The sequence below is a fragment of the Eutrigla gurnardus genome (genome assembly GCF_963514095.1).
Source record: "Eutrigla gurnardus genome assembly, chromosome: 17".
Classification (NCBI taxonomy): domain Eukaryota; kingdom Metazoa; phylum Chordata; class Actinopteri; order Perciformes; family Triglidae; genus Eutrigla; species Eutrigla gurnardus.
In genome coordinates, this window is record NC_139928.1 from 8972414 (window position 1) to 9260771 (window position 288358).

At 42.0% G+C, this 288358-nt stretch overlaps 1 protein-coding gene across 20 annotated transcripts; it reads right to left on the minus strand.

Annotated features, from left to right (window-relative positions):
• Positions 1-24839: 24839 nt before the first annotated feature.
• On the minus strand, positions 24840-219964 carry adgrb2 (adhesion G protein-coupled receptor B2). 20 transcript variants are annotated; one of them, XR_014598645.1, is made up of 38 exons: positions 219089-219964; positions 157899-158802; positions 124636-124719; positions 121955-122143; positions 114401-114568; positions 107888-108052; positions 107351-107515; positions 105992-106093; positions 104568-104674; positions 103348-103542; positions 102697-102765; positions 102052-102160; positions 101544-101690; positions 97242-97335; positions 96193-96295; positions 91465-91508; positions 78474-78600; positions 68764-68867; positions 68330-68432; positions 66969-67119; positions 64833-64902; positions 63434-63500; positions 60421-60506; positions 58597-58695; positions 55098-55197; positions 53949-54020; positions 51638-51730; positions 50190-50444; positions 48175-48214; positions 47755-47769; positions 45734-45906; positions 44915-45628; positions 42571-42606; positions 40354-40467; positions 37860-37941; positions 33027-33078; positions 30387-30440; positions 28021-28053 (listed from the first exon to the last, which is right to left on the minus strand). XR_014598645.1 is itself a non-coding variant. In XM_084032101.1 (37 exons), the coding sequence occupies exons 2-36, from the start codon at positions 158785-158787 to the stop codon at positions 30403-30405; spliced, it is 5139 nt and encodes a 1712-aa protein (XP_083888227.1). In that variant the 5' UTR covers positions 158788-158802; positions 219089-219964; the 3' UTR covers positions 27866-28053; positions 30387-30402. The 20 variants fall into 20 exon arrangements, 18 of the variants coding, with proteins under 18 accessions (XP_083888213.1, XP_083888225.1, XP_083888226.1 ...); XM_084032101.1 differs by lacking the exon at positions 37860-37941 and having other exon boundaries at positions 27866-28053; XR_014598646.1 differs by lacking the exon at positions 114401-114568 and having other exon boundaries at positions 219089-219963.
• Positions 219965-288358: the final 68394 nt, after the last annotated feature.

Here is a 288358-nt window from a genome sequence, read left to right on the forward strand (position 1 = left end):
CATCACATGTACAAACAAAACTTTTTCAACAAGGTTCAAAGAGTCAGGACAGAGAGAGAGACATTGTATTTAACTGTACTTTGGCAAACCGTTTAAAATGTCATGCCAATAAATCCCTGTGAATTGAGAGACTTTCAGTGCCAACAATTTGTATTTTCCTTCCAAAAATCAGTTAAAGAGGTTGAACATTAGAGCACCAGTAATGGAAAAAGTGGTCAAAGTCAACATGCTCGATAATCAATGTGGTCATCGGCCATCCATCAAACTCCCAGTGACAGCGTGTCTACAAAAGGGGCGTTTCAGCAGGGTTTCTCCAGGATCCACCTAACGCGGGTCCGATGGCAGGGCCGTGGAGTGGGGGGGAGGAGGGGGGCTGGACTGAGTGATTCATATTGATGGATGCGCTCCCTCAGAAATGTGCCTTGTTTAAAAGAGCTCACCTCACATTGTAAATGCAATGCCATTTGCTATATGCCCTTGAATAGGCAAACACGTCTCCAGCATGGTTTTGTTTCTTAGGTATTTTTGTTATATACACAGCTGCAATGGTGATTGCTGGGTTATAAGTAAATATATTGATGTTGTCAAGTTTTGTTTTGAGCACGTGATGAGATGTTACAATGTTGGGTGTGTGTATGTGTGTGTGTGTGTGTGCTTCATAACTAGGAACTAATGTGCAGGGCCTGTCTTGACTACCATATGCCAATGTCTGAGGGAACAGATGCACTCCTATTTTAATCAATACGGCTTTTTACACAGGCTGAGTAATGGCTCACAGATGCATATTTAGCGTGACAGGTGGTTCCAGTGTGTCATGATGCAACTTAGTGACATTATGAGAAAGCAAAATGAAGGCATTTACATTTACATTTACAGAAAGTGAAAGAGATCAACACGTAGGTTTGACATCTTGAACAAAATGATACGTTAATGCAGAAAACCGGCGATGACGAGAACATTGCAACAGTTTTTTTGTGTAAACACAGAAGGTTTTCTTCTTTCCTGACTCTTTTTTTTTTCACCATAACAATCATCCCAGGGAAAAATCCCCTCACATGTCCAACTACCAGTCATGCTGCCAGACCTCATCCGGATGCCGACATCTCACCAAAGAACTCGATGAAGAAGAATCGCTGTCATATACAAGAGTCTAAAGGATTAAGGAGATTTGAAATCATAAAGTCAGTGAGATAGATCGAGGTTCTTAAGATATTTTTTGGTCATAAGGGGCAATTGAATTCCCGGGAATAACAAAGAGGTCTCAACTGAGTGAATTGACGTAACTGCAATTCGTTCCCCAATTATCTTGTGCTTTTCTATTCCCAGCTATCCCAACTGGCTTTGTCCATCTCAACAGCTTTGTTGTTTACTAAAAAGGCTCAACCGCTGTCTTCCTGCCTCTTCTCTACCTCCACCAAAAACTTCTTTCTGCCTCTTAGTAATTGTTGACCATGCATGGGAAATAAATTGACTTGTCAGTATACAATTGCTTTACTCCGGCTCGCCATCTCATCTTTGTCCCCTTCCTTCCCTCTGCTCTTTTCTCCCCCTTTATTTTCTAAAGATGTCCCTTCTCTAATCGCTTCTCTCTGTTTTACCCTCCTCTCATTTCTTTTCACCTCCTATGATTTTGGTTATCATTTTCTTTCCCGAATGTGTTCTTTCCTTCTCTATTACGCCCTCCCCTTCTGCTCTCTCTCTTTGCTCCCTCTTCCTCTCTCCCTGGCTGTGGGGTGATGTATGGTCCCTGTCACTGCCGGAATCAATGGGACGCCGGTTGTTTTAATTTAGCCTGGGAGCCCAGCGGATCCAGATCCTCAGCGTCATGGAAGAACGATGGCAGTGGCCTTTCTCTCCTCTGTTTTTTACCCCCCTTCCCTCCGCCCCCCATCCCCCTCGCTCGCTGCATTGATCAACACTTAGCTTCCGATGGACAATTCTCACACCATCTGTGGCCTTAGAGAACAAGTGAGGTCACCTTTTGTCTGTTAACATTCTCTGGATATGTATCGGCACCAATCGATGAGCCGCCTTACAAACTGAGATGTCTACAGCTGGAGCATGATAGTGTTTGAGTGTGGCGAAAGCCAAGTGGATAAACGAGCGAAGACCACCACCTGTACCGACATGCTGTCAGCCAACACATTCACAGTTAAAAATGGCATATTTTATCTGACGTGCTTTTTTTGGTGAAAAAAGAAAGCTACAACTAGCGATTGTATGGATCTGACCTGTCAAGTCGCAGTTTACGTCCATGCAAAATGTCATCACATCGTTTTCATCCTTTTAGACATTCGTGTGTTATTGTCATGATTAACATATGAATGGCCAAAAATGTGTTTTGCGAGGTCACTGTTACCTTGACCTTTGACCCATCAAATTCTAATTCAATTCATATTTGAGTACAAGTTTAGAAGAAATTCCCTCCAGGCACTCCTGTGATATTTCATTCGCAAGAATGCAAGGGGCGGACAAAAAAACATTGTGACCATAAAACATTGTCCAAAGCCATTGTCAGCACGCAGGAATAAAAACATTATCCATTTAACACTCCAAGTTTTTGCATTTTTGCTAAGACATGACTCATGAGGATCTGACTCAAGCATGAAAAAAATCCTCCCGATGAACGGGGAAAAAAAACAATCGATAATAGACTGAAAGGTAAAAGGTTGGACAAGCTTCATTTGAGCCATGATCTGGGGCTCATCAGCCACATTTCTCTTGACAGCTCCTCCTCTCCTTCTGTCTCGTATCATTTTCCTCGCTTCCGTCATCTCCCCTTCATCGCTACCCACCATTAATACAAATCATCTCTCCCCATATTCCCCGACGCCGGGCCAGAGCGAAAGCCGTCATGCAAAGCTCACGTTGCGGGCTAAAGTAATTAAAATGGCTGCTTTGAAACAAAAGGCTGAATGGGGGAGAGGCTTTGGAGAAATGAAAGTAAATGTGCACAGAGAGAACGGGGAAGCAATCAGAGAGGTGGGTTCCACCACAATGGCTCTGTTGATGAGAAATGTGCTGTACACACGGGTCATGTATTATTGGGTTTTAACAGATGTATGCACGGAGTGACACGAGAGGTTGGAAGGGTTTGAGCTTTGAACCGCAACACGTTCTTGCATTCAGGAAATAGAGAAAATAATAGAACACACTGCTTAATCTGAGGGCTGTAAAATAATGAAATTATTTAGATCTTTTGTTCGTGGACTAAAACCATGGTAACTATCTCCCTCAGTATGTTCTTTGTTGCTAAAAAGAGAGAAGTTTTTTTTGAGAATGGGCACACTGTTTGGCACCTCTTTTCAAGCTGTACTAGTTAATTAGCTAACTAGCCCACAAACTGATGTCAGCAATGCACTTTCCACCCGGTGGATGCCAGCCAAGGTAATACACAAGATACGACCCTGGCTTCTACAAATTATGCACATAATGTGTAACTTATAGGTTTTCCCAATTACATTTTTGGAGGGAAACATTATTGCTTGCCTGGGTTGGTAAAATGTTCCTATTTCCATCCCTATTGCATGGGGGGGGGGGGGGGGGGGGGGGGTCCATGAGAGCAGAGAAGCAACTGCTACGAGAGTTGCCATTCAGAGTTATGGCTGCTTCCCTGGGTCCAATAAAACATAAGGCAATAAAACATAAGCCACGATCTATGCAAAGATTGTTCCTATCATGGGGAAAGCATCCTGACTGGTATATGAACAGAGAGGGGGCACTGCCATGAAACCAAAAAATAAAAGCGATGGCAGGGCATGTAATTCACAAAGCTGTCCTCTGCAGCAAAAAATAAATAAATGAAAGCTATTTAATATCAGCTGGATTTCAATTTTCACGACAGTGAATAAGGATGCAAGAAATCCTCCCGGCACAACTTTTCACCCGTATTCCACAATCTGAAAGGTCTGAAATGAGATCAAGTCTACCAGGAGACATGAGGGGAAAAAAAGCCGTTGACATGTCATGGCGGAGAAGATGACGGTAAAGAAGGTGGCAGGTGCCACCGGCTGGAAATTAACATGGTGGAACATGACAGAGTGCAAAGAGGATAGGGGCGTCGAGGTGAAGTCGGCGTGGTGTCAGAGAGCACCTGTGCCGCTCCCAGGCCTGCAGTACACTCCATTTAACATTACAGCGCTGTGAATTTGTCAGCGGGAACCAGGCAGAGGAACTGTTAACTGTTATTTCAAGCTGTCAGCTTGGATCTGTGTCACACAATACCTCATAGGGCCTCCCGCGTTTATGACACAAGGAGAAGAGTGGAGTTGGCACATTAGGAGGGAGAGACATACCGAAAGACAAATCCAGCATTATTCAGGGGAAGGGGGGCCCACAAACATGACGTCTGAAGTCTACATATGTACAAAGGGAGGGATGAGATGATGAGAGCGCTGGTGGTCACACTGGTTTAATTTTATGGCAACTGAAATAAAATACATTCTTTGAATTATTGAATGTAGTCTGTGTGTTGCCCTGAAACATGAATAACTGCAGACACCACAGCATCTGTACAATAACCCGCTTTCTCCATGATACACCTCGAGGCTTAGAAAAATATACTGATTGCAAATTTAGAATCAATTTAGAAAGATTCAGATTCAATATATACGGGCGTTATGAATCCGATAGTAATTTTGTTTGCAAAGCAAGAACATGTCTGAGCTGATATCAGTGAACGTCTCCCCAATGTTCCTGTAAATGGGCTGCTGTGGAAGATGTAGGCACTGTACTCCTCCAGACAGGGTGATCTCCAATTCCAATTTTCTCAACACAGCAACAATTACACATGGATGGATGGACAATGATTAATTTAAAAAAAAGAATAAAGGGCTCATTATTATTCTAATCATCTACTTGGTGGGAAGTCTCATCCAGACACGTCTACAGGCAGATTGACTCAATGTTGACCACCTTTTATTATTTTATATGCTCTATTAACTCAATTTGATGAACCTGCCTTCTCATTCTATATTCCGTCTTTGGCTGCGAGCTCGGATATTTTCTTGTCAAGTGGTGCGAGTCTTCATCTTTGATTTGCGTTGCACAGGCGGGTGTCATCACCATGACTATCAGTAATGATGCCAAGTAATCAAGGCTCTTGTCTCACGTGAATGTGAGCCGAAGTGTCCATGTTAGGCTAAAATTAAAGTCCCACTCTTTTGGAAAGCATGATTTATTCAGCTCAGCTAATGAAAATTAGCCTGCCCAGTATAATTAAATTGACAACAATTGTCAGTAAATTGATTAACAGTTCAGACGTTCCAGTACTGCAGCTATCACCCCAAAAAAACAAACAAGTAAATACAAATAAGTTAAGGAAATCGTTTGGACTGGAAACAACTTCAAAATCGAACCCAAGCTAATGTTCATCAGAGCGATTGTTCTGCAGAGTCCGTGCTCTCGGTTTGTTTTGGTAAGAGGACACAATTAATTGAATCACTTCCCCTTTATTAACCTGCACAGTTAACAGAGTAAATGCAATCTGCAGCAACACTGAACCAAATGAAAAACTTTTGTTAAATGCTTTTTCTTATCGCACCTGGATTGAAAGACTCTGACATTGCCTAAACGGATGGCCTACACTTTGTTTAAAAGAGAAATCAAACACATTGACAAGCTGTCACGAAAAAGAAAATGAAAAAACACCACGGGGAAAAAAACAGAGAGAGAGAAGAATGCAGAGATAACACTGGATTTTCCGTGATGGGGTATCTGACTTTCTCCTCTGCTGTTACCTTGGAGACAGGACACAGGAATGTGCGGACGCATAGGTATGTGCACACATACATGCACGCCCAGACACGAGAGGAAGTGCACTAGGGCAGAGGCGGGGGCAGTGGGCAGTCTGACATTTCAAGTTGAATTCCTGCTACAGTGTGGAAATGTCATATTATCCGGCCAGACGCATCCATCAAAGTCAGGCAGAGTTTCCAAACAGTGGACAGTAAAATAATTATCACTTCATTACATGACCTTATGTGCCTGACTCTTTCTGCTGCCACGTTTCCTCTCTTCTTTTCCCACACACACACACCAACATACGAAAGCCTTCAAACGTGTCAGTGGATGTGTATTTGTGAGCCTTTTTTGACCAATACAACTCCGTGTCACAAAAGGTGGAAAATGCCTGCACACGCTCCGTTTTCTCCCATTTTGCCAGCGTATTGATGGATGCAATTCCCTTGTGAAACACATAAAAACCCATTTGAGAGTGACTAATACTTTTTGTGAAAACATTGCTGTCTGTGGGGAAGGAAGAGTGGAAAAAGATGGAAACGTGAGTGGGTGCAAGATAGTGGTCACTACGTACACACACACACACACACACGCACACATGCACACACACCCTCTGAGAAGCCAGAAAGTTCAGGAAACACATCACACTATTCCTGGCTCAAAATGGAAGTACACAGTATGAAACAAGAGCCTGCTCCATACACTATGTGCCACGGCAACACACGGCATCCAGAGCACAGCAGTGGCCCCTACGGCTAGCAAACAGTCATCACAAACCGGAGGCGCAGGACTCGAGCACAACTCCAGCAGCCATCGCTCCACCAAGAGCCATATCCCCCAAGCCATCATTATGTCCGGGTTAGTTGCTTAAAGGCCACACGCTCCATTTGGAAGGAAACAAAACTGCTTGCTCAGACACAATCTGGAATTATTGCAGAGGAAAATGTTGCGCCTGCTGCTTTGCCCAAAGGCATGGATCCGTTTGTGGCTATGTCTGTGGAGTGGACCAACCGGAGCAGTGCTAATAGAAGAGGAGAGGGAGATAAAGACTAAAATCTACATGCCCTAAATTTAGTGTGGAAAGAAAATGTCAGATAGGTAAAGAAACCATACATACATACCTGTACCTGTCTTACATTTACCCAAGAAACTGTGTTCACGATGCAGAACAAAAAAAAGTTCATCATCACATTTTAGAAATAAAGCTGCAACAGTTGAGATTTGCATTATGATCTGAACAATTTGTGGCCACAGCTTTATTATCACTCATTATTATGAGCCACGTCTGCAGCTACATTTCCCAGAAGAGGAATCCTACACTTCCTTCAGCATCACCATGAGGTGGACATGATTGTTTTTAGTGACACGTTTCAACAACTAATTATTGGATTTGTCACGAAATTTGGCAAAGAACATTTTTGTTAATTTTGAATTACAGGTGTGTGTTTAACGCTGCACACACTCACACACAGAGAGACTGTGTGTGAGTGTGTGATAGAAGAAAATGACTACACTTCCGAAACAATGGCCCTGGGCATGCAGAGTGAAAACATCCGAAGGGTTTTCCTGCAAGGGATTGATTGAGGACAGAGGTGCACAGCCACCTGCATGTACAACAGGCTGGGGGACTAAATCCTAGATAAATTCAGAACTTGTGTGGAGATGGCCTTGCCGGTGTAATCCCCATCGCCGGGAGCGTGGCACTGTGGCTTAAACATGGTTGAGAGGACTCTCGCTAGCTAGCCATAAATCTGTGACGTTAGCTGGATGCTGTCCCTGCCTCGTTATCTTTATGTTCCCCCATTGTGGCTGCACCGGTTAAAAGGTGCTTGATTTAAATTGGTTTTCCCTCATCATTTTGCATTTTTCACTCGCTTGTTCATTTAAAAAAATGTTTTTTTCTAATATTCCCACCCAACGCTTTGCATCCTTAAAGCATCCAAACACTTCTTCACACAGTCACGCACAGCTGAACCTCACACTCAGACAGACCCACAACATATTAAAGAGTGAAAGAAAGGGCTGCCTCCTATTTATGCAGCTTTGCTACAATTATCGAAATTTAATTTTAATAAAAGAATGACTTTCTTGTAAGACAGATGTACACTAAGACTAAAACAATTTAACTACAATTGATTTTCATGCCATTCAATTTCTTGCGAATGCTGATTACAAAACCATACAGTTAATATCTCATCTCATTATTATTTAAATAGAGAAAAAGTAGAAGCAGAATGGGGGTTGCGGTAAAGAAAATAAATAGATCAGTCACAGGCACCATGTGAACATTGAGCAATAGATGGGGAATATTGATTCTATCTCATGCGTATTAATAACACCAAGGCACTTTTTAATTTCAGGGGAAACACTTGAGAATCACATTACCCGCCCCCCCATAATCCATTTCAGGCCCTCCAGATCCCAGGTCATGTTCCCGAATTAGTTCAGAATTTCCGCCATGACAGGCTGTTCAGCAGCGAAAGTGACTCACTTGGCTGATTTCTATTTCCCCCTCTGGACCTCTCTCCCTTTTCACCTCCTTTGCCCTTTGCTTTTCATCTTGATGTACTATTCCTCACGTTGTACCCTTTTTACTCCTCCTTTCTCTCCTTATACATTGCGTAAAATGTGAAAAACCTTCATGCTGTTTCCCTCACTTTCTTCCCTTTTTTCCCCTCTATTTTGAACCTTCACAAAAATGGAAAATACAACAAACAATTTGGAGACTAAATACGGACTCCACTGAGAACACCAACTGCTAAGAGTACAGTAAATACATTTATTTACATTTCAGTCATAAATATGATCAAAAGTTATGTTTGATTAAATTCATTTGTGCCTTATTTTAAACATGCACAGTCTCGGATTGGATGGCATCTAGTATGAATAGACACAGGTGTAATACAGTACATGAACTGTTGGTGAAGGGATTTAATTATCCAAGAAATAGAGTTTCACATTAATTCCATCTGCTTTAAATTCTGTTCATTTTTCTTTGCATTTTCATGCATGAGCACCAGTAGGTGAAATGTAAATTTAGAGTCTGAAATGGAACCTATATGGCTTCCTAGAGTTCATTGTGCACAGCGTCTACATTTGTTTGCCAGCTCCATCAACAACCCGACTCCCTTTCTGTCTTCTCTTTCCCTCTCTGGCTCTCTCTTTCATGAATTCAGTTCGGCCCAGAGAGCATCCTGGCTCGCCCGGCCAAAGATAATTCCCCTCTTTCTCTGTCTGACTGGCTGCTCTGCTCTAGACCCCTAGGGCACTCTCCAGTGCAACTGGCTGGGCATCGCTCCACATGACATGTCCATTTGCAAGACGTGCCCTTCCCTACTTGCGAAAAACAACAGCCCTCTAACCACAGAGCGCTCTGGCAGACACCACGAAGACGGAGAATTTTCTTTATTAGGGAGATGGTGAGGAAAAGGCAGTTTGTGAAACAGCGAGAGGAAAGAAGGAGATTGCTGATGAGGTTATGATTAAAAAAGACATTAAAACACAGATTAACTAGTGAAACTTGGAACTGGGCCTGCATCTTGCATGGTTGTGACACTATGGTGCTTACAGACATCTAAACTCCTGGCCAAGTACTCAAAAGTGCTTCTGATGACACACACAGACTCAAGGTAAAAACAATATCAACCACACATTGTCACGACTGCAAAATGAAAGACATGACGATACATACATACGCACACACGCACACACATATTTACTTTGAAATACGTTGAATCCTTCAAGCTTTATTGGCTGAAGTGCCTCATACGATTCCTGAGTGTTTTCAGCTCTGTGACCTGAGGGACAACTTAAGCATTAATATGCCACTGGGGAGGTGACATTCTTATGTATTCTCTCTCTCTGCTGGCAACCTGACCATCCGCCCAACCAGTGCATGCTGTGATAGCCGTGGAAGAGTGTTATGGGGAAGGAGAGGCGAGAATGTGTTGTCAAGGTAACTAACTCGAAGCCAGACCAATTAACAAACAGCAAGGCAGAAGCCAGAGACGGGGGGGAAATGAATGTGTTCTATGCACTTTTACTGCATTGTGAGATTTGGCTCTTCTGAGTCATATGAACTTGTTGCTATACTGTTGTTCAGTGCTTTCAGTTGTCTAATGACCTTGATCAGGCACCGTTTATCACAGAGGTCTGGAGGACAACCTGGCTGTATGGCCAAATCCCAATATCCCCCCTAAGGTCTGAGCCCTGAACCCTCAGGTACTTAACTGAGGGTGAGAGGCTGTGAGGGCTTGACATGGTAGAAATATAAATGGGACAGCACTCGGAATGTCACTTTACTTTGATGACACAAAATATATTATCTAAAAGTGTTGGTCATTATTTCACATTTTTTATAGCCTGATCTAAACGTCTTCCAGGATATTATCATCCCAGACCAGACGTACCTGTCAAATCATGTATTTCCTTGTTTTAGTTCAAAGGGATTCAATAAGGTAAATTAAAATAACTGGTTGATGATTAAACCAGGTGTGTAGCCTATGATGACATTCCTAAGATTTCAAGTGCTTTCTGTTCCATATTAAATCTTAAATGTTAATGTTTCTGTGTAAATGTAATATTCCACAAATGCGCCATCCTCTTTACCTTTTTTTTTTGTATTCCTCCAGGTTTCCCCTACCCGTGTTTCATGTTGCAACGCTATGAACTGTGGGTAATTCCCTCAGGCAAAGTCAGCATCTATGCTGACTTACGGAAAGTGGGCATAAAGGGCTCAAAAAGTTTGCAAGCGAGACCTCACGCACTTCACGATTTAACCGTGGGACAGCCCTAAGCTCTTAGGCATGCGCATCAAAGTCCATGAGGGGGGACATTGGGATTTGGCCTCTGTGTCTCAACAGGTATAGGCAAAAACAGAAGATCTATTTGCATATGATGACATAATGACACAATGCTTCAAATATAATAACTAATTGCATTATTTTCTAAGCATACTGTTACACTGTAACCTTCCGGAACAAGATTGTGTCAAATGAAAAAAAGCCAACCCAACCTTTCTTTTGAAAGGACTGGTCTGTTCCGCTACACTGGAAGCGAACACTAGATGGGTACATATGCATTCATCTCTGAGGAGGACCGAGCGGCTGCATGTGACATACAGTATATGGGCCTATTCATAGTAGAAGGGAAATTCAATTAGCATACATGACTCAAAGAATATAAAAGGAGTCTACATATTATGAAAAAACATGGAAAAAATATCTGAGAACAATGTGAAAGAGCGTAAAGAAACAACACCAGGTGGAACTTAAGTTTCCCTTTTAGTTGGCGGCAGAGCCGTTCATTGAGCAGACTGGTGAAGAAACGGCTCGGAGATGTGAAGCCGCCCACATATCAGTGTGCCTTGCTTGATTTATGGTTATACTTTCAAGCTCAGTTATCAGCTGACTTACTTTTTGTTATGAGTAATTTGTAGGTGTATTGTTTAAGCACAATGCAACACAATGAAGTTTCCCCCATTTTAATTAAGGGTGGCCATTAAATGCTATTACTCTAATTACATATTTAGGGATGGTCGTATAAGAAAATGTCAACTTTAAGGACGATGCCTATGTTTTCAAAGCATGTGTGTACATTTCCTTTCATTTTATTTAAAGTTTAGCAACCTGATTAACTCCCTGCCTTTGTCAATACCTCTGCCAACTGCTCTTATTACTTTCACTAAAACAACACTGGGCTGTAACAAAGAAAACATAGCACAGCGAGTTTAAAATGAGAGAGAATCAGTTCTCATGTGCATTCTTTGAAGTTAAGAAAGCCTTGGGCTGAACAAAACCTTGTATGACTATAATATTTCTAAGTAAAGCAATAAAATAATAAAGATTTTAGAAAATGCATCTGAATTATATTATGGGCCTATACAATGATCATATATAAAACTTTTAAAAGACTAACTTTATGGGAGCCAGTGCACTGGAGTTGTGTGCACTCATGTGCAGCCTATATGTTTGATACATTGCGTAACGTGTTATATACATACAGTTACAGAAGCCAGTGGTGCAGAGCTTTCCATAAAGATTATATGAAAATACATTTCTGTATGCTATGTCACTTTGGTGGCTGGTGGGGAAAGAAGGAGAAGCCTGGATAGTTGCATTAGGACACTTATCTTAATGGAGCAACAAAGGCAAGGATGTCCACAGATGTATCCAGATGTCAACAGCCGAACATGATTCCATTCATTCAGCCTCCATTGAGATCAGCACACTACCAGCAGCACCTTGATGTCCAGGAAAGTTTACAAAATCTTGGATCACTTGCTGCTCCGTTTAATTTTAGGTGCGTCAGCTCTTTTCTTTACAAAGCAAAGATGTCCAGAAACGGAATTCATTTTCCAATAATATAGTAGATTAGCCACTGTCCCTCTTCTCTGTTCTGCTGCTGTGGTTTGTTGGGTGTTCCCCTCCCCCGCTCACAGGTGTATCTCATTAGTCTCCTCACCTTCCTCACTTTTCCTGTCAGGATGAAAAAAAGGCTTTTCTGTACTTCTATTCTCTACGTTTTGCTACAAAGCATTTGGAGGGAAAAACATATTTTAGAATCTAGGATAAGGGTACGGTTAAAGCATCACTCCACACTCGTTTATGCATTGTAAATGTCAACATTTACAATGGTTGAGTAGACACGTTTTATTTTGTCTTTAATGCACTTAGAATACCGAACAAGGCCACACTTTGCAGATATTATGACATTTAAGTCTTTAACAAGAAATATGTTGGGCTTCTTGCGTCCTAGTCATTTTTATATAACTCTGTAAAACAAACAAAATCTGTTTGCTATACCTCATAACCTACCTCCTTTAAATGCCTCCTTGCTGCACGGACCACCACCGGTCATATTAAAGATGGACATCGTTGTATTGGTCACACTGTAAAATAAAGTCACAATAGAACTTTGAAATTGTAGTGTAGTGCACTGCAAAGGGGACATAAGTCTTAAAACACGTCACATGCACTGCATGTGCCAGTGGAAATAGCTTAGATTAGTCCCATCCCAGTGGCTGAGTTAAAAATGAATGCGAGATACATTACATTTTGTAGGTCTACAGTACATGTTTTATTTTTTACTAACCAAGCTTGACACTTGGGCCTCGCATGTTTTGTCACAGCACATGGACTAAAATTTTATGGAAATTTGAAATTTAGATATTATTACAACAATGAGCTTGTCTTGGAGTTGTATCAGGCTGTCGAGTGCTTGTCCAGAGAACCAATTATGCCGACTGGGAGTCTCACCAAAAAATTTTGTGGATAGTGTTATTTTTGAACACGCTGCTCAAAGTGAAAGAAATGGTATCCATCAATGACAAGCTCAAGGACGGCAGAATCCGCTATGGAACAGAACAAGATCACTTGTATGAATCATTGCAGGCTTTTAACTCCTGACATGAGGGCTCTGGCTGCTTAGAGCATACTGTGGCGTAATAAGCGGCCTGTTAAATGAGCTTATCTGATTCAGTGGAGTTCTTTAACAGCCTATTGTGCATGCAAACACTCCAGACCTGCTGGGAGCCCAAATGTTGCATCAACCCGCTGAGGTCGATCTCATAGAAAAGCACTTAATTGGTTCCTCTAGTGCCATTTCTGTGCTGCAAAAGTGGGACACTACGTTTTGCCTATCAAAATAACCTGATGATTATCCTGGTGTGGCAGAAGCAGGATGAGGTCGTCCCTGCTGACATCGGCACGGAAAGCATGAGCAGCTGGCTGGTTTGCAATGCTAGGCAAGAAACTGATATTTAGTGTTTGAATGCCAAAAACATCACCCTGATGGTACAAGGCTAAAAAAAATAATACATATTATGGTCAGTTTTATTACATTGTTGTCTGCTTAACCTTGATTTTGAGTGATTATACCGCAAACATTCACATGCATCACCGATACTTTGCATCAGATCATCTCTTTCTTGACTTAATAATTGTCTAATATTGATGTAGCCAATGGAATTGGATAAGGAGTGAAGTGTATCCATTGTGTAATAAAGCAGAACTTAGCAACACCTTCACCATCAGGATAGGATACCACAATCACACATGGCAATCGTCCATCAATAAAACATGACTATCTGCTTGAGAAGGGAAAACAATAGCAGGTCTAGCATCCATATGCAAACCTAAAATGATTGCACTTCATGTGGGGAGTGTTGACAGAGGGTCTTCAAATGTCCATTTGAAAAATTGTTGTCATTTCCTAAAAAATAAATGTCTCCAATATATTTTATGTTACGATTAAGTTTTGTGGGCAAGATAATGATCGCTCAGCTGAGGTTTGTTTTTAGACTGGTGGCTAGGCTAACCGGCTGCTTTCTCTGGTAGCCGTGTCATTCCTGGAGAAGCTAGGGACGAGCTGGGCCTCTGTCCAAGATCTCTGAAAGATCTGAGCTGCTATTCACCGAGAGCATCGTGCATTACCTTCTCAAGTGCCAAACATAGCTCAACATCTGGCTGGTCATTCTGGAGCCAGAAGTGCATCCGCCTTTCTGGGCAAACCAGTAAAAAACGACCCCCGACACCAACCGCACTACTCTGTTCTCGGGATGGCAGACAGCCATGCCTGTATACGGCACACCTGTAGTCATCACTGGAATGGTGCTGCGATGAATGCTGTCCCGAGCCTGGACGGGACTCCAAATGGAATTACATTCTGTTGGCCCTGATCCAAAATTCAAGACACAATTAGTCTCATCCCTGTTCTCAGTAACATTCATCCAACTGCCCATACTATCATACTACTAACTGTCAATCACGCTCCAACAGGACTGATTCTATTCAGAGCCTTGGAAGCTCCTTTTTCTATCAGGCCTGTTTCGCTCTCAGAGGAAAGGTTGTGAACATTTTGTCTTTTTCCGTGCTCACCAATGGCTTTTAAACGTTTCTATTATCGTTAATAATTATGACTATTTCTGGAGCCGAATGGATCCATACAAAAGAGATAACCTTCACCCAAACCGCAGAGGCCCCAGTCTGCACACCCAACACGTTGTCCTCCATTTACAGTCCCTTGCTGGGAGGACAGGTTGCACCAGTAATATTCTCCACCCCAGTGACCCACACACCCATCCTATCATGCCTATTCAAGTTGTTGCAGCTAGGTGATCAAATCTTATTCCACAGAAAACTGCACACGGGTTAGCGAACCATCACAATCTGACTGAAATGAACATCTCTCTCACGTCGACTGCAGTTTCAGCTGCTGGGCTGAATGAGACAATATACATATATAGGTGGTTGATGGGCAGATATTTATGCTAATTGCTGACCAGCGGGAACAATTCAGTTCGTGATTGCTTGGCATTCATGAACGTACGCGCGTGCCTACGATCAAATCAGTTTTTTATGAGGCGTTCGTGAATACGAGTAGCTTTTTAGTACGGGGGTGATTTATGATTTGATGTGCAAATAAAATCACAGATTTACTGACATTTTGCGAATGAGACCCACTGTGTGTTGCCATTACTATGCAGGTGACACGCAACTATATATTTCTGTGTGCCCAGATATTCTGAGCATTCACTATCAAAATATATCAAGGATAGTGATAACTGGATGTCTAGCAATAACAGCTTAACAGAGACAAGATTATACACGTTATACAAGTTATCAGGGCAAAGGCTCACAAGGTAAATTGTTACAACTTTCTCTGTAAAGCGTTGCACAAGTCAGAAGCCTTGTTGCCATCCTGGACACTGACCTCACTGATGAAGAGCTATTAATCCCAGGAGGATGCTGAAAAACTCATCCATGCTTTTATTTGCAGTCAGTAAGCCTACTTACAAGAGTACTGAAAAAGCATCTAATTCGCCTGCAGCTACTCCAGAAAGCAACTGCTAGAGTTTTAACTAGAAAAAGGTTGTATGCCCATTAACACCTGTGCTGCATTACACTGACTTGCAGTAAAGTAGAATTGATTTTAAAATTGGTGGGGCACGCTAGTGAGCTACAAACCAGCCAGCTTCCATTTATGCTCCAAGCCATTGGAACATTTTTCCCAGTCATTGTCCTTTAAGACTAAACTGGAAAGTGGTCTGGTTGCTGGTCTTAATTTATTAATAATTGTTACTCATTTCATTGTGCCATTTGTTGGATTTTATTACTTTTGATTTGTTGTTTATTCTTTTGGTTTAAATTCATCTGGTCTGATTATTTTATTATTATTCCTGCTTCTTAATGGTTGTATTTCACATGCACCATTTACGTGTCTGTTTTAATCTGTAATTAAAGTTTAAATATCTCAAAACTATGGATTGTATTCGTTTAACCTCCATGACTGCTCACACACTGTGCAGCGTATTTTGCTTCCACCTGGAATGCAAATGTGTTACGTCAATAACATTGGCTTTTTGTTGTAATCCATCTCAACTCTGGACCCCACGTTGGTAACACTAACTAACGCATTGGCACAATCACGCTGGCACTAGATTGCTGTGGTGCTCAGCAGCAGCAGCATTAATTCTGCAGAGGATATCGGAAAAGGCGACTGTAGGGCCCTGAGCTTAAACAGTTCTACAGGTACGGGTTTACAGTTAATGTTGGCAGCACGTCACACTGTGATCTTGCTATTTTATATTTGAAGGCCTAAATGACTTGAAAAACAAGGTTTTTGAGTTCCAAACCTACAGCGTTGCCAAACCACAGTAACCCACATTTTCATTTCACCAATAATATTTTGACTGTAGCTTTCGGTTTGTGCGACAGTGTAGTTGATTACACCAGATAATTGTATCACTGATTAAACTTGAACATCTGTGGATAGTTAAAGTCTTACACTTTGAGTTTGTTCAACTTTCAAACAAGCAATGGCTGAGAAGTCCTACTGTAGATGCAGAACTTTTAGGAAACTAATTAAAAGGCTGTTTAAATGCATATCAGCTAACTGCTTTGTGAGGCGAAATGCTGACACATTTAGTTGAACACGGCTAAAATCTTCTGTTATAAGAATTTTGTACCCTCATGTCTTAAAGTTTTCTTTGTTCAGGTTACAGCTTTATGTGTTGAACTGTTTATTACTTTAGTATCCCCATTGCTGACCTAAATGTTATCAGAGGCCTGGTAGTCATGATGTCTTGTTCTGCATGAAGGTTAACTGTCAGTGACGCGTTATCTCCTGTGCCTTTAAAAGACTCAAGTCACAACAGTGATTTGAGCACTTCCTCTGCTCTGTAGCATCCTCACACGTTGTTGCATTGTAACTGCTCCTCTTGTACAAGATTAAAGTCAGACGTCCACTTTACTTACGTCTCCGATCTCCTCCTTGGGTGAATTTATTCGTTTACGGAAAAATTCTTTTAACATCTTCTGTTTTATTTTAATGGGTTCATGTATAAAATAAGAGTCATTACAATTTAAAAAAATCTACATTATTTGGAACGGACACCAACAACAATAATTACTTACAAACATTTAATAATTTTATCAACATCCAAACATGGGATGATAATGTTGCTGATGTTGCTCTCAGCAGCTATAATATATAATGCATTTAAAATATGGTGAGTGGCTAGATGTACTCAGTGATTTTTACATAGAAAACTGAAAAGCAAGACTACTCAAATTCTGCTTTGATTCTATTGAAGTGGCCGGCACTCAATATCCGTCTGACCTCAGTAAGAACAAGAAAGCGGCGGCTGTGTAATGGAAAAGTTTTTTTAAAAAAGGTTCATTATGTTATTGAACTCAAGATGTTACAGCTAATTCTTAACCTGCGTCGTGATTGAGGGAACTACTTGACGAGAACAAATATGTTATTCATCTGTGATGATCATTTTCAGTACACAGTTGCCGAGAGTGACTTTGCACAGAAAACCTCTGTCTTTCTTTCAGCGCATTTATTTGAAATTAAACATGCTGCGCTTTTCTCGACTTTTTAACGATTAATGAGATCCTTGGAAAAAGTTTCCTTTGGTGAGGGAGCGGAAACTTAAAAGAACAGACCCTGTACATTAATCACAACATTAATCACCTCTATACAAATGGATGTCACGACAGGTGCTTTGTTTTTCATTTGCCGATGGAACCACATCTCCCTGACTGGATAATAATGTGGAAAAATAAGATATATTTCTATTCATGTTAATATTGTCGGATGTCATTCTAGAGTTTTAAGATGGAGTTCAGGGTCACTTTTTAAAGTAGAAACATTTTGCTCAGGCAGAGCTAATGTCTTCCTCGCAGTGATTCATCTATTATACACACGGGTGAGAAAAGAGGCATACATTTATGTCTTAATGGCATGGATTAGCATGGAAATGTTCTCCAGTAGGGCAAATGGGAAGACTGCATGATGCTGCTGAAAATGGCATAGTCAATTCCCTCACTTGTAATGGTAATGGTATCTGCCAGCCTGCCTGCCTGCCCGTCCACCGCCTGCACATCAGGACTGGTATTGTTTTAGGTATTAATACAGCAAGACAGTTAAAACTGATACAGTAAAACAACTATAGGCTGAAGGAATCACCTTATACATACACACACACACACACACACACACACACACACACACACACACACACACACACACACAAACACGCACTTTACAGATCAGTGTTAATGTTTCCAATGTGTCAACTAGCAGATGCCATACCATAACCGTGCAAATGTGTGTGTGTGTGTGTGTGTGTGTGTGTGTGTGTGTGCAAAACCAATTTTCCCAGTTGGGGATGTTCACTGAGAGGAATTGAGATAGGGATGCAGGGATGTAGACGTGGGTTGGGGGGGGGGGGGGGGATCTATTCCTATATTGCCGTGGGTTGGCTTGGTACAGAGAGGCTCCTTGAGTGGGATCAAATAATATTTCCACGCCCCCAGGGGTGAGACGGGTTCTCTGAACGCATCCGGCTTTTTATCTCGGGCCACTCGTCAAGGCTCTGCGCCTTATCTACGATAATAGGGGGCTGAGAAGGAGGTGACGTGAGATTGAGGCATCCGAACATATGTTGTCTGTATGTTGGCGATAGTATTTATGAGGTATATTTGCTTCCCAGCAGCTTTGTTCAAAGGTTAGGAAGAGGGCCATATGTTCTGTTATGTATGCACATGAATGCTAAGCGAGAGGGAGATCGATTATACGAGAAACGCCAGGAGATATCCTGAGCATGCATGATTGTGTCATGAAATGACATACATAATGTACACACTCCGCTCTCTCTCTCTCTTTCACTCTCTCACACACATACATTCGCACCCGCAGCTGAAAAGAATGATTTCACTTCCTCATTTGGACTCCTTCTGACCACTATTGGACAGTTGGAGTATGACAGGCTGGCCAGGCTGGCCTAGCAGACATGTGAGGGTGCACCAGGACTCCTCACCTCCTTGTCTCCAACAACATGTTTCCTACACCCAGCAACCTGCACAGCAACATCAGTGCGTTCTTCTCTTGGCTAAGTAGCTGTTAAACATCTAGCAAAGTCCCAGGCGCTGCATTTCTCAGCATGCGAGAGAGGCTGTGGTAGATTGGCATTAGCCTGGGCCGACCACAAAACTATACCATTGTATCCAGAAGCCCTTGGCAGGTTGGAGAGGCAATTCATTCCGTTTAAATGTAGGTTGCCATGATATGTGAAGAGTGCTTTGTGGAGAGAGCTTGGTGGAGCCAAAAGGCGCTTCAATGAGTCCTTTACCTCAGCTCTGAATAAATCATCCTTAAAGTGTCAAAGACCACTTGTGTTTCATCCCGGTCTGTATGATGTGGACTGAGACACTCGATGGATTAGCAGAGCCAGAATTTGGACGTGGAACAGCAAGGGCATTTCATATCTAACACCATTGTAGAAAGGCAGTCTCAAAGGAGCAGTCTGGCTGTAACATCAGCACAAAAGAACTGGGACAAGGCATTAATGTTGGCATTGCAAAGCATTCAGGGATCTGATCTGGCACAGATGAGAATAAACTGTTAAGTCATCACAAAAAGAGATGTCTATGGCATTGTCCAAAATGCTTATTAACGGCCTTAACTTTGTCTAGATGTTTTAGATGACTCCGGCTCCAGAGATCTTCTCCCTTTCTCCATTAAAACCTTCCTCTGGTGTTCGGGTCGGCACCGACCCGTTTTCAAGTTTTAAATGCATTAAAAAACACGTAAATTAGTTTATTGCGTCAAGGCTTTTTGACTTTGTCAAGAACCTCTATTTCAACAAAATAAAACAAAAAAAAATGTTTTCACTAAATTAGAAAATGCTCTGGTTGAAATTATGACCTTTGTGTTGTTCGGGTCGGTTTCGACCCAGTTATAAAAGTAAGATTATAAAGCAATAATTAGAACCAAAACTTAAATCATAAGTGCACTGTCAGCCAAAACACTGACAGCCAGCTCCTCTCCCAATCATGTGAGCTTTAGGGGATTCTCATTTTGCCTTGTTTTCCAGTATACCTGCACAAAAACAAAACAAACAAAGACGGGCATGTCCAGACATGTTACGTCAATTCACTCATTTGAGTGGTCATTTGACTTGCAGAGTGCACATCTCCAATTTGCAGCACGCAAAAATGAGAAGAAGACTTACAGTGACCCAAGTTCTGGATAGTCTTTTTGGTGAAAATGAGGGAGAGGACACAGAGCAGCATAGCGATACGGATGAGCAGGTTTCTGAGGAGGAAGACAATGTGGAGTATCATCCAGAAGACATAGACACATCTGATGAGTCTGATGAGGAGGTCACCGGTGGTGAAGCTGCTCCCGCTGAAAGATTCAAGTCCAAAAATGGTAAGATCTTTTGGAGCTCAGTACCTCATGATGAACATGGCAGGGCAGCTGCTGCAAATGTCATCAAAATGACCCCTGGAATCACAAGGTTTGCTGTGACAAGAGTCAGTGACATCAAGACATGTTTTGAGCTATTTATGCCATTGTCACTAAAAAGAGTCATCATTGCTATGACAAACCTGGAAGGAAAAAAAGTCCATGGCGACATGTGGAAAGACATTGATGAGGAATACCTGGATGCCTATATTGGTGTTCTTCTTCTTGCTGGAGTGTACAGATCCTGCAATGAGGCCACTGATAGTCTTTGGGACGCATCGACAGGCAGAAATATTTTCCGTGCAACAATGTCACTTCAGACCTTTCGCATGATATCAAGAGTCCTCAGATTTGACAACAGAGATACCAGAGCAAGATCTGACAAGCTTGCCCCCATCAGGGATGTCTGGGAGAGATGGCCGCAGCTCCTTCCACTGATGTTCAACCCAGGGCCAGAGGTGACAGTGGATGAACGTCTTGTCCCTTTCCGAGGAAAATGCCCCTTACGGCAATACATACCCAGTAAGCCAGGGAAGTACGGCATAAAAATCTGGGCAGCCTGCGATGCAAAAACCAGCTATGCCTGGAATCTACAGATTTACACAGGCAAAGCTGCGAGTGGCATCCCTGAGAAGAACCAAGGAAAACGTGTGGTCCTCGACATGACTGCTGGACTGCAGGGTCACAATATCACTTGTGACAATTTTTTTACCAGCTATGACCTTGGACAAGAACTTCTCAGGAGGAAACTTACCATGGTGGGCACAGTGAAGAAAAATAAACCTGAGCTACCTGCTGAAATCTTGCAGGTGAAGGACAGGGCTCCACTTTCCTCAAAGTTTGCTTTTACAGACACCACCACTGTTGTCTCATATTGTCCAAAAAGAAAACGGAATGTGATACTTATGTCGACTCTTCACAAAGATGCAGCTGTGTCATCAGGAAGTCACAAAAAGCCCACAATCATCCTCGACTACAACAAAAACAAAGGAGGAGTGGACAACCTGGACAAGCTGACTGCCACCTACACTTGCCAGCGAATGACCAGGAGATGGCCAATGGTTGTGTTTTAGAACATCCTTGATGTGTCTGCATGTAACGCATTTGTGTTGTGGACCCACATCCACCAAGGGTGGAACTCAACCAAAAAAGCCAAGCGGAGAATGTTTCTTGAGGAGCTGGGAAATTCACTTGTCAAGCCACACATTGAGCGAAGGGAACAGTTGCCCAGAGATCCAGACGCTGCTGCCTTGGTCAGACAGCTGCAGAGCTCACCTTGCACTCCGTCCACACCATCAGCAACACAAAGAGCATCCGCAACAGCATCCTCCTCAGCCAGCCCTGCCTCAACACCAACCAGAACAGCCACAGCCACAACCCCACTCAGGCCACCTGATTCTAAAAGAAAGAGGTGTCAAGTCTGCCCAAGCAGTAAGGACAGAAAGACAAACGTATTGTGCTTCAAGTGCAAGAAATATCTCTGCAAAGAACACGCTAAAAGTGTCACTTTTTGCCACACATGCATCTAAACACACACACATACACATGCATGTTCTTGCACACAGAGACTTTTACTCTGATTTGGTATTTTGGTTTGATTTGCTGGATTGGTTGTTGTTTGTTTGACCTTGCAAATCTATATTTTGTGTTATGACCTGTTCTGCTTTTCATTTTGTGTTTATATTAAAGTTCTATTGCTGAAAAAAATACTTTTTTGCCTTTTTCTTGAAGTAAATATATATGGGTCGAAATTGACCCGTAACACCATAGATGTTACTATAGTTAATAATATTAAAATGAAAAAATAAATAAAACAAATTTATTTAAGAGATGTGTTCTAATAGCGCTTAGTAATAGTCAGGTAACACAACAACCTTTTATTTATTTATAGGATTCTGTTGAGGTTCATTTTACCATTGTTTTAATTGAAATCGAGGGGTATACTGACAAAAAAAAGGCCCAGAGGCCCACACCAAAAATATTAAAACCAATATTTTCATGGATATGGAAGCCTAACAAGGTAACCAAGAGATGAGAAACAAATTGGATGATAGCTAATTGTTTTTAGTGTATTTTACAGCTGATTTAAGACACGGGTCAAAACCGACCCGTTAACATAAGAGATGGTAACAGAAAGCGAACACAAGACGAAGGTTAAATCCTCAAGAAAAACTTTGCAGAACCGATTGTGAATTCTTTGTATATAATTTTTGCTTTGGTATGTGCTCCTGTCCAGTCTGGCCTTGTCCACACCGTTCTTCCCTTGTAATCTGCCAGTCCGCTGCATTCTCAGTGTCTTCTCCGAGCAGCATGGCAGCAGCCTGTGGGACAGAACCATCTGCCAGCCACCGAGGAGGGACAGCTCGACACGCTACAACCATTAGAGCAATGGATTTCCACTGTTCCATGTCTCAGGACTGAAACTTCCTCCTTGCATGCCCCACACACTTAGACATTATTACAGTGTCAAAGTGAGACATGTCATTCCACTCGCAGGTCGTTGCACGCTCCCATGGTACCTCACACTGTCACTTTGCCCAAACTCCTCAATGTTGCCAGGATGTTCTTTGTTTTAAGTCCCTGCAGTATTTGCTTGCTTGTCTTTGCTCATCAATTTCAGTCTTTCTCACTCTCTATCTCCACTTGAAATGTTCTTACTGTGGAGCTGAAACAACCTGAGGCCACTTTTTTGTTTTCATGCGGGCCCAATGAGTGGTTGCTCAGCGAAAGCATATTGTACTAAGGGTTATTACTATAATTATATGTCTTTGAGTGCAAAATTGTACGTGCTACTCACGCGCAACTTTACATATCACTAAATGTAATTATGAGGTCTAACTCTGCACAACACTACCTCCTGTCATCATCAAGTGCACAGAGTAGCAATGCTGGGATATCAGCTCATGGCTCCGGTTTTCTGTGTCAGTTAGTTTGATATCATGATACAAGAAATTCATTTGAAATGTGATGTACAATATAGCGACCAATATAATGTGTGAGAAGCCACAGGCACAGACACAAGGCCTCGGGGCAAGACAAGGACACATTTGCCATGAAGCAGGATGCACCTAAACGCCCAAAAGACAGCTTGTAGGTTTTTCCAGCCCTGTTTGTAATAAACAAAGTATATCATATAACCAATTTAAAAGACTTTTGTTTAATAATATTGTATAAATCATTTTGATCTATTTTCCTTAATGTTTTTAGGGAATAACAAAACAAAACATCACAAGAACTGCTTCATACATTGCCAAATCACACATAGGAAAACAGATCTCATATGCATTAAAAATAATGCTTTATGTTCCATCCGCGTCACTATTGGAAAGCAGCAGTGGAGCTCTTTGCGTTGCTCTGTTGGCATCAGAAATAATTAGCCTGAAGAACAAGAGAAAACAGACTTTTCTCCCAGCAACCGTCAGGAACACGCTGTACTTGTTTCCTGTCTTTATTTTAAATATACAGCAAAACCCAGCAGGAGGTTTACTGGTGGACACAGCCCCATTCAATCTGTTCTCTTCCTCCAACTCATGCCTGACCACTCTTCACTTTGTCTCCCCCCATTATTTGTCAGCAGGGTCTCTCCTCAGGTCACTGCTGACACACCAGTACCACAACTTAATTACCCGCAAACCTCCGGGAAAACTGTGACTCTACCACCAGAGGTAATGTGAAAACCCTCTCCTTGCCTTTACTGTCACCACGCATTTCATCCTTGGGGCTGGCTTCTCCATTTCCTTCCCCCCTCTGACCTCTCGCTCATCCCTGGAGAAAGTGCTCGTTGGTGGCGTTTCTCCAGGGTGAGCGATGGCAGCTCCACAGGCTGATTCATCCACACTTAATTACGCACACGCCGGTCGGAGGGCAGATGCAGAGAGACTGAGGCATGTGCATGGCGTCATCTCTTGCCCCCTTGTTCCTTCATTTACCACTGACGGGGCTATCAAAGTGAAATTCACTGTGGAAGAGGCTTGTTATAAGCATAAATATTGCTTAAAGTTAATATATATTTTCAATCAAATAATCACTTGGATTTGACATTTCTCCCCTTGGTTATTTCAATGCAACATGACTTCAAACCCACAGAACGGTTCCTGTTATATTTTCAGACAGACCAGCGGGGGCCTCTGATTGGACACAGTTAAGCTTCAGTGCTTCTGGGTAACGGAGTTTGTCATGCCCAACACTCAGAGAGATGAAAACACGGGATCACTGAGTACACTGCAAAGCAAGGAAGAGACGAGTTGTTCTCATCCACTGATGCCATTGAAGCAGCGGTTATGCACATATGACACACTGAGATCAATTTGAAAATTTATTTTCATATAAAAAGACACTATGAAAACATTAGAGGACTACTTTGTACAATCTTATGTATAAAACAAACAAAAATTAGAGAAAAGGAAAGGGGGGGACTTTCAATAGTAACTCAATTGGAATGTTGGATGGTTGTAGCAGTCGCTTAACACCTTGGCATTGAAGGCTAACGGGTGGAGGTGAAGGTGAGCATAGTAGATTCTGGAGCTGGCGTCTGCCTTAAGTTGGAAATCTGCTTGCCTTTTTTTTCATATTTCTTCATTGGCTGTTAAGTTTGGCCGGCTTTCAACACACAAAACAATCCACAAACCCCTACCATCATCTCAGCGTTCACATCACACCAGTTTATTATAGTAAGAAACTAAGATAATCCTCAACTGTGGTGAGCAGTCAGACATCTCAATCAAGCAGCATCTCACTTACCGGTCCCGAAGACGAAAAGTTCAGCGCTCTTTCAGGTGAATCCTGTCATACTGTTACATTACATGGAAAAAAGCTCTAAGAGGTAAGTAACAAATTATCATACTGCGCTGAAATCAAACACATTTCTTTCTTTTTCGTTCTTTCAAATCCCATGTATAAGTTACCATTGGAACCAAGCTTTGTAGAACATTCGTCTAGAGCTTTCTCTCTAATGTTCATTTTTATGTAAAAACAACACATTTTTTTCTGTGTCAGGTCAAATCCGTTTCCCATGAGACTCATGTTTTCTTCTGCTACAGATTAACACCCATTGACTGTGTACTGTGCGAGGCCGCCGCTTTTTCTCTCTCCTCCTTCCTGTTTGGACACGATGTACAGTAGATCTGGACCCCGGGCATCACAGAAGGTCAGGTGAATGTGATCCGAACTCTGCAACCTGGAGGCCGAATTTATCTCGCTCCTCTGAGGGCGAGCGGGCTGTAGGTTCTATCAGCTGATTAGCTTGAAAGGTTAAGAGGGCCGCACTCTTGTCTCACCATCTGTGCCGTTCTGCACTACTACCACATTAGGGATGTTTAAACAGATGGTTTGAGGGCTGCATCGGAAAATGTCAGGACAAATCGCCATCCCTGGATAATTACTGTTTTGAGCAATCCCCTTCTTAATCTACATCTCTGCATGCCTCTAGCTTTTCTTGTTTTATATTTTTGGATCTTTTTTTTTGGACCATTTTTTCTTGCCCTAAATTGTCTCATCTCTTACTCCAGACTATTAGATTAATGGGAGCCGCTTTGAGCATCGACAGAAAAGTTATCAAGCCGTCCTATTGAATTCATCCTGCACTCTGACACTTTCTCCGTCGGTGTGCCGAGGACTGATGTGCTAATGTAGTAACAGCAGGAAACCGGTTGTCCTCTTGTAGCGACCCAAGCATGGCTGTAGAATGTCAAGCGGGAAGCATCTTTTTTTTCTGTTTCCTCTTCAGTCTGCCACCTCGTAGCCTCATAACCTCGGTGACTCCATCGCTGTCTTTCTATTTCGGTCTCCCTTTCTGCAGCTGCTGTGCTCACAAGTGCAGGATACAATCGCAGGGACGGGGGTCCATGTGAAGGAGGAATTAAACATATGGCGCCAGTGCTAACATTAAGATTTCATGCCTGCTGGTAGCACAACGCCGGGTGGGCAGCGGCAGGAGGAAAAACGAGAAGGAAGTGGTGGATGGAGGCAAAGGAAGGCATATTTTTTCTTGAAATCCCCCAAATTTGGCTCAGGTGGTATTGAACCTCGCATATCATTGGCTTGAAAAAGTTCCTCAGGTGACATGAAGCTGAGAATATTACCTCAGTAACAGGGGAAGAGCAAGTTAGCGACTAAAGCGGCATAAGCCTTAATTTTTGTGGAATGAGAGATACTAAACGGTGCTCGCAGGATTCCATTTGGGCTGAAAATGACTGAGATATTCTCTTTGTCACTGGGATTGGTGATGACGGAAATGAATTCCAATGCTGCAATCTTTAAAGGCTTTCATCTCCCAGCACTGGGGGGGATATGCAAGAAACTGCATGACGATCACTATCCTTCTTTTCCCTCATGGTCGGATAACATGCAGCACACATCACCTCAAAAAGTAAGCTCCCATTTATGTGCTGTGTGTCCTAAATCATTATTTTGAAGTTCCACATGGGTTAATTCTCACAGGAAAACGAAACAAAAGACAAAAATAATGAAAAAGGCAGCAGAAGCAGAAATCAAACCAGTCTGGTAATAAATCAATTCTTCTTGAACAGTTGTTTCAATCGTATTATTTTTTTTTTCCATTAAAAGATTCAAACATAGCGGACAACATTTTTTAACTAAACCATAGAAAATACACAGAAAAGGGGGGATACAATGTTGACACAGAAGATGTGAGAGGAATGGATGGATGGGATTGTTGAACTGGAACCCAAAAAAGCAGAGAGGATGGCACATATCGATGAGCAGCTCTTCCCCCGTCCCCAATCCCCCATCCATTTGAAAATGAAGATAAGAAAAAAAATAAAAAAGGAAGGATGGAATAACAGATAGAATGCTTCCGTCATTCATTAGAAGGGAAAAGGATAAATGAAAGGAGGGTACCTAGGGGGGCTACCAGTGTGAGAAACCTCAGTGAGATTTTTTCCCCCTTGCTATAAAAAGAACTGAACGGTGCAGAAATATTATTTTTCTTTTCTCCCCCCAATCATCAAACAATTGATAGAGATTTTCTTTTTTTTCCTCCAGAATAAAATCAAGACATTTTTCTCAGAAATAAGTTTTTCATAGTTTTTTTTTAAAGTTCATTTAAAAATTTTCCTCAGTCCCAGACGTATCAAGCCCCTGTTCTTTCTTTTTCTATAGTCTTTGCGAAAATATAGGGTAGAACAGTCTTCTCTCGACGTCTGTCCACTGCATCAGTAAACAAATACAGTTTGGGATCTGACAGGGCACATTGCAGGAGAAGGGGAGCAGTGTGTGTGTGTGTGTGTGTGTGTGTGTGTCTGTGCGTGTCTGTGTGTGAGATATCTGCGATAAATCGTGTACTTATGTATAGCTTTTTCAGAAGTTTGTCTCGGGATGAGCACGTGTGTGTTCAAGTGAATGCGTGTAATGTGTGTGTCTTCACACTTCAGTCTGGAAGTCTCCCTCAGATGAGTCGGGCGTGTTAGCGGAGGAGGAGTCCCAGTTCTTATTGTGCAGCTCCATCCGGTCCTTCTGCTCCCCAGGCACAATGGACAGCTCGGGGGTCATGGTCTTGAAGCTGTCCCAGGAGCTCTGGTCCTCCGGTGTTGACTTGTCCTGATGGAGAAGGAGGACAAGGAAAAGGCCATGTACAGTAAGGAAACAACACGCTGGGTATGAAGGCACCATGTGGATGTAAACCTCATTTAAAGGAAGGTTTTGAAGAACCTGGATCTTATTCTGATTGGTTTGGATACCATCTTTATCTATACTTATAATAGTGGTGACATCACTGAAATGTTGTCTGACAGGGCATGAAATAAGGGAAATTAAACTCATTTGGAAGAGAAAATGTTGAAGAATATCAAAATTATAACCTGAACTATCTTCTCTGTCCTCCCAGTCAGATTCATTTTGTTCCCTGTCCTACAATACCCATAATACAAGTCACCCAACGATGGTTCAGTCAACAGATTTGATGCCAGTTGAGGAGCAGGCTACCGATATCTGCTAACCTCACCTCTTTCTTACTCACCCCCATTTTCAAATCTCAGTCTTTAATGCAGACCAACGCTGCCTAAAGTGACATAATTTGAGGCACTTAACCAATTTTACACGGCTCCCTCAAGATTCACAAAACACTTCACAAATGCAGCATGACTGCCTGGAAATGGGTGCACTTAATTGAGCTTTTTATCACCAAATTAAGTAGATTTGGTAATTGTTTGCAAAACGAATTATCTGATCGCATGCGTTTCTTGCCATGTCGGACTTTGCAGCAACACCATTCCCATATTTCACCAATTGAATTTGGTTCGAACTGTGTTAGCACTAAGGATGGAAATGATGGCCATTGAAAGAAGATTCGAGTTGATATAAACTGTAATTACCCTTTGCATCAAGTACCTGGAAACCATTGCATCGGCCATTATTTTTTGCCAGTATACAGATTTGGGGATTGATTGATAAAAATATGCCTTCACAGAAGCTAAATGTGATTCCTAACCTTCACAAATATCAACACAAACACACACACAGGCCACAAACTCGGTACCATTTCTTTGAAGTGACTTCATACACTCACTTCAACACTAGAAACAGGACCTACCTGTAGTTCAAGACACATTTCTATATTTATATCATCAAAAGCTAAAGCACGCTACTTCTTTTCTTTACAGAAACTATACACATCCTTTTTCATCTCCCACCTCCTCCAATCAGTGACATTTCAGACTGATAAAAGCATGAAGCACCTTCCAGGCTGGGGTCTGTGATCTCTGCATGTGGTCCGCAGATGTGCCCACCATGCATGTAAAATACATGTTGGGGGATTAGTTAAAAACGGAATTAGAGGTAGCATTATGCATCAGATAAGGGCCATTATTCAAATCAGACTCGTTATCTCGCTGAGATAATGATTTCACAGATACGAGCTGGGAAAGACATGAGGGATCGCTGGCCCAGATCACTCTCGGTGGAGCGAAACATAGAAAGACAAAAAAAAAAGAAAGAAAAATAAATACTTGTTGTTATTTTTGCAGACACGATGTTCCGACTGCAGTCGAGTTTTTGGACTACACGGAGCGAAATATCAAGCATTAAGGAGAGGAATATCCACAGTGCATATTTTGCAGTACAACATCTTAAATGAGCGCTCGTTTGCTTATTTGTACATAATGTCTGTTTTACCATTCTGGTCTTCAACTCCATCTCCCAGCAACTCTGCTATCTCCTCTCCATTGTGTTTGCTTTCCCCACACAATCCCACTTTCTCACACAGCATTCACATGTAATTCACTTTGAGCTATTCACACCCTCAAACGCTATCTCTGTCTTCACACACACACACACACACACACACACGCACACACACGCACACACACACACACACGCACGCACGCACGCACGCACGCACGCACGCACGCACGCACGCACGCACGCACGCACACACACACACACACACACACACACACACACACACACACACACACACACACACACACACACACACACACACACACACACACACACACACACACACACACACACACACACACAAGTCATTGATCTGCAGTAACACAACACCCCCCTCCCCCTTGCAGTGTGAGAATCATCGCCAGAGCGCTAGGGGGCAATATCTGCCTGATTATCATTCTCCCTGCGTCACAGCCTGACAGTCGGTAAAATGAATACAAAAGGCATAATCTGGGAGCCAATTTGCATGCTAAATGCTGGCGAAGGAACATTTTGTAATGCAGGAGTGTGGGTAATTCTGCAGTTAAGCCCAACTTTATCCCTGAGAGACTAGGGTAACGTGATTGTGCTGCTACTGCGTGTCTATCCGTTCCCTTTCGCCATCTCTGCCTGCCTCCATCCCCTCTCCTTGCCCCAAAGCCCCATCTCATCCCTCTCTTTCTCCCCCTCTCTCTGCCAGAAACCCCTCTACTTACACTCAACGAGTTCTTTTCACCTCCGGCAGACGAAATGCTCCATCGCTTTTCCCTCTGTAGTGATGAAATGGGAAGGAGAAGACGGGGGGAGGGGGGTTGACGACAGGGAGGAAAAGAAAGAGAGAGAAGACGGAGAGGGAAGGGGGGGATCACAGTCACTGACAACTCTGCCCTGAAACAATAGCATTGTTCCCACACCTTCAGCAGGTGAACAGGCAGTTGTTGCTTTGTGCTTTCGCCGTACCCTTCTCTCTCTCTCTCTCTCTCTCTCTCTCTCTCTCTCTCTCTCTCCATCTCTCAATCTCAATCGCCCTCTTTCGTGACAAAAATCGAACGTGCACACACCCAACATGCACGCACGGACAGAAAAACAAGTGATCAAGCACGCAACGTGAGCACGGCTATGTACACATCATCCAACCGTGTTGGAACAGGCGCTGTTTTTAACGTCCTAACCTGTCAACGCTTTAGGGGAGGGGGGGGGGGGGGGGGGGACTGACAAAGCAAGGGCAGAGCGACTGGAGGACTCAACAGGCTATAACACATCACTAGTAGCAACTACGACTACAGGGATGAAAGAAAGGTTGGCATGTGAGTAATCTCATTCTAAAAGCCGTAACAGTGAACCTGCTGTGCAGAGCTCGAGGCTTTAGGGGCTCATGTTTTCTAAATAATGTTGAAAGAGGATAACGAATCTGGTTATTAGTGCATGGAAATGCTATCTACACTATCTGCATTATTGATTTTTTTTTCTTTTTATACTGTAAGACAACACATAAAGTGGTAATTGCTAGGGCTATAAAGTGGACATTGCTGACTCTGTATGTTTCGCCTCTGGCTTAAACACATAAAGCTTCCTCCCTCTGCTGTACCCCTGCAGTGTTATCTGGTGGGGTTCTATTTTTTGTCTCTTCCCGTCAGCAAACTGGTGTATTTGTGGTTGGGTGGTCTGCTGTTTTTTTACTCCAACACAAACAGGTGCTCTGAAGTAACAGGTGTTCTAGTTGGCTGGTCAGGGTGTGAGCTTGCGATGAGTCCAGCAACATCAGTGCAGAGAAAAAACCCAAACAGGGAAGTCCTGTAGTGTTTGGTAAATCTGTTCTCCTGCTATAACTGGCCTGCATAACTGGGCATTTCATGTCTAGATTAAGGAGGGTGGGAGGGGTCACATCATTTGAACTTTTCTATATCCCAGCCTGCCTCAAGTGTTGTCACAAATTGATCGCCTTCAGTGTCTCCAAGGACTTGGCTAATATTGGCTCTATTGACTCAATCTGCTTTTCTCTTTTTCCAGTTTGTTGCAAAATAAAAACTCAATTGAGAGTTAATTTCTAATTACTCCACCTGTAAAAAGCGGTAGACAAATTAGCCAATCTGTCTTTTTCTGAGGGCTGTTTGTGTCAGCGTGTGTGAGTGTAAATGAGTGTGTGTGATGAAAGACACACTGACTTTTTGGTGTTGGTGCGTAAGAATAAAGATTCACGTCCCGTGAGATTAAAAATATTTTTAGACCTCAGCACATTGCCTTGGGGTGTCTTGATTTACCGCCGTTGATGATGAAATCATAAACTAGCTTAGCCTAAACGCTGAACAGGTATAGAAAACTTTAATTTGCAATTGGCAGACAACAGTTTGATACTTTAAGTTGAAATATTGTCAGGGATAAATACAGCGCTAAAGGACAGTTTAAGTTACTTTACAGATTAAGATTTTACATACCAACCATATACTACTTTGTTTATGATGCATCTTTAAATATTTCAAAGATGAAAATGGTTCAAGAAAACCTTAAATAAACCTCTTTTTTCTCTTTTCCTCCCTTGTCATTATTTCTTTTTCTCTCATTTATTTGCTTTCCACTGTGGAACATATGCATCATTTGTAAGTGTCTATACACCATGGAACAAGCCTCTAAAGAAGCCAAAGCTTTCAGGGTTGGGCCTCCTGGATGAACATAATCAGCCATCTGTTAAAGGCTGACAGACTGTTGCTGGTCAGTTTTTATTACCATAATGAGTGTCTATATATTTCTGCCTTAACAGCATTCAAAGCAATTAATATGCCAAATAATTAACGTCTAATCAGTGTTTATAATGGCACTGGTAATAGGTTTGCATTCACTGATACTGTACCTGAATAATATCAATCATAAGACTGTGAACAACTCAGCCACAGTGCTTCGCTTTGGCTTTTAAAGAGGAATTGTGGTACAGTTAAGTACTTTCCATGTTACCTTTACAGGCACGGAAAGGACACAAATGTGGCTGTAAGACCCCCAAATACATTGTTCATCACTGGTTAAATGTGGTCGCCTAATCGCCCCAACAACAAGTTTGAGGAGAGCTAAATGATTTTCAGAGAGAGAATGCTACAAGCTGGAAGCACGGCACAGCTGTGAAGGGGAGTTTGTATGGATAGTTCAAACTCGAAAAAGATGCTATCGCTGCACAAACATCTCAAGCCGTCTCACGAAGCATCTGCTACAGCGTTGGTGGACAAGGCCGGCTCTGCCACTCACATTCCCCCTCATTTGGACCGTGGAATGGAAATTGTGCCTGGATGTGTGTGAAAAAATGTGGCAGGCTGTCTTGGAGATGACGGGGGAGGACAGGTGGTTGTGGGTAAGTGGGTTAACTTTACCTTTGTTGACTTGGATGCCCATGGTTCTGCTGACTGTCTGGCTACATTCAAACTGGGACACGACAACAAGCATGCAACACAAGGCCCAGTCAGCCAACAAAGGACATAAAACAGGAAACAAAAACAAAAATCAATAAAATGTGACACCAAGGCAGGAAAAAAAAACTGAGAGTGAGGTTCACTTGAAAATAACTTAAATCATATTTATACATGAAAAGAAAGTGAAAATGAAGGTAACATCGAGCAAAGCAAGAGTAGACTGAGTGGATACCAGAACATGACTTTGGCAGTTGACTGTGGGCTTTGGGTCAATGAGCCAGAACTCAACTATTTCAGTGGTTTTATGTGTGTTTATTATATCATCAACATAATGATTCAGATTAACTATTCAGCACCGGCATAATTTATTAGGGGGTACAAAAACTGAATAACTGGGCATATTGGTGTTTAGGACCATTTATCCCTTAGCTCAGAAGGAATTTGTGTCACAAATAATAAGGCCCTTCAAAAGGAGCCAAATCTGGTGAAATATAGGGCAAATAAATTCCATTAGTGCAACACATTGCAAACAAATGAGTAATCAGACACACCGCCTTGGTTCACTGCTGTCTGGGCCTGTGCAAGGCCAGTGCTCCTATAGTGAAAACAGTTCCAGCTAGCGATTCAGTCCTTTTCACCTCCCTTTAATTGGCCCAAGGACACTAAATGAGCTAAATTAGTATTGTGCCTGTTGGTGCACGAAGCCAGTGTTAGGCTTGTTCCGCCTGGGCTAACCGTCCCCTCATTAGGAGCCACTGATAGAGCCAGTGTGCTAAAGCTACACTCCGCCAGCCCTCAGTTTTCATGGGCAATTTGTGTGGATGAAAATAGTTGATGAGTTTATACTCGGCACAGAGAAGGGGGCAAGGAAATAATTAAAAACAAGCTAATGAGAGGAATTAATTATTCAATTAATGCCTCAAACGTGCCACCGAGGGCTGAGTTTGGAGGGGAAAATGGGAAAACGAAGGAGACAGCAGGAGAGAAAATGTCAAGCCAGAGGATAAATAGAGGGGAGAATGAGATATGGAGAGGAGGAAGAAGGGAGGACTTGAATGTGAAACTGGAATGTGAAATTGAAGCCCCCTTAGCTTAATGCCAGAAAATTGACTATCAAGACCTATGGGCTTTGCAAGTTCAGGGAAATTGCCCTCATTGAATCAACAAAAATGGGGTCTTTGTCATTTAAAATTATACATCTTCATTTTACATGCGACATCCTCAAAGCATACACATTACCTTGGTGACTATTCCCTTCAGTCAGCTAAAACATGCTGGAATATCAATACCAGCCACTAATGTCAACTGGATGCATGAAGAGAGCACCTCAGGTCTCACCTCACATTTATGAGGCGGGCCTAATGGAAGAACCCTCTTAGACTAATCCAAGAATATATTTCCATATGTGACTTAATAGACTAGGATTTCCTCATAGAATTCAAACACACGCCTCCAGCCCAAATACATTTTTCATCATCGAAAATGTGCTCGCTGTCCCCGCTCTGATCCGGCATGAGTGAAATCACAACAAAGTAGAGCACTTGTTTTCCTTTTGTCTTTTTCTCCATCCCACTGCGTTTCTCCTGCAAAACTCCTCGCCGTCTATCTGGAGAGGGAAGCCAAGCACGCTTCATTTAATCAAGAACACAGCAGACGACGGGATGGAAATATATCCCATTTGAGAGCTAAAAAATGCATCAGCCAGACCATTATGCAGTGCAAACTCTCTCTCTCTCTCTCGCACACAAACACACACTGTCCATCCCACACATAAGGAGGCACAACACTGCATGGCTGGGCACCGCATGCAAATTTGCATTATGACCTCCTGAACCCTGCAGAGCGGATGGAAAAACGACAGACTAACTCCACAGAGATGGAGGCCAAGAAGCTGTTCTAAACCTAAACATTAGCGCACATAGCATCGCTAATGCACACTGTTACATAAACAGCGCTTCCACTCCGTCTCTCAGTAACCCCCACTGACTCCATTTGTCTCCTGCCTCCATTATAAGAGGCACAATGAAAATGGACTCCATCCTCCTGCTAGCCAGATGGCCCCTGCCTGAGCATCCACTGCACTTAAAAGAGAGTTGGATTTGGATTTGTTTTAATCTTTAGCACTAAATGTGAAGCCCACTTTCTATCCACTTCAACAGAGAAATTACAACGTCTTACCTGGGCAATATACCAACCATTCTCTCATGGGGGCAGACAGACTGCGTAACTTTACGAAAACACTTGAGTCAAGGTCAATCCAACAATCAATCAACATTGGCTCGCAGCGACCTCTGCAAATCTGAATGTTTATGAGTTGCAATGTATATTATTGCATTAAAAATTCACACAGATAAAAAAACGCCAGGAGAAATATGTTTGTTTCACAGCCCGCATCTGACCTTTGTTAGAACTAGTTTATCAGTAAGTCATTTTGCAGAGTCGATTCTAAAGGTCACGCATATGTTTTTTTCCAAAAACAGAATATGTAACAGAAGGCAACATGTACATTTATTCTCCAGTCTACAGGAATAGCTCCGCTAGCCTCAGCAACCTAATATAAAAGACGAACAAGGGGATTCTCAACATTGAGGTTAATGGGGAGTCTGGTGATATAGTGTCTGCCTCCCCCTTCTTTCTGGTCACGTCTTGTTTCCATCTATTACGCGTAACTCTTGAATCATCGCTAACAGCTTCAAGGTATCAGTGTGGTCAAAGAAGGGATTGACAGTTACTGGGCAATATGGAATTAACAACAGTGTGAGTAGGTGGTATGGAGAGAAAAGGAGAAATCAGATTGAAGCATGTGGATTCAATCTGTAATGACACATGTAAAGCCCATGACCACTTTAAGCCGCCCGCACTTGAACAGAAAATTGGATAAGATGTTAAAAGTATAAAAGATGTGTCTGTGGGACATGTTCTGCTATCCACTCACCTCCTCAACACAGAGATCCTACCTTTCCACAGAAGTACAATGGATCAGGTCTCTTCTGACCCCACAAGTCCGTCATATGTCTTACAGTATTTCATCGGCACTCATACAAAGTGCATCATGTTTGGCCCGCTTAAGTGCCAATGAGCTAGTTTATGGATAGAGTATCATGGTTTATGAGGTGATTATAAATCGTTTTGGATGGGTCATTGTCTTTATGAACTGATTTATCACTTGATTATGGTGTTTGGGTCATAAGGTTTGATTCAGGCACTGAAATGGGCACAATGACTGCATGGATTGTCACATCACACACAGTGGCTCTACGGGAATGAGAAAAAAAAAAAGCATTTTATGTTTTTGTTTTATCATGGAAGATGAATCCAGTCCTGCATCGGACCGCCTTACAAATCCATGCCTCTGGTTATACGGATTCCAGACCGTATATTTTGGTATGAATTTGTATAGGAGTTGATGGAGGAAGCATTCATTATAGGAGTAATGAAGCACAGGGGGTACAAGCTGTGACGCACCGAACTGTTACACCACCACACCACTAGGGGACCATCTAATATTAAGGCTAATCAAATACAGTCACTTCACTATGGGACAGCGATAATGGGTATAGCTGAGCAGCTACATGGAGTAAGCTCATAGTTTGACACTGCCTGTGCGACTGTAACTATGATATAAATATGAAGTACATTACTCTAAACTGACTGTTCGCTTATCCTTCCCTAGTTACTGTTGCTACGCCTGTAAAGCTTCCAATCTCGCAGATTTACCATCAAAATTCTTTGTAGTTTTTGAAAGAGTTGGTCCTTGATTATAAACACAGCAACTAATCAAGCTAGCGTTTACATTAGCTCCATGAGTTGGTTAAAGATGTTTGATGAATGATTTTTGTTTTTAGCTGACTTTTTTTTTTTAAAGTGAGAATCTTTAAAGAAGGGAATTTGCTAATAATACCCTTTTGGATGCTTAGATACATAAGATTACATAATTGTTTGTACAGTATGTTTTCACTTCTTCTTTTATATATTTGACTATTTTGCATCCATGATAAATTGACAGATTAATCAACAATGAGAATAATATTTAGGTGCAGCCTCAGTTTGGTGCAAGAAATTACTAAATTAAATGTAAGAGTGGGATTCAAACAGGAGCTACGAACCCATTAATTCTCCATAAAAAGCAGCTGAAATCTTGAAACAAGACTGCCGAGCACCACAGGCTGATAACGGGGTTGGCTTTTTCCTTTGCATGTTCCAGTCATTTATGTATGACTGGTTTATTTGATGTGTTTGATGCTGGCATCAGGAGTGGCGGGCTGCAGGGGTGGAGCAGCTGAGGCTGAGCACGGTTAACGACGGTTAACCTCCCAGCCTGGAGAACCTGTGCCAACCTGCAGCACCGAGAATATGTTTTCACTTTTAAAGTTACAAAAGTACAAGACTTTTAGGATGAAGACTAGCCGATGTGTTGGCTTCTAAATCCTACACAGTGGATGTGCTATAGTGAACAGGGCTTTTTATGAAATGCTAAGTTATTTCATGTAGAAAGCTATTTAGCCAGACATGCTTACAATAGAAGCATGGAGCAGATACATATTGTTTAAGGACAGCCCCATCCACACCACTGGAACATGTAGAGAAGACAATCGCTGATTGGAGGGAGGTTCAGCAAACAGTCAAACATGTGAAATGCACTTTTTTTTTTTTTTTTACAGCAACACAGATGCAGCCTACACAGTGGCAAACTATGACACATACAGTGACATGTAGCGCATCAACTCATTGGCCTTAGAGTGAGTTAGAGGGGCTCTATTGCACAAGGTTTATGCTGGATTTAGTAGGTCTTACGTTGACTTTCTTTGTAAACGAGGGACGCTCTGCGCACTAGCGATGGCTCGGTGTTGTGCCTCAGCGGTGGGGGAGGGGGGACCTGTGGTGGACCAACACCGGCCGCGGCGGTTAGAAAGGTTTAGAAGTCGTTTGGTGTCTGGGTTAAAACACTGTTTAAGCACTTTAAATAGCAAAAGTCATGGGAGTTAATGAGTTTTTTGAAGCCCCGTTGCCTGAGCATGGTAGACAGGTTAGAGGAGAGGGAGGGTTTTTACTTCCACTAGTTGTTCATTGAACTGGCAAGTCTCCCTCATCATTAAAAGGTGTGATGCTCAATAGCCCCAGTCCTTAAGTGACTAAGTCAATTGGCCATATGAAGTTAAGGGTGAGTATCAACTCCTAGAGTGCTTTGGTTGTCCATCTGTGAAAATATGTCTGAATAAAATGCAATTAGGTTTGCTGTTAAATCACAGCGCTGAATGTAAGTACATGTGAAGATCACTGTCAGTGTGCATTATATGGCATAAAAAGACGGTCATTATATAATTATATCATGCAGTAATTGTCGCCTAAACAGTTTATGTGCTTCAAACTCAGTGCAGTGCGACACACTGATCTCAAACATAAAACACACACAAACAGAAATGAACAAGAGGACGCAGACAGAAACACACACACACACACTTCTGCCTACGACCACACTCAGAGGCATGCAGCCACACACTTACAGTAGGCACTCTGATATGCAAGCGTAAAGACACGCACACCCCCACACACCCCCTTCTCATCTCCATAATTACTGTATAGTCAGCATGTCCGTGTCTGGGGGTGACTCTCAAAGTGAGATGTTGACAACAGCGGAGCTGAACTCAAGCTGGGTGCTGTCAAAGGCCTGACACTGATAGCATTATCCATGTAATTATTCACAGTTAAGTGAACTGCCTACTTACTTTTAACATAATGGATTTGGATGAGTAAGCCATATCCATGCTGCCCTTTCATTTCATAACTTGTGTGTCGTCACCGAGCCAGAGGAAATATGCATTCCAACTTCTCTTAATTAGCTTAAATACAGCCTATCTATTATTTGTGGTCGGGCTTTCATTTCTTTCGCATTCGGGCATAATCTCAAAGCACACCTGCGCTCCCTCTGAGGCACATTAGCATTCTGCAGTGCGACTGTTAAGAACCACACACTTCTAATATATGGCTCAAGCTTTTCCAAGTGGCCAGCAATTTTTCTTCTCTTCCATAAAATATTTGCTTGGCATTAGCGAACGGGGAACCGGCCAACGCTTCTGAAATGCTTGATCAAGACGTTGAGCAAATGAGGAGTGAAGTATTAGGCTGCCGGTATGGCAAAGGGAAATGTGTGTTGCTATATGGCATGGGGAATACGAGAGATGTCAGGCTGGCCTCTGTTCCTCCACCGGCGGTGTAAATTAGATGTTAACCAGAATGGTGCAGAAGCCAGGGGATGGTACACCTATCAAGGTTGGCTAGCTCATCAGAGCTCTCACAGATGAGGAGGAGTGTGCGTGCACATGCGCGTGTGTTTAAATCTTAATGAAACCAGCTCTGTGAAGGTCAGCGCAGAGCAAGAAGGGACTATTTCGTCTGCTGCTAATGGCGTATTAATGATTCAAAGATGCTTTTGTGTCTCATACGCACCGGTGCCCACCCAAGCATCCCACTGACGCACACATACACACACAACCCACACGGAGACATGACAAAGCACTGCCACATACAATACATAGACAATGGATCCAATTAAACAAGCACATTAACCAGTGTGACAGGCATAGACGAAGCACTTGTGTGTGTTTTCAGCAATGCATAATGGTGGGGTGATTTGGTACGTGTGAAAAAATTCTTTCACAGGTCTTAAATTGCAGAACTTCGATTTCATTAACTGGCTGTGATTGATTATCCCTCAGCTAGCAGCTTATGTGATCAACTGTTTTGACAGGTATTTAATAAGCCTCCAACCACAAGTGAGAATAAATTAGGTTGAAGCCAATTACAGGCAGGTATAAAAAGGTATTTACAATAAGAAAGCTGGAAGAAAATGATATATATGAGGTAGTTATTGTTCGATTCTCCACGGATGTGATAAGTACCACGGTGAACGAATCAACTAAAGAAAATACATACACAATTTAAATTATGTTTCCTTGTTAGAGCAAATTATGTTTTCACATTTCTGAGGCAGGAACTCAGATAGAAAGACAAAAAAGACATAATTAATATAATCACTTTCAAAAGTACCTTATTTGTTTATGAACATATTTTAGGAATAGAATTATCTCAAAGCAGCATTTAATGCCAGAACATATATTGCCACTATAATGTTGATAATATTTAGCAAGCGCTGGCTACTTTCTGTAAAGCATCCTGCTGCCTTTCCCTGTCAGTTCTTTGGAGTTTTAGGGTTGTGACAAAGTGCGGAAGGGGGTGGAGGTGCAAAGGTACAGCGGGTTCCCGTCCCGCATTTGGGCAATGGTCTTACCTTGAATGTGGACATGGCGGGGTCCCTGCTATACCTGTCTATGGTGTGGAACTTGGACGAGTGGTTGAGCTCATGGTACAGCTCAGAATGTCTTTTGCGAGTGTGCATCACTTTCTGGAAGGGAAGAAAGGGAGGGGACAGCAAAAATGAACCAAATAGAAAGAAAAAAAAAAGAAAAGTGGGGAGGGGGGGGGGGGGGGGGGGGGCAAAATAGGGGCAGCCAGGAATGGGTAAAATGCTGAGGGACTGCAGTGATGCCAGCCGAGAGAGAGGGACGCAGACAGATCGATCGATTGCTGGCTCATGCTCATACATCAACCACTTCCTCTGACTTTTAAGAATTTGGCAAGTGGAAATGCTGCAGGGGAGTAATTTAAGTGAAAATTTGGTGAAAATGACTGACATATATGCCAACGTTCCAGACTGGCGCCTGCTAGCTGGCAGTCCTGTTACCTCCGGATTTTGTCTAACTCATTAAACGTCTAACACATCTATGTCGAGTGATATTTGACAAAAACTGCCTTCCCTGTGTTCTGAATATGTCCGTCTAGAATACGGATTCATCCGGATCTTTAATTCTCTGACAGCATACTGCATTTGTCAGTGTCACTGCTGTTGTCTCTCCGTGCTAATAGGCAGTGCTGGAGCTGCTCGGCAGTAGCTAATCGTCAAAGCAGCTTGCGAGGTTGAAAGTGACACAGGGGCAAGATGCCAGCACTCACACCGCACTTACCAGCCAGGACTGGCGCTTAGCACTGGCTCCAATTACTTCAGAGTGGGCACTCTCCTCTCTGCTTAGCTAAAAGGTGTTACTAGTTCCTTGCTTTTTGGTGCTATGTCTTTAGTTTTTCTCATCTGAGTCATTTTGTCTAAGATTTTTGTTCAAGACCTCCTATAAGTGATCTCTAAAACCTTTAAACCATAGCACTTATTTACAGGGGAACTCCAACAATTCTACACTTAAAGTTCAGTTTACTTATTCCAAGTGAGTACTGCACAGTTACAATGTTGTATAATGTTCTTGGTGAGCCTTCCAAAGTTTGAAAAATAACCTTGATGATGCCAGGGTTATTTTGGGACGCTTGACCCAAACTTAAAGGTAAAAGAATATCACTGCTCCTGCTGCACAGAGTTTGACTGTCTCTCTTGCAAGTTCCCAAACTTTAAGTGCAAAACCAAATCAATGGAGTACTCCTCTGGAGTCCTCAGAAATGCCTTTTTTCTCCTCAAAGACTATATTATTAATTCAATTTAAAACTGGTTTATGAAGTAAATGTTTGACAGTCTAAAAGGATGGGCAAACTCAAAGACAAAGAAAAAAACATGGATGTAAATGGGTTTACCTTCCATTAAATCATGGAAGTGTAAACTTCGCTCAATTAGTGGTACTTCTATGTCAACCTCTTTCTCAAAGTCAACAGTCAATTGATGAGAAAAGAGTTGATTTCCATGAGAGGTAATCTCCTTGTTCTAAAGGCATGCAGCGACCACAAATTACTCTCAATTAAATTTGCCGGATAAGTTAAACAATCAGCCATAGTCACTGTTAGTAGCTTGTCGCCACACATACCCTGAATATGAAAGATATAGCTCCATGGTGGAAGGTGAATGTCCAGTCTTTGCAACAGTCTTAATGACACTGAAGTCTTGCAAAAAAAAAAAAAAAAAGCAGCAATGCACAGGGAGGTTTTTATTGCAAAGGGATACTTGCTTGAGACTGGAGATTCACAGAACACCGGGCTCATTCAAACAGAAACGTACTCACACATTGTCAAATCATGTCGTTCCTACAGATATAACCAGCCAATCAACTAAGGCCACACACTGTGTTGACCCATAACTGCATTACTGACGTATTCATTCAGACACAAGAAGCACTCTACTTTGCTGTTTCTTCAACCTGAAACCTCACAGTGACATGACAACGTTGTTTCCATTAATTGCGCATGTCAGTGGAATGTTTTTTTTTAATTGATATAAATCACTTAATAAACAGATAATAACTAGTGTCAAATTTGAAGGTCATTGTTGTAGAAACAGCATACTGTTGTAAGGTAGGTCTGAAACAGTCCATACTTCTAAATGCAAGGGAGACACAGGTGTGAAGGGAGGGATTTAGCGATGCTTTTTGCTCCTCTATGCGTTACTCAAGTCCTGGCAGAAGCACAAGAAAGCAGAGACGGGCTGATGACAGGGGGATGAGGTCCGAGATCTTACCTCGAAATCCAGCTCAGAGTACCGTACTCTTTTCCTCTGGAGGAGGAGGGGGGGCAGGGGGAGAGAAGAAAGCATCAATAACCAACCCCTCCACCACTATTGAACTTAAGACCTCTCCATCCCGACGTATCTGTGGATCTCTCAGTGCCATTGTTTAGTAACAAGAGGGAAGCTAATATGCACTGGCTGCCCAAAAGGATATAGATATTCTTACAAATGTCAAGGCAAAAAGCAAATTATTCAGTCTATTTCAACGTAATGAGATTAGTGAAGTGGAATAACCCAGAATTAGAACGAAACAATAATTTCTCGGCTCACATACTCTCAAACACAATCATTACAGCCCCAGCATAAATCATCCCCCTTTGCTATTTTTGGAGGGATTTGTTGGAGACATTCCGATTAAAAGCGCTGCGACAAACACACGAGGAATGGTTTTCATCCTCTAATCTTGTTTGGACCGCACCACTCTCTCTCTCTTAAGTGCCTCGGCAGCTATAGCGAGAGGCACACAAGACGCCAATTTAACAGCTGCAGGCCTTTCCAACTCATCTGGCCCTGACATTGCATTGCATTACATTCAAACCCCGACTTCCAACTTGGCTCTCGCCATCTGCCAGATTTGCATTTGGCAGTGAGGGGAGCTGCTCTTCGTAGTTAGTTAAAAGATGTATTCATTCTTGGAAAAGGGTAGAGTTGCTGATCTGATGCTATGGCAGCCAAAGTTTTAAAAGGTAAAGAAAATGAAAACAGATGGAGAGGTTTCTGCGGTGTCCTTCTCACGTTGTGACTTCCATTGCTCGTAAAACACGATGCGATAACTACCTACAGACAATTCCTTACCTTACAACGGAGAAATTCCGTGAGTTTGCTTTGCAATATGGTAGACATGCAACATGCATATACACTTACGGTATATTGCATGTTTTGGCGGGGACGTAGATACAGCAGTCATTAACTCACTCATCCAAAATTCATGAGGAACTCTCCTGTGATGTGCCGTTATGATGGCATGATGGTCCCACAGCCAACCAGTCACAAACATGTACTCAAAGCAGTGAATCATATGATGACTTCCCCTCTACAGCCACTCATTCATATTCACTACTCCCTCCACTGGTTTCTATAGTACCACGATAGAATAATATGCCCTGTGAAACCTTTGTCCCGCCTTGACTAGATCATTTAGAGTTTCAATTTACAAGCCTCTCGCTCAAAATCAACAGTGAAGTGAACACTGTGAGTGCATTTGCGTGATCCCTCCATTATGCGTTACCGTATTTGAATTGGGGAGTAAAACGCTGCCGTGATTTAATCTTGAGAGGCACGCTTTGATATCCATCTCCAAATCAAGCATATTCAAACAGGGTGAAATTATAGCAGTAAATTACATCCTGCAGGTTCCTCTGCAGATTTCTCTCCTGTTTTTTTTCCGGTATTCATGAGTGCACTCGTAGCTCTTCTGATTTTTTATGAGTTTTAATGACTCGTCCTTAACGTCCTCAGCCCTAAATGAAGCATCTGCACTTTTCGGTGAAACTGTCGCTTCCATCTCTTTAATCAACCTTGTGAGTCAGCAATATGCCATTAGGGGAAGCTCCTAAGTGTGCATTTGTGTATGCGTGTGTTTATGTGTCTGTGTTATCGTGCGCTTGTTTCTGTGTGTGTAAAATTAAGGTGGGCTGAAAGACATTCACCAGGGGTATTTCCTCTGATCCTGTCTCTCTCAGTCCATCTGCTGCGCCACCTTGTACGGTGAGGAGGGGGTATCTCTCTCACACACACACACACACACACACACACACACACACACACACACACACACACACACACACACACACACACACACACACACACACACACACACACACACACACAGTAAACTCAGAGGAAGCTGTCTGTCATTAAGTGAATTACTCATTTCAACAAGTCATTGTCAGTCAGCAGCAATGAATAGCTGAAAATAATCACAGTTGTTGAAGCAGCCTTGTTCTGAGGCAAACAACTGTGCTATTATCCCAGTGTGATTGACATATTGTAACTACATATCACAGACTATGTGGATAAGAAAATGCTTGAATTTTTTCGAGTGATCAAAATCTACACACATTAGATGTATGTAATAAATTATATTATATGCATATGTCTTGTATAAACTACTGTGTTTAAAACTTTCTTCAGCCTTGCTGTCATTCTCAACTCAAATTTCACCACTACAATTTCACTTATATAGCCACACCACCATCACATTCATGATTGTGAATGTGTGTGCTCAAGGAACACTGTGAATACGCTGCTGCACCACAGGGAACCTCCTTCCCTCATCCCTCAACCTCTTACCCACCTCCAAGGATCCTGCTGAGACGTTGCTGTTGGCATTGGTGCTGCCCAGGTTGCGTGGCAAGGTCCTGGTCCTCTCCACTGTGCTTCCCCCTGTCAGGATCTGTCTAACCGACGGCCTCTGGCCCGGCTTCAGCTGCAGTGAATGCCCGTGGGTGTGCAGGTGTCCTCCGTGGGAGTGTACAAGACCACCCTGAGCCATCATGTGGCCGTGCCCGTGGGGCATGGTTTTGATTGTCCCGTAGGAGCGGTTGAGGTTCATGGCGATGTTCATGTCGCCCACACTCGACGGCACAAAATCCACTGGGTACGCCTCACTCTCAGCTGGGTGGAGGGTCAAGGGTGAGGGAGGTGGGGGGAAGGGAGGATCCTCCACTGCGATGTTGAGGGGTTTGTCCTCACACCCGAGTCCCAGGCCTCCTCCTTGGGAGGAGGACGCTGGAGGTTTGAGACTAACCGTCCTACGAGGTAAGACCATGTAGTCTCCCTCCCCGCCTCCGCCACTTCCTCCTCCCCCTCCACTTCCCCCGCTTCCGGCACTTCCGTCCTGCGAGGTGTTGGAGGAAGGGGGCGGACGAGCCCAGCCCAGGCCACTCTCGGTGCACAGGTAGATTGGAGCGCCACTGCGCTGCTGCCCCTGTTGTCTCTGCTGATCTATGTTGACCTCCTTCTTTAGGGGCGTATCACTCAGCTCATTGAGGCCGCCAAGGGTTGGAACCTTGTGGAAACCCCCCCGCCCCCCAGAAAGTTTTAGTTGTACAATTACTGAAAGCAAAACACTGATCATTCAATCGGTCAGTTATTGGCAACTTCAATCCCATACCTGCACAATGAGGTTGGGAGGGGGGATGTTCCCGGGGAGGGAGCTGAAGTTGACCCCCACTCCCCCCTCCTGATGGGCTAACAGCTTGGGATCGTCCTCATCATCCAAGGAGATGCGGGAAAGGGTCCCAGTGATGGTTGCCGGGTTACAGGTGTTCACCTCCTTGAATATGACTAGGGATGGGAAGGGAAGCAGTGGAGAGAGTAGAAGAGTGTGGACATGAGGAGTTAGGGGAGTTGGCGAAGGCAAGAGAAGTAGGAGAGGTGAAGAGTTTAAGTGTGAGGTAAAGGAAAGCGCAAAGGGTTCGGAAGAGGAACATTGAGGGAGAAAGTGGAATGGATATTGAATAGAAAGTTATTGATATAATGCATGCCAAACATACAACACGACAATTGAGAGATAGGAGAGACATAAACATAATTTAGGTTGTGACACTGAAGTTTGTTTGCAGCTTTGATGTAGCTGTGTGGCAGATTGCATCTCCAAGGAAACGTTCCCCTTCTCATTTGTGTCATTTGTTATATGGTCCACAGTAACTAAGATGAGTTTTGTCTCTGACACTGTGACCTTCAGTCTTGCTTCATCTCAAGATTTGCCAGTGAGCCAGGATTTTTATTAGCTTAGAGAAAGAGCCTGAGTGCAAAATGCTGTGTGCTTCACATGAAATGGAGCCAAATTCCCTCCCACCCGAGTCTTGGCCCATATCTTGCTCACCAGCGTATTCTACTCTGTGCATGAGTAGGTGTGCGTTTATGCTCTTTAATACATGCGAATCACGTTTCTATTTCATAACATTGTAAATAAAAACAGAACATGAAACTACTTACAGTGGGCTTTTGGCTTTCATGCATGTTGTTGAGGAAATAAACTACAAACAGAATGCTATACATTTCTAGAATCGCTACTCCAAAATCAACTACAGCATGCTGATGTGAGACTATGTTTAATCCCGACCAACATCAATCCATCATCACGATCAAACACAAGTCCAAACCATCGGATATTTCATGCTAGATATCATGCTCATTCTGTCACCATCAGAGGACAATAATATTTACACTGCGGTCCCCATAATCCAATGCTAGACCAAAGGATGTAGCCCAGACCGTTTTCAAGCTAACAGCATTAATGTGACAAAACATCAAGCTACACGTTTATTATTAAAACATTGAAGGTGGGTCCTGCTGAGGCTGCATAGCAGCAGTGACACTGTCTGAGTACAGAGCCCAGCATTTTCTCTGTTTAACCATCCTGTTGGTGTATGTGAAAGAACTGGACAGGTTTTTTCCCTTCACATCTGCATCCAACAGTGGAGACCGAGAGAGTGAACTATAGACGAATCCAGCGGTTGTTTTGTGCCATTGCTGCATTAGCATCATTAAACTGAACACATGTACACTGATGGTGAAAGCAGATATGTTTGGGTTAATCACCATAGGAATTTACCACCGAAGATTCTATATTATTGGTTACCACACAGCCTTTGAGGCAAAGAAAGTTACTGGTCAACCTCCGTAGTGTAGATACCAGATTTCTGTGTGGAATAAAACTAACTTAAAGCCATGATTTCTTGCAATGTAATCAGAGTAAAATTCTGCATCATATAAAACCTGGAAACAAAGGATACTGTCCAAGTGGAATTTTGGCCACAAAACATACTAACAAAGAAAGAACCAACTTGCATGAGATATGTGTGTCTTTTGTGGTTGCTGATTGCTGCTCTGCGATTGAAACAAAGAGCTAAACAAGGCTGTTTATTCCTGTTGACGAAGCAGCTGATAACAGCAGTACCCAGAAAAGACATGTAGCCATTTGTCAGTAGATTTTGATTTAGTAGCGAATGTTATCCAGGATTTATTGGACAGATTTCTTGGCAAAAATTGCTTGAGAATTGAAATTCCCCACATGCCACTGCAGATATGGCGGCTTCTCTACTTTCACCCACAACCGTGGATTCATCTATATGACTTATTTAAGTCTACCAGGCAGCGTTAAGAAGGTCAATTGGGTGCAAAACTTACATGGGTGTCCTCTCTCTGCAAGGGTGGAGTGGGGAAAGTGACCGTGTTAATATTTTAAAGCACAACACATTTCTAGTAAATTTGCAGCACATCCAGACGGCCACACGCAGGACCACCGTCATCAGCGAGTGAAACGGGACTGAGCACATTGAGGAGTTATTATCATGCACAATTAAACACAGTCTCATTCCAACATATGCTCGCTGAACACTTATTGGGCGGGAATCGGTTTGATTGATAAGGCATAATAATTAGTGCAAAACCGTGTCGCGAGGTAACGCATCACTGCCTGTAATTTTAGAACATGTTCAACCAGCAAGCTAACTTACATCTCTCCGTTTGCCACTTGGCAATGCTACTCCTGTATTAGACAAAGGGGGGAAAAGGAAAGAGAAATCAGGTGGAATGGGGAGAGCTCACCTGTTTGACATGCCAGGTCAACATCCTTCTCAAAATCCGTCTGAGAGAGGGAGGCGGGGTGGAGAGACAGGAAAGGCAATGAGTGTCATTATAATCACCACATTATTAGAGGCACATGTCTGATGAGTTACTGGATCTCAAAATGGTTATGCTGTATCCAATGACTCTCACACTCTATGGTAATGTTGACGCTTAAGAACAGGATGTGATCTGTTGCCATGGTGACACTTTACAACACTTTACAACCCGGTCAATTAGCAATGCCCCCTGTCAACAAGATCTGAAAACGTTGCCTTGAGTCATACAAGCAGCACAATAATTTCTCCAAAGCCTTTACTAAGCAAAGCAGAACAGACACTTCTGTGTGACGGCACCCGCGGCTGCTCTCTTCACGATGTGTATCGGTTCACAGCAGCTGATCCAAATACAGTTTTGAAAGAGCGGACCGCTGTGGTGTTTTGCCAGGTATGTAATGCTACTATGCCTCAGCAGTCGCCTCGCTATCGACAGAAATTTATACTGCAGCAAAACTATTATCTGCTGTGCCGGTTGAAGTGAAACTTTGTCGCCTTCCAGTCGCTCTTTTCAGAAACCGGAAGGAAGTATACGACGTTATAATCCAAATGCTTTTTTTCTGATTCGATCACATCGACGACCATAACAAAAGCATCCACACAGCTGCACTCTGTATTCAAATTGTATGTTCGTAAGTAAACATCAGACAATGTTTCTTTGGTTTGATCTACAATCCCCCTGAGGAAAGCAGGGTGGCATTTCTCCTTAGGGTAAAGGAACACTCCCAACCCCAGAGAGCGTCGGGTTGAATGAAGAAGGATTGTTTTCGAAAATGGCCACCACTCAAGTTCATGAAAACTTCAATGAAAAGTGAAGCTCATTGCTATGCAGTTGTGGTCCTTCCCTTCTCTCACCATGGAGCCTCCTCCTGTCCTCAGCGGGATTCACTTACAAAAGCCTTTGTTTGGATAATAAACTATAGATTTTAGACAGTTTGGGCACGCCACACAGGCAAAGAGAGGGGGGTGAATAACTGAAAGAGAGAAGGAGAGAATGTGTAAAGGTCTCAGAGGAGCGGAAAAGCTCTTAGTAGGAAAATCACCCGCAGCACCATAAATGAGTCTCTACTACATCGCCAGATTGGGATATGAAAGAAACCCTTTTCTCTTTCTCTCAGTCTCTCTCTCTGCCATCCAAATTCATAAAAAACAAATCATCTTTATCTTAACTATAACACACTATCTGCAACAACCTTGCAGGTTAAATACAGTGAGGCATCAACGTCTAAAAACAGCACAAGGGAACACACTCCTGTTGAGACACTCAATGATATACAGTATTCTTGGTGAGGTTGATAATGCAAAAGAAACCATTATCTCTTAAATCAATTAGAGATGCCCAGAGACATTAATACACTGTCTGCTATCTTGCCACAGAAAAAGTGCTAGTTTCTATCCATACATCACAGCTATTCCTAGATTTAAAGGTGAAATATGTAATCGAGTCAAAACAAACATTGATGCAAAGATTTTTTTGTTTGAAGGAATATTTTTTGGGGGCAAAAAGTTGATTTGCTTTTAGTCAGTGAACTCTCTTGTTTGTATACTAAATCAGTCAGCTAGCTTGGCTGACCTCTTCTCTCATTAATCAGCATATTATATCTTGTTTGGTAAATCCATAGTAACATCCAAATGTAAAAAAAATGATTCTACGGGGGTTTGTGTGCATTTCCTGACCAGTGACCTTCTGAAGTTGTGGCAACCACATGTTAACAACAAGAAGTCATTGGTACAGATTAAACAAACAAGATAAAACAGTTTTAATTAGTGGCATTAAGAGCTTTTTCCAGTCTAGTTCCTGAACTAAGATGAACTAACATGTTGAACCATTCCTTCAAATGTTCCTGTTTGTTGCTAAATATTGCTTTTACAGATTCCACCTTTCTCCATCTATGGGCTTCACTCCTTATAATGACGGTATCATCTCCACAGGTGACATACTGGTTGGCTGCCGATGTGGTTGTGGGTATGAGCGTGGTTGTGGGTGTTGTTCATGATGGAGGCATGCTCATGTGCGTGGCTGAGGGCGTGGCTGTGCTCGAGCCCAGGGTCGTGGTTGCTGCGGGGCAGACTGAGGTAACAGGCTGGCAGACCTGCCTGGTGCCCCGTCGGCGGGAGGCAACCCGACAGGCACGGCGATGTGCCGTAACGCAGAGAGCCACACTGCTGCCCGCAGTAGCTCACATTTGGACCCTTCTGATGGCGTGAAACAAGTTAATGGTAAAACATAAAGATGAAATGTTACAGGAGGGAAATATAACCAGTTTTGTTGAGGACAGCGCTGAGTTTTAATCAGGGATTTACTAATTAAATAACTTTTTCCAAAGACGGCTTTGGTTCAACTTTAACAAGAAGGTGTATCTTCACTTCTACATCTTTATGATCTCTGTAAATGTCAGGGGTTTTAACATTCTAATGAGATTTCCTGTGAATACAGCATGAACACCTGAGAGTAATTATGATGGCGATAAAGCCTAACTGGTAGCAGCTTCGGCAAATTATCCATCACAATTAATATTCTCTATGGTATTGTGTCATTCGTAAAACAGCCCCTATGTGCTGTCTGAGCAGATTTCTTCAGCGATACACATAGAGAGGAAAACTTAAAGCTTTACCAGCTGTCTTTCTTAATGGAGCAATAGCTGGAATAGCAACAAGCTGTGTCTATGACGGCATTAGATCTAAAGTAAATTTAAATAAGAACAGTTAGACTGTAAATGTTCCTCTCGGTTACGAAAACAGAGACAGAAAATGTGTCATAACGGGTTGCCCAAGGAAAATGATGGCTCCAAAGTTTAATCTTGATAACCTCAGAGGGGCATTCAGAAAGCCATAACCGTTAGTGCAAACAGGTCTGAGGGAGGAATAAAGGGAAGAGCGCTCATGCTCTCGTACTCTAGTGGCAGTACGACCGCACTGACATTGGCAAGGCAGTTCAAGTCGATATGATTTATCACGCTATTAGCCACATTTGGAGCAATACTAACTTCACGGGAGCTCTGTGCTCTTTAAATAAATAGCCAGAAGTTTAGGTTAAAAGTAAATGAAATACAGTGGGCAATATAGACATTTCTATCTTGAAGGACATATTCATTTGGGCAGGAAATTGTTAGAGCAATTATATTTGTTGACAATATTTCATTTGTTTCAGGCTGGAAGGGAAATTGCAACTGTGGGGAACATAAAATGTATAGATGCATACATGCATAAACAATAATGCTTCCTGTTAAGGAACAGTAGAGAGCCAGCTATGAGTGAGTTGGAGCACTTCATTAATGGCAATCATGCTTCTTATTACAGGAGCTGAAGCTTCTAGAAAGTAGCAGCCTGGTTGATGTTAGTCCGGGGCTAATGGATTGCAATGTGGGATGAAATGGAATGCTATTCACCATGATCTGCACCTGTCCATTCTTGCAGGAGTCTGGTGAGTTTTCGCTGTCATCTTTGCATCCCCCCATCCTGCAGCGCACCGCGTCCTGCACCTGAAGGGGCGGAATAAGGGACGGGGGTAGAGGAAGGATGAATATAGAGAGGAAAAGTAGGAACATAATGATGAAGGAGAGGAAGGGAGGATTCACAGGAAACTTGAGGAACTTTTACTCAAGTTAGTCAGGCAAATGGAGCATGGGGTACACACTGCCTCACACATTTTATAGACTTCGTCTTTATTTCTGCAATGACAGATGTTCAGTGAATATTAAATTAGGTGAAATTGGCAGAGTAAAAGGAAAAAAAAAGCTATATTCTTCGCAAAGTAGCTCAGCTCGTAGGTTATGTAACAGTCGGTGGATCTGGTATAGAAAGCACACAGCAGTTCTTCAAAGAGGCCTATTTGAGCCTTGTGAGATCAGTGGCGCTCGGTCCAAATTAAAACCAACAGTGCGGTATAGAGATGTTCTAACCCATGGGCCGTTCCACTGTCATTGTTTTACTTCATCCTCCCACGTATGGTGTCAGAGCAAACACACATCAGCCCGCCTTCGAAGGTCGACTTCTTGTCACACAGCTCAAATGAAATGGTTCCGCGTGCATTATGTTTCACAGCGAAACTCCGAGATTATTTTCCCACATTGGGCTTTGTATAATGGATACCCTGGTTACTTGCTGAGGAGGAACATCATTTCTCAATGTTGCTGCTGTCAAATCCCATAAGAATCTTATAGGTGGAAACAAGAGTGCTTGTGTAAGAAGGGATGCAAGAGCGAATGAGAGCATCTTCACTCTCGCTGGCGGGTCTCATCTATGTGTGTGTGTGTGTGTGTGTGGGGGGAGTACAATCCATGTCAGATTAATACTGCATGGGTTAGGGTATTGCCTCCATTGTTCCCTTCCTCTGTCTCTTCTCTTTATGTCCTTGCTCATCCTTGCTGGCATTTGTTCCCCGCTCTCTTCTTGTGTGTGTTGGCAACTTAACTCAGTGCGACTTCAAAGTGAAGAGCCCCACTATTTGTCCATACCTCTCTCTCCACCTTCCTCCTCCCCTACCATCACCCCCCGCTTCGCTCTTGAATCACGGTTTTCGTCCCCCACAGATCTCCGCATGCAATTTGCCGCCCACCCTCCGTCATCCCCTTCTTAATATACACCCTCAACAAAGTCCCTCCCACGCCCTTTTCTCATAATATACTTCCCTTTACATCTCTCCACTCCTACTGCCTCCTAATCACACAACCTGTAACATCGCACATGTTCATCCGCCCTCGACTGATCTCAGCAGGCCAACTGAGCCACCGCTGCCCTTTCACTCTCCGCCGCATGCGAGCGCTACCATGACGCGCTACATGGCACAGCGCTCACCGACATGTTTTGTGTCTGTACTTTACCGAAACATAACATGACCCTTTGCACTGCCTTCTCTCTTGTTTTGCAATGTAATGCTTCCTGATTCTCCCCCTTGTTCCTCTCCTCTCTCCCTCCCTCCCTTCCTCCCTCCATGTTATCCAGCAGCTTCAAGGATTTATGCAGGGGATTTTCAAACATTTACAATATATAATTCCTGGATTTATTGTTCCCTGATCCCTACTGCTTTTGTGATATTGATTTAACGCAGCTAAACATTCCAAGCATTTAAGAATCCAATGCATTCAAAATCGTAATGATCTCTTGGATATAGAAGAGTCTGTGTGTGGTGCTGTTGCATCAGCAATCCATTTACACTTATGGAATGATGATGATATTGCATATCCATTAATTGTAACAAGTGTGATTGTGAGTTAGAGAATGGTAAATGTGTATGAGTGTGTATAAATGTCGGTCTCAAGGGCATGACTACAAGTACGTGGACAATGAGGTTAAGAATCAGCCTCCCAGGGGCCACAGCAAAGCCTGTGGCAAAAAGGCACTAGGGGGTATTAGGAAAGGACTTAGCTTCTTATTCCATACAGCATCTTAATAAGCTCCTTAAAGCAGCCTTGGATCAGACGGACAATACTGTTCTATCATACTGCATTATGGCAAAGAAGCGCCGCAACATAGGACATAAATAGCGTGTTAATCCCTCTCATGTCTGATTCGCCCGTGTTCTTCCGTGACTCCAGACTGACCCGGAAACTAACGTGACATTTGCGAACACGAATCCCACCTGTCGCAGGGGGGTGAATGTCGGAGAGGTCACGGTGTGGTGCTGAATTAAAAATGTAGGAGCTCAACATGTCTGGGATCCGCACAGCTGCTTAGCAGGGAGGAGGAAACCGGACTCACCTCTCTGCGCATTGCACAGTGGACAGTGATGATGACGAAACCTTGGACGGAGTCAAAGACTGCAAAGAGGACCTGGAGGAGACAGACACATTTGCTTGTGAATTACTATCACCTTATTGGTTCCCAAGCCTTTTTTAAACAATGTCACCCCAATGTCACGCACTCCACTGACCATAAAAAAGTCACACAGAATATACTGTATATGAACTTATATTAATATTTGGCACCATTGCTGCAGAAGAGGCGTTCTGATATGGAACAGCTAACCACAAAAAGCTGGAAGCTTACACCTGCTTACATTAGACAGCCTGATTCTAGTTCTTTTGGCCGGGAGGTTCAGTTGTCTCAAACTGTGTTGAGGGTTGAAATGTATCAGCATTTCTAAATCTTTCCATTACCGCTCTGACAAACACTATTTCTCACAACTGTACACCTGGAAAACCCAGAAAATGGATTGTGTTACCACGACAACCAGAAATCCTGAGCTTTCATTACCATTATTAGCTGTGGTAAAATTGCAACGTTGATCATTTAGCATATAGATGTATTTTGCCTCTCTTTTCTCTTTGATACAGTTTAACGCAGAACACAAAAAATGTTGTTTATGTAAATACTGCAGTGAAAAATGCTCTAAAACTTAAGAGAAAAGTAGAAATAAATCCGCTAAAATGCTTGAACTGTCTTTAAAGGCACCTCAGGGTGCTGTGGCTCCCACATTGCAATCCACTGTATTATCATATCCTGTGTTACTGCTATTTTGTAATTAAATGACTCAATACTCATTAGAAAAACACTAATATGAGTCAGGAAAATCATAATTATTCATAATAAATGATCACAGCTGTCCATACTGTCATCCATAGACTGTCTCTGATCCTGTAGCTTTCGCAGGTTCTTCTTTGTTTTAACCTTTATCAACGTTGATGCTATTTTTCCCAAAGGCATTTTACTTAATCATGGAATCATTCTTTCAATTGTCTTTTGGTTTTCATGGCCAAATGAATAAAATGTTAAGAACTGAGACTACCTAAACTTTTAAGACCTATTTTACATCAGAGTTGCACTATTTGAAGCCATACATGATGGATCACTTGTGTACGGGAGAATCACAGTATGTGAGCATCTGCTAGTGTTGCTGAGATACATCACCTGGAAGAGTGTGGAGCGCCGGTCTGTTATGGCCAGCACTGCAGACATCCAGGTTAATGCCAGCAGGGGAAGAACCACACAGGAGCTCCACAGAGACGCCCTGTCAGAGAAAGAGAAAGTGATGCAGGCACAGAGAGGGGTACCGGGAGGGGGAAAGAAGGAGAAGTAACAAGGGGTTCAGTCTCAAACCAGACCAGCCACATTTGGTAGGTAACAGATCAGTCACAGGTTCAGCGGTGGGCAATTTGAAGCTGATTGGCACACTGAGGTTTGCTTCACACTTAATCCTTCAACCGAGAAGTGGAAGATGATGTGTAATCATGTAGATACATGTAGTTATGAGACTGACAATTGCTCACAATTACATGGCTGATGCTCACGTAAGTGTCATGCTGGTGGACTGTGAGACGATGGCAGAGGGGCTAACAGGGAGGGGGGAAGGCAGGCCATTGACAAGTACTGACACAGGGGCTTTTGAGGAGGAAGTGTGTGCGGGAGTGTGTGCGAGTGCGCGTGTCTGTATCTGCAACTTTATGGCGTCAGACACCAATTTAAAATGTTCATGCTGTTTGAGCATGTATTTCTGGGTTTATAACCGTCAGTCCAACAGACTGACTACACTGAGAAACTGCGCACACCCCTTTACAGTCGCACGTCTTAGGCAATGAATAAAAGAGAAAATAGGGCAATAAAGCCAAAGCTGTGCTGTCCTCTTGTTAATTTGTAAAGTTTACAGCTGTTGTTGACTGTGGTTTTTAACCATGCAATATGGTTCAGTACAGCAACAGTCTCCATTCTATGGAAAAAGACACGTAACACTGCAAGTGTACCTCATTATATATAGTAAGTGTTTTTTTTAATTATCTCTTATATTTCAAAGTGCTAAAGTCATTTAGGTGGAAAGATTTTTGGTCACAATTTTCAGTGGGTGGTTATCTCTTACTCGAAATAAATTCCCAAGTAATAGTCTTTAAACCTTTATCAAGACAATTGGGTATAAAAAGACAAGGGGGGTGAAATTGCAGCAACACTTAAGCTGAATTCCTGTGTTGGAAAGTCACCTCAGTAAACACAGAAATTACACAGCCAAGGCTATTTGATTGCAACTTCACGCTAAGATTTCTATAAGCAGATTATTTGAAGGACCTTCCAACCAAATAGTATACAACAAGCATCAAGAAGAAGTGCGGCGATGTGAATATAAATTACCTATTTAATAATAAGATATGTATTCAGCAAAGATGTAGGTGGATCTAAGACGAGCAAAGCTGTATGAAAGAAAGTCAATAATTGCCCCATGTTTTCCCAGGGACAACAAGAAACTGATACAAACTTGTTACTACAAATAAGCAATCTCATCCCATTAGTGTCCAATCATGCAACAAAAGAACTAAGAACAGAGTTGCTGCTTTAAACAGAGCACTCTTCCAAAGTAAACACAAAGCCATAATGAAAGATTTGCACAAGGACATAGATAAATATGCACAAGATTGTTTGTGAGAGTAAACGGGAGGAGTGTCTTTCATTAACAGACTGGCTGCTCTGAACATGAAACCATGACAACGGACCTAGTAAGAGAGCAAAAATACAGTCATCGTCTTTTTTCTTGTTTCACTATAGCAACACATTGGAGCATGTTAAGACTTGATAGGAAATGCTGGTAGGTTAAAGTTCAATACGCAGCATAAATTGTTTTGGATAATCACTTTGTTTTTCATTCTAAATTATCACGTATGGCAGCACATTGTACATCAGACGTTTCTGTCCCTGCATTGCTCGGATAATGTACACTTTTAAGTGTGGAGGGAAAGAAAAAATTCAAAAACAAGCCAAGAAATTGAGAGTTTTAGTGGGGCTAAAAAAGCCCACTGGATGCTTACATGTATCGTTAGACCTTTCAAACTCCACATACAGATTATGTAATAGTGACTTGACAGAGATTTCTCCATAGCCCCAATACACATCTTATAAACTCCTAGGCCTCCCTGGGCCTCCGGCTCAAGCCTCTGGTTGAAAAATAAAAAGAATATGTTGCTCATGATCTTGCTACCATTCATCATCAAGAAGGAGAACATTTGCGAGAATTTCTGCAGATGTGTAAGCACTGGTATGTGTTACTGGCTATATGTTAATGGAGATAGCACACAGAATAAATTAGGGAATAAATTCACTTCTCCACAAAATACAACAATGGTTATTTGGGTTAATTTGTGAACCATCTGCGCTATTTGAAACATTCTCAGGTGACTGCAAAACACATTTAACATTGTTTACATGTCAAATTAGGTGTCAACTAGAACTGTTTTCAGGCTTGTTTTGAAAAATCAGTGAATCAAACCCCTAAAGATGTTGCCAATAATGAAAACCACATCCCATTGGTCTATGTCGACAACTCGGGACTGTATTCCAGCTGAATGCTGGTAGAATTAGGATAGTAAATTGATAATTTGTTACCCCATGTGATGAAAATGATTAGAGGCGACATAGGCGAGATATGATTTATGGTCATGGCTGTGTAAAGGGAGGCTTATGATTATCTCTTCTTCGGCTGCTGGTTCAGGGAGTTTTGGTCGACATCTACCGTTGGAACGTAGAGTTTCAGCTTTCATAATAACATATCGTTGGTATAGCATGTTCGTCGGGAGCATGAACTCGTACAAATTCTATCATTAACAAGCACGGATTGACTGTTAACGAGTTTTCATCAGTTATCATGAGGTTTTAGCCGAGCTTCTTCCCGTCATGTGGGTGTGCAGGCTGAATGTCTTGCTCCATGTTTACATGTCCTTATTTAGGGTTTGTTGCAATGTGCATCCACCCCCGGCACCAGCATGCTCAGGTTCTAGAGGTTTAAGAATATTTCACAGGCTGTGCAGCACTCTGTACAATTATAAATGAATTGGTTTCTCTGAGACATGCAGTACAAATGATAAAACATTTAAATACTCGCAGCAACAGTTGAGGATATGTTAGATATCTTAAAAGCGTTGCCGGTTTTTCCTCATTCTATTACTTAACACCATCTGAAACAGGATGGGTTCACTGTGACTACCAGTTGAAGGTGTTGGCACCGATATGACAGCCCACCACATAACCTTACATGATGTGAGCCAGTAAGTAGCAACAGCGTTTGAATTATTCTTGACATTGTGCTGCCGTGATGCGTTAAGCCTCTGCAATACCGCACTAAAAACGAGTTCAATCAAACTCTAAAGAATGATTCACAAACACTGTCTGGCACAGGTCAGGTTTGCTCTGCACGACCTGAGGAAAATCCACTTTGGATCAAAACATGCTCTCATTAAATAGTGGGGGCTTGCATTGCAGGTTTCCCCCCTTTCATTTTTTTTACTCTGAATGTCATCCTGCATCATTACCGACAGCCCAGGATTAAGGAGAGAAAGAGATGATGATGGAGAGTAAGAGACACAGAGAGAGAGAGAGAAAGAGAGAGAGAAACAGTGAGACAGAAAAAATAGAAAGATGAAGATGGACTAACATGGCGCTGCTGGCAGTTGAGCTGGACAGAGCGGTGCTCGAGATCACGCCACACTTGGAGCATTTCAGGAGCAGTCGGCTACGCGCCTCCGCTGGGACACTTTAGGACATGTACGCACACACACACACACACACACACACACACATACACACACAGCCATGTGGGGGGGAGGAGAGGGAGTGGGGTGGTCGGATGTGTGAATGTGCAGGTGTCACAGTTGCAAAAGGAACAAAAAAAGAAAAGGAGAGAAAAAAAAGTGTACACAACACAGAGAGTGAGAGGGGGTGGGGGAAAGAAAAAGGGGGAGGGGGGAGAAAAGAAAGAAAGGCAAATTAAAAACAGATCTTAAAAAGTAGCAGCAATGAATAACAGTCAGAGTACTCATTGTTTCAGAGCAAGTGGAGAGAAAAGTGAGAGACGGACATTTTTAATGTGACACAAGAATCGTGTGGATTAACAGATTACACTGACACAGACAGGAAATACACCCAACCATCGTATTCCACAGCGCTGTGCACAACGGAGCTTCATCAGGGTGCAAAGGAAGGAAAAAGGCTCGGGTTGTTTATTTACAGTTGACTACTCAGATGGAGAGCAACAGTGTATGTGTTTGTGTGTTAATGTGTGTGTGTGCATACTGTATAACGCAAGTGGAGAATGATGGGGCAATGCACGGGCTATGCTACATTAGCGTCCCATCACAGCTCATTGACTTAGTGCCAGCCACATCCCCACGGCTTCATAAGGAAATACATTACACTAATGACAGCCTGTCCTCTTACTATGTGTGGGAGGGCTTGGATGTGTGTGTGCGCAACTCTAAACACACACTTTGGAGAATCGGAGAGGCAAGGTGCTTAATACTCGGATAACATCAAGGTCTTTGGCTGTAAGAAAGAAGCATGCATCTGTTTCTGCGTGTGTGTGTGTAGGTGTGTTTGTACACATCAGATGGTTTAATCTCAGTTGCATCAAATGGTAACAAAGCTAATCAACCCCCCGGGGAGCCAATCTGTAATATTAACCCTTGCAGCGATACACAAATTATCAATTTCAATTTGTGCAAAAGACAGACATCGGAGGAATTGTAATGAGAGAGAGAGAGATAGAGAGAGAGGAAGAGAGAGAAAACAATGGAATCAATAGGTATGGAAATGAAAAACATGGATTTGGCAACGAGAGCCGAGGAAATCTCCACTCCCAGGATTAGTAAAGATGATGAACGCCCGCAGCTTCAATAGGAGTAATGTTGTAGGTGGATGTATATGCATGCATGTCTTTTCATGTGTGCATACATCATGCGTGTGCATGTCTGAGAGAATTTCAATAATGCAAAAAATTTCACCCACATCATCCTTGTGTTTACAGTATATAATTAAGTATCCATCTGCCATTGATTTTCATATCCACCGTATTCATCTATGTCACATTATGCTGAGAAACGAGATGTAGAGGCGATTGTTTAATGCTGATAGATTTCACAGAGCAACAGAACATAGCAGATGTCTTGTCATTTTGTCGCCAAATTGGACCCTTTTTCAAATTTGTTTTACGGGAGGCACAGGTGAACGAGTAGGTGTGTGTTCGGAGACTCTCGAAAGCACTTTAGATGAGTTGAAAATTTGAAAATGTTGTCTCCCTCACTTTGTGTCTGTCAGAGGGTAAGATATATTTAATGCAGCAAAGTCGAAGTCGGTTCCCACAAAGAATTGCGGGGAAGGATGAGCAAGTTGTGTGTGTCGCTGTCTTTTGTGCATAGCTGTGTGTGTGTGTGTGTGTGTGTGTGTGTGTGAGAGAGAGAGAGGGTTTAGGAAGTCGACTCACCCCGCTCGTTGCTTTTTAGACTTGTCTGAGATGCCGTCTCGGGACATGAGCTTGTTAAACACCACGATTCCAATAAGCATATTGACCTGGGAGAGACAGAGAGAACAGTTTAATCACAATCGCTATAATAGATGAGCTGCCGGCGGGGATTCAATTCACACACGGAAGAAAGAAAATTTGTGATGTTTCAGTTGATTGAAGGTGACTTTTTGAATGTCCCACAGGACTCACGACTGAAAGCGAGAGCGCATTTGTTGTCAGGACTCCCAAGCAGACTTATGCAATATTAGTTTAAAGCTTAATTTCATAACAGTTTTATGATACGTATACACAGATTTCCCAGCACACTATTACTTAGTTTTGAAAATACATAAGGGCCAAATGTTTAAGGACGAAGAACATAATTATAATACTAACAGCATTCCACCTTTGTATACATGTTTGTGATGCTATGTTCTTTAAACTGGTGCTGTGTTATGCTTTGACATATTCGATAGATAGATTTTAATAGAGACACGTTTAAAAGATGTTTCTGATTAATAATCAATGCCTCTTTTATACAACTGATTCACATGCAACTACATTTGGCTCATCACTAATAAACATTATAATCTACAGATATGTTTTCTCTTCAGATTCAACATTGACGATGTACAGAACATTGAGTGTTGCAGTATTGCTTCCTGCCACAAGTGGCAGCACTGAGTATAAATCTTGCAGAGCAGCACTACCACGAGGAGGAAATTGCGCCACTTTAAAGTTTATCTGTGGAATTTGCTTGTTAACAAAAACTTTATGTTTACATTTTCAAATCCCAATGTGTGCAACATGTTGAATTTGTTTCTTTACTACTACTAAACACTTATTTTAGAAACATATTAAAACATTTTAATATTTTGAAATTGATGATTTCTTTTAGAAGTTCATTGTTCGCATTTTTCCAAGTGTAGTGATTCATAAAAAAACAAAAACATATATAAACAAAAAAACAAACTTATATAGCCTCTCATCCTGGCTTCTCTTACTAATGAGGAATCCCTAGCTAAGCCTGCCAAACATCTGGCCACATTGACCCAGTGACAAAGATTCTAGTAGGCATACACACACAGATCAGAGCCAAGGCTTGCCCCATGTAGACCTCTTCCACTGAAATCCTGCCCATCTGGGAGATTTTCTATTCCAGCGACATATTCCTTCTAATCCTGATTTCCAACATTCATCTGTACTCTTTCCTTCACCCTTCATGGCTTTCCCCGTAGAGCCTCTGTTTGGTTATTCATCTGCTAGTGTTCTTCGGCGGTGCATTAGCAGCAAATGACATTCACTGTGTATGCAATGCATTCCTATTCTTATCAAGGTTTCTCAAACTGAATGTCTACCCAGATTCCTTCTTTCATCCGTCACTAAGAGCGGCTTCTGGCTAGGGGGGACCTTTTATAGATTCAATACACGGTTACTGGAAATTCTAAAAGAAAAAGAGTTGTTGAGCAGTTAAAAGTCTGACTTTCATGTGGTCAGTTGAATTTCCAGCTTTTGCAGAAGCTGGATTTTTACTTGAAGTCCATGTCTTTGCTACATCAACGGTCCATCTGGCAGCTTTTGCAATTTGCTAAAAAGTCTCTCTTCCTCTGTCTGATCTCCTTCCCTCTCATGTGTGCGTTGCCGCCGACAACAGCCTACGAGCTTCCAGATTGAGAGAGCACTATTGTCATGCCAGTCATGTCTGGCCCCAGCTCTGTGAGTCAGCATCATCCCGCTCTGCTATTTGCTCAGGGCCAGGTTCATTAATTAGAGAAGTGTCCTGTGGGAAGGTCTGCGTTTCTCTGCCCGCCGCTCTGCTCTCATTACAGATGTTTGTTAGAGTGGGGCCCCTGCAACAACACTGGGAGGCCGGGGACCATTACAGTACATAGCAGCTGGGGTGTGCAGTACATCGACATTGTGGAGGGAGAAATGGTGGAAAGTTGCAAACGTTCAGAGGAACACCAGTCACTGACACAGCATATGATGAGGAACCTTTGATTTTACAAAACTGTGACCTTGTTAGTTTTACTTTATAAATAAACCATCAGCCTTGTGTGTCTTACATAATCGTGAGTGTGAATGTGTGGGTGGTGGTTTGCTGTATTTTCTCATTATGTCATGTTTAAATAATAGTCGTATGGGAAGCCACATCATTATCATGATCGGGAATATTAGCACCTAATAGTTGCCAGGAATTTACTTCAAAAAAGAAGAAAATAATATCACATATGACGTCTGATTCATGCTTCCTTTCTGACAAGTATATACTGTGGGTGTTCAAGCAACAAGGAAAGAAAACCATAATGCATGAGAAGAAAAATAACAACAGCAGCAGCTGCAGGGCAATTACCAAAGTTTAAAGTTTACTACCCCGTCCAGACTTATTAAGCTTAGTGGTGGAAATATCCACCCAGGGATTCATTCGGGAGCCACATACAGCAGCACACAACAGCTGATGATTAAAACACCAATGAGAGAATCAATGCATTCAATTTCACTGCAGAACAATATAAAGCGATGCGCTGTTGTTTTGTAAAAGTCTGTTTGGCAAAAGCAAACAAAGGACACATTATAATGATTGTAGTGCACACTGTGAGTCACATATTCATGTCTGAGAAAAAAAAACCCTCCTTTAAAAAGGAATTTAGTCTTAAATGTGACTCAGACTTGCGCATATAAGAGTGAGAAATGAATTTGGCTGCTGGCTTTTGGCCTCCCAGTCCAAGCATGTGTTGCATTGCCAGGGAACTGTTGTCGGGTGGAATATGTTTTGGTGTTTTTGGGCTGACATTTTTAAACTCAAGGATCAAAGTGCCCATCTCATCATTTTGTCGTGGACACCCCGGGTGAGACTATTTGCTCACATGTTCATGGGTGAGGGAAAGGAGAGAGCAGCTGCTTTAAAGCTCTTAGCTTGGAGGCCTATAATGATATTTGTAGAATTATGCAACAAGAAAGAGGGAAGAGAGAGTAAGCTGGACAGACTCACCAATACAATGACAGCAGCAGGCCCAACGAAGGCGTACAGCAGGCCGCCCTCCAAGGACAACCAGCAACTAAAGAAAAAGACAAACAGAAATATTTTAATCACAAAATCACAGCACTACTGGTGTTGCAAATATAATTTCATCAAATCCAGGTCTCACATTTCACTGCAAAGCACTTTACCACAACAAGTACACAACCAATTAAGGATCTTGAATTTCTGAGCGAGGGATAAAGTAGTCATTTCTACAGCTGGGTAAGTGCTTCTTTCTGTAAATATTGCCCTCAGTACCAAAGGAATGTATTATGTGCATTACCTAAACATATCCCAGAACTGTAAATACTCTTGTGGAATTTCATTTGGTATGAAAGCTGCTGAGACTTAATGAGTTTAAATATGTCCTCCAGTGATGTCATCAGAGCATACTGAAACCCCTCTGTTGTCTTAATTGCAGCTCAATAAAAAGCAAGATGAAAAACAAACACAACCCAAAAGCTAATATACAGTCCTCGTATTAATGAGATGTTGAGTAAAAGACAAGGGAACAAGTTGTAAACATCTTTAAAGATGTGTTTTCACTGAATCAATTCCACCATTGACTGGGTACCAGAGCTTTTTGGGGCATTACTAGTTTAATGGTAAACCCAACAGTAATTGTTGATAACTGTACTTTTTATATGTCCTGCTTCAATGTAAGTAAAACATCCAAAACATGCTTTACATTTGCCGCATGGCTGTCTCTTAATTTAGATGAATTACATTTGAATGTAAAGTTTGCCAGCTTCTAACTTGATTGATGAGGTCCAGAATAATTAAGGTTATTTAACATGATTATTTTCCCCAGTAATTTATTGGCTCAGTTGGAAAAAGGTGAAATAATCATAATTCAACGTAATTCAAATAAAGAAGTGGGGTTGTCTTATCCCACCAGTCCTGAAAAAGCAAGTTAATGGTGTTTTTGTCCTTTAAATTGGACGGTTTATTATTTAGTCATGAATAAGTTATGCAAAAATACGTCACATTTTAAATCTAGTTTTAGGGGCTTAAATGCTTTAATTCTTTCTTTTTTTTTAAATATAATCTTAACAAAGGGCATTAACAAACTGCCGTGAGCCCACTAAATTACCAACTAAGATGTATTCTGCATTAATGCTGGGACAAGCTTCAGTCTTCCTCTGACACAGAATAGGAATGAGCGATTATTGCAATTAGAAGCATAGATGTATGGAGAAACGCAGATTGTTCCAATAACGTGACAAATGTTGAGATTATGTGTTCAGCTGCAGAGCCTCCACCGACTCAATAACCGTCTCAGTAAAACGTGTATACAATCACAAACAACTGAAATAAAGCTCATCTTGAGACCTTGAGGGGAAAAGTCGGGTCAGGAAGTGGTACTCACTAGCTGGCTGTGCCGTAACCTCTCGCTCTAGTGAAACCCACTGACACAGCTACTACTAGGGCTGGAAGACCTGTGGACAGAGAGGGGGAGAGAGAGAGAGAGAGAGAGAGAGAGAGAGAGAGAGAGAGAGAGAGATCAAAAGGGTGAGACAAAGGATAAAAGGAAGCCTTAATGGGGACGACGAAGCATGTCGGCTAAAAAAGATTCTCCAGTGCGCACAACTCAATATGGCTCTTCTCATTCAAATGCTAAGCAGCCATGCAATAGCGTGTAATGTGTGCATATGTGATTGAAACTGACTTGGTGCTATGTAGGTAAGCCCTTGTTCGCTGCGTGTGCTCCCTGACACACAGGCCTAGCTACGGGCAAGGATACTGGGCTTAGATCCCAGTTCGTCACAGGGATGGAGGCTCTGAATTAACATTTTTCGTATACATCAGCACTGCTATAGGAGACTTGTGCACGCGGCTCGCCTGTGAATCAGTAACACTAGGAATGTGGGCATGTCAGACATAAAGAGAGTCCATAAAAAATGTGAGGTATAGCTCGGAGTGGTCAATAAGTCATGCGTTAATTAGCTAGATCAAGCCGTTTGGGTGTGTCCGCATGCGCGTGTGTGTAAATGAGAGGAAAAGAGAGTAAGACGGAGTGTCACAGAGCGAGTGCCAGAAAGAGAGGGAAATATGCTGGGCCCCATAATGAGCTTGGCTCTGAAATATTCAAGTAATTAACAAAGCTGTGATTATGGCTGCAAATGAAAAGCAATTAGAAAAAGTCACATTAACATTAACAAATAAGATGGTGGGGAGCCAGGCCGGTCCACTAACCAGCGTGCGCAAAGTTTCAATTAGACAACAACAACATCAATCTAGCGTTTAACGATATAAAAATACATATGTATATTATGGTAAGTAACGCACCTATACATTAAGCATACATATTCTACTGCTAATCTAACACAGCTCCAGTTGCACCCCAAATCGCCTGTTTCCATGGCAACTGATTTCAATCACATCATTTGGAGAGAAAATGGCAAAATGGACGCGAGGAGGATAAGCCGTTTGATCCCCTTCACTCTGCCTGGCTGTCTCATGCATTTCATATGCATTTGCAAGTGTAGCGGATAATTATACGGCTTCAACTGCACGCACACACACACACACACACACACACGGTATCTCTATATCTGAGACTGTACAACAGTCTTTGCATTCTCCCTCCACTGTATCAGGTAAGGGCATCAGTGACTTGGCAGATTGGACTGCTGGGATCAATATCAAGTGAAATGAACAGACGGTGTGTGTGTGTGTGTGTGTGTGTGTGTGTGTGTGTGTGTGTGTGTGTTGTTGGTGTTGGAGGCTGCAGTTGTAATTTCTAGGGCTATCTCAAAATATCTCACCACTGTTAGACAGATCTTATCATATGTTTTGATTATCCTCGGACATCCCTGCTGCCTGTTGCATCGGGCTGCAGTACAATAGCGGGGACAGTAAGCCTTAGAGACATGGAGGGTGAATGGACAAGAAGACGCACGGCTGAAAGGAGCGAGATTATCTTTGCTCTGAATGTATAATGCAACCTTGTTTAAGTGTGTACGTATTGGATGCAATTATATTAGAAACGGTAATGAATTTCTTTCCAAAAATGGCGTACTTGGAGCAACAAAATAGTAGTATGCAGGAAGAAAATGGGATATGAATGAGCCCGAATGAAGGTTATTTAGAATAATTGAGCCAATACTTTCAACATTACAGCATAATAATTTGTCAAATTCTCACATACACAACAGCAGTTCAATCAGCATCCAATTCATGCAAGCACCTTCAATTTGATGCTGAAAATCCTCTGACACATAAAGACAGTTTTGTAGTCACAGCAACGGTAGAGACTTATATGAGCACCGACGTGTTCAAATCAACTCCACCATCATATTGAACAGTCTCTTTCAAAATGCAGTAACTAAAAACCATGGGAAGCCATTAACCTACAATGTGTTGGTGATCTGCAGATGCTGATGCTTATAAAGGTTGTTGGGAAACAAACTTAATATGATTAAAATGATCATGCATTGCACAGGGATGGAGAGTCATGCTGTGTTCATTTTGTCAACATAAAAAGTAAGACTCAAGTGCTCACCCCAGCCGAGGCACAGGAAACGCTTGCGAATGAGTCGTGACCTCATTTTGCCAATGACGGCCAGATAGGACTGCCACGCCTCCGTCAGCACCCAGCAGAAGGACGCCAAGAAGAAGAAATGCAGGAAGGCAGCAGTCACAGTACAGAGACCCTAAAGAGAAAAGGGAAGTCAGTGAGACAGAGAGAGATAAAAACACTGAAGACGTTTTACAAAAAATGAAAATGTTCCTTTTGTCAAGGGATTTGAAAGTAAATCTAGGGCCCTTCATCCGTTTAATTTTTTTTAATCTGTGTTTTTAGTTAAAATTTCTATGAGGTCTGTCTTCTATGTTTAACCGCAATGTTTCATCAGAAAAAAGTGTCTTATAATGTAGTAGATGATTTGAATTTTTGCAATAAAACAAAGTGATTCAATACAGTTCATAAAAAAAAAAATCCATCTTTTTGTCAAATTAAATGTGTTTGGATGACTTTATTTGTAAGCGACACCCTCCGCAAAGGTTTCGCCTCATGAGTGTCATTCACTCTCATAGGTTGGAGCTGCCCAACAGGTCAGATGTTTAGCCTGCTGAGGTGATGCACTGGCGAGCCTGGCTTGTGTTTTGATAAAGGAGCCCCTAGCTAACGCATAATTGCCTCATCTGGGGCTTTTTTTGGGAAGCTCCAAAAAATTGTGTACTATGAGCTATGCTAGCCATCTCACAAGGTCTCTACGTGTGTGTGTGTGTGTGTGTGTGTGTGTGTGTGTGTGTGTGTGTGTGTGTGAGCTGAGGTGAGCCCTCGGTGAAAAACTGACAAAGAGAGCAGAGGACAGAAGCAGTGTGCCCGTAAATTAAACCAAAACATAGCAGAGTAGGTTTTTTTCTGTCCTTTGGGCTTAAGTGCTATAAAAAAACCCACTTACAATGGTAGAAAACCCTGCTTTTAATACATGACATCCACATTTTGGCAAATCCCACGATATACAATTTACAACCGATCCCCTTGTTTTAATCATCAAATCCCACAGATTTTAGGGTCCTGTGAATATCTCTTCAGACTATTAAGCCGATGAAAATAAACCTCTGCAAGATAACGAGGAGTCTGATGAAACACACATTGTTTAGAAGAACTGGAGTTCACCCTGGCTCTGCTTCCTTCCTCGTCATGATTGACCACTACACAGTGCAGTCTTGCTTAGTCAGAGTACAGTGTGCCAAGTCAGCCTGACATTTTGAGAACTCCCTCTTTATGAACCTAGTCGACACTTTGGTTTCTAGGAATTCTAAAAGGCTTGGTCAGGAGCAACATTACTGGAATCAGTGATGTATCGACTACGGTTTACGGTGTGGGAATACAATTTTCTGTACACAGTGACTTACCTTGCTAAGCGTTTGAGATTGTCCCACCAAAATCAATAAGTTGGAGGCCAATATGGAGAGGCAGAAATTCACCAAGATGATGGATCTCTCCGAACGTATGTACCTACAGAGCAGAGGGACGGGAGAGAGAGAGGACAGGCATATGAGATGAGTATTAATGACAGATTGACAGATTGAACAGTATCCGTTTGGACACTGGACAGAGTCATTAGCTTGATTTTGCCATCTGTCATGTGCGCTACCAATAACTAGTCACCAACCCCCTGCTGTAGTTGAACCATTTGTTCCTTATTAGGCCTCATTGGAGTTTTGGCACAGCCGAAGACTCTCACAAACTGCAATTTGTATGTGTTGGAAGGAGCCAGAACAGTGTTCGCTGTCTGCACAAGTGATGTGTGAGTGTAGAGACATGACACCATCGGGTACATGTGTACCTCCAAAAGGCAGCGTAGATTAGCAGCAGGATGAGCAGGGCGGTGCAGGAGACCCCACAGCCCACCATGAGGGGCACAGAGGGCATGCTGGTAGGACCCATGTCCTGAGGAGGAGAGGGACAGAGACAGGAAATGTAGTTAATAATTACTGCAAGATACTATCTCACAGATGTATCAAATTATACAGCTACAGCATGATGGGTGGGTTTAGCTAATTCAAGTTGAGTTGAGACCAGACAAGAGGGTTTTTCCTTATATAAAACATTATTGTTGAAATATAATAAAGCATATACCTTGAGATAACTGATCAACTATCATGAGAACACAAGACTATTGCGTCTTCACACTGGCTTTGCGACCCTACATTACAGTACTTTACATAGATTAGATGCTGCTTGGCATAGCTATGACATAATGCATGTAACGTTTATATTATATTGTAATGCAAAACATGTAACTATTACAAACTTGTGTTTGCCACATATCTTATTTTCTGCAGTGATTGGGTTTTTGTTGTGGGAGCCAGTGCAATGCTAATTCAGTCAGGACCACTTTGTCAAAAATAATCTTTATTCATTTGCACAAGTTTCATTTGGTGGTATGGTACTGTTCTGGGACTCCCTGCTCTGAGCCTGAAGAGCACCTTCCTGCCCTTCATGAGCCATCATGAACGGCATAAGCAGGGAGCGTAGCAGCAAAGAAAAACCCCAGACAGAGCAGAGCAACCAACAAGAACAATGGTAAGGTACATAACAGATGACGAGAGGAGCTGGGGTGGAGGTGGGTTGAAAACGCCGGCAGAGGAAGCAACGAGGGAGGTCAGGCTAGAGCGGTTTAAATAGCGCGCGCTGAATGCAATTTCCCAATAGGAAGCGAGCACGGGGAGTCAGCTGAGCTGTCAGCTGATCTCCTCGGTTTTGACAGCTATGCTGTTGCTGCTGATTTAGAGCTTGACGTCGTGGCCTGCCAGAACTAACGCTACGCTTGATTTTATGGGGTTGGCTGACAAAAATATGTTATCTCTGACAGGTAGAGAATGTACAGTAGGAACCTGCTCTGCGCCCACCCAGTGTACACTTTCTCACAAACAAGGGAAGACACACTAAACCATAGTGCATAATTAAGCGATTTAGGTCATGATGTACAGCGGACCTTGGCTTTGTCTCTCTCCCTAAGTGTGCCTTTGAAAGGATGAGGAACAGACAAATGAAGCTGCACGGAGTGCATACACCCCGTTGTGTCCCAAATGGGCTTAATGTTTGGCCTGCTTTTAGATTCTCTATCACACAATTTACTTCAATTTACCTCCTAGGGTGGCTAGTCTTCCCTTTCATCCCAAAGATTGATCACTACACACACACACACACACACACACACACACGGTGTGTTTCATAGCAAAAAAAAAGTACATACTCACACACAAAGGCACGTACAAGCAGATGTGCCAAGTAATTGAAAGTCAGTGTTTAAGCTGCATGAATGTGTTTGTGTGTCTATTCATGATGAGCCGAAGGCAGAGGAGTAAAGCACGAGAGCAGACTTTAGAAAGGAATAAAGAAGGCAATATGAAAAGAAGGAGTAGGAGAGATATTCAGAGAGAGATGGAGTGGGACGAGTTGAGGACAACTAAGAGAAAGTAAAGAGTTGTAGGAGGAAGACTTATAGAGAACAGACAACAAGAGAGTCAAAGCACTGCTTAATGGTTTTCCCTGGCCCATCAAAGGAAGTCAATTCCTCCAGAGGAACGATGGAATACCAATATGGCATGCATGAAAAAAAAGGAGAATGGAGGTGAAACATTATCAAAACCGCCTCATAAGAAAGGAGAGAACCACAAAGAGGGGATATGACAAGCAACTGTTTCAGGAAAAAAAGAAAGGCCCAGGAGGAGAGTGGCAGACGACACTTACTTAGTGCCTTTGATATCATGCAGACAGGAAGGTCAAAGAATATGGAGGCATTTGAGTTCTTTGGTCTCCTGACGGATCAAACATGGAGGATGCAACGTGAATGCATTACAGGGACTCCTATTGGATATCTTTGCCTTTCTCTGTCTCTTTGAGTTCCTCCTAAATTAGCAGCTACCAGACAAGTCATGGAGTTAATTACATTCTTACTTGCAGTTTACTCAAAGCACATTCACACATTGCCCCTCAGCTCTTCATTGGATCAATGTGTTCAGTGTTTTCTTTGTTGGTACAGTTAAGTGTTAGGTGTGAGATGTGATGTGTGTTATTTCAGAATGTGGAAGGACGGTGTATTACTTTGTGTTTTCGGGTTCATTCAATGAAGACAAGTTATTGAAAGAGTAGACGTTCTTTACTGGTAGGATCTGAAGGTAGTTACAGGAGAGGCACAGCAGCTATGTTTACTCGCGGGCTTTTCTGACATGAATCTGCTCAACAATCGTCTTGCGCATGCTCCGCGTCTGGCTAGGCATTACTAGTCAATCGATGTGCTGATCAACACAAGCCATAGTAATCAAGCAAGCAAACATGATATGCTCATATCATTACAGACGGTACCAGAGAGGAAGTGATAAAAATCAAAGTAAATCTCCACACAAATAGACTAACGGATACAACACATTGGGCCAGAGGGTAGAGTGTCACACAGATGCCCTAAATGCTAAATGGGTATAGTGATTTTTATTTTGCAGTTGGAGGGTGTGTGTGTGTGTGAGAGAGAGAGAGGAGAGAAAAGCACAAAGAGAGATTAGAAAGAGTGTGCTGAGGTTCTGCTGTATATGGCCAGGCTCCCCTGGGCAGCTTGGCTACCATGTGATGGAGAAGATAGCTATTTTCAGCTCAGGAAGTTTAACCTACTTATCTCCTCTCACTGACAATCCTCTCCCCTCCACTCCTACCTAACCTGCTACCTCCCTCCCTCTCCGTGTCGCCCCTTCTTCCCCCTACCGTTACCTCTTACTCACTCCTCAGCAGTGGGTCTCTCCAATTCCCCTCACTACTTATTTTCCATTAACTTAACCATTGCCTTCTCTCATGAAAGGAGATCATGCATGTCTGCGGTGCTGAGATTACAGAACATTTGTTTCAAAGTATTTCCGCAAATGCTTACAAGGAGTATGGAAGGACTTGTCATACTCATCATGAATCTACTCATGTGGCATAGTGTATTTGTAGTGTGTCTGTAGCTGTATCTCCAAAAAGGCAAAAAAGAGGGTGCTTGTCATATCCTCAGAAAATAGCTCACATGACGATTATGGAAGTGACTGATTATAGAACCGATTCATCTAAAGGTTTGGATGGTCAAGACTTCTTTATGAAGTTTAGAGGATGGATTGTGGTCAGGGTTCAACATCTGAGGTGGCAAGTGACTCTGCTGTCCTGACATTGGTCAGGAGTTCGTTCCTCCACTGAGGCGCCAGAACAGAGAAGAGTCTGGACCTTGCTGAGCGGTGTTTGTTTGATTTCAGCGATGGTGGTACCAGCAGGCCAGCTGAAGTAGAGGAGCGAAGTGCTCGCGTCGGGGCGTGTGTTTTGACCAGTGTTTGGAGGTAGATGGGTGCCGTTCCATTGATGGCCCTGAAGGCCAGTGCCATCGTCTAGAACATCCACACTTTGACAACAGACTGATATTAATCAGGTATAATGTTCACCATGTTCAGCATCTTAATGTAGCATGTTAGCATGCCATACATTGCTAATTAGCATTTAACACCAATTAGGCTGAGGCTGATGGGAATGCCATTTGTTTTGCAGATACTTGGTCGTCAACCAAAGGACTGTCTACACTACAGCTAATTATCTCCTGACGTTGGTTTTCCCATCAGCTCTATGAAACATTCGAGCTCATTGTTTTGGATGTAACTCTCTAACTAACTAACCCCTTGTATGCTACTTCATCAGCACTAAACACACGACAGACGAGGTTAACACGTAGCTTGTGGAGCAGCTAAAGAGCCAGATATTTCACTAAGGAGTTGGTGAAGAGCAAGACAAAAGGAAGACTGAATAGTGTGCCTATAGTCATCACTGGAGCAGAAACAACTCAGAATGATGGTTAAGGCAAGGCCACAAGAGGTCCTTATCAGGGAAAAGTAAACACTGTAGGATGTTTCAGGCAATGTAACACACAAACAGTATTGCAGTTCCTGAATGAGGCCAGTCCCAGTCTCTGTACTACAGCTGTTTGCATTTAGTGCGTACATGTGTCATCATCCTTGTAGTATGGTAATGTTTGCAGTGTCTCTCACAGTTCCATGTAGGCTGTGAAAATGCTAATGCTATGCTGAATAATTCTTGAAATGATGGCATTTTCAAAATTCAGTGATGTGCTCCCTGCCCTGCCATACAAACACACTTGTACACACATACAGACTACACCACGGTGGAGATGTTAAACTCCACATCATTCTGGTTCAGTGTTCCTGCTCTCCAGTTGCCTGTTCTGCTGTCATGGCACAAGGTAAATACTGCATGCGGTATGCTGAATCAATTCAGCATAACCGTGAGGGTTTAACTTGACAGGCTCTGGCTCCAGTGGCCTCAACACAAGCCATAAGTTGTCGGTGTGTGACAACCTGGAAAGCTGACATTATGCCTTAAAATGTAAAGTCATCATATCAAGTGCTTTCCTTTTCCTCAGGTATTTTTTGAAATGCTGCTTGAGTTTTGCTTTGCTTATTGAATCAAAACGTAGAGCATCGGATAGAAAACGAAAACCTTATGAAACGTTAAGTTCTAAATTAAAGCCAGCCGAGTTACACTTTTCCCCATTGGTCCAAACACCATAAAAGGACTTGTTGGTTCGTACAAATCAAATCAACTTTTAATCACAAGGTTAGCAAAAGTTGGATTTCACATAAGAAAATATAAAACAAAATCAGCATCAAAATATATGCCCACTGTTCTAGACCTCCTGCTTATAATTAGAAATAACAATTCTTGAACTGTGTCAAAAACATTTTCTGCTCAGTTTTAAAATACCTAATTACCAAGTAAATCTGTCACACCTACACTTAGCGATTATACATCTTCAGCCACTTAATCGTTTCACCTGTACCCTCTTTCATCGCCTCCTTTTTCACTAAATAACCTTCAATTAATGTGTCGAGGGATCCAAAGATTCTAATGTAATTCCAGGCAGGGTTTCTCATTAATTTTACCAACCCTCGCCTTTAAATTACAGTTGACATGTGCAAGGTACTTGTATACTAAGCCGTGCTCCATCTAGGGACGGCATTGTTTTCCTTCTAACCACTGTCTTGAGTAAAGTTACAGTAAATTAAAATGTAAGCTGCCATCCTGTACGGCTTCAATCATCCCTATCGTCCTTCCACAGTCAATTCACGCACGTTGGCCATTAATTCTAAATAATAGACTCAACAGTATATTTTTTATTCGGATTCAGTGGCGGCGAGCGCTAATGACCATGGAGGAAACTGACTTGAGGAGACCGCATCATTCCTTGAGAATTATTGAGCCAAAATGAGTTAGCCTAGCGGGTAAAGGAAGCAGAGAGAAATCCGTTACAGCAGAACCAGAGATCACTTCACATATTGTTCTTGCTTTGATGCTGTAATTGCCATATAAATGAGTTATGGAAATGCAAAAGAAACCCCATCTCCTTGCCAGTGTGTGTGTGTGTGTGTGTGTGTGTGTGTGTGTGTGTGTGTGTGTACTCATCCATACTGACTGGATCAAGGTCTCAGGTGCTGTTTGAATTACTGACCTTCTCCCTCGCATTTCTGGTTACCTGCTTAGGCAAGCACAAGCCATGAATCACACTGTAGCTATGAAAACAAGTTTGAGTGGGCATGTGAAAACTGTGATCAATTTCAATGACAACACAACTAGGACAGCAGCCTTACGCACTGGCAAACCTGAACGGAAGTGGTATAACTCACTCGGCACTAAAAGTTACACTGACTTTTACAAAGCCAACTCATCTTTCTACTCCAAATCCCACAATGCCTATGAGTGCCATGGAGGAAATTAGTCCAGACACAACTGTTGGGTTTTTCTTCACAAGGCAGTCATATTGGGAATTTAGTAGCTTGGGTTATTGTATGACTTTGTGACCTCACTCAATCAACTCTTTTTCCCCTCTGTCTCCCCCGTTCTCTAAAGCAACAACCTCTGTCTTGTGTCTGATAGTGAAGGTCCCTTTATAGACACACAGCTGAATACACACATACAGTACACACACACAGCACACACACAGCACACACGGAAATCTCAGAGGCTATAGAAAGTAAACAGGATTAGCTGGCTATCCCTCGCTCCACTGTAAACTGCCTGTAATGGCAGCACTGCTTCTAAATCCCTCCATCTCGTTCTCTCCCCCCCACTCCCTCCTTCCCTACCCCCCTTTTCTATTAAACATGGAGGTTAATCCTCAACCCCCCTTGTCCCTAGCGCCGTGGCCCAGGATAAGCTGTCAGAGCTGGGCTGCTGATACTCTGCTCCAACAGCCACACACCCCGGACACAGCACAAGAGTGTGTGCTTCAGTGTCTACGTGAGCATTTTTGTGCGTACACGCACCCCCCTCACGCTCCTGTGAGGGGGATGTATAAAAGTGCAAACATCCATACCTAGTTGTCTGTTTACATGTCTGGATGTGACTGGGTCCCTCCCTCCTTCTAGAATCCAATCTGCCCTGGAATAAAGGGACAACTGTGGAGGACCCTAAAGCAACGAATAGCACTCAGCACTGGTTGCATCAGTTCCCTGAATGAGAGCCACGGACACAAACACGCTGACCGATACCTTCAGGTCCTCAGCACCGGGTCTAATGGTGGAACAAGGGGGCTGAACGATGAGTCACTAACGACTAACATGCTCTTCACAGAAATCACAAAAAGTCAATGTTTCCCCCCCCCCCCTCCAAGCCCTCTTTAACGAAACATGGCCCGACCTGCCTGCCTGCTGTGGAAAAAGCACAAGTCAATATTGCTCCGTCGGAAGAGGAGTCACAGGAACCAGAGAGAGCGGCTGTAATGAGCCACGTTCTTCCGTATGATGTGAATTAATCTTTCCCCCGAGTTCTGTAATAGGTTCCATACTCCTATGAAGTAATTGAAGCTTTGAGGGACAGAATAATGAATTACTGGAGTCACTCACCTGAAGGGCGTGACCTTATTTCGACCCTCTTTACACTTAATAAAGAAAGAACGGAGGGGGAAAGTCCAAGGGAAGAGGAGAAGGGAATACAATAACAACTTCTACAATATGCTAGCGACCCCTACAACCGAATATTGGAGGATTATTGTATTAAACTATACTCAGCATATACATATTCTCATGTAAATGCTCAATCAGTGACACCCTCCCAGCTGTATTGCTGTTGAAACAAACAAGGTTCAGCATATGTTTCTGTTTGGACAGATTGAATTACTTGATCCATCCAAGCAAAAGTTCAAGGCATCTGTCACTTAGACTACTCCCTAAAGTGTGGCCTCTTTAAATTTTTGAAACCGTAAGCCAATAATTTGTCCTTACTGCGTGATGATGAAGATGCAATTGTTTTGCACACTGACCACTCTAGTATTTGATCCATCAAAATTAACTTAAAGGGACAGCATGCGGAAATAAAATAAGCACACGGAGAAAATCCAGCCCCTTCTGCTGCTCTTGGTTTTGGAAGTGAATGTCACATTATATTTAAATTATTTTCTGGACAATGTTCAAGCACTCACAGTTGGGGCACAGTCATGACTTGGAAGGGCATGAAACTCAATCGGACTGAGAAACAATTTAGTTAAAAAAGTGTCTGGTTCTTGATAAGGCTGTACAGTATTAGCCAATACACTAAAACATCTCAGGTGAAGTTAACTGTGACTCATGAAGCCCATTTTGGTGCAAAACACCCAATTTTGAAACTTAAATTCCAGTCATGTGCAATTTAAGAGTGAGCAGGAGCTAAAGGTTGTCATGTTGAGCAAAACACCATCTGCAGCTTAAATTAACTCACTCTTTCTGGAGAAATTTGGCACTTATGGCACCGTGTTTTGTTGCCAACTGCAAGGAAGAAGTTTTAAATTTGGTACAGGGATGATTGGCTTCATCACCATAGCAAAGTTCATGGGTATTGGTAACTAAGGGAAAAACAGTTTCTCAAAAACAAAGCTGAAATCATTAAAACCCATAACATGAATGTCTAGCAATACCTGACACTTGTGTTTCAAAACTCCAGTCCATCTGCGTTTGTAATGTGTTTGAACCATAAGACCCAATTTCATGTTTGATGCAGTGGATGCACGGGCAAATACATTCTCCGCGCTAATCTGACGCCAAACAGGTTAAAGAGCAGCACCAGTGAATGCTATAAGGAGGCAATGTGTTACACTGAAAGGGTTGGAGAGGGATACATGTCCACATAATCCCACAGCTCTGTGTATTAAGGACACTAGTTGTTAATGCATTATAAATTAGTCTGTCTCTGTCTGTTTCTATTCCTCTCTGAGTTCTCCCTGCCAGCTGAGACCAGACTGCTGTTTCTGTTTGGTTGAACATTTCCGTCCCCAAATCCTCCATTCCTCACAATCACTTCCCCGTGGATCTGCTTTACTGGCTCCATTTTCCAACCTAACCAGTTGATCAGAAGAGCACAACAACAACAACAAAAGCTCCCATAGATCCAAGCGTGTAATGTGATGACAAATTTAACTTAAGTCCATTGCATCCCTTATTACCGTCAGCAGGGAGGTCGGGTTTTGGGTTGAGTTTGTTCGTTTGCAGCAAGATTACTGAAAAACTACTTAATGAAAAGAGTGTAGGCCAAGGAAGAACCCATTCAATTTTGGAGTTCCAAACCATGGGGCCAACAAATTATTTCTCACTTTTGTATCGCTAGATGGCCTAAGTGAAGGTCTGCACTCTTTGACTGCTAGCTATTTTATGTAAGCACTATCCTTATGGACATCAAGTGCAAGCAAGAATAGAGACAAAGGGAACATTTTGTGAGCACAGGAATTGAGAAAAACAACGGAATTAAAACTGACCAGAAAACACATCAATGGCAATTATGTCAAGAAAGGAAAATAAGGGAGGAAGTGGGGATAAATAATGAATTGGGTTCGGTGCGTACAGTTATACATTAACGAATTAGGGTCTGTTGGATAAAGGGGGTGGCTGTGAGGAAAGTGAACTTAGAGCTGGTTTGTGGATGTCCATTAACGTAAACACAGAAGGATGGGTCAATGTATCAGGAAAGGCATTACCCATAACTGCTAAAAAGCTTTCTTTAATCATGTCAAACACGCACTGCAAGCCACACTAACTATATATAGAAGTGCAGGTTTACTGTATGCGTTGCACGCACAATCACACAGACAAACTCAAATCTCTCTCTCTCTCTCTCTCTCTCTCTCTCTCTCTCTCTCTCTGTCTCTCTCTCACAACAACCTGACCTTACTAAGTTTTAGCTGAATAAAAGTTGTAAAGAATGATCGCCGATCATCAGACAAGCAAAGACACACTGATCAAAACAGCTTTTAACACTGTAAATTAAACATTGACGGTTCTGTTAATTGCGCCCATTGTCTTCCTGCCAGTGGTGCAAGGAAAGATGCTTGTAATAAAATAAGACAACTATACAAATAAACTAAATGAGCCTCAGCAGCATGTTATATTTGAGAGTAAATCCATCTCATCATCTCACTGACCTGGCCCCTGGTAGCAGGCTCATTGCCTTCTTAGCCCCAGAGTCCAACAGAGTACACAAGGATATGCATAGGTGACTCACCGGGTCTTTAGCTTGCTGCGCTAGCACGGCGTAGCTGGATATCCTGCTGCACAGGCATTTGGTGTGGACAGTGGTTGACGCGAGCGTTTGGCAGCCTTCTGTGCCCCAGTTTTCTGCGCCAGCTTCCCTGGAGGTGGGGAGAAGGGGGGCGGGGATGGAGGTGGGTGGGGAGGGGGTGGCACAGGGGACACAAACAGTGACTGTGAGACGAGTACACACACACAGAACTGTCACATGGCCAAACGCATCCATAGGAAGTTCCGTCTCAGGGGTGAAAGAGGGACAGAAAGTTTCAGGGGGTAGTTCACGGAGTTCACCAGTTTGCTCTATAGGTTTAATATGCAGTCATCACCGCTCACGCACACCGACAGGCTCTTTTACCCCACTGGTATTAGAAGCCAAGGTCACCCCACTTGTTCTTGTGTTCTCTTCGTGTTTAGCACCTTAAACACTTTCTTTCTCATCTTTGTTCTTTCTTTTCTTCTTTCTATCCCACCTCCCGTTTCTTGGAAGAACACTCTAAGAGACTTGAGGCCTTAAGGACAAATGAAAAGCATTGCATCAGCTAACTGTAAACAAAGGCCAGTGCAGCTTAACTGGTGGAAGGCGATTATTCGGCACTAAATGGTCAATTGCTTTGACACTTAACTGGGCATGAGAGTGCCCAGAATCCCCCCCTACTTCCCTCTAAATGCCCTAAATGGAAGGTTGAGTGTGGCAGTTGATCAATGAAATTCCACCCAAACTAATTACCCTTGCTGCTCCCACTCTACATTAACCTTAAGCCTGGATATACTTATATGGAAGACAGATGGAAACATTGAGGATGAAAACATCAGAGTACAGAGGTGTACTGATGGGGTCAAGACAGCCAACTCCATGACAGATGGGTAAACAGCAATCAACATTTCACAATGAATAATGAGTTCCTGCATGACCCCACTATTTTCTATTTGAGATATTTCTTCATTTCTTTCTAAAAAAAAATTAAATAAACTATATAATCTTGAAAATGGAATCAGGAAACCATTTGAAAGGGACATTTTGAAAGAAAAGCAGAGAAAAAGATGTTTTTGTTGTTTCCCATATACAGATTTATATAGCAGTAGAGATGAAATGTAATCCTATTGCAGACAGCACTGTGTACACTGTTCTTTCTAATTCCATTACAGGCAGCTAATAGCGATGAGCACCCTTCACAGTGGATGGAGAAGAAATGTAATAAAGTCTTGCCTAAATATGGATTTCACCATACAATGATTTGCATAATATTTACAATCCTCAATACACTGTAATGTATGGGCTTTGACTGGCAATATTGTATATCTGAGCACCGTTTTCATCTCGAGGGAAGGCTTTGGTGATAGTTTCACTTTATGAGAAATGATAAGCGGGCTTGTTGCTTTTTGTATTTATTGTATCTGACTGCACATTTTATATGGTATCATGCCTTTGGAGCAAAAACAGACAGATAGTTTAGCAAAAAAGAGAGATATCACTCTTCTTTGTAAAACCTAAGAAGAATAAAAAATTGCTTCAGCGCTTAATTCCCCCCTGAGATAAATACTACTGAATGTTTAACAATTGGGGAGACTCAGTCAGTAAAACTATCATTTTCTGACCAAAACCACACACTTTACACATTGTTTCTTTGCAAACTGTGTTTATCTTTTCTGATTATATTTTCTTGTGCTTTCCAGCAGCTACTACTCAATGGTGCATGCTGGGCACACATTTCCTTCCACAATTTCACCAAGATGTAAGAATGAAATGCAAACAAATAAGCAGTAATGCATTTCTAACTTTTGCAACTATTGCTGTCATTTCATTTTAAAAGGTTGGATGCCAAACCAGAAGTCTTATATTTATATTAATTGCCATCTCTTTATCGAAAATCAAGTATAAATTAAAAGTACATCTTGATTCAAAAAAGGAAAAAAAAACAGTTATGTTATGATTTCTTCTGCTGGAAATGCAGATGACATTTAAAACGTACATGAGCTACCAGCCAAGGACAACGCGTTAACAACAACGCTGTACAATATATAACTAGAGATTAAATACACTTCTGCTGTGACGCGCCACTCAAACACGGTCAATGTGAAACTAAACGACAAGAATGCATTAACATTAACTTACAAAAGGTATATCTGATAATGAAGGAATACACACACTCGCTACACTCCATTCATAATGTCACTAATGAGATGTGAGTACAATTCCCTGATGAGCATCATCCGCACAGTGACACTTCAAAGACTGAAGATCGGAACGCGAGTCACAACAGTGAAGCCGAGAGACAGCTTGACAGGTTGTAACATGGTGTGCGGCTTTGTACGTTTCTCTTTGTGTCTCGGGGAGTGAATAAGAAAATATGTGCACTTGGTATCTTTCATGAGGAAATCGTACAAAGTGGGAACATTTTGGGATGTATTTTTGGGTTACATTTACATTATTTAAAAAAAAGAATAAATAGGTCCATGTGGAATCCCCTGAGCTTAAAATGATTCATCCGGCGTTACTTGAATCCATGAATAGAAAACACATGTGTTGTGTGTGAACAACCAAACGTTGTCAAGTAAACACCAGGAAATCGTAGCCATATGCACACTGACTGCACATCATGTGTAGTCAGAGTACGCATGCATGTCATGCATTAATGATCATGTGATACATGGGCAAATGGTGCATTTTGATTAATGCACGTTAGTTGATATAGTATCGTAGATGCACCTGAAAAAGCTTGTGTGCCATTTATTTACTACAAAAAAAGGGGGCTACAGCTGTAGCGGCCTACAACTACACGCAACAAGGTCACACACATCTCAAATATTCTATGTCAGTCTGGCTGCAAAGAGGAAGTTGGGATAATGAGAAACTGTCTGACAGCTCTCAACGGGGGGTCGCAGAATATAAAACACCAACACACATGCGGGAATACACATTATCTGTGACCTCATGGCTTTGGCTGCTGCATTTCAACGTACACAGATTTGATTGTTGGTATTGATGTCTTTGAGCAAAAAGCCAGCTTTGACTTTCATGTAGTTTTTTATTTCACCCAGCGAAGTTGGCGCAAACCCTGATCTTTGTTATTGCATGTCCACTAGAGCTAAAGATAGACACTACTGCTGTGGCCCCCGCTGGGCTCATGGAAGTATTAAATGATCAAATGGGCTTAGCTGGCGAGGAAAGATTAAAAGGACATGGCTTTTGTTTTACTTTTGTCATAGCACTAAAGTGAGCATAGAGCTGCTGCTCTTATCATAGAGAACAGGTACCAGATGTACAAACAGGTGCACAGGCTATGGATCACAAATGTATACGGCGAAGATATCAACCTGGCATCATCCAAACAAATGCTGAGATGGGTAAATATACATTAAGTCACCCGGTGTGCTTACACTGCGATAATCTATACATCTGTTGCTTGGTCTTGACTTTGACAAATAACATTTTATTCAATGGGTGTTAGAGTTGGCTTCGTTGTGACAGGTACATTATCCCTCAGTGCACACATGGGGATTACAATGACACGACACTCCGAGGTTACCCACAGCAGCACTCTGGGCTAAATGCTAATGTAGGCATGCTAACATTCTCACAATGGCCTGCTGATGTTGAGCAGATGTAATGTTTACCATGTACATCAGCTTAGTTGTTAGCATGTTGAAATGAGACATTAGCAACACACACAAAGCTCAGCTAGGCTTGAAGGGAATGCCCGTTTCATCAGGTTTTTTGGTCAGAAAGCAAAGCATTTGACCCACCAGTGGCGCAATATGAATGTGGAGTTCAGTCTCAGCAAAAGTGGCATCCATCCTTACAGCCACACTGTTAGCATGCTGTTCCTCAGTGCTAAAACCTAAACAGTTTGCTAATATGTGTCGGTTACAGCAGTTACATATAACACTGTTCTCCAATTTGTTTCTTAACTGCTTATAAGTTGTTGCAGCTGTTAAGAAAAATAGGAAAAACGTCCCGAACAACTGCATAAACTGACCTTTTATGTCTACTGAGAATAAATTGGCACCGACCCTTGACTGAAAGGGCAATGCTATGAAAGCCAATTGCATCCTGTTAAGAAAAAAAGAAGGTTAAGCATGCTTTGAATTCGTAACTGGATCCACATATTTGAGCTGTATGGAGGTAAATTCACTGAAAAAGCTCCTCTCCATCTGCTTGGTAGATAGAAGAGTGAGGTGTTGCCAATGTCTCTAATCCAACCTTTTATCCTCGGAGGCAAATATGTCTACAAGGTAAAGGGACAGGGAATACAGACATTAAGCCTCATGATACAGGAGCTAATGCTGCATGTAGGCAACATTCAATAGCTTGTTAATGTGAGGCATTTTAAACAGTTTTACATGGCAAAATGTTGTTCTACATAGCTGTCATTGATGTAATAAGGATTAACATTATCAGCTAATTTCAGCTGCTGGCAAACTCTGTCAAAACTGATTTAGGAGATGACCGTAGCCAAAATGCGTATAGTTTGGTTGTAAAATCCTTTGCCCTGTGTCAATTACTCTGTTTCACATTGCTCATTTCTGGACAAATGTGCATTTGTGTCAGTGGTCAGCAGACAAACGGAGCCATTACACAGGAAGGATGAAGCAACGACAAGATGCAGAAAGCACTGAGGGATAACAAAATAATTTAACACGCGGATGGAAATCAATAGAATGTAAAACACACAACTTATCCTCATTACACTGTCACAAGTCAAATTGCTATGCAGTCTTTACAAGATAGTGGGAACAGGTTTAATATTCAGAGGATGATATTTAGTAAATTACCAAAGGCTGATGTTTTAACATGATTTTTGGTTTTTGATAAAAAAAACAAATAATTTGTCTAGTCAATGTAAAACAGAGTGAGAGTTGCTGACACACATTGAAAGCAGATAGTTAATGAGTCATAGACAGAAGGACAGATGAGAAGGAGAGGGCTTGTTGTAGTCGAGAGGGGTTTTAAGGATCACGACGTTGAGTGGCATCAAGTGGACACAGTTTGAGTGGGTTAAAACTCGTCACTGTACGTCAGCATCAGCGGCGACAATACAGTGGCGATGTGTGTGTTCGGTCAGGTACGTGCATGACTCATATGGCAGCACTAATGATTTACTATGTAAACAAAAAGAGGAGTACTGTTTACATGAGCAGAGAAGGAAGTTGCTCTCCCTCTGTGTGTGTTGTTATCTGAGCACCTTTTTGCTTTGTTGATATAGTTGTTTGTTCTTTTAGTGCATGTTTGTGAGCAGGCCCTACATGCTCATGGCCTCCGCCATTTTCATATCAGGCATTTCGTCATGTCACAATACAAGCACTAGTGTAAATAATTGAATTAATGATGGCTGAATTCCATTTAACTGCTTCAGTTCCAGGCTCCTATCGAGCATGCTGGCTCACTGTCACACGGTCATGGCTTTCTGGGAAGTCATGAAAGAAGTAAAGCGTCAACCTGTCTGCTGGATTAACAGCACTTCTTCAACCAGAGCAGAGGTGTAATCAGCTAAAAATAAGTTAAAACCCTCAAAAGGTTTACATATTAGTCACCAGGTGTACTTTCTCATTCTCTCCCAATATATCTTTAAAGTTTTTTGAGTTATTTCCACAAGATAGTGATGCCTGACTGTATCTGTACTGGTGACCCAGCTGTACATTGTCATGTTTCTCCATAGTTTCCAGGGGTTCCAAATTGTTGAACAAAGATGTGGAATGAACAGTTTACAGCTAAAAGTCAGTCCACCAAGAGAAACATGTATTTTCAACACATACTGAAACAGTCCGTTGTTATTCCCAAGGCGTCCAAAAACAGGTTTCCTCTCTACTCAATATTTCAGCCTTTAGCATCTGTATGAGATACACTAGGCTTTCAAGTAACTACGTCAACCCATCTGTGTTATTATTAGATGTGTGTTGCCTGGATGTATCCGGTTGTGCCAGACCTTTTCTTTTTCAGATTAAAAAAATTTAATCAACAGTGGTAGCTGATCTGACTCATTTTTACATATCTTGATTGCCCTGATGCTTGTCTTTTTTGAGTTCTGTGCCTTTGAGAATACATGCCAGGATTTCAGTTATCTGATTAAAGCCACAGAAAGAAATGTGAGGAAGAGTGGGAAAAAAAAACATCTATTCCGGTTGATGGGATCTATTCCGGTAGACATTACATCCCCAACCGCCAGGGAGCCAGAAAGCACATTCACCAGAGGCGGTGCACATTGGCATTTTACTCTCAATACAGCTAGAAAGCGCTGAAGCAAATCTTCAAATCACACAAATCATCTGTACTTACTCAACCCTTCATACCGCCTATAATGTAGGACTGACCAGCGCACATTACACAGTATAAGCCATAATATAGGCCCATATTTGCATTTCAGCTTGTGTGTGTTTGTGTGTGTGTGTGTATGCATAAATATATTTGACCTAGATATTAACTCTGTAGGAACTAAGCTTTCCTCTCTTCCTCTGACTGATGTAAAGTTGGGTCTTATAAGCACAAGAACATGCTGCGAGATTATCTCAAGCTTGCTGTGATGTTTATGTGCAAAACCGTACAGCCTACGCTTTTAAATGTTATCTGTTGCGGTAACTCAAAAATGAAATATTTATTGATGCGCGTCCCATGTGTTATGGAATGATTCAGGGGTGAGTCAGACATCTCTCATCAAAATGCAGGCCTCTCTATTGTGGCTGTATCACTATGAAACCACAGACTTAAGACAGGAGCCATTACAAGGCCAGAGATGTGTGAAATATTTATATTGGATATACAAGTAAGTTACAACACCGTTAATTCTCCAGTAGACAGTCAATGATTTCAAGTTCCCTTGCGTATGAATGGAAATGCAATAGATCTTGAATAGAGAAAGATATAATGTGATTGCTTAATCCTGATTTTCTTTTTAGAGGCTCATGTCATGTGAGGTTGTTGCACAAAACCGCCCCTGCACACTTCCCCCTGATTCTCATGCAAAGAGGATGCTTTGTCATTGACCTCCACTGCCCCAATCTGCTCTCTGGCATGGCCATGGGCTAATTTATAAGCTTCTTTCCCAGGATTATCTTTCTTCCTGGTGTACAAGCTAGTGAGCAAACAGGAAACTCGGAGTTACAGGTTTTTCGTCCACAGCCATGGCCGGCCTGACAGCCTGCATTCTGTGTTAACATGGACATGCTGCATGGACATGGTTACATCCTGATTTTAAAAATATATGTATGTGTATATATATTTTTTTGTATTTTGTATTTTTTTTTTGTTGACTTTGCAATCAATGTTTTCAAAATCTTACATGTGATAGAACATGTGGTGAGTTTCTCTGAAATTCTGGAAGGTGACCCTTTAGGCCAATGAGAAAACTGAAACTCACAATAACCTAACACAGTGCCCTTTTAGCCTACTTCTAGCTGCACGAGAGAAACGATGAGCAAGTCAACGAAATAAGCTTAAGTTAAATACAGCACTGGACTATAGGTTACATATACGATCTTGTAAGAGTGTATTTGTAGAGCAAAATCCGTCAGGAGATCTTTACATAAGAGGAACAAAATGACCTGAAGATGTTACTCACCCAGTGGTTCTCAGACTGCTAAGATCCAGTGGTAATGAGGCAATGTATTCCAACTGTCAGCAGGGAGCACGTCGACCTTTCCTCTACTTCTAATCTAAACTTAAAATATTAATCACTACAAATGCCTACCATCTTCACTCTAGGGATACAGCATCCGGTCTAAAGGCTTTCCCTGGATGGACGGTGAGATACAATGCACCATTCCACTCCTACTGGTCACATGATGACGCAATCAATAAAAACAATGCGTGAAGTAAAAACATTCCCAACCTGATTTACGTAACCTCATCGCCCTAGCTAAAGAGGAGAACTTTTCTTGAGAATAAACAACCACTTATCCATGAAGTCCAGGAGCAGAAATAAATCATAGCTGAAGTTCTGATTTCTTTGTAAGACTATAGAACCAATCTCAACATGGCAAAGCTACTTTAAAGCTACAAAGTATCCTCGAGCCAACTGTCCTCAGCAAGAACCCGGGCACTCCGTGCTGAGAAACAACTACCACGCTCTCGAAGGACTATAGTGATAGCTGGGGAAATGAGCTGAGAGCCCGTCCACGTAGCCTGTATCGCCCAATGGAGGCAGAGCCCACATAAGCCCTACTGGCTGACTCCCTCTTGCCGCGCTGACTCTGTTTGACACAGTCTTGATCCCTTCTGCTCTGTCAGATGGAAAAGTGGAGCAAGCCCTATCGGCCCTCCACCCCCCCTCCTCCTCCTCCTCTTGGTGGCAACGCTGTTCAGGGTGTTAGCGTGCGTGCATGTGTGTGTGTGGCAACAGAGAGATGAGGAAACATGCACAGGTGGAGATTTTGTAACGTGGTAAATTAATAAAAATCATTTCAATCTCAGGTGGGTTGAAAGGAAAGCCAACAAACATTTTGAAAAGAGAGAAGAAATGAATATTTTAGCACATCTGTTGATCTTGTATAATGTACTTGTGATAGGCACTGCGTTATCTTGTACATGCTGCCTCTATTTTTAGGCTGAACTGTATGCCCGTCTCCTCTGGGATAACACTCAATATAGCTTCCATCCATTTTCTATACTCAACTAGAAAAGTGCACTCAGTACAAGAGCAAAGATCTCTGGCGGATGGGTCTGCAACATCCACTGCTGTAATCTTTCATTGAATGAATACAACCCCCCTCCACCCCCATCAACACAGCAAGCATATCAGATGGGTTTTACACTTGCACTTCACATTCATTTTACTTTGCAGCTGTTTGCTGTTTGTGAGTTTAACGGGCCTCTTTAGCCCACTCCTCATCTCGGCTCAAAGCTCGAGTCCAGGATACATTAGCTGCTACTAGCATAACACACACGGATGTTAAGTATCCCAGAGGGACAAAAACACTATGTATTGCATCCTCTTCATTTATGTACAAGTCATGCTCGTAGGCTACATAGCAGAGCACGCGGTGGGATGTATGAAGCCATAACGCTGTCACCAGAATGAAAAGAGAAAAGTTTAATAGAAGGTCACAATTTGCCGCTGTGACTTTTTTGTAAAATAAACGTGATTCTATTTTGGCCGGATTTGTGTTTAGCTAGTGTTTGGCAGTGTGGCAGAATACGCCTTTGACTTTTTACTTCATTAAAGGTTGAGACCTGCTGGTGCCAAAGCTGATAGAAGTGCCAGATCAGTCTGAGCCCAAAGCAAGGCTCAATCTACCGTGTCAGATTGAGGATGTTAGAGCGACTTGTGCTGCACACCAGGCCATTATTACTCAATGGCAGTGATGGGCAGTGGGGGGTAGGGTGGGGTGTCCAGGTCTTTAACCACTGATCCCCGATCATACTGAAGACCACTGGGGATTAGAAATAGGATTAAGTGACCCTCAGCCCTCCACAAGCTTACTGTCATCCAGCCATCAAGTGTATATTGCAGTGCATTCTCTAACTACTGGGTCATTTGAGCATGCCTGAAATTGAGAATGCTCAGTGGACCGCCTATGCATTTGAGCGTTGTCATTTATATGAGTGTATGTTGCTTCTGTGCTTATTTGAAACGAAATATGATGTATAAATAAGTATCTGAGTAGTGCAATGTTTATTTTAGAAATGACAGAAAAGGGCAGTTTGTTGTTGAAAAGCAGCAGCTATAGAATCAGTAAAGCACACCTGGTGTGGCACATGTGTAATCTGTCAGAGCCAATCTATAATGCACCAGACACATACGTAAATGTTGCACTATAGAGTGAGTGAGTGTGTGTCATTGGGGGCTTCAGTCAGATATTCCATACCGAGGCAGAGTGAGGGTCAAAGCATGGAGATGCCAGAGGCGAGGTCAGCAGCCGCATGACACAGAGAAGCAGGACATCATCATTTCCCACGGAAACCAGTGAGTCAGTGAAAGACGGCAGAAACAATGAAAAGGCAGAGACACTGACAAAATGATGCCCAAAGAAAATGTGTCCCTTTTGACTCTTACGCTGCTTTGCTTCCACTAATCTGAGGACAACGATTTAAAACCTCGTAAAACATTTAGGTGGGCTCAACATAACAGCACCTATTCAAGTCGACAGGGCAAAATGAACGACAGTCGGTTGAGGAGACGTTCACGTGGGGGGAGAGACGGGGAGGGACGGCGAGCGCAGAGATTTGGGTGGGCAGATGGTGCCGACATATGGGACTGTTAGGGGCAAAATAAATAAATAAACACTCGCACATAAATACTGAGATGAACTGTGAGTGCTGCAAACTGTTTGCCAACTTAGCCAGCTGAGAGAGAGAGAGAGAGAGAGAGAGAGAGAGAGAGAGAGAGAGAGAGAGAGAGAGAGAGAGAGAGAGAGAGAGCGCAAAGCGGGTGAGGACCGTTGAAACTAAATGCTGATTTCTAGACCACTACTGCTGAAAGAAACCAACACGCAGACAGTTGTGTGGGATGACAGTAGAGATTTGAGCCTCTGATCTCCAAGTTAGTATACATAACCCATGTGTACATTATGACATTTACACAAGCAGTTGGCTTCTTTGAACGTGGGTGCTTCTCTGTGCGCTAAATATAGTATAGTATATGTGTATACAGGTTAGAGATTGAAAGTTATTCTCCCGTCTCGGAGAGGAACTTTTTTCTTCTGCTGTCTGGTTCAGCCGCTGCTGCGTTTGCCCTTCCTCCTCCATCGCTATACATTCTCCACCTCTTGTCCGCCTCGCGCTCAACCTCAAAGTCCACGGCTCAGTCAGAGAGACAGCCAGGTTGAGAGAAGTGAGATCCCCCAGCAAACAAGCTGCTTTGTACATCGTGTTCTCTGCCCGTGTCAACAGTCAGTCCTGCCCGGCTCTAGTCAAGATCTGCTGTCCGGCATAGACGAGAGATCATTGAAACGCCAACACTGTACGGTCCGTGTATATATAGATGTTATACATCGGTGTCCTTTTTCTTCTTCAATGTGCATATGCACTCTTGATGTCCGGAGGTTATGGGAGATAAATTCCATATGTGACCTTCAGATTCTAATCGAAACGCACCAGTCTGCTTTGCTTCAAAGCGTCACACCCTCTCTGAACAGCGTCCCTGCACCAAACCAGCATGCGGTGATGACCTAAGGCTGTTTACACTGACACGGTCAAACCTGTGCATTAGCACATGAATGTAAACAGCCAATGGAGCCCACGAATATCCTTGTCAGGTTAGGAGAGCAGGAATACCTGACATGAGCAGAAAAAACAGACTCAATGATGCTCCAGGCTGGTTAAGACAGAATCGGTTATTATAACTGGAACATTGTTGCTTCGTTGCTTGCATTTCTGCGTATGTCACATTAAGTAGGTCTTGGTGAGCGGGTGTGTGTGTGTGTGTGTGTGGGGGGGGGGGGGGGGGAGCATCTGTGTGTGCTACCTACTGTGCGTGTCTGCAAACCTATTACCTTATCCCTGGCAAACACACTTGGACGTCTTCCACATTCCTCCCGGTTTGAGTATGTTTGGTTGATAGACATCGCCTGCCACTGTGCCACTTTATATTCCGTTTGGGTGTCTGCCTTCGTAACGTCTGTGAATTTAATTTGATTGCAGCTGTAATCTGCCGGCTAGTTAATTGACTTTGCCGAGCTTTGTTCCTCTCCTACCTCGATGGAGAGGGTAGTTGACAAAAAATGTTGAATACTCTCCTGTGAACCCGCGGTCCCATTGTGTGCTTCGGTCACTGGAGAGTACTCCACTGGAACAGGCTAAACTATAATGTGATCTCGAGGGGGGGAAGCCGAGCTGACCGGAATTTTTATGTCATCCGTCTTGTTGTCACAGCAGATAGGAAGGCCGATTGTGATGACAAATTAAATTCTTAAATAAAAGCCATTTGCTCCGTCGAAGATTCATCCGTCAAATCTGGCCTCTTGAAAATGATGTTCGTATACAACTAATCTCTTTTAGCAAATGCAATCTGGAGGAAAAGTAATGCCACCTGGATGGCATACTTAATCAACAAAAACACTTGAAAAATCAATCCCTGCCCCACTTTCTCACAACTGTTGTCATGGAGTCTTAAAAGTGCTCGGAATAAAAACAGACAACATTGTGCAAGCTACATCTAGAGATCAAGACCATGTGAGGCACTCAAAAGCTTCATAACAAGCGAGTAAGACAAAACTTTTGTTGGACCTAACTGCGAAACCTCCCAAAAATATCCTCACAAGGTAACATTTTTGAGGTCACTCAAATGACCTGCTTATCGTTCCATAAGTAAGAAAGAAAAGATATGCTGATTTTAAGTGTGTGACCAGATGTGTTGTTGTTCCTTAACCTAACACATGCAGTGCTTCATATCTCTGCCTCGACCTTCCCCACCGCGGCGTACTCCAGGTGAAATTGCAATAAGCCCATGACCTGGTACAGTAGCAAACCCTGGATTAATGGTCCTGAACAAGTTTGACTTTGTTATTGACAAAACAAACAATCACTATGTGGGTTAATGGTTAGAACGGCACGATCAATTGTGCTGGTTTACATTATGCAGTTCACTACATAATCCACATACATCAATGTCACAAAGTCAGTGGCCTGCATAGACAAATGGGAGTAAAACCCATCAGGACAAACAGAAGGCTTTCAGTTTACCGGTGGCAGAAAAACGGGTTTGTTCAGGTTAAGCTAAATGTCCACAGTTCAGAATAGGGAATTAAACGTCTCACATAGTGTGAGTAAAGTTAAACATCGAGAAAAAAAAATAGCATTGCTTAGGGATCGTCAGAGAAAATGTTATTTGTTTTTATTGAGTAATTTAATTAACACGAACAGAGGGAACTTCATTAGACTGCTTTCAGTTCATTAATGAAATTAATCTGACTGGGCATGAGCACACATGAGATACACATCAACACACACATACACACACACACACACACACACACACTGACAGACATGCTTTACTGCACACTCTCACATGGACACAACATTTAGAGTAACTTACGGGTTGCCGTAGTCCCAGACAACGCACTGTGGATCTGATGTACCCTGCAAGATACAGAGGGGGGGTGGGGGAAGAGAGAAAGATAAGCTGTTATTGTCAGTCGAGAGGATGAGTGAGAGATGGAGGCAGAGCGAAGACAGAATAGCTCGTTGCCAGATGAGAGGGAGAGTGATGCTGCATGGGCGATGGAGAGAGGTAAAGACAATGAAAGAGATGGATTGAGAGAGAGGGTGGGAGGGAGAGATGGAAAACGAGTCATTGTCAGGGGACGGAGCAGCAAATAGATGCTGCTGCTGCTGCAAAAAGAGAGGTGGTGTGTGAGCACTGAATTGAGAGACAAAAAAGAAGTCATTTCATGGACAATAATACACAGCATGTTGGGGTCATAAACATCCAAGAGTGAAAAGGCATTCAATGTACTTGAGTACAAATGCAGTGAGAAGTACTAAAGTAACAGTAAACAACTATGGAGCTGTAAAATGTACTTAGGTGTAACACACACTTATTGTGAAGAACGGGCCCTTTCAGAGTGTGAAAAAGCTCACTTAAGTCAAATCAAGTGCTTAATAAATTCTGCATCTTTAAACATCCTCATCCATATTCAAGGAGGTGATTACAAACATTTTAAAGCCACAAAAAGTAAGTCACAGGGCGTCTCGCGGCCGTCTGAACGCTGATGATTTGCTATCCAGTTCACTCTTAATCCATCAGCTCGCTGGAGCCCAAAACCAATCGTTGGGGGTCGAGGGGCAGGTGAATCATCTAGTAATCAAAGCTCAGTCACACGTGGTGGAGAAGGAAGACTCCCTATGACTCAATCAGTGAATCAATCATACGATCAATATCTTTAACTGACTCATCACAACTGGTTCCACTGGCGATCCTCAGTGATCTCCGGCATTGATTGCTTTTAAATAAATCGCCTGTGCCCTTTCAACCTGCACGCCTCATTTGGTAGGCATTGGATTGTGATTGGTTTTAGGTGAAATTTTTTTGGGGGTGTCTGCTCTGGATCCAAGATTCTGTTCTCACGTTCATTCCTAAATCAACGGCTTTTAAAGTCTCACAGCAGCACAAGTACAGTGTGAGAGAGCAGCCGACCAATTCACTTTCCCTGTCCTTTAGAGTAAGACTGATCCTCCCGATCTATAACGAAATCAGATACACACAATTGAGATGCCACTCTTCCACGGATGCAGAGGAAAATGGATCCCTCTCTCTACCAGACTGTCGGTCCTCCCCGAGTCCTGCTTTAAGCCCTTTGCCTTTGAGCTCCCCCTCATGGTAAAGGAGATAATAGCAGTAAATCCTCAGCCACACTGTTCTGTTCAGTATTAAAAAAAAAAGACGATGCCCACTGTAAGTAGACAGTCAAAGAAAACATTTAAGGAATTATCTCTTCTAAAGTGAAGAGCACCTGAAAGCTTTCTAAATTTCAACAGTGTTTCAAATAAGCAATGAGGTAGAGAAGGAGGCAATGCACAAGTCTGCACAAGGGGGGATTTATTTCTCTTAAGGCAAGGTCACCCCACTTTCTCTGAATAGTTCCTAACTGATCTTCCATGAATCACTGAATCCTGGGGTCTCTGCATGGCTGGACTTGAGAGGACGGGATGATGCAAGGTTTATGTACATGGGATCACAGGCTAGGCGACAGGGATTGATAGATGACAGCGCTTTGTTCTGCCTCGCACGCGGTCCGCCGCGGCCACAGATGTTGGCGGTCCCTAGGTGTGCATTAGCGTGGCAGGCTCCGTTAACATTCAACTATCAATCAACATGCATCATGCCCGATCATGCGCTGCGGCGGGAGTGACATCCTACATACTCCCACGATGTCTGCCTCCTCTTTAGCGCCGATATGTTGCATAATGACAGCGTCGACCGGTGCCTCTCAAAAGGGAGTGACGGGCGTCTGATTCTTACAGCTGCATTTATGGATGGTAATAATGGCGTCTACATTAACAGCTGTCCAACTCTCTGAAAAGGAGCCGACATTTTCTTCAAGGTATTCACAACCACACGCGGCAGCCATTTGGCTATGAAATGTGTTTTGGCTGAATATGGTAAGCAAATGAGACTGAATTGTGTTACTGTAACAGGCCGCGCTGGTTCTGGGAATCTTTAAAGCATTCTACTTCATATCAGAGATTATGGATGCAGATAATGAAATGGAGTAACATGGCTGATGCTTTTTGACTGATGAAAGTAAACTCGATTACATTGAATTACCAGAGAGGCTCATGGCTGATGTTTAGAAACCTAACCAGAACTGCCTTTTACAAATGAAGAGGAAAGACTGTTAGGACAGAGAGCTTTCACATTTAAAGGCGCAAACACACACACACTTTGTGACACTTTGACAACAGGGGAGTCTAGGGCAGATGTCTTCTCAGTGAAGACATAACCATGCACAGAGACGGTACACCCCTCTTTGAGAGCGAAGCCTGGGGCACCTGCTGTCCCGGCACTGCTTCTGTAGCCGGGTATATCTACAACGGCCAAGGTCGACAGCGACAGCACTGCAGCTGAAAGCCATGACATGGGACTCTGCTCTCCCTTTCGCTTTCTTGCCTTCACTGGTTCAGAATTTTTCTGCTTTATGAAGTTCAGGTCAAGCCGATCGATGGATCAACATAAGTTAACACCCTCTTTGAAGCAAAAGATCATATACAGTGGTTGCACTGAATGTAATGAAGGTAGTTGTGCTTTCTTTTTGCAGTATAGTTTGGTTATATCTAAGTAATATGGAAGCCTCTAAGACTGATAGCTTCCATATCCATCCATTAAATAAAAATGTACAGCCAGCAGCTGGTTATCTGAGGTGTTCATAAAGACTACAAATGTGGAGAAATAGTTAGAGCAGCTAGGTAGCTAGCAGCAAGTTCTGGTTGGTAAGCACCTCCAAAGCCAGCAAGCTAACTGTTTGCATACAGTATAGCTGTATATGCATAGCTAAGCTAACCAGCTGCTGGCTAAGTACACAGTTCAGTCCCCTCAAGAAATCTAATATGTATATTTGCATGTGGAAAAAAAAACCTGCTTAAATAATATTGTGCCTGAGTGCTATACACAAATATAAACTATTTTCGTTATTACAACATTTTTTGTTTTGTTTTGTTTTTTATTTTGCTTTTAAAAGCTACTAAAACCTTAATTAATTTTAAGAAGCAATTATGCATATGAGCACTGGTTGTATTTCAAATGAAACCAATTGAATATTATTAATATGCTAATCACTTGTCCTCTGCAATGTCATTTCATTTTGTTATATGGCAGAGACATATTAATTTTCAAATGTAGCATTAATTAATTTTCAACATCACTTTAGTCAATTATTCCTCTCCAGGGTGGCTATGCTGTAGTTGAACTTCTTCCCTAGACTTGAAACATAACGTTTTTTTATAGCCTGTGATTTAAAATGGGGACATGGAGTTGAACAGACGTGGTATTTTACCAGGCAGGAAGGCTCAAGAGAAAGACACTATGCAGGTGCTTTATGGGAAATATAGAGACTTGTATGGTGCTTGACCCAAACAAAGGGATTGCTAGTCAGAATATCCCAGCCTGTGCTGCATCTATTTTCACTCTTCATTTGTTCTAACTAATTCAAAATCTAGAGAAGTATATTGCTAAATACTCGGCATATGTAGGTGTTCCTCTGGTAAGTAGTCCAGAGCAGCATGCTTGGATCAGCATTAAGACATAATCCTCCAGACAGAGGGTGTGCGACCTGCAGTACCTCTGCTCTGCCAAATGTGTTGTAAAGCAGAATAATAGGCAGATGAAAGATGGAGGCTCATAAAGGAAATATCACAATTAAGTATTGAATCCGTGGTTTAAAGCAGGGAGTTGGAGTGGCGGGGGATGGGGAAAGAATAAAAACGCCTTCATCATGAGACACTGCAATCATTTCTGAGGTCATGGTTGAGTTGACAAGAAATGAATCTCATTGAAACATTTTTACTACATATATACGTGTGTGTGTGTGTGTGTGTGTGTGTGTGCGTGTGTGTGTTTGTTGATGGAACCATTAAATATTCAGCATTATTTTCAAAACTGCGCCCACCTTTGCACAGAAGAATGGCTAATGAAACCCACATCTTATTGAGGTCGTGAAGAGCGCCTCTCATTAAACTTGCACTTAGTCCTTTTTCGCTGAAGACACCTCACGAGTCGTTTATAATAACACACTCCACTGTAATATAAACCAAATAGGCACCAGGAGACACTGGGATGTAAGGAAGTCACAAAGGTCTGCATTTATTCAAGCGATTCAATGAGCACTATGGCGCTTTACAGCATGCAGCACTTTCTCTTTCATCAGACCTCAGGAAACACGAGTCAGCTGGGGGGGAAAGGAATCCTTTAAAGCCTTGAACAAACTTATTTTTTAGGGCAAAAAGCTTGCTTAATATACATGTATATAATGAAAAAAATGCAAATTTTTGCATTGGAAAAGTGCCTTATGGGATTACAATTTTTGTTGTATTTACACTTTGATGTTACTGAGAAAGTAAGTGGTTTTCTGGTGGTTAGAGGTTACACAGTGATCTGGTCGGCAAAGTTTAGATGATGTAAATGAAAGCTCTCCGCTCTCACATAACACCATCTTAAAAAAGCATCTAGATCTCCACTAGACTGATGACTAGCCACTGTTTTGTATCTGCTTAAAAACAGCTCCTTTGGCTGTGGAAAATGAAAAGAAAGAAAACAAGACAAACTTACATTAAAAAGTGGTGACAGCTCCACCACCACCATGGGCTTGCTGGGCTGCGGTTCCGGCCGTATTGTCACTGTCAGGATCTTGGAGTTGATCACCGCAGGGGGGCTGCAAAGATACGCACAGTCACACACAAAGGCATGTTATTTTTTCTCAAGAGCTGTGTTGTACATTCAGAGTTTGGCTTGAACAGTTTCTCTGAATTTGAACGACAAGACAACAAAAAATAAATAAATAAACTGCTCCGGAGTTGCTTATGCTGTTTGTCATAACAACAAACACGCATACATCCAAATCCACTCAGAAGCAGACATGTACACCCAGCCCTGCCATGCTTCTGATGGTTTTGAATGTGTTTGCAAAAAATATTCCATGAATAAAAATAAAGACAAACAGAGAAATAACAAACTAATGAGAAGGGGAGTAAGCCAGGCCCAGTGCCTAAGAAAAATTGGAACTCTGGACCTATTAGCATTCAGCAGAGCTACAGGGAGAAAAGGGTTTTAACAGATCCAGCTCATCCAAAATCAAGAGCACTGACCTGAATAAAATGGCCCAGGGCCATCACAAACACCATATCACAGTGGCCTTTTGACAACCTCCTGATTCCTACTATCTCCTATTTTAGCAAGTTCTATACAAGCTTCAGGACCCATTAGGCCAGTACCAATTCCAAGCCCACCATTCACTTCCAAAAATACATTGACGATGCAAAAAGGGAAAAAAATTGAGGGAAATCTACTTTTCTTTGGAGGTCCACCACATTTGTTTGATAACTTGGCAGACATAATGAGTGGAGAGAAGCAATAGAGACATTATGAGAGAGAAAATAGATGTAGAATCGGAGGTTGGAATTAGATAGAGAGATGAAGCTACAGAAGAAAGGGCATGCAAATAGAAAGGTAGGGAAGCATAGAAAAAAGTAAAACATGCAATATAAAAAGTTGTTAAAGAAAGTATTGCGAATAGAAGTGCAGGAAGGTAAACCAAAGGACGGGGAAGGGAGGAGATGATGAAAAATGCTTGAATAATTAGGAATAATTAGGCTACTCACTTTGGCACCGGTAAGATGACGCCCAATGTCCTGTACAAGATGGCTCCAATGACATAGTACATTGGAGACTCTGACTCCGTCTCTGACTCCGTCTCTGAAACACAAGGAAATGTGCCACCGATCAGCCCCTATAGTTACCATGGTTTACTTACATCATAATAAAAAAAACACATGAACCTGTGTATCCATCAGTGCATTTAGCTATCTTGTGCAAGGACATGGGTTGCTTGCTACGTTCTTTTTTTAGACAACATAATTACATACATAGACCATTTCACGGTTTCATTCGAAACCCAAAATACAAGTATGAACCTGAAAATGAGCTTAATATATTTATTTAAAATTTTAAAAACAAACCGCATACAATATTACCTGCTAATTTGAGAAGGCGGTAGAGTGTTGGCATTTCTGATTGATCTGAGATGACCTGAGCTCAGAACTATGCAATTTGACATGAATAAACAAAATACAAACACATCCCATAGTTGCTCTCATTAACCTGCAATTTCAGCTTGATTTACATTTACTCTTGAGCCGTCGCTGACACAATGCTCTGTTGACAAAATAACAAAAATGTTCATTGTAGCTTCACACTCAAAGTCAGAGTGTCCACATCATCATTGGACAATGTCTGTCTTTCCAATGTTCTTTCTTATTCCCTCTTCTCAAATCCTCTTTTTCTATTTTCTCCTCACTACACGCCTCTGTCATCCTCCTCCATTGATGTTGCCATTCTTCACTTTTCAACTTTTCCACAACTTCTTTACAGCCCCGTTGCCTTTCGCCACTCCTTTTGGTGTTCTTTCACCAAAAAGAGCAGGGGCTCCCAAGGAGATGTAGTGTCCCTCTATAAATGTCACTTTGTCTCGAGTGAAAGAGGTAAAAGGAGGAAGAGGGAAAGTAAAAGGGGAAGAGTTCATCTTGAGAGACGCCACTCCCTCATTTGCCCTTTCAGGCAGAGAGATGCGACGGAGGAGCATCGGCACAGAGAGCGAGAGAGGAGAAGACAGAGGGGGCTGATGCTATCAGACGTACTGGGTGACTCATCCCAAATCTGTCTGCCTGCTGAAGAGGTAATACTCGGGAAGAGAGATAGCTGTGCAAGACAGACGAGGAGCAAAGGCAGAAGCGACAAAAAGATCTCAACAGTGAGGAGAAAAAAAGCAATTGTGAGACTGTGAGGAGGCAAAAAACAGATCAAAGTCAGCACGAGAAAGCCTGTGAGAGTGATGGATCCTAATTGGACAGTGTCTGCATAGGCATGCAAATGAGAAAGTCAGTGAATTGTGGGTAAATGGTAAATCTGTGTGTGATGGGGTGGCACTCAAAAGCAAGATGATGATTAATACCACAAAAGTCCTTGATCAGAAAACTCTAATTTCCTGTGAACAGCCTTTTCGTCATGCTGCGCTCTCTGAACATCTAAACGTTTGGTGGTCAGCTGAATGTTGCAGAGTGGGGAACCGCCAGTCACCGGCTGTGAATCTCATTATGCATTTTTGTCGCTTCAATCGTAGATTGAAAACTCTCTCGTTTGATGCAAGTTCATTTTTTTCTTCTCAATTTTTTACTTTTATACACATCCCAGAACATTTCACCGTTATTCTCGCCTGGTTGAACAGACTGACAGGTTAATGGCTCAAGCTCGGAAAAAAATGTAATTACTATAATTTATAGGGTCAGTGATTTTATTATTTGCAATAAAATATCTAATATATCTTATTACTTAATACCAAATGTCTTTAAATTAGATGTTAAGTCATTCTAAACTGGTCAAGCTGTTGATTCTAATAGAAATAGGAAATATACCTGTTGTTTATGTTGTTGTTGTGGTTTTATGGTGACTTATATGTTATAAGTAGTTCCTGGATAACAAAAGCTGCAGATTCCCTGGAGTCTTGTCTTGCCATTGTGAGGTTGGCAAATTGCCTAGAGTTCTGCTGTGTATGGATGTAAGTGAGCTACGTGTTAATTACTCATTAGTTAGATGTACTGGTGGGGGTATCTTTGAACTTTTGAGGGAGCCCGGCTCGCTGTTTGGCCAGCCGCCCCTGCATCCAGTTATTTATGCTGAGCTAAACTATTCACCAAAAACTCCGTACTCAATTCAAAGGAGTGAGAGTGGCATCAATTTTGTCATCTCATTCCAGTCAAAAATAACAAATTGCCCTATTCCATAACATGTCAAACAATTCCAATTAGATAAACTACTGTTACCTCAGCAGCAGTCCACACATTCCTCACTGGTGATATTTTGCAACAATTCACAGTTAAAACTGCACATTTTTACACAATATAAGAGAGCAGCGCTCGTGTGGTTTATGTTCTTGCTCGAGTAATACTTCAAAGGTAACAGAGCGTAAACGCATGCATGTACCAGCAAGGGTGTGTTTGAAATATGAAGGCATTGCCGGCTTGTATGTTTGGCCCGTGTTCGTGTGCATGTCTGCAAGACAAAGCGAGTCGTCCTGCATGTGTGTGTGTGTGTGTCTTTGTGTGAGAGAGACAGAGAGAGTGCAAAGGGAGAGAGGGAGTTTGTCACTTCGAAAATCAGTGAAGAACAGTCCCAGCCTCTGCCCAGTGAAGCGATTCATGAACCTATCAATTGGCTGTGCGTATGTGCGACCGTGCACACGTGCACACACATCAGTGCCAATGGGCCTTTATGAACATAGTTAAGCTGTCCATCTGAGATAGGCTTTCATTATGGGGTAAATGAACCCATCACACTGGTAGTAATCAACTGAAGACCTCAACTCACGGGCTGCCATTGGAAGAGGCGGAGATCCCACAGGGGCGAAGAGCACTGATAACGGCGCAACAACAACACGCCGTTTGGATGAAACAGTTTGCCAAATAGCAGGCGCTAAAATGGAAATGGCATGTGCTGAATATGATGTGAGAAACTGGAAGAGGAAAATGTGATGCAGCCGGTCACTTTGATTTCTGAAACAAGCACCGCATGAGACAAAACATTCACCGGCCAGAAACTAACGGGATTAAAAAAATTCACACAATTGAGATGGAGGGGAAAAAAACATAAAAACAACAACAGAAAGATAGGATGAATGGAGAATAAGAAAAAGGAAAACATTTGAATGCAGCACCATTAAACAAGGTCTAGCTTTTGTAGACCCCTTTGTCTCCGGCTGCAGACGAACATTCATCCTCTGAGATATTTGAATGTGTTGTTCCATAAAAATCTGGAAGAAAAAAAAAAAACTAACGAAACAACTCACCGGCAACTCATAAACCGGTTATGCTACATAAAAGCAAGACGGATGGTTAGATGGAAGATGAGCTCGATGTGAGGATATTACATTGTGCATACTAAAGAGACAGAGAGTGGGTGACTTGAGGTGAGGTGCGCAGGGGTGAGCTCACACAATGTCCTAAACGCCATTCAAAGAGAGTCTGTCATCAGAGCGAGTCAGAGGTCAAAGACAGTTCTGGTCTCTCGGCGTGCTGCCCCTCTGAACTTTAATTCTGGCAAGGGGCGGGGTGCCAGACAAGATGTCTTCCAGTGTAATTTCCAGCGGGATTTGACCTTCGCCTTCGTCGGTCGCAGATCACTCATCTGCCACAGCGACTCTCTTATCTAATACAAACCACTTTCTTCACACCCTTGAGTCCCCTTTTCTCCGCTCATCAACTTTAGCTTCCTTGCGTCTTCTTCCTCTTTACACTCTTCTCCACTGTTTCATGTATGTTTGGATGATACTTTGCTCGAAACCGCATGGAAAGAAATTCACAGCACTTGAGACGGACAGAGGATAGCTTCCATCTTTTGCTAAAACGAAGAGGCATGGTTAAAAAAAAAAAACATATGTGCACTTGATACTCGGGGATGTGACACACTTCTTCACAGATGAAAGACCTGCATCTCCTTGAGAAGCCCTCAGGGCCTTGTTGCAGGCCAAACTCGTCTCAGCATTACCCTTCAACTTCCTTGAAAAGCCTTCTATTTGCCTCCATGAGGCACGTCTCTGAGTGTGGGAATTCACACTGGGATAACGTTTGGGTCTGACCTTGGCTGGAGCGAGGGCTGAGTGGGGTGATAAAAGCTTTCATATGAGACTCAAGCCTGAGAGTGAGGATGACAACTCCTCTAAATCACAGCTACGAGCTGCTTAGGACAGACTGTTGCTTTAAAAATTCCATCATCAGAGTGGATTTGAGGCTAATGGTGAGGTATGTCTGTTCTAAACCCGGTGTTTTATGTATAGTGCATTGGATTTCCCAGACTGTGCGGTACAGATCGGCACCAAAAAGCCTTTCGGAGAGACTCCCTTGTTTTCCTACCTTCATTCGGGCTGGTGAAAACCTCTTTAGGGACATAGAGCTTGTCCTCCGCTGTCCTGGCCCAGTCCTTCATCCCTCTCCGGCCCTTCATGGGGAAGTTGATATCGCTGGAAACCGCTGACACCGGCTCTCGCTGGATGGTTATCACTGTACAAACAAGGTATCACACAGTCACCGCAGTGCTCAACCTAAGAACGCTAAAGATGAAAAACTATGAAAGCAGCAGTCACGTTGAGTAATGTTTAGTGTTCATCTTGAGAAACATTTTTTTGGAGATTGCACTTATACCTATAAAAGTACAAGTTAAAATGGATAATTTGGAATTCGTTTTGATATGACAAGATCTTAGATGGACTTTACCGAGGATAAAAAAGACACCCAAATTCTTACATAAATCCCATAAAATATCCACATAAGTGAATGTCTATACCCCTTGCTATTGGTGTGAAATAGTCTTGTATCCGTCTCTGTCAGGTCTCGTCATGTGGCAGCATTGTGTGACACTTACTGAGGTTGTTGGTAACCACCAGGAAACTCTGGAAAGGCTTCTGGGCTTCTCCAATGAGGTGAATGAAATCTTCTAATATCCTCATCAGCAAAGCAGCACCGGGAGCGACCTGTGCATGAAGGGATGATAAAGATAGGTGAGCATTAAGCACGCCGTCATCATAATTATAGGCTATCACAAACTTCCTGTGAGACATGTCTCATCCACTGCACATTAATATTCATTTCATTTTCTGGAATCTGTGTTTCGGGGGGGCAAATTGTAACCACGTGGGGTACATTATCATATTTGGATGCTTGTTTATTGTGTCCAGATGGCATGTAAACACACCTCGATTCAAGGGCGTCAAGCTGGGTCACAAACAAACAAACAAAAAAACACACAAATGTGCACACCCTGCATAATAAACAGGTAGCCAATGCATTTTTTCACAAATTTATAGTGAACAGGTGTGTTTTTATGACTCTAACGAAAGTTTAATCTGGGATGTGGTCACACCCACATTTGCACACAAATTAAAGTAAAAGTACTTAATAACCACACACATTTAGGAAAGTTGGTACAGTAGTAGGTGGCCACTGTTTATGGTGACGAGGTGTTTAGAGGCACACATAGAGGAACACACACACACACAGAAGGCCTTACCTGGTGGGCGTCCTCCCATCTCTCTAGATTTTCCATGTCCAACATGAGGCTGATTACCTGGAAGAATTTCTAGACACAAGATGGAGACGTTGTTAATGCAGCAGGGCAAAATGTTTTGGGATCTCACTTTGTTTGCATGCCTTGCATCTGCAAACAAAGTCTCAGCCGTGTTCCCCTGTTGTTGAGCTAATCTGTACCCACCAAACATTAGTACTGTAGCAGTACTGTAGTTTTTCTCTGTCAAGTCTAGCACAGTAGTCCCCTGTAGGCATTTTGTACAACGTAAAAGAGCAAACATTTGCACACATGTAGAGCAACAGATACATAGAAGAATACCAATGTAGAACTAGAAGGAATCCTGTCCTTTTCACTTGCATTCTGAGATATTTAACGTATTGTGAAATATAACGGATGTCAAATGACTGACTGAGACAGGAGTATTTTGCTCTCTTACAGGCAGTGAAAAGTGCTTGAAAATACTGTTTGAGGCTACAGCAACTGTGTAGCTGTAGTTCATTATTATGCACACCCTGTGCAGTACTGTAGAACGTGGAGCTCCTGCATTGTGGCGGTGTTGAAAGTGTACCTGTGTGTAGAGTGTGCCTTTGACCCCGCGTTCGTGACCCGAGGGGTCTCAGTGGCTTTGTTTACCTGCACGTCGTCGGGAGCTGGGATGTAGGTTGCTCTTTTGAAGGTGTCCGTCACATTTCGCAGGATCTCCGTGGAAAAGAGAAGGTCACCACTGTAGTAGCTCCTCCTCTGCAAGAGCTCCAGGAGACTCCTTACGATCTGAGACATGCCCTCCCCGGCCAGGGTCCTCTGACCCTTCGCGAGATGCTCTCGTAACTACAATGCACAGAGAGAGACAGATATTGACAAAAGTTGATTGTTTCACCGCTAATTGTAACAGCCAGGATGCTTTTTTTCAATGCATGCCCATCGGCACTTACTGTGTTGACAGCACATGTTCCTATTCAAAATAAGTTGCTGGTAAAAATGTCAGAAATAAAGACCAAAGATCATGTTTTTTTTTTTTTGTCCTAAGAAATCATAGGAATGTTTGGGATGGGAGCAGAGTGGGTGTTTCAAGCAAGGACTAGATACACAGTGGGTACAAGGTTGGATTTTTGTGCTTAAAATAGGTGAACAAAAAGAGACCTAGAAGCACTCTCAGGCAGAAAGTGGATGTCATGGCTTCAGAGTCAAAGATACAGAATGCAAGACTGTGTGTGTATGTGAAATGCAGAGGGAGAGAGAGGGAGAGGGAGGGAGGGAGAGAGAGAGAGAGAGAGAGAGAGAGAGAGAGAGAGAGAGAGAGAGAGAGAGAGAGTGCCTGGAAGAACAGAAGATAACAGCAATCACAGAGAATTAATTATTGAATCCTGGTGTTAATGAAAGGTTGCAACAGAAGCTAACGGTGCAATCAGGTTCGTCATGCACAATCCCTGACCCCCATCTCTTTCTGCCATCATCAGGGAGATGAGAGAGGTTGAAGTTCACAAAGCAAGAAAACAGTCTCGCTGATGAACACATTCATTAGCCATGTTCATTAATTGATAAAGTGCGAGTGCAAAGCTCTGGAAAAGCTAATTAGAGATACCGGCAAGCCCCCAGTAAAAACATTCGGCTATTTTGAGTAAACTTTTTGTCTAAAGTTGAACAGAGGTACAGCAGGTGAAAAGGGCAGAATTCACTCAGAAATGACTGAGGAAAAAAAAGACAAAACCTATGAGAGAGACAAGTTTGATGAAGGTGAGTTAGGATAGACAGCAACTTAGTGAATGAAATGATGCAATATGGTAGCATATTCACATATTTTTGTCTTCTTGTTGAAGAGTTTCTGAGTAGTTATTTATCAAAAGGGAACTTACAGTTAAATGTAAATATCTATATTCAAGTGAGACGCATCTGGCGAAGCTCGGAGGACCCCAGAAAGCAACTCCATTATTGTCCAGCATGCAACGACGACTAGCAGATCCTAGGCAGAGAGAGAAAGAGAGGGATACTTTACATGGCATTTATCAAATGTTGAAAGAAAAAGAACAATTCATCTGTTGCTGTTAATATGTTGCCCCATAGACATTGCTGGTATAGGAAAACCAATTCACAGTCAACTTACTTATACAATAAGTACAATATGCATGATGGAGAAATTAAGATTGACATAATAAATATAAACATAAATTACTGTCAAAATACATAAATACATGGCTTGAACTCTGAATCAAAGAGTACAGAGTTAATACACAGGCAGTCTGCTTAATGAATTTCAATTGACGGAAGCTGCAGCACATGTTAAAATAGTGCCACTAATGGAAGAATAAAAACAAAGGTCACTTTTGTGATTCCACCTTTTCTGGGAGTAAAATGTTGTTGAGGCTAATTACAACCACGTTGTTGTGTGGCTGGCAGCTTAAAAAACTTGTGAAAGCTGCCAACAAACGAAGACAAAACCTTTTCCCTTGCAAAATAAATATGTACTTGCTCTGCTTTTTTAGTCAGAGAGTGACATAAACGGAAATGATTCATGGTCGATTCAATTTAGTTAGTTCATTGATCTACCTTAATGTTCTCAAAGCTATCATGTTTTACTGGTAGCTGATTACCTGATTCGTGGAGGCCTGTTTTGATGTCAGAGCCAACAACATAGTTTAAAAGACGGAGAAAATATGGGTATATTACAGGCATCTCTCTGCTCTTAGCTTCAATTCAAAAGAAGAACATTTCTGAAAGAAATCAAGGGGTTTTAGGGGGTTGTTCGCGTTTCTGCTTTTGGAAATTTAAATGCACAGATACGGCAGCCAGCTGCTTGAGGAACTCATCGACTACGTTCAAGCATGTCTTCTGTAATAATAAGGGTCCATTGCTGGATCATGCACGAGTTGGACATGTTACAATGACTCAAAGCTAAAAGTAGAAATACTAATGGACAACATGGATGACTAATGTAAATTCAAATTAATCTGACTATTTGTTCCAGAGGAGCACATCTCACTTTTAAACACAGACAGCAGGGTAATTTAGGATACCCTGATTATATAACTGTATCCTGATGTTTCTTTGATGCTAATGGTATGTTTGCTGTGCTGCTGTTGCAGTTTATTTCTGATATGTCAGACGAACATTAGAAGCATTACATTATTGTGTTTGTTGCTTGAATAACTGTTCTGATAATATGATGTATACTGAAGACTCCAGGCCAAACACAACCACAAATTCACACCAGCAGTGATTGAAAAAAGAAAAAATGCTAACAACTAGAATATTTTGGCTAATTCATATATTATCGACTGACCAGTGGCGTTAGTTGGACACTTGTTGTAGACCGTTTCTCCAGCTGAGGCTCTCTTCCACGACATAGCGAGAAGGTGCTCTTCTTTACATATCTCATGTGGCGCTGTAGAGGTGGGGGAGAAATACGTAGCAAAGTTAAATGAAGCACAGTGTAGCAGGCACAAGGGGGGGGGGGGGACTCACCAAGCATACACTCCCACAGACACATGCATAGCATCGGGGAAGAAGGGGTGACAGAGAAGCACAAAATAACATTCAAATCAATGTTCTTCTGCAGCAGCTCCCAATCGTATTCCCTTGTACATTGCTCAGTGCTCTTTGTCAGTGTCACATTCCCTCTTCATCTTACCCCCTCTCTTTATTCATGTTTCCCCCCCCCCCTCCCTCTCTTTCATAACCCTGATGAAAAAACGGGGGAGAGAGCGCTCTGAAGATATTCCAAGGGGGCAGACGCGTATTGGAAAAGGCGATGCAGAGAGATGAAGAGGGATGAAGAGGGATGGAGAGCGGAGAGTGAGAAAGAGCAAGAGAGGCTGGAGGAAAAGAAGAGAAAACATGATATGATGTTCCCCCGAAATGCCAACAGACAAGATCCTCGTCTTGTGTAAAAGTCGCTTGGGAGCAACGCAAAACAAAGGGGTCACGGAGGAGGCTGCACTCACAAGTTTATCATTTGTAGTCTGTCAGGGCTCCAAACAAGCACGTACACATATGGGATTCGGGCTTTCACACACACACACACACACACACACACACACACACACACACACACACACACACACACACACACACACACACACACACACACACACACACACACACACACACACACAGCTTCAGTCAAAAAAAGGCATGCTTATTAAAAGTGAGAGCAAGCGTCAGAAAAACAAGCGCGATAAAAATATATAAAAAAACAACGTCAAAAGCAAAAAGATAGGGAGAAATGGAGTATCTCTCAGATTAACAGAGAGGATGAAAGGAAAAGCAACGCAAGGCGCAGACGTGCAAAATCAATAAGGAGGTAGAGATGGATGGGTATTTGAATTGACAGGAAGACAGACAAGAGACAAAGATGAGAAGAGCGCAGTTCTAAAAAAGATAGAAGCCTTTTGGCTGTGGTGCGAACCACTGAGAATCACTTCCATTCTGCCTGACAAATATTGTGCAAGTGCAGATTGGGCACACACACACACAGAGACACACGCACACACAGACACACACACACTTGCGTCTCGAACAGGGAGGCATGCACACAAATGAGTCGGAGGCAAACAGAGTATTCAAGCATGAATCATTTGTAGGCTATATAAGCAATCATATGATGGGGTTCTCGCTCATTCTCATTCACTGAGTCACTGACCGGGGCACTTCTTCTCATTACAGGACCGGACCTCCTCCCCCGAGCCATCACAGGGGTAGCCCTGTAGCCCCGTGCCCTCACACATCCGGAAGCGACGCTGCCAACCGGAGTCACACGTCTTGCTGCAGAGACTCCAGTGGTTCCAGCTGCCCCAGTTACCTCCACCTAGAAGGAGGCGCCGCCGGCGACGGTTGGGGAGCGAAGAGGGATGGGGGTGTGTGAGGTAAAACAAAATTAACAAATGGGACTGTATGAGAGCTATTTTTTAAAACTTGTCACATTTTTTATCGTTATAAATTCAGTCAATTGGCCTACAAGTTCATTCTGGGCCCCAGGCTAATTAAAACACATTAGTATTTTGGTCCTCCAGCGTCTAAACAGACTCATAAGCCAAATTTGGTCGCAATCCACAAATTGCAGGCGCATTGAACACGAATCAGAGAAGCCCATACAGATGGCTTTCGATAATGCATGTTTGCATAATGGCATTCCAGAGCATGTGAGTGTGAATACTAAGCGTTCATTTGTACGCCTTACCGCCGCAGGAAGGGTTGGTGCAGTCCCTGCTCTCCTGATGGGGGCCCTTACATTCGGCCCAGCCATGCACCGATGCACTGCAGCGTCTCTGCCTCTGCTGGGTTCCCGCGTTGCAAGTCACGCTGCACTTCGACCACGGCCCCCACTCTAACCACTGGCCCTCCACTAGAGAGAGGGAGGGGGAGGACGGACGTGGATGTGGAGAGACAAGGACATGGATGGAGGTGGGAGGAGGAAGATTTTTGAGACACATGGGGAAATCAGGATAAATCAATCCAGGGAAAAGGATGTAAGGAAAAAGAAATGCGCAAAGGGAGAAAAACACACAGGACAGAAGAAGTGAGTCGGCTAGAAGTAAACAGAACATAAAGAAATTACAGAGGCTATGCGGTTGTCTATAAATAGCAACAAACAAAAGACACTTCATGGTCCTTCATGGTCATTTTAAATATTTCAATCGGTTATGGAAAAACAACAGCTTTCATGCTGTGTTTTAAAGAGTTCGCACAGAGTTCAGACAGTTGGATTTTCATTAGAAGTGTTATTAGAAAGGCACAACAGTTCTTACTGGTGTTTTTTTGCAGAAATGGATGAATAAAAGAACATTGCAATACAACTCAGCGCCGCCTGTCAGACGATGTATGAATAGCAAATAGCTTAACCAAAGCCTGATGACATGCGTGTGACACAGGTGTAATCAAAGCCCCCCACTGTCCTCTTTAATAAGGAGGCATTGCTGGAGTAATTGAGTTGTCAAAGAAAGTATCCAAAATGCAAAAAAAGAAAGATTATAATCAAAAACGGGGAGATTAATAATTAATAGCGTGTGCAGTCGAAGATTGTTGGAATGTCATCGACTTCAAAGCTGGTTATAAGACAATTCTCAGGATCTGTGTCACAGAAAAGAACACAATGTTCTGCTGTGAAAATGCATGACAGCAGATAAAAAAAAAATGACAGATAAACTGTCAGCAATTTAATTTTAATTGATTTTGTCACTGTTCCTGACACATATTTTGGCTTAGAATTCTTTGATTCGAAAACTTGACGGAGGAACCAATTACTGAACTGTGACCGTGCCCATTGATATTGTTGAATACAATGTTCAAAATATATTGTTGCAATTTTTGTTTTTCGCTTCTGGTTTGAAAAGGCACAAATCCTGTCCTTTGACACCTTCGGCAACACGCTAACAAAAGCACACTTGAAAGCTTGATAATGCATCTGTATTTAGTGGTCAGCTGTGTTATTATTTCAGTTAAATGTCTTGAGGGGCGATATCTAATTTTGCAAGCTATACCATTAAAGAGCCGCTGCATAACTGTTCTTTTTAATGTAATGTGAGACCAATCATGCTTCAGTATATTAAGCTGCAACGGCAATGAATCGTCTATTCCTATTTCTCAAATAAATTGCTTGTGTTGTGCCTCTAATGCTGTGACTCACACACACAGGTAATCATTTCTGAATGGACTAACAATACACGGCTTCCTTCTGGTGTCACTTTATTCATGTGTGTAGCCTCCAGCTGGATTACTGACGTGGGCTTTGCTTTGTCATAATGTTACAAAATAAATGCAACAATTCTGAACAATGTGCAATCATTTCATGATCATACATATCCCCCAAAAATGCACCAAAGTGATCAAGCAACTCTTGATAAATGTTATAAAGTCGATGTTAGCAAGCATGCTATTTATTCATCCAACAGTGTTTCTCTCCACCAACTGTTGAAAGAAACATCTGGCTCTTTAGCCTGTAAAAGGTCCTAATTGTTTCTATTTTGTTTAAAAGTCATATTAATTATTATAACAATACTAAATTCAACATTTCATTTGTATACAGACGACATAATTATGTTAGTAGTTCTACCTCCTTAGCGAGTGGGATTAAGAGCGGCAATCTGCTTTTAATGTTGTTCAAAGCAAATCTCTGAGAAAGAAGCCCGCTGATGATGTGTATCAGATTGTTACTATAAATCATAAGGTGATAGAATGAATCTCAACTAATAAATGCCTGAGGACAATCTGTCTTTTTAACATCATATCAAGAAAAAAAAAGGTTTCTACAACAGAAACACATGCTGGTTTTCTTTTGCTGCAAGTGATACTAACATCAATTGATCATGGTGATATTTTAAACATGAATGCAACTTTACTTTCTTTGAAAATGTTAGATTCAGATTATCATGCTGCTGCATCAGAATGAGAATGTTTTCCCTCCTTATACAACCATTTTTAAGACCATAATACACAAAAGCCGTGGCTGCAGTCTCTGATCGTGCTGACAAATTACATGTCATTTGAGAATTGAGTGTGTTTTTATGTGGTGAAACTTTTACACTGCCATCTTGGCCAGGATCCTACTGTAAACAAAATGAGAAAACTTAATGGGATTACGCTGGCTAAATAAAGCTTAATGAAATAAAATAATTGTGCTCCAATGTGTTCACCTGCTATTTGCTATTTTATCTGTGTGCTGTTCAGGGCTGGGCAGGTAGCATCCAGCAGTTTTATCACCTCTGCTGCTGAAGTGGGAGGTTGATGAAAACGGGACTGAACCAAAACAGTGAGCAAGAGCTTTGAATTCAGGTTACAACTGTCATTTAAAGTTAGATTATTATTCACTTTAATGTAACCTTCCGTCGAGCCAATGTCGGTCATATTTTAATGTCGAGTGACTAAAGTTGAAAATAAATCCATCTATCTGGTTAAAGGAACTGCAAAAGTGTTTTTATCTAAATGCATGGAATGACTTTAAGTAAAGGCAATTCCCACATTGAACCACCACATGCATTATAACAGGCTACTTTGCTACAAAAAGGGAGGGCCTGTCATCACAGCCATGCGAGCCACTGTGTATGCAGCGTAGGTCTGTACAGTAGGTAGCCTGTCTGTGTTTCTCTACAACTAGAATAGCAATTCAAAGTGAGAACTCTTCTTGTTTTTCAGCACAGAATGATGTATGGAGGCACACATTCTAGCCTACACACAGGGACTTTAAGTAGCAGAGAAAGTGAAATACAGTGCAGTAAATGTGTTTGTCTGCTTCTCCCAAGTGGGGAAGCGTTGCCAACTCTCCTTGGTAATGTGGTCAATCACGCTGTGTGCGCCTCGTACAGTGCTGTGGCGCCGTACCACTCGCCACTTTGTAGGGGATGACATACTAAGAATGAGCTGTGAACTAGAATAGAGTGTGAACTTGACATCCCCCCCCCCCCCCCCCCCACAAGGCTAATTCGGAGCAAGTGACGAGTCTGGAACAGCTTCCAAAAAGAAACAGCTTCCAAAACAGCTCCAGCTCCATCTCTTCGTCTTTACATCATTTTGAAAACACTTGCTCATCAAATATGAGAAAACACACAATTGAATGTAATAAAATAGTGTTGAGGGTTTTTGTGATGATTTTGTTGTGTGTGTGTGTATATAGAAAAAAATGGCAAAATAACACATTTATATTTGTCCAAGAGGCACGGAATTAAATAAAAAAAAAAAGAAGACATTACTTAGTCATGTGCCTGTAATTATGACATAACCATAACATTATGCACATGCTTGGCTATGAAGTGACTGCTTTATACTGCAAGGAGAAAAAAAAGGAGCCATGAAGGCAATTCCCAGCCAGCTCTCTGCCTACACGAGTGCCTTTCTGTTCTTGACGTTAGCTCTAAAAGGTCTGATACGATCACGTTAATTAGGTGCGACATTGCTGCCGATTTTACTCGTAGCCTGTTGATTGCCTTGACTCGATGCAACAGCTGCCATGTTAACGTCTGCCCACGTATGCATGCATGTGTTGACATGGCACTACATAAGACATAAGGTGAAGAGAGATAAGAAAGGAAAAATATACGGTCAAACATGAGTCAACTACATGGGTTTAACAAACTGTACTATAGACAAGAGTAGTAGACTGTTTGAGAATATGGCTTACAGTGAGATGCAATCTCAGACACACACACACACACACACACACGCACGCACACACACGCACACACACACACACACACACACAGACAAGATCCATCAAAGCTCTATTTTCTATGCATAGACGTTTCTGCCAAAAGCCCTATGCTGGTATTCATCATTTCAAAAGGACCATTGCCTTTGAACTCCCCAAAGCATGCTGTATCTGTTGTGATAGATTCACACACACTCAGACGCAAACACACGAACCATCTGAGGACACATATACACAGATTTCCTTAAGGCCCTTGAAGGAGCCTAGCCTTTCTCCCAAACCCTCTCTTCCCATCACTGTTCCCGAACCAGCATGGCAAAACATCCCTCAGGCCATACTTTGGATTACGTCGTCTTCCCTATTTCTCCCTCTATGAGGTATGACTTTGCAGCATCTTTGTATAGCATTGGGGACAGTTTTGTTTTATTTAAATATTAACCTTATAAGACTCTTATTTTGAGAAACATAAAAACAAAAAAGCTCAATAAATATATAAATAAAGAAATATTAGTCAGTAGAGAGCATGAGAACATAAAAAGGCTCCGGCCCAGACGGGCGCCTGCAGCATTCGCATATATATATATATATATATATATATATATATATATATATATATACACAGTATATAAACACACACACACAGGGTTCTTTACCTTAGCGGCAATAAATTAAAAGCACTTACCCTGTGATAGTTGCTCAGCGTAGGAGTGACTTCTATACAAGCACACACATTCTCACTCTTACTTAAATCAACTTAGGAAGTAGAGAGGTGATTGTTCAGAATGCAGTCACCAGTTTTGTTCACAACAGTCAGGTGTTTGAGTGGATGAGAACCCATTATCCCAATGTTATGTAAAAACATGGCAAATACACCAAATTCAATCTTTAAATAAATACATATTCCCTGCTAATATCAAGGCTTTCAAAGTAAGTGGTTTTTCTAATAAGACATTTGAAATACAAAATCTAAATTGTGCAGTGGCAATGCATACACCTGAAGTAAACTAAAATCCTCAAATGCCAAAGATGTTTTACTTTTTTTCTCGCTTTAGACTGTGCCCCAGCTAATGAGTAGATGAGAAGGAGGCTAGTATTAACATCTCAGTAGTTGAGTTGGCATGTGAAGCTGCTTTGTGATAGGCAGAGGTAGTTATGGGTCAAAACCGACTCCACAGTCTCTCCGGAGTCTGCTCTATTGAGACGTTATATCAATCTCTGCTCTGTCCTTTTCCACTCCAATGCAGCCTGATAAAGATGTTTCAGCTGGACAGTCTAAGTCAGATTGTAAAAAAGTCCTGAGGTACCCTGCACACCAGAATTAGATAGGGCTGCACCAGTGACTTCTTGCAGTTCTTGACATGGTGTAGGTATAGGTATTGGCCAGGTAATCTCAGAGACAATCGCTGAAGAGCTCCACTGCAGGACTGCTCAGAAATCTAAACCAAGCCAGCCGTGGAGGAAGCATACGAGACCAACCTTAAGGCCTTGTCAGGCTTCGACCCCTCAGGATGGCTCCTGAGTCCAAACATGGGGATGAATCTCATGGCTGACCAGAGATGAATATGGAACTGAAAACTCTAGTTAGGATGCAGGAGTTTAAGCAGCGTGCATAAGCAGACAGGAACGATGGGGGTTATGCTGTCTTCATGACATGCGGAGGTGGGTAGTAACACGTTACATGTATTTACTTAAGTCACTTTTTGGATAAATTGTACTGTTTACTTGAGTATAATTGTGATTTGTGACGCTACTTTTACTCTTACTTTGGGCTATGTTCGCCTTATTATCTGCTTTTATTTTTTTTTGCCTTTTTTATTCAATGCACGATCTGTTATTTATGTCCGAGACTTCCGCCAAAGGCTATCACATGACTCCATTTCACCAATCAAACTTGGCCACTAGCCACATGCAAGTATGCTAACATTTGCAAATGAAACACAAAATAAGTTGATGGGAATGTCATTAGTTTTTTAGGTATTTAGGTAACAAAAGTGCTGGACAAATCCAAATTTTAATCAGATGATGAGATGAGGATAAACATACTCCATCAGTTACCCTGAGGAGAGAACATGTATATCTGTACCAAAGTTCATCCCAATAATTAAATCAAAACAACAAATGTCAACCTCACTGCGAAGAATAAATTCCTTTAGATTCAGAGCTCAATTGGTGTCAATATGGAATTTCAGATATAATTACCAGGGATGGTCTTTGCAGCAGCTACCTCTGTACTTTTGAAGATACAATTGCTGTCAGAAATTACCAATATATTATATTTATAACTATGTATTGCTGAGTTTTCCTCACTGAGCTCCTAATTTCTAAAGTCTGCATGTAACGTGAATGCAGCATATGTCCAAATTCTAGCAGAGGAGAGAGTAACTTAACTACAAGAGCTGTAAAGCGAACAAAATATAAATGCATGTGAATGTTGCTCCAAGAGCTGTCACCATGAATGTTGTTCATGCATGAATAGTCAGATAGGCAGAGAGAGAGAGAGAGAGAGAGAGAGAGAGAGACTGGCTGTATCATGTAAATGGGGATGGTACTAACCAGGACACACTGCTATGTTGCAGAGTTTGGTCTGAATCTCAGGCCGTCCACAAGCCAGGGCCACAGCCACGGCTCCGTTCACACACTTCCTGGTTCGCGTCCGGGAGCCTCGCCCACAGGTCACAGAGCACAGACTCCATAACGACCACTCCTCCCACAGCCCATGCACTGCAAACACCCACAGACACACAACATGGGGATGAGGGATGAGGGACGGAGGGGTTGGAGCATCCAATGGCAGGCAAGGGGGTTAGAGAATGAGAGAAACATGAGATATTAAATGAGTCTGAGCACATTCCTTAATAAACATGAAGGAGGTGACCTTCTGACCTGCACAAACACATTCCAGCTCCAATGGAAAATAAACAGAGTATGATGCTGCATTTACACTTTGCTAAATGAAAGAAAATGGAGGTCAGGAATGGACATTGGCATTTGAAGTCATGCAGCTCAAGTCATGACAGGGAAATGAATGTGGCGAGTTCGTTTCCGATATGATTAGTTCAGTTATTATGCAAGTGAACCAAAAGGATCCAAAGACTCGAGTGATGTCAAACTCTTTAAAGTATTAAACATGTTTCTCATCTTGTTTTCACTTCTCCTGTTTCCTCTTTATTGCACATATCGTCCCATTTTAGCATCAGATGACAATGAAATACATCAAAATGCTATAATTGCAGCAGAGTTGCACCAAAACTTTGCAGATAATGAACGTGACTTCAAGATCTTTTGATGCTGCTTAACTCAAAGCTAGTTCTTGCAGGATTCTGTCTGCTTGATCTACTTGCGTTCAGCCATGTGACAATGGCAGGTTGTGCCAAAAAATAATTGCTTAAATAATTTGGAGATGTCTGACCTGGGATTAGAGGGAATAATGATGGAAAGACAGATATTAGAGGAGAAAAGAAATGTTCAACAGGAGACTCCAAACAAGGAAAAGATGAGTGGCAGGATTGGTTAATAAGTGTTGAGAGAGAAGAAGATAAAAACGGATGAACATAACAAGAAGAGGAAATTATAAGTGAAATGGGGAAAAAAAATAAAATGTTTGGGCTCAAAAAGTTTGAAGGACTTTGGATTGTTATTATTATTATTTTTTTTTTTTTAAAGAGGCCAAGTAAAGGAGGAGATGGTTTTAAAAATACAGAAATGTTCAGCCAGAGACCAGAGGAGATTGAGCGTTGTTGAAAGAGATGGAAGAACAGAAGATTTGTGGAGATTCCTGAAGAAATATAGAAAGCAAGATATAGAGACAGGAAGGGACAGAGGGAGGGCGAAAGAGAAAGTTAGAAACAGCAGGATGGAGACTGCTGGTCCTGAGTTGAGCGGAGCTAAATAAGTCATGGCGATAAATAATTAAGTCTACTCTGTGAAGGAGGGCTCAGAGGAGCAGGAGTCGAAGGCTGAGCAAGAGGGAGAAGACGGTGGTATTAAAAACAACGGAGATATGAAGAGCCCGTAAATAGGGATATATCCTTTGATTAAGCAAAATATGGCATCAGCACGTCTTTAAGATGCTGAAAAAAGAGTCTACATGTTGCAGAGATGAAAGAACCATCGGGACTGTATCCATTGATTCTGTGGACGAGGAAAAATCTCGTGAGTAGGATCATTTTGTTCGGATTCAGATCATCTTTATAATGCCACATGGGGAAATATGTTTGGTTCCAGTGCTCTCGATATAAGCACACCATTAAGTCAACAACATAACAACATATTCAACGACAAAAACTCATAATAAAACACATCTTTGTAGTAGGGAATTTGCCCTCCTCCACTGAGATTGGATGGCTGGGTAAATAAACATGAGTGCAGAGTTTTTTCTACATGCTGGCCTCTTGATGGACATAAGACTGTAAGAAGAATTTAGCACACAGACTTTATAAGGAATGTATTTGCAAATATCTGGTGCAATCCTGGAATTTAAATATGATTCAAGCAAAAAAAAAGAAAAACCTTACCTATAGCACTTTAATCATAGCACTGTTGTTCTTAGTTTGCTGAACAGATACTACTTAGACGAGGACTTAACACTTTTAGCTCTTACTTTATCGGCAATGATATGTTGTGGTTTCTTTGTTACTTTCTTTTGACAAATGTACTTATTGTAAGTGGCTTTGGACAAAAGCGTCTGCTAAATGACCTAAATGTAAAATGTAAATGTAAGCTGATGTTTATTTTGGAATCTGTGAGTCATACAGCACAATGTTCATCTGGTCCCAATTGTATTTATTTGAAATGCATCTCTGAGCACTTGTTGCTGATTTGTTATTGGAAGGCGATATTCAAATGCAGCATGATGAGCAACGTTGTGCGCCGAGGTATGTCAGCCAAAATATGTTGGTATCAAACATGAAACAAGACTTATTTCCAAAATATTCGATTAAATAAATCATGTTAATAAAATATAAATGGCAACCTCAAAGTGCGAGCTGATTTCTTGGGGTTATCTCATCCCAAATGGCAAAAACCTTCACAGTAGACAGAGGCAAATCGAAACAACAACAACAACAACAAAAAATCAGTTATTTAGCTTGTTTTTGTTGTGTGTTTTTTTTTTTTAAACACTAAGATTGCTTGTAAGACATTACTTATTCATCCACAAATTTCCATCTCTCCAACCTAGCACAAATGTATCTGAAGTCTGACTGCACAAAACCAATCAATTTGCCTATAAAACCAAGCTTGAGGCAGCTTTGGATCTACGACACATTTAATGGATAAAATAACAATGTGACAGGGGTAAAGCAGATTAGCAAATTAATGAAGAAAAATCAAGCTAAATACTGGGATTAGGATTGTATTACACCACCTATTGGTTACCAGGTAAATACTAGTCTGCAAATAGTGATTTCCAGTCATAAACAAAGCAGCATAGGACAATTGTATCTCCTTTGTATTCTATCTTGACACCAATAACTGCATTAACATAATATAGCTCGTCTTGAAGTTCATCCGTGCACATTAAAAGGGACTTTATTGCCATCAGGGTTGCAGACGCAGAGGGAGTTGGAAAAGAGCATGTTTACAGCAGCAAGCAGAGAAAAAAAGACTTAAAAAACAAAGCGATCAGTGCTGATTAAACCACAGTGTCACAAAATCAAGTCCAGGAAGTCAGCGTTCCGAGAGGCAGATGAAAAATGTGCATCTGAAAAATGCGCAAAACGGAAGCACATATTTAATCTGGCCTGGGATTATGATGCAAATGCAATGCAGGAAATCTTAGATAAGAGAAGATATAATACCCATGATCACCCTCTATATGCATACACACTTAGCACAGCACACATTCACAGCACCACAGAGAATAAGGATATGCATAACGAGCATGCGGGACTGTAATTAGGAATTCTGTATGAAGATATCAACTTTTGGTTTCTTATTTCTAGCTTGTGGGAATGCATCGTCTAGATACATTATATTGATTTGGTTTACATCATTAGCAGCAATTTCATATGGGGTCATACTTAAAACTATTTACGTATTAATGCGTCTGTGTGTGCAAGTTTGTGTGTTCACCATCTGTAATGAGTCTGCCATGAGTTCATGACTGCATTCTCACATGCAACCTCAGTCCCGCTTTGCATGAATGATAATTGGAAGAGTGATGGTGCAGCGTTTGACTACTCATTGACCCAAGCATACTGTATTCATAATGCACCATTGTTCCGCTCCGTGTTTTAAATGTCACTGAATCTATGGCAAATGAGCAGTAGCTAAATAGAATAAAAGTAGGGGCACTACTTTACGTTGCACGCTTTGGGGCATAAACGCCTTCTACTTCAGCGCATATAGAAAGGAAAAAAAAAAGTTAATTTGCCAGACCAATTACTGCTTAGTTTGCTTTGTCAAGAGCCAGACCATTATTTAAAATCGATTAACTGCATCACCTTAATTTAGGAGTTTTATCCATGAAAAAGAGAGTAGAAAAAAATGTCTATTTTCACTTCATTGGCTTTCTGTACAAACTACTTTTCCTTGATGTTCCCTAACTCGTGGGGACACACACGGATGCACAGAGATGTGCCCAGAGACATATCCACCCACACTCACAACACACCCATAGTTCCAAGTCCCAACTTGTCCACAAACAAATGGTAAAATGAAAATAAAAAGATAAAAATGAAAAGGACATTACATCCTGGCAAACAAAATTCAGAACGGTCAGAAATCTCAGAGAATCTGAGAAACCGTGTGTGGGTTCAGTAATAGCTGTGTGCCTTTTCTATTTGAGACGGTATTTAAAGTATAAATGCGTCAGTATGAAACAGAATAGAGGAGATTGGTCAAAAACATTTCAGCTGAAGATGTTTCAGATAAATCAGGAAGTCTGAGAACAGCTCATGCTTTTCAGGGGAGAAAAGCAGCTGATTCTTGTTGTATGCATGCTACATTTTTCAATCAATGAAATTGTTTGATTTTAGTGCAAATCTATCAGCAACACTATAGACATTGAGTGTGTTATATCAGTGTGTTAAGTGTTGTTTTTCTTAGACTTAAAATATAAAATTTTATATATTTAGTGACTGGATTGAAATTACTGCAGTCCTGATTAGTGCGTGTGTGATCATGTGTCTGCCTATGTGTATTATTTAGTGTTTGTTTATAACTCCCCATCGGACCAGGGGGAAGACAAAGCTTGAAACCAGCAGCAAACAGATCATCAAATCAAACAAGCATGCGGATTCTACCCCAAATTAAGTCAAAGTAAAAAGAAAAAATCATTATCATATCAGAACATTATTTTAAAATGTCAACCACATCAAGTTCATTAAACACTTGTGTCTCTTGTGCCGCCCCAAATTCCCAGTCTACTTGTATTTGGTGTGATCCCATTCGGGTGCTCCCAGGAGTGCCCCTACAGCCCTCCAGAACCACGTCATAAAACATCAGAGGAGTGTGGGGGGAGGAAATAATAAATACAACATAACACAGCAACCAATATCCCATCAAAGGAGCAGCTGAGGATATTAATATCGACATTGAATGGAAAATGAGGCACTTAGACATACAAATCGTGTTGGCACATTTGCATAAAAACAAGATTAGCATATGCACCAACAGGGAATGTTTCTCTCGCTTCTTGTTTTTTTTGTTTTTGTTTTTGTTTTATTTGGGGGTGTGCTCGAGATACGTCAGTAACACTCGCTGCAAACTCACGTAAGAAAGCACACAAATGTAGCCTACACAATGGTCCCTATACCTTATTGTACAGAAAATGCAAATAGAAGTTAAGAACTTCCAACCATATGCTGGCAAACAAACAATTTACATCACAAACACGCTGCAGCATGTGCATGCGGATGTAAAATTACCTTAAATGTACACGGATACAAACACTCATGCTGAGGGGCGATTCCACAAAAGCCCTCAGAATGTGCACCACACATGGAAGGTTTATTCTTATTTGAACGCATGTACATTTGCAGCAAATCAGGATGAGTCTATTCGACCCAATGGACACTGCTTCCGTTAAAGTTCCTCATCCACTAACTCTAGAGCAACTAATGGAAAAGCCTTGTCCAATGATGGGGCTTCATAGATATAATGGCTCAGCCCAATGGCTACATCCCATGCTGTGACGCTGACATTCAGACAGCATTGGCCCCACTTTTGCTTTGAGTTATCTGTCCCCAGAGAAGTTATGGATCTGACTTTTCATTTAATAGTGTGTCCTCAAAGGTGTCACTATCATTATTAGAATGGCTGTGTGTGGAGGACATTGATGCCATTTCCCTGTGATACACTCTCTTAGGTATCACTGGGATCATAGAGCTTGGCCTAGACACTATCCCACTGTCTGCCAACCAGAACAGAGGGCCATGATTTTGTCCTCTCTGCCAGTCAAGGGACAATGCAGGCTTATTTTGATATGTTCCATGGTTAGTCCCCAATCAATGCCATAGCCAGAAGAGCCAGAAATCAGCGATCACTCCCTTTGTCATATTTTGGTGCAGAGAGCTGGTGGAGTAGACGGTCTGATGATATATCTGGCTCAGACTTTACTCCAATGATACTACCGAGGAGCTAACGAGATTAATATGACAGATAGCATTGTTGCAGTGGACCATTATGTCAAATCCTAGATCTAAAAGGAGTACTGCATCAATTCTAGATTGCGCTGTTAATTCGTAATTGACAGTTTACAAAAAAAAAGAAGCAGAACCGGGGATATTGTATTGTGGTATTCCATATATTCACCCTTAAAACCTTGCACCTACATTACCCATAATTCCACTAATCTCCAACAGATCAGTTGGAGATTCAGGTGTATTGTGTTTGTAGCGGAGTCAAACTACTAACATGGAGGAATCGACACCCCTGATTTTTTTATTTTATTTTCAAACTTGTACTCATCAAGTACAGTCCTAACACTAAAAAACAACTATGCTACCTTAGTGGGTGTGCAGGCTAAATACTGCTTATATGGCATGAGGGGCTATAGGCTCCCTACACCTCTAGATGATTAATTTGAATTGTTGTCTTCCACCTGTTGGGGGTCTGAGCATAAACAGCATAAATATTCACTATTTCATCTCGTAAAGACCTACCAAACCAGAGTGGAACTCAATAATATTCGGGATGAGCAGTAAGGGAAAAGCGGATGAGGAGCTTTTAATTGTGCTTCTGCCTTTGTGTAACAGGCATATGCATACGGCAATTGGATTGGTTAAAAACATTTTTGAGCTGCCATTGCAATATGGAAAACGTATTCCTCTGACGTTCAAGCAAAATCTGTAGTAGTACATATATAGATATTAAAGACAGGGGAAATGCAAATAAAGCTGAAAGACAAATGGAAAAGGAGAGCTATAGATAGAGCACCCAGGAAGTATGAACCTCTGAGCTGTGACAAGTCTAATAGACTTGCTGACATCAAGCTTAGGTGTCACATCTGTCTCCCTGTCTCTCTCAGCTGGCCAGTGTGAATTGAAATGACAAAATGGCATTCTCATTCTGTAGGTTATTTTCTGCTACGCCATGGTTAGATTATGTTCAACTGAGTGCATCCCATGCGGTGTGTGTGATCGCGTGTGTGTGTGTGCATATCCAACTACCTTTCTCAAAAGTGACAGTTTTAGACAGTCATTATTTCTTCAGTTTTACAGCTTTCTTATCACATTGTAAATATTTAAATAAACGTTGCATGGGTGAGTGAGGTGTGAAGCAGAGCACTATTAAAGCTGCATTTACATTCACATTTAACATTTTTTAATAAATAAAAACAATACAGAACCAAGGCTTACATTGCATTCAGAATTTCTATTAGGTCACCAGGCTTCTTCATTTATTTTCTCCACGTTTAATCTCTACTTGGGATCACAATGGTCAGATGCATATCCCAGCATGCCCTGGAGAAGTCATCAGTCCATCACAGATTTTTTTTTTAATATCAGTCAAACTCATGGTATGTTGTGCCCCCTTGCTTTTCTACTGTGTAAATACACACAGATTAAACTCCTATCTCTCTTGCTGTGAGAAAACAGAACCAGCTTCTGCAGCTAAATTCAGGGAGTGCAGAAAGACAACCAATGGAGAGGTCGGGAAACGTACCTGAGCCTGTGATCCCGGGTTCGCCTGGACAGGAAGCGGTGTTGTTGCACATACGTGTTTCCCGCAGGGCCCCGCTGCACAGTGTCCCATAGGGAGACGAAACGCAGGATCGTGTCCTCACTTGCCAGCCTTGCCCACATGTGAGAGAACACACACTCCACTGTGACCACTCCTCGGCCGCAGGGTCACCTGATGAGCAAGGAGGAGGACAGAAACGGAGACAAAGGGTAACTCTCAATGATTCCAGTTTCACAATGCTCATGTTTGGTAGCCAGGTGGGGGAAAAAAGGTCAAGAGATAGAGCTTTATGAGTAACCATCAGTGTAGAACAGAGGCTTTGTAATACGAAAATGAAAAATGAGGGTACCAGCAGATGCATTCTCATATCTTGACAAACACGCCCAATGAGTGATGGAGTTTTGCTACTTAGGCCAACCATAAAACATGGACATGCACAAACCTGACAGTAGACCAGATACTGATCCCAGCTATTAATGTTTCTGCAGAGATGAGCCTTGCAGGGCTGGAACGCATGTTATTTCTTTACGTTCAAAGCTTCGATTGAGGTTTTTGATTGAAGCTTTTAATATCCGTTGAGATATTTGACATGTTTTTGTTTGCAGTGGAAACGTTGTCTTTGAAAGGCGAAACACCAATAAGCATGGAATACAGCAGAATATTTAATTAAATACAAACATGTTGCAAATTTTGGAAATTGATCTATATTTGTTTAATACATTTTAACATTTGGACCAAGAGAGAGAGAGAGAGAGAGAGAGAGAGAGAGAGAGAGAGAGAGAGAGAGAAAGAGAGAGAGAGATGAGGAACGCATTCATTCACTGTGTTTTTGTGGGTTGAAAGTGAAGAGAGAGGGGAAGAGAAGGTGGAAGGTGGACTAGCTATAGCATGTGATGCTTTTGTAAGAGATTAACAATGATTAAATTGTCAAGGTTATGAATGAAGCTTCAAACTATTGGGTAGGCCTGCAGCCCGAGCAAGCTCATTGACAGATGTACCACACGGCATCTAAGGTTCTGTGGTGTGTTGGGATCTGCAGGCGTAACCTTGGCTATAAATGCTCTGCCTAGCCTACATAAGGGAAGGCGTTAAGAGTTAAGAGCCAGCTAAAGGGGACGCACATTCTGTCAGTCACTGAGGCTGTCTTGGCACGCTCTCTTGTCATCACGAGCAGAAATCAAGTCTCGTCTCAAGTAGGCACAACAGGTCATACACACTCCCTGCCTCTCCACGGCCCCTCTACTTCTGTCAAATCTTAGGGAAAGTCTGAAAATCAGAAACTTTCAAGATTTAATGAAAACAGTTTCACAATTATTAATTATCATAAAGGATGGCATTAATTATGTGTTAACATTTCAAAAAAGACATTTCTACATGCATTTCTGGCTACAGCCAATAGGGGTTCCAGTGAAATGCATGAACCAAAGCAAACTGCACCTATGGTGGTAAAAGATTACAGCTTTCTGGCCCAACAGCTTAGAGCAAATAAAACCAACTGCAGGGTTTTAAACATCATCATCAGTGAGCGACAGTTGACACAAAACATCCACGTTTCTCTAGATGTGCAGAACGTCTCCGTTCAAATGTAAGTGTACGGTGCAAATCCAATTCATATATTGTTTTATCAGAGTCATACAGCAAAACAACAAGGAAGTCAGATATACAGGAACTGTTAGTGTCGATGATGATGAAGATTTGCTCAGTGTAAAATTGTATTAATAGCCAATTTATTATATATATCTACATATAGAATATTCATAAGGACAGTGATCCTGTTAGAGATTCGACGATTTTAATACTCACGGAATTATGGAAACACATGTGATTGCAAAGCTGAAGGGGCTTTAAGCCAAAAAAGGATTGCTTTAGATGTTAATTTGTGGCACAGATTGGGTGTTCAGACGTATTTATGGGTTCTCAGTTCTCCAGGCCGCTGCGGGGAGAAAGTCCCATTGTTCCCTCCGAGTCACGCCCTTGAAAAGCGAAAACCTAGTATTATGCCATCTCTCTTCCCCCTTTCTAAATTGTTTATGAGCGCCGTGTCCTTTGATGGAGGCGTCATCACATGGCAAAGAAGGAAATCAAATTAATTGCATGTCCGTTAATCGCATTACATCTTCATTAACATGCCATGAGTCAGGGCTTAAGCTCCTCACACATGCCTGGAGAAAAGAAGGGGAGTGAGGTGGGGGGAGCAGAGAAGGACACGACAGAGCCAGGGGTTTCCCTCCTGGGGGGGACTCCCGCCTCCACACAGTGGTAGCATGGAAACGTCTCTCTCTATCCGAGTGTGTGTGTGTGTGTGTGTGTGTGTGTGTGTGTGTGTGAATACAAATAAGTGTATGACTTATTGTCATACGTCATGTATGAATATGGCAGATTACGCTGCATACATGTGACATCCTTAATATGGATCATGTCATGAATAATTCCTTTTTTCTTCTCCTACACTATTAATTATGTAAGAATTTGAAGCCACACACACTCATAAGTTCACTCTTTCACCTATCCTCATCTATGGTAGCCGTCCTGGACTCCAGTGCTTTAGAAGGAAAATGTATCACAAGGAGCCCTTTATTTTTAGCTACACATACGGCTTGTAAATGTCAGGTTGGTGACTTCTGTTCCAGGCCGTCAACTTATGCACACATCACATTACTCACCAGTTTGTGCTTGAAACACACCTGGCTGGTCAGCTGATCGAGGTCTCTGGGTCTTAACCTTCAGGTCATCATCATCGTATGGGTCTGAAACAGACAAAAGACAGAGTTACTTTCATCTATTTGTTTCCCCTCCCTTCACATGGAATTGTACGGGTCAATATATGAAATCTAGCATGGAGCCAAATGTGTAATATTATTAATGATGGCGTGTAAATGTCTAGTTTGTTTACTTATGCATTTGTGCCATCGCATACAGAAGATTGATTTAATGCTGTCGTAAATAAGTCCTCATCAGCATCCACATTCACTTCGCACACACAGGGGTGTCAAAAAAAGGCATTTTTTTAGTACATCCAAAACACGACTCTGGCAAATAAAAAATACAAACGCCCACATTTCCTTGGCTTGCTCGTGGTAGCAGAATATTTAAGGAACACACTAATACATTTCAGCACATATCGTGCAGAAACAGATAACAGATTGTCAAGTCTGTGGTATAATCTCAGAAAATCAGGAGCCTAGAGGCAAACATCAATTGTCAATAAAAATATACATATTGAAATGCAATGTGAAGCAAAGGAAGCTATCAAAAAAAGTTTTGGCTTGGTTATGAAACTATATACAAATATATATAAAAAGGAAAAACCATGCAGCTGCACATGGAGCAAAGCCTGGATCTCATATAGGCTATCAAAACACTGTTACAAAGTGCAACACCTCGCATAAATGGTGAGCGTCAGTTGAAACAGCACGATTGCCTAGAGAGAAAGTACGAAGAAAGCGGAATCATGCAACATATCACAGTCGGTTTTATCTCAACTTCTACAAACATATGGAGGCATGAGCGCAGTCTGTTCTGAATCTGTGCAAATGGATTTGTAGGCTTAGTTTCGGCAACACAAGACTTAATCAACTCCCTCGGCAGGGGAGACAATCGTTGATTGAGCAGATCTTTTTCACTTGGTACTTCTTGCCCATGGGATTTTTTATTTTTTTGCTGCGGTTGCATTTGCACAAAGCGGCTGAGACATGTAGCATATCTGAGGTACATTATCCACATGGAATGTGATTGTGTGCGTCTGCGTTTATTAAATTACAGAGTGCAAAAAGTGATTGACACTGAAATTTCCTCGCATTAGCTTCTATCAAGGAGTTGACCCGAGGAAGAACCGAAACTCCCAAAACACACACACACACACACCTTTGAATCATTATCCCCTAGCACTTGCTCTTTTCATTCAGACTGTTAAACTATCTCTCCCATTCCCTTGGTTTGTACATTGTTCTCAACAGGACCAGTTGTGCTTAAGGGCCAAAGTGAAATATTTTACCACAGGAACAATGGAATATTTTTGTTTGTGTGCCGTCTAGATAATATCTGCGGCTGGCTACGGCCTTGGGTAAAATACATTACTGTTGTGTGCATGTGTGGGTTGCTAGCTTCGCTTCGTTTTCAACAAAATTAGCAAATGGTGCAAGTATTTTAAAAAGGCAATAAGAGATTTATTTTTTACCTTATTTCATAAAATAAACTATATTGTTACATTTAATATGAAAATCAAGAGAGATAACCATGCCAAAAGCTCTGGGATTTATGAGTTTTTATTAGGCATACTCAGGTCAGTGCACAGTGCAAACGCCCACTTGCGTTGCTGCAGGTTTTACTGTAATATCTTACATGAAAAACATTAAACCTTGTGCCAGGATACAACGCTCCTAGATATTTGTGGTTTTCATCACTACAGTCCCTGGTCTGATACTTTGCTCAAACAATTACTCAAACTCCTAACCAACAAACATTCACACAGCAGACAATGGTACAACACAAAAATACTTCTGATTAAGTTTAACATGAACTTTTCACCTACCCTACTGCATTTCCTCTCTAGCTCCTTAATAATCATATCTGTCCAATTGGCCTAAATGACAACCATGGAGCCCACACTGTCACTATCTGCACTCCCTGCATAAATATCTAAGTTTTGGAAAACATGTTCAGATAGAAGCAGACATAGGTGTATACAATATATGTTTGAAGGATACATCAATGTCAAACTGATTCAGCAGTGAACGAACGACCAAGACGGAAACTAAATAATTGAAGAGCTAACGACTGGATGGGAATCTATGGATCACATTGTTATAGCCACAACCATGCTAAGCTATAATTGGCCAGTCAACTGGCCGCATGCATTGGGCTGTAGTCAAAGTGATCTTGTGTCTTTTAAAAAAAACAACAACATGAAAACATGAAACTTTGGTCTCAGTATTTTAGTATCATCATGTGCATATTTGCTTTCAAGCAATCACCTTGAAACAATGAAAACAAGCTGGAGACAGTTTTCAGACAACTGATGCAGTTTAATAATTAGCCTTAGCATTAATACATGCTATCTTGCTACAGCTGATAAAATCTGCTTGTGAGCTGACACACTCCATGGTTGTGGGCTGAAATGAGTTTGGTAGGTTTAAGGTCTGACTGCCTACTGAAAGGATTCGTGACTAACATCCGTGGGAAAGCAGTGGCATTACAAGAAACCATGAACTTCAAAAAGATAACAAAGTTTCACGTTTAAACATTTGAGAAAATGTTTCGATTTATTAAGGGAGAGACAGAGGAAGCAACGGTCAAGATCGGGGAGTTTCTCGATCATTTTCTGTCAGAAATGGGCAAATAATACGCTCCATGTGAGCCCATGGGTGGCTATATTATGTGCTTCTGTGACACAGAGGTCAGTGGAGCAGGACAGAGTGTAATTTCTCACATAAAATGACCAGTTAGGACTACATTTCTCTCTTTCTGTGTTTGTCTCTCTCCCTCTCCCTCTCCCTCGTCTATGGCACAGAAGAGGATTTAGATGGACACCGCTGCAGAGTCCTGCACAATCTAAGGTAAAGATCAATATGAATAAACCCCTTGAGGATATGACCTTTATATACCTCACTATATTGTTTAATGTTCTGGACCGCACTTTAAAGGCACATCATCGCACTTCATCAAATCTTCTTGCACGCTCTCGTCCCTACTTTTTTCCACCTATTTCAGCTTTTTCTTACAAATGCGCATTAGGGCCACTGTAGGAAAAAAAAATGTAATAGTGGAGCTGGTGTTAGTGGATCCAAGCAGCTTGTTTATATTGGCTATGTAAATGTGATATATGCCAAAAGAAAATGGTTGCGGGGGGGGGGGGGGGGGGGGGTCTTTATTATATAAAAAAAGTAGCAAATTTGCTACTTTAAAACTAGCAAATTTGCGATTTTATAAATTCTCAGATTTGCTACTTAATTCTTAATTATAGCGGTCACAGAGGAAGTGTAAAAGCCTGACTGGATTTGTGCCATTGCTGACAACAAGTGAAAGCTACTGCTAGCATTAACTCCAACTCTCCAATCAATATAAGATGACAATTTGGCCCATAAAAATTAACCAACAATAACCATCAACAGCCACTGCCCTAAGGACCTTAGCAAGGTGTTGTCACACTTTGTGATGAATTCATTAGAACAAAAAAATGTGCCATTCATGGGATTTTAGATAGAAAAATGCCAGTTGTTAGCATCATAATAAAATAGCATTTGCAACTTTTTTTCTCAGAATATTGCCCACCTCTCTGGACTTTCTTTATCTCCAGGGGAATCTGTTTCCTATCTACAGCTGACAGTGTCACTTCCAATCATGAGCAGGGACGATAATGCTATGATTGGTCTGGAGCAGAGGTGGAGATTTGATATTTTACTAAGAGTAGAATGGATGATTTAGTGTCATCTGAAGTGAAAACACATTTTAGAATCGTGCCCTGACGAATGAAGATATCATCTGTGCTGTAGTTACAGTGCAGTGGACAAACCATATAAAACCAGAGGTCATCATCAATATCATGTAGGACAACTTTTCTCAACCTATACAGCTGAGCGGTAATATGTTGTGGTTTCTTTCAACAAATGTACTTATTGTAAGTCCCTTTGGGTAAAAGTGTCTGCTAAACGCCGGAAATGTAAATGTAAATAATTTCACAAGAACATTTCATGTTGATGTGAAAGAACATGTAATAGATGTGGGAAAACGATAACACTTGCTTTTGTCAAACTGGTTGATTTTGGGTAAGTGCAGTGCAAGAACCACATAACAATCCAACAAAGTGTATATGTTGCTGGTTATTTGAAGAAAGCACTCAATTTGTTTGCCTGGCTGGAGCCCACCTGTGACGAATGAAGTGACGGTTATTAAACAGCTGCCATCCACCTTTTATCACTCGAGGCTATTTTCTTACTTTCTTCCCAACAAAGAGTTGATAAAGTACCATGTAGAAGGACAAAGTCCCATTCACAGCCTGCTGAGTGCTATCACTCAGCAGGCAGGGGCTTTTGTCAGCTTCCTTCCAAACCAATGAGCGGTGGGATACCATGCGACGAACACACACAAGTGCGAAGACGTGAACACAGTATATTGAACATCTAAAAACCCACATTAGTAGCAACGCCAAAGCTCAAATATACCTTGACGTGAAGCAGAGACGCGCCGAGACACACATGCACACACACACCTACACAATAGGAGGTAAATGTGCCTGATAAACCTCATGCGGTAAAGCGGTTTTGAGCCCATACAAAGCAGCAGGCTGCGGTAGGGGATTGGGGCAGAGCCAGTTAGAGCCACAGGCTCCTTTGTCAGACTGAGCCGGGATTTAAGCCTGCTGGGAAGACTCTACGTGTGTGTGTGTGTGTGTGTGTGTGTGTGTGTGTGTGTGTGTGTGTGTGTGTGTGTGTGTGTGGCAGAGGATTGCATATGGTTATATTGTAAAACATCTCTGTTAAGTATATGGCATGCACAAAAACAGTGGCAGGGAAATGTTCACCATTGACTACTGTCAGCTCTTTCAGTGCATTGTGTATGATTGAATGCACACTCTTAAATGTGCACACTCACAAACACACGCACACAGCTTTTTTCTCAGCCGTATATCAAATCTGAGCTTATAGCTCTCTGCTGCTGTCCATTTACTCCTGGGTCCATCTGGGAGAGCCCAAACTGATAGAAGCAAACCATAATGGACTTTGTATAAGCTACTGGACAGACAGTCCCACTCCATCTCGCTCCCTCCCCCCTCGCGCTCCTCTCTTACCTCTTTCTCACTCAGCAGCACATATGAAGAGAGGAGTTGAATCTGGCTGGTGCCGGACAGCGTCTGCCTGACTACGGGGGCCTCAAGGTCATTTGTGTGCTTTCAAAATGGATTCACAATCTAGTTTTCTCAGCCCCATAGGCTGACTTCTTTGTTTCTCACACACACACACACACACAACACAAGCCCTTCCAAACTGCCAAATTGGCTTTGTTTCATTTCACTTTCATTCTCAATCTTAAATTGCCCTTTTTCCCCCATTTTTCTTTCTCTTATTAGATATTTTCAAACCTTGTAACTCCCACACCGCACAGTCATTTGGTCTATCGTTCTGCCCTCCACCCCCTCACCCTCTGTCTTCTACTTCAGCCTCTCTCTCAGTTCCATAACAAGATGAGCATTTTCAATGGATTTACAGCTCAACAAAGCTAAACAGTGCCACAGTCAAAGAGCAATCAATGCAAGGATGACCAGGACAATTCATTCAAAGCATAGGCAAACAAGAGGACTGCGCTGCATTGGCCTGTTCAATTACGGACAATTTCACCCATGGTTTAGCATGTTTGCGCTGAAAACCTCTGTATCGAGAGTTTCCAATAAGCCAGTGTAGCAGTGTTTACATCACAGCTAGAAGCATGTTAAATGGATCGATGCCAGATAGGCTTGAGACCCCGGTTGACTTGTTGGTGCACTTTATATCTCTGCCTCAGTCAGAAACACTTTGGTCAAAGATACTACAGTTTCCTGGGTGAAAACCTTGCATCCCGATTCAGACATCTTATTGTCTGACAATCCAGCAGAGATCTGTCTTCGATGTGGACTAATCAAATTACAAGACTCCAGGAGATAAGAAAGCTACACCAACAGATACCCTTAAATAAGACAATGAGTTGACAGCCAGAGACACGATGCTTGCATGTTAAAAACAAATAGTGCTAAGGTTAAGAGAGTGTTTTTACACTGTTTGTAGAGGGAGTAATGCTATTTAATGTGCTCCCCGCCCCCATCACCCCCAGAAAAATCTTTAAACCTTATCACAAATTTAACACAAAACAGCGAAGCTGAACGCTGACTACGATCTCTGTCATGTCATCAACCTCTCCCTGCCTTCAACTTTTTCCTAACGCTCTCCCTGTGATACAGGTCTGCCGAAAACATCAGTTAAATATCTACCGAACCCAACGTTGCATTCTACCCGAAGGCTTCCCAAATGACTACCTGTGTGTATGATGACACAGCCACACGTACAGATCGATGACTGCTCACATTTGCCTCTGCAGTGGTATGCTGTTGCCATAGAAACACCGTCATGCTGACGCCGTAAAGGAGCGGGAGGCATGTGGGTGTGTGGGCTTGCAGAGGGACTGAGGGAGGGAGGTGGATTATAAATCAGTGTCCATACTTGGTCATCGGTCCTTCGTCTGACGGAGGTGAATGGAGTCTGCTTGCTCTCAACTGTGGTGAAGGGCAGCTGCTGGGCTGTCATACTAATATTCCTTTTTTTTTTTTTGCCAGTCCATTGTCTTTTATTTCTTCCGTCATTAACATTGTCTGTTTTATGCTTCAGTTCATTTATTTTCTTTGTATTTCATTATTAAGCAAATCATGAATCTGCAGGAGATAAGAACGCTGCACCAACAGCAGATGGGGGGGGGGGGGGTATTTGTTCGTTGATGCCTGTTGTTGATTCCTCTTTCTGGTAATCAACAACAACAACAACAAAAAAGCAGCTTGTGCATCTCGCTAACAACAAAACTGTGTGTTCAATTAACCACATCTGCCTTCCTCCTGAAATGCATTCGTGCATGTGTTCTTTTACACACACACACACACACACACACACACACACACACACACACACACACACACACACACACACACACACACACACACACACACACACACACACACACACACACAAACTGCATTTACATGAGCACTTAGCTCGCAGGTCAAAAGCAACCCAGAGCGCTGGCAGGTGTTTTTCATGAATCTTAAGAAAGTGGCATGAGAAGAGTAAGACTTTGGTTCTCCACTTGACTTGGTTGCAATGACAGGAGAAAAGATACTCAGGCGCTCGCTCTCACTGTCGCCCTTAGCCTCTCTCCTGAGTATGTACAAACACTCACACACCACTTACTTCTACTCTGTTACCTAGCTTTCATCAGGCGGGGGGGTCAGTGCAGCGCAGAGGGACCCGGACACACACACACCCCACAAACGCTTTCGCTCACACAAAGTCATTCACAGACATGCTGAGTTTATCTTGGCAGCACTAGTGAGGTATTGCTCCAGTCGGATGCAAGACGGGGAGCTGATTCAAACCCACCTTCTCCATTTCCATTGGGGAATATGAATGATGAGCCCATCATGAAATAAATGATAAGAGAGCAGAAAAAATACAGCTGAAACCCAAATGAAAGAAACATTAAACAAATCAAAAAAGCTGTGGGGAAGCTATGCCAAAAAATCCAGCATGATTTGCTGCTGCTCCTAAAATATAATGTGTGTTGTTTTTTTTTTTAAATCAAAAACACTTTTCATGCTATAATGTGAGTGAATATAATGTAAAATCAGTACTCATAGAAAAATACATACCCCCTTTTGGTTATTATCAATAACTACAACAATGTATAAGATGAATTAGTTAAAAATGTAAACAACTAAATAGATTGTGAATTAATTGTTATACTTGCATTCTATTCACATTAGAGTAATAGTATACTGACATATTAACTCTATGTGTCCAAGTTGTTTGACAACATCATTTTCAGATAAAGATCTTCTCTCAAATGGATCTTGCTTGAGACTTTTGACAGAATTATCAAGAAACGACTTCATGATTATATTTTTTGTTTATGTTGTATTAGCCCCCAATTAAATCTCGTTTTGAACACTCGGGATAATATCATATTCGTGAGACTTGGGAGGGTTCCTTGATTCTCTGCAGTTCTTTTGCCAGCAGCTTCCACAAATGAAAATATCCAATAACATAGCAAGATAGTTTTTGATAAATTGCAAGCTACGTATTCACCAAACATTTTAAATAATGGAATTAAGGTAATTAATAAAAACATGTATAACATTATAATAATAAAATAAATGAATTAATGATGCAGAGCAGGAGGGGCGGAGCCCTAGCACCCTCTATCAGCCGGCCACCCCTGCTGATTAACCTGGTGGTGACTCAGATTTCTACATGATTACCCTCCTTTCAGCTGGGAACTGGGAGATTGAATTGTGAGTTAAAATACTGGAAACATCTCATGCTTATTATTTTAATGGATAGATGTTCTCTCTGCGTATGTTTTTCTACATTGTATGTGATTATGACTGTACACTTTGGTACAGTACATTCTGTTAAAGCTCTTAATGCACCGTGTGCAATGTGTAATATCTGCTTTGCTTTAGTTACAGTGTGTCCTTTGTACCAGATAATTTTGTACTTACCTTTAGCCCTTCTGTAATATTACTGCTAGAGTGTTTAAGGTCTGTAATGTCTGAAATTATCAATACAATATGCCTTTGGATGTAAAAGGCATACACTTGCTCATACAAGCTCACAGCCACCCACATTACTCATTAGAAAGTGACTTTGATGGCTTATGCAGAAGAATCATTGTTGGTATATTGTAGATGGAAAATTAAGTAACCAGCAGTAAGAATCTACAAAGTCCAAGAAAAGAGCCTTGTCTTTATTTTAAAAAGTGCTAATAAAATGTATGACTATTACAACCACCATTATGTGATCACATTAACAACAAGTGTTGCTCATTATTTTGCTTCCCAGCTGATAAAAAAAAGGGTGGCTGGATAAAACACATCAGGTAAGATAACTTTACATTTGTATATGGAACATAGCTCAGTTACATAGCTGGCTAGCAAGCCATCGTAAAGGCCCTGATGTACACCGGTTTCACAAAAAATGAAATCATATTTTGACAAACCTACCACGCTTTCTTGCAAAATTGTCTTTTAATTTGCCAAACATCATATGTGTAATTCAAAGACCAATTAAAAAAGAATCTTGCCATTGACTACAGTGTCCTACTCATGTGCTATATGGTTTTTCTATCGTGGATTTATTCAAGAGTTAAAGTTTGGGTATGTGTGTATATTGAAAAGGTTTGATTCCTCACTGGTGTTTAAGAGTCTTCTGATTTTTTTCCAACTCCCTCAAAGAGCAGAGCGAAGATTATCAAGTGTCACTGTCATCCGCTATAAATGGTCAGTTCCTTGATATACGTTTGTCTGACTTAACCTCTGTTGAACAGACAGCTGTCTCTGTTCAGGGGATCAGTATTTGGAACTTTTTATCCAAGGGACTTACATGGATCACAAATATAGATCATTGTAAATTCAGGTTGAAAGCACTTTTCAAAATGTCTGCAAAACTTAAATCCATACAAAGGCTGGAGTTTTTGATTGAAGACTTGACAGTGTTCAGTTCTTTTAGGAGTGATCAGGCATGTAGTCACGGGTGATCAAGTCCCTTTCATTAAGATTTATCTACTACATCTAGGGTTCAATATCTGATATCAGGACATTCTACCTCGCAGTAATTCCATATTCTGAAAACAGTTTTCTTGCTTGCGGTGCACTTTGGGCCTCTTGCGCATTATCATCTGTGATATGCCTGCCGGCTAAGGTCGAAGTTATACTGTGATTTGACGCATTAATCACAGAGGTCCTCGTCCACAATAACTAATTTCTTTGGCATGGAAGATTAATATCTGACATTAACAAATATGACTCTGCCAACTTTTTTCCCGCCCTGGTATGATAGAAAGAGGAATTTCACAACACGGCTTTACCTGCAGAGCATCACATTCTGTAAAACTGCGGTAAAAATAGAAGGGATATGCTCAAAATGTAGAGATAACCCTGACACAACAACCAGAAATGCAATACAGAGACAGACAGAGGGATACTATACTTTTTTGATTTGACCAACATGTGTTTGCATCATAGGGTATTGGACATTGTCATGTACTGAAAGATGTTTGATGCAGTTCAAATTCATTCTGGTGCACTTGACTGGTTTGGTTCTTTTGCGCTGGCGTGACAGCTGCCAATCAAACTAAAGAACCTGTTTCTGGCGTGGGTCTTCAAAGAGGACTACGGTGCCGTTTTCTTTGTGATGTGGAGCATAAATATACCAAAAGTAGGATTTTCTTTCATGAATTCAAAAGCAAACCTCTTTTTTACAATACATTTTAGAGGCAATTTAAACTCACTTGCCAGTTAAGTAGTACAGTGAATCACCAGTCTAAAGCTGATACAGTGTATCAAGACAATTCTGCAGTAAAACCTATGTTCGTGAAGGTTAAACATTTTCAGATTTTGTTGAAAGTATTTAATACAGGTTTTGATGAAAATATATCATCATTGCGAAGGATGTAGCTTGTAATACTGTTAACCTGCATTGCATACAATTGGTTTTTCTGTTATTTAGCCTATTCCCTGATATATAAATGGTCTGGACAACATACAAATAAAAACACCTGTCACAATACAACTCAACTTGACACTCCTTAAAAAAAAAGGATTTAGTGCAGTACTGTTGAATTAGAGACTCTGATCAAGGTTACAAGCTGAGATGTGTTGGAAGATAATGAAATGATTCCAGTAATTCCTATTCTGCTTCCCCAGAGTAACCAAAGTCCTGCCTTCCTATAGATTTAGCTGAAGTGTAGATATCAGCCATATTATATATTTACTTAAAGTCCAGACTTAAGGTGATCAGATGATGTTGATCAGTACTAGTATGCATATACCAGTGAAATATATATGGTCCTGAGTGAGGGCATTCTTCCCCTTGCTCAAGGACTATCACAACCTCATCACTTCTCGAGATGAGGCCTCTAGGCTAGTTCCTTCCTTCTCCTGCCCCGCTACAAAATGTTTCAGGCAATTTAATCCAAGGAGAGAAAAGGTGTTGTGCAGAGTGAGCGCCTGGATAAATAGCTAAGAGCAAGCGGGTCACAAGGCTAATCGAGAGAGCAGTGCAGTCATGCAGCATGAAGAGGGCTCCATGCTAAAGAGTTCATTTCAGCTGTGGAGGTCAGCAGGGCTAACCACAGTTGTGCATTTTCCCAGGGAGAAATGCTGTGTAATACCTACCAGCCTGCTGTAACACCCCTAATTTTGGGGACAACCATGCTTAGTTAAATTATCCTCTCGTGAATCATCGAAACAAGACTTTATTTGGATTTCTGTATTCTGGAGACGAAGCGAACCCTGCGTGGGCGTGCACTGTAGGCATGTGCGTGCGACTTGAGTGTGTATTGGTGGCAGCGTGAATACTTTTCAACGTGAGGAATTGCAAGTAGCATGAAGCATCAATTCTCTGGAGTAATGTTAGCGGTATGTGATTAAAATAAAACAAATGTTACGATGATATTTTTCTCTAAATGTTTGCTACTCCATGCCCTCCTGTGCCTCCCTTGGCATTTATGTGTGTGTGTGTTTACTTTAAATAAACTGAAGGGAACAAACTAATCAGACATGTTTTTCATCAAGTTTAAGACGTTTCTTTGCAAAATAATAATTTATCAAGGTCTCGGTTGCTTTGACTTTATTTTGGAGCCAAGGAAGGGGATCATGGATGCCAGTCCTCTCTATGGGTATTAACATTTATTTTGCAGGGGAACATGATGTATCCACTTAAGCTTTGGCACTACACAATTTAACATAATGTAGAGAACACATTTATATCTACAGTTATCATTTTGGTGAACCCTTTGATACAAAGTGCTTTTCAATATGCTTAACCTAACATATATTTTTAAAAAATTCAGTTGTTCGATGGGAGCAACGCTCTTAGCACACCACTCATGTACAGTACAGAATAAAGCAAAAAAATTAAAGCACTTTCCTTTCCTACAGTATACCTTGTGGTGCCATAAGACATTTTCATCTTGTCCCAGTGGGATGCAAACCCCCTAACCCCTGCAGTGTGAGCTGCATATTATGTATGGACTAAATTAATCAAAAGGGCCTTAGCAGCTCTGGTCCTAAAAAAACATGATTTTCTTTATTCTATGCACACCTATTGCATAACAATGAATACAATCCAGTGGTTTGCCTCTACGCGTTCACTTTCCCTCCCTTCTCTCTTAAAAAAAAATAGAACAAGAATAAACTGTCAGCCATCACACTCCTGTCCCTTCTAGGCATGAATGTGCCACCATAATCACAGTATCTCTCTGTCACTATCACTCACTCTCGCACCTGCTAGCTACACATCCACTTCTGTTCTTTCCTACTTTCATGACTCTTACTGGCTACTGGCCCCCGTCAGTCCTTTGACCCACTGCTTGTCGTATTTACCCTATCACCTGTCTATCACTCTCTTCTTCTCCTGTCGACAACCTCGGCAGTCATACCTTGGAACAAAAGTGGAAATGTTAGGTTACCTTTTCCTCACCTAATCCCCTCCATCTACATCTCGTCTTGACCTACTTCCAAAACTTAAAACAGTGAACTTTGCGAAGGATTACCAAGAGTCTATAGGTTATATACATTTGGCACATGGCACAAATGGGCCAAGCATCACACATGGGGCATCATTTTTTATGTAAATACAATGAGGTCAGAAAGCTAGGTGAAAATATGCTATCACCCAAAAACATGTGTGAACATAACATAATGCAGTATTTTCAGGGTAAACTACTGATTCCACCAGGGAGAGAATAGACAATGGGACATGTATCTGTGTATTCTAATGAGCGTGTCTGAACAACCTGCTGGGAATGAGACTGGTGCAAGCCACTGAAGTTGCCATCGACACATCGTCTCATGGAAAAAGCACACTAGCTGCTCAGGAAAATAAGACGTGCATTCTTTGGCCTTTGCTTTCACCCACTTCAGCATCTATCTTTCTCTCGTGATTGACAGACAAGTGTGAGTGCCCTCGTGTTTGGTTGACTGAAAGCGAATATTACCTTTTTTATACTATGCTCCTCATCTTACACCAAGGAACGGCTCTCAGCTTTTGCAGGGCTATCACATTAATTAGAGGTCCTTGTTCACACCACTGTATATTTGTCTCTTTCTTTGTGTGTGTGTATGTATGTATGTGTGTGTGGGTTGTAGCTCAGGTATTATTAGCTTGTCTGAGAACAAGTGTCCAATACATTCACAATAAGCTGTTTGTTTGCTGGCTTTCTTGTGCGACTCTCCGTTTCCCTCAATATTTCTTTGCTCTGCTCCCTCTATCCATGAGTCAGTATCCATAAGTCTCTCTGGGCCGAATTTCCCCACGTCAGCTGAATGTCGCACTGATTAATCACTTGATTACTTCTAGCCAATAGTCACATTGATTAACTTTGCCACATGATAGCTTTCTGGTTGACTCCCCGGAGAGTAAGGACTGTGTCGTGATGGGAAGCACGTCATGAGCAGAGGGACTTCTGCGCAAAAGGCTCTGCCGCGGAAGGTCATCCACGTCTGTGACATCTTGCAGAGATCACACGCCGTTGAGCGACAAAGAACATTCTGCTGCCTTTGCCACAAAAGACAGAAAATGCCTTCTGTTCAGAGTGCTACAAAATCCCTTCAGGGGTGTTGAAGTTTTAGAGGAATAAAACATCTTAAAGCCTTAGCCATCTTGACATTGTCTATGATTCTCGTGTTGCCCTCTTTGAACCTCAGCCGTTTCAAGTTATCGGTAAAAAGCGAAAAGAGAATGTGATGCAACATATCATCAAGCTCGTGTTCGGGGCCCATCAAGAGAAGCATTTCAATCACTTGCTTCTTTAGAAAACCTCTTGTGCTGCCACATCCACAAACATTCGAAGGCCCACTGTTGCTTTACATCAGCCACCGCAACTTCACTTGAATGTGTCGCACACACTCAATATCACACACACAAACACACACACACACACACACACACACACACACACACACACACACACACACACACACAGTGGGTCTCCAGCTCCGTAGGTGGTATCTGACAACACGGATACAAATAGAAAGCGAGATGAGCTTGAAGACAAGAGGTCACATATTCAATGCGGCCCCTCCCCCTCCACAGGAGAGCTGTCTACATGTGAGGCTTGTATGAGGTCCGATGAGGCCATTCAAAGAGGGATTCAAAATGGAAGAACAGGGAATGGAAGAGATGGTTAACAGAGCTCACCTAAAGCAGTGACTGAACGCTCTGGAGATGGAAAGCGGTGGAGGGTGTAGAGAGCTCAAATAGCTGCACTTAAGTACTTATAATGGTGAATGTAGTATAATGGTGGTTGCAGAAAAAAAACACACATACACACATAAGTAGCATCTGAAATCATCATGCAGGATTAACATGACTTGCCAAGTGCACTTGACAGTTGTTTTTGGTCCGTTAGAAATGATATTATGGGAACAACTTCAAAAGGCTTTGTTTTCTGGAGTGTCGTGGTGTCAACCCTTGGGTGGTCTAAGCATCATTACCGTGGTAACGACCCTTTAAGCCAAGTGAGCTGACAAGGGATGGGACAGCTGTCAAAGCTACCACAAACTGGCATCCAGCTCTGTTGTACTTCATCAAAGCCAGCAGCTGCGTGCGTGCAAGAGCTCCTTTCCCCTCTACGAGTGCTGCTGCACACTCGCGAGTGTGCGCGCCTGCATCCGCGTGCACGAGTGTGCCCAGGGAAAGGGTAATGAGTACCGCTGGGGCTTGTTTAAACAGCCAGGGTTCACTAGCAGAGAAGCGAGCTAGAGCTCCAACCCTCCCCAGAGTAGGGGGGAGTGGGGGGGGGGGGGGGGGGCAGAGCAGCTCCAGTGCTTCCCAGTCTTATAATCTCCTGCCCACATCACATCAGGACTCAGCCACAAGCTTCGAAACCCACTCCCTGACCCCTCAGCCCCTGAGGGCCCACAGCCCTCCACAGCCCAGGAATGGAGCTGCGTCCTGTGGGCGTGAGCGGCAGAAAAGTCCTTTAGTTCTATGCCGTCTTTCCACCTCCACATTGTGGCATCTCCATCCGAGTTTTCTCCACTAATGAGCGTCTGCAGTATGCTGCAATAAGTGATTTCAGGGATTGTGGGTAATGTAAAGTAAAAAGGCAAGAAGCTCTTATTTTGTAAGGTTTTTTATATGTACACATTATCCCTTTAATCTAAAACTGTTGAATGGAATCGTTGACACCTCAGTACAGCGTTTTCTCAATCTAAATGAAGTTATGCACAAAGACACAAGAGCATAGGTATGTATGTATGTATGTATGTATATATGATACAGATACACACACACACACACACACACATCATAAATTGATTTCCCGCTGGCCAACCGACTGCTTAGCTATCGTTGTGGTGACAGGTTGACCCATGAGACCTGTTAGATGCTCTCTGACACACACACACATGCGCACACCCACACACACGCGCACACACACACACGCACACACACTGAGGTACCCTTTAGGGAACTCCCCAAAGCATTTATTGACTACCGAAAGAAAGTGGCTATCAATCTGACAAAGACTTAAAAGCCTGTCACCGTCTGTGTGTGTGTGTGTGTGTGTGTGTGTGTGTGTGCACGCGCACTTGTATGACATGCATGTAGCAGCTTTCCGTTTACAATTTTGCACAAATGCAGATACAGTATGCAGCTATGCTTAATCATGCACAAATGTGTGTTTCTAATAATATTTGCAGTATAATATTATATATTCCTTTGTAAACATGTAATTAAGACATTAATCCAGACAGAATGAAGGAAAAACTCCCCTACTTGTGTTACATAATTATTTGTGGTGTCAAAGGTCTGCCGTATGGCCCTCATGACACCTTTTAAAAGGCAAGGTGAGCCTGTCTAACCTTCCATTCCAGCAAATTACCGTCACACTGTTATTTCTGCCAGTTCAACACCCCAGAGGCAAACCTACAGGCCCGACAGAGAAACAAGATAATGAGAGGACAGAGAGAAAGGCAGAGGGAAAAAAGAGAGAATGAAGGACATACAATGACTCTAGTATTTGGGTGCATTTGTGCGTGCCTTTATCCATCAATCTTCGCAGCAAAGAAACAATGTATCTGTTGAGCATTAAAAATCCAAGCGGAACACGCGAGAGGTCAGAGATGGCAAGGGAGGGACAAAAACTAGGGTGTCGCTGTGTTTCTCTGCCAAGAACATCAACTTAAGAGGGATTTTTTTCTCCGGAGCCTTGTTATTGTCGCCTCAATGTTAGAGGCCATCGTGCTCTGAAGTGTCATACGCGCGCTCAAACTTGTGTGCATGGATCCAATCAGCTGTGTGTGCTTGAACCTAGAGTGTCTTTGGCGTGCCCTTTGTGAATGATGGCTTCGCTGAAGTGCTGTGAAGAGAAACATTGGTTTGCTACACCTTTGATTCATTGCTGATGTGGGAGAAATTTGCATAGCAGGCAGACTCGGGGCAAATCTGGGCTCTCGTTAGCCGGGTGGCTAGATACTTCATCATTATCATCATGCTTGCGCTTCGGTCCCGGCCGCTATGCCCTTGCACATAATCTTCAAGCGGGCTTTGCAGAGGAGAAACAAAAATAAAACTGGAAGTCTACGATAAATTAGGACGCTTCGCCTCGTGGCAATGCCGTGTCGGTAAAGACATTCTCCACGTATCAACATTTCTCGGCTGATCAGTGGTCAATTGCATGCAGTGGATTTCGACCGTCAGCCTGTTATTCTGTCTACGCAGGTACACATTTCCTCCCTCTCTCTCCTGCTATTTTTCTGTGTCGCTCTACCTGACAGGCTTGCTGCAGCGCTTTCGGGGACAGTGCTTTTTATTGAGGACATGCTGACGAGTGTCGATCAATACCGACGCCCGAGCCGCAGCATCAGTCTGGGAGCTGTGTCTGTGTGTGTGTGTGTGTGTGTGTGTGTGTGTGTATACACATGAGGGCTGTGTGCGCACCAGGGCGTGCATATCTGCTGCTGTATGAGGAAGATGTTTTGGCACTAAGGATGGACACATGTGGATGCTGCTGTCAGTCATTTCATTATGCCCTTGAGTGTGTCAGTTCTCACTGTGCAGGTACATGGGTATGTTTGTGTGTTCCGGGTGTGTGTGTGTGTGTGCGTGTGCGTGTGCGTGTGTGTGTGTGTGTGTGTGTGTGTGTGTGTGTGTGTGTGCGTGTGTGTGTGTGTGTGTGTGTGTGTTTGATGGCTTTCAATACCAGTTCATGGGAGATTATGACAGCTTCCCCAGCTATTTTCCCCTTTGACTATTTTACCATCATATAACAATTTCAAGGCGGCTGTTCACAAGAGGCGGACAGAGAGGGCAGAACGGACCTGTACCTCTGTGCCAAGTGTGTTGCCATCAACTGAAATTATAAATCCGGATTAGAGGGGTGGGCACAGATGAAGATGCACTTTAACAAAATTGTGCATTCAAAAAACACATCCAGTTCCACTTGGCCACACTTGAGTGAGAATTGGCTGCAGTGGCATAGATGTACTTGCAGCATGGTGCTGAAGAAAAGGGAAACAAGACTGAGATGGAGACTAAGAGTGCTCCTTCTTTCCCCGAGTCTTAAATCCACCATGGGTAACTGCTGTAGTGTGACAGTAGGCTTATAAGAGCCAGTGTGTCGATGAATCCCAAGCACATTTATTTCCTGCAAGACCAAGGAAGCATACTTCGCTTTATGTCCCATGCAGTGTAAAAGGCCAAGGTGATTTTTTTTTTCTATCCACTTATTTGTCTCGTTATTTATATATTAATGGGTTTGCGTGCATCATAACATTGTATCTTCCTTGTCAGTGCCTAGACAGAGCATGAGTATGAATTGTTTGTTCCCTCCTTTCGATGTCTGTCTTTGTTGTATCTATTCAATGGAAGTTCTCTTCATTTGCATGCCAGGCTGCCAGACAATTCAACTTACATTTGAATTGTCATGCAGCAGAATTGCTAGAGGTTAAGTTCATTCCTAGATATGCAGATTACTGTATCATCCAAAAAAAAGGCAATAAAACACTAATGGTCGACTCACAATAATTAAAAAAAGCCTAATGGGATAATTTTTCAAAGTTGCTCCGATAATTAACCATAACGTGTTTATCTGAAGTGCAAAACGAGTCTGGAAAAATGCATAATTGGAGACAAACTGGAGACTGTGGCGACCTGTTTCATTTTTTTCTTTTGTTCTATTATTGTTTTTTTTTCTTATAATTGTTATACTAAAGCAACACATGCTGAATACTATTTATAAAGGGCGTCTTATGGAGTGTTCCAATTTAGCGTGATTGACAGAAACAGGAGGGAATTATTTGACACTTAGCATGTCTACATGTGAGAGGTTACTAATCCCACTTATCCATAACCTTGCAGAGACACACTATAATGTATGTGTGCAAGACATTTCTTGAACAAACTCAGCCCTCTCTCTCTCTCAAACACACACACACACACACACACACTCCCAAGAGTAGTTGACCATGGTGTCTCCCCACTGGTACAATAGACTCCCATGCAGATGATATCAGCTCTAGTCAGCATGCAGGGAAGGAGGCAGTGATGGAAGGAGGGAGGGGAGGTTTCACAGCACTGCTGGAGACTGTCTGAGGGGGAGAGTTATCTTGAAAGCAAAGATCCATGGATGAGTGGAACAGAATGGTGGCTGGTGAAGGCCACACACACACACACACACACACACACACACACACACACACACACACACACACACACACACACACACACACACACACACACACACACACACACACACACACACACACACTCCTATATCACCAACAGGAAGGGCTACACTGACCAAACGTGGAACTGTTTCAGGTCATTTTGCGGGAGAAGAAGAGGACAAAATGTACCCATCTTTACAGAGACCTGGCTTCATGGTGGCATCACATATTGAGCTGCACTAAAGGGTGGACACAGGACAGAGGACAGGACTTCAACAGGACGAGAGGAGGTGAACTCTGTGTTTACATCAATCATGCTTGGTGCTCAAACATATTCAATGTTTCCCTGATGTCTCACTTGTAATGTTACGGTGCCGGTCATGTTATATGCCCAGAGGATTGCATTTGTTGCTTCTGTTTGCATTCCTCCCAAATTCCAAAAATGAACTACAGGAATGCACTACAGTTTTGTTTTAGGGATTTTTTTAATCTTGTTTTTCTCCTGTAGCAAATGGGCTATAACTGCATTTTGTTGTACATTCCTGTGTTGCATAAGGGCAATAAAACATCCTTAAATTATTGGATTTGTGCTTTTTACATTTTTTCTTGCAAAGAGGAGACTTACTTCCTTGAGCGATGCACATACACACACACACACACACACACACACACACACACATACACCCACACACACACGGTTTGTGTCTCTGTTGAACTTGTGGGGCAATATTTCATTGTCTTATAATGATTTCTAAATAGGGCTTCTTTGCCCAGGGATATATTAATTGCCACACACTGGCTGGTGATGCTAATGGGTGCTGACAAAAAGAGAGTGAGGCAGAGAGAGAGAGAGAGAGAGAGAGAGAGAGAGAGAGAGAGAGAGAGAGGCTTGTCTTTGAAGTAACTTTGACTTAGCAAGGGCATGAGCGACAGTCAATCAGTGGTCAGTGTTACACATCTGTTTGTCTGTGATGTTTCGGGGGTGTGTGTGTGTGTGTGTGTGTGTGTGTGTGTGTGGGGGGGGGGGGGGGGGGGTCTGTGGGTTATCTGCTATCACATATTTGCTTTCACACACATGCACACACGTGTCCACATCCATGCCAAGCTATTGTGTTCTTTCTGCACTGTGACCAATACTCCATCTCTGTTGCAAACCTGTCACCCTACCGTGTTTGGGTGTGTGTGTGTGTGTGTGTGTGTGTGTGTGTGTGTGTGTGTGTGTGTGTGTGTGTGTGTGTGTGTGTGTGCGTGCGTGTGTGTGTGTATGTATGATAATCTAGTATTTCAATGGGTGTCATCACAACCCAGTCAGACCTGGCCTCAGGAGAAAGACCACAGTTGTTTTACGCCCTCTTACTGTCCTTACGATTCAAACACACACACGCAACACACACACACAGACACAGACACGCACTCACTACATATTGTGGGCACACACACATGTACGCAGATGCACACACCGTCCTGCTATGCCGTGGCATGTGTGTGTGGGTGTTTGCGTTACGTACAACTGCTTTTTACAATGAATATGTGAGCGCTGCAGTGGCCAGCTCCCAACAAACAAACAGCAGAAAGCAAAACTTCTTCATACTTCATGGATGGGGGAGCAACAATAATAAACACGTCGCTACAGCATAGGAAACACAAAAAAATATATATATCTTATTGTGGTGGCTTGCATGAGTGAACAAATCTCTGAATGTGTGTCTATGTGTTAATGTGTATGTGGGATTGTGCACGTGTGTGTGTGTGTGGGTAGCTTCCCTTCCTGTATTAGGATAAATAGCCTTGTCTATCATGTAAGGCTGTGTCTGGCAAACAGATTCCCCTCACGTCAAGCCACATAAACACAAATGAGCTCCCCAGAGGAGACATTTCAGGGGGGGAAGAGCGTCCCTGTGACACTTATTGTGAAGGACATCTTGCGGATAAAGAGAAGGTGTGGGTGACAGCCAGGAAGTCAGCGTGGCTGTATCATGCATCAGCCTCATATTCAAACACGAGAGCGATGAGGACGACATTACCACACAGTACATTGAACTCAAACGCTTTGCAGCAAGAGCATGTAAATTAGTCTTGATAATGTGATGTAAAAAAAAATATATGCATTTACATAATGGCATGCTATCTGTCATACCACCACCCTGGTTTTAACAATCAATAACTCCCTTCTGTCTCTCTCAGAATGGCTCTCCTGGCGACAATACCATCAGCTCGTGGAAACGGATGGAAGCGGCACATATAGGGCCTTCAGAATAGCATTAGATAACCACCGGTTGTCAACTGTGACCGTATGGCAATTTGAGTATCATTCCACCTCAGAGGTGCCAGGTCCCACACACACTAGATCACTGTACTGTACCAAAAGGTAATTATACTGCCGCTGTAAATCTTCCCCCTATGGCTCGGCAAGTTAGATCATCTTGTTCACACGCCTGCATGCGCACATATCGTCAGCGATGCACACATGCTTTATGATGTGCATGCTCACGCACAAGCGCTGCAGAGTAACCACTGTGGGCTCAGGTGGACAGTTGTTTGCCACATGGGTCACCAAGCTGCACTTTCCACGCACAGTTGCATCTTAGCTGGCATGCTATCCCCCACGTCCACATATCCTGTTGAAAATACATCTCTCTCTGTATCATAATTATCTCCATTATCTTTCTAATGGCAGCAATGGATGAGCTCACAACATAATATTTCTCGCATCATTTAGGCCACACCAGAACACTAAAGTTCATCTTTAATATCTTTAAGATGAACAGCTTTTTAAAGGGGGCCAAACCATTGATGTGACGAGTCATTTACTTCAGAGCGACTGTGTTTTGCAACCCGACGTACCAAACTGACCAATAGATGAAATGGGATATTAAAAGGTGAGTGCATTATGAGCTCAAGAAGGTGCCTTTCTCACTGGGCAAAAAAAAAAAAAAAAAAACCTACAAAAAGGCAGCAACATCTGCTATTTGTCGTCAGTGGTACAGGTGATAATCAACATTGATTCCTGAGGCAAATGACTCTGCCGTAGTCATGGGCAGCTTTAGAGCCCATCGGCAGTGATGGAATTGCTGCTATCAGTGCTTTCATTGTCTTTTCAGCTACAAATTATGCCCGTCTCCAACCAAGCAGTGCTCCAACATCATTCCGAATTAGTCGGCATCAAGTTTCAAGAGAGAATGAAAAAATAACAAATATGGAAAAACAAATTTGCCACCACAACCTTTTTCTCACTGGCCTCCATGCTGCTTTCTACTGTTGACGTTCCCTAACGTTTTCCGGTGCATTTGCGACGTCAAGCAGGAAAAAAAGAAACGGAAAAGGCCGACTGCTCTATTGCTGATTTATTGGTAATGGTAAAGGACATTTGTCATCTATTTTTAGGTTTTTCCAAGTATTAAAAAATGCATATACCTGACAAGTTTAGTGGGAAAACAAGTTCTGCATGAGTACAATGAAAATTAATACTACCAACGTTATAATTAAATATTATTTCAGCGTCTTTCCAGCATGACCAGCTTCAACTGACCAGTTTGACCAGTCCAAAATGTATGAAGCAATATTTCATAGGTGCCCATATTATCTTCTGTTCTACACGCACACTTGTTCACGCACAAATGCCAGCATAATGTGAGTTCCTACTGACAATGTCACACTGGTGCATTTATCATAAGTTTGCACCACGCACCAACAAACATAGCAATGTACAACAAACGTTGAGAAGAAACATGGATGAACCCCAGGGGACACTGACAAGTGCATGGACAGCCAAGACAGAGCAGCACCTTCATACACTCAAGCCAGCTGCCTCTGGGATTTTGATGAGTGTCTGTTTGTGCTTGGAGTGGCTAAAAACAACAACAGACTCACATTACTGCAATGATTTCTCCCAATGTACATATCAAATTGCACAGACGTCCTAATATGAGTAAACAGTTTCCATAATAGTTTGCAGAGAAGCACTATGAATTTCTGCTCAAAATGTTCTGAACTATGACAATCTGAAGTAGATTCACTGCACATTACAGGGAAAGTCAACTCAAAAATGAACACATTTATTATGTCCTCATTTTTAAGCTCATGAAAGGAATAAATACTTACATTCCTTTATAGGTTTGCTAACATGTTCAATTTAATCGTATTCAAGATGACCCTGAATATTACCATGTTAAATCTGAAGTCTCATGTAAAAAGTGGGCTTAGAAAAAATATCTGCCATATGTGTTTTGAGGATGGAGGCTACACATAAAACATATGTACATTAACTTGCGTGTAAAAAAACAAAAGCATTTTGAAATGGTACGAATTGATATTGAGATGTTTGTTTCCTTGAATGCTGATGAGGCAGAAATGCCGATTTTAGTGGCTTAAATAATTGTCCATTAAGACATCACCGATTGGAGCAGATATTACACTGCACATCTGTTTGCCAGAGCTTAAGGAAGGAAGACTAAAGGGCCATTACAGACTTCCCATAAATGGTTGCCTAAACCCAAACTGCATGTCAATACTGTGTTAACACACAATGCCTGTGTTGCCAAAAGGACAATACAGTGGTTTGTGTTTGAAATCCCTCTGCGGTGTCACATAAACATTTATTTTGTTTCTTTTATGGAACCACAGCGACTGATATTCACACAAAATGTCAAACCTGTCACAGAGATTTGCATGCGTGGAGTTTACAATTGCAATATTTTCAAATCAGCATGGAACCGGAACTACAGCAAACACAAGCGCACACACACAAATGCACATGAAAAAAACCCCAAGCCTACAGGGATCGCATCATACGACTGCTGCCATGGACACAGGTGCACCATGGGATGCCTGTCTATTTTCTGCAGTTAATCGATCACATGAAGCCACTGGAGCTCGACTAGGAGTCACTGGGCCAGAGAGTGAGACAGTGTGTGTGTGTGTGTGTGTGTGTGTGTGTGTGTGTGTGTGTGTGTGTGTGTGGTAATACATCTCTGTACGCCATTATCATTGAATTGCTCTACAACCACTCTAGTGCTACATGAGTCTTCCGAGACAATTTCTAGCTGTGAGGCTTTTTGTCATCCATTCTAACACACACACACACACACACACACAGAGACAGAGAGAGATGAACACCGTCTCCCATGACACGGAGCCACGAGGGGAGGAGGGGTTCTCAAGAGGTTAGCTAATTTGGCCCACTGGTGCCTTAACCACATCTCGCTCGCTTCACTTCATTTTACATGCTCACACGTCGGTCCAAACCTCCGCTCACAAATCTACTCTGCCTTTTCTACCGCTCACGTCTTAACATCATACAACTTTCATTAGGGGGCAGACAGAGTGATGGCCCTAATTCAGAGCCGGCCTTTGGCCCTCATCTTATTCCCTCTACCAGTTAAATCCTCTGGGATACGCAAAGGCTTTGGAGCAGTAGAATGGATACTGTAACTCTGCCCGCTGTAGATTAGTTTATGCATATGAGTATACTTCCATAGTTCTCTCCTCCTGTCAGTAATTTTGAAGTCACCTTAGAGAAAGATTTTACATTCACCAGGTTGGTTTCAGGGAAGTTGGGTTCAGCGTCTTTATATTCATTCCACCAATAAGACATATTACTCTATTTCTGTTTCTAAATCTTGTGAAAATAATAGGGATTTCAGTTCAGTTAGGGGTGTTTTCTTTAGAGGGTTAGGGCTCTTTAAAAGATGGAGAATATTTGAGTATAGTGTGTTTCGAATTTTGCACTGGAATATTTGAGTATGTATCATTTTCTATGTTGGATGCTTTTAAAATGTATTTGGATTGTGTGGTGCATTTCTTTAGCACTTTGTCTCGATTATTTTGATATTTTCTGTAAAGCACTTTGCTTCATTGCTAAAAGGTGCTACATAAATGGCCTTGCAGGAAAATTGAAGATTCAAGCTGTTGACCCATTCACAGTTTAAACATTGTATTCTGTAGAAAAATACCAAGCTGACATGTTGCTTATCTTCTCCTGTAAGGTCAAATGACAGATTAATGCACTGTGTGTGAAGACATATTTGTGGCTCATTTAACAGTGTTTAACTAATGAAGGCAATATAGTCCTCTTATCGGATCATCAATATATCCCTGTCTTGGATTTCAGCTAATGTGCACATGTACACAAAACTAAACTGTATTTAAACAAACTAAGATATACAGAAGACTTTTCTCTATGGACCAGATGGAGGTAAGCGAGCACTGATGTTTGAGGTACAGAACATAGTCGTCGTGTAAGAACTCCAAATGTACATGCATTGCCAATCAACAAGAACGAATAACTTAATTTACTAGTGAGGTGTTGCCAGTCGATGACGCAACAGGACGAAGAGCTCCATTTATTTGTGGGTACACACTATAACTTCTACTTTATTTTGATTTACGAGATTTTTAATAGCATCAACAGGAAGTTGGCCTGTGTAGTGTTTCTTCTGAAATACTGCCAAGGGCAGGCAGTGTACTGTGCACCAATCCATACTGATCTGCAGAGATCTGTTAAAGAAATGGGAATGGATATAAATGACAAGGTGTGTATGTCTGTATGTGTGTGTGCACGTATGTATGTGTGTGTGTGTGTGTGTGTGTGTGTGTGTGTGTGTGTGTGTGCCTCTGTGTAGGGGCTTCTGCTAGAGCATAAAGGGGCTCAGTGCTCTCAGAAAGAACCATGGCTCATGAGCACAGAATACTAATCCTGTCACCGCAGACAACCCGAGCAGACAGTCCACAGACACACACACACACACACACACACACACACACACACACACACACACACACACACACACACACACACACGCTCATTTTATTAACAATCAACTTTGTTGTCAACGGTGGCATCTGTGCATTGTGTGTGTGTGTGTGTGTGTGTGTGTGTGTGTGTGTGTGTGTGTGTGTGTGTGCACGTGTTGTGTGCGTGTGTGCATGTGTTGTATGTGTTGGAGGAGTTAAGGGTTATTAAAACACCTGTATGTGCTGTACTCCAGCACAGTGTGAAAGTAAACACCGCTCTCACCCATGCTGCTAAAGACACACACACGAAAACACACACTACGCTCTGCTCTAATTACCAGGAAAGCAGATAGTATTCCATGAGGAAGGGATGAGCCTGCCTGTGTGTGTGTGTGTGTGTGTGTGTGTGTGTGTGCGTGTGTGTGTGTGCGTGTGTGTGTGAGTGAGTGTGTGTGTGAGAAAGTGACGGACCACTGGCTCCTGTTCAATGCAAGGGTGATATGGTCCCAAGAGTCCCAGCCAAATCCCAGTCCTCTGTCGAGGTTTTTCCTCTCTCTCCGTCTGTGTGTCTGTCTCTGCATCCCACCATCTCTCTTTGTCTCTCACTATGCCTCCCCCATTTCACATAGAACACACTCTACACCGTCTATCTGTGCTAATGAGCATTCCCAGTGATTGCTGTGTGCGAGCGTGCATGTGTGCATGCGTGAGGGGGAGAATGCCATATGGAGGTGTGAATGTCAAGAGACTGAGGCAGGTGTCCGGCTACAAGACCTACTTGTGGGACAACCTGACACCTGGATAATGAACCATGTACCTGAAACACGACAGGACCAGGACATCTTGTCCATATTGATTTAGATATGTTGTATATGCAGAATTATTTGTTACCACAATGTGGTGCAGGAATATGATCAAGCCTGGATTCAGTTTACATGCGTCGTAGATGCTAATGTGAAGTGTTTCATTATGCTGATTTGAGTTGAGATTTATTACATAGCTTTATACAGGGCTATTATAAAAATCAAAAGAATTGAAGTCTTTCTCCCTGAAAAATGGCCCTCTGCCACTCATTGTAAGTTAGTAAAAAATGAAAAGAAAGAGAGAAAAACACTGCAGTAAAAAAAATATATATATCTATATATCTGGCTGCCCTGGTACTGCTGCATCTGAAACACTGCTGGTGGATATTGGAAGCATGACATATAACCAGACAAAGAAAAAGACAACCGTGTCTACATGGTGGCACCAAGTCCATTATAATTCTGAACAAGGATTGCTTTATTTTAACTTAACTTTAACCAAGTAGTAATGTTTGAGTAGTAATAGTAAGTAGTAGTAATAGTATTATGCCAACAAGTATTTTTGGAAGAAAATGTAGAAAATGTGTCCATAATCCTTCAATTTATCCAACCCTGTGACACTATCTCAAGCTAGCTTGAAGTAGCTTATCCTGTCATTAAATTATAATGACAATTCAAAGAATTACTTTTTTAAATGCAAATAGTGTAGTGTTGTGCTAGTTATGTGCTAAACATGCTGTCACGGTGTACTACAGCATACACATAGAGCACTCTTTAGAAGGAAACCTCCATTTCCAGCCTCAAGTTAATGCGACTGAGCCAATAAATTACATTTAAGGACAGCAATGGTGGCTGCCACAGCATGATGGATGAGCCAACACATTGAGGATGGTATAATTTCATTATGAATGATTGATGAATGATTGCGAACAATGGTGCCACGTGTAAAGCTACTCTACATGTCCGTACAACCCTCAACAGCTGATAACACGAGGACACCTGTACTCATACAATAAGATAAATCGGACGTCTGAGTGTAATTTTTAGATAAGTTAAAAAGCCAGTGAATGGGGTGGAAATGATTGTGTAACATAATCAGGTCTATATCAAATATTTAACCCCTTCTGTGCGGTGGATCTCAATCACCAGGAAAAAGAGGGCTGGGAGACATCACGGTGGTATTATGGAAATTCTCCAATTAAGCGAAATAAGCTAATGCTTATTGACTGAGATTACCAAACTATATTTGGACATGGTTCTTCTTCATCTCAATATAACAACACACCACTCAAAGCCACTCTATGCCGGTTGTCTGTTATAGAATCAGTTTCAAGTGCTTTTATGACAAACGTAAATGGAAAACAAGAGGGTCGACAGAAGTGCTGTACTTAGGCATGGCGGTGCGTTGAGCTCAATGCCAACAAAACAAATTGGATTGTGTAGCATGATTACATTTGTTAAGAACTACAGCTGAGGCTGCTGGGAATGTCATTAGTTCTGAAGGTATTTGGTTACAAACCAAAGTATTGGACAAATTAAAATGTCAATGCAATGATGGCCTCAGGTAGGGTGAGGGAATCATTTATGTGATTTCGAGGGTTATATGCCTGTCTGCACCAGATTTCATGGCGATAGTTCCCAAGAAATTTAACTCAAAATCCAAAAAGTGAACCTTGTAGTGTGAGAGGAAAAGTCAGAGGATCACCCACGTCAGAAGAATAAAACTAGATTGTTTTGAACTAGGCCAATGGATGTCTGCATAGAACTCCATCCAGTAGATGTCGAGATATTTCATAGGGTACGTCAGAAGTTTGACATTCGGGCGGCACTAGAGAAAAAGTCTGAGAGACACCAAAGTCACTATTGATTCTCTCTCTGCATATATCAGTACAAACTCTCCCCATCTGTCCAATAGCCCTGAAATAGACATTTGAGTCTAGATCAAAGTGGTGAAACAAAGGACCGAGATGACGGCATTGTCATCTCCAGAGCCATGACTGGCTTAAATGGTGAGGCCACCAAGGTTTGCAGGTCCTTTTAATGCCGTTTCAGGTACTATATACCTTTCCACTATTTGTTCTATGTACTATTTTAAAATGTTATATGGAGGTTGACTGCATTCCCTATACTATTTTGTAGTATAACCATGTGGAGGAATGTGTTTGTTGGTTTTCATAAGGCTCCATACCCACACACACACAGCATGTCCACGCTTATTTTCAATAAACGCATTTTCCTCTCAGGGAAGGAAGGTAGTGTGTTTGTGAATATTATCTGGGGTGGCTGTAGCTCAGTGGGCAGAGTGGGTCGTTCTTTAACCATAAGGTTGGCTGTCAATCCCCAGCTACTGCCTGTATATCGAAGTGTCTTTGAGACACCGAACCCCAAGTTGCTCCCTGGGTGCTTCACAGCAGCCCACTGCTCCTCAACACTTAGGATGGGTTAAAAGGACAAACTCATTTGCATATTGCTTTGAGCTCAGCTTATATCTTTATGTGCACTGGTCATTGTGCAAAGCAAGCTTGATTGCCTGCTTATTCAATCCTATGAAAGGGTTTTATGATCACTTTCAAGCAGTCTAATATTGCCTTCATCACACATTTTCTTTCAATTATGAATAGTAGCTGCATGTGTTCAAACAGTGAGGGTTTTTTCTAGCGAAACACAGAGTCAGGCGTTTGCCAGGAGTTTGGCAGAAAATCAACCACCAGCTGAATTTGATGTGACTGGCTTATTATTTTGAACCAAGGCAGAGGGGGGATAAATGTAGATCAATACAATGAAAATATTACCATGGTGAGTGAAAGAAAATTTGTGAAAATGAGAAGTTGATACACAGTGGTGTATTTGTTTTTGCGTCAAACCCATTGCACGTCAGTTATGATATGCGTCTGTGTTAAGGCTGTTGCTGTTGATTGACAGAAGAACCAGATCTGGAGCTTTTTCCTTTTTTTTCTTCTTTCGAGCAGACCTGACATTCAGTCAGACAATGCCTAAGGAGCTCAAACACACATTGTATGAGAGTGAGTGAGTGTGAGTGTGTGTGTGTGTGTGTGTGTGTGTGTGTGTGTGTGTGTGTGTGTGTGTGTGTGTGTGTGTGCAGATGTGGTTTCGAGCACTTGCATCATGAGCAGGGAAGTTACAAAAATGTGAAGGATTTGACCATACGTGCATGAATGTAGTGGCCTTTCTGGTCTATGTATTGTGTGTTAAAAACATATATGGAATGAGATCTTCAGAACTTATTGCATGCTTCAGGGTGATGTAGCGAAGACAGATGCATGTATGTGATGCCTTTCAGTGCATAATAAAACCAGGGATAGATACTTAGGAATAAGGTATAAGTGAGTAGGAATAAAACAGCAAATGTCTTCTTTATAGCATAATTCAGATTGTTTTGCCCTTAATACCCACTTTATATGAAAATGAGACAAAATTTGTTTAACTGTGTTTATACATAAATATGCGGTTCAAATGTGCTCAGCGTCATGGCGTTAAACATTTAGAGATTTGATAGACACATTCCCAGGACTCAAAATAATGTACATGCTGATTGAAAATAATGTCACATTTCAGACTCTACCGCACCATTGGTCACCGAGATGTGTATTTATATATAAACAGGCCACACTAAATATTCATTATTGACAGACTTCACCTGCACAGAGAAATGATGTTCCTTCGTGCCATCTAATGCCATGCAAAGTAGAACTTAGTCGGGTCATATCTATTATGAAGATACAGTATTCTCAACAAGAACAACAATCTCCTCGGCTTCAGCGAGACCTGCAAAGGGTTTTGTCGATACAGCCATAATACCATGAGCTTAGTGAAGGTCAGTCAGCATAATAGACTATTGTCCATCATAGGCAGAATCACAATAGGAAGATATAGGGCTTTCATCCAGAGCACATTATAATTTGCCTGTCATTCACCCATTCACTCACTCACACACGCAGGCACACAAATGGCAGTGAGTAACCATGCTAACCCCCCCCCCCCCCCCCCCAGCCACAGCCATCCAGAGGAATTTAAAAAATGTTTTCTTTCTCCAGATTTCATGGGCCCTTTATTTTGAAAGTTCACTATTAGATGGTATGTGTCTTAAAGGTTGCTCACATTTTCCGGCATTTACGTTCAGCAATACCTACTCATCAACCACTAGTCCACTGGGACACCCTTCAACAGAGCAATCTGCCCGAAAATCTGTCTGAAAAGATTGTGTACATACATGTAAAATATTGGGGTCATTTAATGTCAAAAAAGTATCAGAATCTCTATCACTTTGCGAGTGCTTTATTTTCTCGAGGTGGAAAAAATGTTCTCGTATCTGCATTGAAAATTAAAGAGCTGTAGGAAAGGTTGCAGAGTCAAAACATGAGAAAAAGATTTAGAGATGGAGACGGGGAGAGATGGAGCAGGAATTCAAGCTTTCAAGTCTCTGACTCAGATAGAGCGTTCATGTTTGTCTTTTAGTAGATAGAGAAATGTGACAGGAGGTTGATAGAGGCAGGATTCTGGCTCTCACTCAGACAGTGTGATGTTCGTTTTACATTCCACTATTTTTGGGGTAATTAGGACATAGGGGAATTGTTTGGAAGAAAACAGTCTTCTACACATGAAGGCTTGACCACACTTCCACAAGCTATCTCCTCAAGGATGCCGTGCAGTTCACAGCAGTGTCTGTGAGCGGTGAGTGATTAGAGTGACCAGCAGCAGACCGATATGTATTCAACATCAGTGTCTTTGAGGTGAGGCCCAGGAAAGCCAACGGGGCTTCCAGGCAATTGGCATCAGTGTCTTATCACCCCGACACTTGGCATCAATTTACCGCTATTTGGCTTTTGTCTCAAGCAACAGTGCATCGGTCCTCCTACACCATGTCTCTTCCTCTGTCCCTCCCCTTCTCGTTCTCCGAGTACTCCAGAGAACGATAACCTTCCCGCCAGCAAGGTAAGACTCTCCGCAGCTCCCAGTATGTGTGCAAGTGTGGTTTTAAAGGCTTGCAATAAGATAGACTGGGTTCTAATTAGTACTGTCAACTCTGCAAACATGTCTGTAATGCACCCAAAATGATTATGCAATTGTGTGAATTTAAAAGGTGCAAACACTGTGTGCAGGGGTGTAAAGGCAAATCCTAACATTGTCAACAAATCATTAGTTTAGTGTCTCTCTCTCTCTCTCTCTCTCTCACACACACACACACACACACACACACACACATACAAGTACACATACACATACACATACACATACACACACATACACATACACACACACACACACACACACACACACACATATGCAGCTTGTAACTGAACTCCTAGGAGCCACACCTCTTGGCCACATGGGGGAATCTCTAAAATATAGATCAGAAGGCTGAATTTCTGACAGCCATTTACAAATCTTTTGATGGAAGGTTTAAAGGGCCCCTTTGAACTGCTTCATTTTTTAATTACAGGCCAACAAACAAAATTCAAATAATAAATTCCTTGTCAAGCAGAGGCACGGGGCTTCCCTGAGGTGGTATGGGGGAGGGGGTGGGGGGGGGCTAGGATAACAAGGAGAAAGTTTTCTCGTCTATTTACTACTGCAACAAAATAAACAACTTATATGTGATAGAATTATTTTATAGTTTTTAGTAGGGCTTAGACGATATGCTTATCTCTTGATATGGATTTATCAATTGGACATACATTGCAATGTAGTAAGTATTAGTAACGGATTCAACAAGTTTTGCAACTTAATATTACATTTAGACCTGTCCAGGGTGTACCCTGCCTTCGCCCAATGACAGCTGGGATCGGCTCCAGACCCCTGCAACCCTGAATACAGGATAAGCGGTAGACAATGGATGGATGGATGGAATATTACATTTAGCATTTTATAGCAGCTCAAGTATTCAGACATTGTCAAGCTACAAATAGGAAACTGTACTTGGAATGTCTTTAAATTGATACAGAAAAAATACTTGATTTTATATCTGTATGTAGTCAGGCATGTCCTGAATCAGTCATTTCCCCCAGTAACCTAAAAATCAAAGAATATATAGGAATATTATTCTTTGTTAACACCATATTTCTGAAAGTGGATCTAGTCACACGTGCATCCTTCCGCCAACTCAGCCAAGTCTGTTGCTAGCTCTCCCTGTGAACTCAGCCTATGCTCCCTTCTATTAATACACCCACAGTCAGCTCAATCTGGGCAGTCTGAATGCATTTAATATAAATGTCACTACATATGTGCATTAAAGATGTAGCATCATTTGAAGAACACAGAGATGTGAGTTATGGCTTCTGGCAACCCAAAGCATACTTCACCCTATGTGCATTGTTTACAACCGTTTGGATTTAAAAAGTGACGGTGTGCCCCACTGATCTTGGAGCAAGTTCGGCTTTCTCATTTCAGCTTTATTTTCTTGAAAACTAAAAAGAGACTGAAATGAAGCAATTGTGTGGAATCATTTTTTTTAAATCACTGAAAATGATTTAGGGCTGCACGGTGGTGTAGTGGGTAGCACTCTCGCCTCACAGCGAGAGGGTCCCGGGTTTGATTCCTGGGTCGGCCCGGGCTCCTTCTGTGTGGAGTTTGCATGTTGTCCCCGTGTAAGCGTGGGTTCTCTCCAGGTTCTCCGGCTTCCTCCCACAGTCCAAAAACATGCAGGATGGGGATAGGTTCATTGGTGACTCTAAATTGCCCGTAGGTGTGAATGTGAGTGTGACTGGTTGTCTGTCTCTATATGTTAGCCCTGTGATAGACTGGCCTCCTGTCCAGGGTGTACCCTGCCTTCGCCCAATGATAGCTGGGATCGGCTCCAGCCCCCCCGTGACCCTGAATACAGGATAAGCGGTAGACAATGGATGGATGGATGGATGAAAATGATTTACTGCCCACTACCACCAACAAATGTGTGTTATAGCAAGTGATGGTATAGAGCATAAATAATACACTAAAAAAGTGTGCCAATGTTTAACATTAATCCTACCTTGTCGAACATCTCTGGGTGCTATGGCAATTGCTTCATTGGAATGCAGCTCAGTGACGCAGCAGTCATCGGGAACGAATGAGCCATTGCTGAAACTGTGAGGCGTCTCCGGAAGCAATGGGATAGGTGGTGCCATGATGTTGTGGTTTGGACAGATACATCCCGTCTGGGTCATCCCACAACCGTCTCCGTCAGAAATCTCCTGGTCACCATTGTGACCCGTGCGTAGGCACTCCTCAAACCATCTGCAGAGCACGCCGCAGGTAAACTGACTGGAGTTCTCGTTGTTGATGAGTAACACCTCTACCAGTCTCAGCTCCAGCAATTCCTTAGATACCTGAGGCTCTCCGGCTGCTGGATGTCTCGTTAGACATAGCTGGACAAAGTTCTTATCAAACTGTAGGAAGGAGTACGGCCCCTCTGAGTTGGATTGGCTGCCACACAGATCTATGACTTCCTGATCCCTGGCAGCAGCTCTCTGTATGTGTAAGGGGCAGCTTTGATTGGCCAGGTGGTGGTCAAGGGAGAGGAGCATGGGGGAGTGCGTCCGGCAGATGACAGGGTGGCGGGTAAAGCGGAGGTAGAGGGAGTACTTGGTGGGATCAGGGTTTTCCAGGGACCAGGAGCAGCCCGGCGCCCTGGAGGGAAATAGCTCCCTTAGGGAGAAAGAGCCGTAGAGCACGCCGGCTACAAGGCTGGAGCATGGTGAGGAGATGGGCGACGGGGCCCCCCCTACCCCGGTGCTGGGGACGCTGTTGGCAGCCCCATAGGCAGCCTCAGCCAGGACAGAGAGAGGAGCTAGAGCGAGGGCAGACAAGGCAGCCAGGGCCCCAGCCACAGCCAGGAGAGAGGACAGCACAGACAGACACACCCCACCAGCAGTGTTCATCCTATGACATTCGTCCTGTAGGGGAAGAGAGGAGGATGGGGACACAGGGAACGGCACATTAGAAACATCAGGCAATATCTTCAAACACAGTCTGACAAAACCATCATGACATTGACACACCAAGAACATATCAATATTCCTGTTAGATAAAAGAGGACCAAAGGAGCATGTCTGGTTTAAATAACTATGGACAGAATTTCGCCTCGGTTCAGAATGTAACATAAGCATGGCAGCAGTTTTCATGACGTTCTTCTTCAAACACACACTGCCAAAAACAGAAAGACATCCCTGCTGGGCTGGATTAAAAGGGTTGATGACTTGGCTTTTCAGACATGCACTGTGGGGCCTGATCTACCCTTTCCTGCTGATACGTGCACACGGAAACACTGGCAAATGTGAACACACACACATACCATCGCCTGCTGAGCAGCTCCCCCAAGGCTCTGGCAAACTATTACCATCACCGACACAGTAAGGGTCCGCCAACAGCCTGATTTCGACTCGCACAATACACGTCGCTTACAAAAAAAAGCAAATACACTGCATACAGTGTTTTAGAGTTTTGCTCGAAACTACTTAAATATCCACTACATTTTTGTATGCCGAGTATCTGCTCATCACTTGAGTTTCAAGTGGTTCTGCTTCTCTATGTAGTTTGAAGAGGATGTGTGTGAGATGGAAAATGTCCGCACCACTCTACCAAAAACCTCATGGCATGATAGCCTAATACCTACTTCAGACACATACTGACTTATACTATTTTTGTAAAATGTTTCACAACGACAACACTCACACATACACACACTTGCTGTCCTTTGTCAGCAGTGATGGGAATAACGGCGTTATAAGTAACGGCGTTAGTAACGACGTTACTTTTTTCAGTAACGAGTAATCTAATTGATTACTTATCTCATTATTATAACGCCATTATCGTTACTGCCAAAAAATGTGTTGCGTTACTACACTGAAGGCAGAAAATAACAAATGTTACGCTATAGTAAACAGAGACGTGTCAAGTGCTGGGACCAAGCGGAAGACGGCCGCTCAAGCTGAAGCCTGTTTCCCTTAGTCTAGACCGCCCACAAGCTCCTCGATTGGCTCTGCCGTTTGTGTGATTGGCTGTGCCCGCTGTCACTCCGTCTTGCTTGCACACCGACGGTCTGCTAGTCAGGAGTCCTACAGGAGTCCGCTACTGGAAGTTGGGAGTTTGTTCTGCCTGGTTCACGTAAGCTAGAAGGATGTTAATATTAAAGGTTTAATTTACATTAATGTTTGAATCGGTGTCCGTGTGCGTATGTGCGCGCGCATGCGCGCGCGCCAGGATGTCTAAGAAAAAAGAAAAGTGGACATAAGAGACTTCTTTAGAAGTCAAAGTGTAAATTACTCAAAGAAATGCGTTACACCCATCCTGCAACACCTTCACTGGCTCCCAATAAAGCAGCATGTCCACTTCAAGATCATCCTTATCAAAGCTCTCAATAATCTGATAAATTAACAAGCATAATTTAATTTGGCTTAGTTGTGACCCGTTGAGGTGCAATAAATATCAAAAGTTCCAAAAGATATATTGTGTTATTTTTATCAATCCACTCTATAAGCATAGTAATTATAATATCTCCAATAAAATGGTTTAGATTCGTGCACTGTGGATTTCTGTTTGCAATGTATTGAGTATCCATTCCATTATAATACTCAGATTTATCATAAATAATTGAACACGCACATGGATTTTAAGTTCCGTCAAAGAGGGATGGAGATGGGGTCCAAATTATTTGACACATCAGTATTTAAAAATTATTTGAAAGTTACTTTCCAAAGTAACTAGTTACTTTTATAATTTGTAACTCAGTAACTACTTTAGTTACTTTCTGGGAGAAGTAACTAGTACTTTAACTAGTTACTTTTTTTAGAGTAACTTGCCCTGTCAGATAAGAGCAAAATTTTAAAAATATACATCAGGTGGCTAATTTAATTGATAGCTATGAAAAGGAGATTCTGTCAAAAGTTCATCTCCCTCCAATGATTGTTTTGCATTATATAGTGCCATAGAGTTTGCTTCTAGCAGTTTTTCTATGTACACAATGTCCTTATAGCTTTCTAATGGGACATTGTGGAGAACTCAAAACGCCTCATACGATATATAAAAATGAATTCAGTCGTTATCTTGGCCATGTTTTTAGCAGCTCATTTAGCTCGCAAAGAATCTGGAAAGCGATTGTCCTGCTGACATGATACCATCTTGGAGTGCGTCAGAATTCACGTCATGGCATGCAGATTAAAAATGTGTGGGGAATTCTGTGAAAGTATTTGAAAACACTGCAGGGCCATTCGTAGTTATAGGTCAAATACAACAGTAATGCTTACACAGTTAATTTAGTAGTTCAAATATATATCTCTATATGACAACTATTTGGTTTGTTTATATTATTTGTAATTTGCTGATTTGTATCTTGCGACCACCAGCTAACATAGCGATGGAGCTAACCCATGTGACTGCTCAGTTAGCGCTTTGTTATTCTTACCATTCTGCTGATATGACGTGAACATACATGCAGCATCAGATATGACCCGCAATACAACTTAGTAACTGTAAGAAATGCTCAACTAGCATAGCAGTGACAGGTATGCATTGCTAAATTAGTGCACCAGCTACTTAGCTAGCTAAATATTCTATGCTTTTACGTGAAAAAGCTTTGGTGTAGTCTACAAGGTTGGGTTTATACTCAAGACAGTTTTCTGTTACATTTACCAACATTTGGAAGCAAATGGAAAGGAAATGACCTTTCCTCATAATGCTGAACACGGTCAACAAGCACCTGTGTGCCTTCAGAGCAGGTAATCCACTTCCCTGAGGCCTGGGTTAATGAAACCCAGCAATAGCTTCACAGGATTTTATGTAAGTCATAAGGCTTTCCAGCATTGGACACAGAGTCCACATGGTCTGGTTAAGAGGCCAGGGACTGTGCTTATAATTCACCATGTCAAGAGATGACCCTACGGAGGTCGGACAGTAAGAGGCACTTTGGCTTATAGGAGGGTGGTGTTAATGAGAGCTAAAAGCACATGAAAGGCAGACGGGGGATGGAAGGGGGCCACAAAGCAGGAGAGATGGAGGAGAGGGCTACATTGCAATCATTCTGGAATTGTAGAAATTTGCATTTTTCCCAGTGAAAAGTAAACAATCTCCGTTAGATCTTTAGGCATTCTGCTGATGCTAACTCAGAGTGATGTGCAATGCAGAAAATGGTTTACCGTCATGCTCAAGGACAATTCACCTACACACTATTTTTTTGATGGACACAGATTGGTTTTGCCGACATTGAATGTGTTACCCGGAGGTCATGGGAAGGTCTCCTTAACCACCAGTTCATCTGGCTCTGCAGAGGAAATACAGTAGAGTTGGAAGGAGCTGAAGATGCACACTGCTGCTAATTTGGTCGGATAAGAGTGTTTGTGTGTGTGTGTGTGTGTGTGTGGGGGGGGGGGGGGTTGTAGGTAATAACATCAATAGTAGTAACTTGATTAAGCAATAACTTACTTTATAAGTATCTTGCAGTGCTTTACAAATCCACTGGTGGGCGATATTTTATATAGCAGGGCGTGTGCCCCATTGTGATTTTGCCTCAGTTAAAAGCCACTATTGGATGGAGCTCCAGGCATTTAAACACAGTGGTTTCTTTTGAACTTCTTTTGAAATGTATTTTGGAAAAAAAAAGTACATCTCTACATACGCATAATCAGTAGGTAGAAAGAAGACGGATGCATAAAAATGGTATACTGTACAGAAGACCACACCACATAAAAGGGATTGGAGTTCCTTTCACACACCGTTGTGTTTACTTTGGATGCTGATGCTGATAGTAGTGTGAGACAAGTAACCATAGCAACACCTTATATCCTAACCTGGACATGTATTTTTTTCTACTTTCTGATCATCTCTCCTGCTTTTCTTTCACTGTTTGGACGGGGTTTCAAATAGAGGATTCTCACCTGCAGATATTTCACACGGGAAAAAATGACAGGAGCTTTTTGTTTAAACAGCGTTGGCTCTGGTTGCTGCGGCACTGACAAATGAACAGCGCAGTTGGAAGGGCTAATGTAGCATGTTGTGAAATACGCTCAAGGACATCATACGGTCTGGCATATGATGGGGTTATAGACTGTGCCACTTGAACATGCTTACTTTAAAACAAATATGCTGTGATATACCATCCATACAAGCCACAGCACAGCCAGAGACACATTTCCCAATAAGGTGTCACTGAACTGTTAAAGCCAGAGATTCGGTGTGATTGTAATACAATGTATTCCATAGTACAGCATATGACAAATAGCATTTCTGGTTTCCCCATAGAACAATGCATATAGATACATATAAATGCTTTAAAAACAAATTTGTACAAATAATAAGAGTTTATACCGCCACAGACCTATCAAAAGTGAAGATAAATAGCATTATAGGCCAAACCATGCATAGGCAAAATTGTACGCACATTTTACGGATGAGAAGAAGTCAGAAGCGTTAAGCAAATTGTTTTTGGGACAATGAACAATGAATATTCATAGAGCCACAGTCTGTGCAAGAGTAGGCCCTAAAGTGCTGTCTCCATGAGGCCATTCTGTCCCACTTCACTCTACAGCAGCACTTTACTGTGGGCAACCATACATATTCATTAGCTTTGATGTCTTCCTTCCCCCTTCCACCTTGACATTAATGTTACCACCAAGGATAGCAAAATATGTATATCCCTCACTCCCTGTCTTCCTTTCCTCTCAGCTCCATCTCCATTATTCTACAGGGGGAAGTGACAATGTGACTCATGTCATTTTTTTTGTCTCCGATGTAAAACTCGTGCAAAAGAGAATAGCGCTGGTGTGCAAGCAGCATTGAACTAATAGAACAGCACTTAAAGTATCACTTTCCCCAAATAAGAGATTGTCTGAAGGTTCTCAGTCAATATGGTCCTTGAAAGATTTGTCGTAGGAACCTGGACTCGGTTCGTCAATTCTAGTACTTAAAGAAAGTCCAGTTCCTGTACGTGGATTTTAAATTATGTACTTATTCCACGTATTTGCTGAGACAAACGCACACACACAGACACAGACATACACACACAAGCAGACGGGCAGAGAGAGAACCTCTATTTTTTTTTCTATTTCAACCAAATCGTACAATTACGATGCTGGTCAACAACCAATTCTGCTCGTCTGCTGTTTGCTATAGACCACTCTCTCTGCCCGTCTGCTTGTGTGTGTGTGTGTGTGTGTGTGTGTGTGTGTGTGTGTGTGCGTGCGTGTGTGTGTTTGTCTCAGCTTGTGGCGCTCTGTCTCTGTTTACATAACTGACAAATACGTGGAATAAGTACATCATTTAAAATCCGCAATCACAAACAGCAGTGACACCGTGAAAGACCAGACTATAAATATAGTGGATGGATTTTTTGGGGGGGGTTTTGATCATATGGCAGGGGGATCAGGGGAAGTGAAACTCCGGGAGAACAGCACAGCACGCAGCATTTTGTCCAGTGACAAACACCAGTAGAAGTCTAATCTTTATCTCCAACTGTGCTGAAAAACTAGGATTAAACAAAATGAATAGACAGAAAAAAAACTGCAGCATGTTGATTTGGAATTTGAATATTAACTTTATGAATGTAGCTTAAAACTATTCAGTACAGCCCTACAAACAAATGCAAGTTACTATTTTCTATACACCCAAAGTCAATGCAGGATAATGGAGTAAATTACAAATTCTGCCCACAATTGCAAAACACTTTTGTGTTTTTTAATACTTATTTTTAATTGTGGAGCGAAAGGTGAAGGGGCTGCAAACAACGCCTCGCTTTCCCACGCTGATGGATGCACATGTACGGAAGAAAGTTTGCAAAAACTTCGCTGCGAGTAAAAAAACAAAGTCCTCTTGCAATAAAACTTTTTTTTAATGTGACCTCTCTCTGCTCTACATTTTTTCAGCATCCGGATAGACTTCGGGATAAAAGAATGTTTATATTTGTTTCTCCTACACAGTGGGTCCCTCTACGCTCTCCTCAATGGTAAAAGCAAACGGAAACTATTACCAATTATATTATTATCCGTCTGCCTGTCTCTGGAAACCCCACAGTCTTGGTACACATGCTGAAAAGCTGCTTCCGTTGGCGCTGCATTAAAATGCCACCACAACGTGCTGTGAAACCACAAAGAGACACACTTGGGATAGCTGAATAATAAAATGGCCACAGACAATGTTTAAGGCCCTCATCCTCAGTAGAGAATAGATGCACTGCTGAACTTACATGTTGAATGTGTGCCGTCTGACTGCTGCTGCTAAGAATCACATAACTCTCACTTCTGCCTTCTTTTTTGGCATTAATTGCTTTTAGATAGTTTCTATTTTGAATTTTGTTTCAACGTTTTTTTCCTGAATTTATTTTTGTCCATGTGCCGACTTTGCCCTCTGGGGATGGATAAAACATTATCTCATCACAGTCATCATTTTTCTCATGTGGATCCTTCCTGCCTATGAAAAGACTAAAATGATTTCTCTTTTTTGTTTGTGGTGTCAATGAAGGAGTTCTTGTCGTTTCGGTCAACAGGGCTAGAAATAACAAAAATACAAACTCACGTAAAAAAAAATGATGTTGTTAACGGAGAATGTCACCTTTAATTTACAATAATTTGAACGTTTATTTTTCAATGCAACATTGTGTGACTATTGACTATATTGGTCCTGAGGAAATAGCTTTAATTACATCCTGAAAAAAAAAAGACATGAACAAAAGAAGAAGTTAAAGGTCCTAATCAAGGCCAGATGAAAGAAGCATGTCTGGATGGCAGCAGTTCCCATACTGTTTATCTTCAAACACACACATACACAGGCAAAAAACAGAAACACATCCCTGATGGGCTTCATCGATTTTCAGCTTGAGTATCGAGTTTACATGAAAAGCTGCTTATAACGTTCTCCAATATACAGCTGCCATTTCTGCTTAACATTCATGTACAAGAAAAACAACAAGCACAGTCAATTTGTTAAAGGTTTGCCCAGTTTAGGCTTCGTCCAGACAAACATTAGCAGCCCCCGCATTCATTTCAATGAGGCCACTGCGCTGGCACAGTAAGGACCCTGATTCATAAGGCTAAAAGTAGAAAAATCTAAATCTGGCATGAGGGCCCACTAGTGACCCAGAGGTTTAAGGTACTAGAAAATAGATGACAACGTCATCATCTCCCCTCATTTCCCTCATTACTAGGGCAGCCCTGGCTGAGCAGTTAGAGTTGATTGTCCATTAATCATAGGGTTGTTGGTTTGAACCCCAGCTTCTCATTTCCCCATGTTGGAGTGTCATTGAGCAAGACAGTGAACCCAATTAAACCCCAGTTTAATACAAGCATAACATGCTACCGCAGAAAAACTTCATCATAGATACATTTTTCTAGCTATCTTTCTAGAAAAGTAGAATCCTGTCTCTTAATATTAGCAAATTGCCGGTTGGGTGTTTAACATCAGATGAGCTTTTAACCTCATGGGTAGATTTCACCTTTACACCTGCCTTCATGCGTAGATTTAATTTTAGAGGTAGCTGAAACAATATGCGGCGTTTTGGGAATACTGGTGCACTGGCTATCTTGTGCACCAATACACACCCAGCAGTCATTTATGCCATATAAAAATTCCCAGCAGCAAAAGAGAACAAGTGTTGTCCATTTCATTGGTAATAAATGAAAATGTGGGAGGTGATCCTTTACCAAGAGTGGCCAGTCTCTAAGAATGGGCATTAATGGGGGAAGACTCTTTTCATCAATAGCTATTCATGCACTGAACCACAACTTTCTTCCAGTAAACTTTCTTGTTCTGGTGAAATAATAGAGTGGAATAGCTCGTGGGCAACAGACTTAACAATATCGCTGGGTAGGGTGCTTCTATTTTGGGAAATGCATTTCTGGAGGGTTTTGATGGAGCATTATGACACCCATCTTATCTCCTTTTCCCTCCACCCTAATCTCCCATTCTTACTGCACACGTCTAAGTGAACTGTGGTAGAGAATGGTATTGTCTAATTTATTGAGGCAGAGTATTTCTCTCATTTGCGACCTTCCGGGGAGAATAGCTTGTGGTCCTTGTTTGAGCACTCAAACACCAAACAATGCACACTAACTGATCCCTGTACGATGTCTCAGTGCAAACTCCAGATCAAAAATTCAAGACTGTATCCTGATGCCACGGAGTTTCTTTCTGCCGCTGATTAACAAGTCATGAAATGTTCCCTGCTCTGCCTTCCGGCATCACATCGTCGGTTTCAGCCCTTTGGCTTCACCCCTCCTTATAAATCTCAGCCTTCCTCAAAGTCAAACTTCATTTATTTACATCTGCACCCGTGTCTGCTTCGTCTTTCATCTGGATAAGATCTCTTGGCTGTAAACCAGTATGAAGAACTGATGTTGTTCAACTAATTTAGCTGGGTTGACATTATAGACATATTCTGTTTGTCCTTTTATCAAGCTCACTCCGGCTCACCATCAAGCCAGTGCTTTTAACTCTGCCTTATCAGTTATTCAGAAATGGCAGACGAGCTGAGAGCATCTCATGCTGTGAAGAGAGACTAAGCCCCTCAATCACAGCAAAGGCCATTTTGTCTACTGGCTATGGCGCGCACACACACACACACACACACACACACACACACACACACACACACACACACACACACACACACACACACACACACACACACACACACACACACACACACACACACACACAAACCAATGCACTCATACATATTCATGCGTTCATGTCAACTTGACATGTGACATGTGTGCCGATTGGAAGAACAAGGCATAAATCATCAAGTGTGTGATGAAACCAGCAGGGAATTAATTATGCATGATTAAAGAAGGTTGAGGAGTGGGTCAACAAATGACATACATGGGTTTTCTGACACTAACAGTTTTCAAGACATGTGATGGCAGATATCAGTGTATAGTGTGAATGGCGAAAACTAAATCAGCACGATAATACAAAAAGATAGTGATAGTTCTGCAAAGCGAGCGTGCACACTGCACCACAACAACAACAAAATATTAAAAACAGCTAACTCTGATCAGGTGAAGAATAGGAATCCATCCAAGGTGTTTTTATTTAAAAGCCCTGTGCCCATGTGCAAGTTCCACTGATACAAGGGTCAGTAAACGGAGGTGAACCGCTAACGGATGGATAAAGTGAGGTTAAAGGTCACCCAACCTAACATGAGTGAATTACCACAACTCACTATGAGATTACTCTTGGGATGCATTTCATTGAAAAAAAAAATTCTGTCCTGCTTTGTAAGCTGAGGTTTTTTTTTCATCATCTACTACTGAATGCAAAAAAGAAGCAATAGCTTAGAGGGACTAAAGACAGCATTGTGAGAGGGTAGGAAGTAGAAAAGCTGAAGACTACAGCCCTTGAGAAAGTGGCCTTCAAGAAAATGCAACATGGTGGAGTCAGAATATATATATATATATATATATATATATATATATATATATATATATATATATATATTATAAATATCAATGAAAAGTGACTTCTCATGTCTAGCGACTTCATCACTGCATTTTCCCATATGAGAGCCTTTAAAATGGTAATCAGCAGCAAAACGGAAACAGACAGTATACGTTATGAATATGAGCAGTGATTAAACAGCACAGAAATGACCACCGCTGCTGCCAACACTATCGGAAGCTATTTTCTGGGAGATTATACAACCCAGTAGCAACCGCTCACTTGGTGCCACATCAGCTCTGCATTATAAATTGTGAAGTTTGTGTCATTACCCATACTAAATAAACCAACAGAAGGAATGAAAACGCCAATAGTAATGCCATACTTTGGTAACAATTCCTTGACACGTCATCTCACACTGCTCTAAGAAAATGACACCTCATTCACCGAGAGCCACACGGATACATTTACACGTGGGGCAAAGGCATTTGTCAAGATACCCAATAGGAAAACATTCAAGCTTAGGAATAGATTGCCTCGTAGCCTTTCAAAATCATTCACATTATTCAATATGTTCCAAAGCTGAATTTCAGTATTGATTTGCATTAACGGAGAAATATTGATAATGTCGGCAATTAACTCACACAAGTGAATGAACGATTGTCGGAGATGAAGATCAGCAAAGTGAGCTGCTTATTTATTTATTTTTTAATACAGACATTGCACATATTCAACATATTCAAAGTGCAACAGTGTACAAATACTCAGCTGAAAGGCTGACAATGAAGGGGATGTCAAATAAAATAAATTGCTGACAGCCTTTGTGAAGGAGTTATTTGTTTCCTAGAATATAAGGTTTAATGAAAATCTATTCATAATCACGCATCTCTTACTCGTACAATATCCAGATTAGAAAACAAGTAGGAACATCAACCCGATGCAAACAGAATAATGGACTAAAAACATTGTATGCCTGTAAGTTGTTCAGTTTTCTACAGAACATGAATGTGTTTGTCAGACGCCAAATTCCATTCAAACATTTTTTCTCACATTATCCTTAAGCACAGTGCCCATATGTAATACATACAGGATGTTAGTGGTTATTGTAATTACAAGGTTTATCTAGCACAGCAGTGTTTTTCATGTCAGGTTGAAATTAATACAATAAGCATCTGTGCTACTGTACATTTTCCCCTCGCCTCAGGAGGTTGTATTTGCTACCTTTATCCCCGCTTTCATGACGTGTGCATATGACACAAGTCTACTGGATATCATTCACAGTTGTCAAAGGTTAATCTCTGACTGTCAGCATGAGCACAGGCCACAGCGTAGTTTAAGACACTTCGCTGACATTTCAACTTAAATGCACCACAACATACTGCACGGCCTACTTTTACAACATATACCGCTATGGTTACTTTAATTAAATATAATGAACCTATAAAAAACATGGAGGGTAACTAAGATGACACAACAGGCAGCTTACATGCTGTTTGCTGAGTCCTTATTTGTGCCAATTAATGGCTACAGATTTTGAGCAGAAGGTAGATTAACAGATGCAGAGAAATGTGTCAGGCTTGACCCTACAAACCCCAACACGCCCACTCAGACATCTTCACACCCTTAACGTTGTTGTCATGGTGGTAGTGGTGGTGGAGGTGGAGTGGGGAGACTAAAGGTCACCATCTGTTGAGTGTTTGGGCAGAAACGGATGTGACACATGCGCACACAGTCACCATCCCTTTGTGTGCATACACACTGGCATGTGTAGCCTGTACATCGATATACATCTCTCAGTGTGTGTGTGTGTGTGTGTGTGTGTGTGACAGAGAGAGAGAGAGAGAGAGAGAGAGAGAGAGAGAGAGAGAGAGAGAGAGAGAGAGAGAGAGAGAGAGAGAGAGAGAGAGGGCGAGAGGAGTGTGTGTGTGTGTGTGTGTGTGTGTGTGTGTGTGTGTGTGTGTGTGTGTGTGTGTGTTTTAGAAAATTGGAAAAGGGCCGTGTAGTATTATGGTGGGCCTGAGGGGAATTTCATTGTGAAAATAGAGGGAAACAAAGATCAGCTTACACCAGCCTTTTCCTCTTGTTTCATATATACATACTGTATGTATGGTATGGACGAAGCATAGCTACCATCCAAGTATGCTAAGAACGTTGTTACACAAAGTTTGAAAAGCTAAAGCCAACATCCAGTTGTCAAAAAATAATGATGAGAAAATACAGACGCAAAAAAATACTTTTATTTCATTGAAAAAGATATGACCATTGATTTGCCGACAGTGAAGACGAAACCAAATGAATAGTTGAAATAAAAATGCCGGCCAATCTCTCGTGGATGTGATTAAAATAACTTTGAAATATATTTATTCTTGCTGTTTAGACATTCTGCAAATGTGATAATTGCTGTTTCAGATTGACTTGCATTTTTAAATAGAAAAAAGTCAAAGGAGAGGAAGAAAAAGCAAATCCATACTGATGCTCTGCATCTCCGATGACATAAATGATGCATCTACATTATGTGTGTCATCAGAATAAACAATAACAAACGCATCGACCAAAAGGGCACGAACATGCAACAAAAAACACCTAAGTGAGATTTTCCATTTCTCTGTGACAGCGAAATCTTGCAAGCAAATGATTCCTTTTCAAGGCAAAACATGCAGCAATTGATTCCCCCCAATGTTAATTGGGACGGTGCATTCCGCGCAGATTTCCCTGCTGATTCTGAATTTGATTTAGGACTAAAATATTGAAGAATTACCATACGCCAATTTGCATGAAAAGCCAACTCATCTGAATGAGATGTAGAGGGGCTTTTCAATCAAAAATGCATTGATTGAGCAAAGAGGAGAGACGTGAAAAGAGAAAAAAACTAAAGTGAAATTAATTCAATTGTGGCCAGGGGAAAATAGGCAAAGCTAAATTTATTGACTATGTCAACAGAAATGTTACCATTGGAGGGAAAATGGATTGAAATTGCATGGTGGTGTGTGTCGCTATGCATGTTTGACAGGTTACGTGTCCTGCACGAGGCCGCGTATATTGGTGTTGTGTTTGTGCATGTATGAAGGTGTGTGAACTGATGGGAGAGCCATCTATCAGGCGGACATTGTTTTTCTCTCAAAATGACTCTGAATAAAGAAGACCTGTTTATGCAGAGTAAGTGTGGATTGGGTGTGTGTGTGTGTGTGTGTACGTAGAGCTCATGTGTGATGTAAATCAGACCACATATTGGGGGCCGGTGTTAGACGGCCCTCACATGCCGTAGCACGCACAACCATATGGTCCTGTGGCTATCGGAGCCGTTTTCAAATGGGCACATCCTCTGTCCGCCTACATGCGTGTATTACATGACTATATGAATAATAAATATCATGAAAGTCTGACTCGTACCTGCCATAAAAAAACATGTAAATCACGCCTTGCTCAGCTTTGACAGCCCTTTTTTCTCCATTCACAGTGCATGACTAAAGTGATGGAATAAGTGGTTTGTGTTAGGACTAATAAGAAACCCTAATATAACTAACTAAGGCTGATCAGTGACTCAAAACAATTCATAATAAAGCATGTGATTGTTAAGTATCCAGCTCGGAAGCAGTCGGACCGCATTAACGCGCTCCTGTGATGATTTTTGTTATTGTGCGTGATTGTGGAGGTTGTGGTTTGCTGTTATCCCCCCCGATCTTTTTTCTCCTCATGTAACATATCTTCCCTCTCTAGCTGCAGTAGAGCAGATCAAGCTCTCCCTCTCTCTTTGAAGTGTTGCCAGGCAGGGTATTTATTTCATTATCTTCTCTCCCACTCTATTTCCTCTCCTTGTTTTTAGGGCTCACTATCAAGGCAAAGACAGGAGTCGAGGCGAGGAAGAGCTGACGCTGCAGGTAGAGGGCCTGTGGACTACTGTTGTTCACATCTTTATGTGGGCGAAACGTCCTCACAAGGATGGAAAGATGGGAAATCCTGCCTCACTTTCCTCCATTATAGGCTTATTTTATCATAGGGATTCAAGTGTTATTGTTTATTTTGGTCTTATAGTCAAAGGAATGTCATATTCAAATATATGTGCGTGCGTATTTATGAGTTGCACTTTTATGTCACACACACACACACACACACACACACACACACACACACACACACACACACACACACACACACACACACACACACACACACACACACACACACACACTCGTTGAGGGGACATGAATTCCCTGAACACCTGCATCATTGTGTGTGTGTGTGTGACCTTTCTCCCCGTGTCTATTTCACACTTGTCACACCTCAGCAGGGGCTTAAGAGGTTAAAGTTGGCCGTGTACTGAAGCCATAACCCCCACAGGGTCACAAGGTGATCCGTCACATGGCTCTTTACCAGGTGCAAGATGTGTCTGGATGGTGTAGATTTACAGTTTTACGTCTGTGGCATGAATACTATGTTAATTCATACACTTGATGTCAGGTCTATATCGTCATTTAAGTATAATTGATTTTTGTCTCCTGGGTAAAAACATCAGTTAATGCACTTGCCAATGTATAGATTTTGAGCAATATTGCGAGAATAATGTATTATTTATTTTAGACTAGTGGAATGAAAGCATCCAAAATAAGCTTCTTGGAGATTATTTTACATATTTTGTCCTGTTTGCATCTGTAGATTTCTCCTAAATTCACCAACAGTGGGCACTGGTCAGCTAGAATAGAGCTGGAGCTCCATAGCTAAGCCCGCACTTAGGAACTTGTCAATACCTATATTTCACATAATTTTCCTGATATTTATATTTATTTACATAGCAACAATATAATTGCACGCATGGAGGCCAAAATACATGGTCTGCATCGCAATGTGGACTATATAGATCTGACCACTAAGAGTGCAAGTAATCAATTGAGCTGTCGAAGCTCAGTCTCAATGGCATGATGATAGTTTGTGTACTTCAATTAAATGTGTTCTAAAAAATACACAAGGACAAATGCATTTGGTTATCTATTGACTGAAAATTCAAAGTGAATTGCTCTTCCACGTCCTCCCAGCTTACAAAGCAGGAAAAAGAGTGTCCAGCAAAGTAAACAAGGCGCTTTAGGACAATATTGGCTATTACAAGCAAAATGTCAAGGTAATTGTTCAATCACAGCTATGTTTAACTGTGTTTTAAGTGCTGTTGCTATGAAAAGGTGAATGACAATTTCAACCTTGAGTGTGTAATAGAGAGTAGTTTGGCTCTTTGGTTTGGAACATAGAAAAGCTGCAACAGTTTTTCAGTGGCTTAATAAATAAAGTTTTACACAATAAACACATGCTCAATTGGACATTTCCCACAAAAGAGTCAAAACACTCCTCCGCACTGCAATTTAGCCATACGCTAACATTAAAGCCACAGTTATTGCAGGAAAACATATACCACAGGCCACCGACATTGCTTTACTAATTTCTCTATGCGGAAGGAGTCGTAATGTGGCCTCCTCAGACGAAATCGTTCTCATTTGTAACAACCTCAAAAGTCCTCTAGCTGATGCACAGGTCAAAAGGATGACTACGATGAAGTATGAAAAAGAATATTTTTGAGAAAACGTAAAAAAAAAAATTACATTTTATAATTAATAATCTCACAAGTGCTGCAAAGGGCAGCAAATGTAGGTAAATGAGATCTCTGAATATCAGCAGAATACCTTCTAGCAACAGATGCTTGTATCGTATTTGTAATGATGTTGGCAGTGCATCTTCAGCTCTCTGCTGAATACCACAGAGGAAGAAATCAGGAGGAAATCCTGGGATAAACCAGAGACTGCACTCTATTTGTTAGAAAAAGTAATCCCATACTTGAAGCTCTATTTTCTTAACTAAAATCTAAAATACTGGGTTTGCACGGAGCATTCATATTAAACGACAATAACGAGCAAATAAGGATGCCAGCCGATACTCCTGTTAAAAACACAAAGGGTCCAGTTGAAAGCTTCAAAAAGGTTTTCTTTGTCAGGCGTGCTTTTATGTTCAAAGGAAAAAAGCAGATAATCTATGCATGAGGTGATCTTTCAAGAATGCATTATACAGTAGCTGAAATATGATTTGACCAGCCCTTTGTGAGTATTATTAATGTATGGCTTTATTCTGAGCTACTACTACTTTACATCGGTACAACTGATCCCTACATATTATATACATCTCTCAGCACTAAATATCGCATGAACGGCTACACACTGTTACTATTGTAGCATGACTTTAATGCCAGAATGGCTGTATGGCAGACACAAGCACTGGTGGAAAACATTGTTTTTAGTGCGAGGGAGTTAAAGAAAATAGCCTAATTTTGAAAAATTAAAGCCGTCACGCTCTTCTTAAAGAGTTACTCAAATGAAGCCAGATCAAGACAAATAAAATGTTGTTCCACTGGTACGCCCACATTTAAATCCCTACTTCAAGGTTTCAATTTGAGAACTGAAGCAGGTCTACTTTAGAGTCCTGACAGTGTGATGTAAATGAGAGCCCATTAAAATACTGCACACATCATGGCTGTCAGGTGGAAATGTTATTCTTGCCATTTTTGGTTTACACGCTTTCACTTTCACTGAAGGCTTCTATACTCCTTTGTGGATTGAGGAAATCGCCGTTGGGTTCAAGACACCTTTTCAAATCTAATTAATACAATTAATACAGCAAAATACAACAAAACGGACATTTTGGGGTTACCTAACAAAAATGATATGCAAAATCTCCCTATCAGAGGCAAAATATGGTATACATGTCTTAAGCCATATATAATTTGGGTTAAATTGTCATGTTAGCAATTCCATTATAATTTAAGATTCTTAAATCATGTTTTACACCATTGTAGCTTAACACATCTCAGTCAGTGCAGCAATCTTTCACAGAGACTCCACTCGAGTGCCATTACTTATGCCCGTACAAGCCATCCAATACCGACTTGTTCCCTATCTCTCATTATCACCTATCCAGCCCACATCTCCACTCCCCGAACATACTTTTCCTCCTTTTTACTTTCTTTTCGCCCTGTTCATCTCCCTCTCAAAATCTGACAGCTGCCTTAAGGAAAAAGAAAAAAAAAAAATAGCCCGTCTCCCTCCAGCCTTCCCTCCCGGGTAGGGCTGAGTATACCTCTTCTTTATTTATCCAGACCTGTCTTTCACAGGGATATATTTCATGTCTGCTTCACTTCTTCGCCTCGCCTCTTGCACTGACAGATATATAGAGAGAGAGTGATGGAGAAAAGATGGAGAAAGTAAGTAAGGGGAAAAGAAACAGAGAGAAAGAAATAGTAAGATAAAGGGAGAAAAGAAAGGTGGAAAAGATGCCCCCTTACTTAAAAGGTGAATTTGAGAAGAGACTAAAAAGAGCAAGACTGATGTCCAACACTCCTGACAGGAGTTCAAAGTACAGCTGAGGCTGATGGGAGAGTTATTAGTTCTACAGGTCCAGTATTTGGTTGGACAAGTAAACATTTTGACTTGTGAAGGTGCCACGCCAAGTTAAAGGATCACCAAAGTTGTTCAAATTCATCCTGAGGAGAATATAAATATATGTGAGAAAATTAAGACAATCCATCCAATATTTGGGACACTTCATGAAAAAAAACACAAATGTCAACCTCGCAGAGAGCTAGAGGAAAAGTCAGACGATCACTGCACCGAATTTAGTGCTAATCTATCAGTAAAATGAGATATTTCGCCGGATAAGTGAAAGCATTGACCTGCTGTTGGCACTAGAAGAAAACTCATGGGATCACCAAAGTCATTGGGATTCATCCTCTGGGCATCATGCATGTCGGTGCAGAATTTCAAGGCAATCCATCAAATTTATTTTTAAGACATTGGACCACTGTGGTGGACTGGCCAGCAGTCATTGCAATCTCCAGAGCCACGCCACTGTTGCTAAAATCGGCAGTGAAAAAAAAGGAAAAAACAACTAGATGATGAAAGATTTGGCATTGATACTACAGAATGGAAAAAGTGAATTATTTTCAAATGGACAAAATGAAAGCAAAAGACAAAATGTTTGAATCTTGCTTTTGCTGAAGCGAAACATCAATAAGTATGGATGTTTGTTTTGAAGCAAAAAGGAAATTGCCCTGCCAAACCACTTATGCTGCTGTCGGTGTTCAATCAAGCGAGGACTATTGAAATGCAAATGTTAATGACAGTGGCATAGGACAATCATTCTCACTCAGACAGAATTTGTGTCTGGATATTTTGGTATAAAAAAACGGAAAATCCCACAGGATCGGACATTGTATCCTAGTGTGGACGCTGTCATCTTTTATATGGTCATGCGGACCATATAAAAGATGACAGCGACGGTCCAGATAGTGCACAATGTCATCCGGTATAAGTTAGAAACTTTACTTTTGAAAAAACCCACAGATCTTAAGCAAGACTCGAGGTGCGTTGTCATCTGAGATTCATTCCAGCTCTGGAGAGTGCCAATAGCAGAGTTCGAGGAGAAGTCAGACAGAAGTGTTAATGTCAGTTAAGTCGATATGAAAAAAAAAAAAGATGTGCCTAAAGTAACTGCACATCTTAAGCCTTTAAAGTTAAATCGCTGCCTCGAAACAAATTAAAGAATCTGGATAACCTACCGCAGCACTTTTTGTTTTTCTTAAATCTCTTAAGTGCACATTACACATCCTAAACATCGCTGCCGAAAAAGTAAAAAAGCAATATGCAATAGGCAATATGTTTTCTGTAAGACTGACTCCAACGATACAATACTATCACGTTGTAGAGGCTCGAGACGTTTACATCACATTGAACATCAATTTATTTGTGAGCAGTAAAGAAGTTTTGCACACTCATTTGTGTGGCAATTAAATAAGCCTTGACATCTGTTATTGGAATGGTGGCTGCCTAAGAGCATTGCACTCAAAAGATTTGTTGTTAAGTCAAAAAAAGAGGAAGCAAAAACAGGAAATGGGAAGAGGATGACAGCTTCTTGCATTATTGTGTTGTTGCTCAACGTGTGCCTTTCAAAATGTCAGATTTGGGATGTTTCTTTAATGTACTGCAGGATGAAAACTATAAAAATGTCCCTGTAGAACTTAAAAAAATACCAAGAAACACTTGTCATGGAAAATCTCAGGTATCGGCGAGTTGATTTTCATATTGGTGATTACATAAGTGACTTTGGAAAGTGGTGTTCTTTTCTTGAGAAGTAAAAGAAGTGCTTGTTTTTCTATTTATCAAGGCAATGGATGCATTTTGGACATTTTGTGTCTCGCAGCTAAAATGTCCCTCAGTGATTTACAAGGCCTCCTAATGCTTTTAGCTTGATAACACTATCTCCTCCCGACAGGTGTTAAACAGGTTTGTAGCAAGTAGTGCACAAAAGTTGAATATCACTAGCTTATTTCCTCCTCGGGTATTCACATTCATTCTCTATATGCAATGTGAATGCTCTGCCGGAGACGTGTTGATCGGTAGCTTTTTCTTTGAATTCCATCCTACACATTAGATACATTCTTTTCGTAATGTGAGCTGCTGGTTGCCATTGAAAGCAAACATGCAAAAAGCACAACCAGGAATATATTCTCACCTCTATTCTGAGCTATGTAGTGCTAAATCAAAGAACCGTGCAGACGGCAGCAGGAGTCTCAGTATAAATAAATAAATCTTAACCATTTCCTTTTGGTTTGTCATCAACCGTAGTTGAGCATATGCTCAATACCATTTTCTGCCAATTATTGTAGAATTTTCAGCTTTGTTTCCGATCTAAAATGAGGAAACAATTAAAAATGTAAACAAACATCAGTTTCAACTACATGTATGTTAATGTGTCCTTGGTAGTCGGCCCTTCATAGACTGCTCTGCTCAGCACTGCTAACACACACACACACACACACACACACACACACACACACACACACACACACACACACACACACACACACACACACACACACACACACACACACACACACACAGCAAGAAAGAAGAAATGGTGATCCACCATCTGGGGTCATCGAAACAAAAGGGAAGGTGAGAGATTCAGTTGGAGTAGAGGGGAAAGAGAGGTTCAAATAGGATTTAGAAGATGGAAGAAAAGTGAAAATAAAATGTAAGACAGGTCAGAAGGAAGGAGCAGCAGGAGGAAGGCAGAGGGCAATGAGAAGGAGTGCTGTGTATTGAAGGACACAGGTCTGAGGGTTGGTAAGCAAGGGGAGAGATGGTGCGATGGAGTTAAGGAACAAGGGAGGGGATGAGAGGGAGAGAGGGCGGATTAAGTAGAGAGAGGGTGGATGCGGTCTGCCTTCTCTCCTTTAGGCCAGAACTTTATCTCCAGCTGCAGACTGGCAGCATCGCGCCAGAGAGGCCCGACGACGCAGCGTGGTTCAGGAGCCAGGCATAGCGCATAAACACACACACACACACACACACACACACACACACACGGATCGCTAGGTGCTGATAGCACACGCACACATATGGGAACATGCACTTGCTGTATTCATTATACAAACCCTATTCAAAGAGATTCCAGAAACACACTAAATCTGTTGCACATATGACTGCAAATGCATTTTATATACAGTCATAAAAATACATGGAAATAATTGCACGCCAACACACACAAACAGGCCTTCACACTGAAAGGTGTTTTATATTCATCATGGCATACTTGGCAGTGATGTAGTTTTGAAAAGCAGCACCCAAGACAACATACGGCAACAACCTCATTCCAAAAAACACATTAAATAATCACAAAATCCCAACATCATCTGTTGATTTAATTATTTTGTAATTATGGTAAAATTGCTTTGGTAACGGTAAGTATCCCCACTGGAATGAAATATTTCAAGCAACAGAATGAGAAGAATGCAACTAATTAGAGCGCTGTGATGGCATCTCACTTGTGAGACTGCACAATAACGCTAATACAAACGTCTACGAGATCTTGTGGATTACTCTATGATGAAATACAGCCAAGGAAAAAAAAAAAAAAGTTAATTTACAATGAAATCTACCTAGACAACAACACAAGCCAACAAGCCTCTACTTTACTTTCTAGGGGACATACATTAAAACATGTGATATATATATATATATAGCAATCAAAACACTTGAAAAAGTTGGTATGGTAAGAATGGTAATGTTCTGTGCTTTCTGTACTTTCAGTCGAGTTACCTTAATTCCATCCTCTCTGAAGTCATCTTCACCTCAATCTATTACAATCAGCCAAAGTCATGGACTGCAATTTATAATCATAAACTAGTTATTCTGATGACTAATATCTGCTGCACATATTAAAACGTTGTCACTTTGATGTCACAACTCCATTCCACTTTCAAATGGACTAACTATCCATCCAACAGTTTTCACGTCCACTATAGTTTCCTCGAGAGCGCAGCACATAAATCAGGTGGAAGATTAGCCGATTGGACAGTAAAGCTGTTTGGATTCCCTGATCGTTTACACACAGGTGAAGCAATTGAATTATCTTCAGTTCTGAAGGTCACACAGGAAGCAGTTGCCAATTTTCAGGGCGTAACACAGAGGTAATATAAAGAGCGGCGTGATGAATGCACTCCTCCCGGGAAGCAATCATTCAAACAGTATTAATTTTGAAATGAGTAACGAGCGTTGTGTCGCAGCGCGACGCGGCAACCCGGACGCCCATCGGAGCGCCTGATAACAGCGGCGAGCATGACGCCCTGTGGTAACAGCCAAAAGACACGTCTGGCGTTCACGGGTTGCCAGGTCGCCGTCAATACCCCCCGCCCTCACTCCATTGAGTCCTATTCATTGGCTTGGAGGGCTCTCTCCGCTGTGACAGGCAGCCCGTCGATACCGCACACTGGTCAAAGCGGGTGGCTAATTCAGCAGCCGTTTTGTGATGAGATAAGGAGGCGCTGACTGGCTGGGTCCGCCAAACAAAGCCACTGGCTTTTTTTTTTTCTCCCATTTTATTTAATCTCGCAACCTCTTCAACGGCGGAGCTAAGATGGAGGAAATGCTGCATGTGAGTGACGTGAGGTAGTGCAGAAGGCCGTGTTTTCTTCATGTTGATGGTGACGAAAACTCCCGCACGCCACAAAGTGTTCATGATCTTAACGGACGGCGGTCTGCACATTTTGTCAACCGATGCAGTCCTTTCGCCGCGAGCCAAGTGACCCGGTGTTGTCAGCTCTTTGTCTGTTCTTTTTGCTGGCTATATATCCTGAGTCAGCATTGGCCAGAGTGCAGAAGTGTGTGTGTGTGTGAGGATCGGAAGAGAATGAGTGGATATTACAGCAGTGCTGAGCAGAGAAGTCTATGACGGGCCAACTACAGACAAGTTGGGGTCTCGTCTAGACACACACACAGATCTGTCTTATTATATGTCTCTTTGTTTTTCTCCAATACCTTTAAATCCCTCTAGGTTTTGAAAAACAGAAAGAAATGGGAAGATTCTCGTAACAAGCTCTGCACGGTTTACGGCGGATGCCTGTTTGAGTCACGGTGGCTCGATCCGTCTCACGGGAGAGGAATTCATTCCTTTTCCCAAACAAATGTGCATGTCCATTTCTTTTTTTTCCGATCTGCAAAATGAATAGCTCTGAGAAAAAAATTACTTCCATTAGTCTTTCGTGTCAGTCCTGTTGATCTGAAAGCTGATAATCAACTGAACAGGCTACGTGAAGAGAACGTCAATGACAAGAGCTGATGAATCATCCTTGCAACCTTGATATTAAAATGTTCCATTTTCAAAGTGCTCAGGCCATATTAGAGGAGGTTCACATTTGACGGGATGAACTCGAAAAAACTTTTTGTGTAAATATACACATTTTCTGCATCGTTCCCGGGATATCATCTCCCGTTATTCTTTGCAGAACGAACTTCCTTTTACTCCAATAACCTCGAAATGCAATGTGTTTTTCTCCGTCACTTAAATTGTGAAATCATAACTCCGTTACTTTTAAAGGGGCCTTTACTTGACTCCGTTGCAATTTAGTCTGTGTTCCTTCGAGAAAGGCACTCATTTTTATTCATTATTTCATTCCTTTTCAGACAACATAACCTTTCAGAATTGCACCGAAAATGACCATGTTTATGCCTGAATCTCAAATTGCACCCCGGGGACAAAAATCAATCTCACTTCCGTCAGAGACGGTTGTTCAGAGAGTCAAGAGCTCCGGATGGACTCTGTGGCCTTGTGCCTCCAGCCGACTCGGCGCAGCAGCAGCAGAGACGGAGAGGGCCAAGGTCATGGCGGTTGTTGGAGTGACCTGAAACCCGATGAAAAACTTGTTTTTCTTCCGTTTCTGCTCTTTTCTCAAACGAGCTCCCTCATTTCCACGTGCAACGCGCGAAACACAGCTGCACAGCACAATGTGACACACTGCTCATACAGTCAGAGTATCTGCTGCCTGAGGCTTGTATAGTTACAAACAGACACAAAGAAAGATGTGAAATAAAAAAAAAAAACTCCATTCCTCAAGCTACCGTGACACGCTTAACGCTGCAGAAATATACAAAAAAGCTCTCACAAATCGCCCGAAAAAAAGTCTAAAATTGAATGCACCGATGGATTCGTAGCTTACATAAGCACCTTGTTCTGATAGTCATTCACAGCCAGACTTAGATTACAATGTAATGCTGTGGGCGAACCGTTGCCACTCAAGTTGTGTGGGTAGCAGCGAGGAGGGCAGTGGGATGTCAGGACGACTACAAGGGGAACGTATCGAGCCAGATTTGAAGGCTACAAAAACAGGAGTGGCGCTCCAGCTCAGGGCTATATGCGTGGGCTTGGACGTCTTTTGGAAACATTTGAATAAGTGAGAATCAGCGCCAAAATTGTGATACACAACAGTGAAAAGCAGTGAGGGAATGTTACCTTAGCTCGAGGCTAAAGCTGCACAGTCAGGAAGGAAGCCACTTAGCGATTGTTGCGAGCCAAGTAGCTTGACTGATTGTAGCGGCGATCTGCACATTTGACCCATAAATAATCATCTGCTCCTCTCTCAGTTGATGCGATGCAATTCAACTTCTAGCTGGTTAATGAAGCTTTAACATATGATTTCCCCAACTGCCAGTGTTACAGAGGTATCCTGGGGGGAAGAACATCCACTTGTACCCAGTATGCAAGACATTTTGGGAGATAGATTTGCATTCATTTTTATGAATTTCACTTTTTTACTCGTGTGGCCTCCTGCTGGATGTATTTTCATGATTTTATTGGCTCCAAGGAGATCAAATCGAGTGTGTTGTGATTGAATCATATACTTGCATATTTATTAAATAATTTAGCTATATTATTATTTTATTACAATCATTTTTGCATCAGTTATTTGGTCGACGGAGTTTAAACCTTTCACTAAAAATCCATCACATTACATATTTATGTTTTTGTTCACTGACGTCTATTTTATTCTGTTTTAGCACATTCGTCCTTTTGAAGGATTAATGCATGCTTTCAGATGTGGCTCCTCTTCTAACAGTATTCCAAGTTCAGCAGGGTAGTACCTGGTTTTTTTTTTTTCTTTTCTTTCCAGACATGTCAAATATGCCCAACATTGACTGTCTCATGAGACTTTATGTAAATCTGATGAATTGTAGCGAATCTCATTTACATATTTAACCTCAGCAAGTATCAAATGTAGTTAACTTTGCACCTGGACTGAAATGTGTGGATGGATTTTTGCAACTATTCAAATTTATTGTATGTTTCTGGTGAAAGGCAGGTTGTTTAGCGTGAACAAAGGATGAGCCAACATTAGCAGTTAGCATAGCCATCATGGTGAAACATAAAAATCAAAACATCAAAAACTCATTTCAATGACACATAGAATACTTGATAGTTTAAAGATTTTCTCTGGAGCACTCCTTTCACTGTTGACTGTACTGCTCTGATGTATCATGGACTTTTAATTGGAAATGTAACATGTGCCATTACATGACTGTATGAATTCCTTGTCAGTAACAAGCCATAAGGCGATCGGTGAAAGCCTTGATTGATACCTTTCCTTTCTCTCTCTCACATGCTCTTCTTTCAGATAAAATGTGAGGCTGTACAAAGGTCCTTAAAAGTACCCATGGGCTTTGGGAGCATCGTTCGTCCAATCTCCTCACTATCTCCTCACTATCTCCCCCCCATCCCGTCTCCCTGCCTAGGTTGGTCCCAGCGGGCTCTGTCCCTGCCGCTACAGCTGCCTGTCAACAGTCCATGAGGGCGCCACACTAATAGACTTCCCCCACTCTTTTCCTGTCAGACAAATGGCCCCACCATGGTCCCCCCTGAGAGGAAGGCCATGTCATAATCGATGTGGCTTCTCGCGTATATCACTCCCTCCCCTCCCCTGCCTTAGGGCCGCTGGCGAATTGATACGCTCACATGCACACAAGGTGAAACGCCGGTCTGGAAACACGATCACTTAAAGTTGGTACACAACTGCTTCCGTCCCCTAGAGGAGAGTCCAACTAATTGTAAACTGACGAATACCCATATATGCTAATTGACTTTGCCCACTTTTCCCACATCACTAATCAGCCATGCAACCCCACTTTGGGCTCCATGTCAGTCTTTCCCTCTTTCTGTCCATCTTGCTTTCCTTCGCACTATGGCGACATTCCTCAGTGGCAGAATCGCTCTTAATTGAACACTGGGAAAAAAGCGGAGAACGCAAAATCAAATCCAATTACAGTCGTGATGAGCCACATGTGTCCCCCTGGCAATGAGCCTGGCCAGGTTCTCCAAAAAAAACAACAACAAGCCTGATTGAAATGGCAGGCCTTCAAACAACATCCACTCCCATTGGAGCAGAGCTAAACAAACCTCGCTCCCATTGGGCTCACAGTAATGGGCAGAGCAGCGTATAATTTAGAAAGTTGAGGAGAGGGGTGTTTCACATACTAATACAGAGTCCCTGCTTCACAGTCGGGCCCGAGGTTCATCGGCGTCAAATAATATGAGAACTTGTGCTCTCTTTAATTAGAAACATTCGGCGGTGAAAAGGACATTGATTCAAAACACTATGTCATCTGTACTTTTTTTTAACTCACTACATTGTAATGTCTTGATCAAGTTGTAACTGTATTTATTAAGTTAAGATTAAACCAGTTGTTCAAATCTTTGTTTCTGAGATTCTATGTCTATATAGTTCATCTTAATGCTTGCCAGCAGTTTGGATTCCTCACAAAATCATACACATTATGGAGGTTCAGCAGAAACTCAGCTCCAAGGGGGTCCATCAGCAGCGACCAGCCCACCAGGAACAGACCCAGATCAGTCTTTGCTGCGGCCTTCAACCAGCTCTCCTGGGGGAGGTGGAGAGCTCAGTGCCCGGGAGCAGCTCCTCTTCTAGCCAAGGGCAGAGCTGAGCATGTACACGGTACCAACACAGACACCATGCTACTGGAGAGAAGGGAGGCTCAGGAGAACCAGAACAGGACTGCGAGGAGCTGACTGTCAGATCCTGCTGCAGTAAAATTAGAGTTGTTCTAAAGGGAATCTGGTGCTTGGAAACACTGCTGCTTTTATCCATAAGGACCGGAAAAATAAAACACAATTACTTTCTAATGCAGAACTTGATATTGTGTCTCAGTATTTCCATCACTGTAACATTACAGAAAACGTTGCTTCATGCATCCCCTTGAATTGAACAACCAAAAGGAACTGAATGAGATGGGGGGGGTTTCGTCACAATACCCAGGCTTTGGCTCGTGATCACGAGTCGATTGTGAAACGTGGGTTTCCTAGAAGTAAGGAGCTGACAGAGAAACATCTGCTCATTCCACATTTAGCTCATCTTCTCACAATTTTGGAACCTTATTACTTCGGGGGGTCTGTTCGTCGGGGTAGTCGGTGCATGTGTGCAGAGCACTTCAGGAGACACTGTGCAAACTCACCGGGGGGAGTGTGGAAAGCTTGCTTCCTTAATTTAATTGCCAATTATATTAGTGCCTCGGCTCTTCTGAGTACAACACAGCAACCAAGTCAAAAATAATCACAGGCTCAAACTTAATGTGTAAATACTCCCGGAGGGACAGGACACACTCACATAGACACAGGGAGTGAATGCAAACACACTTGGCACCCACCCAAACATGCAAACAGTAAGCGGGGGGGGGGGGGGGGGGGGTGGTCGATCATGGCAAGCACTGAATTAATCACCTCGAGAAAAAAGTAGAAAGGGGAAAACATAGGAGCAACCATGACAGTGGCTCATACATACTTTATGAAAGAAAGTGTCACCAGTCCAAAACTTTCACCTCTGTGTCACTCTTCGGTGTGATGCCAAAGGGGCAAAAGCAGAGCGAGCATGACGAGAGAGGGGACCATAGTGGGGTAACAAAAGAGGGAGAGAACAAAGGAAATGCAAATAAGCTATGGATGAAAGCTATATACACACAATATATTAAAACCCATGAGGATCCGGGGTTTGTGTCTATGGACATGAATATAACACTCCGCTCCATCCATGCCCAGGGAAGGATAAAGAGAATGAAACGCTGTATTTATAATTCATAACCAAAGTTGTGAAAAGAAGAGGACAAGCGAATGACAGGTGCGCTCAACTCTCGCCTGCCCTTTGGGAATTCAAAAACACAGCCCAAGTCCAAGTTAAGGGACAGAATAACTTTCTTTTTTACAAAACAGGCTGTCTGAAGAAAAGAGAGTTAGAGAAAAAAAACTGCCCCTCAAGGTCATGGAAGACAAAGAGATGAAAAAAGGAGTGGGATTGTTAAATCTAAACTCTGCAAAAGTCTCAACTCCTACAAAATGGGACAGTCACAGAAGCAGGTACGACTGGCAGGCAGACTTATTAAAAACACGCCAAGTGAGTCAGACATAAAAAAAAAAAATGTTTAAAGTATAAACCCGCTTTTCCCTTGAGAAGGCAAAAAAAAGGAAAGAACAAAAGTAAAAAAGAAAATACAGAGGTATTTCGTGTGAGGAGGGCAGACACGCAAGAATGGCACCCAAGGCAAACAGATTAGACGTTATGTGCCATTAAAGGGAGATAAAACAGGTAAAAATAAAAGGAACTTGATGTGCCGGTGATATTTTCAGGTGGAAAATGACATCAGCCCCTTTTATCATCGTCATTTCATTCCCCGACATGGTTCTTTAAGCAGAGAAAAGAGAGAAAGCGAGGGGAAAGGTCACTGGCTTTCTTGCCAATTTGGCTTTATTAGCAGGGGAGAGAGAGAGGGGAAGAGGATACATGGAGAGAGAGAGAGAGAGAGAGAGAGAGAGAGAGAGGAAGGGGAAGGGGGAGAGCGAGGGAGTTCTCAGAATTAAAAGGAAGCTATTGATGTCTCTTGCTCCAAGGCCCTCTTTTTACCCAACTTCTAATTTAGCATTTCACACACAGCACACAGAGAAAATAAATTAGAGGGGAGAGGACAGAATGCTGGAAAGCAAGAGAAAGAAAGAGAGAGAGAGAGAGAGAGAGAGAGAGAGAGAGAGAGAGAGAGAGAGAGAGAGAGAGAGAGAGAATAAACTGTGCAGAGAAGAAGGGGAAATGTGGAGGTGAAGGGATGGTAGAAAATCTAAAAAAAAAAAAAAGGAAAAAAATTGAAGATATGTTGCAGATAAAGCAGAAGGGAGAGATGTGAGAAGAAAAGAGAGAAATTATCTTCTATCAAGGCATTCTTATCGGTGAAAAGATTGGGGAGCAACCCAATTAAATCAGCTTTTCCCTCTAAAGAGAATTCATCAACCAGAGGGCTCTTTTAACTAGTGTCTCAGCGCAGGCTAATCCACACACACACTAATCCACACACACAAATCACTCGCACACACACGCACACACACGCACACACACACACGCACACACACGCACACACACACACACACACACACACACACACACACACACACACTGCTGCAAAAAGATGCAGGATTGCGAAGAAACACATAATTGATATTAATGTTGTTTCACTATTAGTAAACTGAGGAATGCAGAGCAGCCGAGGCTTCAGACTACCAAACGAGTCACACTTACACACATACGCACACACACACACACACACACACACACACACACACACACACACACACACACATGCATGCACCCACACATGCACACACACACACCTGTGACTGATGGGTGCTCGCTCCTCATGCCGCAGATTAATTTCCCATGAATTTGATTCCATCCACAAAAGTCCTTTCATCTTAACAACGGGTAATCTGAATAAAAGCACCCACCTGCGCCCACACACCTGTGTTTTCAAATGCGCGCAAACACACACACACACACGCACACACACACACACACACACACACACACACACACACACACACACACACACACACACACAGTATATGTGTAGATAGCAGCAACCGCATTACAGACAGGTAATTTCATCCACTGTAGGATGAGTGAATGCTGATAATGCCTGGCTCTCTTCTCCGTTTATCATCCCCGCCCCCTTCTTCGTCTTCTCCACAACCTCTTTTAGTCTCCTCCTCATCCTCACCTTGTGTGATTTCTATGGAAAGCCTTATGTATCCACCTGCACCGGACTGTGCCACAACGTAAGGTGACTCACACCTCAAACAAAAAGGTGGCATCTTTGAGAAATGTGAATATACAGTATATGGGATATGATCAAGGACGGCGATGGGGAGAAAAGAGACATGGGAGAGAAAGAAGGAGCTTATGAGAGCAGAGATGTCAACTGATCCACGAGCTGTGGATTGAATAAATGTATTATTGTGAGAGAGGATTACACTTCAGTGCAGCAGCAGCCCGTCCCGTCCCCACCCCCCCGCCCCCGCCAAATGGAAAACGCATTGTGACGGAGCCGCATGATATCAGTTTGTACAAAATGAAAAACCAACAGCTTAGAGTGATACGATCAAGCCGAGTCATTATTATTTCTGTTTATTTTTTTTATTTTTGTCTGTTTGTTCTTAAGTAAAATGCCGACTTAATTTCACTATGAGAGATAAAGGTGTAACACACAACCTCCCACCAGCTTTTGTGTCCTCTCCCACTTCTCCCTCTCCCTTTTTTTCTGTCCTCCATCATGTTCCGATCCCCAATATCTCACCCCTCTCCTTTTTTCCTCGCCTCCTTCTCATCTTAATTCCTGCCTTTGACCCAGACTAGGTGGGACCTGTCAGCAGAAAATGCTCTCTGAACGCCAACTGTCAAGTTCACTCTTCGCTCATTTCTCTCCCCCTTCTTCTCTCGCTCTTGGTCTTTCCTGTGCTCTGTTCACCTCTGAGAGGCAGCAGAAGGTTTCTGTACTTCACCTTCATGTCAGCCTGGCTTTTAATAAGATGGTAGTCTGACTGGCTGTTCAGAGAAAGCCTCTGCAAGTGTAATACTCCCCTTCACCATTTACAGTGAGCTTAATAAATATATATATAAGCGAACACCTAGGCATGCATCACAGTCAACTGTCAGTGTGATTATAACAAAGTGGAAGCGATTGGGAACGACAGAAACTCAGCCAAGAAGTGGTAGACCACCTAAAATGATGGAGCGGGGTCAGCGGATGCTTTGGCACATAGAGTGCAGAGGTCACCAACTGCCAATTGTCAATTGCTAAAGACCTCCAAACTTCATGTGGCCTTCCGAGTAGCTCAAGAACAGCGTAGAGAGCTTCATGGAATGGGTTTCCATGGCGATCAGCTGCATCCAAGCCATACATCAGCAAGTGCAATGCAAAGCGTTGGATGCAGTGGTGTAAAGCACGCCGCCACGCGTTCTCTGGAGGGACCAATCACACTTCTCCATCTGGTAATCTGATGGATGAGTCTGGGTTTGCCGGTTGCCAGGACAACGGTACTTGTCTGACTGCATTGTGCCACGTGTAGAGTTTGATGGAGGGGGATTATGGTGTGGGGTTGTTTTTCAGGAGCTGGGCTTGGCCCCTTAGTTCCAGTGAAAGGAACTCTGAATGCTTCAGCGTACCAAGAGATGTTGGACAATTCCATGCTCCCAACTTTGTGGAACAGTTTGGGGACGACCCCTTCCTCTTCCAACATGACTGTGCACCAGTGCACAAAGCAAGGTCCATAAAGACATGGAGGAGAGAGTTTGGTGTGGATGAAATTGACTGGCCTGCACAGAGTCCTGACCTCAACCGGATAGAACACCTTTGGGATGAATTAGAGTGGAGACTGAGAGCCAGGCCTTCCTGTCCAACATCAGTGTGTGACCTCACAAATACACTTTGGTCAAAAAGTCCCATCAACACACTTCTAAACCTTGTGGAAATCCTTCCCAGAAGAGTTATATCTGCAAAGGGTGGACTTGATGTCACCCGAGCTGAATCGCTGAATCTTAATTGAAACATATTATGGACAGCGGAGCCAGGAGTTCTACATGCGTTGGGTCATGTGTTTCACTGTATAGTCACAACATAAATGAATACAAAAAAAGAAAAGAAAAATTCACAATATCATTATAACATTAAAATGTATAGCAATATTACCTTGAAAAATATATAAGGCCCACCCCCTAATTGACAGCTTTAAGTGTCCATTTCTTTAGTATATTCATTGAGCTCCTGTAACCGATGATATTACATGTGCAATATTGATTGAGGCACTGTGGCTTGAAAACAACACCCGTCAAGTGTGTTTGGTTTCAGGGTTTTTCATACACACAGCAGAGAACATTGCATCAGCCTCCTTCTACAATGACTGTAGGAGGAGGCTGACCCATCTTGAACTTGAGCTGAACTGTTAATAATAGCCACTGAGGGCCTGTGCGGAGAGCCGGGTCATAACACTGAATTTGCCGACAAATGTGGAGGAAGGCAAACACACAAGCTCGCCTATCATACACGTAGACCGACGAACGGCCACATTAAAGAAAAGACGGGCACATTAGGCTCATTTATTTCAGGTCAGACGAGAGGTGGAGGAGAGTACGTCATGGAGGAAACATAACAGCTGGACTGGGTATTTATCTGTGTGCTTGCGTGTTTGTGTGTGTGTGCAATCCCCACTTCTCTCATGCACGTTCCCTAAGTGGAAGCCTTCACAGACTGACCTATTTTCTATTCATTTCATTTTTCTCTGACTTAAACCGTGCATTTTTAATCACACTTGTGCAATATGCTATCAGTCATAAGAAGCTGCTGTTTCAATTATCCAATCGATCACTATTGCAAGAGTCTACTGTGTATTCTTTGCATAGGGAGGGTAGTGATCATGTATCAGTAATGAGACCTCATTGTTTTCCAGGTGGAAAAGACCAGCTGGCCAAGACTCCTGCCTTGAAGGCCTGCCATATTTCCAATCAGCCTTCACTCCCACGCTTCTACCCCCTCAGAGCTGATTGGATGCCCAGGAGATATTTTAGTGCATGGGGGTAAAAAAGTTGCACGTGTCACATCAAAACCTCCCGCCCCCCATGAGATGTGACATTTCCCATTGCCACAACTTGCATCCACCAAACACAACCGCCCACACACACACGTGCACAAAAATGCATGCATATGAAAGTATACAAATTCCATTTGCCACACTAATGCTTCCCCCCAGCTGTAACATTAATAGCTATGTTAACGCCCCATTAATGCGCCTTTTCACACACACACACACACACTAACAACAAACAACAAATCCTCCCTCCAAGCCCCCCGAAGTCAATTAAAATCTCTCACAGCTGCAGTCTTAACCTAGGATTTGTGACACGGACACATTATAAAACACACGCATGCACAAACATGTGGAGCCATATGCAGATTATGGCACCCATCAACCAGCGGCAGGCACGTTGCTGGATAAGTGTGCGAGTCGAAGGTCTACCTGCCACAGCCCACGAGCTGGCCATTCGAGACTTCAGTCAGAGGAGGAAGCTGCATGTAGCTGATGAGGATAATGACGATGACAAAAAGATAAAGAACACTGAAGGATGATAATGAGGATGACGAAAAACCTCTTAATTCTTAATTCGGAAAACTTCTTCTCAGATCTGTTTTTATGACCCCCCCTCCCCTCCGGGTCACTAAGTGGTTGGACTCTCAATTTACCACTCGCTTGGATGGACTCACAGAGGAGAGAACACAAATCTGTGTGTCAATCTTGACACCCAAACCGATTTATAAATTATAGACCCTTGTAAGGGCTAAGCCTCCTAAGTTTTATGACCCCACCTTTCTCTTTTATGACCATCTACATTTCTGAGAAGCAGATGAGACACAGAGACATCCAATTGCGAATAAAAGACTAAAAGTAGCGGATGTTCCCAACTAAAATAAAATGTACTTTATTCGATGTGTCATGAGGTGCTAATGTGTTTAATAATGTAATAATGCTTTATGAAACCATACTTCATTTTTAAGAAGACAATATGACCAGTTCCTTTTTTTGAAAATGTACAGTGAGAGATATTTGTATGTTCAGGTAAGAATGTAAAGCTGCCAACTGCCACATAACGTGTTGAAGACTTAATACATTACTTAAAGTTTAAGACATTGCAGTCCTCTTAAAGAGCAAAGATGAAAGCTATGTCGTCTATGGCCTTTCTTCAAAGACAGATATACAAATCGTTTCATATATCTTTCAGAGATGCATATGATGAACTTTATTCATCCCCAAGAAGCTAGGTAGACCAGTCTGATGCTGCTATCGGCTACAGTTAAATGTGAGTAAACAAACCGCCTGGGAGTCGATTCATATAGACACCACAGCAGTGAAAGCTGAGCCGTATACATTATACTGTCACATGGTTTTCTATGGCAGAAATCCGCCTTTCCACTCATAGACGGCAGCAGTCTGCCAGCACATAAAGGAAATGAGGACCACTACAAAAATGCACTCAAAACACCACAGCAGATTTATTATGTGTCATCACTGTGTGTGTTTGTGCGCGTGCATGCGTGCATTTTCACATGAAAACATAGACATGCAGACACACATAATCAGTGTGAAGATGCAATAAAGCAGTGAACCGTCTGAAAGGCAGTTTGGCAAGGCTTCCATGCTAGCTGAAAAGAGTAGTAAAGGAAATGCCCTGCCAGCCACTTCTTCCATTCATCAATCCGCTGAGCTCTGTCCTAGCCCAGACTAATGGGGGACGGATGGGACGGAAAAGACAAACATGCTATGATTCAAACAGTTCCAATGAAATCCCAGGACACTGTGGGCTCTCTTAATGATACTGAAGATCACGGATGTGCAGCCAAAACGATGGCAAGGGATAAGAATGTTCGGGTGGCAGGTAGGGACGAGAGCTAAATCTGTGCCACAGTATAATGAGTAGCTGAGGTTTGGTCTACTCATCTTTTTAAAAAATGTTGTTGGACAGTGAGCCTTCGAGTCAAAGTGAGCCGTGATTGGCTGCTCTGGTAAGTCCACTGTCAGAGCAAATCATACTGATGGTAATTATTCATCAAACAGATGTGGGAATTATAAATATTCATCCATGATTTTACATAGTGAGGACCTTGTGTGTGCCGTCATGCATTTGTGAATGACAAATATTCCCAAGGCTTGCGATTCCTGTGGACTCACTCGCCTAATGTAAGCAAATACAAACTAAATATTCCAATGTGTAATGCAATTGGCAAATGGACTACAAATTAAGGGGAAAAGGGTAACACGAGGACAGAAAGAAGAAACAGGAGAATTTCTTTTTACAGCAAGTCAGGATTTCACAGAAGAACACCCTCGACATACTTGGACTAAATATTTCTTTGGTGCCTAGGTGCAAATGCCCCAATTGGTTCAAGGAGAATATGAAAAACAGGGAGAATGTGATAAAAGACAAGGAGGATGTTGAATAAATGAAAGGCCCGGGAACTGATGAATAGGATGCGACAGGGCCGATTTGTAAACGCAGAGTCAGGGATAAATGGAAAAATTAGCCGAGCTATTCACAGGATCTGACTCAGAACAAAATACTGCAGTCATGGCTTACACACACAGAGCGCATACACACACACCCAGGGAAAGCCTTTCTACTCTATGAGTGCTCCTGCATTCCAACACCAGTCAATGCTGCACACACAATAGACGGGGATGAAATTGCAAGCATTTTACCATAAAAACAAGCATTCAAATAAACTTGACCAGAGAGAGTAGAGATCATCATGAGTTGGGTTTTTGACAGCACTTACAAAATGCACAATTGCAAAAACTTCAGGTTAAAGACAGCCTTTATGATGATTGACCAGCCTTGAATATCGATTATGCGTCAATCGGGTACATTGATTTTGAGACAGTAGGCTATGTAATGTGAGTAAAACACAATGAGTCCAGCATGAGCTGTTGCTCTCAAAAGCTTAAAAAAAACACACAAAAAAAACACAAAAAAAAAAGTTAAAAACATTAGATTGCCTTCCGCCTCAAAGGCCACTGAATCAAAGAGTAAGTGTGCACCTTTGAGACATCTTCAAATTCTCAGGGTCCTGTTGAGGAAGTAAGCCCTGTTCAGATAAAAGTCAGGTACGCCATAGTATTTATTGATTAGTTATATTCTTTGATTCCTCTTACTGAGACTGCATGTTACACGTGGGCAGGTAAACGTGATGAGAGAAACCAAGGCAATCAATAAACAGTTTGATTATCATATTACTGCATAAAAGGGTTAGCTGTGGGATTAGATAGTAAAACTGAGTGTAAGGTGTAGGAAAGGTGTAGGCCGCTGTATGTCTCACTGTGCAACATGCATACATATCGGTGATTATTCCTATTCTCCTAAAACTTAAAATGGTATTGCCTGTCAGAAAGTGAACCAAGAGTAAGCCATTAGAATACCCACCCTTGCATTGGGGGGAAGAAACCCTCATTCCCCAGCAGCTACATTTTATCATATAGATTGAGCTGTTATTGTTACGTCAGTGTTTTTGTGTCCTTAACCGACAAAGAGGAATACAGACATAGATTATCCCGCGCTGAAACTCCCTCTGAATTTGCTTCCTCCCATCACTCACAGCTGTATCTCACCAGAAAGGCCTCACAAAGCAAGATTACAACAGAAAAAAAAAGAAAAAAACACATTTGTGCCAAAAACATCCAATGGCATCCTGCCCGGGTATATAGCTTGTATGTTTGCAATGGCAACATATTTGGATCACACTTCTCAGTCACATATTTGTGACATCTTTTAAAAGGGAAAGAAAGAGACTTTATTTGCAATAAACAGATGATTGATCCACCATATGCTGAAATCAGTGAGAATGGGACGGATGGATACGGAGCAATGATGGTTTGAAAAGATGTGAGCATTTTTTTTATGTTAATTCCCTTTCAGGTGAATCGAACACAAACTACCAAATCTCATTATGCTAGGCTGTCATAGACTCTCTCTGTCTCCTCTCTTCCAGATGAGTTGATTTCACCCTCCCCTTCTCTCCATCTCTGTTTTTGTATCTCTCCTCACTCTCCCTCCCCTCCCTCCATATCCAATTTCTGGCTTTAAATAACTTGTTTCTGCATGGATGGACTGAAATGATATCCAGGGTGACATATCTCAGATTTGTCTTAATTAATTACCATGACAGAACATAGAATACTTTAATGAGTTTTTATTGCATATTGATCATGCATTGATACCACTGGCGAACCATTTGGTATACATTATGCAGTGACGGGTGCTTCTTGACAGCTGCTGTCCGTGTGGAGGTTTGCTATAGCTACTGTACTAAAGCATGCTATCTGGAGCCGCGGATATTCATTTGGCCAAATTGAATTGCACACCACCAGATATGCTCTGGCATGTTAGCTTATAATGGGTACAGGCAGCTGAAAGGCAGTACTCAGAATGAAGATACAAGACGAGGTTTCAAGTTCCAATGGTGCTTGGGGAATCCCAATTAGCTTTAGCTGCTACTTTTTTTCATTCCTTTCCCATTTACTGCATGGGAGACTAAAGTGAGGGTTCATCAGACACCGATTGTGTGACCTCGTTCTATAATTGAAGTTTGAAGAGTTTTTTGATAGGAAAAAAATAATTATTCTGAGGCGTGACAATCAGAGACTTATTGGAGAGCAAATTGTCTCAAGTGACCTAAAACCACTGTTTTGTATGTTCTTTCAAACACATTTGTGAATTCAAACTGTACCTCATTCATTACAACCTGTCAAAAACCGTCCACTGCCATGTAAGCAGTTCTGTCAGGGTAAACTAATGCAAAGTGGGGCTTAGAACGTAATGCTAATGTTGGCATGCAAACCCACTTACACTACTTACATGTTAATGTTAGTACGTTTACTATGTTCGCAAACTTTAGCATGTTTAGCATGTTAGCATTCACTTATAAGCTCTGAACACAAAGTACAACTTAAATTGATGGAAATGTATGACATTTTCAGCTGTTGATGGTGCGACATTCAACTTGAGGCAACATAAATGACCGGAAAACATTTTGTGCCAATCCATTAAGTCCATATTGATTGCAAAAGTTGACCAGCTGATGACTATCCAGGAAAACTCATTAGGATTAATTTGCTGGGCAGCTTGCATAGCTGTACCAAATGCCATGGCAAACCACCCAGGAGATGTGGTGATATATCACTAATAAAATAAAATAAATATGATGGCACTCAAAGAAAAGGTCATTACATAGGCCAGTAGTCTATACATGAATTTCAGCCTGACCAAAGTGATGGACCAGCAGATGGACTGATGGCCATGTGGGTAACATTGGCCTTATAATGGTAAAAGAATGGTGGTCATAGGTAGCCTTTTTGTTTTGGTTCATTGAATCGAAACAGCATCCGAAAACATGTCTGTACTGAATATAAAGCATGGGTTTGTGATCTTGCAGTGGCATTTGTGAGCAGAATCAAAGAGATGGACATGTAAACGGAAGGCTTACAGCATGGCCGCTGGCTCCACACTCAAGACCTGCTACACTTTTCACCCCCCCAGGCAGTGAGGACCCTCCAAGAGGAGAGGGATTAGTTAGAGGACAGATTAAAGGCACATCCCTCACTTCAGAGGCTAATCAAACATGTACCCTCTCATCTTTCTCATCCCTCCAACCCGTCTTTCACTCTGTTTATTCAATCAGGACAAGCTGTTAATTGACATCCACTGACACTGGTTGAAAGCGCCTCGATCACATTGTGTCAACTTGCATACCAACTAGTACGGTACCATCTAGTTTCCCATTAGTGTACAGCTTACTGTCCGAGTATTAAAAATAAACAAACATGGACACTATAATATTGTAGCAAAGATACAAAGCAAGGACATTGAACTTTTAAAACAATACGCTGTGAAGCAATTAACAGAATACCGATCTGCTTATCAGTGAGCTTGTTAATCTGTGTGCTAAAACTGAACACCATTTCGGAAAGACCATTTTCCCTGCAAGCCTACTGTAAACTTCAAACATGTGTTGACAGAGAGCAAACAAGGAGGTTCAAAAGCACTACAATGGATGTGAACACAGTGTTACAGAAAGCCTCCACAGCTCAAAACTCGCTTTACTCGCCTGCTGTTCATGCAATGCCTTTCCCTTGCTAAGCAGGAGCGGTCTTATTGTACGCTAGTTATGCATGTTTAAAGAGGAACAATTCATTAGTCAACAATAAGCAATAAACAGGGGTGGAATTAGATGGGATGTAGCCCAGCAGAGTTTTGAGAGAGCAATCTAAGGTGGAACTTTCTGATGAGATGCCCTGAGAAAATAGCCTTAAATGCTCTCCTCAGGGAAAAGTTGGCCAGAGATGGTCTTTCACAAGAACTGACAAATAATTTACCTGTTGATAACCTTGATTAAAACTATCAATTGACAAACAAAAATGAGTTAAACACCAATGGTAGAATGTTCAAATTATTACTTTCATCATTCCACACAGTTAAGGGTGCATTTATCCATGTTTGGCAACCTGGGGGAAAACAAAACATCCAAACAATGTATGGACAATGTGGTCCTCGCCAACTAAAATGTCTGAATCTTGAACGTGCTAGATGCTATAATGTATGCCCAAGCTTGTTGTTAACTTCGGCTACCATTTAGTGCTGCTTAGGTAGCTGCAATTTATTGGAGCTTGTATGTAGCTATGTACTGCTAATGCTGCGGTTCCGTGTACTGGCCCATTATACATAGCAATTTTGACTCAAAATTATCAAAAATAGTGGGCTGCACGGTGGTGTAGTGGGTAGCACTGTGGCCTACTAGCGAGAGGATCCCGGGTTCGATTCCCGGGTCGGCCCCGGGTTCCTTTCTTTGTGGAGTTTGCATGATCTCCCCGTGTAAGCGTGGGTTCTCTCCGGGTTCTCCGGCTTCCTCCCACAGTCCAAAGACATGCAGGATGGGGATAGGTTCATTGATGACTCTAAATGTCCCGTAGGTGTGAATGTGAGCATGAATGGTTGTCTGTCTCTATATGTCAGCCCTGTGATAGACTGGCGTCCTGTCCAGGGTGTACCTTGCCTTCGCCCAATGACAGCTGGGATCGGCTCCAGCCCCCCCGCGACCCTGAATACAGGATAAGCGGTAGACAATGGATGGATGGAATTATCAAAAATACCCATTAATGCAGGTTCAAGGCCTGAGAGGCCATTTGTCAATAAGCAATCCTTTAAAAACACAGCATTGGAGTCGAGAGATGGCACAATGGCTGCTTTGCTCATTTAATCTACAATGTATTCATGTATGTAATGGGGGCCTAAATGGTCCATACATCCTCGTGATAAGCCCGTCCTCATCACTGAGCTATTAGACACTCATCTTACATGCAGCGCAGGAGACTGTATATTAGCATCTGGGTTCAAGCATGTGTGTCATGAGGCTGAGAGCGCACGAATCGCAGTGACAATCACTGACATTTAACTCCCGTCTGATGAACAAAAGGTAATTGGATCATGTATAAAGAAAAAAAGAATAAATCCCATGATAGGCTGGCCTTAAAGAGGGGCTGAAATATTGTTTGAGTACAGAGCCTAATGGCTCTGAATGGGGTAGAGACGGTGATATGTTCTGCATGGCAAATATTCATCTCTCCATAACCGTATTCTCAGCCCATTCACATGTGACTGGCCAATGCAATTCCATAGGGCAACGAAGATGGAGAGTGTAGCTGCGGCGCCACACTGATATAGCATATCAGTGGGAGCTGTGTGGAGGGATTTCATGTGAAACTGGAATATTCTGCATTACATTCAGTGCACGGAGGTCTTATAAATAGATGCATACCATACGGAGCTTGAAGACTATAGAGCACTACTGAGCTCAAATAAAATGTACGCTGAAACGGGAGCTCCTATCTTTCGTACTCAGAATCCCCAAACAGATGCATCCTTAGTTTAAGCCACTAAATCCCAAAGCAGGTGGGGGACAATTGTGCTCATCAAATATGAAAGACATAAATAGAAGTAGCATTAGCCTCCAATGAATACCATTCGGATGCAATCTTACAAAATCATATTTTATTCTATATTTCTGCCCCTTCTGCCAAAACCGTGACTGTGATCTGCTATGTTGGCATTGCGATGATGTGGTATTATTAGTGCCCTGATATTAAGTCATCGCAGTTGAGGGAGGCGGGCGCGAGTTGACAGCTCTAAAACCGTCACTAATGGTAATTCCTGCAGTGCTCTTGAAAACATTAATCTGTAATGACGACACAAAGGCCTTTCTGTCGAGTACAGGGGTTACGTCCTGCCCCCTCCGCACACTCACAGAAGTCACTGTTTTCAATTTGTGTAAACAACAAAATGTAAAAAGAGATTAAAAAGGGGGCAATGTGACACATACGTGTAATGACTTTATCAATGTGTGTGTGCGTTTGCGTGCGCCCCGCGTATTGGGAATAATCATTGAGGGTGTTTTTTCTTCATCTCCTCATGAAAAGCACGAGGCTCAGAAACAAGGCAACATTCAACACATGCTGAAAGAAATCAAAGCAAAAAAGAGAAGAGTCAGTAATGGAGGTCACGGGTGGCTAGCATCCACGCACTTATAATTAAACACAAAAATCACAAAATGGATTTGCAGTGTCTACTTGTGTCTCTGTGCTTGTGCATATGTGTGAACATTTGGCTCAAGATATTTCTCACAGTGCAATTTACCGGTCCAGCGAGACATTTCCATTTCAACTGAAGGGTTTTGTTATTCAGAAACTCTGGCGTGTGTATGTGTGTGTGTGTGTGTGTGTGTGTGTGTGTGTGTGTGTGTGTGTGTGTGTGTGTGTGCGTGCAACTGCATGGCAGCGAGCGAACAAGAGATTTAAAGAGAGCTTCAAACTGCAGTGAAATGAGTCAGAAGGGGGGATTAGCGAGGGGTTATAAGCCTGTTGTAGGAGTTAGGGCCTTTTTAGCTGAAGATCAGACAGAAGGCAACACTGCAGCCAAATCAGACACTGTGTTCTTCCCACACTCTGCTTCTCCTTATCATTGTTGCAGTACAATGACTCCTGCACATGCCCTTGGTTATAGTGCCAGACTCTCAACTCAGAGGAGAAAAAAAATGCTGTGCTTTAATTGTTGAGCAGCACCCCCTCCGTACAAAGAGAAAAAAAAAAAAAAAGACACATGGGAGTCAACGGTGATTATTACACACACATACTGAACTCATGTGTCAACAGGATATCGGAGTGAAAGGTATAATTTTCACTAAACGGAGCACAAATGACAGAAAGAAAACCCTGTGGACCGTGTCTATGTTCGCACTCAGCCACGATCATTAACCCAGCAGAGACATGTGTCTCGCACGTAATTGACAGGGTAAATGACACCGCTCCCACTGTTTATTTGTGTTTAAAGCCCTGCGTGGAATATCTATGAGGATAATATAATGGATCTGCCTTGTTCCCCCATTAGCTCGCACAAGTTAAGATCCAGTTGGTTGCGTTTCCTACACAAACATGTGCACACACACTTCCACACGGATACTTTCATGCATGCCTTCCCACGTGTAGATTTCCATAAATGCATACCACATCTCACACCTTGTGTTTGAGGGAGCACATGAAATGATGTGGGTGTGACAGATGAAAGCAGAGCCTGTTATAGCTCCCTCTCTGGCCAAAACACTCTGCATTTCTTCAGTTCAAGGCCCGGATTACTGAAGTTCCCAGTATGGGATTGGCCTTTTCTCTCCAATTAGGCTTAGTTATTTTAGACATCTGCCAAAAAGAGCAGCAGCCGGACCCATATTTCACCCCGAATAAGTGCTTGCCCGGTTGCCAAGATGATTTGCTTGTTGAGTGTCTGGGTTTATGGCGTTTCTAAAGAATTAAAGTCGGCTAAAAGAGTCAGGGTCCCTGTCACAAACTGGATGCTGGGATTGGTTGAGAGCCTCCATCAGGAATTTGGTCCTAGATTTCGATTCTCAAGCAATTTTATTCCCCCGAGATTACAGAAATTAACCTTGTCTGGTCTGAGGACTATAGTTATTGCATTGTCATCGGTCACTTTATCTTAAATGTGGGGACAGTTTAAAGATGTTCACCTTAACCTTCTGAGATGGGTTACAATATGGAAAGGGGGTTATAAGCATGGCTGTGCAAATGACAAGCATGACGGTGCATTTTTTCTGGTGAAATGTGCATGCAATATGATGGAACATTCTGCCAGGCAGCAGACAGGGATGGTGATGAGGGATCATTTCACTTAAACAGCAAATGTACACACACACACACAGACCCCCCCCCCCCCCCCCCCCCCACACACACACACAGATAAACACACCTGCACGCATGCCTTTAAATAGTATAGAGATGCGATTTGGCTGCCATCCAGTGGGAGATATTACAGCCATAATTCATTACTCGCTGGCCCAGGTTGAACTCGGATTTTACTGGCAGGAATGAATAGTAAAAAAAAAAAATGTGACTTTCATAGGGCAAAGAGGCTGCAGTAAAAGGATGGTGGATATATATTGGAAAAAAGTAAAATGATACGACGGTATGATGGAGAAACTACAGGGAAAAAAAACATCCAGATATAATGAGAAATTGATTGGAAGCTAGGAGATAGTCTCTAAACATATGGAAATGTACAGTTGAGCCCGAGAGTCAGGAGGAAAAATCAGGAATAAAGAAGATAAAGTTTGGGAACTGAAAGTTATGAAGGTGCCTCAAACGAGGAAACTGAGACTGACAACTGTATAAAACAACACAACAGCAGCAACATCTTGAAAATAATTTCCTCCTTGTCTTGCTCTGCCCCCACACCACCTGTGCCCTCTATTTACGGGGCAAGCGGTGGATAAGTGCTTTTTAAATGAGCTCAGCAAGAGATTTTAAGACTAGTTTCTTCCCCAGTTCCTTTCATCAGGCAGATTAATCCCTGTTAGCCAACCATACGGAGGGTCTCCTTCTCCTTGAAACACACACACACATTTGCATTATTGAGAGCTTGAAAAGAAAGTCCACACGAACGCACACACAACCACATAAACGGTTAAGCTAAAGGCTAACTGCTGCTTGCCTCGATTAGCTAGAGCCTGTGTTTTTTTACACGTCAACCTTTAATAAAAAGGGATTATGCTCTCATTGAATGCCGTTTAAGTCAAAAGGTTTAGAGTTGTCTTATTAATGATTACAATGCTGGAACTAATTCCTACTGATGGGATTTGGATAACAGCTGCTAGTTTAAAGAGCACACTCACTTAAACTGTAATCCTCAGACACATGGACACCAGCAACAACAAATGATTCATTGTTCACACATGGTTGTCCTTTATTGCCGGGCGTTATTGCTATATGGTTCTCAACAGACACGGGTCTTTAAGAGTTAGTGGCCATATGTATATAAGCTATGTATCTCATTAAATTGATATATTCCGTCTTCAGGGGGGCCATTACCCTGATGAATCAGACTTCAGCAAACCAAGCATGCCAGGAGGATCCCCAAAAGAAGGGGCGTCATTGACTAACAACTGACAAAAAAAAAGGATCCATCAATTCATTTTTGGTCATAACCATAACTGACATTTATGAATCATTATGTACTGGGAATGAGAGCAACAATCTGTTCCCGCGAAATGAAGGCTACAAATCCCTTTAATGTGGGCACATTTTAAACTCGGCTTACGAGGGGGTGTCAATCAAAATTCCGATCAAGCAGAGGGGGATGTGTTAGCCAGCCTATCAGAGCCAGGCCTTGATTGGGTTCATGCTTCAGTCGTGTCATTAGTTCCCTTAGAGGACCCTCAGATGAATTTAAGTCTGAGGGAAATGAGACGGGGACGATGAGTGCCAACAAAAAAAAACGTAGAATGGATGAGTGGGATAGAGAGGGGAAAAAAAATCTCTTTCAGCACCACGCCTCCAGAATCAGAGTGCATTTAAGGGCTTCTCATAAATACGTGATGATTGAATCCACAAAGCCGGCACTGAGTCACTAGGCAAAAAAAAATAAAAAATGCAAAGTTAAGGAATACAAGGGGATGAGGGAGAGGTTCCATGACAGAGCTGAAGGAGCAGAGGGAGAGAGAAAGTGATGGGCATTAGCACGGTTATCTGGACAGTGGCCATCTAGTCAGCAGGTTTGCACTCGGAGTGGCAGAAGTGGACGACATATCAGTCATCTACCCATGAACCATTTCAATTCATAGTTGTTGATGTGAACTGTATCATTGTATCATTAATCCATTACTTTTGACTAGTTAACCACCATTTCAGTTGTTTATTAATTAGGTCTTTAAGTTCACTATTTAAACTATTGTTTCTTGCAAACTTGTTTTCATGCACTCAATTGTAGCTGCTGTTAATATGAACTGATTCAGGTTGATGGGCAACTTTCTGGCTGTATATATACACCAACACTGCACCAAGTTGTCATCCTATTTTCTCTCTCAACAGACATTATGTGGACATATTGTTTTGATAAAATTCTTATTTCTATGAATTGAGTTAATGAGACATTCTTTCCACGTAGGCGTCCTCCCCGTCTACTGCAGCAGTAACAGCTCCCCTGGAACGGAAACACTGATCTAATTGCGGTTGTATTGTTATCCAATTGAAAATGTTGGTTTCCCAGCCTTCACATGGAAGTGAAGAGCTTTGAACACAGTGAGAGACAGAAAGAAAGATTAAAAAGTAGTGTGCGTGTGTTTGCAGGCTCACAAGAAAGTTTCAAAACCGCACACAAAAACAACAAGACTTTCAAAGACAGCCATATCAGTAGTGGAAAATATGAAACATGAAAATAGTTTATGCCAGGTAAGGAAGAAGGAAAATACACCTTTTATATATGCAAGCTTCAGAGAGGAAACACAGCCTTTAAGTGAGTGTAGAACGAGATCTGAAAGGGGATTGACATGGGTGGGTGATGGGAACGGACAGCTATACACCGAGGTGTGTGAAGACAGAGTACGAGGAGAGGCTTCAGATGTTGATAAAAGTGCAAAAACAAAAAAGGCAACACACATCTCCACATACACTCCCACTGTGATGGCCTGCTGGCTGAGTCATGAATAAATGGCTCAGCCGTGTGTGTGTGTGTTTGCTCAGTCTACTGTGATGGGACACACTGTACTAATGAAATACCCTGGCTCCTCACATATTCCCTAAACTAACAGGACCTGAGCGAGCACAAAGACATCAAAACACAGCCGAAAAGAAAGGAGGCGGAAGACGGCAGAAAAAGAGGGAAAAAAGAAAGATGTCTGAGAGATGAAGAGATGAAGCAGACCAAAAAAAAACAACAAAACTAACAGAACTGTTCCGTACACCTCTGCAGCAAGATAATAATAAACCTTTCTCCATACCGAGAGGGCGATATAATCATTGAGGGGAGTAAGGAAAGACTCGATGAATAGAAAAAAAAAGAGATTAAGCCCTCTCGGGAGATGCAAATACATTTTTTGCACACTGGAGCTTCGAGTGTGGCAGAGGAAATAATGGAAACCAGGGAAGAACTGAGAGGTGAGAATAGACACTTGTGAGAATTATGGGCATCTGACAGACAAAACGGGTGGAAGCAGTCAATGGGAAACGTCTGACAGAATGTTTGTGGGTGTAACAAGCCGTCCCAATCTGTTCTCTTATTGGCCCCATGAGGAGTTAATGGGGGACGTGAAGGGAGGCGAGATGGAGGGGTTAGACGGCATTGCGAGCACATCCAGCAAGCTTGGGTCGGCTTCCACAAAGCGTCCTCCACTGATGGATCTGCTAAGTCCTTTTACTGATCCTACACCTCCACCCCCTCGCCACACACCTCTAATCTATCTATCTCTCACAGACAAGGCAGACTCGCTGGATACATCACCTCCCAATCATCCCATCATAGCGAACCGCGGTCAGAATCAAGGGGAAAGTAAAGAAAAGGAGTGTGAGAGAAATGGGAATCGATTTGATTGAGTAGTGTACCGCCGTACCGCAGCAGCTTAATGCCCTGAAATAGGACATGAGAAGGAGGGAGCCGGTGTGGTTGGAGTGTATGAAAGACAAAAAACAGGAGTGAAGAGCGGAAGCAGCGTCCTTGGCTGCTGCAAACAGAGAAAAGATGTTGGAGGGAAACCTTTCAGAAATGTGCGTATGTGAGCCGTGGTGGAATATATAACGAAGGCAATGTTCTGCTACTTAATACTTCTGCCTGTACGCAATTTATTTGTGTGATTAAATCACTTGGCAAAATTCAAGCCCACCTTTTGCCTATCCACACCAAATAAGAAACGTTGGTATTTTTCCCCGCCACTGTTTCGATTGCTGCAAACCAACCCAAAAATAATTACTTTTGCCCATGAAATACATTTTGTTTTTCTGGTACAGACTTTTGGACTTGGACAATTACAGAGCCACAATGTGAGGGCAGCGTTGCTGTGAGAGAGCGAGAGAGAGAGAGAAGGACTATTGCATGCTGTGTTTCTATAAATTATTAATAATCATTACTTTATTAATTAATAAGTCATTTGAATGTCAAAGTTATGAATGATGTTTCGAACTATGCAGTAGCCTGCAATCCTTATTATGTTATTAGCGGCAAGGGAGGCATATGAGCTCTCTGTCCTAAATCTGCGGAGCCCCAGAGGCATTATAGGCAGACCATTATAAACCCAACATGAGGCCTCGTATTGGTCATGTAGAACATAATAAGCACAATGATTACTTGATGTAGTCCAGTCATGAATGATGAAAACCAGCGCAGTGACCTGTTACAATGCTTGTTGGGAATATGATCACACTGCAGCGTATCTATACAGTCTTGCACATTTGGATAACAAGATATCTCCTATGTATTCAGTTGAGTGGGTTTATTATTGTATAAGAAAACAAGTAATGGATGATTGCGTGGCAGTGTGAAACTTAAATTTTTCAGTGTAATGCACGGAACACAAATATTGAAAAAGGCCTTAATGGCCATTGAGTATGTATTTCTACTTTGTGTGTACTATTTGTGTCAGGCTTCTTGTCGCTGTGAGGACATTAAGGCTACGTTCACACCGCAGGTCTTAATGCACAATTCCAATTTATGGCTCAAATCCGATTTTTTGTTTGGCTGTTCACATTACCTCTTTAAATGCGGCCTGTCTACGGATTGCTGTGTGAACAGCTCACGCTCCTGAAGTGACCCGCATGCGCAGTTGATCATTGATGACATCACGCCACAGCGGTGTTTACGGAAGCGAACATGGCAACGGCAACCGGTAACGTGGGACTGTATGGCTTCATGCAAAAAACAGTGTGTGGCGGCAGCCCGCAAATTTGTGAGCGGGTGATTGCACGAAGGAGGAAGAGGAGAAAGAAAATTCACATTTTAATGTCCTCCATGTTTGTTTTGGCTCCCGCCCGCTTTTCAATCAACTTTATTTGTCATTAATTTACAAAACAGTGCAGCGCGGGTCAGAATGACGTCAAAGTCGCATTAAATGCGACCTGGCTGTTCAGACTGCGGTCGCATTCAAAAAAATCCGATACGTATCCGATTCAGTACCACATTTAAATGTGGCCTGAATCTGATTAGAAAATGTCAGATTCAATGCGACTTGTGCTGTTCACATTGTCAAAAGCAAATCAGATATGGGTCACATATGAGCGAAAAAATCAGATTCAGGTCACTTGTAACTGCGGTGTGAACGTAGCCTAAGTGGCTCAGTATTGGTGGTACCAGGACGTTTCTTGACGGCCGTATATCCAAGATGTCGAAGTGACTCAGCAGAGAAAACGCATTAAAAACATAATGCTAGAAGCTTAATGTTACAGATCGCAGTGTGAACCACCAACTGCAGAGACCTTGGGACATCAATGGCCAATAAGGTAAGTCACATGAGGATTCAGACAGGTTGTAAACTAGCCAATAGAACAGTTGAGGCAGAAAAAATACTTCCTTTTAAAAGCATCTGAAAGTGAGTGAAGTTTGAATTAATTAACCTTATTGTGCCATCACCTCTGAATTATTTTTGTTTTAAATCTGTCCAATTGTCTGAGTGCTCATTGTTTCTGACTATTGATGAATCGACTTGGAGAATACAATCTAACTACTAGGAATAAAGGCACAAAACTGTACCCTTTGATTAAAAGGAAACACTGCGATACCCCTCGTGTGTGCATGTCTGTCTGCGTGTGCATGTGCGTGCACATGTGTTAGAGTCGTCTCCCTCTGGCAGCGTGACAGCCATATGACTGGTTGTAATTGCCTGCTCGACTCTACCCATCGAGGGGTTAATAATGGCAGTAGCCTCTCATTCCTGCCGCCACCTCTTGCTGTCCATCTCTGACAGTTGCTCTCACTCCAGATGGCCTTCAGCGCGTACAGCACAACCCCACGTGCACATGCGTCGGTAAATCCAATCCAGCAACTGGGTGAAGCAGGCAGACTCTCACTGCAACGCCATGGTCACCCACGGCAAGAAGCACAAACTAAAACCCCACACACACACACACACACTCATGCGATCAGACCAGCACACTCATTCAATAAATAGGTATTTACATTTAACATTGCCTTAAGGGAGAACCAGGACCACATATTAAGCCAAGTGCAAGTCAGTCCACAGCATTACCGGTGTGTCTGAACACTTCCTGCGTCTCCCATGTCTTTACAGCTCCAGAACATCCAATAGGTTTAGTGCTTTATAGGTTAATCTTCCAGTAGCGGGTCCTTTATAGGAATGCATATAACCTATATATATCATGAATACCATGAAAAGCCCTAATGGCAGTGCTAAGCGTTGGTACGACTTTGCAAATAGATTAGATTTAGTGGAGGCAAGAATCATTTAGTAGAAGCAAGAATCCCATAAGCCATGTTCTCTTCAAAGCTTTAGCTCTATAGGATCGGAGGCACATTTTTATCAGGGTTTAACTCGCCATCAGTGACTATAATATACTGATAATCACACTGGTCCTTTTGAGGAAGTATAACACGGCTCAATTTGAGATACTTGATGACAATGCCACTTGAGTGCAATATATACAGCATGCTGGACTGTGTGATAATAATTTTGCTGCAAAATAAGCATTTCAGAAATTGGAGATATTTAATGGTCCTTCATCTTCAATATTCCCAACAGATGAACGCTTTTGTGTGTGAGCAAATAACCCTGCTTTTCCTAATTATAGAATGCCTGGCTGTGTTGTGAATGTTTGGAGTTTGTTTTACAAGACGTGCAAAGTTTAACAAAAGCATCATTTAGTAAATGAGATCAGATCCAACGGGGGACATTCATAACAAACGGGCATTTTAACAAGAGACTTTGATGTTTAACACACTGGTTTGAGAGTGAGTTCTGCTCTACTTCCGACACGGCGAATGCAGAAACCCTCTCCATTAAGAGACCCGCGAGCCGGTTCCCAAGTGATCGCGAGAGATTGGCAGCATCTAATTACATTCCGGGGCGGTCTATTCCTTGAAGGTGCTGGGGTGCTATTCCACCAAGAGCACTGTTCTGAATCTCTTGAGTCTCTGGCGTGCCAGATTTAGGATCGCTGGCTAAATTGGGTCCGGGAGAAAAAGGTGCTGATGGTGTGGGTGAGAGGAGATTGGGCTGCTATGATACCGGAACCGCGGGGGGAATTAAAACGCTGTCAGGCTGCAAGCTGTAAAACCTATCAAAGCATCACTGGGGATTTTCTGCTCCGCTAGAGCACATATAGTGAAAGTCATATGGTACTAATGACTGATTTTAATGTTCATGTGTAGTGACCAGCTGCGAGCGTACTAAAAAGCTGCATCTAAAAAGAGATTATGTTTAAGATTATGCTGGTAAATCGGCTATATCCATGTGCACAAATGTGGTTAACACCTCTTACTGTCGAGTACATTGAATATAAGAAGCACCGAGCACTTGAGCAAGATGAATCCATCCTGTTCACCCGTATTTTGTGGTGCATTGAGCTTACAACCCTGTCCAGTCATCATGTTTACTTCATTGTCAAGATCTAAAAGTTACACAAAGTGCTTCTACGAGGCCCAACCAGCAAGACAAATGACATAGCAACAGGGAGCTCCTCTGGAGAGAAGCACAGCGCAGGAAGTGTTCTCGGATAAGTACATCTGCTGAGCTGTAATTGCAATATGACACGAGTTCTGTGCGTCTGTCGCGCTGTGTGTATGTGTTGCAGCTGTGCGGGAAGCGTGGCCCTTGTGTGCGACTACGCACACAGCGCACGGCTCAGGAGAAAAGTTCTAATTCAACAGAGACATAATAGAAAGGATGCCAGGGACATGCATGCGGTTATCTTCCTGCAGATTCAGGATCCCCCGCTGTGGAAGATTTAATCTGTTCGGTATGTAAAAACCTGAGCTTTTCTCTTTTCAAGAAACAGGGTCAATAAAAAGATGCAACGTTAAATCCAATGAGGGGCAACAACTGCTGAGATATGCACTCTGGAGACGGGAAGGGAAATGTATGTGTGTGCACAAAAATTATTAGAAAAATAAGTGTTACGTTTGAGCGGCCACTGAGGATCGCACACGAGCAACAGAGAAAAGCCTCAAAGTAAAACCTCATGAATGGGAGGGGGGATTATTAAGCGCAGCTTGGATATGAAATGAAGAAAGAGCAAATGTATTAAATTAGTTATTTGATAAGAGAACCATTAGCGTGAGTCATGTTTCAGGGCGGGGCTCAGATAAAGCAGTTTTCCAGTCCTCCACACATAAAAACCTTTTTACCTCTAATTGTGCTGTTCAAGAAGTTGCTTTATGATTCTGCATCGGGGTTCCACTGGAGATAGTGCATTAATAGAAGATCAGGGCTCCCACAACCGCCCTGTGCTTTTTCTGATTCCCAGAAAAGCTCTTTGGACATGTGTGCTTCCTACATGATCCCGAGGCGAGACACTGCAATATGAGCAGAGGAACGCCAACTAATTAACAACTCAAATTGTATCATATAGCCAGTGAAAACTAACTAAATTTGGCCGAGCAGTATGTCACTAAGCTTTAGCGTTACACTTTGCCAAAAAAACAATTCAATTTGGTCTTTTACGGCTTCTATTTACTGCAAACCAAACCACCTCCATGTCAGTGGAGCACCCTCGTGGGAGCGGTTTCAGCACAGACCAGATCTGATGAAACAAATCAATGCTCCAACTATCATATTTGGTGACCTCACTTTCTGCAAGCCACGTGACCCACACACAGGGACTTTAATATAGTGTATTCTATCTGGTAGACCAGTTTGTGAGAGCACATGCTTTCAACGTTGCATGAAATCTTACAAAAAGAGGATTTGTGCTAACTGCATTTTAGAATGTATTTTGATTATGATGTGTATGAGCATATGTAACCCTGACACAAAAAAGGACAATTATTGTAAGGAATATATAATTGATCTATTTTATTGTTCTGAAGTCATGGATGAAGTTAAGGAAATTTAGATTTTTGTACCTCCTAACCTGTCATTTGGAGCCAGGCTATCCGTTTTTACTCCTGCCATTTTACTCAGATCTAAGCTTCTGAAGCTGAGGTTAGCCTAACTCCAGCTGTGCATCAACGCACAAATCATGAAGTCGATAGTGATATTTTGTTCTCCCTTTTAGAGCCAAAAGCTAATGAGGAAAAATGTTTAGCTACTCCTTTAACCTTCCGTCGTACTACTTCAGATTCAAATCCCGCCTGTCTGTCAAACCTACAGTGCATGTATATGGAGCTTGTTTTGAGCTATTAGTCTGCTCTCTGGGGCATTTAAGGGGGAAACGCTTTCTCTAATATAATTACGCTGTTAGGTGTATTAAGGTGGCCTCTGTCAGTTCAAATTCAGGTTTTTCCCCACAAATGTGTGTGTTTCTCTCTAACGCCGTGATACGCACACGGCATGAAGATAGTACAGATGGACCTTATTTAAGAGCACACAGTCAGGCCATTGTGGCGATGCGTTCACAGGGTGTGTGGGCGAGAGGGGTATTACTTCATTGCCGGCCCGGTGGCCTCTCACTCCAAGTTTAATTACATCCGCTGGCCTCTGCAACACTCTCTTTTCATCTACCTGTCTAATTGCTGTGATTCTAGCAAGAGGGCCACATGATGACACAGCCTCTGGTCACGATGTTCAGTTGGGGAGACGCTAAAATTATATAAGGCGTCTGTGAAGGGACCGCGGTCTGGCTCCAAAAGGCCCGTATCTCTCCGCGGTACTCCATGAAAATCAGGGTCATGTTATTAACAGCAGTAACTCATTTTCAGACATTTAAACCTGCACGGCTAAAGCTGACTTGCTTTGCAGAGGTTGTTGGGGGTTTTTTTTAAACCTCATTGTTTTCCCGTATACAAATGCTGAGCTTCCCCCGAGATGGTAAATTATTAACACTGGAAACACAGTGGTGCTTTAATTAAAGTTTTACTTTGTTAAAGTTTTAAAGACCATGCCTTCCACGACCTTTTCCATCTAACTTGGTAATCACATCTTCATGACGGCACTTGCTTCAGAATAATAACCAATGGTTTTGAACCCTGGGTCTATGATTAGGGAGGCCTGATATTGTTATTAAAAGAGAAAACAAAACAAATCATATTTGAGCGATAAGGACACCATAACACCTGAATAAATAAATTCTCCATGAAATTCTATTAAATTCAGCACACATAATCCCATGGTTTGTGAGCAGAGTGGAATAGAGTTTCCTCCCCACTGAAAGTGTTCTGTATTCACTCCCTTCCCAGCTGCTGTTGGTTTTATATTTGCTGCTCTCCGCTCATGCTGGGAGAAAACCTGCTCCAGTCCTGCTCCATAGCAAATGTGATGAATTCTGTCCCTCAGTTGCATTATACAGCACAGACAGGAATTTAAAAGGTCGACGATGCGAAGTACAAAGGTTCAGATTTGCTCTGTAGAAAATCTGTAAACTCAGGGTGAGTTAACCAGAGCGGCAAAAAAAAAAACAGCGTGACTCCACTTGATGAATGTAGAGACAGCAACAAAAGATGATGGTCTGAAGGGAAATAACTGGAGCTCTGTGTAACTTCTGACATCAGTCCACCTGAACCGTCACAAACCCAGACACTTTGTGTTGTGAAAGCATCTGTGCTGCCATTTACTGGACACGTACACTTGATGTTAGTGGCCAAGAGACACAGACTGAAAATGCACAAGGGAAATCAAATGCACTTAGAGAAAACACCAAAACCAAAACTCTGTGCTACTGTGCAAGACTTGACATACCCTGCAAGGTCTAAACCCCTATACGAGTTGAAAATTGAAGTTCTGGCGAAGTAGATGAAAGTTATACTTGTGCATTATTTCGCTCCCCTCTGCAGCAGTTACTCCCGGACTGTGCACCATTTCGGCCGGCTCAACCAATCAAATACGTTGGGCTGTAATAGCTGGCGTCTAATCTGAGCAATGGAGATGGATTTGTACACAGCCTCTGAGTTAGTACAGCCTTGGGGGTATTATGGCAATAAAGAATGCAGGCTTTTCTATGTCTCGCACTCAAATATGCTAGATGGTCCAGTAAATGTTAACACCATGCAACTAATACACAAACTGTCAAACTATTTAAGGGCGTAAAACCAAGCGAGTAAGGTGTAAAATTATCTGTGTGGGTTTGAAGTAAAATATGTACCTTCCTCTACTTTACCCCGAAAGTAGTCGAATGTGTGTGTGTTGTTTTTAATAAGGATACTTGGTAACTACTCCTCTACCAACCAATGCAAATTAATTAATTAATTAATTAATGAAGTCACTTGAGGTGGCTTTGATTGGGGCTGAAGACTAAAAGTGTGAAAATGAATCTGAGGGTAAGGAGTAATAAGTTTACCAAAGTAGCCCTCTCCTCCTCAGTCGCTAGTAGATTACACACCTGAACCTCTTACCCAAATGGCTGCAGTCGCATTGCATTGTGGGTAATGTAGGTGCCATGTGTTTACAAGAGTAATCTGTGGAATAAAAAGAAAGACAAGTCGGGTTCTGCTGCATCGATTATGGTACATTAACTGGCCATCGTGGTGGAGTAGTCTTTTAACAGGATGGAGCCACTTGACCTCCTACCTCATGCCTCCTTCGCTCTGTGAACGAGTCCGTATAAACGGTCTCAAGAATTACTTCATTAATATATGCAGACTTATATCCACTATAGAGAGCCGCATTTGCATGAAACTTCCTCAGTGCAGTCGAAAGCTATTACAGTAGAACCCGTGAACAGCTCTCTCACTTGTTCCTACTTTTTTTTTTCCTCCCCTGCTCAAATTCAAACAAAATCAGGAATTAGACATTGAAGGATGCACACTGGCCTCATAGCGCAAAAGAAAATAAATACTCATGAACTCACAGAGAAAACCCATGAGACACACAATCTCTATCTATCTCGAGCCCCTAAGATTTTAAAATTGACAAAACATGATTATACAGTATTACTATGTCGCCTGTCCACTTTCTGTGTCACCCCGTTTCATCTACAAAACCCAAACGGCAGCTTTGACGAAACCCTGGACCCGGGGAGGTTCATCACAACCACACAGGCATGGATGATTGCACGTCCATCACGGTACACACATAAAGTGCACAGACTCGCACGGAACTAATGGAACATGAAAACATGGCGGCACATAAAAATCACAGCATGTTACCCCTGAATGCTTGTCAGATCTTTCTTCCCCTTATTCAAACTGGCAAATACACATCGTATGTACAGCAACAGTCGAGGGAGTTGTAAAAGCTTGTATTCAAGGAAATTGCTTGCTCTTACTTTCTATATAAATGAATGGAAAGTGCACTGCAGTGGCTTATCCACATTAATCACCTCTGAATATATCTGCTGTAATATTTTTTTTTTAATAAAGCCCAGCAGTAAAATCCACTTTTATAACATTACATTGTTTTCACTCGGACGCAAAAGATATCGTATCAACCAATCCTGCGCTTGCAAGGCTGCACGCACACTTCAGATTCTATTAGAGCTCACCACAAATGAGTCCAGGCTCCTTCCATCTGCTTCGCCCGAGCACAGCATTCCACTTGTTGGCCTGGGAACACAGAGTGTCCTCCTGAGCCGTAATAGAGGCCGATAGGTGCCACAGCAGGGCACCCCGGCCATGACGAGGCCAATGTGCTGAGGCGGACAAGTCGGCGCCCTCTGAACACAGAGTAAAGCAGTGGAACTCGCCACCTGCTTGTGTGGCTGCTGCAAAGGGAGGCAACTGTGTGTATTTCTTTGTATGTGGTAGTCTTCCATTCCATAGGAGGAAAAATAGAGGAACGGGTGACTTAAGAGTGTGCGCATGGTAACGTTATGGCAATGGCAGGAATATATATACAGACAGACAGACAGACAAGAGCAATAGGAGAGAGCGGCGTGGCGATGGGAAGGAACTGAAAACGTAGGACATGCTTAGTAAGATGCTGAGCAGCAACGAAAGAAAAAGCAATCACGAAAAACAACGTTAGCTTATGCAAACCTCGCGGGCCCCTCCTGTAAAGCAGCTTTAGATGCTCTGAATCAATACAATCTGCCAGCTCTTGTTCTTTCTCCATCCCCAAGGGCCACACATTATGAAAAACATTACATAGAAGGCAAATACTACTTCTGCGACGCAGCCATTTACCAAAGAGGAATGTGCACAAACACACACACACACACACACACACACACACACAGATCCACGTATCAAATTGCTCAGTCATCGCCCAGTAAAAAGTCTTTGTGCGTGTTTGCACACAGAGTTATTAACACAAAAACAGATTGAATTAAGCATTCTCTGTGGTTGTGTCGTGGCAGTTGCTTATCCCGCTTCGGCGATCGATATTAATCAGAGATGTGAATTATCCCTGCAATTGAAGGCACTTCATTTGTTTTGTTTTCTCCAAGCCGTCCAACCTATCTATTCCCAAGGAGGCACATCCTTTCACTTTTCTTGCCAAAAGACTTAATTAATCGTGGAGATTGAGTCTACAGGGCCGGGGTTATTGTTTCCTGTTGATTTTCCCTTTAGCCTCAGCCTCACCCTTGCCTTTAAAGTGCCCCAAAACAAAATAGCACTCACTGCAAATATTGACACAGTCACCCAGGGCCGTGCCAAATGAATGCCGACCCAGTGACAGAAGCATCTGTGACTCCAAATGGTGCATGGCAGAGCATACGGAGTAGGAGGTCACAATGTATGAGAAGAAGAGGAGAGCGGGAAGTACTTGCCCTGAGAAAGAATTGCAACTCTGGATCAGAGTTGCAATTAAAAAAAAAAAATGTCTATGCCTCTACTAAGCAACTTCAGCATGCTGGTGAACTGATCTCAACCCCATACTTTGGGATAAAAGCCGTAACCTTGGCCAATGATGGTTGATGTGCAGACAGCTGACAGCAGAGTTCAAATATTTGGCAAAGAAAAGTCTTGAGCCTCGTTGGCCACCAGACTAGACTGAGGGAATAACTTAACCATACCCAACCTAAAATAGAACATCAACCTGTGCTGTGTACCCCTGGATAACTATATGTGGCCCTTACATTTTTCAAACGAACCCCAGAAATATCTTCATAGGGAAACAGGAGGACGGAACGACGGCTGTAGAACAGAAGGAAAAGAGATAGGTGGAGGAGTAGAAAGCAGGAACCTTGTCAGGGGAGGAGGTGGGTGTTTGTGTGTAGGAGGGGTCAGAGGAACAATGGCCCAGCCAGGGTGCAGTGATCCAGGCAAGACCGAGCTGTCGCCTGGCCCCTACTCCATATGCACGATTTACACAGCATGCATACATACGTGCCGCCATCACTTTGCGTACTGTATTTATGTTGAGGAGGAGGGTTTTTATTAACCCCAGTATGAATATATGTGTGTGAGTGAGAGAGGGAGCGGGTGAGCATGAGAGATTTAGCATTGCCAGCATTAGCGGACCGGCAGAAACTGAAGACCTTATTAGTAACACACTTACAGGCCCTGGAAAAGTGCGACAGAACTGGGTGGTTTTCATACATCTTCAGCTGGTACGTGTCACACTGTCACTTTCCAGCAGCTGCTCAGATGATCTTTCAATAATGGGGCATTCCCATTTAACCTTCCTGCTCTGCTTCTGTCAAAATTGACCAACTTCAAGACTTAATTCTGTAATAAATGTGTGTGTGTTTTTTCTCATGAATGCCATGAGGTTTCCTTCCCACTGTTTCTATTACATTTTCAATGATGACTTTTTACAACCCGTCACAGCCAAACATCGACTCTTCAGTCAGCTGTCCCACTTCTCCCCTCATATGACCCAGATATTACAACCGTTTACACCTGAATATAGAAAGCATTGCATTCACCTCCAAGACGTCTTGCTGCATTGATCGGCTCTTGCACTGCAGCTTGGTAGCAACAAATACAGCTTCTCGATCTTGCCAACGTGGCGTTCTGCGAGAGAGCCACAATGAGAAAGCATCCGACTGTAACTGTGACTAAGGCACTTGATCTCATTGAGAAAATCCGGCCTGGAACCACAAGGAGCTCCCCGTAAGGAGGCTCTTGCTAAAGGAGCTAGCGAGATCTCTGGAGATGTCCTCGGCACAGATTGGCGAGGAACACACAAACCCAGAGCAGAGGGTTTTTGCTCCAGCTGAAAAAAGAAAGAGAAAACACAAACAAAAGGGCGGCAGATTCAGAGATCCTCCGCGATGTAGAAAACGGCATCTTCGGCCACAAAGCCAGTAGTTCTCTTTGTCAGCCACATGCTACATTTATTAAGGACATTACGGTGCCACACCAAATTCAATGAGAGTCGAATGGCGTGTGTTCTAACACGATTGATAGACTTTAAGTGGTCATCTCAACTCCTCACATCCAGACTCTTGATCAGCCCAGCGTGTCAGCGCGTGCTTAGATTAACACAACAATGGTCCCTTAGGTCAGGTTTAGTAAACAAGACTGTATAGCTGGTTTAAAATACTACGTTTGTTAAGGGGAAGTTAAACTTAATGGTATGAACACAAAGACAAACAACACTTTGTTGGTTTTACATTGGACACAAACAGCCCTCTCCTGAGGGGGAGTGCTGTGTTTGTTTGTCTGGCCAAATGAACCCCAAACTAGATACAACTAAAGCTTAATGAGATGGGTTTTTTGTTGTTGTTGTTGTCAAATTGGATGGAAAGGGTCGGGTGCACTTCTTGTGATCTAGGGGGAAAGCTGAAATAAAAGCAGGTGTGATGGTTTAAACTTAAATTAAATATTCTTTGCTGGTTCTAAAACAGGCTTTTAAGTGCCTGGTGTTTTCTCGAGGAACCCAAATGTTAGAAAAATGTTTCAAACACAGCAGGGAGGTTATCACCGGTTTGATTTATTTGGGATATTATTGGGCGGCATTGGGTAGTCTAAATTAGATCTAGTTTTCTTCATTATAACCAAGAGCTGATCATTCTTACTTTATCTGGGAGCCATATTAAACAAAATCTGAGCAGTAGAGCACTGAGAAATGATAATCTCTGTGCTCATCACTCTGCTTCATAACATAATACCGATCAGCCAAATGGGTGCTTTAGCCAGGATTGGGAGTTTGGGTTCCAAATGATTTTATATGAGACTCAAAGACACAGCTTTACTGAACCAATGCCCCTGACCACCCTTTGTCCTCTATACAGCAGGGTTAAAAAGGAACCTTCTTTCACATCCAACACATGAGCCATCATCCGTTGGTTGCTCATCTATGCTAAAAGGGGACACGGCCCTGCCGGCTCCATTAGTTCCGACAGCCGCCCAGAGAAATAAAACAAACAAGGTTATTCACTGCTTTTAAAAAAGAAAGAAAAAAAGGGGTGTTATTCACTGCTCATTCAGGGTGACGGCACGCGTCTAATACAGAGAGTTCTCCAAATCAAGTCAGGATGACTGTAAATGTATTCTGTGGTCATAATGTATAGTTTTCCTCTCGTTCCTTAACCCACCCATGACATGATCACTGGACTTCGTTCTCAAAATATGAACAATACAAAAAGCCAAAGCTGACCTGCTAAAAGAACCAAAGAGACAGTCACCGGCTCACGTCTCCTCCTAAAAACCAAACGGTATACACCAGCTCACCCGCGGGCTGCTGGAGTCTGGCTCGACTCAGGGGTGCAATAAGTAAAATATAGTAAGAAAATGTTCAACGTGCCACAGACGGCTACAATAGAAATAAATCGAGGTCGCTGCATCCATGTGTGTTGCTCACTCATTATTTAAGGGGCTTTGATTGTGCGATGGGAGAGAGTGAGACACACACGCACACGCACGCACACACACGTGCTCACACACTGCATGCTCAACAGATGGGTAGAAACGGGAGAGGTTGCTCGGAGGCTCCTTTGCACTCCCGTTGTCGCGTCCTGGTTGTCATTCCCGTTCAGCGTCACCGGAGCCACCTGCTCGCTACCGGGGGTAGACGAGGCCAGCGTCTGAGGAAGACCGTTCTCAGGCTCGGGAAAAAAAAATAATAATAAAACACTCACACGCTCGTCAGTCTATTGAAAACCACACGGAACAGATCCGGGATCTGTGGCTGCGAGAGGCAGCACTGCGGCAGAGACGCACACCACAGACGGAGGCGCCCACAAATGAACCGGACCTCACTCAAGTGCGTGATCAGGTAGCTTTCAAAGGGCTTTCTGTTGCGTGGTGCGATGCAAGTGCGGATGTAAGTCAAGCAGCCCCCCCGCTTTCAATCCCCCAGTGCACGCTCACACTGGCGTCCTCGGCACATCCTGGCTCTTTAGCATTCTACGGGAGAAGGCACCCACTCACCCAGGCGCACAGGCGGGAAGAGACATCGGCGTCAGCCCTTTAACCCGACGCTATACGTGAAACCGGGACGCGGAAGGAGACGTTCCTTCTGCCGAGAACCATTTCCAGTCATCAGGGGCAAACCAAACAAAAAAGCTTTGGCGTGGATGGAGAAGCAATAAAAAAGAAGAAAAGGGTATTCTAAACTCAAAATGGCATCGTGGAAACCCCCCATGAGAAGGAGAGAACACCATCATCGTGCGCGCGTTTGTGTGTGCGTGTGGGCGTGCGTGTTTGAATGGGGGGGGGCGGGGGGTTGTTAGCATGTGAATGCGTTGAGAGAGGCCAGTCAGTATGGAAGGTGGAAATAAAAGTGTGTGTGTGTGTCTGTGTGTGTGTGTGTGTGTGTGTGTGTGTGTGTGTGTGTGTGTGTGTGTGCGTGTGCGTGCGCGTGCGCATGTGTTTCTTTTGGCCACTGCGCAAAGTTACAGGTCTGCCAGCGGCTTTGGAGGCAGTCATACAGCTCCCTGTGTCTCCCACTGAGGGATTGAGCATTCACAAGGCTACCGCTGTCCACCTGTGCTCAACTAATGGGCTCTAATTCAACTGCTGGGACGCATTTGGGGATTTTTTTTTATTTTTTCCCCCCCTGTGAGTCGTACTTCCGTTCAGGTTCCACAGATCACACGTCCCCGCGGATAACCGCCGATATATACTTCAGCCTTGTGAGACAGCGAAACGGGCAAAAACGAGGGTCCAGTTTTAAGACAATGCGACATTAAAAACGGACTACACTTATACCACACGGATGTCAAGAATCAAATGAATAAATACGCCGGATGACTGCAAAGCATTCTGGAGTACTTGGCGCAAAGAAACAATTCAACGATTAAAAAAAAAATACAGATGAGATACATTACCTGATCGTTGTCAGCAGTAGTTATGCGATGCGACGGCTATTCCCCGATCGGTTCCGTGGGTACAAATTAAGTTTCCCATCCATGGCACGTCTCAGATGGAGAGGGAGACTATCATTCATTCACCCTCGCTGCTGCGCGGATTCTTCTCCCCACAAATGTTCTCTGCGAGGCATCCCCACTTCTGTGCCTCCGAAACGGACCAAAGATAAAAAACAAGTGTAAGAAAATAAATAAACGAAAATAAGGAAGGATCGCCAAGGACATGAAATCATAAAGTAGCCATAGATCAAATGAAAGAACGGAACAGAAGGACGCAAAAATAAGAAGGCAATTCAAAAAGAAAAAAGGGGGACGTCGCTTTTGTAGATGTCCACTTTAGTTCAAAAAAATAAATCCACGTCATATAATCTCCATGGTTTTGCGCATATAGGCACGCTGTATATTCCAATGCAATGAGTGGACGCGCTCACAGGCAGCAGCGCCGCAGCAGCAGGGGCTGAGTGGGATAACGGATTTCTTTTCTACTGATGCCCGGTACTCCAAGTCCAAGGAAGCTCTTCATTTGAAGCAGTGGTTGAAACGGAGACGGAGAGGGAGGGGAAAGGGAAATCTCTCTCTCCTTTTTTTAAATAAAACAAAAAAAAAACAATTCTTACTCCGTTTACCGCCCCTATTCTCTCCTCTTTCTCGTCAGAGCGTGCAGTGTGTCTGTGGCTCTCGCCTGCTCTGGCATTCGGGATGGTTATCCACAGGCAGCGGCTCGCAGTCGGGCATCTGGCTCCCCTGCAGTCGCTTCACAAGCGGAGGACAGAGATGCGCGCCCTCGCTGCCCTCCGCCGGGGAACCGTCAGGCGCGTTCACAACGGAAACCTTCCTCCCTCCCGCTCTTCCTACCCCATCTACCATCGCCCGTAGTGACGTCAGCACGCGCGGATTCCAAATACAGCAAGTGCACATACAAGAATGTAACACAATTCGCATATTTGGAACATTTGGGCGACGTTTTGTTTGGAATCCGACTGACGGGCTACTTCGACAACAAATACCGCCGTTAGTCCAATGAAGCCAATACATAACTTAAATAGTTAAATGCACATATTTACATAATTGTAATGCACTATAATGAATACACAACCTGCAATGAGCTGTATGTAATCATGTAATCTTGATACTGGTAATGTATACAGTCCTCATTGGGGTCAGTGTTGGCGGGTGAGTAAAAAAATACTGGACTTGCACCCAGGAGACCACTGTGCATGTCCTGTGTGTAACCAGAATTATTAATCGACTTAATTGTCACGTTACTTAAAGCTGCTACTTTTACTACTACTTATTTAAAGCTGCCGTGTTTCTGAACACCAGGGTCCCTTCACAAAAACGTTCATTATACTGCATATGGGTCGGACAGTATGCCACACACAGTCCTGGTTCTCCTCTGCCTCCCGTCCCTCTAGTGGGCCCAGCAATATGGCCTGGACCTCCAGCAGCGTGGTCTCAGTGTTTACTCCCAGCAGGGACAGACGGGGCACCGTGGCAAAGCTGCAGCGAAGCCGGATCTGGGTCTGTCCGCGGTGGGCTGGTCGCTGCCGGAGGCCCAGCTGGAGTCTGAGCTGAATCAGTTACAGTGAACCGGCATGATTTTGTCCGATTTCCTTTGGAATCCGACCTGGCAGCACCAAAATAACCAATCAAGCTGATGGTGTTGTTAACGTATGTAGTAATTATAAAGGCATCAGTATTAAACTGAAAACGGGTAGCTGGGTAGGAAATGCAAAAAAAAAAAAAAAACACAAAATAACTTTTCATAACATATTTTGCGAACTGTTGAGAATGTTGCCTTGTAGGCTCTTCCGACCCACCGCCAGAAATATTCTAACATGTAAAAGAGATTGTAACAAATATGCAATTCTCTCATCTTAATGTTTTCATGGCCTGGGATTTCATACTTATATCACAGGCACCTTCTATACAGCAGATGATGTGATTCGATTTTGAGGCATCCTTGCAGCATATATTTGCATATGGATGAGTGGTGGCGGGACATTAGTCAGCTCAAGTGCTTCTATTGAAGGCTCGAAGGTGGAGGAAGAGCTTTAGCGGTGCAGCTCTTCAAGTGTAGACAGATTACCAAACGGCCATATATTCATCCGTCATCTATTTTGCATCGTCCTCTCTCACATCTATAACTAAAAATCGAATTTTTAAGGCACTATATGAAATCTATCTTATTCTTTGTATGCTATACTCTTACTGAGCTACACAGCAGTGGCTGAAAGCATTTACATACAATGAAGTTTCTTTTTGTGACGATCAGTCAACAACTGGGCTCTACACTGGCAGCTGAACACAAAGGGAGACAAACCGTGTGAAAATGAAGTCTGTCTGTATCTCTGAAGACAAAAGTGGACGGTATTACATTCACAGCAGAGATTTGAACATTGCTCATGGGCTTAGTGAACACATGCGGCTTCTGATGATACAGAGAAAATAGACGCTTTCATGGGACTGTGTTTGCTTGATTACAGCCCATATATTTACTATGAAACAATGTCCTGCAACTATTGAAAGCCCATACATTTGTTGAAACTATTTTTATCTACTCCTCCTCTTTTTGTAACTTATTAGGTTGCTAGGCTCCCTATGTCTCTACACATAGAAATATGCTACTAACTTGCTGCAGGGCTTGAGCTGCATCAGCTCATTGAGTTGATGCATTGTGTTACGGGCATTCATTTTTAATTGCCCAAAGATGATTTTGAATACAGGAGTATTAAAACTAAATGGCCTTGTACTACCTGAAATGTCTGGGCAGAATGCATGTGTTTGATGTCTTTATTCTGTTTAAGATGAGAGACAGTTTTTCCCCCCGCACTGTCAAAAACCCGCCTGATAATTTCGCCCTACTCTACCGCTCTTGTAAGTGACTTTCTATGAACATTTTGCTACTCGCCTGAGAGGATTCTGCCGAGAATCACATTTGTGACTTCCCAAATTGGAGCAAATGAAAGCACAAAGCAGATCAAAAAGGAAGAGTGTCTGCGACTGTAATAATCATGCTCATTTATTAGCATTAGGTTATGCATTCACAAGTAAAACTACGGCTACATATATTGATGGAAAATTATCCACTCACCGCATATAATTCACTTACCGACCGTCAGAAATCATTTCAAATAAATAATTGGATAAAAAAAGGCTTCTGGTAAGGTTAACTATTCTAATAGAAGGCACACTACAGATAATGCTCCGACATCCTTCTCCATACTAAATGTCCAGGATTGTATGCAGACATCACTCAAACATGACACCCTCGCATCTCCATACATCAACCATTTGGCAAGACAACACAGCATAACAGCATCACTAGAACGGTAGATTTTTCATTGACTCCATCGGCCTATTTTGCAACGTTCTTGGCAGTGACAGAACAATCACATTGTCAGGTCAAGAAATGTTTCTCTGTGCTGTTACAATGGCGATGGTTGGCAGGAGCTTCAAGCATATATCTGTGCACTGTATGAAGTCAATTAACAGCAACATCCTGGATGTGTTTTAGTAGGCCTACGGCACAATGCTACAATTTATTTTTAATTGGATATGTTCATTTATACAGGAGACTTTTTAAATATAAAGGCATTAAGAGCGCACCCCATGGACATCATTCATTGAACTCATGTAGATGAATTAATTTATTTAAGATTAGGCCTTTTATCCAAATAATATTGCCTTTTAAATCCGCTGTCCTTGTCTTCTTAGAGAACTTGGACTGGATTGAGAAGCAGCACTGTTGTTGGCCCGTAAAGCCAATTGAAACATTGGACTGTGTTATTGGGCTATAGAAATGAGTGACTATTCTCATTATCCTGCCTGGTTATACTGGCTACCCCGTATAACCTTGTTACTGAAAAAGACAGTGAAATGGAAGCCAAAATATAGACATAATGAAAGTTGGATGATGGAAGGGAATGTAGCGTATGCCAAGTTTGTCGAATTTCAGAACCATGGAGAGCGCATCGAAGCTTAGAGATTGTGGGGAGAGAGCGAGAACTCAACACAAAACCTGTAGAAGATTTCAGCACCATGGAGAGCTCCATCAGTTCAGAGAGACATGCAAGGTGATTTGGAGCCTATTTACACACACACAATTGGACAGAGGCGCACACACACACACACACACGCACACACGCGCACACACACACACGTAGCCAGTTTGAGGACAGCACAGAGATGGAGAGCCTCTTTGTAAAAGATATTTATGTGATTCCATTTTATTAAACCAAAGGGAATTTATCCATTCTGCACTATATATTTTTTTTTCCATTTGAAAGCAAAGTGGAAAAGAAACAAAGCTTTCTGAAATCTCCATTGGACATAAATATTTACCATGCTTTTTACCACATTCCAGAAATTAAAGCTTTTATGCACAAATGCCCAATCTCTTTTCTCAAATTGAATTAGCAGGTGACAGCCTGCCATTTGCATTAAATATTTTATGTCTGGAATAAGCCAAAACCTTGGATACCAGCATTTTTATGATTAAAAGTTAACAACCTTTCTGCTGAACTAATTGCTTAAAATAAGTGACCTGACCAAATGACTGACACTGCCATTTTACTTGCCTTATCATGCATTCAGTTATCTTTGTTACTCAGTAATCACAATTCCACAGGCTGGGACCTGCACCTCTGGTGGCCATGCTTCAGGAAGCATTTAGGTCAGGCTTTCTATGCCACTACGTATAGATGGAACATATAGAATATGTATCATGTAAGTAGACATCAGCACAAGTCAATAGGCCCCTTGACCTGATTAGCAGACATCTGCTGTGGCCAAAGGGAGTGTTCCTGTATGGACACTATAAGTGGAACTCGTGGAAGAATTACTCAAAGCAGGACTACCAGGGAGAGAATCATCACTTTGGTGTATACTGTACGTCCTATACCTACATTTTATGGCCACTAGATTTATCCAAACACATTTTATTCTCACTTTCCTCATTTGTTGCTGTACTGTTAACCAAAGACATGTCAACCTAGCTTGTATTTTAGTCATCATTTATCAAATTGCATGTTTGCATGAAATGAGCCTTTTCCTTAGTGACAATGGGACTTAGCGTGAGTTATGTGAAGCTGAATATGACATTAAATGAAAAGGCCAAAAGGTGCAAAGACACCCACAACTTCAATTCTGAGTCCCAAATCAAAACACGTGTAATTTCCTACTCCTCCTCTCTGTAATTTTAAAATGCCTGCCCTGTCGGAAAATTGTATTGCCCCTGTTTGATTAATTTTGCGGAGGCTAAATGTCTCCTGAACAATAGTGTCTTTGATTTGCTTCCCATGAATGAGAGCAAGTAAGGACAGACCAGAGCTTCAGGGCTGAACTTGCATTGTCACTATTGTTCTTCACTTTCCTTTTTTCCACTTAGCCAGTATTAGAGAGAAAAAGGTCCAAATTTAAATCACGGCCACATTGACAAATTGCTACACGTACACAGCAGAAGTATTTTTCTTCACTTGAGCTGTACATTCTCCCTGCAGGACGGCTGCAATTGTTTTTATGTCCATATTTATCGCTTCCCTTAATGATTCACTCTCTGCTTTTCTGATCTGTTTGCTATAAATCGGTTTGAAGTTTTCAAACTTCGATCCAAAATAACACAAATTTTCTTTTCATGCTTTCCAGAGATACACATCAGTAATCCTCTCTGTATTAATGCCTATATTTCAAATCAACACAGATGAATGCTTTGGGACGTTATGTCGAGCTAAATCCAAGCACGAAAAACACCTTAATGGAACATAAAATGCTACTGATTTGATTTTATTTCCATTTTCTTCCTCCTGTAAATGTGCAGATGTTGTATGTAGTTAAATGTGCGATTGCACATGTGTGGGTGCGTGTGCAGTGGTACACGTGAATGTCACGATAAAAAAAAGCGTGTGCGAGCCTGTTTGTGTACGTCTCTAATGCTCAGCCTTCTGATTCCTCTGTGGGGTGGGAGCTTGGAAAAAGCAGTGGTCCATGAAGCTAGCTAGAGTTCCTCCCTGATCAAATGTGACAATTATGATAGTGCTCCTTGGTACAACCCCTCCTGACTCCCCCATCCACCCCCCCCAATGCCACCTCTTCTTTCCATCCTTTAGTGTACTGCCCTTTTCTCTAACATGCGACTCTGGTTGTGTGTTTTTACCCAGCCCACGTCCCTTTAACTAATTCAGCCTCGGTTTCTACCTCAATTACTACTTTAATTCAATTTAAAATACTCATCCCTCGAGGGACAACTTGAGGCAATCATGTTGGTAAACATAAATATCCACAATTCATTCATTAACACGGGAACGGAAGAATAAGAAACAATATAATTACCATGTTAAATTCATTCTTAAGGGAACGTGAAAAACCCCATTAGGATTTATTGTCATATTTCAACACATGCATGACACATGCAGAAGGCTGCCTGTATTCATGCAGAAGGCTGCCTGTATTCTTGGACAGGTTTGCTGTAAATCCCCAAAAAGATATTTAAAACATGTCCACAAATTCAACCAGTATGCGTCAATGTTATTGAACTGACTGGTTGAAACGAGATGTGATAATACTGCCGTCAGCACATTTTACAATATGGTGACTTACTATGACAATCATCCGAGTATGAGATAGAAAAGAGAAAGGACACCGCCGTGCTGTTAGCCAGGAGAAATCCAAAAGGATTTAGATGCTTAAAATATAAAATGTATCAACGCTTCAGTTTTTATAGCCTAATCTGTAACTTTTCCCCTTACTACGCCTATTAATCTTTGTCTCTTCTCATCTGTCTGAGAACATGCAGGGTTGGCTGCAGACATGATGGCGAGCCAAAAAAGCTCATCAGGAAACATTGAGGTTCCATTCCTTCCGTGCTATAAATCACACTCATACAGGGCAACATGTAGTGAGCGGTGCATTTCCACCCACCCTTACCTGCAGCTCCGGTGTTAAATTCCAGATTATCTGAGGGAGAGAATCCTTTCTTCATCTGACAGAGACGGATCACAGGATGACCACAGCCTCCCCCCTCGGCCCACCTACAGCATAACTTCTGTGTTCTCTGCCCTTCTATCCCTTTCCTCTCGTTCCTTTTTGGAGACATCTATCACCTCTCCCCGGCCTTCTCCTCAAATCCACCTCCTCGGGTTCCTCCACCTCATCTCTCCATCTGCTCTGCTCATCCCATCTCTCCAGCCCCCTGCCCATACATTTAAGAGCAGCTGAAGCCCACAGCAGACCACACTTTGCTGCCCCATCGATCATGACTGACTGTAGGCCAAACAGGTCCATAAAAAAAAAGGGGAGCTATGATTTAAGTCTACCTTCCTCTCAGCTGGGCCAGCTGCTCTGTGGTGCCCCAGCTGGTTCTTATATCTGAAAACCCTGTGATAGAAGTAATTTTGGCAAATCTGGAGTTCGGCTGGTAGAGTTAACTTCTGAAATGAAGGAATGTAGGTTCACTCCGGAAGACAAGACTTTTGCATGCCTAGGCCAGCAGCTGTTTGTCATACATCCCGTCATTCACTGATCTCAAGCTCACTTATAGTTTCCTTGCTGTCATAGTTCTGTCAATCATGATATCAGCCGTTCTCATCAGCTGGTCTCTTCTATCCACTAGAGCAATGGCACGTCAGCACGTTAACCCATCATCTCGCTGCCGTCTCTTCTTAGGGGAAAAAAAGAAGAAGAAACATTTCCCTCAAAATGTAATTGACTATGCAGTTTTGTTATACGGGAACTAGATTTACAGGAGACCAGGCTGCATGTGGTGCATAAAGAGCACTTTGATAAACAGCTACTGAATAAACATCAACACATGCTAGTCTTTACAACTGTTAATTTCCAATAGGATGTAAGCAATTGTCTTCTCAAGGCATTGCCATGATTACTGAATTAAAGAAAAAAGATTCTGCCACAAAGAACACTAAGCTGGAGGCCAGTATGAATTGATAGTGTAATAAGGATGGTTTTATCGGCCTTTTAAACTGGAAAGATCCCACATAGAAGAGAGAATCCAGGAAAAGGACGTGAAATCCCCCAAAGCTCGTCAAAATATTTCTGCATCACAAGAGTGGCGGAAACCTGTGACCGCTCCCCGTTGCCAGACATGATCCTAATTGAGCGTTTATGCACATGAAATATGAGGCTTTGTTGTGCTCCATCACCATTAGGTGGGCTGAGCGAGGCGATGAATAAAACCTGCCGTGACAGTAGTGATGACGGTTGATCTTGCCCTGTAGGAGATGAGTTAGCAATTCCATGCCAGCAGAAAACACCCATCACCATTAGAGAGCTACACTCACTGAAGAATTGCTGCCATTTCCATCATCTTGACAATACCAAAAGGGAATCAAGATGAGAGTGAGATTGCTTGGTGCACTGGGAAGGAGAGAGTTGGACTTTGAAGGTGGTGGATGACAAACGCTGGATTCCTGAGAGTGATCTTGACTAACACAGGTGTTAGGGAGTTTCCTGATCATTTACATAAGAAAGACTTTTGGGTTCACGGTTAAAGTGGAGATGACTAGAAAACAAAGACTGATTTAGGTTTCACTAACTATTAATTCAAATCAAATCATCAACTAATTATCCAATAAGCATCGCCAACGTATTACCAGACACTCCTCTCTGTCTCAGACTTCCACCAGCTCTCTTGCTCACCCTCCCTTCTCCGTTTTGTCCTCTCTCCCTCTTTGCTATACTCTGTATTTAGCCTCAAGACATGTCGTCCGTGGGCTCTTAACTAAATGGGATCTTTGCTGAGGCCATTGTTGAGAGCTGGGCCATGGCGTAGACAGCACGCTCCAATAAGCACCGCAAACACTAAAAGGTAAAGGCCGTGGCCCTTAGTCCCAAGACTGTTTATGATTTGTTTGTGCGAAAGGGATAAAAGGAAGGAGGGGATAGATAGGAATGAAGATACCATCATCAATGATGTTACATGTGTTGTACATTTTTTGTTGTTGTGAACAAATTTGTAAACTCTCTGGCAGCATGCACCATTCTTAAAAAAAACATCCATTTTAGCTCAGTTTTAGCCCCTAACAGTCCATCCATAATTCATACATGTGGTATCTTTTAATAGACAGGCTAAAAAAAAAAAAAAGTCACAGCATGTGCTCATTGACACAGAAACAAAACATACTGCACACACTGAATGCAGTCCATAAGTGTTCAGTGAGTCATGAAATATTCACAAATATATACGTTTTTGTTGAGTGGACGGATGCATTTGATAAGGATACTGTCAGAACAAGATGACCTCACACAAGCACAAGGAAAGACAAGAAGAAATCCAGTCTAAACAGCACCGTCACATGGTGGTTGACTGCAGTAAAAATTAAATATTTACAATCCACTTCTAGGGTTTTTTTTTTTTTTCTTTGGAAAGCAGTTTTTAGCCTGAAAGGTTTCAAAAGGTAACCTGCTTCCTGTCTTCTGGCCATTTCTCTTGCTTGAAGATACTGATTTAAAGACACTTCAGGGACAATGTATGTAGGCCATTCATCAGAGTATGTGCCAATATGCTTAACCTCATCTAACGGTGTGGGCATCGTTATTCAGGTTTCCATCCAAATTCAGTGCAAATTTGAGCAAACCTTAAATGGGAAAAGGAAATCCAATACTGTGGCAAGTTAAACTAATGCTCATACTAATACACAACATCTGAGCCAATGGTGGACTGATAGTCAATTTACATCATAGAGGTTATGGCATCATTGTCTTTCTTTTTTTGGTTCTTGGGCATTGACATATATATATATATATATATATATATATATATATATATATATATATATATTTCTCATTGGTCCCAACAAATACTGCAAAGGACTCAGAAAAGGCATCACTGATAGAAAACGTTCGTAGGACTATTACCGGTACTGTGTGTGAAGCCTGTGTGTCATGATAAAACATGTTTTGAAGAGGAAATGCTCCCCAAGTGGCATCCTTTGGAATTCAATTATGGTTTGGAGCCCAGGGTTACGTTTTTTCTGACTTTCTTTTCCCAGTGAGGGAACAGGTGGAGAAAGCATTCAAAAAAGAAAATGCTCTGGTTTTACAATCAGTACCTTCACAGTAAGCCACTGCCTTACAGGTCAGTGACCCATAACACACTGGTTACTACTAGTAGTTACACATCAATGTGTTGAACAGTCCGCTGTTATTACCAATGCAGATTTAAATATTGCAAACCTAAAATGGAATTCACAGATCCAAACATGGCACGTACTCTACACCGACACCAAGATGGAAAACAGACACCATTATCCACTACTTCATTTATGATATGCATATTGATTCCATTATTTTACACAATCATATTCGATCTGTCAACTTCCAAATACCCATTAAGTCATGGTTGGTTAGTTTATAGTTAAATCTGAAAGTTTAACACGTTACTGTATTTACATTTCATTAGTTTTTTTGCCATTGGAGCAACAAAGCCTGCGATGTTGCTTTTCAATGAGCGCAGCTGCACCTGTTTTCCCTCAGTCACACACATTTTGTCGACTTGATGATGTGATAAGAGCATCTGTTTTGTGACATTAAGTGGAGTTTTATGACTTTCCATCATGTATTTATTAGCCGCTGATGCAGCAGTAGCAACAGGGGGGGGCTTTGTTTGTATTTAATACAAATGTCAGGAAAGAGAAAGGCAAACGTGAATCTTTCACTGAAGCATGTTTTGCTGTCCGTGTTGCTGACTGCAGTATTTCTGCTGATATGTACACAATGGCAAAATAAAAGAAAACAGCTGAGTAAACTGAAGGTATAAAATAAAAAAAATAAAAAGAATTGGGAAAGCAGTTCCTGTAGGTCCACTCAACCTCTTAAGGCTCAACTTTAATGGCAGTAAACACGCACCGTTCTGAACATTATCACTGAGAAGGATTTACTCCCAGCAGAGCTTCAGCTACTTGAAGAGTCTGCAACCGGCCACACCGACTCTTGTAGCAGTTTGCGGTTTCCCAAAGCCTTAATTGCTCTTAATTATGTTACTTTTATGTTTCCTGCAATTCCTTTTTATGTCTCCTCATTTCAATAAAAAAATATTCCGCTTGTGTCCCCAACGGTCCATCTCATGTCTAATCAAAAGTCCAAAGTAAATCTTATTTTTAGATCAACATTGTTACATCATACATGATCTTCAGCTCTTTTGTCCTTTTGTGGTTGACTTGAGATGTGTTGTCTTTGCTTAAAGCTCTTCCTAGCTTCAGCGTTCTTATAATAACAATAATAATAATAATAACAATAATAATAATAATAAAAATAACAATAACAATAATAATAATAATAATAATAATAATAATACAATAACATCTGGTTGCAATAACTTAATATCTCACTTCTCTGGCCACAGTCATGCCGCAGCAACTCATTTGTACCATATAAAGTGTGTTCCATGAATGCAGCAGCCAAATGGCTGTTGCAGAGTAGCTCACAGAAGTAAACATGACAACAGCTGTGAGGCTGTATTGGACACAGCGGTGCATTAAACTAAATCTGAACATTACCATGCTAACACACGCACGGTGACAATGCTAGCATGCATCGGCTTAGCTGGTATAATGTTTAACGTATTCATCATCTTGGCGTGTTAGCATGCTAATCAACACTTAGCAGGAGGTACAGCTGAGGCTGATAGGAATCATGTCAAGTCATTATTTTATTTTATATTATAGTTTTTTTATATATATATATATATATATATATATATATATATATATATATATATAATTCCGTCAAACCAAAAATATTGGGCAAAATGATTTTTCGGCCCGAGGATCAGGTCAATTTAAAAGTTATCCCAATGCATCACCTGACTTTCATGGATATAAAAATCAATGTATAGATCTGTGTCGCTAACATGTTTGAAAGTTAAAAGTGATATTGTTTGATCTTATGCAGGTACAGAAGATGAAATATTCTGGGATGGGATGATTTCATAAGAAACATTGGCTCAAAACGGTACAGGGACCATTTTTAAAAAGGGAAAAAGGTGCCTGTCATGAAAATGCTTTAAAAAAAAAAAAAAAAAAAAATCTAATGATTTTAATTAATTTAAATTTGAATGTAAACGGTGTTTGTGTACTCAGAGAACCTTGTCCAAATGAATACCTCTGATACTAACCAAACTACAGCCAGTGTAGATTGGATGTTTTGAAGTAGAAATAATGATACAGAAAAGCAAAGGACAAGTGAAAATGAAAAGTAGATAGGAATTGCTGCTGCGTTGAATGAGTTTGGCGAATGGGAAAAACAGGACATGAATAAATGAAGACATATTAATAAAAATCAACCTGAGTAAAGCCCCCTGCTAGTGCGGTAGAAGATATTGTATGCTGCACTCGTTAGTTTTCACACTGACTTCTGATTACTGTCAAGACCTTGAATTCATATCAAAGTGTGCATTCTGTCGGACTTAACCGTTGCCAGGAAAAACTGGGAAATAGAAGAAGCTGTTGTGATTTTTTTTGTACATCCTACAGATATCCACAGTACACACATTGGTACACACGGGGCATGTTTAAATGTATCTAATACGCATTTGCCTGTGTGTAGTGTAGTTACGTGGAAGGTAGAGAAGTACGAGGTTGTCAGTTCTTTTCAGTGTTTGTTGTGCAACATTTCATTTTTGTAGCTAGGCAACCGCTGCACACGCTCAGCTTTTATGACAGTCACAAGAAATTGACTGATAAAAATACTGTTAACATGTATGTGGATTTTACCCAATTCTTTAAATGCTTTAGAAGCAGCATGTTTTGAAAATCCACATTTAAGTAAATATGCCATCGAACAAATTGTTGCTTCATTTCATTGTTAACACATTTAATGCATGCACTCAACTCATAATGCAATGAACAACGTGTTAAGCATAAACTCCTTTGTGCGTTCTTGTAGCTTGCACGCCTTCTGTGGAAGCTCGTGCCACCGTTTAAACAAAGCTTAAACTGGACTTAATAGGACTTTGCCTGCTTTTCACTGACAGGTCCAAAAACTCTTGGATCAGACATAGAGCTCATTTAACTCAATTTATTAACTGCTGGGGGGAAAATCGAGCTTCTGGAGGTACACACACTTTTAGAACAATATGCAAATATATACGATTTACAAAACATAACTGTGCATATGCAGCTTTTCAAATATTAATCAAAGAGTATATCTTCTGAGATTATTTTTCTCGAACCTACACAGACTTGTATGCATCTGGCCCCTGGTGTTAGGCAGTGACTTCCTCCTCCCTGTCTCCCTGTCTGGTTGGCAGTTTGCTCAGTTGGATATGCTATCTGGCTAACGTATGATTGATTGTTGGAATGAGAGACACTCCACTGCCCCCGACTTAATGGGCCAGCAAAAGGACTGGTGGGGTGCCGTGCCTGCATGTCTGCATGTATGCATGTGTGTGTGTGTGTGTGTGTGTGTGTGTGTGTGTGTGTGTGGTTGTGGACGTGTGTGTTTGTGTGCATTTGAGATTTGAAATTGATGTATATGGATGCCACTGGCGCCAATGAGTGTAATCATGTGAACAAACATAAGCGGGCGCTCCTCTGATTCAGGATGTATCCGAGTGTTTCAGTGTAAGTGGGAGTCACAGAGTCTGGCTGCGGCTAAGCTTAATGAAGCAGAATGAAACACGGGTTCCGCGTGGAACGTTATTGAATCAAACAGCCCACTTATTGCATTATACAACCACCACCACCACCCCCTGTGCATGCACACGCACGCACACACACACACACACACACACACACGCACCTCCACTCCAAGCTGTCCTTGAAGTGCTGGATATGCAGTCCATCAAAGGTCTTTCCCTCAATGAGTCTGCTGTCACAAATTACTTAAGTATCCGCCTTCCTCCGTCCACCTACGCTCCACACCCTCTTTCCCCTCATCTGCACCCCGATTATATGTTTTCTATAATCCTCCCTTCCATCCTCACAATAAACACTGAGGTCAGTGCAACGCTAAGTGCTTCCTGGCAATCATCGTTGGTTTAGTGGTGGAAAGTATGTGTGTGATTGTGTGTGTGCGGTCTTGCAGTGGAGGGGGACAAGCGGGGTTCTGTTTAAACGGCCTCCTAATCATTTTATCCCTCTTTTGCAAAGGCACATAATATGTGATTTACAAAGGATTATCTGAGTAATATATACATGAGTTGATTTTTTTTTTGCAGAAACTTGGCCCTCTTCTTTCTTTGTATCTATGCCCTCCATGTCTCCCAGGCTCGCTCCCTCTATGTCCGACTTGCTCCTCTTCAAGCACTTATGTAATGCTGTTAACAAAAGCAGGATGCTTCTCCGTGGCCGTGGAAGGGGGAGAGGGTTTGAGGCAAAGTGAGGGAGAAAGGGAAGAGATGAGCGGAATTTCAACGAGCTGTCCTTGATGACTGACCGGAGTAGCGTCATGGTAACACTGCTGTTCTGTTGCAGGGTAGACCAAGAATCCGGTGTGCACGAGTGTGTGTGTGCGTCTGACACGTGTGAGGAAGCGTGGGAATGAGAAATAGGTTGACGCGATGAGAAAATTCTGCATTTCATTCAAAAGTGATTTAGTGGGAGGGATGCTTCCTGCTCACATGATAAAGATCTTCCACCCACCTCCCTCCCCCAATATTTCTCATTTCATTTCCTGACATTGCACATCAAATGCTTTTCCCCTGACATGTGCTAATCATGTGTTTCTACAACATCAGCACTCACATGTAATTGAATGCATCAACCTTGCTGCAGATCATTTAGCATTACCTTCTTCATTATGCTCCGTAATCTGATTCCACACACCCAAGGCTTCTTTCATCTAATCAAAGTCACCCTTATGCATCCAATCGGAGCCTGGCAAGCATGCGTCTCTGCTGCCCTATCTATTGACGAACTCAAAGATTTTATGACTCGTCACCCTGTTTCCTACGTAAATTGAAGCAAAGATTTATCATCTGTACCATTTACTAAACAATAATGTCATGCTTTTTTATGTCACTGTAAAGCAGACGTTAATCAACAAAGAGGGTCACATGTTTGCCGTTGGCGTCGACCATCCTTTTCACCCAGTCTCGACTCTCCCAGTGGACCCACCGGCAACACCCCTCTTGGAGCGAATGGGAGTACCGGCTAGTAGATTTATGAGGCCCCATTAGCCTTTTATTACTGTAAGTAACAATGAATAAATGTTTGTAATCAGGACATTGGGTTGGTGAGAACAGTATTAGCTTTACCTCATATATCACTGGCAAATACTAGTAGTAGGGACGGAGGGGAACGGAAGGGAAAAGACCTGTCTTGTTTGTAATCATTTAACCCCCAAGTGAATATGACCATGTGCAATGGCACAGAGGCACAAAGGCTTGGCACAGAAACGTTTGTGCATGCAGATATCCCTCGACTGCCAACGTGCAGATGTGCAAACTCAAATTGCTCTCAACCAGTAGTCGGAGCAACTGCTTATTAACAAAGTGCAATTAATCACAGCCTTGCACTAGTCCGGGCCCCTGAGAACCAGTGTGCAGTGAGAGCCATGGGGAGTGAGCTCCAGCGGGCCTCTCTAAATGGCTCTAATATTACATGCAGCGCGGCAAACGCCACTGCTTGGTTGTTTGTCAAAAGAACGCCTACTGCACGCAAATACCTGAGATTAGATGCTGACGGGACTGTGAGCACTAATAAATAACCCCCGCTCTATTGTTCCCTTTCGTCTCTCCACTTCTGGCCACATCGCTTTGCATTTTTCAAACCACAAATAGGCTCCCGGCTAATGTATTTATAACGTATACTCTGCCCAGGCGGCTCCTTTCTGCTTTCCTTCATGGCACCTATGTTGGCCAAACCATCACATTTCAGAAGCATAACAATGAGATTTACCGTACACAATAAAAAACTGCAATTCCCATACCAGATGTTCCCTAGCGTACTGGATGATGAACGCTGGTGAAACTACACTTCCCAGGGGGCAGGGCTTCATTGCCAGTGCTCCTTCTGGGGGTAATAAACTTCCATTGATCCAGTGACAGCCCTGATTAAAATCAATCGTGGGTCCATAGTGTTGCAGTGTGGCAGACCGCAGGGACTGTGACATGGGGAGAGATGCAGTGTGCGGCGTGCGTGCGTGCGTGCGTGCGTGCGTGCGTGCGTGCGTGCGTGGTGGTGGGGGGGTAAAACAGTAAAACAACGTCTATCGAACGTCTATCCCCATTGTCTATGACACCCTTGTACCCTTTACCTTCTTTTTATTTTACCACTTTCTCACAGTGCGGCAAAAGAATATAGGGCTTCAACTGTGCGAGTGTTTCAGTGCATGTTTTGTTTCAAAGGTGTGATTTGCAGCTTTTCTGCAGAATGACACTTTGGGGAAAAATCAATCAGCCTTTGTTTCCTGCAATGTATTAGCAAATTATAATTGGTTGTTTGTTGTGAACACAGAAAGTCAGACTGACATCAGACAAACACATTGAGCTTTCATATGAATCCACGGGGACGCTGTCCTCAAAGTAAAGTAAAGTATGAGTACGCCGAAAAGGGTGGACATCATTTTTTTTTTCAGGAAATTGCCAGTATTGTGAACTTAATTTAGAGTTCCTCTGACCCTCATGGTCAAAACCCACTTGATAGGCTAAGACAGAGATCATAACGTAGAGTAGGCTTTAATTCAGTGTTGTATTTCATGTTGATGGTGATCAGGTGCTCATGTGGTGATTCACTTTTACACCGTGAACTGTAGGCTTGAGCTACGACATTTCGTTGAGATAGTGACAGTGTGGGCTCCATGGTAGCTCTGACAGTTTGACGGAGTAGCAGAAGGGGGTCAATTGTGGATTGTATTAATTCAATGCAGAGCTCTGCCTTCTACTGAATGCCTCCACTTCACACTGTATTAGTTTTGCAGCTTCTACGGTTTTCTGAAAAAACATCTGAGTTTACTTTAGAAAGTCAATCTGCATTAAAATGTCACAAGATGGCACTTTGTGTTGGCATAAAGGCTAATCTTGATGTATTTTGTCAGCCTCTATGACTCAGACAGACACGTAGAGAGACGTACTTGGGTAGCTCCACAACAAACAAAACAAAAACAAAAAAGATAGACGGACTGACCTAATTGGATTTTTAGCTATTTGTCATTTTATTCTTTTCCCCTTTTCATTCCCTATGCACTTTCCTCTCACCTTTTAATTTCTCTGGGGGAGTGATGGTGCATGGTTGTCTCCTAACATGTGACCGTACTGTGTGGGTTGCATACTAAGGCAGAGAAAGGAAACACATGGCCATATATATCCTGTACATCACGACAGTGCATTAGCAACACAGCCAAATAAAACGTTATTGAATGGAACAAGCTGTGAAACACAACGTCAACATAAATCATGTGAATATGACATTTTCCAACTGGGAAATGTGACACCGTGAACTGAACACACCATATTGATGTGTTCATCATGTGAGATCATGAGCTTGAACATGAAGGACAGTAAATCTTGAGTTAGACAATTTGATTAAGGTTTAAGGTAGCTTCATTACATGATATATGTTGTTTCCATGGAACCTTTTTTAACAGTAGGGAAACAAACCCAATACTCAACGTAGCAACTGTCTGTAAAAACACACAATTCCTCATTACTTTCTCAGTGGCATTTCATTTTAAAATTTCTTGATGCATTAGGGTTCGTTACCTGTGGGAGGCGTGGGACTGTCATGCCTCTTAATACCAACAAGCCCTCCAACTCATACGACCAAATAGGTCGTGTGTCACGTCCTCAAATATACGACCTCTGGGAGCGTATTGCGGAGATTCTTCCGCAACGATAGTAGTGGTTAAGGTTAGGGTTAGGTCGACGTGTGGAGGGGGTCTCTGCCGATGATTGACGAGGGGCAATCGTCCGCGCGCACGCGCGGGGGTGGGGGTAGGTTTAGGTCGACGTGTGCGGGGGGGGTCTCTGCCGATGATTGACGGGGGGCGATCGTCTGAGACACCGGAGTGTCGATATTTACTTGACCACTAGAGGGCGCGCTATTTTGAAACGTAACATATGGTCGTAATTCGGTGCTTGACACACGACCTATGTGGTCGTTTTCTCGAGGAGGACAGTCTGCTTAATACATCACTGTTGGGATATTGCAGTACCTGTTACTGATTGGACCACAAATAAGTAAGCTTCATAGGTTGTCTCATGCTTACGGTTCAGCACTGACGACATGAGAAAATTAAAGCAGAAGTTTTCACCCTGTGAGTGCCTTTTCTACTAGTTTCTAGTTAATTTTCCACATTTAAAATCTCAGAGAAAACATTCCTGTCCCTTTCTAAGCTCGATCAATAAATTGATATCATGTTGATGTGGATTGCTTAGTTATGTTGTCATATACGCTTCTGATGTCAGTGACACTGAAGAGGGGAGTTTCGGTTGATGTCAAGAAGAAAAAAAATGCAATTGCATCTAATACTCACCCAGATGGGGTGGAGTGTATCCAGCACTGATCCAATACTGCTGATTGTCAGCGAAATGTTCAGCGTGAAGCAAAGCTCCCAATAACTCTCAGAACAGACTTGCACAAGGCCTCAGGACACCATGGTGATTAAAAAGAAAAAGGGAATCTCTATTATTCTACTGACCCTGATGGTCGGAATCCAAACCCTGCTGGTTTGCTCATACAAATTATCCAACCGCAGGACACGACCCGCAATGGTGCCAGCCCCTTGGCCAGTGACTCATCATCTAGACTGGATCCAATACGGCCTCTGAACTGAAGTAGTTGGGCTCGGAAACCTGATGGTAATTAGTGCGACAGTAGCTGCTTCATTTTGTGGTTGGCTGCTGAAAGGCACAGAAGAAAGGACAATTTGGACCATTTGAGAGGTATGGCAGGTAAAAGGGAAATTATGCTGCAGGTGTTTTTGGAGATGAGATGATGAGCAGTGAGTCATGAATAGAGATAACCTAGCACCCAGTCTCCGAAGGGTTCATCGAGGTTGGAAAGCAGTTTTACTCGCCCTTAATTGTTTTGGGCTTTTTGAGGTCCTGGAGTTTCTCCCCCTTTGAGAATTGATTTGCTAGCTGATCCTGCATTTCCGTGATCGATAGGCATTATTCACATTATGACAAAGTTGTGGGCAAACTTTTCCAAACTTGATTGATTTTTCACCTGACAAAATAACCATATGAAAATAAGAAGGAGGTTTCAATTTGTTTGGAATTCTGCTAGAGCACCTCATTTTACAAGATCAATAGCACTACAGAGTTTACAACACCAAACTGCAGAATTATCTTCCAGAGAAAATAAGAAGTGTTGTCATTAAAATGAATCATGCCTGTGACTCACTGGTAGTTATTTTTTTTTTTTTTTTTTTTAAACTGAGAAATAAGGGATGACACACTGGCACATGTACTTGTCAGATTATATCTAAACCTGGGCAAACTCTTTATAGAACCCTGACAAATTGACTTTATTCATAACTAATGTGATCCTTTTTTTCTAGTTTAACATCAAAAGACAAATTGCATGGATTAAAGCTTCCTTCCACTTTTAATGTCAACATCTTTGATGACTGAACCGTACAGTTAGCGCACAGAAGATCTAAGGTTGTGCAAAAGGCATAATTAAGGCATTTATTGTGAGTCACACAATGTAAATGATTCCTTTAAATTGCACAGTGCCCAGTTTAAGAAGTAGCTGTGAACTTCCAAGACTCTCAACCAATGGGGATAAAGCATATAGCTGTTCTTAGAATAGGAGATAGAAACAGGTGAATATACTGTATCTATATTGTATGAATTGTATCATAAAATATACAGATGTGTTTAGGGAAAGCTCAGCAAAATGCCTGACCTATGCATTCTACATATATAGGGGAGAAAAAGGCAAAAGATTACTTGAGTGAAATACAGAACCTCATTTGAAAATTTTAGCAGAACAAGCAAGAATCTAAATTTGCTTTCATTGCTGTCCTCGGGAGATGCTGCAATCTCCACTGTGACCTGCCAATGCTCATAACGATATAATGGGGAATGTGAGGTGCATGTGTAACCCGTGCTCATGTACCCACGTAGTCCCTGGATGAGAGCCCCTGTTCTCCCTGTGACATGTGTGCTGCATGCACTCCTATCTAAATGACTTGTTAGTATATGTGCTCCAATTTCACCTCGACAAGCTCTCGTATATTTACTGTATAGGATGAATGAGAGGATTAGGATTCTGGCCTGAGGCTGTGTGTGTGAACAATAAACAATATGGAATAAGGAGCTGCAATCAGACCTTAGCGAGAGAGAAAGTATGTTATCCTTGGACAACAACACTATATGACACACACATAAACACACACACGCTCAGGCTTATAGGCCTGTAGCTTGAACGCTGCTGAATCCATGCACCTATTTTCAGCAGATTGACACAGTACTTCTATTTAGTGCTCCAAGGACAACTGATAAGCACACTGATGTACCACTCTCCTTGCCACAATGTGTATGTTTCAATGGAAGCAAGTGAATGAGAGAGAGGGGGAGAGGGAGAGAGAGAGAGAGAGAGAGAGAGAGAGAGAGAGAGAGAAACAAACAAATCTCTTTCAGCACCATCTGCATTTGGTAACAAAACTATTTTTAATCCTATAATACTCAACAGATGACTAGACTTTAATTTAAGACTCCCAATAAGGAATGCATGCACCCCTAACTCTTCTCATACAGTATGCTTACTGTAGAAGTCTCAAAATCGGGAAATGCTTCAGTGTTTTTGAGATCTATAAAAAAAAAACAGGACATCAAATCATCTCCAGGTGAAAAGCTGAGGAATATGTTTTTCTGTTCTCTCCTTTTTTTTTTTTGCATTAGTTGTTGTTTCAGGCAGGGTGTCGCCCTGGGCAACAAGCCTGTAAGCCAAGCAGGATTGATGTTTAATGAGGATGACTCTCGCTGGCTCCTTATCGCAGTCATGTCACCTAGTCATGACGCTTTTAATACCGCATGTCACTCAAGGCGCTCTGCACAATGCCAGGAGGACTTTCAACAGCCACTTACCTGCGCTAGTGTGCACGCACACGCACACACACACAAAATTGTGTCCACGAAGACATGCAAGTATTACCCTCTGCACGTACACACGCCCCAAGGCAACACGAGCAAGTGAGAAGTTCATCGTTGGCGTTGGCATGACTGCAGCAGAGCACATTGAAGATAAGGTGGCCAGTTCCTTTCAGAGTTTTAATGGAACAACGTGGCATCAAAGGGGATCAGAGGCCAGACAGACTGATATAGGAGAGGTATTTAATTTTGAGCCACTACCCGGGACCCCTTGTATTGTTGACATTTTGCTCGAGGAAATACAAAGAGAGAGACAGGGCGTCTGAATCCGTCTTATCTTGGCTTTCTGTTCAACAGGTTGGAGGCTGGGCCAAAGGATCTCGGCAAGCAGCACAGTGAGCGGCAGAACAGGGGTTTTTGATGTGCGTGCCTGTATGTGGGCTGCAAACAGGAAGAGTGCTTTTTTTATCCTCCCCTGAGTGCTGCAGTTGAGAGGTAATTGTCAACTGTGCATCATCTTGTGGCACATCAGATCAAAAGCATTATCAGGTGAAGAGGCAGTCAAGGCCCTTGTCCTTGATGCTGACTCATTGCCATTTCTCTTTTATTCATCTACAACGGATCGCTTTATTTCTCGCTTTAGTGCTTCTATAGGAACAAAAATAAAGAAAAAAGAAGCAGAACAAGAAGAAAATAACAGGAACTACAATGTCTCAGCACTGGCGCCCTGGCCGGGGTGAAACCCGCCTTCACCCAATGTCAGCTGGGATCAGCTCCAGCCCCCCCCGCGACCCTGAATACAGGATAAAGTGGTAGACGATGGATGGATGGACAAGGTTTCAGCACACACAAAGCAACTACAACATTCAAGTCATGGCAGTCAGACACACGTGAAGTTTTTGTGACGCATTTCAAAAAATGGAAGGTGACACTACCGATAAAGCCTTTTGTGTCTTAAAATGGAATTGTTACTGATAATGTTAATCCAAACCAAGGGCAAAAAAACCAACACTTCCCTGACTGAGTAAAGGAGAGAAATTGATGGGAAATATATGGGAGGGCAACATAACTTTAATGAGCTACGAGGCAGGTAGTGGCAGGTTTTGCAACACAGACGTGCAATATTTCTCACATATTTTTGTATATGAAAGACATATTTTCCCATCTTCCCCTTATGCCACAACTTGTGACTCGTTCTGTACTGCCAAGTGACAATATATCAAGCCTTTAAGCCACTTTTACAGAGACTGGTACAAACTATTTGATGCCAGGTGATTACAGAATATGATCCCTTTTTTTTTTATGTATGCTAATTAAAAAGGGATAAGAACCTATTGTGTCCTTTGTCTTCATTTGTCTTATTTTAGGATATTACCCTATATTTTGAAGTCTTAAATTGTCCTTCTGATGATAAAGTAATATTGAATAATTAGTACTCAAGTGGGTATCTTGTGCTCGTCTATTGTACAAATTAAAACACGGCTGATGATAATTGTGCAATACTTACTGAAAACCACAACCCTAGTATCGAAGTACCTAATTTAAATATCAATCATGTGAATGTAAGTGCTTCAGTATAACACACATCATACTTAATGAACATATTATCCTCTAGACAGCTAAATTGGGAATAATTGCAATTGTTTGCATTGTTTTAAAATGGTTTAAAATGTGAATTTAACAATACGTTTTCCCATTATACTAAGCAAGAGATCATAGAGGGTGCTTTGAATCTGCACTAATCAATATTGACACGTTAGAAGGTTCCTTAATACTGAATGAAGAGGATATTTATAGTATCCACATGGCTGAGAATTATCAGTCAACGCAGTTCCCTTCAGATCTGAGGGGCTTTTTAAGTTGAAGAACATAGTGGAGCACTTGAAATAGTCAATATTGTACATATGTTCCACCTTAAAGAGCAGCTAGGTGTCTATTAACAGCTTAATTGCTTTTTATTTTCTATGATTTTTTTCATTATTCAATCAATGTCATATTTTTAATTTAAATCTCTCTTTTAAAAAAAAAAAAAACTTCAAACTGTTATCATGAATAGTCATGGAATGAAATATCCCTGCCTCTTCTCCTCTCCTCACTCCTTCACCGTCACCTCTTCCATAAACATTCTCACCCGGCATGTCGCCCGCTGTGCGCTCTCCTCCTCTCCCGCCCCGTTTGTTCAACATATTGTCTAATGAAGCCGTTTTCTAAATCCACTCATGATTAGCATCCACACATACCTGCAGGCAGCCGGCTCATGTGTCGTTGGCTCGGTCTTCCACTGATTAAATAAACATGTTGACAATTTTGAATAACTGTTTAACAGCCAAAGATTCATAATTCATTGTTCATTTGCTATTTTTCCCGGGCAGAGCCGGGGAGAGATCTTCACTGGTGCAAAGCTACAGAAAAAGATGCTTTGCCTGTGATGTAAATTTCAGTCTTTTCACAAACACTTAAATTCATAAGGTTGGCAATGCTAGATTCGCTTTTGCACTTGGCCAATCGGTAACCGCGGTAACCTCCGTGATTGACTTAACCGTTCTTAAGCTAAGCTAACAGCTCTATTTGCTCTTGTTTGCTCCACAAACGAATCGGGCACCAATTAGGCAACATTATTCAAACATATTCTGACGGCATTTGTGTACTGTAGATCTCAACCGCGGGCCCATGTCACTTCCCACGATTATGCACACTCCTCTTACGAAACATCCACAAGCGCACAAACCTCCCTCTCAAGACACGCCGAGTGACGAGGAAGTGTACACATTGAATCGGACTTGAGTCAACATCATTACTGCGGGCTTGACTCTTTTCTGGAGTGGAGTGAAAGCTGATGGCTTTGATCCCAAGGAGCCCCCCCCTCCCCTCCTCACCGCCCATCACATTTGGAAAGAGACGTCTTGGTCAAACAGGAGGGCAAACACTCGGTTGCTCACAAACATGCATGTGCAAAACGTAAAGATGCATATTTATGAGACCTCCCTTACTCAACTGCAGGAGTTCATGCTCCACGTCTTCTTTTGTTTTCCATCAGATCATCAAGTTTAAACTTTATTCAAGCCTGTCTTCTCATCTGTAACCTTTTGCCTTTCTGCATATCATCAAAATCACTTTATTTCCTAAATCAATTTATGTTTACCAAACGTGAATCTTGCCGTGTTCTTTTTTCCTGCTTCAGACCTCCTCTCAACATGACACTTCTGCTAGCCTCTCTCCACCGTCCTCCCTGCCCTCTTAGTCAAACGATGTTCACTTTGCCAGTGTTTCCCCGGGGACAGGATGTATTTAATAGAGTTTATGCAACAATATAAAACCCTGTTTGTTTTTAGGTTTATGTACCAAAGGCAGGATATCATGTATTCAGAGAAAACTGTTAAAATCCAAACAAATCCAACAAATGGCTGAAGTCAAAGTGGGTACAATTTAGTGATTTGTTGTGGTGAAATATCAATGGCCCATTATGTTTTATGAATTGTTCTCAAACTTGCATAAACACTGAAAATCATTCTTTAACTGAAACTTTTTTCTGGGCTTTGATGAAAAACAGTTGTCTAACTGGTTATAAAACAGACATTATGGCTGCAAATGATAATAATTTTCAATAATGGCCTAACATTCTGAATCGGCAGCTATGCTAGCAGGTGGCTGATTTCGTTTAGTGAGGGGAAATTTATGGGCGTTTAGCCCAGTCACTCTGATGATGTCACTCAAGTAGTTAAGCGCCAAAAAAGAAACAAATCTGGGGCTGTTTTGTTGGTACTTACATGGGAGAAACTAGAACCAAAAGGTTATGAAATTGTATTCGATTGAATAGATTTATATAGATATACATTGTTGCATTTTAGTTCTGGCCTGGGTCTTGTTCACTTTCATGCTTTACAAAAGGAACCAAGAGAATAAACAAAGTTATACAGACTGACAGGTTATGTGTTGATTAGACCCGTTTGGACGATTGTCATCCTGCATGGTGAGGATGTGGGGAAATCAAATTCCATTCAAATCAGTGTTGCAATCCTCACAAACAAATAACTGATTACAAGTATTATCAGATAATCGGCCGCATGTTATGATGAGCGATGACTAACCGAGAGATGGGATTGTACAACGTTGAAAACTGCACAGACACACACATTAGGCAACTCACTGTGGGAGAGCTGTCACACTTCTTAATGGACTTAAGTATGACATAAGCGCTGGAGTTTTAACAGCTTTCGACCTTTTAGTTAGGGAAAATAATACCTGACATGCATACATGTTGATTTGCATTAAGCAGGTGTTAAATGGCTCAATACATTCATTTATTTAAACCAACCCAAACAGGTTTGGTGTGAAAGCATCCTAAGGCACTGTTAAAAATGACATTTTGTCCTTTTGTCACGTTTTCGTTTTGTTTCACTTTCCTATTCAATTCTGTTACTTACACCTAACTATGTAATTGTGTAGCGTTGTTTGCTACAAGTTTTCCATCATGGTATGTTATACACAATGCTGCTAGTTGTACACTCAACCGCGGTTAAATGACCGTCATAAATCGAGTGGAAAAAAGGAAGATAGAGAAAGTGTAGAGGTGCCAGCCTGCTCTGTATCCAACAGCTCATCACCTTCCCCACTGCCCAGCATCAACACCTAATATCTTCCTCCCTCTCACTTACTCAGATTTCACTCTACCATAATCCACTCAGTCTCATTTGACATATAATTAAGTCTCAGTGGGGGTCTATTGGACAAAAAGAGTAGGAAAATGAGAGTCATCCCACCACTGATGTTCTTGACGCTTCCTTTTGTTTTTGTAATAATATACTAGCAGAGAGAATAGTATGTGTGCCTATGCGTCTGTTGGTGTTCACTGGCATATATATGTGTGTGTGTGTGTGTGGGTGGGTGTACATCGTCTATTGTGTGCGAGAGGCATGCCTCCAGCGCAGTGCAATGACAGGCAGCCTAATAAAAAGCTGGGTTCTGATTGACTGGCTGACAAAGCGGCCCGCTGCATAATTATGTCTTGAATAATAGATGCCCATACTCACACTTCCACGGCCGCACTAGCCTAGCCAACTCGAGTCTCTCCATTAGGCCAACGGAGCTCATCAAGCTCCGCTTTCTCACGGCCAGGCGTGTTCACAGATGCATTACCATACGAGGGTTTTTCCCCAAAACCAGTCGGACACGTCTGACCAATAATAGCCGGTGCATGTTGCCATACGAGTCTCATTATCTCAGAGCATGAGCAATGTGTACTGTGCTAGCTGATACCTACGTCAATCAGCCTCACCCCGAGTGAAAACCCAATTTCTAGCCGAAGCTTTCAATGTCAGCCCCAGCTTGACAACTAGCTGAAATTGCATTAGCCCTTGCCACAAGCTGCCTTAACTTCATCTCCAGTTGCAGCAATGTTATGGAACCGCCTCAACTGAGGTGTCCATTTAGTTACATGCCAAAGCTGAAGCTACATACATTTCACAGGCCCAAACCTCCCTTTTTTGTTTCCATGACCGGATTAATAGGTGTTAGATACTGATCTTGCTATCTATGCATCATTACTGCTTGACCTGGCTTTTTTATTTGTTTCTTTTAAATGAGGTTGACTCCTTGAAGGCTGAATTGATATTTGAAGTAGCTTCATGGTTTAAACCTGCATTAACTGCATCAAGCTACAAGTGCAACATTGATATCATCATGTTAAGTTGCATATTTACAGATCTAGCAAAAAAAAGGCAACATCAGCTAGCAAGTCGCTTGATTGCCCTGTTAAGGACTACAAGTCCAGAGGGAAATGTATGACAAAAATTGTGTCTGGAAATGACGGTGATAAGAATGGTGAGACTGAAATAAGTTTCAAACCATAAAACCAAAAAGGAGTTACAACAGAGTATAGAGCTGAAAGGAGCTGCAAAAGTTGCTGCTTATTCTCTGTGCCTTAATCACTAGCAGCAACACGTTTTATGCCAGACATAATCAACAGATCCATGCATGGCATACAGATCTTGATGGGAGCAGCTTTATGTTCTGTTTTGTTCCTGTTGCCAGTCCTGACATGTTTCCTCAGTTTGTAACTAGTTGTGATGCACTCACACATTGACACAAAGCAATAGACTAGACATTCAGCATTGAAGTGCATATCTCCAAACACTAGATGTAGGCTTACCACCCATTCAAAAACACAGTGGTAAATAACAAACACTGATACACTGCACACTGTGCTCACTTTTTTATTAATTTTTCTCCCTGCTGCAATAAGAGACTAATTGGCATGTCTTCAAAATCCATCTCTACTGATGCTACTTCAAACTGAAACTTCAAGAAAAACCAAGATCAACTGAGGCTGAGTGATATATGTTGCTATTGGGTTTATCTTGTTGTGGTCTTTTTATGCTCTTTTTTTTTGTCTGCTCACCTTCAGTTGTATCCATGGTGACGACGGATATGGCACTGACATCACAGTTATGCGATATTTGATGTGACAAAAGGTGATGCTGAATTATTCGACACTGATGTTTTCATAGGCATTTTGTTCTCGTCTGGCTTTCTTTGCAACAATCTTTTTACTGAGAGTATTTTATATTACGTACTTTCATAGTATGGTGTTGAAAAATATTTAGTATCACAGCTTAACCACAGTCAAAACATAGTTCTTCCTACACAAATACACCCGCAATAAAGTGTTGCATTTAAAATGGTCTTCTGGTTACGTTCGTTGTTTGGGAACCCTAATCTGATTTTATGATCTGCATATTTTATTCAGTATAGATATCACACCAATTGCCCCATTCACAGCACCATGAAAACATCCAAGCACAAGGAGAACATGCAAACTCCAACAACACCGCTAAGCACTGCACTGATGTGCTGCCCTTTGTGTTTAAAATAGCACATGAATTCAATATTTTGAAGGGAATTATCAAATGTCTGGAATGAGACTCATCCAAATAGTCCCTTCAAAATATCAAATTAAATCATTTGATTGAAAGTAGGCAAAACACATTTATTGTAGTATCAATAGCAGAGATCTTGTCACTCTGTGCGAGTGTATTGGATGGGGAATTTCAGCACAGTAACAAGTGCACATCTCCCACAGGGACTGTGCTCACAAGTGGATGCCGGGATGATGCTGCGAGCAAAGGGAAATTCATGCAGGGGAAAAGTGAGTGCAGAGCAGCACAACAGCATCGGCAAAATGAGTAGGTAAGCACGGGGGCAGTTAGACCACGAGTCTCACAGGGAATACGTCATGAATGTTTCACTCCAGTTGTCTGACGCAATGGGGACATGCAGTCCCAGCGATAGCACAGTATCCGCCACTCTGGGATGATGGAAAAGAAACATCACCTGTGATTTTTAGCCCCTTGTTTATTTTGCTCATTCATTCATATGCATAACTGCTCATTTTCAGCGACAGCCTGAAGGCAGTATGATGCCAATTTGTCAAGTTGAATTGGTCACAATCCCCAACATAATGAGTCTGTCATAGTCAGTCCAGCACATAAAAAGGAATAATATTGTTAGAAAGATCAGTTGACACTGATCACCGAGTCATTCTGAAGCAGGGGTGATTGACCAGTCAACCAACTCACACTCCTCCAGATGTCCAGTCCAGCCCTGCTGGCATTGTTACAAACCTGAAGCTAATGCAGTAGCAGGAATATAGGCCTAATCAACGCCAGTCTTTGTCTTGTTTTATGATGTCCTAAGAGTCTCAGTCCTTCCACCATGCCCTGTTCTATCCCATCATAGCCCTTGTGATTAACAAGCAACAATCTCAGCGCCACATCCTCCACAACTCGAGGTGTCAAAGTGACTCAAGACGATGAAACAGTGTCAACATCTTAGGCACTGCGGAACAAATGCATCGAGTCAAACACCTTAAATTGGGCCACATCTAGGAGGAGAGATCTCAGTTGAATCCATGTGGGCTTTCTCTAGATGCCTGGCAGTCATACCTTGTATTCATTTTTTCTGTCTAATGTAATTCATTCCAAGGGCGTTGTTCCTGCTTCCTTGTCACTGCAACTTTCATCATCTCAGTGAGGATTCACTGTTCAAATAAACCACCAAAAAAAAAAAACTTCCCGCTGCCTCAGAATTAGCAGAATATTCAGCTATGAGCCTGGTCTGCATTTGTGATCTAGCTATCAGCCGACCCGATATCAACACCCAGGGCCGTCGTATAGGGGGGAAAGGTGATGACAATTCTAAGGGCCCACAGCCCGCTAGGGCCCACAGCCCGCTAGGGCCCACACACAGCCCCCAGTAGCCTCTATGACAAAATGATTATGCATACACTGAACTAATATATATTCATACGAATGAATCCGAATTAAAACAAAGCCACAAGTCGTACAATATTCTAATTTTAATAATTTCAATAACCCCTTTGGCCCCTTCTTAAAAAATGATTTGGTCCACACCCCGGTTCGTTCTTCCCATGGTTCTTCCTCACCGGAATTAAGTGAGCGCGAGCGGACTCCAGCAGGGTCAGGATGCCCCCCAAAAAGTACAAGTCCGGACACCAGAAGAGAGTTGCAGGAGGCCAGGAGTAGGAGCAGCAGAGCAAGGGCCCAGGACATCCAAAACTTTTTTTCCAAGAATGGTGAGAGTAAAACTACAGAGGGCGGCTGAAATGTCTGTAACATTACCTTTGACGGGGCGCAGGCTGCAGCCTATAGCTGTCATCTGGCCGCGCTACACTCTGGACAATTGAAAGTTCAGTTCATTGAAAAAAAAAAAAAAAAAAAAGTCGTCAGTTCATGTAGAGCAGCAGTTCCTAGAGTAGCTGTAAGTGAACGTTACTAATTTAGGGGCTACAACAGTGACTGTGTGTTTCACACATATCACTGTCGGACAGTGCTCCAGTATGCGCCCATTGAATTGCAGCCACTGCTCCAGAATCAGCAGTGGCTGCTTCATCTGAGTTTGACCCCACAGCAGACACTCTCCCCCAGCAGTCCAAATACGTATTCCATGTGCTCTTTGTTTTACTTGCACATTAAAGTTAAATGCTACATATTTACCTGTGGACTATCTTGAGCCAGGACACTTTGTTTTTTTGCATATCAGTGCTTGATAAAATAAATAAAATACCCACTACCTACTTGTTGAGTGGTTAATTGAAAATGTATTTGCAATCAGAGGTGTAATAACGTGTTGCAAATCAGTGAAATGAGAATAAGACAACTAATAATACATAATTTACATAATAATATTCTGACTTGTTAAGAAAAAGGAAACAAATTGGGTGTATTACACCAGGCACCATCAAGAACATTGAAAAACAAAAAAATTGAAGGTGGCAATGAATGGGTAGAGGGGCCCACACCGATATTCTTTCAGGGGGCCCAGAATTCCTAGCAACTGCCCTGTCAACACCTGCACCGCTAGAACTTGCAAGATACAAGCTCTATAGTGGTTTGTCCCCAAGTAAGAAACACAACTGGGTCATATTATTGAAGGATTTCAAGTTTTTTTCTTAAGAAAAGTGCAATCTATCATGCACAAGAAAAGTTTTGCTCTGCTTGCAAGCTTTCAACACATCCCGAAAATGCCTCAGAAAATAGAAATAGTATTTCACATCTTAAGAGAAAATAAATAGCTTAATTAGTACCCAGAATGACTTGATAATTCTTCTCCTTACCTTTCCCACTGTTCAATAGCAAATTACAACAACACCGCCAAGACTCAACTCTTTCAATAAAAGCCTCTGGCGCCACTTCAGCCTCTCACCCCTGTTGCCTGCTTGTGCTTCACTGACCTGTATCAAGCAATGGAGTCACAACAGAGACAAGCAAGTCAGAACAAAACCTTCTCATTCAAACAGAGAAACTGTCGAGTGAAGGTGTGATCATGACACATGTTGGGACCTAACTGTTAGGACTACACAATGCGGCCTACAAAGCCTACACAATGCGGCCAGACAATGGGACAAGGGAGATAAAAAACTACAAACCACCATTTTAGTGTCACCTCCACCTGGTCGCGAGATCTGACGTCACAACTGGTGCCCCATTGGCTGGCAACTGAATGGGACTCCAGGGGGTCCGCCGAGTCCATTTGTTCATGTGCTGCTGTATGTGAATACTGATGTGAACCACGCAGCTGGGTTGATTTCTGTAACAGTGTTTCCGACTAACCTCCGCCATATTCGCGAGCTCAGAAAGCCTCTACTATCAGTTAAAAGACCGGTCTCGCGGAATAAACGCCAGTTCATTCACGCGCGCCCGGGTGATAGCGGCACGTTTTCTGTGCCTCAGAATATCGCTCGCGCATTCTCATTCTCTTTGTTTGTATCCCGCTAACACACACACACACATACACGCCGCACACACGTGTCCTAAGCCAGCTGTTCCCGGCGGACGCTAAGGACATAGCTACATCTGGTGGCTACATACGGCTATCTCTCTCTCTCTCGCTACTCCATCGGACGTCAGTGGCTCCGCCCCTGAACGCTGCGAGGAATAGCTCCACCTCTCTCTCTCTCTCGCTACCCCATCGTACATCAGTGGCTCCGCCCCTGAACGCTGCGAGGAATAGCTCCACCTCTCTCTCTCTCTCGCTACCCCATCGTACATCAGTGGCTCCGCCCCTGAACGCTGCGAGGAATAGCTCCATCTGGTGGCCGCACATAGCCATCTCTCTCTCTCTCTCTCTCTCTCTCTCTCTCTCGACACGCACGCACATGCACACGCACGCACACACATACGCACACACACACACTCCACGTGTGTCTCTCCCTTTGTTTAAGCTTAGCTTTGTGTGTTAGGTAGTTAGGTAATAAGGCTTTGTTAATTGCAGTGTTATTGATTGTGATCATTATTACTGATTTTAATTAATCTTATTATATTATAACTAGCGGTCTCTTGTGCTTGTTGTGTATATGTCACTGGATAACAGCAGGTTGTGAAGGCTAGTGCTTGAATTTCACGCCTTTTTAATTGTTAGATTGTTTTTATACTTCCATGCCAATGATCACGATGATTGGCATGTGAGTATAAAACCTTTATATTGAGACTGAATACAGTTTTAGGTTATCTTTTCCCTGATCCCAGGGTGCTGCCCCGTTTATTCATGATTATATCATGATAATATATTAAATATAATTATTAATACCGATAATCATATTGATAGTTAACTGTTGATAACCAAATCTGCTCCTGCTACAACCCCAACACACACAATGTGCTGCAGAATAAGGCTTTTAGGCTGATTATTTGAAATATCTTGCGGCAGCCTTTGTTCAGTGGAAGAAACGCAGCCCAACATCGCTGAGGAGCTGAAGATGTAGGTGGGTGAGAGAAACAGGGATCTGTTTTGATCCGTTTCACAGTGGGACTCTGGGGAGTTTTGAAGGTTAGAAATATGAGCACACGGTGAAGTAATTATTGAGTCATTGGCATTGTTAACCTTTCCAGTCTGATACAGATGCTGTGTATTATCATATTTTGCGACGGGGCAGTAGAAATCCTACGCCATGGTGGGCGTTTCAAGTTCCCCCCTCCATGCTGGCGTGCCCTATGTTCCTGCCCTAGCATCACACTTGTTATTGCAGAGATGTGACACCACGGGGCTTGTTTATCTTGGTGTGGTTGGCTACACATGGGTGACTAAATGCCAGATGTGAGGGCAATTAGGACTGCAAGCAGGCCTGATTATGCACTATATGATTATTTGTTCCTGTATGTGTCCGTAAGTGCTGCTTCATGGGGGGAGGGGGGCATATGTCATATTGCATGAAAGGAAAATCCCTTTTTACTTTACTTTTCGTTTGCACCCCGTCTTTTTGTTTACGCTGTGCGTTTGCGTGAGTATACATCAGTCTGACAAAGTGTCTCTACGCATGAGGATGAAAGAACCGGTAAGACCAATAGAAAGAAAGACGGGGGGGGGAGAGAAAAATTTGAAAGTTACTCATGTCTGCCTGTTTGTTTGCATTTGCTTGTCTCTTTCCTGTCTGTATGTAGCCCACACAGCAGGCGGAGCACATTAGTGACAGCTTTTGGTGATGGAGAAGACAGGAAAGGCGAGATAATGTGCAACATTTGCATAATAGTTTTCCACAACTTGGCTCAAAGGTCCCTGTAAATCTTTGCTGCATGACACGAGGTTATTAGTCCTAAACCCTTTTCCAGGTCTGCCTGATGAACAGTATTGGGTCAGACACTTGTGATAAATGTACCCTACTTTGAGCGGCCTCTGCACTTTCTGCTTTTTATTTTATTTATTTACCACGACTGTTCCACTCCGGTTGCCTAAATAAAGTCAGTCTCATTATGCATGCTTGAGTTTAAGTTATTATTGGCCGGGAAGTGCATCTACCCGCACTGTAATTCAATACCTGCAGACTCCATTTCCCAGGGCGCACTCAAAACTGGCAACGAATCAGCCAGAGATAAATCAACTAGTTGGCTGTCACCATGGTAACAATGCAATATAATTAACTTTCCCCTGTTCAATACTCCCAGGTCTAAAAAAACAACTAAATAAAATATGTGAATAAATACTTTTGTGCTAACAATATGTAAATATATAGACGTATCTAGTGGGCTGGGGGAGTTTGGGAGATTTTGCTTGATGTTTATTTATACTGGAAGGGTTTTATGAATGATTGACTTTTTCTTATTTACTCACACAAACACTCCCACACATGAACAGCTTGCTGATAGTCCAAGAGACTAACGGGTTGTTCCACAACTAACGATTGTCCTTGACAAGAAATTTGGGCTCTTTCCAAGCATTGTATTCAAGCTGAAGATAAACAAGTACAGTCTAACAATGAGTTGGGCTCAAAGTGTCACTGTCTGAAGTGATCTAGGTTCATGTGGGCTTTTTTTCTCCTGCACCACACTAAATTACAGCTTTCTAAACGGACAATCACACCGAGGAGTTGTTGCTACAGACACACACGCACACTGCAAGCGTTCACACAACACGGAGTGATCACACCCTAATGTGGGTTTAGTCAGGAGCAATTAACGAAAACATGTTTTGAATTCCCTCATTTAATGTATTAACGGGACAATTTTCACACACTGGTTTGGAAATTGAGCACATTTTACTGGATCAACGGGTGAACTCAAAATGTTTGGAACAATGCTCCCTGTAACCTCTGTCATGCCAAAGAGAGCTTCTTCCCTTAGAGACAAGAAGCGGTGATGCAAAAGAAGTCCACAGAGATTTCTCCATGCATGTGTGTGTGTGTGTGTGTGTGTGTGTGTGTGTGTCCACATTGGACGTCATGTCCCTTGAGGAGCTTCAGCCTTATGCCACTATGACGGGAGCAGTGCCCATTAGAAGGCATGACACACATGTGCACACATCTGTGCTTATGAATGCTTGTGTGTGCACCAGCAATTGGTGCAATTGTGTGTGTGTGTGTGTGTGCGTGCGTGCGTGCGTGCGTGCGTGCGTGTGTGTGTGTGTATGTGTGTCACTGGTTAAGTTCAAGAGGTCGGTTGCAGAGCGGTATTGAGCACACAGTGTGACACTGCTTGAACCTTATGAGAGGTGAAAAGGTGAATAGGAAGCAGAGAGTTGAAAGTACAGAAAAAGGTCTTTCAAAAAGGTGCACATAGTCTATATTTTCCTCCATATATTTTCAAACAAAAACAATCTTGTGAATATTCAGATGCGAAAGGGTTTAGAGAAAAGAGAGCACACTGAATGTGTACAAGTGTAAGACAGCGGTGCGACCACAATGTAGTTTACTCTGCTCTGCAGACAACAAAGACCCAGACGAGTGTTATTCCTCTCAGCTCACTAAATGGCTTTGACTTCCTTTTATTTCCTGCCTTAGTCATCCACTGCTCTCACACAAAACGCTGGGATTCTTTTGGCAAGGGAAGCTATGTTTATGTTTTTCTCCATGTGTGGGCTGTGATCACACTGTGGCCAAGGCCTGCGTGTGTGCGCATGTGTGTGTGTGTGCGTGTGTGTGTGTGTGTGTGTGTGTGTGTGTGTGTGTGTGTTCCTGCAGTGGATGCTGGTACTGACTTTGACCGGTGGGTGCTGCCGTTTGTGTGTGGCAAAGGTAGAGGGACCTATCTGCCTTTCACTCTTCCATTGTTTAGTGTTAGAGCCCGTTACTATTCTACTCATTCATTCATCGCACATTAACTATAAGAAATAAAGTTACTGTCATTAAGACATTGGCCGAAAGAAACATTTAACTGAAATTATGTATTAGCAAAAGCAGGAAGAGTCCATGGTGACGGCTCTGGCAATTTATTAGCTAGCAGCAGCTCAACAGGGATGCAACATTACAGTTGGCTAGGTCCATGCCAAGCCAGCTGTTGAGCTATAAATGGAAAATAGCATTCATCATAAAAGTTTATCCAATTTAGCCATTTAAATGAGTGTATTCACCATCTGGGTCTGGTTAAAGAGGTCAGTGCATCATATACCTAGACTTGGAAGTGCATTCATTACAATGATAGTGTGATAATACATTCACACTGACTAAGTTTACATGCACTCTAACCCCGCAAACATTTTCTCGACCTGCGTCTAGATGAAGACGTCCAATCGACGTTGCGTCACGTCGTGACTTTAATTCGACTGTTTTTCAACATCATAAAATAATAGAATGGCAAATATGACCTAATTAAATATGCATTTTAGAGCGGTTTAACTGAATAAACACTGCCAGAAAACGTTTTCTCTACCTGCGTCCAGATGAAGACGTCCAATCGACGTCGCGTCACGACGTGACTTTAATTCTACTTTTTTTCGACATGATAACATTAGGGGGAATACGATCTCAAAGAAAACATATTTAAGTGAAAAAACACTGTCAAGAATGATTTCCTCTATCTACTGCTGTGTCGAGATGCAGATATCCAATCATGTCGGGACGTCTGATTAACGTCGGGCAGGCAGGTTGATTTGACGTCTACCTGAGGGGCTGAAATGACCAACGTGATTTAGACGTTGTTTCAACGACATATCAACGCACGAATGTTAAAAACTATTTGAAATAATGGAAATATGTTCGTGAATTTAAGAAAATAATGTAGTATCATATTGGCAATGTGGGTTAAAATGTGATTCTAGCATCCATCTAGGAACTATTTTTCCTCGCGTAGTTAGCGCACCTAGCGGTTTTCTACGCATGCGCAAGAAGAACTTTGCAGTGTCAGTTGACGAGGAGGAGACACAGACACCTGTGAAAGGTGAGTTACTAAAAGTACTGTAATTTAAAATAAAACCGTGTTTGGTAAGACATTACACGTTTATCAGTTGCATGTTAGAGTTTTGATTTTGTTGCTGCATCGTGTATTGTTACAGATAGCTGTTTTTTTGTTGCTTTTATCCGTAACCGAGCGGCGGCTAGCAGCCGAGTTAGCTGTCGTGTGAAACTAGCCCTGAGTTAGCTCACAGGCTACGTGAGGTGCTCGATGCTAAACCGAGCCGAACATCTGTGCAACTCTCGGTTTAGCATCGTTACAGAACCATAACACTTTAAGGGGCCGTCCAGACGGGCGAAAACGTTATTTTTTCTCCGTCTTCCTCGGCATTGTTTCAAGAATATTTGCATCTAGACGGATCCACGGAAAACGCTGTAGTTCATATGCCAGGCCTATAGGTGTCGCTTGACATACACCAAAAACGGGACGAAGAGACGGAGCATGCGCAGAAGGTTTTCGCTCTAATTTGTTCTTGCCATCTATAAAGTGCATTTAACATCTGAATAGGCGCTCTGTAAAAATGTTTATTTTTTTCTTATACCCTCTCTCCAGCTGCTGTGAAGAGATGGAGTCCAAAGGCCACAGATGCAGAAATAGAGAGTGTGATTCAGAACCACCTTAAACATGCCCCAGCAAGGAGTGGGGGCAAGGGGCAGACACCCACAGGACTGCAATAAAAAGGAAGTCAATAAAACATTTGTTCCAATATACATGTTCGTTTTTTATTCAATTATTCAATATATAGATAACTCGTTACATATATCTGGTCCTGAATGCTGTCTTTTTTTTTTTTTTAACCTGAGATTAGTCCATGTACTACTTGTGTTTTACAGTATGGGTGAACATTACTCAAGTATTTTTAACTTTATCACAGGTGAGTTTATTTACTATGAACGTTTTGACCAGGTTCACCATTCCTGTGATATTTTAAGTTGGCAAATGTGAAATTTGCTGGTGTTGTCTATTGGACTTTTTGACCTCTTTGCATTTTAAGGATTTTTTTGCTGAAATTGATAAGTTAATTTAAATAGTTGTAGATCAGAGCATTGAGAATTGCACATGTATACAGCACAAGCGATGTGCTTATCATAGAATGTATGGATGTGTTAATGCCAGTTATGTAGGCACTAGTTGAAACTAGATTTAGGTAAACATTTTTAAATGCAATACATTACATGTGTATTTTACAAAGGTTGATATGCCGTCGAAATGATGTCGGTCATGAGAACGGCGTCAGAAAAACTTTAATTTCAGAATCGACCTGCCTGACCGACGATCATTAGACGTCAAATAGACGCCAAAATGTTTGCTGGGAATATTTCACTATTATATGTGACGATATGACAATATTACAAATTTGGTACAGGTCATAGCATATTGCATCTATGTATGTATATGTCTAGAGCTATATGTGGATGGGTGGATGGATGGATGGATGGATGGATGGATAAATATCCATCTGTCGTATGTAAACCAAATTACTGTAACAATCACAAGCTGAGTTTATACACAGACATAAATAACTAAGACAGATGACCTCAGTGTTGGAACTGTAAATGATGGAAATAAATTATGAACCAACTGGTATTTCAGACCTCCATAGTGACACATACCATCATAGACCATAAAGATCAGATCATGTTAATTGCACCTACCCGTCCAGGGAAGACCAAATGTTGAGGGTGTGCCTTTGGATCCAGAGCATTATGGTCACTGTTGGGATGAAAAAAAAAAACATTTTGAGGATTAAGTAAAAATATTTTGATAAAAACATTAGGTTAAATGTAATTAAAAATGTATAGAACTGTTGCGATTCAAAACAACATGCCTTACGTGTCATCAGGGAATTATCCATGTCAAAATGTGTTACTGAAAATTATGCATGCAACATTGTATTAAAAGAAAGACTATATAAAAATTGGTAATAAAAAAAAAAAAAAACATCTAAAAAGCAGAGAACCAACTACTGCATTCCCAAAAACCTGTGGATGTGACAATAGTATACTCCACTCAATCAAAGGACTATAATGGAACACACTCAGCACAGCATATAGATACAAAGCCCATTCGAGGGGCTTTAACTAGGTCAGGTTGCTCAGTGCTCGGCAATCTATTAATATTGTGAAAAAAAATGCGTCGTACTGGCCCGAGACCTGCGCTCCTGACGCTCTGCCGCGACTCCCTCATGGCTCCTGCATGCAAATATAAATATATAAATCAAATCCATTCCTGCACTCCCTTAATTCCCAATGGATGTACCCTAATCAGAGGTAGAGCAGCTACACAGTCCTCATGTATCCCGGAGGGCTTCAAAAATAGGAGAGCAGAGAAGGAAGTGTCAAATGTTTTCTTCTCCTCCCTGACATAACCAATCCAGGATGTCGGTTTCGCCTCTCCTTCCTCTGCCTCTTTGAGAATTTCTGCATCTCAACATGGGACTTTTGATGTTGTTGAGAGCATCAGATGTGACATGACCCAATGATTAGAACATATGTCATCATCGTAGGAGTGCTCGAATAGGGAAAGGGATGGTGCTGGGTGTTTCAGTCAACAGTGGCGCTTTCATCCGAGACTGACTTCCTTTTATGATGCGGAGGCCTTTGAAATGCATGCAGGCAGTTCTTTATTTAGCAACAACGGGGGCATAGAGATGAACTACCGAGGAATACTGTATCTGAACGGAAAACAAACCCATTCATCACAGTGCTGCCGCAGTTTATTTGACTTTTTGAGCTGCTGTGGTCATGAGAATCAAGTGAATTGGGGGAACGGGCCAAAATGTAATCACAGCTTAAACAACATCGAAAAGATGCCAGCGATCTGAAAGACCCAACTATATTAATCTACACATAAAATCTTCATCACCAGCATATACTGTACAAATGCAATTAAGAGGTAAACTGTGGCTTAAATACATACGACTTTCCTTTAAGAGAAGAACATACAAAGTCATACACTGTGATGTAATTAATCACAGTTTTTCCTCTCCTCATTTCAATACTTTAAATCTGTAATGTATGCTCCACAGTGTGGACATGACGGCCACTATTGGACAATTGGACAAAACCACTATGTTCTATGAATCTATAATTTGTATTAAATGCTAACATTTTTTGTAACCTTTTGAACTGCGTAGAAACGCCCCTGTAGTGTCAACATTGGCTTTTGCTTATTGTGTAATTTTGTGGAGTATTTTCAAATGCTTTATATCCCCAACATCTGCACCATCTAAGCTAAAAGGTTAGGCAAGTCAATAAACCAATATAATTGATATAATTGGCATTCTTGGTCATAATTGTCATTAAAAGGAAACATTGACAGTTGGTAGGAAACGGGAAAGTTGACCCATCCATCCACTCAACCTCGTCCCTATGTGTACTCTGTACTTCTATAATAACGTTACTTGACTTCCACTTAATGGACAGCATTCCTGGTTGTTACAACACACCATAAATTGTATTTGGGGCAGTCACCAAATCAACAGAAGCTCTCTCTTACAATGACAATTAATGTGGATTGGTCTTATCTGGGCTACACCAGTTTATTAAGGTAACTATCAGGGCAGATACCAATACAGAGTACACAATTGGGGTCATTGCCATTGAAGAAAATGTTTTCCATCTGACGTCTAAAAAGGTGTCACTCATGGTCAGACTGAAATCCACTAACAGTTTCTACAGTGATAAACACACTGTGTAGCAAAAATGTGTGGATGCTTGTGATATTGCAGGGTGAGAGACTGCAGTTTAAAATGTATACATTTTATACATGCATAAAATGCAGAGAGCATTTTATATGGTTCTTCACTGAACTCCACAGCACTCAGAAGTGTGTTTAAGAGTTGTTTACATTTCAAAGACTGTTTAATGATGGCACATGGGGGGGCATTTGAGAGTGCTATAATTAATTTGCAGTGTGTGTGTGCGTGTGTGTGTGTGTGTGGCAACTAAAGCGTTTGGACAGTCGTGATAAAAAAAAAGAAAAAATGAGGACAAGCTCAGACGATTTGTTCAAGAGCTTAAACAAACCGAATTAAACATTGAACACTACCGAATTAACATGTTTGTACACAAACAGAGACACAGCGTTGCCATTTGTTGTCTTTCTGCCATTATTGGCCTGAATGTGAATATCTGAATATTAAACAAAAACATTGCAATGAAATTTCATTGGAGGCAATGCAACAATAAATACAAAAGAAAACCATGGTGAGTGTAGTCAGAAGACAGATCCCTCGATCTGTGCAGCTGTAAACAACAAACATTTACTACCAAACTAAAGCGCAGCATGGAGCCACTGCAAAAAGGAAAAATCTGCAGACAAGACACCTTGCCTGCGATTCAGTTGCGATCTATCATGGCCTGACAGGAGTTATTGAATAATCAATTGTCCTTGCCAAATGTCAGCACAGTGTCAAGTCCAATCAAACCAGCAAATCTGAGGAATATCTGTCGTTTCACTCATGTTCACCTTATGTCCCCTACACACCATGCAAACTTTAACAGTGTTGCATCAAGACTGATGACATTTTTATTTCACAACAAGAAGCTATAGATGCAACAGGAGCAAAGATACCGGAGGCTTGTTGGCTTGTCATCTGTAGAATTATAATTATGGAAAAGGGGATGTGAGGAGCTGAACTAAAGTCTGCATGATGGAACCAGTTAAAACAACTATCCACATTGTCAGATGTCATCTTTCCATCTTTGATGGAGCACAATTGCTTAAAATTAAAGGATGCTTTTGAAACTCCCTCAAGTGCTGCCAAACTGGCAACTTCTTGATTAGATCAAGCAAGTTTACTTCAATGCTTTAGTTCTTACAAACAACTAGTGTCTGAACATTTTTTCTTAGGAAATGGGAACGATTTCTATTATGGTCGCTCCCAAAGCTGATGGATGATTACTGCACTTCCCACAGACACTGCAGCCTGGACCGTGACATGGTTCACATGCAAATCTGCATTATCAACATTACATAAACTGTTGCCTTTTGAAGAAAGTAAGGTGCTAACAAAAAAAATATACAGATGTAGAAATAGAAAGGAACATGTGGGCTCACCGTAGACATTTTTTTCCTAGTTACTCGGGAGAATGTCGTCCATTCCGAGCAATGACAACATTGGTTAGCACCATATTAAGTACACTACACCAATCTAATCCAATGTTTTGTCAACCCTTATGAATAAGGCTTAAAAAAACAATAACAACCATACAGCTGAGTCAGTTTCGTAGGTTTGCAGCAATATCAGAGTAAACTTATCTCGCGATTAAAACGTACTGCACTGACACAATCCGGTAACACGAACATGGAATAATCAAAAAGGGCCCCCAGTCTTGTAGATTAATTTTTTAAAGACTAATTTATGAATAAATACCGTGAGTAGTGGAGTTAACAATGCTGCATAAAATAATAGTACTAATGTGGAAGTGTTCACTTGGTCCAAATTGTCACACACACACACACACACACACACACACACACACACACACACACACACGTATATAAATACTTTAAAACAATACAAATGTACTTATGATGTGTGTATGAAAACCAACAGGGCACGTACAGCCGTTCATTGACATTCAATTACCCTTTTCCCTACTATTTCCATTCAGTGAGCGTACACTTGGTTAACATGACTCAAATTTCAAACAATAGTACTCCTGAAGTCCACTACAGTCCATTAAACAGCCTGATCTAGGTTTAGCACCCTGCTCACCTCAGGCAACACAAGCATGTGTCATCTGCTGGAGCAATGAGCCAGCAGCTAGTAGAGTTTCATAAGCCCTCGGATGAGTCCAAACATCAAAACAGCATTGGTGTAAAAAAAAAAACATGGAACAGGTTACTCTAAAATTATCTTCCATTGCATCCATAAAAAAACACCCACAAGGTCAAGAGAAGCAATTATGAATTTAGACAGTGAATAAATTGACTTGGAAAAGGTCAAATTTCAATATGTCATCATTATCAACAAATCCTCTGAAAAGGCCAAAGTCAACCGCCAATGATCCTACTAACAAGTATGTTGTTGCACAAGGTGACACATCACAGACCTCTGTGTCATAGAACACAACAGAATCCTACCGTAGCATGTGACATGACAGATCCCTTCTTCATGAAAGGTGTAGCATCGCTGTAGTTCAGTCCTCTCAACTCCACATGACCAGCCATGTTTGTTAAAAAAAAACTGTGAAGAAGGTCCAAACAAATCCAAAAGGAACAGACAGGAAATCCAGAGATCAAAAGAGTTTCAGGTAACATAACAAAAGCTACAAAGCAAAGATTCATGGCAGCTCTGGAAAAATGACTGGTGAAAATGGGCTGCAGGGCTGATTGGGGAAATGAAAACAGGTGAGCAGTGAGTGAGAGTCATGTGACTGGGACTAGTGGACGGGTTGGGAATGGCAGGTCTTGGGAGGTAGATGAGAGTGCATGGCCCATGGGAAGAGAGCAGGGGCGAGAGACAAGGACGGGGAGCCAGACTTCTTATCTTGAATTTCACACCACTATTTCATAAGATAGTCAAACCCAATTATCACAGTATTTTTTAATTTTCTTTTTTTGTTTTAAAGCCAACATCAAAATTGTTTTGCCTGAATTGAAAAAAAAAAAAAACTGACACAGATGCACAGATGCACTCTTAAGCATATGCATGCAACACACCAGCTTGCAACCACTTTGTTTACTATGTCATTGTTACAAACTTGTGAAATGTTTTGTGTGTTTAGTTTTGAACACCATTCAATCTGCTTTTCTGCAACACACATGTTGAGCAGTGCACCGATTTATCTTGTCTCCACCACTAACTCAGTAGACACAGAAACACACACACACGCACACACAGACGGCACACACTTTTTGTGATTGCAGTCCTACTCTCCTCCTAATTGGCAATTAAACACTGCTCACAAAGCAATCAGGCAATGTCCAGGACAGATGTGATGCTGAGAGAAGAAGCCTTGTTTAATATTTTCCCAGCAGTAAGTTGCAGCTCGGTGTAGAGATGAATCAAAATCGGATCACACGCAAGTTGTTGTTGTTGTTTGTAGACAGTTCCGGTGGTTAGCATCCTATAAAGGCTGATGATTACACCAAACAATATCTGAATGGTCACGAAAGATTAGAAACTTTAGGTTACCCGAGAGCGACACTGAATAATGGGATTGTAAATACACAAACGTGAAATGATTATCTTATTATATAATGCCCATGGCTGTGATGATAAAATATAGAATTGTGTGTTTGTGTGTGTGTGTTATCTCATGGTAAGACAGACTAGTTTATTTCAGTTACTGCTCTGCTTATTATTCGTAGAGCTAACGCTTTTCTTTGAAGTTATTTTTAATTGCGTTGCCCGGATGGGTGTTAATGAGGAGTCATTAATCGTAGGCTATGCTTTAGCAATAATGGAACTTACACACAAATCTACTATTGAAGAATAGAACCTTTACATCGCTGCGCTCCAATTAAATGGTTTCTTTTGGGTTGTAAAAACAATCCCTAAATTCCTAATAGAGGAGTTTACGCCTTGTTTCATTAAAGCATGTCTCCAGTTCATTATAACAACGGTCAAGTTTAGGTCATCATTTCGATTGGCTATGAGGGCATTCCTCGCCACAGTAATAGTATCGTGGTGGCATGGCTAATATGAAGTATGATGGGGCAAGAAACACAGGTTGAGACAATGATGACTTGTAAACCACACAACAGTTTACGGAAAGGGAGTTCACCCACAACGCACAATATTTTATATATAATGTAGGAAATAACTATATGGTCTCCAGAATTGATCTTTAAATTGTGATGGATTTTCACGACAGACCGTAATGGGTAATACTGTTACCATTTACCTGTTTTTCTTCTGAATACGTTTGTTGACCTGATATTTGTCACTCAGCAAAATGTTGTTGAATTTAAGCAAATTGAAATAACTTTGCGACATCCAGTTACCATACTGCACTTTTCTACTTTATTTTGAATATCATGAATTCCAAGTGAGAGAAGTAGACACATGATTCCCAAAGAGCCAGTCTGACAGTGTACTGCTTTTAGAGTTTGTACTGGCTTGGTTTGTTGGGAGTCGTCTGCCTCTCAAGCATACTACAGGGAGTCATCATCATCCGTCACTTATTTTTACCATCATCTTCATATTTCCTTACTTTGCACTCATATGCATTTCCTCTCTGCTTGGTATCTCCCTACTTTAAGTTTTAAGTCATGTTTTGTTTTGTTCACCAAAGGCTAAAGGGAGAATATACATAATATCTTGAGTTAATTTGTTGAGTTGAGGCAATACTGCAAAGATTTTCCTACTCAAAACAGTCGTATCGATATTATGACATTTCTCTGTGCCTGTGGTCAGAATTTGAACTAAATACTATATAAAAAAAAGTCTAATACCATACCACTTTATGTTATAAATGTCACCGGAGCTCATTGGAGACATGCTTGCATCGCAGTCTACAGTCTCTGCTCTCCTCTGGTTTTCCAGTGGCACCGGATGTCCTTTTATAGTCTCTGCTGTCTTGAATTGGATGAGGGAATATTGATATTAAAAAAAACAGGCAGTGTCAAGAATGCAGAGCAAAGTTGAAACTAACTTACTGCCACAATCAGGCCAATCCCTTAGAGAGGCCACAAATCTCATTTCCTATTTCCCACCTCTGTGGCAAGATATCAATTCCAACATCAAATAGTGCCCTCTTGGGCTGAGCAACACCGGTGGAGGGATAATAGTGGAAAAACAACACCACACTGGAGGAGAAAGGTTGAGACAGTTGTGTTCTTAGAGAATGAACATCGCTTATCTTCATTTTGAAAACAAACGTTAAAGAACAAATGAATTCCTTTCACTTGAAAAAATTGAATATTTATTCGAAACAGTTTCATTTAATGAGGCAATTTTACAGAATTGCTGCCAGGTCATATGAGATATCACCTCAAAAAGTGCAAAGGTAATAATAATAATAATGGATGAATGAAAAGTCAGAGGTGGTTGCAAATTATAGGACCAGCATGTTCTCCATCAGCGGACATGGGATGATTTTCTGTAGGTCTAATATGATGAGGCTGAACATTTTGCATGATTACGACAATGAATATGGAGGGCAATCTGATCAAATTTGTGCTGATGAAAGATTATGGCTCGGTGCTGATTTAACTGGGGATACTGGTTCTTCTTTCCTTTTGTGAAAATCTGATGATTGTTACAAGAACGGGACAAGAAAGGAGGTGCTATGATGAAGGTAAAAGGATCTGGTTTAATTATTGATAATAGTAAGAAAAGAATATATTTCCAAGTAAATACTAATTAAATCAGAAATGTATCTCTATATTATTTATATTCATTTGGTCTTGTTTTCCAGGTGTCCATGCTATGGAGGGCAGGGACACGCACACATTAGCTATAATGGCTGATATAGCCCTCTGGACCAATTAAAAAATAATGAATATTATTGATGTAATGCTACTGCTGTTTTGTTGTCGCTGCCACTCCTGCTACTGCCACCTCACATTTAACAAGCATTGTCTTCAGGGTCGGCCTTCTTTTCCATCATAAAGTGAGTTGAGAAGATAGTTACGGTATGGATTGCTCCATGTTGCTCTATGGATTGCTCCATGTTGCTCTATGGATTGCAATGTCAATATTTTCCCTCTCTATTATTGTCTGTGCATTAATGAACACGAGGATCTGAGAAGGTGCCGAGGGAATTACAAATAATGGGGTTACATGCCAAAGAAGTGGCTCAACATTTTACAATGATGGGCTAATTGTTGCGGTTAACCAAGTTGTTTTTTTTCATATTTGTCAAATGGGTAATGATGTGTGTGCTCGCTGAATTTTAAGAGTTCCAATTGCTTGAATATGAATGAGTGTAACCATTGGGGAGTTGGGGGGTGGGGTGGCCCCTTCTTGTAATTGAGCTACTGTCCATCAAAATGTCTGTGTATTTCCCTGCTGATGGAAACTCATACAAATCAACTCCCATTTGGATACGGAGATAACTTCCCCTTGTGGTGGTGTGTTTTTGGTCCAATAGAGAGAGCAACACACTAAGAAACATACATTCCCCCATATGTCCTTGTTAGTCATGGAATACGGGAGAAAATCACATTAGAAGAGACAATCATTAATATTTCCCCCTCTTCCTGCAATGCTTTTACAAGATTTACTTTTATCTAAAGGGCAATTTAATCGGAGGAAGGAAGCTACTTTTATCCCCCAAGTGCCTCTCCTCTCTATGTCCCCCCTCCCTGCTTTGTTATTACACGGCGATGCTTTGTTCTGTTGTTAGTACTTTGCACACAGAGAAAAATAAAGTTCTGGGAAGTGAGTTTCTGACTCAGCCGCCTGACAGACTCCTCCTGATGTGACATTAAATTAATAAAACAAATGTGGTTTGCCGAGATAGAGCGCTTTAAAGGAGGTAAGAGGACGGAAGCAAAAATCCCCTTCTTCCGCCTCAATTGAGTGTCCTTTTTTCTTTCTCTTTGGAGTATGTGCGATTTAACGTGCACACGGGTGTGTGTGAGAATGTGTTTGAGTACCTCACCTTCACTGAGTTTAAATCCTCTAAATCCTCCTCTGTTGGACGGTGGCCTGTCTGGCTGTTCTATGGTATGGAGATGATTCGACCCAGCGGCAGTTGCCTGCTGTAGTCTGTGGAAGAGTTCCAACACATACACACACACACACACACCCTGATATGTGTGCGCGTGTGTGTGTGGCAGGAGTACAAAACAGGCAGTTTTCCTCATTTTGCTGGAATAGAAAATGCGCTGCTGGCTTTAAGGAGGCTTTTCGCCTTGTTTCCATTTCAACTACATACCTGCATGTGTGGGCACACACGCACACTTGCACACCTGCACACCTGCTAACCTTCATGCTCTCTCATTAAAAAGTCCCAACAGCCCATAAACATCTATCACCTGGTGATCACAGAGCTGACATCTTCAACCCCGTCCCTCCCAACGGGGGAGGCGCCACAGCAATCAGCCCCCTGCCTGCCGCACATCCATCATACCTGGCCATCACCGGGTGACACAACATGCCTTGATGTGACTCATGTCCCTTTGCCCAAACTTCCTCCCCACCCTCTTTCTTATTAGAGTATTTTGTGTTATTTCACTCCCTTTTTGTTTTGTTTTTTAGTGGTGGAGACCACCCTGACACAAAATGGCTGATGCTCATCCCTGATGGAGGCTGAAAATTGATGGGACACTTTCCCCACCCCTGCCCTGTGGATAAGCCACACTTCACAGCGAGGACATGACGACGTCGCCCGCTGCGCTTTGGTATAATTGAATTTTCTTCATCAACCCGATGCGCTTTACTGATGCATGTGGAAGCTGCGGTAATAGAAGAATAAATGCGCGAAATTAGCGTAAATGCTATCAGACATTATTCAAAGGTCATATTAGAAAGGAATATGCAAAGGAATACGTGTCCATGGGCCACTTATATTTTTCATCCCAAAGCCTGGTAAATAAACATGTAGCAAAGCTTTGTCTTAATTCGCATTCCCTGTCTACCTCGCAGCCATTACTCATGCACATTTGCATATGGAGTAGTTAGGAGGCCCTGCTGGTGTTTTGTGTGTGTGTGTGTGTGTGTGTGTGTGTGTGTGCGCGCATTCTCGTACTCTGTGTGTGTGGATCTGCTTTCATTTATGTCCAACAAAGGCTAACTTAAGAGCTCCCTGTTTCTCCACTTAGTATTGATCCGTTAATTGTGGCGCTTAGGTGTAAACATGAATCAATGCTATGGTGTTGCAACAAATGAGGCACGCAGGCTCTAAATTAATTACCCAAAAATAACAAGCGGGGGCCCCTGGTGGAACAAAACAAAGGGGTTAGATCCAGTCGGGATGTTTGAGCTCCAGGAGGGTTCTGTTAGAGTACCTAATGGAATAGTTTTTCATGTGGGGATCTGAAATCATCTGCTAAAATAGGCAGAATAGCGCATGTTGGTTGAGGAGAGTGGGCATTTAATTTCTGGTTTTGCTTCACCAGGGGACTGAATTCATATTACATGTTCCTGGAGAGGAAAATTCCACGCCTGCATTCCAAGTGCTTATATTTAATAATCGGTACGCTGGAAGAATATGAATTAGGTGGCACATTTATATCTTACATATTGTCTCAAAAAGAAGAAGCAGTATATCTCAATTTATACATGAACATCCAGTAATAAAGGAATCAATCTCACCTGCAGATGAGAATGATACGTCTACGTCGGCTGCTAAAGAGGTGGTGGCAAGAATATCTCGGTCGCCGGCAGGAGATTGAGAAAAGTCTCATGCCTCGCCGCCTCACACTTTCATGTTTATAAAACAGCTTCATCATGGGGTGACATTAATATGGCGAGCTGTGATCCTTCTCCGAGCACAGTGACTTAGTATTAAAGTCTTTCATTTAATCCTTTTGATTTTCCCTGACACTAGCTCTCCTACACGACGCATGAAAGCTTCATGCGTCTTTTTTAAAAGAGATGAAAAGCGTCGTTTATTTTTATTCAATCCATTTTTTCCTCATTTATGCACTCCTTGGGTGTTTTCATTGTCCTGTGTTCTTAGTCTTTCCTGTGAATGGCTTTTAAGTCTTCATCTCTTTGTTCTCTGCTGCTGCCGTCCTAATCCCCTCACAATTAGTGTGATGAATAGTGAACACCCATATACTCTTGATACCAGTTTTGTTTTTTGTTTCAAAGAAGATCATACTGTCATACTGTGCCTAGAAAAAAATATGTAAAACCAGTAGGGTTAGTGGTCTTATTTAGACACTGATCAACAGAACAAGACTCTTTAATGTCAAGTGATGACAAATCACGCACGCATTGATCCAAATTAGGTACAAATAAAAAAACACAATAATTATTGTTTTCACATCGCTCTGCCAACACAGTCCTTTTACTCACGACAAATCATCGTCTGATAATAACGGGCTGCCATGGTTCTCACTGACTGTCAAACTGTAGCTTCCATGGCTGCAGAATGTTGACCCTCTCCCCCCATCCTGCAAGGATGGCGCTGGAGCACAAAGGCAACCTTGACTGTGGTAATTATAGGCCACACATCACTACCCACCAATTACAGTGCAATATTTTGATTAGTTTGTCACCGCGAACAGGGGCCAAGGCGGTTCTGTGTGAGCCATAACAAGAGGGAGACTTTGAGAGTACACAGAGAATTAGAACCCCCCCCCCCCCCATGAGGAAAAAAGCGCAGCCACAACAGCAACAATACCGTCTACTACTATTTCTTTACTATTTCGGCTTTTGTCATATTTATGCAGTTATTATGAGTTATTCATTTATCAAAAAGTCTCTGTGATAAGCAATTAAAGGGTTTGGTTTACACACAGCCAAGCAATAGTATTTAAATGTATTTATCCTTGCACATAGCTCCATTTAGATGCCATATGTCTTTCGGGTTGGTACGGGTTCCATTGTATCACCACATGTCTCAATATATTCAGTACATTGTAGGTCACATTAACCACAGGGGAAAATGTGCTTTTCTGGCCTTTTTGCCTTTATTCAGAAAGGACATTGTGAGAGTAAAAGGGGGAGAAAGAGGGGGATGACACGCAGAAAGGGCCGCCAGTCGGATTCAGAACCGGGGCCGCTGCAGTGAGGACTTAGCCTCAATACGTGGGGCGCCGGATAGCTCAAATGGCATAGTTGGCGCCCCACATTCTGAGGCTAAGTCCTGACTACCCAAAATGTACTTTCTGATGGGAGAGAGAGTGAAAACTGTCTCCTTTTGTCAAGATATGTCTGTATTGCTAAGTGCTGCCAGTCAAAGGAGGTTTAATCACGCTTTAGTTGCTTTAAGTGGATATTGTATTGCCACGGCAAATTCTGTAGGAACACAAATGGAATAATGTTTTCTCATTATGTTGATGATTAAAAGTAATCCTGGTAGCGTCGGGTTTCCTATAAATACATACTTAAAACGCAAATTAGTTTTGAATAAACATAATTTCTAGGAGACAGCATTGACTGTAAAGTTATTGGTAAAATGCTGCTGCTGTTGGTGCTCTCTCTTTGTTAGGGTATGTTTGGGTCAAGTCTGACTGTTCTAAAATGAAATCAAAATAAAAGGTGAGATCAATTTTATTTGTATTGTTTTCTGTATCGCACGATTTACACTGAAACAACATCCACAAAAACAATTTGCATACAAACAGGCGTGCACACAGTGTGTCCAGATGCCCGTCAAGGTGAGTATGTGTGGGTCGATGGGGAAGTACAATGATTGAGGTTGGGACGGGGGAGACAAAGGGTGAGGTTTTCTATAGTGAAAGGAATTGCATTGACCATGTTACACCCCCTTAACACGCGGGCTTCTCACTCACTCTCTCTCACACACACACACACACACACACACACACACACACACACACACACGCACACAAACTCACATATACGTCACTGGAAAGACACAAGGGACTGAGGCTCAACCTTGGGAGGAAAACCTTAAATGCTGGTTGTTGGGCCAAGGGAGAAGATGAAAACAACATCCCTGTAAATCAGTTGCTTTTCTCTCTGTCATCCCTCCTGTCAAGCCATCTTTCCCTACATGATTTCCTACTCCTGTCCTGTTCTAAATCCTTCACTCATGTCAGGGTTTCAAGCCACATCCATTTAGGATGTGTGTTTCTCTCTCTCTGTCTCTCTGTCTCTCTCTCCATGCTATTCCTGGCACATTGTCCTCTTTCCCAGATGGTGGCTGATCTGGGGGACGTCTCACTCCACTCCCCACATATGGAGCCCCTTTCACTGGGCAGAGAGGCTCTTGAACCCCCCCGTACTCCACCCCACTTTTTGACCGGCTGAGGCGAAGCCAAAGCCCAGATCAGATCCCCGTAGAGGACACGTTCCTCTCACCGGGTGGCCAGGTAACCCGACGCTAGGAGGGTGCGCTGGAACGACACACAAATAAGCCTACCCACAAATTCAAATTCCCATCCATTTCATGGTAGGTAAGGGCCGCGTTGTATCCGATCAATCCCACGCGGCCTCACTGCCATGGTGTGAAACGCCAATTAACGATGCTGATTTTCCCCCATCGGTTCCTGAAGCCTTCTGATTATGCTTATATGATTCCATTAGAATATATATTACTTTAATAGATTCAATTTCATGACTACACAGATACATATTAGATCACCTCTCGGGTATCGTGGAGTAACTGTCGGCTGAGATACAGGACACATATTGACATTTTTTGTAGATGCATGTGGAAGATTGAATGCATGCGTTGTTGCTGTGGGAGTTAATGGGAATGTATAAGCAATCTCTCTGCCTGTTAAATGCAGGTATACACGGGGCTGACTTAAATGGATAACTAACATGCTTGGTGCATAGGGACAGGAGTAAGAAATGACTGTGGGCAACAGAGGAGGAGTGAACAGCTGCAAAATGGAGACACCAGACAGTCGGGGAGAGAGCTGTGTTCATAAAGTTTTACTGGGATGTAAAATGTGCTGATTGTTTATTATCCAAGCGAGAGGAAGCTGGAATTGGCCAACAAAGCTATGAAGAGTGGTTATTAATTGCTGTGTGCTTTGTTACCGCCATGGGTGTAATAATCAAGTGTGGATTGTTTTAATCAGGCTTGGCGTGATCTGATGAGCTCTGAAAAGTTGATGTTACACACTGATGGATTTCTGTAGGAATTAGCACTCAAGAGAGAGAGAATTAAAAGGAGAAGTGGAAAATAAATGGAATATAATGCATTTAAGGGGGGGGGGGGGTGGAAGGATTATGGAGACTGGAAGTTGTGGTGTGCCTATGGAGAAAGGGCCCGAATGGATGGGAGGTACGGCTCATAGTCTCATTCACACATGCTCACACCGACGGAGGCAGCAGCAGGGCTGTGGAGTGTAAGCAGGTGTCCTATGGGAGAGAGTGTACCATTAGCAGATCATTTCCCTCTCCGCTCCAGCAGGCCCTCCTCTATCATACCTCCTCTGTCAGCGCTGCCTCGGAGGATTACTGGAGAAAGGGAGAGAGAAAGGGAGGGAGACGGGGGAGAGACTGAGCAAACGGGTGGGAAAGGAGAGTAGAGTGTGAAATTGAAACTTGCATAGCCCCTACGTGCCCTCAAAACTGTGATTATTACGCGGTAGGCATTTTTTTCCCCCCGTCCAATCCATATTCCTCCGGGGAAAATACAACCAGGACCTAATGCACACTGTGCAACTGAATGGATATCTACTGTATGGTCTTTCAGCCACATTACCAGGGGCTACTATGAAGTAAAAATGGTAAACATAAGTTTTAGTTGCAGACAGAGTTGGGCCGAACTTCAAATGCTTGTCCCCAGCCATGAAGCAGACACTGTCTGTAGTTTGTTTGGGGGAATGGGTCATTCTGTGACACCTTCCCTTGATCCCTGACCCTCTGTCCCTCTTGAGAGCTGCGCTAGCCGGGAGCAAAGTGGTGGCCCGGCTGGCAACGAGCCCACTGACATCACATATGAGGACATCTCTCCACAGCCAAAGCCCAGAGACAGAGAGAGGAGAGGCTGTGGAGATGGAAGGTCAAACATGAGTAGGTGGATGAACAAAGGGTGAGGGGGTGAGAGCCTGCTAATGAAGTGGGAGAGGAGGGAGATGAAGGGAGCCTGAACATCCACACAGCCCTCGGCACAGACGTGTACATTTTGGGAGCGCCTTCGTAGCTGAGTGGGGAGCGTGCCTGCCACATTACCACAATGTCTGTGGTTCAATTCCAGCCTTTGGACCTTTGTTGTACGTCATTCATCCAGTCTCTGTATATGCACTACTAAGGCAAAATGCATGACATAAATGTAAAAATACATGTGCATAAAGAGATATCCCATGTTGTGTGTCAGGGGTCATCCCTATGTTCCCTGTCATATGTTCCCCGGTCGCAATACATCTTTTTAGTTTAGTTTATTTAAACTGTCCAAATGTGACAAAAAGAAAAGCCAATTTACAGCCTAATCTCTCCTCATCTAGGCCTATTTGGATAATGCATGTCAATTGTCCTGTAGGCCTACATAGGCCTATTTGCCATGGAATTCGGCACTGATGGTGGAAAAAATAATAGACCGGGGAACATAGGACCCTGTTTAAAAAAAAAGGGTCCTTTGTTCCCCGGACACATACAAAGCAGGGAACATAGGTGTGTTACTATGATATAAAAGCAGGATGAGTAGTAAGGTAGCACATTAAAACGCTAGGGTGGAATGGATGGAATGATAATAAGCGTAGATATTGGACAAATGAGACCATCCATCGAGCCACATGCAGACAGATTATCTTTTGTATGAAAACTCCCTCTGAGTCAGGCACACAAAGTAGCTCATAGCTGATGGTCATTATGAAGAACTCTGCAGAGTACAAATTCCACAGCCTTCCTCAACTTTAACCAAACAAAAGAGTAACTGCACCCAGGCTACGGCAAGCCCTTTTAACATTTAATCAGTTGGGCTAACTAATAGCTATTTCGTTTTTACAAGTAGAAATGTTAATTTAAGATGTCTGCAAAACAAATTCGACATGTTACAAATATATTTTCACATGCAGTAATTACATTTTGACTAGTCGAAACTGATTTACAGATATATTTAATTGAATTATAGATATCAGTAATTCCTTTTTCACAAGTAAGAATAACGCTTACAGATATCTACAATTTCATTTCCACATGTTGAAAAAGGATTGTGACTGGTGGAATCCCATTTCGGATATGTCCGACATATCAACAAACCATTTTGTATATCTGGGCATCATATTATTTATATACCACAAAGCCATTGGTCAACATTTAAATACCTCATGCATATTCAAATAATGCTAAAGTGCCTTGCACACTGAGTCCATTTTCACGTCTGTTAAATGAGCCAATTTGTTACGCACAGAAAACATTTTAAATAGATATTTGTTGTGACAATTCACAAAACGAAAATAAACGGAGACATCCAGCAGTTAGCAGGATCGAGCTCCTTTCCTTTTCAGTTTTTTCTGCTGGATGTTTATTGACATTTTGGATGTTTGTCGACTCTACGGTGGCTCTGAGTGGTCAAAAAATCTATCTATCCATCTGAACGCTTTTTGACAGAAAAAATAAAACCTGTTCTGAAAAGTTTTTTGATGGACAAACGATTCAGAGCCGGTGTGCAAACATGATTTTTGAACGTGCGACAATTTCGGAAAAAAAATGGACCCAGTGTGCAAGGGACATGCTTTGTATACGAAGTTCGAGTTTTCAAAATCAACGCCATCATTACATTCATATATGAAGTTGCCCAAATTACCATATTAGTTTTGGATATGTCCCCAAATTACTATATTAGTTTCAGATATGTATGTACGTCATTGAAGATTACATTTTGACTCGTCAAAATAAAATTCTGACTAGTTATAAAATGAATTGTAGATATCTCAAATATAATTGTTACGAGTAAGAATATATTTTTCACTAGTTACAATTGTATTTCAGATATCTGAAATGCAATTGTAGATATCTGAAATTCCATTCTTACTATTTACAATTCCAAGCCGACACATCAATAATTGAATTTTGACTAGTCAGAGTTGAATTTCAGATATCTAGAATTTAATTAATGACATCTGTAATGTAATAACAATTGAATAATTGAATTGTTGATATCAAGAATTAACATTTTGAGTCGTGACAATTGAGTTGTAGATATCATTAATTAGAATTGCAACTAGTCAAAATCACATTGTGGATATGTTGACGTGCAATTATAACTAGACGAAAATTAATTGTAGATATCTGTAATTGAGTTTGAATAGAGGCCTCTGACTGACCCCAGCCAAAGGCAGATTTGAATGGTATACAAACAGTTGCCACAGAAGAAATTGATGCTCTGCTGCATCCAGAGTATGTGACCTTAAATAGCATTCCCTCAGTAGATAAGACAAATAATGACTTCAGACAAATAGCCTGTAAAGTATTTTGAAAAGTGTTTCCAAAAAAACCCAATAATGCATCACATCTTCGGTGCTCACCCTCAGACAAAGCCCTCTCTGTCAGAACATCAATGACATGATGAATTAATGATTTGTGGGTTGTCAAACAGCAACGTCTCTGTCACGGCCAACTATTGATGAGCCATCTTGCAATGAGGGTAAATGATTACAGGAGGGAACCGCTTTTGTGTGTGTCGCTGAAATATAGCACATAAAAGCTAGAGCAATACATCTTTACCCGTGGCTTATATCCTAAGTGTTTGAAACATGCACCAAAGAAGATTTCATAATATATTTTGCTGGATGAAAAAAAAATCATTAAGGGTAGAAGAACAAGGACATATTCACATTAGCCCCACAAAGCAGATAGCTTCAGAAACGAGACAGCAATACAATCAAAGAACACTAATCATCACGGATTCTAAATGTAATTTCGATGACAAGCCATCCGGGCTGCACTGTGGTTGGTGTAATCTGACAACTCTCTGCAAAGAGGTCAGCCAATCAGAAGTTGTTGTGGACAGCAACTCCTTGAAACGGATGCTATTCTGGGTGTTCTCGTTTAGTGAGATTTCCCTCCCAGCTCTGACTGGTGCCTAAGGCATAGCTTGGAGCCTACTGTAACTATGGTTTCCTCCCAAGTGAAATAGACAGAGGAAATTGCAGTGGTAGCTTGATCTCATATGCACCTTATGATTCATGGATGACAAGAAATCACAGCTTTGGATTCACTTTAACCCATTTAATGCCCAGGGATCAAACAAATCCACACTATGACACTCAATTACAAAGTTTGTGCACAAAGGAAACTTCTATTTCATATCATGCTGAGAATAATGCGGACACGTCTGCAGAATTATAGCCACATCTGCTAGTTCAGGTGCTGGATGCCATGTAGGGTCAGCTCTGCCAAGGCTGACCTGACAGACAGAGTGGCTGTCCATTGAGGGGATGCAGAAATAAAAGCTTCGACCCGGATCAGTGAAGCATCCGACACAGTAGCCCAAGCTCTTTGGGTCTCTGAGGCAATAGCTGCCTTTCTGTCACTCACTGTGTGAACACACACATACACACACACACACACACACACACACACCAAAGAGGCAGCAACAAAATTGTGCATATACTGCAACAGTAGCCGTGTTTCCATTCGCATATTTGTATACTTATTTTGGAGTATCATGTGGGAGAAGCTGTGTGGAAACAGCAACATACGATAGCCTTTTCCTCAATAGCGCAATAAACAAAAAGTTAGTTTGAGGTGGTTTTTGCCTTTTTCAAAAAAGAGATGTATTGCACATTCAGGAAAGCAAAATAATTGAAAGATAGAGAGTGTTGCGTATTTATATTTCAAAAGTTTCGCTGGTTTGAAGTGTATGAGGATGGGGAGAGATGATGTCACAGACTTCGATAAAAAGTGTTTATTTCTCTCCAGCACAGTCAACTCATTAACACCAACATATTCCTGATGAAGCTAAGTGGACAAACTCCTTTTTTAATTTTTTTTCAATTTGTTTACTTTCAATAACGTTTTTTTCCATTCATATGTATTTATTTATGGAAAATGTAGAATGTTACCATCATAATTTTTACAATCAGATTCTCAGACAATTATGGCCTACAACAGCAAATGTTAATACTTAAGAAATCACAGTAAATAATAATGAAATGGTCCTTCTTGCCGCCGTTCCTGGCTTTTCTAGCAAACTTAAAAACATGTAAAAATATAACTCCTTTTCCGTTTTTTGATCATCTTCACACCAGAATGATTATTGCTTTGCCATTCAGGCAGAGTGAATCTGAAGCCAAGTTTGTTGGGGTTTTAAATGAACGTACACAGCATACCAGGATCATGTACATGCACAAACTCCACAAAGGGAATCTGATTTGATTGTAAAAGGGAAAACAGAAGATGTAAGATGAGAATCAATAAGGAGCACAGTTGTGTAACACTTTCAAAGAGGAGACACAACAGAAGCAAAGTGAAGTATTAAAGTCAGCACTTCTCTTCTATCCTCTCATCTGTAGCCCCCCTCCCCTCTGTGCGTGCCCCCCAGCTCTCCTGGTTAACACGTAACCACCTCTCCACCCAGGGTTGTGGCTCGGCTGGGAGATAAAAGCTTGCTGCCTCTACTTTAATCTTTCCCTTCCATTTTTGAACACCTCCCCCTCAATTTCAGCCACCCTTCCTCCCTTGCCTCACCTCTAATTTATTTATTTATTTTTTAAAGGTTTCTGGGGCATTTTTCTCCCTTTATTAGAAAGATGACAGCGTAGAGGCAGACTGGTAATGGGGGGAAGAGAGAGGGCTTTGACATGTTACGAAAGGTCCCAAGGCCAGTGTCACAAACAGGACGCTTATATAACCATTCGGCTACCAATGTGCTCCACATATGAGACCTTTATCAATGTATCATTTTGCCTTTTGTTTCTCCCACAGACACTTAGTGCTTGAATGCCCAAATTGTTTTTCCTTTTTCCTTGATGTCCTTTGCTGTACGTTTCTCCTGCCCCTTTCGTCCCTCCGCTCTCATCCTCGTAGAGTTTATATGAGTTGGAGAGTTGATAGGAGTACCTTGGGCAATCTCGTACACAGCCAGACTTTCATTTTCCTCTGCCTCATACATCAATCTGTGCCTCACTTTGTCTTTGTCCAGAGACTAACAAAACAGACAGCTCAAGCCAAAGCCCATTTATTTATTTTTTAAATAAATTTGCTTTCCCCAAGCGAGGGTCAGGTGTCAGCAATAAGGGGACAGTGAAATATTATTTCTTCTCCTCTCCCTTCCTCCCCGTCGCACCGTTTTTATTGCTTTCTTGGGCACAGCATTGTATAGGATGTTTATTTGACTTTTCATTCTGTGTTTTGTTGATATCCCTGCGCCTCTCTTTGAATGTCCAAGTGATCGAAGTCAACAGTCATTTAAAAGGGCTCCAATTGCATGTGCAATTTTAAAAATTACAACTATGTTGGATGACAAATTTTAGGGGGAATTTATAATTATTTCTTGTGAAATATTTGGTATGTGTCATTTTATAATATGTTTATAATTTTATTTATAATGACCTAAAATAATATGAATGTTATTACGGCTTATAAGACCTCCTCATGATTGGATGGGAGTATGTAGACCATGCTTGATTGACATTTCCATGATTCTCCTGGTTGTTTTTGTTTCAGTATCACACTGAGGAGCAAACAGGCAAAGAGCAAATACATGGCAATGATAACTAACCTCAAAAGTCACAAATATTCAACAAGATTAAGTCTACAGCAGCGGCTCCATACGTCTGTATGGCACACTGTTGCAGCAAACATCATGCTAACACATTTAAATTTAGCATAATAGCATGTCTATGTATATATTTGATAATGAGCACTACATATGAACTACAACTGAGGACGATGGGAAAGGTGTTGAGTCAGAAACCAAAAGACTGGACACATTGTTGACCTGATGATGGCGCTATAGGAACGGTCAAAGTATCATCAAAGTTCTTATAATTAATTCTGAAGGAAACATGGACTTTTTCATTAAATTGCACGGCTAAAGTAACTTGTAGCTAAAGTTGCTAATGGCCCAAACAGTGACTTTTCTCATGAATACAGAAAACATATTCCATATTCCATCTGTGGATCGCTCAGACTCATCACTGTGACCTAATCTGAAATCTGATATGCATGTTGTGCTTTATGCAGTCACAGTAAAGAAAAACAAATCAATTCAGTCCACTTTAGTCTTAAGTAATGTCTCAGCTGCAACAGCAGTGAGCTCCAGTCTGTCCAGTTTTAAGTGTTTCATGTAATGAGATTTGTCGGAAAACATGCTAAATTCAATACGGGATCTCGCAGAATTTGATGTATGCCAGCTCAAAGATGAAAAGGGGGTTGAAATTAAAAGAACATGCTGTTATTGACAAATTAGACTTGTGGAGCATGTCTCGTAGTCCTTCTCTTTCATCTCATATAAAGCAGATTTCTAACTTCCTGCAATAACATCGATAGAAAACTATGGTTGACTTTTATTCAATCCTATATTTGATATACCTGTCATGTATTATATAACCTGTCTCTCATTGGGATTGTGCAGTTTTTTTCTAGGAGTCACCAGCCCATTTAAGCAGGCTTTCTATACTTCATTATTCTTGCACACTGTTGCGTCCAAACCTTTAACTTATAGAAATACGGTATGATTCAGAGTATGACAAGAAATCATTTTTGAGTGATTAATGTTTCCACCTGACAGCATATTTTCTTTTCATGCACGTTAAGTGCAGGGATCAAACTTGCATTCGATAAGGGTACCAGAACGTACTCAAGCGACATAATCACAATAGTTTGAGGGTTCAAACCAGTCTTCTTCATGAACGTGCCACTGAGCACCCTGCTACAGTGGGCAACATAACAAAGACAAAAGAAACTCATTAGCCGCCATTATTGACAGCAAACATCACAGCAGGGTGGTTTCACATTGATCGTTAAGGTGAGGAGGTTGTTGCGCTTAATAACAATCCGCCGTGGAAAGTTGCACGCGTGCGTGTGCACTTGTGTGGATGTTTGATTAGACTGTGTGGGATGCAAAATAGCAGACAGACACCGCGGCTAACAAGCATAGGCACTCCTAATCAAGGCTTAGCTCACTCCTCAGTAGCAGCATAAGGTCACCTGCGATTGATTTAAATGAGAGGAGGCATCAGGCCTTGCATGTCTTTAAAGCCTAAACTGCTGTGTGAGTGTAACCATTCGTGTGTGGACGTGGTTACAATAACAGGAAGCAATGTCCAGTATTCAATGTTTCATGTCCTTTGAGAAGGCAGCTCTGGAGAACAGGTGCACAAGTGTTTGAGAACATCCTGAAATGTCAGGGTGTGTTTCAGAATCAAAACGTCCTCCAAATCAAAGTTGTCCATTAAATTCATCCAGAGCTGTAGTTCAAAGCAGTAGAACCACTGCTTTTTAAATGGAAGTTTATTAATTAAAGTTTAACCACTCAAAGCTGAGCATGTGAACCTCTGTGCTATTACCATAATCCTGGACACTTCCAGCCAGTCCAACCGGATTGATCTGCTGCATGCGTAGATGATTTATGCATGCGTCTTCATGGTTTCTTTAGAAAGTGTGTCACATCCCTGGAAAATCCCCATCAAATACAGCCATCAATGTTTTTCTATTTATTATCGATAAAAGAGCTTCTCGCTCATTATTTTGATATCAAAGTTCCGAGTTTTCTTTTTTAATTGTGTGCTAAGGGAGAGACATAACGTTCCTCGCAAAACACAGGAACTTAGTGTTTACAAATTGTGAATCAAGCAATGCAGGAATTAAATTTGATTGGACGGTGAATTTTTCATCGTAGGGTTTTAAGAGAATCCACACAAGTAATCCAGTCCAATTCCACAGCGTCCATATGTCATAAATCTCACTGATTTGAAGATGATCACTTCAAAAACCTGTTCGCATTTGGTTGACTACATTCCAAAAAGGGCATTTTAGAACAGAACAACACAAATGCAAGTGATATGATGCTATAATCTAATCAGAATTTATTAAAACCTTTTGGTTAGAATATCCCCACTGAATAGAGGATAAGCTGTAGACCATGGATGGATGGTTAGAAGATCCACAAATGTGTGTTACATAAGGTGAGCAGTCTGGAACATAAATATATAAGTAACTGAATAAGTAATTTCAAAAACAAATCATATAATAAACAAAAACTACAACCATTCTACAAGACATAACCGCTCTAAATACTACAATACCCATGAACATGTGATACCGTTGCTATGGAGAAGCCATACAGATTACCCTTGGGGAGTTGATTTCTCCCCTGAAGTACTCACTTGTACCTATGACCTTTAATTACCAAATAAGCAGATATTTTCTCACACAGTTGTTAATCTTTTGTACTGACCATTCAAACTGGAGACTTTTGTTCCTGTTCAGTCTGTGTCACATACAGATCACTCTGACAAGTACTGATATGAAGGTACTTTCAATCACCTGAGCAACACAGGCTGATGGATCTCTAGGTATCCTACTGAGTGGCACATAGCCTGGTCTGGAGTGATATGCAGTATGGATTATATCCAAACCCTGGTTAATAGATCTTCCTTCTGATGATAACAATAATATGGATGTAGAAGTACATTTTTATGGTATTTTTCTCCCTTCGCATCTCTTCTCATTGGCTTTGCAGTCGCCCGAGTATAAGACAAGCAAATACTATCAGAACTTAATCCATAATAGGATACAGCAGTCATTACAGTATGTGCAGCTTTACCAAACCAACATTTGTGTAGGGATATCTAGTATCTGTCTGAATGGATGGGAAACTGTTGTATTGTAGTGCTTTAAGGCTGAGACGGACTCAAAGTCTCAGAATGAAAACGATTCCCAATCAAGAGCCGTTGAGTCAATAAAAGGTGTCTAAAGTCGGACACCGGGTCAATACTGGAGTTTACTCAACTAAAAGTGGCAGATCAGGAGATATATGTTGTAGAGATCAGCCTGAGCTCGTAGCAGCACAGTTATCAGCAACACCAATACCCCAAATCTTTTGCGAAGGACAGGAATAGACCAGGCGGCGCTAAGTTTGGATCCTGAAATGTGCGAGAGGGAGACGGTTGTGATTCATCTCGAGCTGCTTAGAACCAACACAGGCACACACAGGAGTCGCTAGTTTGCTACCTGCAATCATCAATCCTTTGATTAGAGAATAGGAGAGCACATATCCAAATAATCTAATTCTGCTCAGAACAATTACCCTTTTAATGACATTCACATTTCTCACTGCACACATTTCTGACCTCCAGAATCAAAGATGTCAGGGATTTTTTTTAGAGCTCTCTCTCTCTCTACATGCCAGGTAATTGCAGCGCCAACCACCTTTTTGGTCTAGCAGACTGAAGTCTAAATGAAGCTCTGACCTTCAATTTGCTCTCTCTTCATCAGTTCCTGTTTTTCTCTAAGTGGCTTGATTTCCTCAAGGTTCCTCCCGTTTCTCTCTTTATTCCCCCCTCCCTCCCTTTAATTAAATCAAAGCCACCGTTTCTTTGTTTCTCACCTCACACCACATGCTTCATTACGCCGTTTGATAAGACGTGTGTCCGCACTCCCCTGGATGTTTGATTTTATAATGGTTTTATAAAACGTGTATAGTTGTAACACATGACAACGCCATGTCTAATTCGTCCTCATGCTATTCATTGATCTACTTCATATTTGCAATTATATTTATAATCCAATCCACTTTATTCATATAGCACAATTTTAACAAACACAAGGTTTCCAAAGTGCTGCAAAACAAGATAAAACTCAATAAATAGCACAGGGGGAACACAGCTTTGAATGTAACATTGCTGCAAATGCAGAGGGGTAAATATCAATGTACACACACACACACTTTGAAGCACACCAAAACACACAGGCAAATTCAATGGGCATCCATTAAGCCTCCCTCAGACTAATGCCCCATCTCTTAGTTTAGATTTATAATGAGGGCAGCGCATAATAGGGTCGCTAATAGACTCTCTCATTCGCACCACCGAAAAGAAAACGCAAAATGGAAAACCTTGAACTGATCAAATGCTTGGGCTTCTCATCCTGCTCTTGACAGTCAATTGGAGCCGTTTGGAAATTAGGTGATTTAATCTGGACCTCATTTCACATTGCATTCAAACACACATTGTGTTTTAATGAGCTTTAATTATGGTTCCATGGCGCATTTGTCATTGCCCCCATGATAAATGGTGGCTTTCAAAACTGTTGGAACTCTGGTTTAGTGTGCTTTTACTGATCTGTCCCACCGACATATAAACACGCTGTTTCTAACTAACCATTTTGACCAACGCCGTGTCTTGAGGTGAGAGTAAACAACATGGACGCGATGGCAGAAGACGAAGAAAGGAGGAGAGAACAGCGAGGAAACAGCTCATTAGCTAATGCTCTTGAGTCACTTATCACTAAGTAACAGCACAGGTGCAGGCGGGCAATTATAAACAGTTGCAATGTGTGTTGGAATAATGAACGCACCCCTACAGACCTCTTTTACTTTCTGGGGACGATAGAAATACCCGCAAAGGCAATTACAGACGAGGACCAACAATGCACAAGATTCAAGAGTGTTCACAGCATGTTCTAACTGAACTGAGGGGCAGAGGGAATGGGAATCCCCATCACATTGTTATTGGACAAACAAAACAATGACAAATTGACTGAGGGAAGAGTAAGATGGAGACAACTTCAGGGAATGCTAATGTGGCGAGGTGAATGTGTGGCTGGAGGCCACCAGAACCTGACCCAAACAACGCCACCTGGGGAGTTTCACCCCAGGAAATATCCTATGAAATTCTGAATAAGACCTCAATACTTTCACAGACAACACAAGTTCGTATACTAAGACAAGACAGACGTGGTTTCCAAATAAAGCCAAATTTATTTGTTTCAATTGAATTAATTAATAACTGGAGATATCTGTAAAAAAAGGGGATTAATGGCACAAAAAAGATGAATCAAATTAGGAAAGTATAACAAATTTTATTAACAGGGGGTTCTTTTATAAAAACACTAACATTACTATTTTGGTGACACTTATTCCGAAATTAACAAAAAGGAGTGGACAGAAGCCAACTACAGGGAGGCAGCCTACCTAAGGATGTGTTCCAGAGGTGCAACAACTTACCCACCACGCGTGCTCACGGCAAATCACTGTAAATGGTGCACACTGCAACTGTGTCCCGGTGCGCTTTAACACTACAAACGGTGAAGGGAACCACTATCGTGACTAGCCTCCGCTATAAGCCGACTAATGCCACTAAAAGAAATAAAGCAAAACAAACATTAACACAAGCAACAAAAACACCAGTTGGTCCAGACTAACAATAATCAACAATAAAGGCAACACTAAAAGCAAGGCAAAACAGCAGCTGACAATGACCTATAAATTCAAGAAAGGTCAGTTAATTATAATAAAACCAAACATGCATTTCAATTCAATTTGTCTGCTTACAGGTCAAAATCACAAAGCCTACCTTAATAAAAAGGTGCACCGGCTAACCCAGGTACCAGCTAATGAGTACCCACATTGGAGAACTATAGAAAGGACAGAATTTAATTTGTTAGTACCACTCCACATCAGATCAAGCATCAACAGTTCACAACATACCTCCATTCATTCATTAGTAGATGCAGACACCAGTAAGACCGGGGGAGAGAGGGAGAGGAAAGCTGTGGCAAACAATTGCAACCTGGTCACTACATATAATTGACTTAAAGTAACATTTAAACTAGTGGCTCCATTTCCTACCTCAGAGTCAGAGGAAGCCCACACAGCAGCCAGAGAGAGACAAAGAGACAGCCAAGAGGTCACAGGTGACTTAAATGCCCTCAGTCTAATCAGGAGGCAGTAGAAAGGGGTTGGCCTGAACACAAGGGTGTGTTCAAGAACCAACAACTGCAACTCTGGTTTCCCCATCACACTAAGAAGTGCTATAAATGCTTTAAAATTAGCAAATGTTAAGGTTATATACTGGGCTTCCTACTTGTGTGCAGCATGCTGATTGCTGGACTGATGTTGTTAACTGAGTTGATGCAAGCTGGGTCGAATTATCAGTTGGGAACTGAAACATCAGCAGTAAAACAATTTAAAAAAAGAATTTTGACATTTTAGGAAATCCACTTATTTGCTTTCTTTCAGAGTTCGATGAGAAAACAGTTCAGCAGACATGCAGAAACAGCTAGACTCCATACAAAAACTCAAATGTGTGGGTTAGCTGTTTGCTTCTCAGTCTGTGAGCTAAGCCTAAATTGCTGCAGGTGGCGGCTTCGTACTTGCGGATCAATCTTCTCTTCTATCTTGCAGCAAAAAAGTGATTGTGCATAGTCCCTGTGGCACTCTATTAGACAAACTGCACTACCTTGAGCCACTCAACATGCCATAGTTCTGTTACTTTGGTGTATTATCTACTTTTTTTTTTATCGTCAGACCGCTAGTGTGTCTTGCCCTGATCTCGAAGGGAGGACGTTACTAATAAGACCGGAGTTGTAATTAAGAGGAGTTTTTCATTAACTGTAACAGCAAATGTCACACAGTGTTCTTTTTAGTTATAGGGATCTTCTACACCATTTAAAGTCTTCCATGTATCAGAAAGGTATGGATAATGATTGTGTAAGGGTTCTATAGATGTGTCTGTCTGCAGCAACATGGCCAACCCTCTTAGGCCAAGGTGTGAAGACAGCCGAGCACCCGAAGAGGAGCGGGTGATTACCGGCCTTAATGGACTTAACAAGCATGGCAACGGGAGGTCTGCTGTCCGTCAATCAGAGGTGAGAAGGTTAGAGGAGCTCACCAGCCATTAGAGGGAGAGAGAGAGAGAGAGAGAGAGAGAGAGAGAGAGAGAGAGAAAGAAAAAGTGCTGGAAGGAAGTGGAGGGGTGACGAAATGAGGGGGACAAGGGAAGGCTATGAGGTGCAATGAAGGAGACTGCTGTGATGAGCTGCCCGGTCAAAAACAAAATCCCCTCCAAGGTTTACATAATATCTATAAAACCACTCCACCTGCTTCTATTTTTTTCCTGATGCTAGACAGAGAAAGTGAAAGGTCAGATTAGCACTTCATCCATCAGACTTTCTCCACATTGTTTTGTCAGCCGTCAGTTTGAGTGGAATGGCACATCTCATGCCATGTTGCACCCCTTCCTCCGATAAAATACATTTTACATTGGAGATTATACAGATGTAAGCTGTTTTGGGGGCATCATTTAATGGTGGATTTAACATTTAGCATCTATAAAAGCAGAGTAGGGATTTCCACCGCAACTTGTCCTAATTCCAAGGTGCACGGAGGAAGGAAACAGTCTGAAGGGTTACATAACCAAGTTTTTGTTCGACTGATATCAGAAAGAAACAGGACAAGGTGTCTGCTCTTATCAATGATGTGTATCTGCCTTTCAGACGGAGGATGATAATCTTAACAGTATGACAGATGGACAAAGCATGTTTTTTTCTCTCGTCTTTTAAACTACATATTTGATAATAAAAAAAGACACTCAACAAAGATAATAAAAGATACAGCATGCAACTCTTCTACCGGTGAGTCCAGCTGCTACCGTTTTTATTTGAGCAATGGCAGATGGGTAATTGTGTCAGAGTATGCAGTGGTGGTTTTCAGGATAGATTTAAACTCAGTGAGTTATGTTGTAGCATGTTGGGGGAAATAATTAGCTTTTGTGTGAGCAACATTCTTACTTGCAGTCAAAAAAATGCTTGAGCTACGCTGTGATGTGCTCTGACACAGACATCGAGAGCTTCCAGCTCCACACAACATCCCCAGCACAGATACACTACACTCCTATTCAGCTGAAGGAAATTCAGGACGGTGCTGCAGTCAATTTCCTGGCTGTGGAAGCTCGGAGAGCTCTTTACATTTATTCATCGTGGTCATAACTACATTTCATGCAGTGTAGTGTATGGTAGCATTGTGGAATACACGGTAGAGGTGCTTCTGTGATAACTGGACAAAGCACCAGAACATATGGCTTACTCCAGACTTTTAGCTGCTTGATTTCACATTTATGGACATGCATTTATGTGAAACACCTAATAACCATCCATACAGTTTTTTATGATTTGTTCAGTTTTTTTTTTTTACAAAGTACCGATATGGAAATTAGGGTCTGCAGAGAGGATGAGAATAGATCTGGATGGATGTTAATGTGCCAAAGTGTGATAAAGAGAGCGATAACACCTGTGTCTCACTAATGCAGTTCACAGAGCTTCGGATCAGCAGATGAAATATGATAGAGTCTGGGATGCTGGCATCAAAGCCTAGAAGTATCAAACCTGATTCCACTTGTGAAAAATGGCACAGATGACAACAAAGAGTTATTAAGTCAAAATGAACAAACGGCAGAGACTGTATTTATTTCTCGGGGCCTTCGTCGCAAGTCAGTCTGCCACTTTGGATGAGACTGAAATATCGATCAAATAAAGCATCACAACCTTACCCTAAGTACAGAGCTGCTCTCATCTCTGTAGACTTTTAGTCTTCTATTATCTTTGATTGGTGAAAACACAATAACAGACACATTAAAATGCAATATAAATAATCTGACTGAGAATAAGTACAGACCTGGAAGACAGTTTCATGAGTGTGTCAAGAATTTGGAACTTCACTCAAATTTCAGCCTTGATCAATTCCAATTAAGTTCAATACAAGGATCACAAACCCAATCTGCCTTTTGTGAGTGAAACCATATTCATCTCTGCTTATTCAATATGGCATGAATAAACCCTCATGACCTGTTTGTGATGTTCAGACAACTGTATCTTAGTTTCCATTCTTTCTTTAGGTCTCAAGTGACTGGATAAAGTCATTGCAAACAGATAGGTGTCGTTAGCATCCATCTAATTCATTTTTAATGATGATGCAGTTGTATGACAGTCATGATAAAACCATGCTTAATATTCCCACCATATAATTTTATTATGGGATCTCTATTTGAGCATTTGAACATGCAGCAACAGGCAAAAGAGTTAACATGAGAGGAGATTCCTTTTGCCAAGTTGAAGGTGTCATTCATTTGTTGCCGACCCTGTCTCACTCCCCACATTATATACTATACCAGGCTTACTCCATGTAAACCCACCCACGTCATGAGCAACCGGCAAGGTATAGCGAGAACGTTAGTCCAACGCCAACATTCAAAGAACGTTGATCCAGGAAACCTCATGTTCTGTGCAAAAAGAAAAATAAAGGATGACATTTTGTCACATCAGCCATGAGTCATTTTTAATGTGCTGTTCTTGTGAGTCATTGGTCACTCAGTAGTGACGTGAGTGGTTAGCCAGTAAATGTCAATCATTCTCTTTTCCTAAAGGTTTTCTGTAAAGTGTTTTGTTGCCTTAACCAAGTTCATGTGAAAACAGCATTTTGTTTTGAAAACCGACAAGCCGCCCCCACCACGTCCAAAACCAACACCAGAGGTTAGTACCTCGGGGACCTAGAGTGTCATAGATTGAAGCATTGAAGCACTGACCCAGTGTCAGATTTGACACGTGGAGCGAGAACGCGTCAGACTGGCATTCGTCAAGAAAATGTTGAGTATTTAAAGTACCATAAGTGTTGGCCATTCTTTATTAATACCTTTTATGAACTGCATTTTGTCTTTTCCTGCTGATTAATATGTACCTCCTGAATGGACACTCACATTATATCAGCTCCTCTATGATCTTTCCCCTGTTAAGCTGCTGTTTAGTTCACATTCCCTAATGAACTCCTGTCCTCATAGAGCCATTGGACCTAGCAGATTAGATAGGGATTCTCACAGTCTATATTTCATGTTGATTATTTTGTATGTCTGTGTGTGTTGTCCTCGCAAAATTCACAATTTCATAATGTATTATTGCATTGTCATCTTCCTGCAAAACTCAAACTTTACTTTGAAAACAGAATTAAAGAGCACTTATATTTCTATATGCATGTATATATTCATACATACATAAATTAAGTTAAAAGAAAGAGAAGCACGTCTGTGTTAAACAGGGTATCACAAACCTGTCAATGAATGGAAACTAGTTTCGTTTGAATTTAGAGGGCAGGGCTACCATTTTGTCACATTACATTATGGCCTGTTCTCTAGCTTTGCTGTAAACCTGTAACAGGCCAGCACCTTCCTAAAGTGTTGGGTCTCATTCATAAACTCATTACATGAGTTACAAGAAGAAATGGAAGAAAAGTAATAAAGCTCATCCCAAACCTTAGCTGTGACCAATCTAGTGGCTATTTGTGATGGCCCTCTTTTTTGTGCTGAAGGTACAACAAATAACAGTGTCAGTTTCCAATTCTAGAGAAGCACTAAATATAGTGGAAGAGCGGCCAAAGGAACACACACCAGTCGGGTGAGACTTTGACTCTGCATCCTCCTTTACAACCCTCCCCTTCTGCCTTCTCTTTAACCTCCTCCATCACTCTCACACCCTCTGCCTTCTTCTGTTCAAACACTCCAGGCGTGGCCCTCCAACTGTTTGAATAAGACAAATAAGACTGCTGACACGTCGACATGTCGGCCAAATTTACCCGGTCA

Bases quoted from the DNA above. Each gene is read 5' to 3' on its own strand.
- adgrb2 (XM_084032087.1), bottom strand. From the start codon at position 158,787: ATGAACACTGCTGGTGGGGTGTGTCTGTCTGTGCTGTCCTCTCTCCTG. The intron at 104,675-105,991 runs GTCAGTCGATAA...CTCTCTGCCTAG, and splicing joins GTGTCCAACTAACGCCACTG to GATCTGCTAGTCGTCGTTGC. The intron at 68,433-68,763 runs GTACACATGTAC...TCTGCTCTGTAG, and splicing joins ATCTACGCTGCCTTTTGGAG to GTACATACGTTCGGAGAGAT.